Consider the following 288358-nt stretch of genomic DNA (forward strand, 5'->3'; position numbering starts at 1 on the left):
CTGCCCTTGAGGCCGGGCCTGCTCCTCCATCATCCTCCCAGGCTCTCAAGCGAAGCCCCCCGCCCTCCGCGCGGTAAGTCTCGTCTCCATCCTTGGCCTCCTGTCAGCCTCCTCCAGGCACTCTTGCGACGCAGGGTGAGATGTTTCATGTCTGGTTTCCCCCTAAACGGGAAGCCTGAATTGGTAATTTCGGGATCCTCAGAGCTTGATAACGTTCACCAGCAGAAGCCCCCGGAGGGAAGTGACCGAGAGAGGGGGCAGGGAGGTTGGGGAGGGGCCCAAGGGCTCCTGCGCCCCAGGGGGGCCGACCTTGACCTTTTTTCTTTGTGAGCCTTCACCTCTGTTCACCTGTTGTGCAAACAGGATGGCTTGGCATGGGAGGGACTTTTCAAAGCCAGACTCTGGAAACTGACCTGCAAGTGTAATTAAACTGGGTAACTGTTTCTCCGGCATCTGCTCCACGTGAGGTACTGTGGGTGCTGCAGCCCCCACCCTGCCCTCACACTCCCCGGTGGGGGCAGAAAACAAGCACCCCGCTGCCCATACTGAGCAGAGTGGCCCACGGTTTCACCAGAGTCTGAGACGCTGATGGGGAGTGGCTCCCCATGGGGAGTGGCCCCCAACAGGGTGGCCACATGGGTGGTGAAGGACAGGGAGGACCCCAAACAGGGGCATTCCGAGTCCAGGTGGAGAAAGGTCCCGCCAGCCCTCCTGGAGGGAAGGGGAAGTTGTCTACACCAGCTGTCTACACTGCCGTCCTAATCTGGGTAGGATAGTTTCCCCTGGCGCCGCCTACCCAGCACACATGGGGACTTCAGTCCACAGCGTGGATTCAGCCCTGCACCCCCAGCCCCTCTGTACCCACCTGAGGGTGAGTGGGGGCCAAGGACCCTGACGGGCGTTGGGGATAGTAGTTGAGGAAGTGGGTGTTGCCTTTGTGACTGCTGTCACCCGGCAGCTGGGCCCCAGGTCAAGGCAGCAGGGGAAACAGCATCCCTTCCAGAACGCGGCTTCCAGAGTGGGTTTTTGACAGTGGGCCCTTCCAACCCCTGCTTGCTCTGTAAGTGGCTGTGGTGGCTGCTGCTGTCCGCTGGGACAAGGACAGACTCCAGGGGGAGCGTGTGATCTCCACGCTAGAAGCGGGGACACCTGGCCTTTCTGGAGGTGGTCTGCCCTCACCCCCAGTGTTTCCCAGTCAGAGGACAGCTGCAGCTGCCGGGCCAAGTGAAATAAACTGGGCTGGGACCTTGACCTTGGCACTTGTGCGCTGTCACCTTGGGCAGACTGCTGACCCTCTGTCTTTCCCACGCCTCTGCAAAGTGAGATGAAGGATTTAGTGTGTCACTGGACTGTCTCCCGTATATGGGAGGCGACAGTATTACCGCTCTCGCAGTTTGGTGATGAAACATTACAGGGAGTGCCGCAGGCTGGGCAGGATTGAGTCTCCGTAAGCTGCGGATGACCCGGCCACTCCAGCAGAACCCTTATCCTCGAATCTGCTCAACCTCGGCCTGGGAGGCGGTGGCGAGGCTGAGAGCAAGGTCCATTCTCATCTGGGGTCCCTGTCACTGCCTCTCCCCACCAGACCGCTGTCTCCCCTGCACTCGTCCCCACCCTCTTCTCTCCCTACAATTCTGCTCACAGGGAGAATTTCAGGCCAGTGTCTGGAGAGATGGTTTTCTGATTCGTTGGTGACGTGGAACCCTCTGGAAGACATTCTTAAGCCTTTGCAGATTTCCTAAAGTCACAGCCCTGTGCGAAGTCCCCTGTTCCTTCTGGAAATTCACAGCTGGGAGCCAGGGCTTGGGAGTATCCGCTTTGCACTGGTGTGGTTCATGTGCCCGCTGTTCTGTTGTTTGGAGGTGGAAGCAGGAGGAGGCTGGGGGGAGGAGGTGTGGCGTGTGGGGACACAGTGGGGAGGAGTGAGGGGCTGGGGCCGGTGACAAGATAGAATTATGTTTGCAGCAGCACCGAGGCTCAGTTGAAATATTGACTCCTCTGGGGAGGTCGCAGCCCAGCCTTTGCGGTGCTTTCGGAGGGGCTATTTATACATTTTGGTTTCTGTTTCAAGGTTGCCTCCCTTACTGGTGACACTCTAGCTCTGCGAAGTAGTATTTAAAAAAGAAAGTAGTAATTACTAACTTCATACTCCGAACAAAAGCTTTCACATAAACATTCTACTCCCACTGCTCTGTGCGGAGAAGCTGCAGGCCTCTCCATCTCTAGCTAAAGCAGGCTTCTTGGAATAAATGAAATAAGGACTTCCACGCCCTTGAAGGCCATTGTATCTTGAGTTTTGGGGTTCGTATAGTGACTTTTCTCCTCATCCTTCACCCATAGCTGGGGAGAAGATGGAGATGGAAATGCTTGATTTTTTTTTCCTTTTCTTCTCTTTTTTGCTTTTTAGGGACACACCCGTGGCATATGGAGGTTTCCAGGCTCGGGGTTGAATCGGAGCTGTAGCCGCTGGCCTACACCACAGCCACAGCAAAGCCAGATCCGATCCACATCTGCAACCTACACCACAGCTCATGGCAACGCTGGATCCTTGACCTACTGATCGAGGCCAGGGATTGAACCTGCATCCTCATGGTTCCTAGTCGGATTCGTTAACCACTGAACCATGACGGGAACTCCCAGAAATGCTTGATCTTAAAGCAGCCTTTCCTTCTCACACTCCTGAACCTTCTGTCTTCTTCCCCATGCCTTGTTCAGCAATTTGCCAGAAACCTGGAGATTTAATATCAAATTCTCAGGACATGCCCAGTTGTTCTCTGACTGCAGCCGAATAAGAGACCCCAAGTGAGATCAGTGTAAGAACTGCCAAGCTGAGCCCCGATCAGCCCTCAGAACCACAGGAAATTGTGAAAGGCTGGTCATTTGAAGCCGCTAAGTTACGGGATAAGACTAATATTAAGGAAGTGAAAATATGCCTCTTTTAGGAAAGGGAAAAGATAATAGTTATCAAAATCTAAAAAGATATAAATAGCCTTTGAAGCAGAAATCCTACTCCTCTTATAGCCTAAAAAAAAAAAGTGTTCAGGAGTTCCCGTCGTGGCACAGTGGTTAACAAATCCGACTAAGAACCATGGGGTTGAAGGTTCGATCCCTGGCCTCACTCAGTGGGTTGAGGATCCGGCGTTGCTGTGAGCTGTGGTGTAGGTTGCAGACGTGGCTCGGATCCCGCGTTGCTGTGGCTCTGGCGTGGGCTGGCAGCCACAGCTCCGATTAGGCCCCTAGCCTGGGAACCTCCACATGCCGCGGGAGCGGCCCTAGAAAAGGCAAAAAGACAAAAAAAAAAAGAAAAAAAAGAAAAAGTGTTCAACAAGCAAAAAAACTGTGCCTGAAATGTGTTCATTGTAGCATTATTAAAAAACTTACAGGAGTTCCCTTCATGGCTTAGCAGTTAATGAATCCGACTAAGAACCATGAGGCTGCGGGTTCGATCCCTGGCCTCAGTCAGTGGGTTGAGGATCCGGTGTTGCCGTGAGCTGTGGCGTAGGTCACAGATGCAGCTTGGATCCCTCATTGCTGTGGCTGTGATGTAGGCCGGCAGCTGTAGCCCTGATTTGACCCCTAGCCCGGGAACCTCCTTATGCCGTGGGTGCGGGACTAAAAGGAAAAAAAAACAAAAAAAAAGAAAAAAAGCACCTTACAAATAATGTGATGCAGCAAAAATTAATGATAGGCTTACTACACTATGATACATCAACACCTGGCATAGTTAATTTGCTCTCTTAAATGATACAACAGAATCACTCTTGTGAAACTTGGGTGGGAACTGGTGCTAAACAAAAATACACACCTATTTGAAGTGTTTATTTCTACTTAAAGATACACAGTTACGTTTATTTGCTGAGGTCCTAGGGATTGTTTCCTTGGGGATTCTTTACTTTGTGAAGCATCAGTGTGGGGAGGGGGCTTTAGGTAACCATGCCTGGATGATTTTTTTTTTTCCTCCCAGTTTTCAGCACTTGTAAAGTGGTCATGCTTCAGTAGCCCCTAAGCAAACACTACTCCCCCCCACCCTTTTTTTTTTTGGCTTTTTAGGGCCACACCCGCAGCATATGGAAGTTCCCAGGCTAGGGGTCTATGCCATAGCCACAACAACCCAGGATCCGAGCTGCGTCTGTGACCTACACCACAGGTCACGGCAACGCCAGATCCTTAACCCACAGAGCGAGGCCAGGGATCGAACCTGCAACCTCATGGTTCCTAGTCGGATTCGTTTCCGCTGTGCAACGATGGGAACGCCTCCCCTTCCTGACATCTAATTCATCACAGGAATCCTGCATGGTCATGCACTGTATCTTTTTAAACTTTTTGGTAAAGGAGAGATATTAGGAGAGTCTAGATTGTCTTTGTGATAAAATAAGGGGAGTCATGATGAAATTGAGAATTTGACTTTGGAGGGTGTTTTTATGTTTCAAAATCAACATTTTTAATGTTTGGAGAAATCCCTACCTTTAAGCCCAATAATGAAAACAAAATTCATTCCACACTGGATTCATGGGCACCCCCATGTGCCAGAGGCTGTTCCAGAAGCTTACGCACAGCAGGGAGGGATGTCACGGGCCCTGCCCAGGCAGGTCAGGACTCGGCTCCCCACGCTGCCTGGTTTCCTGCGAGGACACTGCAGCTTGAAGGGGATGAGTAAGCGTCTCCGTGTGGGGCCAGCTGGGATCTGCCCTTTCACTGTGGTTCCTGACTTCACGAGTAAGGTCCGTCAGGGAAGCAACGAGGCGTTGGTTCCAAACGTCCAGCACTCTGGAAAAGGCAGACTCTGGAGGCAGGGGAAGGGGCAGGCTTGCCAGGGGCTGGGGGAGCGGGGAGGCCTGGAGAGAGCAGAGAGCAGGCGTGGCAGTGATGACAGTCGGGGGACACCAGGATGTGGCCCCACGTCACGGTGCACACGCCACACCCCCTGGGTGCCCGACACCAGTGCGCACCCTGATGGAACTCTGGGCTTTGGGTGGTGACGAGGCCTGTGTGGTTTCATTGGCGGCAACAAATGTTCCGATTCGGTGGGGGCGCTGACAGTGGGGGAGGCGCTGCCATGTGGGGACAGGGGAGTAGGGGGTCCTCTGTGCTTTCTGCTCCGTTTTGCTGTGAACCTACCGCTGCTTTAAAAAATAGTCTATTAAGGGAGTTTCCATTGTGGCTCAGTGGATTAAGAACCTGATTCGTATCCAAGAGGATGTGGCTTCCTGGCCTCGCTCAGTGGGTTAAGGATCTGGCATTGCCGTAAGCTGCAGTGTAGGTCGCAGATGTGGCTCGGGTCTGGTGTTGCTGTGGCTGTGGTGCAGGCTGGCAGCTGCAGCTCTGCTTTGACCCCTAGCCTGGGAACCTCCATATGCCGCAGTTATGACCGTAAAAAGAAAAAGAAAAAAAGTCTATTTAAAAAACAACAACAACAGTGTGGAGTTTGAGTAAAATTAATCAACTAATCAAGTTAATGATGATGGCTAAGAATCTTCTGTGCTTGCTATTGGGTTCATACATATATATTACATATGAAGTTCTCAATTCAAAATAGTTAATCAAGGAGTTCCTGCTGTGGTGCAGGGGGTTAAGGATCCAGCGTTGTCACTGCAGCGGCTCAGGTTGCTGCTGTGGTATGGGTTCAGTCCCTGGCCCAAGAACTTCTACATGCTTCGAGCATGCTCCCCCCACCACCAAAAAATAAAAGATCAACAAAAGAAGAAATGGTTCAGAAAAGCAGAGACAGTTGGGTTTAGGTGGCAGGCAACTCTATGAAATAACACAGATCTGGATTCAGTGAACTGCTCACTGCCACCAACATAGGGACAGAGAGGCAGACTGCTCATTTTTTAAACTCCAGGCAGACTTTTTAGATCTGGGCTTTTCTGCCCTTTCTTCCATCTCTGGAAACAGGGGAGCCTCCTGGGCTTGTTTGAAGGGTGGATGCAGGCCTGGGAGGAATTGCCAAGCCCTGGAAGCCTGCTGTTTATGAGGCAGAACATTGTCCCAGGAGAACAAGCCTTCTGTGTGTATTTAAAAATCAGTCTTTCCTGCTAATTACGTAACTGCCTCACAGCCAGGAGGCCAGCCCGGGGCCGCTCCCTGGGGAAGCATCCAGGGAGGTGCAACCACAGGATGCCCCACTGACCTTGACCTGGAAGGTAGGGAGCAGGGAGGAGGGAAAAGAGATGCCCCCAGATGACGTCTTCCTCCTGGATGGAGGCCCAAGATGCCTGGTGAAGCGAGAAGGAGTCAAAGGTCTCATCTGCCCACTGTGTGCTGGGTCCCGCCCACAGACAGCATCACCTGTCATTTTTATATTTAAATGACCAAAGCCCAAGTGCTATGGAGGGACCCGCCCAGGGGACTGCCTGGGGATGGTGGCCGCTGTCTTTTGCTTTCATCCCCATGGGTCAAGGACGGCAGACACGGGCAGACCCAGGACTGGCCCAGCTGACGTGCAGGCAGCTACCGCTGTGCCGCCAAGGCGCCAAGTACGCTTGTCTGTGCCACTAGCAGCCTGTGTACAAGAGGGTGTCCAGGAGTGTGTCAGAGCCTTTGCTGGACAAACACCAGCCAGACACTCCACAAAACAAAGACTGGTTCCCCTGATCATTTGTAGGTGGAGCTGTTTCTATTCGGGGGCATTAACGTGGTGGCATCGCTGCCCAGGCTCCTGATAAGCATCAATCTGGCTCTCCTGTCCCCTTTCTCACCCCCGCCCCCCGCCCATCTAATCTCAGCCTGGCAGCTAAGGACGCTCTCTTTTTATGTGCGTGGTAAAACGCACATAACGTCAGGTTTACCATTTTAACCACTTTAAGCGCACAGCTCCGTGGCATCAATGCACTCACATTGTCGTGTCAGCATCGCCAGCATCCATCCACACAACCCCTCTGTGGTTACAGTCCCAGCCACAGCAATCGGAGAAGAAAAAGAAATAAGAGGAATCCGTATTGGAAGGGAAGAGGTGACACTGTTACTATTTGCAGATGACATGATCCTGTGCTTAGCAAATCCTAAAGACACCCCCAGAAAACTACTAGAGCTCATCAATGACTTCGGGAAAGTGGTAGGATACAAAATTAATACACAGAAATATGTTGCATGTCGATACACGAATAATGAACTATCACAGAAATTAAGGAAACAACCTCATTTACCATCACATCAGAAAGAACATGAGTGACCTGCGCTCTAAAAACTGTATGGGGGGTGGGGGGGTGCATTGGGGATTTGGAGTGGAAGTGCTGTAAAATTTGGTTGTGATGACCATAGTACAATTATAAATGTAATAAAATTCACGGAGCAGCTGAAAAAAAACCTGTTAGACACTGATGAAAGAAATCAAGACTACACAAACAGATGGAAAGATTACCATGTTCCTGGATTGGAAGAATCAATACTGTCAAAATGACTTTACTGCTCAAGGCAGTCTACAGATTCAGTGCATCTCTATCAAAGTACTGATAGTATTTTTCACAGGACTAGAACAAGGAATTTTAAAATTTGTTATGGAAACACAAAAGATCCCAAATAGCCAAAACAATCTTTTTTTTTTTTAAGGCTGCACCCACGGCATATGGAGGTTCCCAGGCTAGGGGTCCAATTGGAGCGACAGCTGCCGGCCTACACCGTAGCCACAGGAATGTGGGATCTGAGCTGCGTCTGTGACCTACACCACAGCTCATGGCAACGCTAGATGCTTAACCCACTGAGTGATGCCAGGGATCGAACCTGTGTCCTCATGGATGCTAGTCAGATTCATTTCTGCTGAGCCACGATGGGAACTCCTAGCCAAAACAATCTTGAGAAAGAATTTTTCTGCTTCCCCAATTAAAAATCCTGTGCCCATTAAACACAAACTCACCATTATCCCCCTCCCCAGGCAACCACCAGTGTATGTTCTCTCTGAATTTACTGGTCAGTGTATCTCATACAAGTGGACTCATACACTGCTCTTCTTTTTGCGACTGGCTTATTTCACTCAAAGTGACACATGGTGTAGCATGTGTCCTCTAGTCTTCCCCTTTCAAGGCTGAAAAATATTCCATTGTTTGAAGAGACCAGATTTTGTGTATTGATTCATCCATGGGTGGACATTTGTGTTGTTGAGAATCTTACTTTGAAAAATACCAATCTGATTATATCCCTGCAAGTGGCTAAGCCCCAGCCTCCACCGGGGAGGCCGGGCTGTGCTCCCTGCAGGCTTGTCCTCCCCTCCTCTCGGGGCATCATCTCTGGGCGCCTGGTGGGCCCTGAGCCGGGGAAGCTGTCCCCACCCTTGACAGCCTGGGCCACTCACCCTGCAGGTCTCTGCTTGGAGGGCCCAGATCAGGAGGGCAGTTACCCTCGGGAGCAGCCCCATGCATCCCCGCCCCCGCCCCCCCACCGGGGCCGTGTACACCCGGCCTTGGACATCTGCTCCTGTGTGTGTGAGGCCTGTTTCTGCAGCTGGACATTGCTTCTGGAATGCTGACCGCTGCTATTAATAACAAATGTTAATGAAGGAGGGAGGGGGAGGGGAGGAGGGGAGGGTGGGAATGGAGGGAGAGAGGAAGGAGGGAGGGAGGGAGGAGTGCTAGAAGGAGCACAGGGTGGAAGTTTGGAGTTCACATCCCTCTGCTGACCCTGAGCGGGGCTCCCGCTTTCCTGGGTGTCAGCTTCCTCCTCTGTCTCAGGGCCTTTGCATCAACGCAGCCTGTTTGCTGGGAGAGTGAAGGGAGTGAAGCACCAGCTCAGTGCCAAGCACGCAGCAGGGGCTCTGCAGTGCCGCTGCCCTCCTTTTCTTTGACACAAGTCCAGCCTGGAGGGGCTGAGGGTCAGAACTCTCTAGCCCCTCTAGGTGCCCCAGTTGTCCTGCTCCACATACAGAGGGAAGAGGGGGAGGGTTCTGAGGCGCTGGGCACCTTGTGTGGTCCAGAGCCCTCTTTGCGACCCTGAACCCCCACCTCCTCCCCTGAGCAGCTCCTCTGTGGGGTCTTCTCAGCCATGATGCTGAGGTTAGTGGGAACAAGCCTGTGGGGCAGCAGCTGGAAGTCCTCCTGAGAATTCGCCAACTTGCCTATCGACCTCCTCCCGCTCTGCGGAAGGCCAGGTGATTGTGCAGAGTCACCAGTGGCTGCGGCACTGTGCTCAGCAGGGAGCCAGGCGCATGTGCACGCCCACCCCTCACAGAGCCTGTACCCTGGGGGAGAGCAAACCTCCTTACCAACACCCAGCCCTGCCGACTGCAGAAGGAGGATTGCGATTGCAAACCCGGTGTGGAGCTTGCAAGCCTGGGTCTTGGCCAGTGAGGGAGAACCCCTGAGCTTGTGTCCCTAGGTTGAGGCACTTCTTTCAGATCCTGGGCTGACAAAGGCAGCCTGGTTATGGGGGCATCTTCCTCCCCCCCCCCCGGGGGGCTTCCTCTTCAAGTATCAGCCGGTCAGGGTCAGGTTCCTTCTATGCAAATCGTTTTGAGTATTTATGCAGCTTTTCATTACCATAATCCCTTAGCCTCTCTCCTCGGAAACATTTTGCAGGCTGGGAAAGCTCAACAGGGATGGAGAATGCACCGCGTCTTTGTGAGGGAGGTAGGGTTTTGAGGCTGTTGCCACTGGCTGCTATCTATTCTTACCCACTATAGCCACATCCAGGAAGCTTTATTTTTTGGTAAAGGACAAAATAAAACCAAGATTAACTAGTCCTGGATGAAGAAGCCCAGAATCTCGAGGGCGTTCTGCATCCCACCTGCCGCGTGCTCCTTGAGATGCTCTGTGTCACCCTGGCAATGGGTGAGGTAAGGATGAATTGGACAGAAGATGTGCTCATTGCAAAAGACACTTAGCACCGAGCACCCGTCTCCTCCAGGCGGAGGGTTTATTCTGGGCTGGAGAGAGAGGGCTGGAGGGCAGGTTCCCACCACCACCTTCTTTTCTGGGAGAGCGTGTTTTGTTTCTCTGCCAGGTAAGGCAGCAGGGGGCAGGGGCTGCCCTCCTCTGCTGCTGCCCACTTCCCCTAAATGCCACATTTTCACAGTTTGTCACCTGATTTGTATGCACACACGGGCCACTCCTGGATCTTGTATGTGGTGCCCAGAGCCTGTCCCCAAAGCCGTGGGTTCTTTGTACCAGTGCGACCCCTGCTCTTGGTGGGCAGACGCAGGATACTCAATCAGCGGGTGTTAAATTGAATTAATTTCATGCTCTGGGTTGGGGGGTAGGGATTTTCTGATTTTGAAGAGCCTTTGTTTCTGACGTAACGAAAGCGATGGTTCAGAACCACAAGCCAGATATAACCTCAGCTATGAAAACACACAGAGAGCTTGTGCACACATGTATTGGGGGAAAAAAAAAAAGATTGCACCCTATCACCGTGACGTTAAAAGAGATTATATCTGGGAAGTTGGAATTTAGTTTCTTTTCTATATTTTTTCATAAAGTCTATGGGCTCCTATATTGCTTCTGGAGTCAGAAAAAAACTTTTTTTTAAATTTTACTTCTATAAAAGTACCCTTGGCTAATTCTTAAGTAATCGTCAGGCAATATTTTCAGAGGAATTAATGAACAGCTTAGATGAAGCCTGGGAGAAATAGCACATGAAGTCAATACCTGAGGTTGGGGTAGAGACAAGGTGACAGAGCAGAAGAGAGGGACATGGCCCTGCAGGACAATGTCACTGATGTCACAGCTTTCTCACTGTGTGTTGAGCTGAAGAAACCAGACACGAAAGTTTACACAGCCTAGGGAGTTTCTGTTGTGGCTCATCGGGTTAAGAACCCGACATAGTGTTGGTGAGGATGCAGGTTTGATCCCTGGTCCCGCTCAGTGGGTTAAGGATCCGGCGTTGCCGTGAGCTGTGGTGTAGGTTGAAGACATGGCTTGGATCTGGTGTTGGTGTGGCTGTGGTGTAGACTGGCAGCTGTAGCTCCGATTGGACCCCTAGCCTGGGAACCTCCATATGCCATGTGTGGCCCTAAAAAAACAAAGAAAAAAAAAAGTACATAGACTGTGGTTTAATTTATGTGAAACACGAAAACGAGCCACCATAAGCCATGGTCAGGAGAGTCACTGGGGAGAGTTTGTGTGGCTGCTTTACTCTTCTTCCCAGTGGTTTCCGGGGAGGGGCCGTGAACGCCAGGGAAGAGGTGCAAAGAACTTTCGAGATGCTGGAGGTGTTTTTACATCTCGATTGCGTGGCTCTGTGGGTTATAAGTATACATTTGTTACAACTGAACTGTATACTTTAAAAGTTAAAATTTTAAAGTGTGCATTTTATTTTGTGAATATGATACAGCATTTTTTTTTGGGGGGGGAATAGACACCTCTCTCAAAAAAGGAGAACAAAAAAACCCTAAACCCCACCTGCAGAGACACCCTGATTTGTAATTCACCTGAAAAGGGCATCTGTGAATTAGAGGAAAAGCAATGGCAATCATAAGAAGGAATAAAATTTGAATCCAGAGTAACCAAGACTTAAATATTAGGACTTTCATGAAGAGAGATAAGAAAGAAAAGAAGAAAAATAACCAGTGAAAATATATAATTAATTTCTTCTGAGTGGAGAGGAGGCCATTGAGTGCCAAGTAGGAATCAACCAAAACAAAACAAAACTAAACTAAATATAGTCTGATGAAATCTCTCAATTCCAAGGTCAAAGAGAAAAATTTATTAGAACCCCCCTCCCTCAAAAAAATTACCCTCAGAGAAAAGCGAATCAAAATTCTTACCTATAACATAAAGCACTAGCAGAGAGTGAAACAATATTCTCAGGGCCCTGAGAAAAAGAGCCGAGACTCAGAATCCACAGAGGAGTTCCCGTCATGGCTCAGTGGTTAAAGAACCCGACTAGCATCCATGAGGATGCAGATTCAATCCCTGGCCTCACTCAGTGGGTTAAGGATCCGGCGTTGCTGTGAGCTGTGGTGTAGGTTGAAGATGTGGCTTGGATCTGGCATAGCTGTGGCTGTGGTGTAGGCTGGCAGCTACAGCTTCAATTGCACCCCTAGCCTGGGAACCTCCATGTGCCCCTGGTGTGACCCTAAAAGGCAAAAAAAGACAAATATATAAATAAAATTGTGAAAAAAGAATTTTTTATTTATGAATAAAAATGGGAATGCATCTCATCCTTTTATTGGGGAAATTTCCTAGAAGTATTAGCAATGAAGTCACAAAGCAGGAACAGTTTTAAGGCTTTTGGAAAAAACTGACCAGTTGTCTTTCAGGAATGTACCACTGTGTGTTTCCATCAGCGTGGGCAATAACTACTTCATTGACTATTCACCAATATTGCATATTTTCATTTTTTAAAACAGCTATCTTGTGGAAAAGAAGGGCATTTGAGGATAGTATTTCTTTAATGATGAAGTCAACATTTTTTCCTAGATGTTTTTTTTTTTTTTTTCCGGCTACTATGAATCCATTTATTTAAAACTGTAAAGTGGCTACTTGGCTATTTGTGGTACTTCTGGAAATTGTTGTATTCTGTAAGTCCTTTACTTTTCTAACAGAACATTTTTCTTGTTGCTTTTTATGAGCTCTTTATATGTGAAAGATATTACCTCCCTATCCTAGTTGGTTCAAATAGTCTCTCAATTTTCCATTTCCTTTCTAACTGTGCTTTTTGACAGGCATTCACAACTTTTGTCTTAAAATTTTTCTTACTGTATGCTTAAATAATTTTTTTAATTTTCCAAAAATTAAAGTAAAATTTTTTTTGGCAAAAATAATTCATCTTAAATATCTTACTTTTTTTTTTTTTTTGTCCTCTTGCCTTTTCTTGAGCCGCTCCCCTGCAGCATATTGAGACCTGGGCTAGGGGTCTAATCAGAGCTACAGCTGCTGGCCTACACCACAGCCACAGCAACTCGGGATCCGAGCTGCATCTACAACCTACACCACAGCTCATGGCAACGCTGGATCCTTAACCTACTGAGCAGGGCCAGGGATCGAACCCACAACCTCTTGGTTCCTAGTCATATTCGTTAACCACTGCGCCAGGACGGGACCTCCTTAAATATCTTACTTTATACTTAAATTCTGCCCCAGTTTTATTGAGATGTTATCAATGTAAAAGACAGAGAAGTTTGAAGTGTACAGTGTGATAAATGGACTCATATTTATTGTGAAATGATTAGCACAAAAAGGTTAGTTAACACCTCCATCCCCTTACGCAATTACCGTGTGTGTGTGTGTGTGTGTGTGTGTGTGTGTGGTAATAACAGTTAAGATCTATTCTCTTAACTTTCATGTATATTGTTAAGTATAGCTGCCATTAAATAGTTCTTATCCATTTAGATATCATATATATATATATACTTCTCGTGTCTCTTTGTCTACATTTTACTCCATAGTTCATGTGAAATTTTAGTCTATATCACGAGGTGGGAATTTAACTTTCCCCTCCAAAATAAGCAATGACTTTTACAACACAAAACAGTCCTGAGCTCCAATCCTGGCCCGGGCTTGAATCACTCTGCGGCCGTAGGCGAGTTGCTTCCTCTCTCTGAACAGTGGTTTTCTCCTGCTGTAAAGTGGAGCTGGGAAACACCTACTGTGCGCAATTACACTGATGATGTGGTAGAGTCCTCACAAGTCGCCTGTTTTCAAGATCTGCTCAGAGAGTCTGAGATGTAACCTGCTTTCCAGCTGACGGTTTCACACAGGCTGGCAGGAAGCAGGAGACTCCTGCACCCGAAACACCCACTTCCTCGCCCGGGGTCCAGCAGAAGCATCACCCCGCGGCATCAGCTCCCATCCCCCAGGTCCAGGCAGGGAGAGGGCGGGGCCGGAGGGTGGCTGCCCTTCCTTCAGGGAGCATGCGTCCCTCTGCCTCTTTCAAGCCCGTTTGCTCTGTGAACATCCTTAAAATGATGGAACCAGGATAGTTTAGAGTCTCTCCTGCAAAACACGCAGAAAACGGAGAACTAGGAGTTCAGGTCGTGGCACAGCCGAAACGAATCTGACTAGCATCCATGAGGACCAAGGTTTGATCCCTGGCCTCTCTCAGTGGGTTAAGCAGTGGGTTAAGGATCCTGCATTGCTGTGGCTGTGGTGTAGGTCCCAGACATGGCCCAGATCCTGTGTTGCTGTGGCTGTGGTGTAGGACAGCAGCTGTAGCTCTGATTTGACCCCAGCCTGAGAACCTCCATATGCCAGGGGTGTGGCCGTAAAAAACAAAACAAAACAAAACAGCAGAGAGTTACCTTCTGAAACCTGCATATAGGAACTGCTCAATAAACAGCTATGCCTTTATTCTCTCTCAATAGCTAGACACTACTGTCCTTATTGTTGGGACTTGGGACTGTCTCTGGGCTTCCCGTTCGCGTTTATTTTTTTATCAGTACCACGCGAATGCAGCTGATCTTATATTCTATGAGAAAGGAACATGTCAGGGTTTATTTTATTTTATTTTATTTTTTTTTGGTCTTTTTGGCATTTCTTGGGCCGCTCCCGCGGCATATGGAGGTTCCCAGGCTAGGGGTCGAATTGGAGCTGTAGCCACCAGCCTACGCCAGAGCCACAGCAATGCAGGATCCGAGCCGTGTCTGCGACCTACACCACAGCTCACGGCAACGCTGGATCGTTAACCCACTGAGCAAGGGCAGGGACCGAACCCGCAACCTCATGGTTCCTAGTCGGATTCGTTAACCACTGCGCCACGACGGGAACTCCATGTCAGGTTTTAGTAATCGCTTCCATGTAAATGCTGAACAGGTGACTGATTTTACAGAGGTGGATATGGCAAAGTTGTTTTGGTCTTTGTTAGGTGCCAAACTGGTGACATGGAAAGCACCCCCCATTCCTTTTGGGCTCCACACATATGTTGGTGAGAGAAGAAAATTTTTTCTTTGACCTTCCTGCCTCCCTCTCAGAGGATGCCTTTGATTCTATTTAGAGCCGCTTGGATAATCCAGGACAGTCCCCCTCATCCCCAGATCTTCAGTTTTGTCTCATCCGCACACCCCTTTCACCCTGTTAGGTAAACTCTGCAGCTTCTGAGGATTAGGCTGTGGACGCCTTGGGGATCCGTTGCTCAGCTGACCCCACCCAGCATCTCCTCGAGGATCTGGCGAGAGTGGCCAGGGTCAATGTGCCAAGCAAGTAATTCACTTGCGAATGTCAGCCTCAGGATGTTATTTGTAAATCTGTAAAAGTCTGGAAGAGAAAAGTCACTTGAACACATCAACGGCTTTGATGTTTCTGGTTTTCTCTCCCGTCCTTGGCTAAAGGCTGATGTAATTTTATGTAAACGCGGTCATGGGATGTCTACAACTTACTTTTCTGCTTTTTTCACTTCTCTAAAGTCATCTTAACAGGAGCAGAGTCTATTTTTAAATTATTCTCTACTGTGTAAGGGGTAAGAGACTTCCTGAAAACACCAGGGGAACGCTGAGAGGGACAGGGTGCACGGCCTGCATCCGCGTACTCCTGGGCAGGTCCGAACCACACTCTCTCCCCGAAGTCTAGGGTAGGGCCTGGAGACCCAGTCCCCTGGTGCCTCACCCCCAGAACAGCTTGAGAGGGCTTTGATGGAAAGTTAGGCATCTGTCTGACCCTTGCTTCTCATTTGCAATCCCTTTGCTTTCTGCTGGATGCAGAGGACATGGAGGAGCTGTGTGGGTGGTGGCAAAGAGAAGGGAAAATCAGTGCATCGGAGGAGACGGGCGACGGATGCCAGCCCGCGTCCATTCTAAACTTCTTTCCGAACTCATCCCGGCCCAGCAGCTGAGCTATGAGAAGCCCGCAGCGTTGGCCAGACGCTCGGGCCTCTCTTAACACTGGAAGCATTTCTTCCTGGAGTAACAGCTGCATGTGCCTCCCGCAGAGAAGGACAAGACCACCAGCCATGAAAGCGGCCTGAAAGTTTATTCAATTCCTGCATCCGAGGGTTCTTCTGACTCTGCCATGTTCTCTTTGTAAACCCTATAAATGTCAGGGGGAAGCAAATTTTACCGTAATAGGAAAAAAAGGAAAAAACAAAAACACAACAACCCGCAGCCCAACCCCGGGGCCTGTGGTTTCAGTAATTAGCTCAATGCGCTAATGAGAGTCTTCAGGGAGAACAGCATTAATTAATGGGTGAATTTCACTTTAATAAATGTATAGGCAATTTTCTAAATGCAGATGGCAGAGTCCGCCCTGATGGGTCTGCCTAGAGCCACTCAATATGGTAAGTGTCGGAGGAAAGTGGTTAATTTGTAAAATGCTTCATGATCCTGATTAGAGGGGAAGCCGTGCTGATGTTTGCTTTCCAGTGAATTATTATTCATCCCTCCCAGGCTGAGAACCTGCGTCCCCCTCCCCGCCACCTCCACCGTGGCCTCAGGCTTTTCGTTGCTCCTATTGTCCTGAATGGGGGGGACACCACTCTCCCTGCTGGGGGCCTGGACTGGACCTCCCCTCTTGGTGGGCTTTCTCTCCCAGTTTCTAACCCCAAAGCCAGCCCTGGGGGAGGTTTATCTCCTGTCTCTGAAAACCATAAGTGGCCGGACCTTATGTGAGCTTTATCTCCTGTCTCTGAAAACCATAAGTGGTCCAGGTGAGATCAAGACAGTGCTTTAGGGAGTTCCCACTGTGGCTCAGCGATTAACGAACCTGACTAGGATCCATGAGGATTTGGGTTCGATCCCTGGCCTCAATCAGTTGGTTAAGGATCCAGTGTTGCCATGAGCTGTGCTGTATGTCGCATACATGGCTCGGATCCAGCATAGCTGTGGCTGTGCTGTAGGCCAATGGCTATAGCTCCGCTTCCACCTCTAGCCTGGGAACCTCCATATTCTGTGGGTGTGGCCCTAAAAAGCTAAAAAAAAAGACCCTGCTTTAGAAAAGCTGCCTTCCAGGACATGTGACACTCCAAGGCCACCCGTGCTTTAAGAAATCATTTGGTAGTAGTTGGTTACAGACATCTAAAAAGACCAGAAAGGACAGGGTGCTAGGAGCAGAAATGAATGCCTCTCTTCGCTCAGTCAGCCCTCGGGGTGGCTCTCCCTTCAGCTGCACTGTCAGGCAAACCTAGACTCCGAGGTGAAGCCGTGTGTCTGGGCCTCTGGGAGTGGCTCTCTCGTCGGCAGCTGGGGAGCACTTTCTTCACACCATCGGGAAGCCACAGCTACCAGAAGATCCAGCTGCTCTGGGTCTGAAAAACTATAATCAGTCGAAATTCATCACTACCATGACCTTGCCCGTAAAATCTCAGTTTAACACATGCTCCATTAGCAAGTCTCGACTGGAAAACCCAGGTGAAGGAAGTGCTTGCGACCCGGCGTTTTAGGAATCACGGTGGGAAGGTGCTGCTGTTGCTTAGGAAAGAGCACCTGTTTGCAGCTGGATCAAACTCCTGCTTCGCTGGGCGTTTCCCACACTCACGGGGGACCCTCGTGTGCCCTGCGAACCTGTGTGGATGTTCAGAAGATGGTTCGGAGGGGCTGCAGGAGCCTATGAATGACTCCCACCTGCCCATCTTTGTCTGGGACCCTCTGAAAGGGAGGGAAGGACCATGTTCCAGGGACACTGGTATGTACCTGAGGTGGGGATTCCCCCCCCCCAGCCTTCAGTGAGTAGTAAACCAAGGTAATCAGATGTTCTGTTCTGATAAATAGATTCTGAATCCAGAACAAAAATCCAGGATAATCAGAGGAGTTCCCCACATGGCACAGCAGTTAACGAACCCGACTAGCATCCCATCCCTGGCCTCGATCAGTGGGTTAAGGATGTGGTGTTGCTGTGAGCTGTGGTGCAGGTTGCAGATGTGGCTCGGATCCTGCATTGCTGTGGCTGTGGTGTAGGCTGGTGGCTGTAGTTCTGATTGGACCCCTGCCTGGGAACCTCCATATGTGGCAGGCACGGCCCTTAAAAAAAAAAAAAAAAATCCAGCAAAATTCAGGCGAATCTGTATGTTCCTAGAATTAAAGGATTTTTTTTTTTTTAAATGGGTGAATCCACAGCATGTGGAAGTTTCTGGGCCAGGGATTGAATCTGAACCACAGCTGTGACCCTACTGCTGCTGCAACGCCAGATCTTTAACCCATGCCACCTCATGGGATGGCGTGATCAACCCAGGCCACCTCAGAGACAACATTGGATCCTTAACCCCCATGCCACAGCAGGAACTCCTCAAAGGATTTTTTTTTTTAATGAATATTTGTTGTCAAAGAACCATGGATATATATTTTTTTCTTTTTTATGGCCGAACTCACGGCATATGTAAGTTTCTGGGCCAGGGATGGAACCTACGCCTACAAAGCGACCTGAGCTGCAGCAGTTGGATTCTTAACCCACTGAGCCACAGTGAGAACTCCCTCAAAAGATTTTTTTTTCCTTTAAGAACCGAAATGGAATTTGGGATTATCAAGTGTTCACAGCTCAGATGAGAAGAGGAGGCCAGGAGGGGTTGAGATCCCTGCTCCAGGCCAGCTGGACAGAGCAGGAGACCCAGACCCAGCTCCAGAGTCCAGGACCCCGGAGGGGGCAGAGGCTGTCCGCTTGCTTTTTTCTCATAGCCCCCAACACCCAGTGTCCTCTTCTGGGGCCCTGCCATACTGGCATCATTGCTGTACGGCCGGCTGGAGTCTAGCCTTGGGAGTTAATAAGCTGCTAAATTTAGGCAAGAGCAGTGGACTTAGCAAAGTGAAGAAAGCCGCATGACCGCGTCCGGGCAACTTGCGGCTTCAGCAGAAGCAGCGCGTGTCCGCTGCACCTGCTCTCCCAGCGCATGCGTCCTGGGAGGATAGGCGCGCCTCCTTCTATGTGTGAGCGGAGAAAAGACGTGCATGCCAGACTCCCTTCCCTGACACTGGTTATCGGGAGCTGAACACTTGAAAACCAGTGCTAAGAGCATTCTTGCTAAGAGAAGAGAGAATGTGTGAAGCGCCAGGAGCCCATCACCCCCGCTCACTCCCCCTGGACCCTCCACTTGGACTGGAACCGGGTGTCCGACCCACCCCCTTCTCTGCTATGAGACAGCCGGGACCAAAGCTGGGGCTGTGTCACGTGCTTGGCGGTCTGTTCTGAAAAGCTCCGGCCCACGTGAACATTGACCCATTGCCATCCTGCACGTGGGCCCCATTCTGCACCTGTTCAAATACCAAGCAGAAAGCGGGGACCCTGCATGTGGCTGTGCTCGAGTGCCCAGCTGGGGATCTTCATTGCTCTTAACGTAGATTCAACAGATCGGCACCCGACCACCTTCTTCCCACCAGGCGCTAGCGCTGGGGATAAGAGGGAGGGGAAAGCGGGTGCAGTTCCCGACCTCAGGAGCCTGCGGTCCAGTGGCAGGAAGCAAGCAAAACGGTAGTGGCCACAGTGATCAGGTTAGGTTACTACAGCCCCTTTGCCTTGTCTGGTCAGTACACCCAGCGCTTTGCTCCTGTGCCTCTTGGCTGCTGAAGGGACAGGTCAGTCTAGCTGGGGCCACGACCAGGAATCCAGCCACACAGAGAGATCAAGGGCAGCTTCCGGAGCCAGACAGACCAGGCTACTGTCTCTTTCCAGTCACCCACCAGCTGAATGACCTTGGGCAGGTCAACTGAGTGAGTATGAACATATTTGCTCCCAAAGGGTGATACCTGGGGGTGGGGTGGGGGCACCTGGCCCAGAGGCTGTTGGCTGCCAGGAGTTCTTGGCTGGAAATTCAAATGTGGAGGGAAGTTTGCTTTCTCTGATTAAGAGTGACATGGGGAGGAGTTCCCGTCGTGGCGCAGTGGTTAACGAACCCGACTAGGAACCATGAGGTTGCGGGTTCGTTCCCTGCCCCTGCTCAGTGGGTTAACAATCCGGCGTTGCCGTGAGCTGTGGTGTAGGTTGCAGACGTGGCTCGGATCCTGCGTTGCTGTGGCTCTGGTGTAGGCCGGTGGCTACAGCTCCAATTCGACCCCTAGCCTGGGAACCTCCATATGCCGTGGGAGTGGCCCAAGAAATAGCAAAAAGACAAAAAAAAAAAAAAAAAAGAGTGACATGGGAGGATTCCCATCGTAGCGCAGTGGTTAATGAATCCAACTGGGAACCATGAGGTTGCGGGTTCGATCCCTGGCCTTGCTCAGTGGGTTAAGGATCCAGCGTTGCCGTGAGCTGTGGTGTAGGTTGCAGACGCGGCTTGGATCCCACGTTGCTGTGGCTCTGGCGTAGGCCGGTAGCTGTAGCTCCAATTCGACCCCTAGCCTGGGAACCTCCATATGCCGCAGGAGTGGCTCTAGAAAAGGCAAAAAGACAAAAAAAAAAAAAGAGTGACATGGGATGTTTCCGTTGTGGCTCAGCGGTTGACAAGCCCAGCTAGTATCCGCACTAAGTGGGTTGAGGATCTGGCGTTGCTGCAACCTGTGGTGTAGGCTGTAGATACGGTTCATATGCCGCGTGGCTGTGGGTGTGGCCAGCAGCTGCAGCTCTGATTCGACCCCTAGCCTGGGAACCTCCATATGCCATGAGTGCCGCCCTAAAAACAAACAAACAAACAAAAAAGCAAAGCCTTGGATCTAGGCAGCAGAATGGAAGGCTGGTCTCCAGGCAGGAAGGGCAGGCAGGTCAATGGCTGCAGCAAACGGAGTGGTGGCCCCAGCCCCCCCCCCCACCAAGTTCTGTCCTGCATTTCATGAGTCAGAGAAAGGGGGAGAGCACAGGGCAACATGAGCAAGAGGCCTGTGTTGGCAGCTACCGTAATCGGAAAGCCTTCTTGACGTTTCGGTCTTGTTCACCTTTCAGCAGAACAACTGAACTGAAGTCACACTTACGCCTGTGTCTGAGCCTGGCCATTCAGGGGCAGACAGGACCGAATGTTTTTCTCCCTCTTAATTTCCACCGGAAGCACACGGAGTGAGGAGACCTGTCCTGGGAATGTCTGTAGGAGAGTTTAAGTTCATAGTTGAGGTTTTAAAACTGCAATTTGAGCCCATTAGAGCGAGATTGGGCTACTGACATGAACGGGAAAACAGTGCATTAGCCTATTTCCTTCCCGTAAAGACCTGTAAAAGCCAGTGTGATTTTTGCAGAATGAGGTTATTGCAGCCAATAATCGGCTTGGGCGGCACCAGAAGCCCTGAAATCAAGCAGATGGGGTCAAAGCAGGTCTGTGTGCCTGAGAGTGGGAGCTGGGATCGAGGCTCTGTGCCTCGTGGGGAATGTGAACTAGTTCATCTGAACATCAATAATCAATAACACAACACAATAATCAGACGGGGTCAGGATCAACCCCATTTTATGGATGCAGAAGCTGAGGCTTAGGCCACTGGGATTCTGCTACCTGGCACGGGGATTGGAGCAGCCTCCTTGCAAAGCAGGCGACCCAGGTTCCGCTCTCCCGCCTCTGTACACAGTGGCCAAGCGGTGGCTTTGCGCACCTTCCTGACTTGTGGGACCTCAGTTTGCTCATGTAAATAGCCCCGCCTCGCAGGGCAGCGGGAAGGTTAAAACAGAAAAGGCGCCAGCGTGCTCAGCCACACGCGCATTCCCAGAGGCCCCACCCAGAGAGAAAGTGATGGGAGGCCAGGACCCTCCAGGCTGCTCCACACACCTGCCTCCTCCTCCCAGCCCAGCGCGGGTGGCTCGAAGTCTCCTGTGTCACCTCCCAGCCCTGCATCTCCCCGCAGACATCACCGTCTGTGGGCGGACAATCCTCCAGCAGCAGCTTCCAGCCCATTTCCTGCCTTTGGATCACTGGGCTTGGTCATCTGAAAGCAGGCGTAAGAAGTGGCCCACCCTTTGAGGAAACTTTGAGAATAATTAATCTAATTATTTAGAGTGCTTTGAACTCTTGAGGGACAGGGTTTATCATGCTGATGATCACGATTGGGACAGCGGGTGTAATTAACTACGTACAGTTTGCCCAGGAATCATGTCTTTGAAAACCATTATTTATAATTTTACAAATTGGATGGCTCCCTCCTGGTCAGCAGCCAGCAGGAGACTTTTGAAGCCAGCGCGTGGCGGGGGCGGGGGGGGGGGGGGGGGGGGGGGCTGGTGTGTCTGAGTATCCGATGGGGATCGTGGACAACCCACCGCTTTGAGGATCCTTTGCCCCGTCAGTAAAACCACAGCAGCCCAGGCTTCAGAATCAAAGCAGGACCCGGTCTCCAAATTGTTCTTCTTAAGCTGCCAACACCAGGTGGCAACCACATCCACAGGAAACCCACTTCCCTCCTCCTTCCAGACCCATGGCCCGCCTGCATCTTACCTCTTCCCAAACCGCGGCCGGCAAGAAACCCATTTTGATAGTCTTTGAAAAAGCATTGGTTTCTTGAAGGCTGCCTCTGTTCTAAGTAAGAAGGAATTGAGACATGCTCTCTGCCTTTCACCTGGTCGGTTATGGTGGTGGCTGTGGAGGGGCATGTAAAGACAATTTGGGGTGGGGGTTTGGGGAGCGGGAAGGATGGGAGGGCACCTCTGGTGACCCTGGTGTGGATCTGAAGGGGATGCTGAGGCCGTCTTGCTTCGCTTTCAAGGTCTCAGAGGCCCCCTGCGACTGGAGTCCTGCCTTTTCTCAGAGGGGCCCGGATGTTGCAGTTCCTGATGCGGAAGACGTTTGCCAGTGACCGCGGCTGGAAGGTAGTGAGCTTCGGAAGGCTGAGGTTGCGCGTGTGGGGAGGGCGTCAGGACCAGGCACGCACGCGCACACGCATGCGCAGGCACCCCGGCTACCTGCGCAGGTGTGGAGCCCAAAAGCGGTCCCGCAAGAAGGATTCGGGCAAGGGAATCACGCGCGATTGGCTCTCGCCCGTGCCACGTGGACTCTACTTGCCAGCTGGCCGGTGGAGGAGTTCATCTCCAAGGTCCCTTCTGGCTGCTTCCCTGTTTCACGCGCCCTGGCAGGCAGCCCGTTCCGAGGCTGGCGCACTTCGCAGGTCTTGGGTAAGGCCGTTTCGGAGGGGCCGCTTCCTGCTGTGCCCACGGCTCCTCTTTCTTTGGGGGGCCTCTTTGCTGCCTCTTCTTAGTAGTTCTGTTGTTGCATGCACGCCTCACATGCTCTGAGTTCTTTGAAGATCGGGGGGTCTGTGCTCGTGCCTCCCGTATTAGAATCCACGGGCTTCCAGAACACCCCACCCTCGTCTCAGCTGGAAGGGGAGGAAGATTGGGGGTGGGGGGGGTGCCTGGCCAGTGGGCAGTGTCTGAGGTGTATCCACAGAGCAGTCTGCTCACAGACCCGCTGGCAGAAAGCGTCGTGGCCGTGGAACCCTGTCTGCCACCCCGATGGGCTGCTGGAACCTCCCGGTTTAGTAACTGAGAGTCCACACCACCTGGCCAGGCCTCTGCCTGCTGCGAAGCTTACAACGTGTCTCAAGCAATGAGGGCTCCAGCGAGGGTGCTTGTGGGATTACTTCTTCTTAAGGATCTCTCACTGCCATGGTCCCGGACCTTCTGTCCCCTGGATGTCTGACTTAGGGAAAGCTATAGACTGTCTCGGAATGGTTTGGTCTGAAAACGGTGACCCGGAAGCAATCCCTGACAGCTGTGTCAGGGAGATGGGCTTTCCGTGGTGTGGCTTTGGACAGCTCAGAACCTGCGGACCGAGGCGTGGAAGAAGAATTCCCAAGGTTCAGATGACAAGGCACCCTGAACCCTCTGGAGGGCCCTCCTCCCAGCCCCAGGATGCGGTGGCAGAAGCCTTCTTGGGCGGGCATCCTGGGAGGGCGGGGGTGCACCCCCGTGCTGTCCAGTTGGTGACGGTCCAGCTCCATCTCCAGCTCTCTGCAGAGCTTTTCACCTGTCTGCTTTATTGTCCCGTTTGGAGCGCCTTTAAAGGAAGACCATCCCTGCCAGCACGGTGCTCTCATTGTCGCCCCTGGTCTGTTTACGCCCAGCTCTCTTTAGGGAGGAAAAGGCTGGAAACTGCATCCTAATGGCCCAATTAGTCCTAATGCTGTGCCGTGTTGACTGTTTAGTCACCACCGTATTGTGTACAGAACTAATTGTGGTGAAAGCAAAGGAAACAAACAGGCTACTAGAAAATAATTACTTGGAGTGTTTCTCTTTAGTACCTGTGCAGCGGATTTCATTATCGACAACAGCCTCTAAGCTGCTCGAAATAGTGGTATTTGTCATTTTCATAGAAACTTGATAATGACATTAATTTATCTTAATGGCCTGTTCTATTGTTATAAATAGTAAAATTAGCTTAAATTGTCTTGCTTTTGCTGGTTTTGGATGGCCGCGGAGGGCCCCACAGCAGCCGACGAGTAGATAATTTGGTGTGCTTGACAGATTTCCAATAATTTGTCATGTGGAGCATGAGTAATGCTAGTACCATTAATGTTCATTTTCCTCTAAATTCATTACTGCCCTTTTCCCTTTTATCTTTTTTAATGTCTGGGCCATTTTTCTATATTTCAAGTGGAGCCACAGAGCCTATTCATATTCAGCCGGCTATTAACATTCTGCACATAGCGAACATCCCATAGAAAACAACTCTTTATGAAATGATGAGCCCGGTTGCTATTTGTGGCAGAAGAACAGGCAGAACGAGGGGCTTTACTGGTATCAGGGCCTGGGTGTAATTAAGTCAAATGTAATTTTAAAGAAATTTAAATGTTTTCATTTTATGGCAAAGGTAAAAGAGACTCAAGGGAGACTCTAAGAAGGTGTAAATGCATGAACCTCGCTTACTTTTCCCTTCCACCGTCCCTCGTGTTTCACCTTCTCCGGGGCGTTTTATCAAAGGTGAGTGGGCGGCATTTCCTACCAATTTGATGCCATTGAATCCCCAGGAAATGTGATGACCAACTTCATTTCTGTACGCAGACATGTTGACATAATCTCTGGAACAAAACATGGAGGCTGTTTATCATCAGAAAACTCCTAGGATGTAGCTTGTTCACTCTTAGTGCCAAATCTTTGTCCGTTTTCTGCCACTAACGGGGAAAGACCACAGAATCGGTTGCTTCTGTCCTTTCGGCGTCATTTTCTAAGGCCAGCTCCTCTCCTTTCATGTGATATGAAGGCTCTCAGATCGTAGCGTGATTAGAGCTTGTGATCATTTTAATAAGGTACATGTGATGGCTTACAAACATGGAAAAAAGTGTGCAATATTTGTCCTGGACAAGAGAAGGGCCATTGCCATCATTCCAGGTGGCTTTCTTTTTATAGCCTGGGCGGCATAGATGCTAAGTCCTGGCCCGAGTGGCACCATGAGCCATCCCCCTTGTACTGCCATTCTAGCTTGAAGCGCCTTTGTGGCCGCCATAGAAACATGAGTGTGTTTGGTGATGGATAGTCCTTTGTATTGTAAGCTACACCTTTTTAAAAAGGGGGCTCGACCAAAAAGAAGGGTCGACTTTCTTATGATGCTTCGTTCTCAGGATAAGGGAGCTTCTCCCCCCTGGATCCATACAAAACTCCCGGAGTTCCCATCGTGGCGCAGTGGTTAACGAATCCGACTAGGAACCATGAGGTTGTGGGTTCGGTCCCTGCCCTTGCTCAGTGGGTTAATGATCCGGCGTTGCCATGAGCTGTGGTGTAGGTTGCAGACGCGGCTTGGATCCTGTGTTGCTGTGGCTGTGGTGTAGGCCGGCGGCTGCAGCTCCGATGAGACCCCTAGCCTGGGAACCTCCATATGCCGTGGGAGCGGCCCAAAGAAGTAGCCAAAAAAAAAAAAAAAAACTCCCTCAGGGCTTGCCTGGGCTCCCTGGAGAGCCTAAGAAGAGGCACTGATACTTAAAATGAGCCCTTGGCCATGACTGTCAAACCCAAAGTCTCCCCCAAATGATGACTTTCCCACTGAAATAGCAAATCAGCATTTCAAGAATCTTTCCTCTCCATGAGCCGAAAGTATTTCTTTTCTCCTCAGATACACTCAGATTTTAAAAGCAGCCTGTTCAGTGAAGTCAGCGAGATGAACTCCTGAGCGCAGGTGCGCCTTGGGCTCTGCAAACCTCGGGGAGGGATAAAGGATGATGTACTAATAACGTGATGGATCCGAGGGGGCAATTCATAAAATATTTATCCTGAAGCAGCAAATGTGTCTGTCTGCTTTGTTCATTTGTAACATAATAGTTTAGGGGAATTAGGTACCAGCTAAATCCCTTAGTCAGTGTGGTTGGTTTCACCCAGAGTCCATTAGACTGGGTTATGTATCCGCTGAGGAAGACGCAGCCTGTCAGCGGCCCATAATGGATCATGAAAGATAAATGGAATTAGGCAATTGAATAATTAGCGTAGTGCCCACCAGAGCAGCTTTAAGTAAAGGGCGGCAGGGATTTCCATTAGAAACCTCCATTTCAGCGGTTAGAAATCCATCTGAGAAGATTTGGCTGCTGCTGAAGTTAGAGCCTGTTGTGGAACCAAGGGGAAGGAATCTCCCCAGGGGGTATCCTGGTGCCCCAAAGCCAGTGTTGGGTGATTCAGGAGTCATGATGCTGGGGGGACTTAAGCCCCATCTCCCCACCTAAGGAAGTCTCCCAAGCACCAGATTTGATGGAATTGAACGTCTCCCCTGGAGGGGCCTCAGGGTCTGATCTGCTCCTCTGTCCTCAGGCTTGGAGCACTAGGGACCTGCCTTAGAGAAAGGCTGTGCTGTGGATGGTGTGCCCTGGGCTTGTGCAGTAGACAACCTATACAGCCGTGCGCTGCCACCCTTCCAGGGCCACACCCCCACCATCTGGCACGTAGTCTGGCACAGGGAGGCTGCTCCCAAATATCTGATGACTGAACAACAGATTATTAGGACCCTTTACTGAATTCAGTGAGAAATAAGAGAAGACTCGTTGCAAGCAGAGGTGGCCCCTGGCTTGCCAGACACGATTAGATGCAGGGTGAGAGAGGAAGTCTTTGGACTATTTTAAAGAAACCCTGAATGCATTTCCTCACTCAGGATTCATTGAGTGACTGCTGTGTGCTGAGGCACAAAGAAGAAACACAATCTCCTGTCTTGAGGAGCTCTGTGTCCACAAACTGGAAGAGGGGCTGTCCCCAGCCCAGGGAGCCCATGCAGGACAGCCCGGAGGAGGCTAAGCACCTGTGGGTGCCCTGAAACCTGCACAGACATTCAAATGCCTTCTTAGCCCAGCAGCATCTAGCCCTCCTCTGAAAAATGACGGCCGGAAGGAACCACGTCTTTTGCTGAAGAGGTGACTGCCCTGAGACGGAAACGCAAGATCCCCAGGCCTGGCTTAGCCTCTCATTCGCTGGGGATCCTGGGCCAAGTCACTGACCGTCTTTAAGCCCAGTTTTCTCAGCGTTCATGGAGTTGACAGCAGCCAGCGCTCAGGGTCCCAGGATCTGATGCGGGAACCACGGGCCTGAGGGGAGCATGATCTCTGAGCAGACGCGCCCATCACCACCCACGCGGAAGCTCACTGGGAGGCCTTCTTCCTTCTTCAAACACACATGCGTCTTGTCATCGACCGACCACACGCATCTGGATTTGGTCTCGTTGCCCTGTTTTATACAGAGCGAGACTCTGGGAGGCTCGGGGACGTGCTCTCATCTCTTGGCTGGGAACTGATGACCGGAGCAGGACTCAGACTTGGGTCTGCCGGGCACAGAGGCCCTTGGGCCGAGGGGTTTGTTGGGCCTGCACAGAGGGGAGGTCCTGCACAAGAGGGGACATGCCAGCCACAGGCATGTGACAGTCTCCTCGTGCAAAGCCCTGCCCTGGTGAAGGGACAGGTGCTCCTGCGGAGAGGCCCCGGGGGGCGTTCTCAGGGTGTGTGCCAATCTCTCACACGGTTTTCATCCTGCAAAGCCCAAACCTGCCACCCTTCCACAGCAACTCCCCCCACCGCCCTGTGTCCCCCACAACCCCCCACCCCTTGCCCCCGTTCCCCTTTCTGCTTTGTGAACCTGAATCCTGCAGTATTTGTCTTTTGTCTTTTGTGACGGGCTTACTTCTCTGAGCGTAATGGCCTCAAGGTTCAGCCATGCTGCAGCCTGTGTCTAAATTTCCCTCCTGGTCAAGGCCCAGTGGTACCCCGTGGTGTGGACGCAGCACAGTTTGCTCATCTACTCGGCCATCAGTGGACACTCCAGTTGTTTCCACTTCTTTTTTTTTTTTTTTTTCTTTTTTGGCCACCCCACAGCAAATGGAGTTCCCTGGCCCAGTGTCAATGCCAGAGCCTTAACCCAGGGTGCCCGGCCGGGGATCAAACCTCTGTCCCAGCGCTCCCAGGATGCCGCTGATCCCGTTGTGCCACAGCAGGAACTCCACTTCCACTTCTGGATTATTGCGAGTAGTGCTGCTGTGAAGGCGGGTGTATAGATCTCTTCAAAACCCTGCTTTCAGTTTTGGGGGGCATATACCCGGAAGTGGAATTGCTATAATTCTGTTTTTTAATTTTTTGAGGAACCGTCCTCCAGTTTTTCACAGTGGCTGCAGCATTTTGCGTTCTCCCCCGCAGTGCACAGGGGTTCTCACTTCTCTGCATCCTCACCAACACTTGTTACTTTGTGGTCTTTTTGTTTGTTTGGTTGGTTGGGTTTATTTTGTCTTTTTAGGGCCGCACCCGGGAGGTGCCCAGGCTAGGGGTCCAATCGGAGCTACAGCTGCCAGCCTTCACCACAGCCACAGCAACATGGGATCCGAGCACGTCTGCGACCTACACCTCAGCTCATGGCAACGCCAGATCCTTAACCCACTGAGCGAGGCCAGGGATCGAACCTGCGTCCTCATGGATGCTAGTCGGGTTCATTAAGCGCCAAGCCATGACGGGAACTCCTCCTTTGGTTTTCGACAGTGGCCATCCTAATGGGGCGAGGCGGTAGATCACTGTGCTTCTACCCATCTTTTAAGACCTAGGTTCAACCTCCTCTCTCCTGCCAGAATGCCCCCAACTTCTTCAAACAAAGTGAGCATCCTGCCTGCTCGCCTGACCCCGGTCCCCAACTTTAACCTGTTTGGAGAGAGCCTGAATGTATTTGCTTGTCTGCATGCCCCTCGGATGTTGAGTTCCGAGGCGGTGGTCCCATCCCGTCAGCCAGGTGTCTTCTGCATCCACTGCGCAGTAGGTACTCTGGACGTGTTTGCTGAATGAAGCAAAAAATGTTGCCTCACTCGTATTCGGGGTAACGTCTGGTCGATGTACGGGGTTTGATTTTTTCATAGAGCTGCAACTTACCTAAAGTGCACTATTCTGAAGTGTGTGCCTCAGTTTACTTTTAAGCATGTTGGTACCTGTGTAACCACCTGTTCAGATCAAGACAGGACATTCCCAGTGCCCTTGAAATGTTCCCTTGGGCCCCTTAGCGGTCAAACGCCCCCTCCCCAAAGTAACTCCTGATTTTATTTTCTGACCCTTGATGGCTTTGCCTGTTCTTGAGCGTGTATACGTGGAACCCTGTGGTGCCTCCCTTTGATGCCTGACCTCTTAAATTGTCTGGCAGATCCGTCCTCGTTGCCGCGTGGGTCACCAACTTGTCCCTTTTTATTGCTGAAGAGTAGCAGTTTGTGTCAGTGACCATGGTTCATCTGGCCATTCTGTTGATGGACATTTGGGTTGTTTCCAGTTTTTTGTTTTGTTTTGCTGTGCTTTTCTAGGGCCGCACCTGTGGCATATGGAGGTTCCCAGGCTAGGGGTGGAATCTGAGCTACAGCTGCCCGCCTACACCACAGCTACAGCAACGCCAGATCCCAGCCACGTCTGTAACCTACACCACAGCTCATGGCAATGCTGGCTCCTTCCCCCATTGAGTGAGGCCAGGGATTGAACCCGCACCCTCATGGACTAGTTGGGTTCTTAACCTGCTGAGCCACAGCGGGAGCTCCCGGGTTGTTTCCAGTTTTTGGCTCTGGTGATGGAAGCTGTTCTAACCATTCTTGGCTGTAAAATAAAGATGCTGTAAGCACCTCACCTGTGTTGTGCGAGGGACGCTTTCTTTCTTATGTTCTCATTTCTCTTGTGTCTGTGGAACTGCTGGGCCCTCTTGTACGTGTACGCACAGCTTGAGCAGGGAGGGCCAAACAGTTCTTCAAAGTGCTTGAATGAATTTACACTCCCACCAAGCAATGTCCTTGAGGTCCTGCTGTTCCCCAGCCTCAGCTCCACTTGACAGTGTCCCTCTTTTGACAGCAGGTAATCTGGCGATTGAGCATAGCTTTTTCCTGATCTTGGCTCTCATTTCCGATTTTTCTTTGCACCAAAATTTTGTTTTTAATACTGACATTTTACATTTTATTTTTTATTTTTATTCTTATTTATTTATTTGTTGCTTTTCTAAGGCCGCCCCCACGGCATATGGAGGTTCCCAGGCTAGGGGTCCAATGGGAGCTGTAGCCACCAGCCTACCCCACAGCCACAGCAACGCCGAATCCTTAACCCACTGAGCGAGGCGAGGGATTGAACCTGCATCCTCATGGATGCTAGTCAGATCCATTTCCTCTGAGCCACGACGGGAACTCCTAACACTGATATTCTAAAAATTCATTCGTCACAGTTTCCTCTGACTAGTTAATGTCAGTGTGTCTGCCTCCTTCCACATTTGAGATAGGAATTTAATTTTTTTTTGGAACAGGGCTTGTGAAGCATCACTATTTAAGCAACTGGATTGAAACTCTGTCCTCACTGTAAGGTGACCAGAGCAGCAGCGTGGGGTCAAGAGGTCGGGCCTGGCCTGAGGTTGTGGGGGTGAATCCTGCCACTGCCACCAAGGCTGCTGGGTGGCTTTGGGCAAGTTCTTACACCCTCTTGGTGACTCAGTTCCTTCATCCATAAAATTGGAAAAGTATCGGAGCACATGCCTCTTGAAGTTGTGAATAGCGCTGAATAAGGTATTGCCCTTAGAATTTAACCCCATAGGCACTGAGTTGACGCCTATGAAATACTAGCCGTTATTGTTACTTGGTTGCTTCAATGACTTCTGTTCCCTTTGTTTTCTTCGTCCAGGCCGGTCCTAGTAACAGCTCTCAGGACGTGTAGGCATATTTCTAGAATCCATGCTTCTTTGCTGGTTATTTGTCTGTTCTTCAGCCACCGTCACAGAGTTCCATTGTCAGTCCATAACACAGGTGATAATTATCCGGGGAGTGAGTTCTCCTGATTCTGCCTTTATTCGCCTTCCCTGGTGCAGTGTTCTCGCCGGCTTGTTTTTCCCACTGGATTCTTAGTATACCTGCTGGGGAAATGTTCATTCGTTTTCGAACTCTGTGATTTTTAAATTGATTTCTTTTTACACACGTTTTGCGAGGCTGCTTTTCCTTGACAGTCGTTACAGCATATTGGCTATAGCCCCGTGTTGTGCATTTCCTCCTTGAGTCTATCTGACACCCAGTCGTTTGAACTCGATTTGTAATTAGCTGTAGGACTGTTGATCTTGACTGTGTCAGGTCTGAAACAGAACCCAACGACCCAACTTTTCAAAACTTCATAATTTCATAACTTTCTTTCAACAGACCCCGAAATCACCACGCCATGTTAATTTCCAAGCGTCTTCCGTACAGCTATTGTGAATGGGGTTGCCTCCTTCACCCGTTTCTGTTTGTCTCTTGTGCCCTAGAAAGTCAGTGATGGTGGTGGCCTTACGTCACAGCACGACACTCTTGGTTGATCGCTTCCAGTGTTTTCTTGTTTGGCGAGGGAGATGGCCGATTACAGGGGGCAGAACACGGGCTCTGTGGCAGACAAACCAGACAGTAAATATACCGCCCTTCCTGACGAGCGTGAGAGACTTGGGCAAATTGCTGCCTTCCCGATGACGGGGGTCTCCTTGCCAGAGAGGCCTGGGCCTGGGCCTCTGGGACTTCTTTCTTTTTCAAAAGTCACATAAGCTGCTAGGTATACACCCAAACGCGTTGAAAGCAGAGTCTCAAAAGGATAGTTATATGCTGACATTTAAAGGCAGCATTAGTCGTGGGGACCCAGAGGTGGAAGGGCTGAAGCACGGAGGACGGATAAACGAGACGTGGTCCCTCCACGCCATGGAATATTGATCAGCTTTACAAAGGAAGGGGATTCTGGGAGTTCCCGTCGTGGCTCAGTGGTAACAAACCTGACGAGCATCCATGAGGACACGGGTTCGGTCCCTGGTCTGGCTCAGTGGGTGAAAGGATCCAGTGTTGCTGTGAGCTGTGGTGTAGGTCACAGATGTGGCTGGGATCTGGCGTGGCTGTGGCTGTAGCTGTGGCTGTGGTGTAGGCCGGCAGCTGTAGCTCCGATTGGACTCCTAGCCTGGGAACTCCTATGTGCCACTGGTGCGGCCCTAAAAAGACAAAACAAACAAGCGAGCAAACAAAACAGGAAGGAAATTCTGACACATGAAAAAACATGGGTGAACCCTGAGGATATTATGCTCAGTGAATAAGCCAGTCACGAAAAATGAAAACTGTGTCATTCCACTTATCTGAGGTCCTAGAGTAGAGTCGGATTCAGAGAGACGGAAGTAGAGGGGTGGTGGCCAGGGGCTGGGGGAGGAGGCGTGGGCACGCGTGTTTAACGGGGAGAGAGTTTCACTTCTGCAAGGTGCAACAGCTCTGGAGGGGAGGGTGGTGATGGTTGCACAACAAGGTGAATGCACCTAAGGCCACTGACCTGTCACTTTAAAATGGTGAAGATGGGGGAGTTCCCGTCAAGGCTCAGTGGAAACGAATCTGACTCGTGTCCATGAGGACGCATGTTCGATCCCTGGCCTCGCTCAGGGGGTTAAGGATCTGGGTGTTGCTGTGGCTGTGATGTAGCCTGGCAGCTACAGCTCTGATTCAGCCCCCAGCCTGGGAACCTCCATTTCCCATGGGTATGGCCCTAAAAAAAGACCAAAAAATTAAAAAAAATAAAGATGGTGAGGATGGTAAATTTTGTTATATGTATTTTATTATTATGAAAAAAATAATTCTTTTTAAAAAAATCCACCGAGCTGGAGGTGGCGTTCTGGAAACACATCCTTTAGTGGCTGGGAGTTAATGCAATGAAACACATGCTATGCATCCAAAGAATGCAGGGCTCAAGTCCACTGACAAAGGTTTAATTGTACTCCTTTGATATCTCCTGATATGTAGTAAAAGGAATCATATTTGCTACTTTTTTTTTTTTAAAGCAACCCCAGTTTATTTTATTTTTTTCTTTTTATCGCCACACCAGCAGCATCTGGGAATTCCGGGGCTAAGGGTTGAATTGGAGCTGTCGCTTTGATCTATACCGCAGCCACGGCAACAGCAGATCTGAGCCACATCTGCAACCAATGCCAGATGCTTCACCCTCTGAGTGAGGCCAAGGATCAAACCCACATCCTCACAGATGATGCAACGGGAACTCCTCGCTCCTTTCTTCAGTTAGCAGGCTGGAAAGTCAGTACCTCCAGGACCACACTGGGCTGGGGAGGGGACACCAGGTGAGAGAGAGGCGGGCGAGAAGCTGCCAGTGCAGAATAATCATGTTTATAACACTAATTACGACACCATGAACAGGTAGCATCGAGTGAACCTTTGCACTAAACATTTTGAAATCATTTTATTGATTATTCATAACAACCCACGAAGTAAGAATTATTGCAATTTTCCTAGCAAGAAAACGGGTTAAGGCAGTCAGAGAGAACAAAGGGGCCTCGTATTTGCTGCTCCTGCAAACGCCTCTTTACCCTGCAGGAGACCTGGACTTGTTATTTCTGAGAGATTCTTCCAGTTTCCTCTGTTCAGTGTGACACATCCCTGGCTCGGGTCATGTGTCCTTTCCTGAAGCAGTCACTCAGGTCAGGGGAAGCAGAGAGATACGACTGGTCCAGCGAGAGATGGGGCCCTTCAAAACCCTTGTCTTGTTCCTAGTTGTTTTTTGTTTTTTGTTTTTTAGGGCTGCACCTGCAGCATATGGAGGTTCCCAGGCTAGGGGTCGAATCAGAGCTGCAGCTGCCAGCCTATGCCACAGCCACAGCAACGCTAAATCCAAGCCAAGTCTTGTGACCTACACCACAGCTCACAGCAACTCCGGATCCGTAACCCATTGAGCAAGGCCAGGGATCGAACCCGCATCCTCATGGATACTAGTTGGGCTTGTTAGTACCGAGCCCCAACAGGAACTCTCTGTTCCTGGCTTTAAGGGAGATGCATCTGCACTTCGGCAATGGCCACAAAAAGGAGACTTGCAGCCTGTTTAAAAAGACCAAAATAGAGAAATAATAAAGTTCACAGCTAGAAAATATCAATACTGTAAATGTACTATTATAAAGATGTCAGTTCTCTCTGAATGAGCTAAATGCAGTTCCAGTCAAAATCCCAGCAGTCTTGGGAGCTCCCTGGTGGCTCGGTGGGTTAAGGATCCGGTGTTGTCACTGCTGTGGCTCAAGTTCAAACCCTGGCCGGGGAACTTCCGCATTCCATGGTGAGGCCAGAAAAAAAAAATTCCATTGTTTTTCAAGGAACTTAGCAAACTGAATCTAAAATTTTATGTAGGAGTGAAGAACCAAGAATGGACAAAGAATTCCTGAAGAAGGAAAAAAAAAAAAAAAAAACAGAGGGACTTTCATAGCAAATAGAAGGTCTCACTGTGCAGCTGTTGCTATAGGGAAAAAAATGGAATCAGATTCCCGTCTGTGCCCAGGCACAAAGATCAACTCTAAGGAAGAAAGACTTAAACATTTGCGAGGCAAAACCTAAATAAAGGAGTGGATCAGAGTAACAGAAGCAAAACAGAAAAATCTCTTCAAAACCTTCCCCAATCTAGATGAAAAGATTGGCAAATGCAACTACACTCACATTAGGAAGTCCATTCATCAGGAGTTGTCAGTGTGACGCAGCGGAAACGAAGCCGACTAGGAACCACGAGGTTGCAGGTTCGAGCCCTGGTCTTACTCAGTGGGTTAAGGATCCAGCGTTGCCGTGAGCCTTGTGTAGGGTGGCAGCTGTAGCCTGGGAACCTCCATATGCCACTGGTGTGGCCCTAAAAAGACAGAAAAAGACAAGAAAAAAAAGAAAAGAAAAAGTGTATTCACAGCCTGGAAGTCAAGTTTTAGGAGATATGTAACCAATTAAGGACTCATTGTAAAGAACCACAAAAAATCCATATGAAAAAATTATACCACCCAACAATCAAGTCGGTAAGTCATGAGGAGATGTTTTTCAGAAGAGGAAAAATCAGCAGTAAATAAACTTAAGGCAAGATGACAATCCCAACATAATAAGCACACAATGACAGACAAATGAATGCTGTGATGCCATCCCATCTCAATCGCCCATCTTATAAACTTCGGGTAGGAGTGTAAAATGGTACAGCCACTCAGCAGACAACCCAGAGGCCCTGAGATCCCTCTTCTAAGAATGCACTCTTGGCTTTGCACTTGGACACCAGGAGGCAACTGGAAGGATGTCCACAGCAGCACTGCTCACAATAGACAAGAATTGGAGGCAACCAAAATACGTGTTGACAGGGCAGACAAGCAAATCACCCAGTATAATAGTATATAGCACTGAAAATGGACCACCGCCAGCCACATGTAAAAATAACTGCTGAATTAACCGCATTTGGGTCTGAAGCATTTTGAGCAGTTACAGAGGCAGAATGACAACTTGTACTTGGAGGGAAGAGGCGGAGGGCTTCCTGGAGGAGGTGGCATGGGCTATGAGGACCTGTCCATGATTCGTGTCAGCTCCCAGTTATGGTGCTTTGCCCGGATTGCACATTGTCCCCAGCAGGTGGGCTGTGTATCCTTGCAGTTGTAGCCATGGTGTTGGGGACTTGCACCTGGAAACGTCTCAAATCCAGCTGCTTAGATGTATGCTAAAGTTTTAAAATATTAGAGTGAGACAGGGGATTGAAAATTGATTACGATGCTTTTATAACATCAAAACAACAAACAGTTATTAAGGCCTAATGTACATGAATGAAAAGGCAGAGACCATAAATGTCCAATTTGATGCATTTTTACCGAGTGAATTCAGCCTGGAGCCACTCTCGGACCAGAAACAAAATATTAGGAGGGTCCCAGAAGCCCTGTCCCCTGTGTCCCCTCCCAGGGTCTACTCTTTAAAGTTTTGGAACATGTTCACCGTGAGATAAAGGGAGCGTGGCGCTTCCTGCACCAGGACCGCCTGTGTGTGTCTCTGGTCTAGGAGTTAGATGGACGTGCGTTTGCTCTGTCCCCGGGCCCCTGGTGGGCGAGGACTTCACCGTCACTGGCCCAGGCTCTGAGTTGTCGGCTAGGTGCTTGCTGGGCGCCGCGGTCTCAGAAACACAGAGGGCTCCTGAAAGCTGCCTGCAAGGCGAGCAGCTGGACCTGGCCGCCTTCTGCCTGTGGCTGCAAACTCTCGCCATTAGCATCAGCTCGAGCTTCAACTACAGCCCAGCAGGTGCCGGCTCCTGGGTCGGGGAACGTCTACACCCACACTCCCGGCTGCAGGGCCGCCCTGCGGTGACACGTGCCTTATGTGCAATATAGAGAACAAGCGCAGGGGACATCCACCTGTCCCCTTCTCTCTGGTCAAGGGGGGTGTTCACGTGCATGATCTCCTTTGTTTGTGACATTGTTTTCTTTGTGAGGTGGGACAGGCTGCCAGCCCCTCCCTGGAACAGAGGAAGACACTGGGAGGCAAGACGCTTTGCCCAGGGCCCAAGGCGGGTAGGAAGACCTGGAATTGGGTCAGGGTTCTCTGATTCCAACTCAGGTGTCTTTCTTTGTTCCCACTGAGCCAAAGGTGAAGGAAATCAGAATTCTCTTACGGCAGAGTTGGTGTCTGAACTCAAGCAGGCCCTGCCCTCCTTCGAGACACAGGAGACTCGCTGGGGTTGCTGTGCCTTTGAAAGGAAGCCCAAGGCTGCCTGGGTTCTAAAGCGCCAGGGACAATTTCCATCTCGGCACCTCTTTGACCTTGAGTGGACTCAAGTTCCTGGGCCACTTTGGCAGATGCCCTGAGCCTCCGTGTTGGGGGAAATGACAGGGGCTTCCTTTGGGGTAACTTGACTGTCCCCCAGCTGAGTTGGAGCCCCACAGAGACCTCAGGCTGTGGTGAGCTGAGCCGGGTCCTTCCAGCCCCCAGCAGCCAACTCTGCCATCTCCTCCCAACACGGCCTTCAGCACTGCTGTGTCGGCAGCTTGAAACTAGAGGTGGCGGGAGTGTTTACACCAGGAGAATTGGCAAGCGGTGCCCAACAGGGCCTCCCCTTCCTGCCCTGCACACTCCACAAATAGAAGGCAGTCCTCAGGGCAGATGTGAAATGCCTTTGGCCAGAGGGCCATTTGGTCCCTATCTAGACGGCACTGTGAAGCTATATGTATAGTATTTGGTGTGGAAATCTTTGAATCTGTTTCTGTTTTGTGAATAAGTTCTTTTGTATCATTTATAAAATTAGACTCCACATATTAGCAGTCTCATGTGATATTTGTCTTTGTCTGACTTACTTCATTTAGGATGATGATCTCGGGGTCCATGCATGATGCTGCCCATGGCGTTATTTCATTCTTTTTTACGGCTGAGTAGTATTCCGTCGTGTCTCTGTAACACGGTGTCTTTATCCATCCCTCGGTGGGTGGCCATTGAGGTTACTTCCATGTCTTGGCTCTTGTGAATAGCGCTGGACTTGATGTTTTTGAAACAAAACGTGGCAAGGAGGCTCTTCTGGGAGCTGTACTCATGCCAGAGGCTCAGAACAGGATAATTTGCAGGCTCTCTGTTCCACTGTGCTGTCACAGGCCACCAGCCACACGGGGCCTGAGGCGGGAGGCACTGACTGGTGACAGAGTCTGAGATCCTCGTGGGTCTCGTCAGTGTCATTTGCTGACCTTTCCCAGCAGGCCAAGCAGCTGGCCGTCTGCCTGTAGGAAATCCTGCTAGACCCTGGGCCACAGAGCTTTTCAGATCACGGACTGGGGCCTGGATTCTTCAGCAGGTAAGGAAAGAGGTGCAGGAAGCAGGGCTGTGAGGGGCCCTCTGTGATGCCAGATTCTCTTTCTCCAGCCCCACCTAGAGCCGGGTCTACCTGGGCTCTGCTCTGCTTCCCCCTGGGCAGCAGCCACATGGGGCCTGTGGCAGGGAAGGACAGGGGGCACCCGGTTAGGGGACAGTGATGCCAATGACAGGAGTGGCAGCCGCCCCTTTGGGAGCCCCTTCCAGCAACGTCCCAGCCTCGAGGAGCCAGGAACCAGGAAGGAGTCCTGTCCATCGAACAAAGGAGTAGGTGTGGTTCTGCATCTCACACACACCAACCACAGACTCAGAGTGTGTGTGTCTCTGTCTGTCTGTCTTTCTCTCTGTGTCATCTTAAATGGCATCTCCTTTCCCAGTTGCCTCACCTCCAAACTGGCTGTGTGGCCAGGTGCTCCGCTGCGAGGATGTCTGCACCCGCTGTGGTCCAGGACTCGGTGACCTGCATCTCCTGCTCCTCTCACATCCTCCGCCAGCCCTCCTGGGGGGCAGGTGACCTGGCACAAGGCCCCACCACGGTCAGCCAAGTTCAGCTAATTAAGGCAACTCAAGCCAAGAAAGCACAGAGTCCCTCCATCCCCGAGAAGGTGGGTACCATGAGGACAGTGGCATCCCCTGTGAACTAGAGCTCTGTCCTCGTCCCTGGAGCAGTCCCCAGTCACTGTGCTTTGAGCTGATTGTCAGAAGGGCCCCGAGCAGATAATCGGTCCTGTAACCTTTTCTCAGGCTCACCCTCCTCCTATAGAGAGGGGGCGGGGCCGGAGAAGCCTGTACCCTTGTTTTGCACAACTGCAAGCACTAGCTGTGTTCCGACACACTTTTCCTCCAGCTCCCCAGCGGAACCCTCCCAAACCGCAGCTGCTGGCCAAAGGAGCCTGGGGGACCTGATGGAGAGGCCCGCCCCCTACCAACTCCTCCTTGCTCCTGATGGCAGCAGGAATCTCAGAGCTGGAAGGGACCTCAGAGGCCACCTCCTGGAACTTCTCTCCCGAGACAAGGTCCCACCCCACCCCACGCCCCGATGGCCACCAGGTCTCTGCAGGAAAGGCCGAGGCCAAGCAGTGCCTCCAAGCCTGGCTGCACCCTGCAGTTCCCAGCGTGGTGCCTGCCCAACCTGCGGTAGAGATGCAGCCCCTGGGTCTTCTCTTCTTGCAAACTCACCAGCACAGCAGGGCTGTGCCCGGGGATCAGGCCAGACGTCTTGGTTTCTCAATCATTCTGCAGATGACAAGGCTTCCAGAGCTCCCTTCTGGACATAGTCCAGACTCCCACGTCCTCCTTCGGGGCGCCCGCGAGCACCGGCTTAGAACCGAGGTGGGTGGGGCTGTGCCCGCCGTCAAGCAGACGCTGGGCTCCACTGCGTTCGGATAATCGAGAGATGCGTGGGGTTGCATGCAGACTGAACTTGTGCCTGCTTAGAATTTCTGAGCCGTTAACCCCATCTTGTTATTTACGCAATGAATTATTTAAACCTAAAAGATACATGACTTTTAAAATCTCATACTGGAGTTCCCGTTGTGGCTCAGTGGCTAACGAACCCAGCTAGCATCCATGAGGTTGCGGGTTCGATCCCTGGCCTTGTTCAGTGGGTTAAGGATCCGGCGTTGCCATGAGCTGTGGTGTAGGTCGCCGCAGACGTGTCTCAGATCCCGCATTGCTGTGGCTGTGGTGTAGGCTGGAGGCCACAGCTCCGATTGTACCCCTAGCCTGGGAACCTCCATATGCCAGGAGTGCGGCCCTAAAAAGACCGAAAAAAAAAAAAAAGGCTCATCCTTTTGGTTTCAGCTTATGAAGGTCTTTTTGAATCCTGGTGTTTCACAACAGGAACCAACCTTTCAGTTCCCCCACCGGGCTTCCTGCTGTTTTGAGGTATAAAGGCACCCAGAATAGCCCCAAGGACAGGGCTCTGACCCCAGACCCCACCATCTCTGCTCAGTTGACCCTGGAGCATTGCAAGCTCTTTTGCGTCATTTGCATGTATCAGCTCTGAGTGTTGTAACATCTATTCCGTGTCTCAGAAATCTGTTTTTCAAAATCCCTTTCATTGTGGCGATTGCACTTGTAGTCCATTTGATGCGCAGTTCAGGCAGGCTGGGAGAGTTAGTCTTTTCTGGGGCCGTGTAATCAACATTATCTTAGTTTGAAGTGTACGATGGGATGATGCGACATTTGTTTGTTAGTTTGTTTTAGGGCTGCAAGCCCTGCATATGGAGGCTCCCGGGCTAGCGGTTGAATCAGATCTGTGGCCGCGCTGGCCTACACCGCAGCCACAGCAATGCCAGATCTGAGCCATATCTTCGACCGACACCACAGCTCATGGCAACACCGGATCCTTAACCCACTGAGTCAGGCCAGGGATCAGACCTTTGTACTCCTCATGGATCCTAGTAGATTCATTTTCACCGAGCCACAGCGGGAACTCCTCGATACTTTTATATGTTGTAAGGGATCACCAGAACAAGTCTAGTTAACATCTGTTCCCACGCATAGCAACATAATTTTTTTCTGGTGATGAGAAAAGAAATTTTTTTTTGACTTTTTTTTAGGGCCACACCCACAGCATATGGAGGTTCCCAGGCTAGGGGTCGAATTGTAGCTGTAGCCACTGGTCTACAGCAGAGCCACAGCAACACAGGATCCGAGCCGCATCTGCGACCTACACCACAGCTCACGGCAACGCTGAATCCTTAACCCACTGAGCAAGGCCAGGGATCGAACCTGCAACCTCATGGTTCCTAGTCGGATTCGTTAAGCCCTGTGCCACAACGGGAACTCCTGATGAGAACTTTTAAGATCTATTTCTCAGCAGCTTTCAAACAGGCAGTACAGCGTTATTGACTATAGCCGCCAGGCCGTACATTAAACCCCATGGCTTATTTATTTTATAACTGGAAGTTTATACTCTTGCACCCTCTTTACCCGTATCTCCCACCCCACCCCGGCCTCTGCAACAAGCCACCAGTCTGTTCTCTGCACCTATTAGCAAGGGTTCCTTCCCCTCTTCCTTCCTTCTCCCTTCCGCTCCCTCTCTCTTCCTCTGCCTTTTTCTTTCTTCTGATGCCACATACGAATGAGACGATGTGGGATCTGTCTTTCTCTGTCTGCCTTATTTCACTTAGCATAATGCCCTCACTGTCCATCCGTGTTGTCACACATGGCAAGATGTTCTTCCTTTTATGGCTGAATAATATCCCACTGCGCCTGCATGTGCCGCAATTTCTTCATCCATTCACCCCTTAGTGGACACATGGTTGGTTGCCCCAATTTGCATTCCCACCAACAGTTCACCTGGGCTCCCTTTTCTCCACATCTTCACCAACACTGATTACTTGTCTTTTTTTTTTTTTTTTTGGCTGCACCTGCAGCATGTGAAGTTCCCACGCCAGGGACTGAGCCCACCCACAGCAGTGACAATGCCAGATCCTTAACCCATGCACCACCAGGGAGCTCCTCTTAACCGTTTGATATTAGCCATACTGACAGGTGTGATCTGGATTTGCACTTTCTTGATGATTAGCGAGTTTGAGCCTCTTTTCATGTACCTGTTGGCCATCCGTGAGGGTTATTCTTACTAAAGCCTCTGCACTGTGCCGAATGCCCATAACCACCTCTCACTAATTTCTCCAGAATCTTCCACCGCATTCTAGGTGTACTGTTTCTGTGTCACTCACCCTCTTCCTAGCGTAATAAGGTTGAATGTGTGCAAAAAGACACAAGGAACGTGGCTCTCATGGCTAAGCTTCTTAGGAGGGGCGGGGGCAATTTTCTGAGCCTCTGTCTTAATACCACTTACATTCCTTTACTTTTTATCCTTCTTAGGTTTTTTTTTGACCACCAGCACCTGGTCTAACCTAATTTTAAAATTTCTCCCTTATGCCTCAACCTATAAAGATGAAATCCCGCTAAAGTGGGCATTTGAACTTGCTGGGAAGAAGTCCAAAGTGAATGTCCTGAACCAGGGTTCCTAAAGTCCCCTCCCGGCTGCGGGGGAGACGCAAAGGTTTGGAAACAGGGGTGGGAGGTGACAACTGATGGGGGAAGGGGTGATGACACCCCCATCATGAACCTGTAAGTGCCATTCCGGGGTCTCTAACGGGGAGGGTTCACCTGGCTGGTTGCTTGATTTAATTCTGCATCTGGGAGTTCCTGTTGTGGCTCAGTGGTTGACGAATCTGACTGGGAACCATGAGGTTGTGAGTTCAATCCCTGGCCTTGCTCAGTGGGTTGGGGATCTGGTGTTGCTGTGAGCTGTGGTGTAGGTCACAGACGTAGCTTGGATCCCATGTTGCTGTGGCTGTGGCATAGGCTGGCAGCTACAGCTCCGATTGGACCCCTAGCCTGGGAACCTCCATATGCCATGGGAACGGCCCTAGAAAAGGCAAAAAAAAAAAAAAAGAAAGAAAAAAAAAAGAGAATTCTGCATCTGTAAAACGGGAAGGGTGATGCTTGCAGGGTTGGCTTGGCTCAGGGTCAGCAGACTGAATTCCACTTTTCTCTCTGTCCCTTCCCGGCTCAGTGTCTGAAGTGAACGATCAACACCGTTGAATTTGAGTTTCTGTATTCTCCAACGAGGAGCCCTAAATCCCAGGGGCTGCCCGTGGTTTACCCAAGCTGTCTTCATCAGAGTAACACACGACTCATCTGTTAAACAGTTCAGTTTTTGTTTTGGAGAAACACCTCGCGCACAGAGGGCGTATGAGAAAGGTTTGCACTGTATGAATTATTTTCCCATTTGAAACCCAGAATCTTGCTCAAATGGCTTCCCAACCCACATTGTACTCAAGTATCCTGTTTGTTCCATTAACTATTCACAGAGTCAACTGGGGAGCCGCTGTTATTAATTTCAATGGAAAGCTAAAATGCAGTTCATTTTCTATAATTGCAGGCCCACGGTCTAAAGAGCCAGCAAAAGCTTTTAATCTGAGGCATTTTTAGAGGAGTATGATCAGAATTACATTGAACATCTTTTGAAGGTACATAATTATGAAAACCTCAATAACATAGACATTCAAAGAGCCCAAACCATAGATGCTAAACTCACATGCGGGGAACAAGGCAAATTGCCGTCTTCGTTCTGATGGAGAAACGACCACGGGGAAGGTGGGCAGTGTTTGCACACCTTGCTTTCCTAGTTTACTCCAGCAGTGTGAGCTCGTTATGCCGCACGGGAGGGGGACATGGGGAGTATGATCCCTTCGTTTCTGGAAGATGTGGGGGCCTCAGGGAGCTTGAACCTCGGGCTGCGGCCCCCTCGCACCCCTTTCGCGGAGCGGACTGCAGACCTGGGTGCTCGGGCGCGCGTGGGCGCTTCACGCAGCCACCAGGGGGCGCGAGAGCGTCTCTCCCGGAGCCGCCGGCCCGCCGCCCGCGGGGCAGGAGCCAGCGAGCCAGACCCTCTGTTCTCCTCCTGCGTGGAGACCGCTCCTGGGTCGCAGGCGTTTGGGCAGCGCTGTCATCACTGGTCCCTTCTCCCCTTCCCGCACAGAGGAAGGACAGTAAGAGGCCAAGGGAGCTCCCGCAGCAGCCACCCCCCCACCGCATGGAGGCCCGGGGGCGGGGTGGGGTGGGGGAGCCGAGAGCAGGACACACATCCGCTTTCATTCCGAACTGAAATTCGTTGCACAAACACACCCACCAGGTGAGCTGCCCAGCGGAGCAGGTGTGCCAGCCCGGACTCAGTCCCCACTCCCGGTCGGGGACGCACGTGCGGGGCGCGGAGGCCCGGGAATCCTCCGCTCCTTGCGTGATGGCGAAGCGTTGCTGAGCCTGAACTAGCTGTGGTCCACCGGCGGGGGAGGCAGAGGGACCAGCAGGGGCAAACCGGGGAGGGACAGAGACTCGTACCAGGCGGGCTGGTGGGGCGGGGGTAGGGAATCGGGCCCCACAAACAGACGGGAGCCAGAAGTGATGGGTCCCTTATAAACCTGTCAGGCTAAGAAAGCCGGACTTGATACTGTTTTATCTATCTCTCTATCATCTATCTATTTCTCATCTATCTACCTATCTATCTACCTATTTATTGTTTTTTAGTTGGATCCGGGACGTATGGAAGTTCCCTGGCCAGGGACTGAATCTGAGCCACAGATGCGGGGATGGATCCTTAACACATTGTACCAGCCTCCCCGTTGCTGCCGAGACAACATCGAATTCTTAACCCGCAGCAGGAACTCCCCAGTAGCAGGTTTAGAGCTGGGAGCCACCCCCCCTCTTTCCCCCCCCGCCCCACAGATGCTCAGTGGAAAGAATTTTTCTGGTCGAGATGCTATATTTCTGCAGTTCTCTGCATCTTGCACTGAATTTCAGTGTCAAGTTCTCAACTGGGCAGTGTCTGAATCCTGAAGTACGCTTCATGTCAGCAGCATGCATAGGAATTGAGAAGACTCCTTCAAGGAAGTTCTCCTGTTTAGAAATTAAACTGGAAAATTTTGAAAGCAAAGAGCTCACATACAGAGGATGGGCTGAAATCAGCTAGTTTTGACACGATAAGCCAAGAATGCCAATCTTTTTCAAAGTCACGGATAAGAGTAAATTAGAACATAGAATTAGCATAGTTTGCAAGCTTGGAACATTCCTACTTGGTAGAGCTTTAACTTCTGGCCTTTTGGGAGGTCTAGCAAGGTACAAGAATGTTTTAACTTTTCATCTGACTTGGCTCCTTCTGCTGTAAACATCCCACAGGGCAAACATCTTTTTTTCATTTTCATGTTTGTTGAATGACTGTTGACCGCCTGAAGCACTCCCCATGGGAAAGGCAGGTGTAAAAAGAGCTGGAAAGCAATTCTTTCTCCTGCTCTTAGGCTGCGCCATGCATTCAGGATGACATGCACTAAGGTGGCGTCTGTAGCTGGTGATGGGCCTGGTTTCTGGTGTGTGTTTTTCCACTTGCCAGCTTTATGCAAATAAATAAGCCACTTGGAGTTCCTACTGTGGCTCAGCGGAAACCAATCTGACTAGCATCCATGAGGACACATGCTTGATCCCTGGCCTTGCTCAGTGGGTTAAGGATCCCGCATTGCTGTGAGCTGCGGTGTAGGTCGCAGATGTGGCTCAGATCCCGCGTTACTGTGGCTGTGGTGTAGGCCAGCATCTACAGCTCAGATTCAACCCCTGGCCTGGAAATCTCCATAAGCTACAGGTTTGGCCCTAAAAAGACAAAAGACCAAAAAAAAAAAAATTAGTAAGCCATTCAACCTTAGTTTTCTTCATCTGTCAATGGGACTAATCTATACGAACAGACCTCCTAAAGTTTCTATGAGATTCAAATGGAAGTTTTGTAAGGAACGCAGAGAATATGAATGTAGAGCTGTTGAGTGTATGGAGTGTTTCGGGGCAGATGCCTGGGGTTGGACATTGGTCACTTGCACTTGATCATATGGGAAGGCAAACACTATTGAATCTGCCTAGAAATGAAGCCCGTTCAACAGGGAAGTGAAAAATAAACAATTCACCATCTTGTGTCGCTTCTTCAGATCCATCGCACCAATGTCAAGCCACTGGGGTCTGGCCAACCACAGCCTTTGTCTCACTTCTAAACTTTTCTGTTGGTTTGTTGTTACTGTGCTATTTCTTCTTTCTCTCTGTCTCTCTTTTTGTCTCTTTTAGGGCCACACCTGTGGCATATGGAAGTTCCCAGGCTAGGGGTGGAATTGGAGTTGGAGCTGCAGCTGCCGGCCTACCCCACAGCCACAGCAATTCGGGAATCACCTGCGACCTACACCACAGCTGTCGGTAACTCGGATCCCCAACCCAAGGCCAGGGATCGAACCCGCATCCTCACGGATGCTAGTCGGGTTCACTACTGCTGAGCCACGACTGGAACTCCCACTGTGCTGTTTCTATGGAAAATTTCAAACATCGCCTTGCTGCCTTCTCTTTCCTTGTTCCAATGTGTCCGTCTTTTTGCTGGAGGGTCTGAAAGCGGATCCCAGATCATGCTTTCATTCAAAAACACTCGCGCACCGGCCAAACTTCTGGCAAGAGCAGCCCGAGGCCTCCAGGGGCCTCCATCCACTCCCTCCGGGCCGGGGGTCTTCCCAGCTCGTCATCTCCAGACGGTGTCTCAACCTCATCCTTTGTAGCAGGGATTCCAGTACCAGAAACAGGGCCAGGGACCCTCCCCTTCTGAGGCTCTATGACTTGGGGTCAATGTGGTGGAAGACCTTAGCGCACGGTGTGGGGGCTTGGTTGACACAAGGACGTCATAGTCTATGGAACGACTTTTACGGTTGAGCGTGACACGTGGGTAATGGTAAGTTTAGGCCCTTTCACCTGTGCCCTGTCCTCCCCAACCAAGGGCGTTTGAACTGTTGCTTCCAATACCCTGGGTGTCCTCCACCTGGCACCGGCCTCAACCACGTCAGGGGCGTCTAGTTCCAGCTGAGCCTGTTAGGACTGGAGAGGCACCCCCTGCCCCTGGGCATGCACAAGTGACCCCAGGTGCCCACCTGACTGCAAAACTCCACCCGCCGCTCGTGGCCCTGCCCCCAGTTTTAAGCGCAGAGGCCTCGATGCGCCTGCGCACAACCTCATGCCTCCTGCCAATCACGGCTCCCCACGCCCCCCACGCCCAGGGCCGCCTCCGCTTTATTTCTTGGTCCGTAAAGACGCGGTGGGAAGAGTGGAGCCGATGTGACGCCTTCGCTGGGCTTCGCTGCTTTGTGGGTTAACCTCCTGGTTGCTGCAAACCGGACGTCCTCGCAATGTGGCTATTGCACGACAGGCCAAGGGACCAGGGTCGTTTGGTAACAAGGTGAGACAAGAACCCCTTTTCTTAAACACTTGCTGATGATGCGCAGGATAAGCTTTGCTGCTAGGAGCACCCGTCACTGCCCACAGGCTGGGGCGCCCAAAACAGGCGGCGAGGCCAGGCCCGGCCCGGGGAGGGCGGGACTCAGCAAAGCCGCCCCGGGAGAGGCTGTGGGGCAGGGGGGTGTAATTCCACGCATCCCCTGACTTCGACATTCTTGGTTGGGCTCTGAGTCCCCGCGGACAGAGGACTTTTTCATAGAAGAGAGTCCAAGAAAAGAAAAGCTTTAACACCTGCCTCCACTCTCAGCATCTCCACCTGGGATAACTTGTTGCGTCTCTTCCATCAGAGGCTAAGCAAGCGATCTTTCTAGACCTCTCTAGAGCTAGTGGCCAGTCTGCAGGCAATGCGAGGCGGGGTTGTTAGGATTCACTGGAAGCAGGTGAGAACTGATAAGGCTCCAGAACTAGCCCAACTTCAAAGCCTCAGCTGTAGGTGGGGGAGGATGGGGGGAGCGCTGTCTTCAGTGGGGGGCGGTGTGGCTCTCTCTTTGCCAAAATATTGGCGGGCTCTGTGCACAGATGCCAGATAGAAAGGAGGAGATGGAGCTGGAGGGAAGAGAAAAAGTAGCTTGAATTGCCAGGCAAAGAGGGGAGCAGAGCAGGCTAGGGCCTCCAGGATGGTGCACCCCTCAGGGGTAGTGAGGAGTCTTACAGTGTTCGGGGGGGCAGGGCTGGTCAGCTCACGGACACTCTCCTGATGGGTGCGTGGTGAGCTAAGTGGGAAGCAGCGTCCTCAGCCTTCTGGTTCCACCTGGTCTGGGGTCTTCCTGCTTGTGGGCCGCTCGCAGTTGGCTTCTTCCACCTGGTGGGGTTTCAGCACCTGCGGAACAGCTCCGAGGACACGGCTGGGAATATTCTCTCTAGTCTTTGAAGAACTGAAGGTCCTTGACTTTGTTGAATGGCTGATTTATTACTGTTTTCTTTTTACTCTGTTTTTTTTTTTCACTTCCCTAATTAAATTGGTTCTTTGACTAAAGTTTTTCTATGGATAAAAAGACAGTGGAGGACGTGAGTGGGGGTCCTGCTGGGCAGTGGGTGGGGGTGGCACATCCCTGAGAAGCGGGTCTACTCCTGAGCTGGCGAAGTTGCCGCGTCAGTCACTGAGCCCTTTACAGAGGGTGGGTGCTGGGCGTCTGCACATCTCTTCTAGAGAGCTTCCGCGTTGCCATAGAAACTAATTGGTAGCGTGTTAAATGGCACAGATTTACACTGTAAAATGACAAGAGAGCCTCCTAATAAGGACCCCGAGGAGTTGAAACCTTCCCTTCAGCAGGCAGCGTCTGAAGGGAAAAAGCTCACTTCCTGAATTCCCAACCGGTGACCAGGCAGCAGGTCACCAGGCCTGGGTGATCTGTGTGGCTTCATTTGTCACCAAGTGAGGACAAACGGAGGAGAATCTAGATTATGAAAGACAACGTAGGTGTTAGAAAACAGTGATCCAGAGCCTGTCTGTGTCTTGTGCCCACAGTAGGTGCTGGATAAATATTCTTGTCTAAATGACCATATGGGAAAGAAACAGGTCAATAGCTTGAATGTGCTTATTCGTGGCACCTTCAACAGTCCGTACTTGAGTGTGCAACTTAAACACCTCACCCTTTGGGGTTTTTGTTTTTTGTTTTTTGTCTTTTCTAGGGCTTCACCCATGGCATATGGAGGTCCTCAGGCTAGGGGTCTAATCGGAGCTGTAGCTGCCGGCCTACACCACAGCCACAGCAACTCGGGATCCGAGCTGCATCTGCGACCTACACCACAGCTCATGGCAACGCTGAATCCTTAACCCACTGAGCAAGGCCAGGGATCGAACCTGCAACCTCATCGTTCCTCGTTGGATTGGTTAACCACTGAGCCACTAGGGGAACTCCCCCGCCCCTTCATTTTTAATACCTTGCCTTAACCTGGCACTTGAAGAGTAGTTATCTTAACTTCACCTCTTAGCTTTACAGTCTGAGTTAAGGGGACTTTACTCTCTGGTACCATGAGAGGCATAATGAGCCAGCAATGGAGCCTTAGATTTGTTAACTTCAGATTTAATTGTCACCGTCCGCTTATCTGACTAAAGCTTCAGAATAGTCGAGAACTCCGAAAGCAACAGGCTGTTTTCGTACACATAAGAATGGAAATGGGGAAGTTGGAGGAATAGGATTTGCAGACCCCGCGGTCTTGTGGTGGGAGAAGTGCAAGAGCTGTGACGGAGCAGGGGCTGGGCTGTCTGAAACCCAGCTCCCGCGGCCCAGCGTCCTGGGAGGGTGGAAATCTGCTCAGCTGGTCCTGTGAGAACCCTGCTCTGGGTTTTAATACAGGCTGCGTGTGCTCGGACGAGTGACTGACTGATCTCTGCTGGGCTGCCTCGGCCCCAGGACATGAAAGGCTGCTTTAGCGGCTCTGAACAGCTCGGGAGCCACTTGTCAGCTCGAGGGTGATGGCACTGCTGCATCGCAGGCTTTTATGAAATCTCCCAGCATCTAGGCTACAGTCTCAGCTCCCAGGTTGTTTAGGTCAGTGTGGCTTTTAATCCCACTCTGGGGAGCTACCGTTGTGGCCCAGTGACAAGGAACCCGACTAGTATCCATGAGGACGTGGGTTCAATCCCTGGCCTTGCTCAGTGGGTGGGGGAATCCGGCACTGCTGTGAGCTGTGGTGTAGGTCACAGATTGAGGCTCGGATCTGGTGGTACTGTGGTTGTGGTTGTGGTGTAGGCCCGCAGCTGCAGCTCCAATTCGATTCCTAGCCTGGGAACCTCCATATGCCGCAGGTGCAGTCCTAAAACGAAAAAAAAAAAAAAAAATCCCACTCTGGCCTGTTTCCTACATGTAAAAAAATTGAAGTAGAGTTGATTTACAGTGTTGTGTTAATTTCTGCTGTACAGTAAAGTGATTCAGTTGTACACATATATACATTCTTTTAAAATACTCTTTTCTGGAGTTCCCGTTGTAGCTCAGTGGTTAACGAATCCGACGAGGAACCATGAGGTTGCCGGTTCGATCCCCGGCCTCGCTCAGTGGGTTAAGGATCCGGTGTTGCCATGAGCTGTGGTGTAGGTCGCAGATTCAGCTCAGATCCCACGTTGCTGTGGCTCTGGCGTAGGCTGGTGGCTACAGCTCCGATTAGACCCTTAGTCTGGGAACCTCCATATGCCTCAGGAGCGGCCCTAGAAAAGGCAAAAAAAAAGGCAAAAAAAAAAATACTCTTTTCCATTATGGTTTATCACAGCTATCGGATCTAGTTCCGTGCTGTACCGTAGGACTGCATTGTTGATCCATTCTGCATAGCACAGTGTGCACCTGCTAATGCCAAACGCCTAGTCCATTCCTCCCAACCCCGCTCCCCCTTGGCAACCACAGGTCTCTCCTCTATGTGTGTGAGTCCATTTCACTTTCATAGATAGGTTCATTTGTGTCATATTTTAGATTCCACGTTCTCTAGTTCTATTCATGTTGCTGCAAGTGGCATTATTTCATTCTTTTATGGGTGAGTAGTATTCCGTGGTATATATGTGCCGCCTCCCCTTAATCCATTCGTCTGTTGATGGACATTTAGGTTGTTTCTGTGTTTTGGCTATTGTCAACAGTGCTGTGATGAATACACGTATGCATGTATCTTTCCGAATGAGCATTTTGGCTGGATATATGCCCAGGAATGGGATTGCTGGACCATATGGCAACACAGTTTCAGCCTTTTGAGGCACCTCCGTGCTCTTCTGCATAGTGGCTGCACTAACTTAACCTTCCCTCCAACGCTGTCGGTGGGTTTCCTTTCCCCACTCTCTCCAGCATTTATTCGTGGACTTTTTAATGATGCTCATTCTGACTGGTGTGAGACGGTACCTCACTGTAGTTTTGATTTGCGTTTCTCTAATGTCGAGCATCTTTTTGTGTGCCCGTTGGCCATGTGTACGTCGTCTTTGGAGAAATGTCTCTTGAGGTCTTCTGCCCGTTTTTCAGTTGGGTTGTCTGCTTCTGTTATTGAATTGTTAGTGAATCTTGGCGATGAAGCCCTTGTCGGTCATAGCGTTTGCAGATACTTTCTTCCATAGGTTGTCTTTTCATTCAGTTGATGGTGTCCTTTGCTGTGCCAGAGCTTGTAAGTTTGATTAGGTCCCATGTGTTTGCTGAGCAAAAGCTGGTAAGTTTCTGCATATTGCCTGGGGAAACTGAATTAAGAAAATACTGGTAGGATGTCATGTCAGAATGTTTTGCCTGGGTTCCCTTCGAGGAGTGGTGTCATGTCTTTAAGTCCTTAAGCCATTGTGAGTTTTATTTTGGTACAGGGTGTGAGGATGTCTGCTAACTTCATTGATAGACGTGCAGCGGTCCAGCTTTCCCAGCACCGCTTGCTGAAGAGGCTCTCTTTTTCCCATATTTTCTTGCTTCCTCAAAGAGGAATCGTCTGTAGCTGAGCGGGTTTGTTTATTTCTGGGCCCTCTATTCTGCTGCATTGATCTATATGTCGGTTTTCATACAAATACCACGCTGTTTTGCTTACTGTGCATTGTCTGAAGTGGGTACTATTTTTCTGAAGTCTGCGTTCTGCTTTGTCCTTTCTCCTCCAGAGAGCTTTGGCGGCTCTGGGTCTTTTTTTATGAGTCCGTCTAAATTTTAGAATTATTCCAGTTCTGTGAAAAATGTCGTGGGTAATTTGATAGAGATTGTATTACATCTGTAGATCACTTTGGGTGGTATGGCCATTTTAACTATTAATTCTGCCAGTCCAAGACCATGGGTTCTCAGAGTTGCTGTCATGGCTCAGTGGGTTAAGAACCTGACTAGTTACATGTGGATGTGGGTTTGATCCCTGGCTTTGCTCAGTGCGTTAAGGATCCAGTGTTGCTGCGAGCTTCAGTGTAGGTCGCAGACATAGCTCAGATCTGGCGTTGCTGTGGCGCAGGCCCGCAGCTACAGCTCTGATTGGACTCTCTAGTCTGGGAATTAAGATGTGCGGTGGGTGTGGCCCTAAAAAAAGCATGGGTTCTCTTTATTTTTTATTCACCTTTGATTTCCTTTATTACTGTTTTAAGTTCTCAGTATGTAAGTCTTTTACTTCCTTGGTCAGGTTTATTTCTAAGTATTTTTTGGTGTAATTTTAAAAGGTACTTTTTTTTTTTTTTGGTCTTTTTGCCTTTTCTAGAGCCACTCCCATGGCATATGGAGGTTCCCAGGCTAGGGGTTGAATCAGAACTGTAGCCACTGGCCTACGCCAGAGCCACAGCAACACGGGATCCGAGCCGCGTCTGCAACCTACACCACAGCTCACGGCAACGCCGGATCGTTAACCCACTGAGCAAGGGCAGGGACCGAACCCGCAACCTCACGGTTCCTAGTCGGATTCATTAACCACTGAGCCACGATGGGAACTCCAGGACTGTTTTTTAAAACACTTTTTCTGGTACTTCATTGTTTGTGTCAAGAAATGCAACCAATTTCTGTATTAATTTTGTATCCTGCTCCCTTGTCAAATGTTTCAGTTCTAGTAGTTTTTGTGCGGGGTCTTTAGGGTTTTCTCTCTATAGAATATAATTTGCATATAATGACGATTTTACCTCTTCCTTTGCAATTTGGAAACTTTTTATGTCCTGTCTGATGGCTGTGGCTAGGATTTCCTATGTTGAGTAGAAATGGTGCGAGAGGGCATCCTTGTTCCAGATTTTAGTGGAAAGGCTTTTTGCCGTTGTGTGTTATACAGGCTGTGAGTTCCCGCTTATTTTTTGAAAGGTATCATTGACATAAAACACATTAGCTTCAGGTATAAACGATATTTGATATTTGCTATATGGTAAAATCACAATAAGCATCATCCCCTTACATAGTTACAGTTGTTTTTTTTTTTCGTGATGAAAACTTTAAAGATCTGCTCTCTCAGGAGTTCCCGTCGTGGCGCAGTGGTTAACGAATCCGACTAGGAACCATGAGGCTGCGGGTTCGGTCCCTGCCCTTGCTCAGTGGGTTAACGATCCAGCGTTGCCGTGAGCTGTGGTGTAGGTTGCAGACACGGCTCGGATCCCGCGTTGCTGTGGCTCTGGCGTAGGCCGGTGGCTACAGCTCCGATTGGACCCCTAGCCTGGGAACCTCCATGTGCCGCGGGAGCGGCCCAAGAAATAGCAACAATAACAGCAACAACAAAAAAGACAAAAAAAAAAAAAAGATCTGCTCTCTCAGCCCCTTGCACGCATGCCATGCAGCGCCCCCTGTGGTCACCACACTCCCGTGACTTGTTTTCTAACTAGAAGTTGGTACCTTTGGGTCCTCTTTGCTTCTTAGTCCGCCTCCCTGCCACCCCCGCCTCTGGCAAACCACCAGTCTGTTTCCTTTTAAGATTCCACATAGGAGAACCTTTGGTATTTGTCTCTCTGTCTTGTTGCGCTTAGCACAGTGCCCTGGAGGTCCATCCGTGCTGTGCCGTGTGGCAGGATTTCATTCTCATGTCTAAACAGTATCCCCATGTCTTTTTTACAAATGTTTATCAGAGCTTATGTGCAATATTGTGTCTAAACCATATTCCATTGATTTAAAATGTTTTAAAGTATAGTTGCTCTACACTATTGTGCCACCAACTGCTGTACAGCAAAATGATTGAGTCATACACATATATACGTTCTTTGTCCGTAGTATCTTCCATCATGTTCTGTCCCAGGAGATTGGACATAGTTCCCTGTGCTGTACCCTAGGACTTCATCGCGTATCCATTCTAAATGGAATAGTCTGCATTTAGTAACCCCACACTCCCCGTCTATCCCACTCCCTCCCCCCTCTGCCTTGGCGACCCCAGGTCTGTTTTGTAGACAGGTTCATTTGTGCCATATTTTAGATTCCACATGAAATACATTTGGTATGGTATTTGTCCTTCTCTCTGACTGACTTAGTACGAAAATCTCAGGTCACACCCATGTTGTTGCAGATGGCATTATTTCATTCTTTTTTATGGCTGAGCAGTATTCCGTCGCATGTATGTACCACATCTTCTCAAGCCTGTCATCTATCAGTGGACATGTAGGTCACTTCTGTCTTGGCTGTTGTGAATAGTGCTGCTGTGAACATAGGGGTGCATGTGTCTTTTTGGATTATAGCTTTGCCCAGTTATATGGCCAGGAGTGGGATTGCTAGATCATATGGTAGTTTTGTATTTAGTTTTCTGAGTACCTCCGTACTGTTTTCCATAGGGGTTGTGCCAGCTTACACTCCCACCAGCAGTGCAGGAGGGTTCCCTGTTCGCCGCACCCTCTCCAGCATTTGTTACGTGTAGACGCATTAATGGTGGCCGTTCTGACCGGTGTGAGGTGGTACCTCCTTGGAGTTTGGATTTGCGTGTCTCTAGTAATGAGCGATGCTGAACATCTTTTCATGTGCCTGCTGGCTGTTCATGTGTTGTCTTTAGAGAAGTGTCTATTTAGATCTTCTGCCCATTTATCAGTTGGGTTGTTTGGTTTCTTTCGTTGTTGGAGGAGTTGTGTATGTGTATATGTATATGTGTGTGTGTGTGTGTGTGTGTATATGTAAATCTTCTTTTTAGGGCTATGCCTGCAGTGTATTGAAGTTCCCAGGCAAGGGGTTGAATTGGAGCTGCAGCTGCTGACCTATGCCACAGCCACACAGGATCTGAGCTGCATCTGCAACCTAACGCCACAGTTCATGGCAACACCAGATCCTTAGCCACTGAGAGAGGCCAAGGATAGAACCCACATTCTCACAGATCCTAGTTGGGTTCTTAACCCACTGAGCCACAATGGGAACTCCCTGAGTTTTTTGCATATTTTGGAGATTAAGCATTGTTGTTTGCGTTTGTTTGTAACTATTTTCTCCCATTCTCTAGGTTCTTTTTTATGGTTTCCTTTGCTGTACAAAAGCTTGTAAGTTTGATTAGGTCTGTTTGTTTAATTTTATTTCTGTTGCCTTGGGAGACTGACCTAAGAAACCACTGGTACAATTTTATGTCAGAGAATGCTTTACTTTTGTTCTCCTCTAGGGTTTTTATGGTGTCGGGTCGTGTGTTTAAGTCTTTCGGCCCATTTTGAGTTTGTTTCTGTGCCTGGCGTGAGGGTGGGTTCCAGTGCCATTGGTTTACACGTGGCTGTCCAGTTTTCCCAGCACCACCTGCCTACGAGAGTGTCTTTTTCTCCTTGCATATTCTTGCCTGTGTGTCAAAGATGAATTGACTGTAAGTGTCTGGGTTTATTTCTGGGCTCTCTGTTCTGCTCCATTGATACAGATGCTCGGGTTTCTATCAGAACCCCACTGTCTTGACTACTGTCGGAAGTCTGGGAGACTTATGCCTCCCGCTTGGGTTTTTTTTCCTTTTTCTTCTGGATGGCTTTGGCAGTTCTGTGTCTTTGGTGGTTCCATGTACATTTTGAGATTATTCTAGCTCTGTGAAAAATGTCACGGATCACCTTGAATCTGTAGGCTGCCTTGGGTGGTGTGGCTGTTTCAACAACGTTAATTCTTCCAACCCAGGAACAGGGGGTATCTTTCCATTTCTTTGACTCCTGTTTCATTTCCTGGATGAATGTTTTCTAGTTCTCCTTGGCGTTTTTAGTAGCATGTTGCTTAGTTTGCATGTAGTCCATTTTTCTCGTTTCTTTTCCTGTGGTCGATGTCTAGTTTCATGCCATTGTGGTCAGAGAGGAAGCTGGAAATAATGTCTATACTCTGAAATGTCTTGAGGTTTTGAGCCCCAGGATGTGGTCAGTCTTAGAAAAATGTTTCATGGGCCCTGCAAAAGAATGTATATCCTGGCTTTTTGGATATAATGTCCTGAAAATATCAATTAGGTCTACTGTTCTCTTGTGTCATTTGGGATCTCTTGACTTGCTGATTTTTCTCTCTAGCGGATCTGTCCCTTTGTGGGAGTGGGGTGTTAGAGTCCTCCTCCTGTTCCTGTATTCCTACCAGTTTCTCCTTGTCTGTTAGTATTAGTTGTGTGTATTTGGGGGTTCCGATATTAGGGGCGAATTGATGAATGTAACGTCCTCTTCTTGAGATCTGGGTGGCTCTGTGGCTTCCGCAGCAGCCGAACCTTGGGAAGTGATGCTGTGCCCTCTCCAGGCCCAGTCTTAGCGCGGCTCCCACTTCCTTTATCTTGGAAGCCTGGGCTGCCGCGGAGAACGGCGGGCTGAGCTGAGGTCAAACCCTGGGTAACCCTTGGTTAAATCCATCTCACCTGTAACCTGCCCTCTCACCAAGGTCCCTTTAGTTGTTGCTTCAGAGGCCCCTCGTGTCCTTTAGGTAGCATGCAGCTTAAACAGTCTTTTTCTGGAAACTTGGGCTCAGCTGTGTCTAGTTGCAGCTGAGCCTGTTAAGACTGAAGAGGACCCCTGACCCTCCCCGGGGCATGCGCGAGAGAATCCCTGATGTCAAAATCCCCCCGGCAGCTCGTGGCCCTGCCCCCGGTTCTGAGCGCAGAGGCCTGCAGCCTAGTTTGGCGCGTCTTTCCCATCACTGCCTTCCACGCCCCCCCGCCCGGGCTGCCTCTGCTGCAGCCCTCATCCCATAAATACCCCGGCCCTCGGGCCCTCCGCCTGGGGAGCAGGTCGGAGGCTGGTTCTGGCTTGGCTGCCTTGTGGATAAGCCCTCTGTCTGCTGCACACCTGCGTCCCCAGGTCAGAACTCCCCGTTGTGTGGACCTGGGTGGTCGGTCACAAGGTGAGACCAGGTGGAGGGGCCCCCAGGGAGCCGATGAGACCTGGCGACGAGAGGGACCTGCCGGCGGTCCCCACGTTGAAGTCCTCCCCGGCGAGGCCCGGCGTCACCCAGCGGCCGGGGGTGTCCTTCCAACATCACTGATTTACGAGCAAAGAAAGGATAGTTCTTTTGCTTCTTTTTATTGTGGCCAAATATACATAAAATTTACTTTCTAAGGAATTTGAAGGGTGCAGTTGAGGCATGAAGGGCATTCAGCTTGTTGGGAACCTTCACCACCGTCCGTCCCTAGAAAATGTTCATCTTCCCAACCTCAAGCTCTGTACCCTGAGCATGGCTCCCTACACCCTTTCACCCAACCCTGACGACCACCCATCCATTTTTTTTTTTTTCCGAAAGATTTATTTAATATTTTTTTAATGACCACACCCCAGCCCTATGCAAGTTCCCAGGCCAGGGGTCAGATCAGAGCCACGGCCGTGGTGCTGGATCCTTAACCCACTGAGCGAGGCCGGGGATGGAACCTGCATCCTCCCAGAGACTTCAGGTCCTTAATCCCCTGAGCCACAAGGGGAACTCCTGTTTTATTTATTTTTAATTGTAGTATACTTGATTTACAGTATTAATTTCAGGTGACTCAGTGGTTTATTTATTTATTTATTTTTCTTTTTAAGGCCGCACCCACAGCATATGGAAGTTCCCAGGCTGGGGCCTGAATGGGAGCTGTGGCTGCCGGCCTACCCCACAGCCACAGCAGTGCGGGATCTGAGCCATGTCTGCGACCTACACCACAGCTCATGGCAATACCAGATCCTTAATCCACTGAGTGAGGCCAGGGATCGAACCTGAGTCCTCATGGATCCTAGTCGGGTTCATTACTGCTGAGCCACAATGGGAACTCCCATGATTCAGCTTTTACAGATTTGTACTTCATTAAATGTATTGCAAGATCATGGCTATATTTTCCCTGTAGTTACAACGTGTCATTGTTGCTTAACTATTTTATGCATAGCAGGCTTTTCCTTAGTCCCCTACCCCTAGCAGGCTCCTACTCCTTCTCTCTCCTTTTGGCAACCACTGGTTTGTTTTCTGTATCTGTGAGATGGTTTCTGTTTTGCTTTATACGTTCATTTGTATTGTTTTCTAGATTCCACATATTTTAATACATTACTTGTCTTTGTCTGACTTACTCCAGTAATGTCACAATCTCTAGGTGCATCTACATTGCTACAAATGATGTCATTTCTTTTTTATGGCTGAGTAATATTCCACTGTGTGTATGTTTACATATATACCCTCACATCTTCCTAATCCAGTTGCCTCTTGATGGGCATTTTTGTTTTTTTCTGAACCCTCACTATTATAACTAATGCTGCTATGAATATTGGGGTGCATTATCTTTTAGAATTGTTGTTTTCATTTTTTTCCAGATATATATCCAGGAGTGGAGTTCCTGGGTCATATAGTAGTTCTTTTTTTAGTTGTTGAGGAAACCTCCTGTTTTCCACACCAGCTGCACCCGTTTACATTCCCACCAGCAATGGACAAAGGGCACCCTTTTCTCCACATTCTCTCCGACACTGGTAATTGGTAGACATTTAGATGATGGCCATTCTAACAGGTGTGAGGTGTTATTTCATTGTGGTTTTAATTTGCATGTTTTGATGATTAAGGATGTCTAGCATCTTTATGTGCTTGTGGGCCATCTGTACATCTTCTCTGGAAAAATGTTCAGGTGTTCTGCTCATATTTTGATTGGTTTTTTGACGTTGAGTTGTACGAGCTGTGTATACGTGTTGGATATTAACCCCTTGTTGCTCATCTCATTTACAAATATTTCACCTCTTCTGTGGGGAGTCTTTCCATTTTGCTTATGGTCTACCTAACCCTGCAAAAGTTTTTTGTTTTTTGTTTTTTTTCCCCAGCAGATCAGAATTATTTATTTATTTATTTATTTTTCCCACTGTACAGCAAGGGGGTCAGGTTATCCTTACATGTATACATTACAATTACATTTTTTCCCCCAGCCTTTCTTCTGTTGCAACATGAGTATCTAGACAAAGTTCCCAATGCTATTCAGCAGGATCTCCTTGTAAATCTATTCTAAGTTGTGTCTGATAAGCCCAAACTCCCGATCCCTCCCTCTCCCTCCCCCTCCCATCAGGCAGCCACAAGTCTCTTCTCCAAGTCCATGATTTTCTTTTCTGAGGAGATGTTCATTTGTGCTGGATATTAGATTCCAGTTATAAGTGATAGCATATGGTATTTGTCTTTGTCTTTCTGGCTCATTTCACTCAGTATGAGGTTCTCTAGTTCCATCCATGTTGCTGCAAATGGCATTATGTCATTCTTTTTGATGGCTGAGTAGTATTCCATTGTGTCTATATACCACATCTTCTGAATCCAATCCTCTGTCGATGGACATTTGGGTTGTTTCCATGTCCTGGCTATTGTGAATAGTGCTGCAATGAACATGCGGTGCACGTGCCTCTTTTAAGTAGAGTTTTGTCCGGATAGATGCCCAAGAGTGGGATTGCGGGGTCATATGGAAGTTCTATGTATAGATTTCTAAGGTATCTCCAAACTGTTCTCCATAGTGGCTGTACCAGTTGACATTCCCACCAACAGTGCAGGAGGGTTCCCTTTTCTCCACACCCCCTCCAGCACTTGTTATTTGTGGACTTACTAATGATGGCCATTCTGACTGGTGTGAGGTGGTATCTCATGGTAGTTTTGATTTGCATTTCTCTTATAATCAGCCATGTTGAGCATTTTTTCATGTGTTTGCTGGCCATCTGTATATCTTCTTTGGAGAAATGTCTATTCAGGTCTTTTGCCCATTTTTCCATTGATTGACTGGCTTTTTTGCTGTTGGGTTGTATAAGTTGTTTATATATTCTAGAGATTAAGCCCTTGTTGGTTGCATCATTTGAAACTATTTTCTCCCATTCTGAAAGTTGTCTTTTTGTTTTCTTTTTGGTTTCCTTTGCTTTGCAAAAGCTTTTCAGTTTGATGAGGTCCCATGGGTTTATTTTTGCTCTAATTTCTATTGCTTTGGGAGACTGACCTGAGAAAATATTTATGATGTTGATGTCCGAGTGTTTTGCCTATGTTTTCTTCTAGGAGTTTGATGGTGTCCTGTCGTATATTTAAGTCTTTCAGCCATTTGGAGTTTATTTTTGTGCATGGTGTGAGGGTGTGTTCTAGTTTCACTGATTTGCATGCAGCTGTGCAGGTTTCCCAGCAATGCTTGCTGAATAGACTTTCTTTTTCCCATTTGATGTTCTTGCCTCCCTTGTCAAAGATTAATTGACCATAGGTGTCAGGGTGTATTTCCGGATTCTCTATTCTGTTCCATTGGTCGGTCTGTCTGTTTTGATACCAGTACCACACTGTTTTGATGACTGTGGCTTTGTAGTATTTCTTGAAGTCTGGGAGAGTCATGCCTCCTGCTTGGTTTTTGTTTCTCAGGATTGCTTTGGCGATTCTGGGTCTTTTGTGGTTCCATATAAATGTTTGGATTGTTTGTTCTAGTTCTGTGAAAAATGTCATGGGTAATGTGATAGGGATTGCATTGAATCTGTAGATTGCTTTGGGTAGTATGGCCATGTTTACAATATTGATTTTCCCAATCCAGGAGCATGGAATATCTTTCCATTTCTTTACATCTTCTTTGATTTCTTTGATTAAAGTTTTATAGTTCTCGGCATATAGGTCCTTTACCTCCTTGGTCAGGTGTATTCCGAGGTATTTGATTTTGTGAGGTGCAATTTTAAAAGGTATCGTATTTTTGTATTCCTTTTCTAATATTTCATTGCTGGTATACAGAAATGCAACTGACTTCTGAATGTTCATCTTATATCCTGCTACTTTGCTGAATTTATTAATCAGTTCAAGTAGTTTTGGGGTTGAGTCCTTAGGGTTTTCTATGTATAGCATCATGTCATCTGCATACAGTGACAGTTTGATCTCTTCTCTTCCTATATGGATGCCTTTTATTTCTTTTGTTTGTCTAATTGCTGTGGCTAGGACTTCCAAAACTATGTTGAAGAGCAGTGGTGAGAGTGGGCATCCCTGTCTTGTTCCAGATTGGAGTGAGAAGGCTTTCAGTTTTTCCCCATTGAGGATTATATTTGCTGTGGGTTTCTCATAAATGGCTTTGATTATGTTCAGGAATGTTCCCTCTATACCCACTTTGGCGAGGGTCTTGATCATGAATGGATGTTGGACTTTGTCAAATGCTTTTTCTGCGTCTATTGAGATGATCATACGATTTTTGACTTTTCTTTTGTTGATGTGGTGTATGATGCTGATTGATTTGCGTATGTTGAACCATCCTTGTGAACCTGGGATGAACCCAACCTGGTCATGGTGTATGATTTTTTTGGTATGTTGTTGGATTCGGTTGGCTAAGATTTTGTTGAGAATTTTTGCATCTATATTCATCCATGATATTGGGCGATAGTTTTCTTTTTTGGTGGTATCTCTGTCTGGTTTTGGAATGAGGGTGATGGTGGCATCATAGAATGTCTTTGGGAGTATTCCTTCTTCAACCTTTTGAAAGAGTTTAAGGAGGATGGGCACCAGTTCCTCTTTATATGTTTGATAGAATTCACCTGTGAAGCCATCTGGTCCTGGACTTTTATTTGTAAGGAGTGATTTTATGACCTCTTCAGTTTCATTTCTAGTGATCGGTCTGTTCAGTTGGTCTGTTTCTACTTGATTCAGTTTTGGCAGGCTGTAAGATTCTAGAAAATTGTCCATTTCTTCCAGATTGTCAAACTTGTTGCCGTATAGTTGTTCATAGTATTCTCTTATGTTTTTTTGTATTTCTGCTGTATCCGTTGTGATTTCTCCTTTTTCATTTATAATTTTGGTTATTTGGGTTCTTTCTCTCCTCTTTTTAGTGAGTCTGGCCAGGGGTTTGTCAATTTTGTTTACCTTTTCAAAGAACCAGCTCTTGGTTTTATTAATCTTCTCTATTGTTTTTTGAGTCTCTATTTTATTGATTTCTTCTTTGATCCTTATAATTTCCTTCCTTCTGCTGCCTTTATGTCTTTTTTGTTCTTCTTTTTCTAAGTCATTTAGGTGGAGGGTTAAGTTGTCCATTTGGGATCTTTCTTCTTTTTTGAGAAAGGCCTGTATTGCTATAAATTTCCCTCTGAGCACTGCTTCCGCAGCATCCCACAGATTTTGAGAGGTTGTGTCTTCATTATCATTTGTTTCAAGGTAGTTTTTGATTTCCTTCTTGATTTCCTCATTGACCCATTGGTTTTTTAGTAGCATGTTGTTTAGTCTCCATGCAGTAGTTTTTTTCTCTTTCCTTTTCCCATGGTTGATTTCTAATTTCATGGCATTGTGGTCAGAGAAGATACTTGAGATAATTTCTATGCTCCTAAATTTATTGAGGCTAGCTTTGTGTCCCAATATGTGGTCAATTCTTGAGAATGTTCCATGAGCATTTGAGAAGAATGTGTATTCTGCTTTTTTTGGATGTAGTGTCCTGAAGATATCAATGAAGTCTAACTTTTCTATTGTTTCCTTTAGGATCTCTGTTGCTTTATTGGTTTTCTGTCTGGAGGATCTGTCCATTGATGTGAGGGGGGTATTAAGGTCTCCTACTATGATTGTATTCTCATCAATATCTCCCTTTATGTCTGCTAATATTTGTTGTATGTATCTGGGTGCTTCTATATTTGGGGCATATATGTTGACGATAGTAACATCCTCTCCTTGGATGGATCCCTTAATCATTAAGTAGTGTCCTTCTTTGTCTTTCTTTATGTCTTTTGTTTTAAAGTCCATTTTGTCTGATATGAGTGTTGCGACTCCTGCTTTTCTGTCACATCTATTGGCGTGAAATATTTTTCCCCACCCTTTCACTTTCAATCTATATGTATCTTTTGTCCTAAGGTGAGTTTCTTGTAGGCAGCATATTGAAGGTTTTTGCCTTTTTATCCACTCAGCCACTCTGTGTCTTTTGATTGGGGCATTCAGTCCATTGACATTTAAGGTGATAATTGATAGATGATTATTTATTGCCATTTTGAACCTCGTGTTCCAGTAGATTCTATGGTTCTCCATTCTTTCTTTTTCTTTTTTTTTTTTGGTTGGTTGGTCTCCTGTTATTATCTGCTTGAGTGTATTTTTTTTTCATTTTTTGCAAATGCAATATTTGGTTTTGGCTTGTGGTTGCCCTGTTTTTTAAGTATGCTAACCCCTTCCCATAATTGTGTGTTTTAGCCTGATGGTCCTGTAAGTTCAAACACTTCATTACTGTATTAAAATTAAGAAGAGAAACATACAAACAAACAAAAAGGGTTATTTATTTCCTAACATCCCTTGCCCACATTTTATGGTTTTGATGACTCTTTTTTATTTTTTTTAATTTTATTTTGTTTGAAGCATGTCCATGATTAAATCTGTATGCTGGCTTATTTGAGTGACTGCTCTCTGATTGCGGTTTCCTCAGTCCTAGTTCTTCCTCTTCTTCCTCTTCTTTTTTTTTCTTTTCTTTTTTCTTCCCTTTCCTTCCTTTCTTTTTGGTTTAGAGAAGCCCTTTCAATATTTCCTTTAACCTGGGTTTTGTGTTGCAGTATTCTTTAAGTTTTTGTTTGTTGGAAAAAAATTTTATTTCCCCTTCTATTTTAAATGATATTCTTGCTGGATAGAGTATTCTAGGTTGCATATTTTTTCCTTTTAGCACTTTAAATATCTCTTGCCATTCCCTCCTGGCCTGTAGTGTTTCTGTAGAAAAATCAGCTGATATTCTTATGGGGGTTCCCTTGTAGGTAACATTCTGCTTTTCTCTTGCTGCCTTTAGGATCCTCTCTTTATCACTAATTTTTGCCATTTTTATCATGATGTGTCTTGCTGTGGGTCTATTTGGGTTCAGTTTGGGGCCCTCTGTGCTTCTTGTATCTTGAACCCAGCATCCTTTAGATTTGGGAAGTTTCCAGCGATAATTTCTTCAAATATATTTTCCATCCCCTTATCTTTTTCTACTCCTTCTGGAATTCCTATTATGCATAGATTGGCCCGCTTTATATTATCCCATAGGTCTCTTATATTGCTTTCCAGTTTTTTGATTCGGTTTTCTGTCTGTTGACCAGATTGAGTGATTTCCATTATTGTATCTTCCATATCACTGATTGGTTCTTCTGCATTATTCATTCTGGTTTTTACTGTCCTTAGTTCAGTTTGCATCTCTGCAAATGAATGTTCTAGTTTTTCTTGGCTCCTCCTTATATTTTCTAGTTCCTTTCTGAGGGTATCTGCATTACTGTTCACATCTTCTCTTAATTCCTTCAGTATTTTCACTATTTCTCTTTTGAACTCCAGGTCTGCCAGACTGCCGAGATCTGTTTCATTGTTGACTGTTTTAGGTGAGTTCTCCTGTTGGTTTGACTGGGGGTGGTTTCTCTGCTTCTTCATCTTGCTTGTTGTTTTCTTTCTCCTGAGGGAGTTGTACTCTCCGTTATCGGCCAGTGTTTGCCTTGTCACTGCCGTGGAATATTTCCTGAGGGCTAGCGTTGTTGGTCAATCTTTTTTGAGGCAGTGTGGCTTTTCTGGAGTGTTGATGGGGCTAACAGTGTTTCTTTGAAGCAAAGGAGGGCTTCCTGAGGGCAGACAGGACTGGGAGGTCCACACCACGATGGTAGCAGATTTCACTTGGTCATGCAGAGCTTGCTCTGGTGTTTTTAGGCTGTGGGGTTCTTGCAGGGGGTTGGTGGTGTTGGGCAGCTGTTCCTCAGGAGTGTAGCACCCCCTGGGGGCTGGAGCAGCTATCTGGGTCACTGAGAACCTAAGAGGCTCTTCCCTAGGGCAGCCCAACTCAGAAGGCTGGCCTGACAATGTAGGCAGATCTTTTCACAGTCTGGCCAAGCTTGTTGCAGCTTTTCTGGGCTGCAGGGGCTCTTCTAGGGGGCTGGTGGTGCTGAGCAGCTATTCCGCGGCAGTGGGGCACCCCCTAGGGGCTTGGGCGGGTAGCAGGGCCACTGGAAACCCTAGAGGCTCCTCCCCAGGGCAGCCCGACTCAGAAAGACCGTCTGAGATCTTTTCCCGGCTTGGCCAGGCTTGTTGCAGCTTTTCAGGGCTGTAGGGGGTCCTGCCTGGAGCTGGCAGTCCTATACAGCTGAACCACTAGGGCACCCCCTGGGGGCTTGGGCGGGTAGCAGGGCCGTTGGAAACCGAAGAGGCTCCTCCCCGGGGCAGCCCGACTCAGAAAGACCGTTCGGGAATTAGGCAGATCTATTCACTGCCTGGCTAGGCTTGTTCTAGCTTTTCTGGGCTGCAGGCCTTTTCTCGGGGGCTGGTGGTGTTTGGTGCTACTCTGCGGAAATGTAGCCCCTCCAAAGGGCAAGCAGGCCTGTGCAGGGACAGCTCCCTCGGTGGTAGGCTTCAGGCAATTGTTGAGGCCAGCCCTCCTGGACGGCAGGCAGCCCCAGGTTCGGCGAGAGCGCAGGGGGTGGTGGGGGTGGGGGGAGGGGATGCCCTGGGAAGCACAGCTTTCAGCTAGCTAGCGGGCCTGTAAGCTTGCTGTGGCGTGGGGGGGTATTCTATGGGGACCCACCCCTTCTTCTCTCCCCTCCCCAGCACGGGCGCAGACCAGGCTCTTCGCCCAGGTTCCCTCTGATGCGGCTTTCCACTTCCCCACCCCTAGAGTATTGCTCCCTTCCTCTGCGACAGCTTTGTTTTCTAGTCTCCCAGGCAGTCTCTGCCCCGTCAAATGGTTTCTAGACCTCCCAAGCCCCCCCAGCCCGGGGACTAACCTCTGGAGCCGAGGATTCAGTGCCCAGCCCCCACCCAGGTGTCTCAATTTTTGGTGACTGTGCCCGTAGTTCAGATGGTCCGTTCGGTTCTTGATCGGCTTTTCCGTACTCCAACTTCCTGCTCCACTCTTCTCTGCATCTGGAGATTCCTCCGGTTCGTTTGATCTTTCCCCCGAGTAGGTGACTTTCCAGGGTGCGGGATCCCTTTCTCCTCCGCAGTTCCCTTTCGGGAGCGCCCGTCCCGCGCGGATTCACCTTCTCTCACTCTCCTCTTCTCTCCCGTTCTGCCCCGTAATGTCACGAACTTCTTGCCGTTATTGGAGTTTAGGTTCCTCTCCCAGTGATTGGTTGCTGTTCTGTGCGAGTCATTTATTCCGTAGATGTGCTTTTTTTTGTTGTGTTTGTGGGAGAGGGCGAGCGTGGCCCCCCACTCCTCCGCCATCTTGTCCTCAGCCACAAAAGGTTTTAAGGATAATCAGGTCCTTTTTTTTTTTTTTTTTTTTTTTACTTATGTCTTGGGATAAACATCCACAAAGCATTGCCACAGTTATGTCAGAGAATGTTCTGCCTGTGTTCTCTTCTAGTTTTATGGTTTCAGGTCTTACATTTAGGTCTTGAATCCGTTTATTTTTGTATATGATACGAGGAAACGTTCTAACCGCATTGTCTCACAGGCAGCTGTCCAGATTTCCCAGCACTGCTGATTGAGGAGACTGTCTCTTCTGCACTGTATATTCTTGCCTCCTTTGTTGTAGATTAATTGACCACAAGTGTGTGGGTTTATTTCTGGGCTCTTTATGCTGTTCGATTGATCTGAGAGTCTGGTTTTGTGTCAGGAGCACACTGCTTTGATGACTGTGGCTTTGTAGTATTGTCTGGGGTCTGGGAGGGTGATGCCACCAGCTTTGTTCTTTTTTCCATCACTATAGATTGGCTTTGCCTGGTTTTAAACTTCCTATGAATGGAATCACACCATATGTTTCCTTTTGTGTCTGGTTCTTTCACTTGATATTATGACCAGTGTTGAATGAAGCCAGTTATTCCTTTTCACTGCTGTGTAGTACTCCACCCTAGGACAATACTGTAATCAGGTATCTACTCTACTGTTGATGGCTGCTTGGGTTATTTCCAGTTTGAGGCTGTTTAAAAATAATGCCATTAGGAACTTTTTTTTTTTTTTTCTTTTTTGGCCATGCCCATGGCATGTGGAAGTTCCTTGGCCAGGGATCAGACCTATGCCACAGCAGTGACAGTGCCAGGTCCTTAACCTGCTGAGCCACAGAGGAACTCTCAAGTTAGGAACTTTCTAAACACTTTTTTTTTGGTGAACATAGGCTCTCAGTTCTCTTGGGTATAACTCCAGGAGTAAAGATGCTATGTTATAAGATATATGTGTATAATTTGCCTTAGTAGAGAAGGCACATTCACAGCATAATTTTTGCCAGAATTTGTGTAAGGAATTGGTGAAACAGGGGTGTGAGACCCGAAAGTGAGGTGACATGGGAGAGACAGGCTCATCACCGAGGGGAAGCCGTTAGTGCCCCCGGGGCCAAAGCAAAGGGGAGACTTGGGAGTGACATCTAGAAGCTTGAAGGTGAAGCCCCGTTGTGTTCAGAGGTGGGGCTGGGGCTGGGACAGTGGACAGTACTGGCGTCCACAGCGGGGCTCCCAGCCTCTCAGGCTCCCTCTGGCGCCCCCTGTGGGCCGAGCCCAGCCTTGGCCTCACAGGGCTGGGGTGGAGGGGGCAGTAGCTGGCCTCTCTGAAGCTGAGACTCTGCCTTGTGGCTCGAGTGGGTCTGGAGACGGTCCCCTTCCTGATGTGTGGGTGGCGGGCATGACCACTCACTCACTGTAGCGTGTTCAAAGTCGGGGATGGAAGTGGAAGCAGCGGGTCCATCCCGTCCTCACGCAGAAATGAAAGTAAAGACCCGTCAGAGGTGCGTCCAGGGGCCTCGCTTGGGCTGCGGCCCGGGGGGCTTTGCGGTCCACTCCCTCCAGGGGCAGCTCGGACTCGAGGGGAGCCGAGAGTGGTCTTCCCGGCCCTGATGACTCGGGGGCCGCTGAGCTCGGGCCGCTTCGGCCGGGGCTCGGTCACCTCTAGCCCTGGGGCAGCTAGACCTGCCTGTCCCCCTGCCTCCAGGTGCTGTTGCTCCTGGGGCTGCTTTTCCAGGGGCTCGGCGTCTGTGCACGTGCCAGGGGCTTGGGGCTGGATTTTGAACCATCTTCAACCTCACCTGCTGCCTTCGGCGGGGCCCCTTCTGTGCCTGTGCCCCCGGGGTCCTTCGACGTCGGCTGCGGAGCCGGCGGCAGGAGGCCGGGACTCGGCAGTGCTGCCCTCTGCCCCGTCCCCGTGCTGCTGCCAGCCTCCTCACATCCGCTGTGCCCACCGCCCTGGCCCGCACCCCGTCGTCGGAGGGTGGAGACCGAGACCTCCTCACCCCGAGGGGCTCCTTCACTCTGAGCCCGGCCTGCATCGCAGGCACGGGGCGCGTACGTGCGGGGGGAGAAACAGTATTTGGGTGTAAAGTTTTCAAGTATTTCAAAAGGAATTTAATAGGACTCCTTAGGCCGAGGCAGTACCATTTATGTCTGTGTGTATATGTGCAAATGTATACATCTGTATTTATAAACTCATGTTTATAAACACCTATACATATATGTACTGTACATATGTACTATATTGTCTAATACAGTGAGGCGCTGTACCTTTAAGGCTTGTGTGTCTTGGAGTTCCCATCGTGGCTCAGTGGTTAGCAAATCCGACTAGGAACCATGAGGTTGTGGGTTCGATGCCTGGCCTTGCTCAGTGAGTTAAGGATTCAGCGTTGCCGTGAGCGGTGGTGTAGGTCCCAGTCGCGGCTCGGATCCTCTGTTGCTGTGGCTGTGGCGTAGACCAGCGGCTACAGCTCCAATTCGACCCCTAGCCTGGGAACCTCCATATGCCATGGCCCAAGAAATGGCAAAAAGACAAAACAAAAAACAAACCCAAAGAACAAAAACAGTGTTCAAATAAATAGCAGCTGACAATGCTTGAGACAGACTAGGAACTTTGGTCCTGTTCTATTTGCTTTATCTTGGACCCTTCTCATGGGGACCTCTGGGAGAAGGGTACGTGCTTTCTGTCCAGATCTGAGTGACAGGTTGATATGAAATATTTGGTCCAACAGAACTCAGTGAAGACGACAGAAGTTTGAAATTACCAGAGCCATCTTCAAACAGTTGCTCCTAGTACAAGCTGGAAGGCTAAGCTTGATCTGGAATGGCATTCTCTCAGCTTTCATTATGAATGAGTTTCATTTTTTAACCAGTACAGTATTTCTATATTAGATTTAGTTTTAAGAAGTTTCATATGTAATGAAAGCTGTGCTGGAATGAAAAAGCTCCTTGTCGCCTCTCTGAGACCAGCAGTCCTCCAGCAGTTATTTATTGAGATGTATCACAGCGTCATTCGAGGCAGTGGCTTGTCTTTCTCCTAATGTGGTTATATATAAAAAAATCCTGACACGTTGTGTTGGCGTCCACACCTGCCTCTGCGATGGTCAGAAAGTGAGTTGGCTGTGATGGACGCTGGGGACCACAGGCCCCCGTGGAGCGCCCTGCATGCCAGTGGCCTTGAGTGGAACAGAGGGGGCGGCCCGACTTGGGGGTCACGGGCAGGGGCTTGGCTCCCAAAGGGCGCGCGCGCACACACACACACCTCTCTACACGGGCCCGCTCCACGTGTTCCCGGGTCATTGGTCCCTCATGAGTTTAGCAGGGCGAGAGTCAGGCCCGGGCCTGATGGCCGCGTATCTCACAGCCGAGCCTCGTCCTCGCCTGCAAACGCACCTCCGAAGCCCGCATCTCAGCGCCCAGCGGCCCCCGCCCCCGCGTGTCCCGGGCTGTGGTGACCCGGCGGCCCTCCGCTCCGTCCTCCTTGGTCCCGCTGCTCCGCTTCGCCCCAGGCGCTGCGGTGCCCCGTCCATGCGGGCTGATCGCCCCGCCGGTGAGGGGCTCTCAGGGTGCAGGGTCCTTTCTCCCCCACAGCCCCTCTCAGGGGGGCTGGGCCTGTGGGGTTCCTCCTTTTCTTTCTTTCCCTCCCTTTGGCTCCACCCAGTTGTGTTGGCGGCGGGGCTTCTTGTCTGTTTTGGGGGGGGTCTCTGTCCCCTGCCGTGTTCGGCAGACGGCCTGTGCAAATCCTCCTCCGCCCCCGTGGGCGGCGGCGGCGGCGTTTCGTTTGTTTGCGGGCGAAGGTGAGCGCCACGCCCTGCCCTTCCGCCCTCCTGGTCGCCCGTGTCCTGTCGCTTATACCCATGGCTCGGGCCGGCTGGCCGTCCGTCTGTCCGTGCATCCATCGACAGACGTGTGGGTTGTTCCGGTACCTGGGCTGTGGTGGATGACGCTGCGACGATCGCGGCGGGCGAGCGCTTCTCCCCAGCGTTCTTGGTGGAGGGCTGCAGGAACAGCGACGGCCCGCTGTGCGGCCCTCAGTTCCTCGGTAGTTGCGAGTTCGGTCAATAAACCCTGGCTGCTGAAAACAATTGTAATGACCGATGGGAGGCGAGGAGGAACCGTGATGGACAAGGGAGGGCCGGGTGGAAGGGCCTCCTGCCGTGCTGGGGCGGGCTGGCAGGACGAGTACCCCACAGGGGAGAAGCCGGCCCCCCTGCGCCAGGTGGCCAAGGAGCATTGACGATCTGAGTCACGGGGACAGTGTGGGCCCTGGACTGGTGCACGCGCAGTGGCACACGGGCTCCTCTCTGCCAGACCCGGGATCCCAGTGTAGCCATCACACGCCAGAGGGGCGGCCTGCAGTGTCTCTGACCTGCTCCCTGCAACGCTGCCCAGACCCTCAGAAGGGCGGCCAGCCCCGGGGCCGAGCCAGCAGGGGGCCTGGATGGGGCCCTGGACCCGGGAAGCCCGGCAGGCCTGGACTGCCCGCTGCAGTCCCTCTGGGTTCCTCGGGAGGGCAGAGTCTGACGCCCAGGTCTCGGTTTAAAAACCGCTGGACACAGCGATCGCGGAACAGCTTCCTGACCAGTTTGCCCAGTGCTCGTCCCCGACCCTAGAAGTAGTTTCATAAGGTCTTTCAGAGAAGCCGGCATTTGCCCTGAGAGGCTGGAGGGGGTGTCAGTTGAGTGGGCTTGGCGCCAGACGGGGGCGGGGAGTGGGTGTGGGTCGTGTGCAGCCCTGCCCGCAGTGGCATGTCCTCTGCAGACGTGGAGGACCCGCTGGAGGCGTGAAGGCAGGGCGAGGACCTGCCGGGCGATGGTCAGGGCTGGCTGCACAGAGCTCCCTGGACGGAGTGAGGGTCTGGACTGACAGGCGGAGGCAGCAGCAGCTGCCTGGGAAGACACATTTCAGGTTTGGGGGACTGAGGCTTAGTGCCTTAAGGCCACGGGGTGCTGTCTGCAGGCCGTGGGAGCCGCAGAGCGGGGCCTCCTGGGAGCTCAGACCTGCACAGTGTCGATTCAAGACGCCAGGCAGGCGGCCGAGGCCGAGATAAATACCAATGCCAAGGCCTGCTGAGGTTTGCCCCCCGGAGGGCAAGTCTCTTCACTGGGGGGTGGAGGGGATGGGGCACCATTTGGGCTGTGCCCCCCAGTCACAGGACCACAGGACCATGCAAAGAAGGGACACGACCCGCGTGTGTGGAGGCAGGACCCAGGGCTGTGGGGCACTGGCTGGAGGCCAGGGACAACAGGGCTGTCGCCAACCTGATTGGGGTCGGACCAGAGGCCTTGTCTTGAGCTTAATTTTCTAGGACATTGGGAGAGGATTTTCAATTAAAAAAAAAAAAAAAGTCTTTTTTAATGCAGGGAGTAAGCGGAGCTCCAGAAACCAGTGTCAGGACTGCCTGGTACAAGCTGTGCAAGGAAGGGGTGAGGAGACCCGCGCCGCCGGCCAGGAGGAATTCACGGTGAGCCATGTGCGACCTCGAGCTTTCTAGTAGCCTCCTTGAAACGTGAAAGGAAGCTGGTGAGAAATGAATGAACGTCACTTTATATAACCCAACACCTGCAGGGTTTCAGCGTTTGGACACGTGGCACCAGTCGTGTTTCTGGCGCTCGGCGGCCACGGCCCCGAGGTCCCGCAGAGGCGGGCGGGCGCTCCGCGTCAGGAGGGCTCACGCGGGGTCTGCCCCCGGGAGGAGAACGAGAAGACGAGCTCATGATCCCCAGGCTTCAAGCGGGGATGCGGCAATGCTGACGTGATGCCTGAACAAATAAACAAGAAGGACCACACATGAGTCAGCATCTGCTGTGCAAGAAAAGAGCCGGGGTCTCACTCGGGGAAAGGATGATTTTATTGCCATCCTAAATGATTCGCACACCATTATTTAAACACAGCTGGAAAATCCTGAAGTGATTTAACCTGAAGGCACAGAACACATCAAAACATTGAACTATTTAAGCTCAAAATGAGAGAATTCAAATATTTTGACAGTAACAGCAAATTATGAACACGTTGCCATCACCAAGTATCATTCTGACCAAAAGCTATAGAGTCTTTTGTAATAAAACCCAATTAGCTTAACCTGATTTCAAGATTCCCATGATAAAAATAATATTGAAAAAGAGTTATCTTTCAAAACACTCATTACACTGCCAGGTTGGCTGTAAGCATTTTCCTTGTAACAAAGTGGCAGCCAGGATATTTGCTGATGGATGGCCACTCCCCAAGAATGTGCATTCTTATAAAATGTTTTAAAAAATAAGCAGAGTAGGTTACAAAATTCTACTTGGGGAGCTGGAAACAAACTCGTTCCATGTCAATTAGAACAACAAAGCACTGCAGTAACAAATTGCTTCCAAAGCCAATCATCGCGGAACAGTAATATACTGCACGGGGCATGCCACTGTATCTCGGGTAACTGTCGACCACGCAGTGCAGCTAAGAGGCTGAACAAGTCAGTAACAGTTATTATTGCCATTTCTTTAGTTAAGAGATACGTTGTTGTTGTTTTTTTTTTTAAAAATCATTAAAAAACTAACTGGAATAATCTGTGACACGTTACAGATGCAACTGCTAAGTTTTAAAATAAGGGGGTCATGCCTCCTCATCTACTCTAGTACCTTGAAATACATTCTCGGATCATCACCATCAAGAGGCCGCTTGTAAATGAGCTCAGACTCTGAACGAGGTCGCTAGAGGAAACGTTCCAGGTGTGCACAGGAGCAGGAAGGTCAAGACGCAGCTTTTACTCACTGCTGTACGAGTTCTTCCCACTGACAACCGCGATGAACCGAGGACAAATCAAACGGGCTGCTCGTTTTCAAAATCACCTCAAAAAAACCATGAGAGTCTAGTGGCCAAGGACTGATTGAATTTTTTTTTTTTTCCCCTCGCCAAATCTGGAATAGGTTTCAGGTGTTATATCTTTAAGACTTTCTCCTGAAATAACCAAGTTCACAAGTAAAGAAGTATTGGGGAAGAAAGCAGGGTTTCTAAAACATTCAAGAGGATAAGGTAAAAAAGGTCTACCTTCTGCTTTGCTGTGGTCTGGAGGAGTGTGTGTTTAACAGCAGTGTGGTCTAATATTTATCCTCTAACTGCTTAAATCACAAATACATTCCCAATCGAGTTTGCTGATATAAGTATAATACAAACTCTAGAAAATGATCTTTTTAGCAAAAACTGCTTTAAAATTTTCCTACGTAACAAAACATCCCTTTGGAAATGAACCTTTAATGCTTTTGGACTGTTCAAGTAAAGGCAGCTTTACCATCTCCAGCACTAACCTACAATTAGCTCCCCTGTTCCTTTGTCACTGGATAATATCATGTTTTAGTCTCTGCTATGCTAATAATGGTACAGTATTTAAAAAAAAATCTCTTTCGTGGTCTCAGACTTACGTCTTCATCTATGAGCACTGAGAGATTAAAGTAGAAATAAAATAAGCCAGAAAAATCACCTTATAAACGGGATGAAGTTTTGAAATGTTGGCACCGATGAAAACTGGGCAAGGCTTGTCCAAACGGAAAACGTGCTCCAGGGCAGCGCGCCCGCCGCCGTCTCGCTGAGGCTCGTCTTGGGCACGGGGAGCTCTATGACTCGGTTCCTGACACCAAAGAGCCACCCGCAGCCATGGCAGCCGGCGGGCTGGGTCCCAGCCCGGGCAGCCTTCACTCACTCTGACGGGGCACGTCCTCACAACGGAGTCTCACCTCTCCGAAAATGGGGTCTCACAAGATGAGGGGAAGACCGTTGCTGAGCAGGAAGAAACGGGGTGAACTGGAGGAACCCCCTTAAGGTGTAACAGGAGAGAAGCCTGGTGGTTTGGGCCCCGCGTGGACCTGCGGTGCCGGCAGTCCCCAGCCAACAGCAGCCCCCGGGTCTGCTTCCCGCAGCCTGGAAAAGGTCGCTGTCTGACTCAGAAGCAGCTTCCACACCTACACCAGGCTGCCAGGCCAGCAAATGACCGTCAGCGTGACTTTGTTCCTCTGTTCCTTCAGCATGGGCACCAGCGCCGAGTGGCTCATGCCCACCGTGGACAGGCCGTTCACGGCCACGATCATGTCTCCACACCTGCACAAGGACGGACAGAAACGGAGCCACTGTTTGCACGGCGGTGACATCGTCATCCTGCGATGTGTTTGGCGTGAAAACCAGTTTCACTTAAACACGAACTGTCCGATGCTTTGCTCTGAGGAACGCCTGGGGTGACGTCTAGGCCTGCACTGGCTGTCCCTTGGCCATCAGGGCACCCCTGCGCCAGCCTCTCCTGGAACGGGGGGGAGGTTTCTCGGGCAAGCAGGGTCATTTTCACATGGACTTAGGCAGCACACGGCTAAGAGAAGAAACGCTGCTGCCCTACAAGTCCCAGCTGACAGGCTGGGAGGGGCGGCTATCATTTGGACGGCTCTCGGCCGCAGCGCGTCCTTTCGAGGGCTCAGGTAGAGCCAGCGCGAGGCCCCGCCCCTGCTCTCAGCGGCTGGCGCTCCGCCCTGCGAGCCGATGATGAGTCCCCACACCTTTCGGTCCCCTGTGACTTTTGGCCTTTAGTGTGAATACAAATTAGGTTTTAATTTCCACATGACCCAGACTGGTTGAGTAACTTACCTAGTGAATGGTTAACTCATCACCTCTTCCCTCCGAAAATAACGACTTTTCCATCTCTGTCAGGTTAAGACTGAGCAGGAGCACATGAACTCTGACCCGCTGTCCCCAGCGCTGCTGAGCTGGCACTTTGCAAACATGTGTGCGGCATTCTGACCAGGATGTCAGCGTCCCCCCCCCCCCCCCTTTTTTTTTAAAGCATACGGAAGTTGCCAAGCCAGGGACTGACCCTGCGCCACAGCAGACAATGCCATATCCTTAACCCACTATGCCACAAGAGAACTCCAGAGTTCACTTTTTTAAAAAAAAATCTTTTTAGAGCAGCACCCGTGGCATATGGAGGTTCCCAGGCTAGGGGCTGATCGGAGCTACAGCTGCCGGCCTACACCACAGCCACAGCAACGCAGGATTCGAGTTGTGTCTGTGACCTACACCCCAGCTCACGGCACCGTCAGATCCTTAACCCACCGAGAGAGGCCAGGGATCAAACCTCTGTCCTCAAGGATACTAGTCACATTCGTGTCCGCTGAGCCCCACCAGGAACTCCTCCAGCATCCACTTTTTAAGATCTGTTTCTTTCATCCCGAACTAGGCACTAAGAACTTATAATCAACCATCTCTCTGTTTGTATAATCTCTCGACAGAACACCTCTGCCCACAGGGCCTGAGCTTTGAAAAAGAGGCCGCAAAGAGGCTGAAAGCACTTCTGCCCAGTGGTGAGAGCAGCAGGGGCTTAACGGCAAAGGCTCCGGGCCAGACAGTTCTGGGTTTAAACTGCTGCCAGCTACCCCCAGCTGTGTGGTTGCGGGCACGCTTCTTAACCCATCCAGCCCTCAGTTATCCTGCCTGGGAACAGGAGTAAGGGCAGCACTCACCTGGTGGGGTCGCTCAGAAGATTCGTAACCCACACCCAGCCTGGTACCCTGTGACCTATCACACCTCCACCACTGGACGTGAACGAAGAACTGACTGCTCACGCAGGGCACTGGGATGGCTGCCGAGTGTAACAAAGCCCCTCTCGCACGGCCTTGCACAGAGAGAATGCAGGGAGCCATCAGTGCCCAGGAGAAACAGGCCTCTCAGAGCAGGACTGGGCCCGAGTGCTCAGGTCACCGTGTCTCCCAACGGCTCAGGGTCAGTGCCCGTCACTAGATTCACCAACCAAAGCTGTGGGTGCCAAGGCGGCAGAGGCCATGCCTCCGGCTAGATCCGGCTGGCAAACCCTGCCTGTAAAGGGCCAGACGGTGAACAGACATCCCAGGCTCTGCAAATCGCCGGCTCTCTGTCACGGCCACTCGCGATCCGGCAATGAGAGGGCGCGTCCCAGTAAAACTATGTAAGAACAGACGACTGGCTGGATCCGGGGCTGACCCCGGTCTAGACTGTGTGTCCCTCACCGGAGACCCGAATTCCCATCATGGGATGTAACAAGACTCACTTTAATCTTCCATCATAATAGGCGGGAGTTCCCAAGACGATGGTTTTAATGAAGAAAGGCTGGTTGGTGTGGTTCTCTTCATAGCCACCAACAATACTGAAGCCCCAGCTTCCCAGGTAGCTTCTTCGTAAGACGACATCATGGCAGCTGTGCAGGGCACTGTCCACAAAGGCAGACACGGAGGGAAGTCAGTGTGCAGGCCCTTCGGGACCGCGGCCACCCCACTCCTGGGACCTGCTCTGTTACACAACATGCTCGGACTTGCAATCTAGTCTAGTTTCCTAGCTCAGTGACGAGCGCTTCAAAAAGGCTTCTGGGGTGGAGACGAGGCCCATGCATTGCCCTGGGGTTTTAGGACAGTGGAGGTTATTTTCATCATACTGAATCTTCTGTGGGAAACAAAGCAACGTGCAGGTAATAAGCAGTTTTCTGGGACACCTGGCACATGGCAGAGGCGAGCCTCCCTCCTCAGGGAGAGCAGCCAGGCTCCTCCTGAAGGCTGACCCCTCCGACGGCAGGTCTGCAGGAGGTGAACAGCAGCCACTGAAATCTATGTTTTTTCAGAGTTCCCATTGTGGCTCAGTGGGTTAAGAGCCAACTGATACCCATGAGGATGCAGGTTCTATCCCTGGCCTCGCTCAGTGGGTTAAGGATCCAGCATTACCTTGAGCTGTGGCGTAGGTCACAGATGCGCCTTGGATCTGGCGTTGCTGTGGTTGTGGTGTTGGCCGGTAGCTGTAGCTCCGATTCAACCGCTAGCCTGGGAACCTCCATATGCCAGGGTGAGGGCCTAAAAAGAAAAAAAAAAACAAAAAAAACCCAAAAAAACCCCCCTAAAACTGTTGATTTTTCAGTGGAGAAAAAAAACTTTTGGTGCATGGAATAAACATATGAGGCAGTTTAATCATCTTTGTCATTAAAAAAAAAGTCTCCACAAGGGCTCTGTAATTCTACTATAATTTTAAGCCTTATTAGGTTTTTTTTTTTAACCCCTCTTCCTTTTAACCAGACGACAAGTCAGCAAGTTAAATTAGCAAATGAAATCCAATAATACCCTTGCTTTTTGCTGTTCTTTATGGGAATGGACTTTATAAGCCATAAAGCACTCTACGAATGCTAAATACTACTATGAAGCTAGATGGCTCGGAAACTGGCACATCCTCATTGCTTATTTTAAAGAATCAGTCATTGTCATACCAGGTTGAAAGTCAAAATGTCTCATCCTAGTTCAGTTTCAGGATCCTTCTGTACGTCGAGAATCTAAACTGCGCCGGAAACCCATTGCGACAGTAACGCCATCCCCCCCACCTCAGTGCAAAACCACACAGCCACCCGCTGGAGTTCCAGATGTTTCTCGCCCAGACGCTGACCAACTAACTGCACAGTGTCCTAGCTGGCTGGTCGGTCATGAGCTGTGACCTCCTCACAAAGGTGGTTGGGAGCAGCTATTCTGGAACACCGTTGCTTTGGCCCGAAGGCTTACGTCCACTAAGAACGCAGCTTTACACGCTGCCTGGTTAGGATGGGCATTCAAAGGATTAAGAGAGGGCTTTGAGAAACTAGGACAGGGAGGGGCGCCACACCTTCACCTGGTTTTCCTGGTGAAACATACACGTGTCAGGTGAACGTCCGTCAAGGCCAGCTCCTCCCAGCCAGAGTGACCCCCCCACCCCCATGGCCGGCCCTCCTGAGCCTTCAGTAGGAATGAACAGGGCGGCTTTCCTCATTTTATAAACAGATGTCTTTTCAGCTTAGTTCTTAATTAAGTTTACCTTTTAAAATACAACCTAGGAAAAATTAACCTGATTTGATGTTGCTACTTTTATCTCACGACAGCCTCTCCCCTCGACGAGTGAGTGTGCTGTGCTCTGTGTGTGTGTGTGTGCTGATAGACTGTGACTGTCCCATAAGAGGAGGCAGGCTCTCGGTACCTGGGCAGCCCCAGCCACATGACCCACGACGGGGACCAGCTGGCATCGTACTCGTTCTCGCTGAAAGTGCTTGGCTGTTCGTCTGGGCCCTGGGCGGCCTCCTCCACAACCTGCACCTCCAGTGCCTTCAGGGCCACCGTGGGGGACGCGGTGCTGGCTTTCAGCATAGCGACGGCCTCGCTGTGACTTAAGTTGGTCAGATCGATGCCGTTGATGTTCAGCAAGATGTCACCTGTTCAGATGAAGAACAAGAAAGATGAGCTGTCAGGTGATCACTGCCCTGTAAACCCTGTGATCTGCAAACTAACCAACAAACATTCATTCCAGAGACTCAGCGGAGGTCAAAGACAATTTTCTTGATAATTTTTTTAATGCCAAGGAAGAATCCGGTTCGTGGACAATAATCCGATTCGAAATTTAAAATAATAATTGCTAGGAAAGGGTGTGGCTTGAGGCTCTCTGATTCAGTGGCGAGCCAATCATTTGCCCTGGTTTAGCTGAGCACAGGTCCTGGGCACCTTCTTTTCTCCTGCTGCCGTTCCTTACAATTAAAAGAAGGATTTGATCTTTGGCTCGTAGGAATGCATTTTTAATAGCGTCTACTTCACACAGTTTTATATCGAGACAGCCCTACACAAGTCCCCTCCCTGCAAGTGGACCATTCCGGGTCGAGAGAATCCCTGGGCCTACACACAGACACGGAACTCGTGACTGGAACATGTCTTGTTGAGGAAGAGAAATAGTGTTTGTTGCTTCGCCGAGTAATGTAAAACACAAGAGCAATGAGGATTATATAAAAGGTTAGGAAGGAATGGAGTAGTGTTTTTTTTTTTTTTTTTTTTTTTTTTTAGGGCCGCACTTGCAGCGTATGGAGGTACTTAACCCATTAGCCAGGCCAGGGATTGAATCTGCAACCTTGTGGTTACCAGTCAGGTTCTTTTCCACTGCGCCACAATGGGAACTCCAGGAACGGAGTAGTTTTATAAGATGCACAAACATTTTTTTTTTGTCTTTTGTCTTTTTTGTTGTTGTTGTTATTTCTTGGGCTGCTCCCGAGGCATATGGAGGTTCCCAGGCTAGGGGTTGAATCGGAGCTGTAGCCCCCGGCCTACGCCAGAGCCACAGCAACGCAGGATCTGAGCCGCGTCTGCAACCTACACCACAGCTCACGGCAACGCCAGATCGTTAACCCACTGAGCAAGGGCAGGGACCGAACCCGCAGCCTCATGGTTCCTAGTCGGATTCGTTAACCACTGCACCACGACGGGAACTCCGAGATGCACAAACATTTATACTAAGAAAGCCCACAGAAAATCCTCCTCTCCAATTCATCACTTTGCAGATGATTCAAGCAAAACGTTTTCATTATAGAAAACTTAGAAAACATAATAACGAGGAAATAAAATTACCTAAAATCCCACAAGAGGACAAATAACTTAAAAAGACTGCCTTGCTAAGATATAATTTGCATACCATTGAATGAAAGTAAATAATTTTATGGGTTTACAGTCAGAGTTGTACAACCATCACTCATCGTTTTCATAGCATTTTTAATCACCACTCCCAAACTGTGTACCCATTAGTAGTCCGTTCTCTTCCCTGAGCCCTAAGCAACTATGCATCTACGTTCTGTGTCTAGAGATGTGCCAATTCTGAATATTTACTAAAAATAAAATCATATGTGGTCTTTTGAAACTGGCTCCTTTCACTTAACATGCTCCCAGGGTTCATGCATATTGTGGAATGTGTCAACGCTTCATTCCTTTTTATGGCCAAATAATACTCTACCGCACAGACAAACCGCATCTGTTGATTCATTTACCAGTCAATGGCCATTTTTGCTCTTTGGCCATAATGAAAAAAATACTGCTATAAATCTTCACTACATCTTTTCATGTGAACGTGTTTTCAGTTCTCTAGGAATGGAATTGCTGGGTCATGTGGTAACTATGTTTAACTGTCTGAAGAGCTGCTCAACTGTTTTATAGAACAGTTGTACCGTTAAACATGCCTGCTGGCAATGTAGGAGGGTTTCCATTTCTCTACATCCTTGCCAGTGTTTGTTAATTGTCATTTTGATGACATTCACCCTAGTAGTGTGAAGTGATTTTGATTTCCCTAATAACTAATGGCACTGAGCATCTTTTCATGTCATCATCAGCCATTTGCGTATCTTCTTTTCAATTGGGTTATCTTTCATTATTGAGTTATAATAAGGTTTTTTCCTTTTTTTAAAAAAAGTCCTCTAGGAGTTCCCATTGTGGCTTAGTTCGTGGAGTTCCAGTCCAGGACTTAGACTTGACTTTTGTCTAAAAGTTTCCCATTGTGGCTCAGCTGTTAACGAACCCAACTAGTATCCATGAAGACGCAGGTTCAATCCCTGGCCTCGCTCAGTGGATTAAGGATCTGGTGTTGCCGTGAGCTGTGGTGTAAGTCACAGATGCAGCTTGGATCCAGCGTTGCTGTGGCTGTAGTGTAGGCCAGCGGCTGTAGCTCCAATTTGACCCCTATCCTGGGAACCTCCATATGCCACGGGTGTGGCCCTAAAAAGACGAAAAAATAAAAATAAATAAATGGGGAGTTCCCGTCGTGGCGCAGTGGTTAACGAATCCGACTAGGAACCACGAGGTTGCGGGTTCGGTCCCTGGCCTTGCTCAGTGGGTTAAGGATCCGGTGTTGCCGTGAGCTGTGGTGTAGGTCGCAGTCGCAGCTCGGATCCTGTGTTGCTGTGGCTCTGGTGTAGACCAGTGGCTACAGCTCTGATTTGACCCCTTAGCCTGGGAACCTCCATATGCCGTGGGAGCGGCCCTAAAAAAAAAAAAAAAAAAGGGCATAAATAAGTAAATAAATGAATGAATGAAAGTTTTAGTTCTTACGTTTAGGTTGTGGATCAGTTAATTTTTGTATATGGTGTGAGGTAGGGATCCAACTTCATTTTTGGGAAAATAGCTTTAAGACCCACTTTTCTGTATGAACAGACCAATGTACAGAGAAGGCAGTTTTTACCATTTCCACACCCACCTCTACTAATGAAACAGTACTGATGGGAATGTGGAACTGTGGACAAATTGACCCCTAAAATCACTGCCTTTTTAATTAAGTCTGTCTTTTGCCTTCTGCTCCACCGCCTCTGTGAGCCTCCTCCCACACAGACACTGTATTTTTTATTTACTTATTTTTTTGCTTTTTAGGGCTGCACCTGAGGCACATGGAGGTCTGCAAGCTAGGGGCTGAATTGGAGCCACAGCTGCCAGCCTACACCACAGCAAGGAGGGATCCGAGCCATGTCTGCTACCTACAGCACAGCTCACGGCAACGCCGGATCCTTAACCCCGAGGGAAGCTAGGGATCAAACTGCATCCTCATGAATTCTAGTAGGATTCGTTTCCCCTGCACCACCATGGAAACTCCCACAGACACTTTTAAAATAAGTAACGTGTATTTCACGGAGATGATCCCTCAGAGTGTCTGGTCTGCTGTAATGTGGGAAGCGTAAATCTCAGAGGGGCTTTCCTGTTAAAATAATCTAACTTATTAGATTGTTGTTATTATTTCTGTTAAAATAATCCAATAGTCTGAATAGCTGTTAGAAAATAACAACTATTCTCAAGCTTCAGCAATTTCCCTTTACATTAGGCATTTTTCTAACTTTATGCTTCTGTTATGTAAGGGACATCCTGAAGGACTGTTAAAAGCCATGTTTAATAGAAAACTTTGTAGATAGTCTTTGTTTTGAAAATGGGAGCTGAATTTGGGAGAAGACGTGGTGACTCTGGCCCAGATCCCAGCTTACCTCTCTTGATTCTGCCATCACGTGCAAGGCAGCCATGAGGTGGCACACTGGTCACAAAGATGGGCAGTTCCCCACTCTTACTTCCTCGGCCCCCCGCGACGGTCATGCCAAGGGACTCGTGTGGTTCCTTCTTTATAGTGATGTGTTTTTCTTGGCATGTAACACACTGGGAGAGGTCCTGCACACGAGAGAAAAAAGTTACTGGGTAATAAGTAATTGATATATGTTGAAGACAGCTGAAGTAATAAAAACTTTGGTAGCAAATATAAAGTCATTAAAAAAAAAAAAAATCACTGTAGGAGCTCCCGTCGTGGCGCAGTGGTTAACGAATCCGACTAGGAACCATGAGGTTGTGGGTTCCGTCCCTGCCCTTGCTCAGTGGGTTAAGGATCCGGCATTGCCGTGAGCTGTGGTGTGGGTTGCAGATTCGGCTTGGATCCCATGTTGCTGTGGCTGTGGCACAGGCTGGCAGCTCAGCTCCGATTAGACCCCTAGCCTGGGAACCTCCATATGCCACGGGAGCAGTCCAAGAAATGGCAAAAAGACAAAAAATAAACAAATAAATAAAAATCACTGTAGAAGTCAAAGCATCACACAGTTCTTCACGGGTTCATGAACCCTGTGGTCACAGGGGGAAACTCTGGCCTGTATTTTTATGTGACTAAATATGGAACCGAAAAACTCAGGACTGATGTGAGGAAGTCAGAGTGAAATAAGCACATCAGTTAAATACTTAGCTTGAGCTCCCAGATAGGATCACTTCTACAAAAGTAAATAATGCATTTGAATTTTAAGATTCTAAAGACAAGCCAATTAATTTTACCTGCATTTTTCTCCTGTATTCTTTGAAAGACGGGCCGACAGCAGTATAAATGTGTGGATTTTACTAAGTCAGAAAAAAGCTATGTACTTATCTTCTGATTCTTACAAGGATTATTAGAGCATTCAGTCATGACGCGGGTGCAAACCTACCTTCAAAATTTTTGTGAAACATTAAAGGGTATGAAATAACTGAATTCTTAAGTTAATAACAGAAATAAATCTCCAACAAACTCTGTTCTCAGGGAAAAGCTATTTTTACTGATACCTGTTACTGCTACTTACTACTGAGATGCTCCTGGAAATAAGAAAAGGTGACTCTAGAATATTGCTTTTCTTTGGAATTAGAATTCAACAAAATCAAGGTGTACATATGCAATGAGTGTTAAAAAAACTAACACTTACTGAAGGCTTCCTATGTGTGAAGCTAATGGCTATATGTGCATAATTTAATCTTCGCAGGGGTCCTGAAGGTGAGTACCATCCCGGGTCCCATCTTCTGGATGAGGAAACAGACTTGGGCACCGTACCCTGCCCCAAATGATGCAGCTGTGTAAGGTCCTGTGCAGGGATCTGAGCAGATGCATGTATACAACTATGCTTTGCATGGCTGCACGTACGATGCACCATGTACTGTTTATATGCACCCAGCCACACGGTTACTCTCCTGTTCAGTGCAGCAGTGGGAGCTAGTGCCTCAAAAGGTTTCCAACATGTATCAACCATAAGAAAATGTAGAAAATAATTAACATGAACAATATGGACAATGGAAATATATGAATTATATTTACAGAATTGTAACATTTCCTTGAGTGACATTATTTGAGAGGTGACGTGTTCGTGTCAGTCAGGCCCTAAAATTACAGGCCCATCTCCCTTCCTCTGGTCCTGGAATCCATGCCCTCTTAAAGTCTTATTAAGGAAACCACCTGCAATAACATCCTAGCATTCCTGGAAAATGTTAGGACCTAGCAGAAAACTTGGAAACGTCTTAAGGCAGTCTCCTCTTTAAAGGTATAATATCTATGTTAGGATCCTTCAACACTGGGCAGAACCCTCTTTATTAGGAAGACAACTCATGTAAACCCAATCTTGAGCATATCTTTTTAAGCAGGTTTGGCTTTCAGGTATTTAATCAATTAAAGGTGGTGGGTTTATTCCTCTAGTTGGCTCAGATGCATGCATTTTTTCCCTGAGGAACCAAACCAAACTTCAAAGATGATACTCTGTATACTTCAAGGAAGCTCCCAAACCATCAGAATGTTTAAGCAGTTACTCAGAGGCCCAGGAGCAGACTACATTTGTATACTTTAATTCTGAACAATGCTTATAATCGTAGGAATATATTTTCTGGGTGAATTTGTGTTTTCCCTAAGAGACCCTTATTCCTCTACATGATGATTTGAGATAACAAATGCAGTATGTTAGTAGCAAATAGCTAAATGAACACTTAAAAGTACGTTTTGCATGGCTGTTACAACTAGATTTGCAGAGTTCTTAGAATAAATTCAACATTACTATTTAAGACATTATCATATAAAATTAAAGAGAATAAGAATTAGCAGTAGAGTTGAGAAAAAATATGTGCCCCAAACAAGTAAATAAAATAAGCAGAGTTCTCTACGTGAATGTTAGAATAATGGAAGTAATTTTTAAAATTGTCTTAAAATTATAATAATGTCATAGACACCCGTATCTCACATTAGTGTAAAATTCAATGCCCAAAAAGATTCAAGAGTAAATCTTTGCCTTATATTACAATTCCTTAGGAACATACATATATATGCATATATAATCTGCAAAGCAAGGACAAGCTGTATGAAGCGATGATTCAAAACTCTAACTCCTTTTTCACAGTCATCATCATGAAGGCAAAAGTATGGGTTTCCTTCATACGTCTCAGTTTTGGTTCAGAAATGAGACCAAGTCTGTGGTTACAACTTCTTGGAAGCATCCACTAAATCGAAGACCAGTGACAAGTCTATACTTAAGCTCAGAAAACCAGATAAACCTGATGGGCCCAAATACTTGTGCCTTGAAGGGATGGTTTCTAAGGGACCTGTAACATTCCAAAGGTAAGTCTTCTCTCAAGCACTGTACTTACATTAACAAGTCATTTTAGCACAAAAAGACCCTCCTATGGTTTTAAGCAGACCAATAGAGACCGTTTTGTTTAGTAAAGCAATTTAATTTTTCCCCCCGAGGAGAGTAGCTTTGGCAGCTCAGAGTTAGCTGACGTTTTCAGAGTTGAGTAAATATCATCCCTTTAAACATCCTGGCCTACGCATCCTTCACAGCGGCCAAAATGTGGAAACAACCTAAGTGCCCATTAATGGATGACCGGATGAAGAAGTTGTGAGATCGACACTAGATATACATAGTGAAACCATAAAAAGATGAAATCTTGGCATTTGCAACGACATGGACAGATCTTGAGACTATGATGCTAAGTGAAATAAATCAGTCGGAGGAAGACAAATGCTGTATGATTTCACTCCTGTGCAGAATATGAAAAGCAAAATAAATGACAAACCAAACCAAATCCAAACAAACCTGTGAATCGGAGAACATACTAACGGTTACCAGCGGGGAAGGGGTGGGTGATGAGTGAGATGAATCATCACCTGTACGGGGTCACCTGTACGGGGTCACCTGTACGGGATCACCTGTACGGTGATGGGCGGAAAGGAGCTATCTTGTGGCGAGCATGGCACAGTGTTTACAGAAGTAGAAACATGATGCGGTACACAGGGAACATACTTTATAAACCAGTGTTACCTAATGAAAAATACATTAAATCCTGGCCTACCAAGAATCGAGTTCAAATGATGGGTCAAATGAAGTAAATGATATCAGGAATTAGGTACGAGCCTCTTTAAACTTCTGCAGCTTAGGTGAGACGGCACAGATAATTACCTAGGTGTATGTTACAAAAGCAGGGAAAAAGCCTAACATATGGGAATCGTAAAAGATTGTCTTCCTGTACTAGAACCTAAAAATGTATGCTACACGTGTAGTTACTGAAGCTTAGGATTTATGTTTAATATTCACATACCTAATTCCGACACAGGCAACTGCCCAGTTGTGAAGTACAGACTGTTATCACTGTCTTCATTATACTTTTTAATTACACAACCATCACATTTAAACGAGCAACCCAAGATAAACGCCACTTTCATGTAGAACTAGACAAACTGAAGGATTTTTCTGGACCATCGAACACTTCTCATCGGTCGGGTCGGCGTGTAGAGGGAGTGGCCTTCCCCAGGGAGAAGCTCTGCGGGCCGAGGAGCTGAGGCAATGCCCTCAGCTCTCCCAGGTGGCAAAGGACACAGTGCACTCACACCACAAATGCTAGGTTCAGCTCCTTCCGCAGCAGCAGCCCTGGTTAAAATCCCACCAGGGCAGATCAACTAAAAACCACAAACACAGGGCTTCTCACCTTGTGTGAGCCAGGTCTGCTGTAACACAGCGGCTGCGCGTGGTGCTGGCTGCTGCTCTGAGCTCCTGCTTCTCGGACCGAGTTTCCAGGCTGGGGTTTTCCTGGTCGAGCGATGGTTAAATTCACCCTCTCTCCACTGGCCTGGAGAAAATGGACAGGCGCGCCAGTCATTAACGATGCTTCTCATTTTACCAAGTCTCATCGGACCGGTATCTGGCCGGGGGTGACTGCAAGTGCCCGGTGGTAGGAGGAGGGGCGCTCTTTCAGGAGCTAATAATTCAAACTTGTGCAGCTGAAATGCGCCGGCACAGTCCTGGGACAGCCCTTCCCCAGCCACCTCCACAACAACCAAGGCACAGAGTCAAAGGTGCCCCATCATTTCCTGAAGAGAAACTGTTTTAATACTTCTCTGTCCCTTCAAGGTTGGCTGTGGCATTGGAGGGAGAGAGTGAAGGAAAGAGTGTAAGGTAAGAACTGATTCAAAACCTGATTAAAATGCATTGCCATTTTAAAAATAAATTCCATGGTGGCTGCTTTGGAAGTAATCTTCAGGGAAACCATGCACAGCTTTGTTTCTATTTGCTGTAAGTTTGAGTCAAAAATAGCACATCTGCTTACATAGTCCTGGGAAGAATAATTCCAGAGATCCTTCATAACAAGATTAGTAATATATAAATACAGTGTGTGTATTACTCACATACCTCCATTATGTTACAGTATCTTTGAGGTTTGTGACATTTTAAATTTAGAGGCCCATTATCTATATTTTAAACATAAATTCACATTATATATGTATATTTTTAAATTATTTTCTCTTTGCTTTTAAAGTACATGCCTGATTCAGCTGGTGTTGGCTCTTGGTCATGAGCACAATTCCCAAGTTCATTATTATTATTCCTGTGGGAGGTGATGACCACACAGGAACTGGGGGAGAAAGTGGGGACCCCCCATGATTAGAGTCAGCAATGTGAAGACATCACTGTTTTCAGTTTTTCCCCCCAGTTTTGAGATAAACTGACATACAGCACTTATTTTTAATTCTTAAACTGAAAATAAGTGATAATCCACTTTTCATGTTCCACTAAAAACATCTGCTTATTCAGGCATTGTATTCAGCTTCATTTCAGACAAGTTCCTCAAAATAACAGAAAGAAAAGCACCCAACATATGGCTAGATTCTCAAAGCACAGAGTCTGGATACTTGACCTAAGGGGTAAATATGAAAGTACAATGTTTAGAATCCTGATGTTTAAAATCCTGATACTTCACACACACACACACACACACACACACACACACACACACACACACACGAATTCCTGTCATGGCTCAGCAGTTAGCAAACCCAACTAATATCCATGAGGACTCAGGTTCGATCCCTGGTCTCACTCAGTGGGTTAAGGATCTGGTGTTGTCGTGAGCTGTGGTGTAGGCAGCAGACGAGGCTTGGATCTCAAGTTGCTGTGGCTGTAGTGTACGCTGGCAGCTATAGCTCTGACTGGACCCCTAGCCTGGGAACCTCCCTATGCCGCAGGTGCGGCCCTGAAAAGACAAAAAGACCAAAAAATGAAATAACTTAAAATCCTGACACTTCAGAGCATCAGACTGCACAGCGTGAAGTGGTGAGCAGCTCTGTGACTGTACTTCAATGTACAGAGTTATTTTCGTCGCTGCCCTCTGCCTCATGAGCACCAAGTATGCTCCTTAGTATTTCAGCTTTCCTGGAAAACCCATGCTTTTGCAAAGCTATTAACAGAAACAAATCTCTGATCTAGATTTTTTGAAAGACAAACTTCTGTGCCTGGGAGAAAAGTGGACATTTGGTAGGTAATTGGTGGACCAATGCTGGGTTTAGGCTGACCTTACATAGGACATAGGTGTAACACGCCAGGGTTTCAAACACTGCAAAAAAAGTTCTGTTAGAATCTAAATTTTAAAAATATGCAAGATGTTCAAATAATGATACCCTTAATTCATAAGCAAGTGGTACACTCTGTTGTTGGGGAGTATAAACTGGTGTGACCCAATCTTCCTGAAGCAAGTTTAACAAAAGGTCTTAAAATGAAAACACAACATGTCAGTAGGGGGGACGGAGTTACAGGCCAACACGCCTAACCAGCAGCTCATCAAGGTCACGACGTGGTCCTACACTTACTCGCGGGGCGGAAGTCCACATGCACTGCTGACATGAGCGCGTGTGCACATGCTGTGTAAATGTGTACCTGTCTGTGGGTGTATACACTCCAAAGTGTGTGCAATGCTGTTTCCCAGTGTTGGTAGCGTGGGATGTTTAGATTGAATGTGCTTTTAACTTCTGGGTTTTTTGTGTTTTTGGTATTTTATCTTCAGCATGCTCCTTTTTAGACACAGTACATGGTATTTTTATAATCCTCAAAACAAAATCTTTTTCAAAAAGAAACTTAAATGGGGCAACTTTGGTTTTCTATTGTTTGGGACAAAAATCAGCACAAAATGTAATCAGTTTTACTAATATGACTTCTCACTTCAGAAAGTCCACCAGACTCTTCCATTTCATTTAACAGGTCCCCAACTGGACTAGCTTTCTTCTGTTTTCCCATCTCCCTCCACCAACCCCCACCCTTACGAGATAAAACCTGTTTTCAGCCATGCAGCACCTCGGGTACAACTCCTGGTGCCCAGAATGCTGCCTCTGATTTGAGGGTTTTCCAAGGCATTCAATTTCTTTAAGCCTCAAGTCTGAAATGAGACCCATATCTGAGCCTTTTTCAAGGCAATATGGCTGCGTGCATGGCAAAGGGAGCAGGCTGCAGGGAGAGGTGGGTTCCCTTGGTTTTATGCTCATGGTTATTTGATTCTGTGTACAGATGCATTTTTAGTGACTCCTATCCTACCTGAATTCCTAATGTCCCGTTGTGGTAACTGACCCTTGGGTTGGCCTGGGGTGTGCACTGTGTTTACCTTAGCACGTCTGCTTCAGCTCCTGCAAGGCTGCGTGAGGCTCACATGAAATGTCATGGCATGTGCAGAAGCTGAAGCGCTTCTCTGGGTGGTTATTCATCTACCTGTTTCAGTGCTCTTATTGGAAACAGGTTTTTTTCTCTAATAATGACCACCCTTACTTCCAGAGATACTGTGAGGACAACGCTGTGTGTCTGAAATGCTCTGAATTCCTCTATCTCTATATATCTCTATATATCTTAAAGGCAGTACAGAGATGAGTTAGCTGAATAAAAAAGGATTTCTTCCTGTTACTTTGGGTCGTGATGTGGGGGGGGGAGTGAGTGAACAGACCAGGTGGGCTACCCCCTCGGTGGCCAAGCTCCTGGGAGTCTGGCCTTCTCACCTGTCACACGTGGCACCCGGTGGAGGGCGCGGGGCAGGGGTAGAAGGAGAGCAGGCGACCGCGGGGGCCCCAGCTCCGGACGCCAGGCGGTGTAGACAGCAGGAGTCAGGGCCGACAGAGCGGCACTGGGGGACCGACCGGGCCGGGGAGCAGCGACTAGCCCCGGGGCTCCCGCCCCACGGCCAGCGGGCACGGACGCGGGCGAGGCTCACCTGGATGACCTGGGCGGCCAGCTCGGGCGTGCCGTGCTTCAGGTCGTGCCCGTTGATGGCCAGCACGCGGTCGTTGCTGCTGAGCCTCCCGTCCTGCGCGGCCAGCCCCCCCTCCAGCAGGTCGAGGATGAAGACGCCCGGCTCGTCGGTCCTTCGCACGAGTTTGATGCCCAGCTGCTCGGCCGAGTCCCGCTTGTGCAGGACCACCTGGAAGACCTCCTCCCGCGCCGCGCCGCCCTCGGCGTGGCCGTGCGCGCGGCCGCCGAAGCGCCTCTCGCGGAGCACCGTGAGCTGCAGCGTGCTGCAGGGCTGCGACAGCACCGCGCGGGCGTAGTTGTGCGACACGCTGCTGATGTCGTGGTTGTTGACCTGGACAGAGGGCGGTGCGACCAAAGCGAGACAATCCGTTACCTTCCCAGTGGGTACGGGTGCTTACGTAACATTGACAAAGGAAAGGAACCCAGTGAAAATGATACTCAGTCCTTACCCACAAGAAAGAAAAGCACTCCAAAGGCATTTAAAAACCAGAGTTCCTGAAATTAACTGACAATGACTGGCATTAGGTAGAGAAGTTAAGATCATAGGCTTTAATGACAGTCTGGATTTAGGGTCCTTGGTTCTGCTCCATATAACTGGATAACCTCAGGCAAATTACAGGACCTGGTGTTTCCTCATCTGTAAATTACAGGACCTGCTGCTTCCTCATCCGTGAAATGTGTTTACTATCTACTTCCTAGGGCAGGACGAGCATCACCAGACACCATGAGACACGGCAGGTGCTAATGAAAGACGAGGTCGAGTGGAGCAGAAATTGAAGTTCTCGATGACAAACGTGCTTTCCCAAACAAAATGCACTTAAGCTAGAGAAAATAAACTGAGTTTCAAGGGTAGTGGCACATCCCAAGTGCACTTTAGACGAGTGACTTTAAAGAAACGCAGGTAATGATAATTTCACTCTAATTCTTTGGCATACGCGTGTAACATATATCTAATACCACAAGCATAATTTAATACAGAACACGCATTTATTAAACATTAGAAATAAGTATAGTGACTGATCCTTGAGCATGCACCATCACTAATACACCCAGCTTAAATTATTTACCTAGCTAGAGGAAGACCTGAGCACAACTCTATCACAATTAGACTTCCTTTCCATCTGACATGAACGTAAGGGGAAACCAAAGCTCTGACTGAATGTCCATCATGTGACAGGCTCTGGGTTTGGTGTGCGTGATCACTTAAAATCCTTAAATTTTTTCCACGTGAATCTACATGAAGCGAGGCCTCCCCCTTTCTCTTAATCTAGGGTTGACAGTTATGAACACTATTGAATTTTGTTGATGTTGGCCTGCTGACATCTTTAAAAATCCCATCATCAGGAGTTCCCGTTGTGGCGCAGTGGTTAACAAATCCGACTAGGAACCATGAGGTTGTGGGTTCAGTCCCTGCCCTTGCTCAGTGGGTTAACGATCCGGCGTTGCCGTGAGCTGTGGTGTAGGTTGCAGACACGGCTTGGATCCCACGTTGCTGTGGCTCTGGCGTAGGCCGGTGGCTACAGCTCCGATTCGACCCCTAGCCTGGGAACCTCCATATGCCGCGGGAGCGGCCCAAGAAATAGCAACAACAACAACAACAACAAAAAGACAAAAAAAAAATCCCATCATCAAATTCATAGGTGGCACACACAAACTTGCCTGCAACACTGATGAATTTGGTAGCTATCCAAGCCCTTGATTAAAATGCCAAGAAACAGAAGGTCAAGACCAGAATCAAGGCAGTTTCTAAAAATAACTAGCCTGACATGAATCCATTAATCAAAAATTATTTCTGGTGATTCAGCTAAAAATTCGTAGGCTCACATTCTTTCTTCTTATATTCAGATAAATCACAAACAGCTTTATGGAGTATCTGCTGAAACCAGGCCGTAGCCATGTGTGAGCTTGTGGCCTCATCTTATCCTTGTGAAGTAGGTGCGGGCTATCCCACAACTGGAGAAGATGCCGAAGTTCCTGGGCTAGGGATCAAACCCAAGCCACAGCAGTGACAATGCCAGATCCTTAACTGCCAGGGAACTGCTGGAAAAAGATCTTTCCTTCATGAATGTGTGGTTGCTGGTGAAATGTAGAGAAAGGAGAGAATGAGAAAACACTGTTTCTGGGTTTGTAAAAATAGCACCAGTACAGCCAACTCTACATGTGGCTAAATGTGTTTTATACCAAAGCAGTAAACACATGGTATGGCTGTAATTATTTTCCTTCAAAACCGAACAGGCCTCAGTCACTCATGATGAACCAAACTGGAAATATCCATGCTTAATCGCTATAAGTTATATGGGCGCTCCCGTCGCGGCTCAGCGGAAACAAATCTGACTAGTATCCGGGAGGACGTAGGGTCGATCCCTGGCCTCACTCAGTGGGTTAAGGATCCAGCACTGCTGTGCGCTGTGGTGTAGGTCACAGATGCGTCTTGGAGCTGGGGTTGCTGTGGCTGTGGTGTAGCCTGGCAGCTATAGCTCCAATTTGACTCCTAGCCTAGGAACCTCCATATGCTTCTGGTGTAGCCCTAAAAAGATAAAGAACAAAAAAGTTGTATTAATAGTGACATTGATATATTTATAACAGTAGTTTTTCTTCAAACTGCTCAAAAGGCAGCATCACAAAAGGCCCTGAAGGTGTATGGTTCTCCTCTTCAAAGAGGCTATTTAATAGAATAAGGTGTGTGTGTGTTTAATGTGGGAAAACCAGAGCCACGCCCTGTTACTGCATATAGTTTTGCTAAAATAAAAGCACAGGCTTGCTAGCTCTTTGATCTATAAATAAACCATCTTAAGGACTCTTAGGTATTTTCACACGGGCTCACTCGATTATTTATGTAGTTTGTACAGAGTTGGAGATAACCAGGTAGTAAAAAATTCCAAACAGTCTTCTTTCCCAGCATTTACTTTTGAATGGCCATAAATACCCCACATCTGGGTGAGGGCTGTGGCTTTGCTCATTGGCTCCAGCATACCAGTTGGAGGCCAAGCGTCAGTCAGGGCCCACAGGAGAGAGCCTTGTGAATTTGTTAATCGGGTTATGGGTTCATGCTTTTCTTATCAATGTGAATTATTAAACTGGACTTAAGATCACTACTAGGTAAACCATAAACAATGCGTGCCTTGGAATTTCTATAATATAAATTCATAGCTTTGAGTTAATTCCCAAAAAAACAGTCAATAATTTCAGGAAAATATAATTTTGAGTTGTAAGGATTCAGTTATGTTACTAAACAATTTTCTAAAATAGAAGATTAAAAATTTAGCCCACTGCTAGAGTTCCTGTTGTGGCGCAGTGGAAACAAATCTGACCAGTATCCATGAGGAGGCGGGTTCGATCCCTAGCCTCGCTCAGTGGGTTGGGGATCCGGCATTCCTGAGAGCTGTGGTGTAGGTCGCAGTCACAGCTTGGATCCTGTGTTGCTGTGGCTGTGGTGTAGGCTGGCAGCTGTAGCTCCGATTAGAACCCTGGCCTGGGAACCTACCTATGCATGGTAAAAAGGAAAAAAAAAAAAAAAAAAAAAGCCCGCTGCTGAAATATATTAGCAAGCAAGGCCTCAAAAGCTATTCCACCTCAACTGTATCAAAGAAATGCAAATAAAAGCAAAGCATTTGTTTTTAACTTAAAATTTAGAAAAGAATGAGAAATGCATAAAAATGTTAATACCTAATCCAGCACATCACTGGTAGCAAAAGACCAAAACACAACAATGAATGTACCACCGATTAGTGGAAAGGCTGGATGTGGCGGAAAGAAAGAACACTGGGTGAGCTGCAGAGCAGGCAGCCCGGCTCTCCTGGCCTGGAGCACCCAGGGAGGCCAGCAGCGTGAGACCAGGAGCCCGGAAGTCAGGGACATGGACAAGGTGTGCACAAGGTTTGGCCAGCTTGTGCAGCTGGGGCACTGATGTCATCAGATGGCAAGTACAGCCACTCGGTAAAGGACTAGCTTTTACTGGCCAACACAGTGAAGAGCTTGCTATGGTGGGATTAGGAAACTGACTTTATATAACGGGATTGGCTATGCCTCCTACTTCTTCCTACTATTGATTTAGCAAGAAATAAAACACCGCTAGAAAGTTCCGTCTGTGTCAGCCTTGCAAGGGGTCATGAAGGAAGGGTTTGAGGCCTGAGTGTTAAAGTGGGAGTAACACACCATGAGGGGCAGCATATGAGTGAGAGCGGAAAAGTTCCTATAGGTTCCAAGTTCTGTTTTAATGAAGGAGATGGTGGAGTTCCCTGGTGGCTCAGTGAGTTTAGGACCTTGTGGTGTCATTGCTGTGGTGAAGGTTCGATCCTTGGCCTGGTAACTTTTGCATCCCATGGGCATGGCCAAAAAAAAAGAGAGAGAGAAATGGCCATTTCTTTTTCTTTTTTGGTCACGCTGTGGCATATGGAGTTCCCTGGCCAGGGATCAAATCCAAGCTGGATCTGCGACCTGCGCCACAGCTACAGCAACACTGGAGCCTTAACCCACTGTGCTGGGCTGGGGATGGAACCCGCATCCTGGTTGCTGTCCACCCCGTTGTGCCACAGAAGAAACACCAAGATGGCTGTTTCTGTCAGGATGTTCTAACCAAATCCACGCTTCTGCTAATTCGGCAAGTATCTCCTGTGAGAAGTCCATATCACAGTTGGGACCGTCAGGGTGGCGGCAATCCCGACAGAGAGACAAGGACATTCAGATAGTTCACCACTGGCGTTCCGGTGGTGACTCAGTGGTTAATGAATCCAACTAGGAACCATGAGGTTGCAGGTTCAATCCCTGGCCTTGCTCAGTGGGTTAAGGATCTGGCATTGCTGTGGCTGTGGTGTAGGCTGGCAGCCATGGCTCCGATTAGACCCCTAGCCTGGGAACCTCCCTATACCTTGGATGCAGCTCCAGAAAATGACAAAAAGGCAAAAAACAAAACAAAAAACCCCCAAAAAACAGTTCACTGTGATTCTGTGCCAAGTGATGATGAGTAAAGCCCTGCATGAGGTCAGCTATTAAGGTAAGGACAGGTCAGGGTGGGCGAGAAGGGCTAGGCAGAGCCTTAAGGCTGAAGGTGGACCAACTAGCACAGGGACAGGCTGGAGTGCAGGTGGCAGCAAGATCGCTACGTCCAGCTCTTCTGGTGGAGAGGACGAGGTGGCGGGGGTGGCACGGGCAGGTGTGCCCTCAGCAACAGCACAGTGCCTACAACGTGGTGAGAGATGAACCAGCTGAGGTGACAGGCTGGGTGAGAGACCCTGGGGACCTGAAATCATCATCAGGCTGACATGCTGCTGCGGTCACACCTGCCCGAGGAAAGCAGAGTTGCGGAGGGGCTAGCCTGGCGGGGATCCTGCTGGATTTAGGAGCGGAGAGCTGGGTGGCAGGGGTGTCTGGTGAGGGGTTCTGCTGAATTAGAGACAGCAGCAAGGGCCTGGCGTAAAGAGGGAGCCGGGAATAGGGGTGTGTGTGTGTGTGTGTGTGTGTGTGTGTGTGTGTGTCTGTGTCTGTCTGTCTGTCTGTCTGTCTCAACAGGCCACGGGAAGGACCAAACGCTGAAATCAAAGAGGGAAGGGTTCTGAAGCCTGGGTTCCTAGAAGGTATTTTTTCTTGTTTGTGAATATTTCTCTCTTCTTCCGGAAGTATTTCTTTTTGGCTTCAACTATCACCTCCACTTACAAGATTCAAATAGCCAGGCCAGGATTCACAGAACTCCAGTCTTTAACGGAGACTTCTCCCCGCCCCGTCTCAACATGCCCCTTATAAAACATCGCTTCCTCGCAAGCTAGCTCTTCTTTAAGAAGAACTGCTATTTCTTCTTAAAGATGGTCTTTGGAAAGAGAAGGTGAGGGCTACTGAGGACAGTGGGCCGGGGGCCAGCAGGAGGCGGCGTCACTTCTGAATGAGCTTAAATTCCAGGGTATGAAGTAACCAGTGGCACACAGTCTGTCTTGTCTAGACGTTAGCAATCAGTGCAGTAGAGAAAGATAAACTGGACAGGGAAGGTGACGGATGGATGAGAAAACTGGACTTGGGATACCAGTATTTCCTCGTGGGTGGGTGGCCTTGAACTCGCCAGCCCTGGAGACCTGCTGGGAAGAGCCCACGTGCGATGGAACGTCAAGGTGGGGAGAAAAAAATACATACCACCTATAAGGGAAGTGGGAGAAGTTACAGATGAATCCTGATCTGTCGTGCATATAAAAAGAGTACAACGAACCTCAACCCAACTCAGGCTACACGAAGCATCGCAAGGCTACGTTTTAAACTCAGGAATAAGAGCGAGAGGGCAAGTTAACAGTGGTGAAATCGGTACCTGAAGAATCTGGTCCCCAGCCAGGAGTCTTCCGTCCCTGGCGATTACCCCATCCCGATAGACTTCCTGGATAACAATGTTAATCAGCGGCGTTTCGTTGCCGCCCACGATGCTAATTCCTAGCTGAATGTAGGGATTAGAGCGGTGAATCTCAATGGTGGTGATTTCGCCTTCTGGTAAACTGAGTGGCTGCTGTGCAGCTGCCGAGGTAAAGACAAGAGAGGAAAAAGACACGGAAAGAAAAACAACATTTTATATTTTGATTATTTTTGGGTAAACAAGTCATCACATGTATGTATATATATATATATATATATATATATATATATATATATATTTGTGTGTGTGTGTGTCTTTTCTAGGGCTGCACCCGTGGCGTATGGAGGTTCCCAGGCCAGGGGTCTAGTTGGCGCTGCAGCTGCCAGCCTACACCATAGCCACAGCAACGTGGGATCTGAGCCGCATCCGAGCCGCGTCTGTGGCCTACACCGCAGCTTATGGCAACACCAGATCCTTAACCCACTGAGTGAGGCCAGGGATCGAACCTGCAACCTCATGGTTCCTAGTCAGATTTGTTAACCACTGAGCCACGACGGGACCTCCAAGTCATCTTATATTGATAGATGATTTATAATTGTGCAATACTAGTGAATAAGAAAAAAGAGTGACAATAAATATCTATAGGTTAAGATTATCTACACATTTCTTCCCCCAAAGTAAATAACCACAAGTGGCTATGACATGTCAGACCATGGGGGACGACTCTGTGACCTGAGAAAGAAGTACAAAGGGATGCCACCTCGTCCTAACTGGTAAGAGAAGTTGTGGAGAGAACGGCACACTTGAAGGAGTGAATTGCCTGGGAGTTGAGTTATAAGCCGAAATTAATTCTTTAAAAGGGAAAAGAACAGTCCACATTGGGAGAGCAGCTGGGAGGGGAGGAAGGAGGTGCCCCCGGGAGGGCATGGGCCAAGGACGAGGCGGGGCACACGTACCGTCGGCCGCGGGGCTCTCCTCGAAAGCCGGGTTGTCCAGGCCTGGCTCCTCGGGCCAGGCCGGAAGGGGCGCGGGCGTCGGGGTCCGCTCCGCAGGTGCCAGGCCGGGCCCCGCACCGTCCACGTCGGGCGGTAGGGTCACTGGAAGCTCGGGGACGGCGGCTCCGCTCTCACTCTCGACCTCTGACTGCGCTTTACTGCGCTTCCTCCTCTCCAGGGCAGCTCTCCGGAGAGACGCTCCAGGGCATCTGCAACGAGAGCGTCAGGGCTGCCAGGGGACTGGGAAGGAAAAGCCTCAACAGTCTGGACCCAGGGGAACAGCCACACTGGCTTCTAGGCAAAAAGCCTGTAGGAAGCCACAAGCAGCACATGACCCTGGTCCTAATTTCCTCTCGAACTAAGTCCTTACTGCTCCACATTGCAAATTAATTAATTAATTAATTAATTAATTTTTGTCTTTTTGCCATTTCTTGGGCCGCTCCCACGGCATATGGAGGTTCCCAGGCTAGGGGTCTAATCAAAGCTGTAGCTGCCAGCCGACGCCACAGCCACAGCAACGCGGGATCCGAGCCACGTCTGCGACCTACACCACAGCTCACGGCAACACCGGATCCTTAACCCACTGAGCGAGGCCAGGGATCGAACCCACAACCTCATGGTTCCTAGTCGGATTCGCTAACCACTGAGCCACGACGGGAACTTCCACATCGCAAATTTAAAACAAGGTATCTGGAGTTCACGTTGTGGCACAGCGGAAATGAATCCGACTGAGAACCATGAGATTGTTGGTTCCATCCCCGGCCTTGCTCAGCGGGTTAAGGACCCGGCCTTGCCATGAGCTGTGGTTATAGGTCGCAGATGTGGCTTGGATCTGATGTTGCTGTGGCTGTGGTGTAGGCTGGCAGCCGTAGCTCCGATTAGACCTCTAGCCTGGGAACCTCCATGTGGCGCAGGTGCGGCCCTAAAAAAAAAAAAAATTAAAACAAGGTATCTGCACAAACAGTGGTTTGGTAGAGTATGTTAAAGAATGCTTCAATAAGAAATTGCATTCAGGGAGTTCCTGCTTTGGCTCAGTGGGTTAAGAACCCGACTAGTATCCATGAGGATGTGGGCTCAATCCCTGGCCTCTCAGTGGGTTCAGGATCTGGTGTTGCTGAGTGCTGCAGCCTACATTGCAGACGTGGCTCGGATCTGGCATTGCTGGGGCTGTGTTGTAGGCCGGCAGCTGCAGCTCCAATTCACCACCGAGCCTGGGAACTTCTGTATGCCACAGGTGCAGCCTTAAAAAAAAAAAAGAAAAAGAAATTATATTCAGGACTATGTCATTACCAGAAAGACAGACACCAGTAAAGCACAGCAGTACAGCTGTCTCCATACTGCAAGAACTCTCCTGAGGTCTGATCACACAATCCTTTCTACAGGTTAAAGCCTGGACCCAGGAGTGGGATTTAGCATCTTCCTCTGCAGGCGCTGTGCCTTAGCCCCCGAGAGCCCCCTGCCTCTCCACTCTTGCGGCCAACGCCACACATCTACCAGTCAGTGGCAGAAATACATGGAAGCTTTACCTTGTGCAGGAAGGCAGGGCGAAGGCTCAGGTAGCTTACTTTATGTCAGGCATGGAAAGAGATAAAACACCTCCTGGTTTGCAACATCAGAATTACAACAGTGGAATTACAGATAGGCCGTGGAACCTGAAGGGTCTAGTTCTAAGTACTTGGGAAACTTACATAAGCCCCAAGAAACAGGAACTGTTCACTTGCTTGTTTTTCACTCATTTAGGGCCAGACATGTGCTTGTGTCAACACTGAAACCAAGGCTTTAGACACAGACGTTAGAAGGGCTCTAAGATGCCAGCTCTTTTCCACCTGACGCCGTGAGGGACAGAGTGGTGGCAAGTGCCCAGGGTGAGGAGAGGGAGGCGCGGGGATCCAGGAGCGCAGCACACACCTGGGACCTGACCCCACGCGCTCTGCTGTGGGCTAAGAGGGGCCGCAGAGGATGGGCGGGGTGGGCAACAGCCCTGGGCCTAGGGTTGCGCTGCTTCACTCAGTGACAGTATTCTGAAAAATCTAAAGTTTCAATCAAAATGAAGTAAAGAATTAAATTCAGTTAGAAGGAAAAGCTATTCCTTAAAGTTAAGAGTGATAAAATTTCCTGCATGAACTAAAGGTCCTGGATTCCAGGTTCTTGAAAAGGCTCATTATGAAATTTCTTTATTCAACACTCTCTCCTGCCTTGGTTTCTCTTCACTTTGCTAAGGAGTAAAACTGATTTTCCTTTCCACATGCAGTGCAGTGCTCCAGGGAGTGTTCCTGCTAGAGCCTAGAAAATGTTTTTGAAAACTCTATCACTGAAAAATTTATTTTTGTCAGGTATATGAAATTTTTTTTTTCTTTATTTTTTAGGGCCAAGCCTGCGGCATATGAAGGTTCCCAGGCTAAGGGTCAAATTGGAGCTGTAGCTGCCGGCCTCCGCCACAGCCACAGCAACACGGGATGCTCAACCCACTGAGCAAGGCCAGGGATGGAACCCATATCCTCATGGATACTACGTCGGGTTCTTAAACCACTGCGCCTCAACGGGAACTCTGAAATTTTCAGAAAATATATTTTATTCAATTTAAAAATAGTTTTTCCAGGAAAAACACTGACACAAAAACAGAATCATAAAAAAACACTTATGAAAGAAAGTAGGTAATGACTTAATTCTCAAAATACATATCACACACAAATATCTATATGGGCAATAGCTAGTCTTTAATGGAAAAAAGGACTAGAAGCAGGAATTGAGGAAATATAAAAAATATGAACACTTGGGGATTAGCCTAGCTAACAACTGACAAACCTACAGCATAACCATAAGGGGTACCTTATAGTTATTAAACATGGAAAAACAAATTTAAAAAGCAAAACAAAGTGGTCAGAGAGGTGAAGAAACAGGTAGACTTAAGTTCCCAATGGGACAGCAAATTGCTAACAGGAATTAAAGATGCTACAAATGACATCATGTGAAAGTGTGGAAGAATGACCATACCCAGAATTAGAGGAAGGTTATGGGGAGAACCTTCGGGAGCGTCCACATTCAAACTCGATGGACCAGCTGAGCAGACTGAGACAGCAACTAGACCAGAATGTCAGAGAAGAAAAAGCGGCCCACCGCGCAAAAGCCATCAAGGGACGAAGACGATAAGGGCCGCAGCGCTGATCTGATTTGGAAACTAGAAGGTTAAGGCGACCTTAGAAAGAACTCTTGATGATGCAGGAAGAGCCCAGACTATAACACAGGCAGTTCTGTTATCAAAATGCATGCATTCTACAAAAACCCCGCACTGAAACTTGCAGAGCTTGAGGAAAAGAGGACTTTCAAACGTGGTGGCACAGTGGTTAACGAATCCGACTAGGAACCAGGAGGTTTCGGGTTTGACCCCGGCCTTGCTCAGTGGGTTAAGGATCCAGTGTTGCCCTGAGCTGTGGTGTAGGTCGCAGACGAGGCTCAGATTCCACGTTGCTGCGGCTGTGGTGTGGGCCCGCGGCTACAGCTTCGATTAGACCCCTAGCCTGGGAACCTCCAGATGCTGCGGGAGCATCCCTAGAAAAGGCAAAAAGACAAACAACAACAACAACAAAAAAACCCTGGTGGATCTGGGAATGGGGAATGGCTGCTAACAGGTAAAGAGCTTCTGTGTGGGTGTTGAAATGTGCCAGAAATTAGCCTGTGATAATGGCCACGCAGTTCTGTGAATATACTAAACACCAATGAATTGTATACTTAAAAAACAGGTGAAGTTTATGGCAGGTGAAATATATCTCAGTAAAATTTACTCTTTTTTTTTTTTTTAAAGACGATCAGGGAAGGAGTCAATCAGAGTAGGCGTGAACAAAGCAAAGCTCCTGACCACAGACGGCCCAGAGCAGCATCCTTCAAGTCTATAAACTTTTGGAACTGAGAGAGAAAGGAAGGAACCAGTACTTTTGGACTAATCTGTCCAGCCGCTGTGTAGATTTTTCTGTACAGTATCACAATGAATCCTCACAGCTGCTCTATCACCCCTATTTTACAAATGGGAAACTTGGACAACTAAGCCAACATCACACCGCTATTAAATTGGAGCCCAAATCCAAACAAACTCAGATCTGATTTGAAAGGTGCCTGCTCTGTACACTGTATCATACTAAATAAACTCACTCCTAGGGAGTTCTTTTTCTAGGCCTTCAGAAAACATCAACTGAATTTGTCCCACACACTTGTACTTAGAAACACAATCACAGGATGTTAGACAGAGAAAGGCCTTGGTGGTCATGAAAACACAAACAAAAGTCACAAACAATACCAAAAACCTATGCCTCTTTGAAAATGGAGCATATAGTAATCGTAACACAAACTGCAACTGGCACTGAGGATATGGCTGGGACCATTCAAACAGGTAACTCTGTGGAGCAGAAGGCGAGCACAGAGGCTATTACCCGTGATTAAAAACAGTAGCAAAGAAGAGCATCGATGCCGAATCAGAGCTCGGGGTAGGCACGTGGTGGAAGCGCAGCTCTGAGGCAGGGGCTGCCCTTAACAGGGGCACTGGAGGCGGTGTGACTGCCTCGGCGGAGGGCTGCACCTTCCTGGGGACGGTTCTCCGTGTGCAGGTGTGCTTTTTAGTTTGCTGAAGCCAAAAGCAGCCAGAGCCCAACTGAGGAACTTTTCCTTTGCTGCTGAAGGTTGTAATTTCACTCCACTATTCTGGCTCTCCTGATGCAGGAGAAGTTACCTGTGAACTCACGGGATTTAGGACACAGTGGCATCATTCTCTGACCTAACGGTAACTCACACGAGGAGACACACAGCGTAACAGGACACACTGTTATAGTATTAGCGGTGGCGGCGGCGGCGGCGGCAGTAACACTAGAGGTAGAGTGAGACGATGCGTGGTAAACGCCGGCGGCTCGCCAGGTACTTAACGACACTCAGAGGACGTGAGCCTCTTAGAACCAAGAAAAATGGTAAGAACAGTTACGGATTATAACATGCAAAATGCAGTTAAGGTGCTATCAGTGAAAATGCCGGATTAAGGGGATCTGAAAAGGCTCTCTCCTCCGTAAAGTAATGCAAACACGGACAAAAATGATCAGAACCAACTCTTTCTGAGCCCTGGAAATTAGGCATAGCTCTTAGCAATCTGGAGTACACGTATTCAAGAAAAGTGGCTGAATCTCAGCAAGAACGGTGAGCTCTGGAGCATCTGAACTTGCCCTACTCCCACCCCCACCTCTGCAGGAGCCTGGAAAAGCAACGGCCTCCACTCACAGCGGACACGGGAGTCTGGAGGCCACTGGAGGAGCTGATGGAAGCGCCTTCAAAGCCCCGTCTGTGGAGAATTGTCAGCAAGTGACCTGTTGGTTCCCTGGAAGACCTCATGCACAAGGCCGTCTTTATCTGACCTGTCTTGGGGCTCACCCAGTACAAACAGTCTCTTCACTGAAGGCATTTCCTGGGGGGCTGGGGGGGAAGAGCTATTGTCTAAGATTGTGGCTGCCTGAGGTAGACAGACAAAAGGCTAATCAAAAAGTTTAAAAGGAAAAGCAGGGTTATGAAGTGTCCATCCGAGTTGCTATGTCCAGGGCTATACACACGCACGCACAGAAGAGAACTGAGAAGGCCCTCAGCTCTCACTTCTGGCCAGCACCAACCTGGGTGAAAGCAGCAAATAAAGGCCAAGAAGGGAGTTCTCGCCACGGTGCCAGATTAACAAGCCAAGTGCAGCGGCTCGGGTCGTTGCGGAGGTGTGGGTTCCATCCTTGGCCTGGCGCAGTAGGTTAAAGGATCCAGCACTCCTGCAGCTGCAGTAGACTGCAGCCATGGCTCAGATTCAATCCCTGGCCCAGAACTTCCATATACCATGGGTGGAACCCTAAAATTGAAAAAAAAAAAAAGAAAAAAAAGGGCTAGCGAGGAACTGTCAGCTGTCTGGGTGCAGGAGGGGTGCCCCGCCATGCACACTGAGCTCCTCGGGAAGAGTGGAAGAGTTACAGGCATTTAAGGAATTCTCTGTCCGATCCTTAGCTGATTAGAAACATCACTGAACAAGCAAACAATAACAACAAACAGCAATAACAAATCCTGAAGAGAAAAATTTCCAGAGTTGCTGCATTATATTACTTAAAATGTCCAGTGTCCAATACAAAATTGAAAGACACACAAAGATATAAGTAAGTATGGCCCATACATGGGGGGAAAAAAGCCGTTAACAGAAGCTGTTCCTGAGGAAACCGAGACATGGGCCTTAGCAGAGAGTGACTTAAACCAGGTCTTCAGAGAACAGAGGGAACCATGGCTAAATAGCTAAAGGAAAAGGTGAGAATGGTCTTTTTCACCAAATGAAAGTATCAGTAAAGATATATGTCATATTAAAGAACCAAAAACACATTCCGGATTTAAAAAGTAGAATAAATGAAATGAAGAATTCACTAACAGAATTCATAGGAGATTTGAGCACGTGAAAGAATCAGTGACCTTGAAGACAGGTCAATTGAGATTATCCAATCGGAGGAACAGAAAGAAACATGGAAAAAAAAAAACAAAACAAAGGGAGAGGCATTCCCGTTATGGCTCAGCAGTTAACCAATCTGACTAGCATCCATAGGGATGCAGGTTTGATCTCTGGCCTCGCTCAGTGGGTTAAGGATCCGGCGTTGTCGTAAGCTGTGGTATAGGTCAAAGACGTGGCTTGGATCCTGTGTTGCTGTGGCTGTGGTGGAAGCCGACAGCTGTAGCTCTGATTCGACCCTTAGCCTAGGAACCTCCATGTGCCATAGGTGCGGCCCTATAAAAGCAAAAAAACAAAAACAAAAAAACCCCTCATCAATTCTGGTCTGAACAAACAGAATCCAACTATATGCTGCCTATAAGAGATACATTTCAAAGACACAAATGGGTTAAAATTAAAAGGAAAGGAAAAAAGATATACCATACAAACATCAACCTAAAGAGAGGTGAGTAGGTAAACTAATTTTAGACAAAATAGACTTTAATAAGAAAATTGTTTCTAGTGACAAAACATTCTACATTAAGGAAAAGGTTTGAGCTATCATAAAGCTGTAACAATTATAAACACAACTAACAGCAGACCTTCAAAGAACATGAAGCCAAAAATGACAGGATTAAAAGGAGAAAAAAAAAGTATAGTCTACAATATCCCACTTTCAGCAATGGCTACACGGAGTTCCTGCTGTGCAATGGAATCTGCGATGTCTCTGGCGCACTGGGATGCAGGTCTCATCTCTGGCCTGACCCAGCGGGTTAAGGATCTGGTGTTGCTGGAGCTGCAGCACAGGTCACAACCCTGGCTCGGATTTGATCCCTGGCCCTGGAACTTCCATATGCTGCAAGATGGCAAGAGGGGGACAAAAAAAATAGACCAACTAGACCTAAGGACAAGAGAAGAGACTTTAACGATACTGTAAATCAACTTGACCCAAAAGCAATCTATAGAACACACCACCTGTCAACAGCAGGACACACATTCTTAAGCACACGCGGAGCATTCCCCAGGATGGTCAGGGTACGACGAGGCCGTGTAAAAAGCCTCAATAAAATTTAAAGTATTAAATCATACACATGTTCTGTAATGACAATTAATTCAAAATGGATCAAACCCCCAAACATCAGAACTAAAACAATAAAAGTCTTAGAAGAAAACACGGGGTAAAACTTCACGACCTTGGATCAGGCAATGGTTTTTAGCCATGACACCAAAAGCACAAGAAAAAACAAACTGGACTTCATCAACACTCAACTTGTGCGTCCTTCGAAGGACACAGGAAAATGAAAAGACAAGTGACAGAACAGAGAGAATATGTGCAAATCCTCTATTTGATAAGGGCCAGAGTAGCTGGAGACTGCTTACAATTCCTCGTGAAATGGCTGAATGACGGTAAGCATCTGTCCATGTGCTCATGGGCCTTCAATATCTTCTTTGGAGAAATATCTTTCCGAATCCTTGGATCATTTAAAATCAGATTACTTGACCTTTCTTCTGAGTTGTAAGAATTCTTTACATATATAGTCTGGATACTAGACTCTTACCAGATACATAATGTACAAATATATATCTACTTTTTACTTTATGTAGGTTAAAAAAAAAAAAATCCTGCTGAAAATGGGCCAAACACAAACTTCTCTCCAAGCTAAAATGGGACTTTAAAAAAGGAAGCTTGCCTCAGCCTACCCTGACTCTTAAAGGCTTCAAAACCATTTGATGAACTAGAAAAGCTCTCAGCATAAAAAAACAAAAACAAAAACAAACTTCCTCAGAGTTTTTTAGAATACAGTTAAACTCAAGTTTTAAGAGGAAAAGAAAAAATGATTCTAAACCTTGCTATAAACTAGGGCACAAATGCTCAATTTAACAACAACAACAACAACAAAAAATCATTTACAATTACCATAAGCTTTAAATGTTAAACTGCTGAGGAGGAGGCCGGGAGGAGGGGAGAAGGGATGCTGCCGGGCAGCATCTCAGACTAATGACTACAGTGTGTATGCGTCATGCAGTATGTACAATATTTCCTATGGGCTTTAGCTCTCCTTTCAAAGATGGGCACTTTCCCACATCTTTTAAAATTCTTCATTGTTTTTCTAACATATCATCAGTTATAACTGGTGATTTTATTTAAAAACACACTCATCTTTCATAAATGTTTTACTTTTAGCCACAGGGGAAATTATCATCTGTTCTCAAACTGAAGCAGATTTCTTAAGAGCAGAATTTTGTTCAAACAGGGAAGGTCGTTTTAAACTCAGCATTACCAGAATGAACCAACGTTTCCTAATGCCATATTTCCATTACTAATTAAAATCGTCACAATCCTGTGTCTCATGACATCACTCTTACTGCAGGTCTGTGTTGGTTTTAAACCTGGCTACAGGAGTTCCCATCATGGCTCAGTGGTTAACGAATCTGACTAGGAACCAGGAGGATGGGGGTTCGATCCCTGGCTTTGCTCAGTGGGTTAAGGATCCGGTGTTGCCGTGAGCTGTGGTGTAGGTCAGCAGCTGTAGCTCTGATTGGACCCCTAGCCTGGGAACCTCCATATGCAGGGGGTGCGGCCCTAAAAAAAAGACAAAAAATTAAAAAAAAAAACAAAACATGGCTGCAAAGTTGGTGGCCTCCCCTAAGGAGGTGAAGTTCATGTCCCCTGAAACCTGGCAGTCTTGTGACTACAGCCTAAGGGCTGCTAACAACTTCATGGCCGGATCATACAAGGTCATGCAGCTTCTGCCTCACTTATTGGAACTCACGTGAGACCTTTCAATACCCTGAGGCCACCCTGCTGGAGATGCCACCTCTAGGCTCTCCAGTGGCCAAGTCCCAGCTGAATCCATGCCTCTGGTGGCTCCGAGGTGCCAGACATACATGGCTGAAGCTGCGGTCTTGGAGGTAAACCCTCCAGTTCCAGCTGCTGCCGTCCCCGCCTTTCCGTTCTTCCCAGCTGTGGCCCAGACCGGCCAGAACAGCGTCAAGTCACCCCTAATGTGCCCTGTCTGAACCCCAAACGCACAGAAGCCACGAGCTGAGTCACGTGCTCTCTGCCTGACGTCACTGTATTTAGGGTGGTTAGTTTCTCAGCAGTAGATAACCAGAACAAAGATGAACAATTTAACTGAATAGTGTCAACTTTCTAATTTTTTTTTTAATCTTTATTTTTTTGTCTTTTTAGGGCCACACTCATGGCATACGGAAGTTCCCAGGCTAGAGGCTGAATTGGATCTATAGCTGCCGGCCTACACCACAGCCACAGCAACTGGGGATCCAAGCTGAGTCTGCGACCTTCACCACAGCCACAGCAATGCCAGATCCCTAACCCGCTGAGCAAGGCCAGGGATCAAACCCGCAACCTCATGGATACTAGTTGGGTTTGTTAATCACTGAGCCACAACAGGAACTCCTCAACTTTCTAATTTTTATAATCAATAGTCACCCTTAGCTATTTATACAAAGCACGTCACCTACCTTTTCAAACTGTTCACCTTTTTCAATGTATCTTTCACAACAAAGGCTTATAACACTTTGGAAATGATTAAGTGAGTAGCTCAAATATTCATAAGCACATTTAGAAAATGGAACTTTCAACTGGACATAACTGCTTAGCTTTTATCAACCTATAAATGGAGAGTTTGCAATGCTCAAGTTTTTACATCATCAACATAAACAGCTTGACAGAAAATACCAATGATACTTCAACTATGTATTAAATTCTTGTATGCATTTTAGTTAATAATCCTAAAATAATAGTGTACTTTTAACCTCACTGCTATCAGAGTGATTAACTGAATTGAGATGGTTCAGTTCCTCTAACATCCCCAAATGGATGTTCATAAGAGAGTCACATAAAAAAACTTATCTCCTGAAAAGGGTAGTTCTACTGCAAGAAATAAGAAAAGCCTAAAATATTCCTCAACCTCAGCCATAACTGGGCCTGACCCAGGCAGTATGGTGTCAACTTCCAGAAGTCTCTCCTACCATGTTCAGAGTCTATGCCTCCTGATGACCAGAGATCCACAAAAACCTACATGCATTTTCAAATCTGTGTATCTATCCCACTCTTTTCTCTTAGCTCTTATTTGCAGACAATGCAGCTCATACTGAAGTAATTTCTCTATAAACCTTCATGTTTCTGACATCTCATCCTTTCTCATACATCTACATTATTTCTAACGAGCACACTCTTTTGGGAACGGAATCAACGTGTACATTCAGGTGTATTTCCAACTCTCACTACCACGTGCTGGCTAAGGTCTGTTAGGATGGGAAATCCTAATACTGACTTTAAGTCTCACCATACCATTACCTGTCTCTAAATCTGTGTGACTCGGTTTTCTGATTTTAACCTGTGTTGATGAGATTAGATTCAAAGCTGTGATTTCATCTGTGAGGATTATGACAGGCTGTTCTATACCAGACTCACACTATTATTTCTTAATCCAATAGATGGTATACGATGCAGTTTTTCACGGCAGTCAAGATTACTGCAGATTTATACTGGTGTAACTTTGACATTTAGAAGTCAAAACATTTATTTTGGTCATTTTATGTGATTCTACTTAAGACAAAAGAGATGTGTTTTGGCCCTTCCTAAGGGTTTAAATAATTTTAAAGATCAAATTTTTTATCAAAGTCAAATTATAAAACTCACCAATCAGCTAAATTACTTAACCTTTTAAAAAGCTTTTGGTAGAACAAAAATCCCCACTAAATGGTACAGAGTCTCCACCCCCTGGTACTTGTTCAGTCTAGTTTCTGAACACAGAGTTTTACAAGACCTTAAGCAAATAAAATCATGAAAACACGCAGACCTCACTTTATTGTACTTCATTTTATTGTGCTTCACTGCCTTTTTTTTTTTTTCTTTTACAAATTGAAGGTTTGTGGCAACTCTGTGTGTTGTCAGCATTTCTTAGCAATGAGGTCTTTTTTAATCAAGGGATGTACATTTTAAACATAATGCTATTGCACCCTGACCAGACTACAGTACAGTGTAAACCTAACTTTTTTTTTTTGGCCTTTTAGGGCCGGACCCGAAGCATATGGAGGTTTCCAGGCTAGGGGTCCAATCGGAGCTACAGCTGCCGACAGACACCACAGCCACAGCCACGTGGGATCCGAGCCACGTCTGCGACCTCCACTACAGCTCACGGCAACGCCAGATTCTTAACCCGCTGAGCGAGGCCAGGGGCCGAACCCGTGTCCTCATGGATGCTAGTCAGGTTTGCTACCTGCTGAGCCACAAGAGGAACTCCGAACATAACTTTTATATGCACTGGGAAGTTAAAAAATTTGTGTGCCTCTCTGGATTACATATTTGACACTCACTTGATTTCGATGGTCTGGAGGAGGCGAACCCACGACATCTGTGAGGGGCGCCTCAATGCAGGGCCATGTTCCAACGAGATTATCATTTTTAACAGCCACACAACATCTGGACCACTGACGTACGCCTGCATTTTCAAACCTTCCCCTGCTGGTCAGGACTTAGATTGACTCGGGTTTGCGGAACTCGGTGCAGCGTAGCAGTGACTCCTTTGGGGCGACTTCCTCAGGACAGCAAAGTGTATCGAAGGATACTGACCTTGACAGTTTTTGAAACAAACTGCCGAACTGCCTTGCCCCAAAGAGTCTATCACTATATCCTGCTCTCCATGTGACTACAACAACTTATGATACCAGCAAAAATAGGAACAGGTATAAAATGGTACTTCCTGTCTTAAGAGTATGCGATAAGTAATGACGATAAAAACGGTTTCCTACAGCTTATTTATTGTACGTCCTGAATTCCATGTTGTCTCTTTACTTACTGATATCTTGCTATTTTTTATCTCATTTTTATTCACTTGAGCTACCTTTTTATGACCCAGAGTTACTTCTCTTTCTTTCTCTCTTGTTTGCTTACCTGTTTTTGAGATGTGCCTCCAGGTCACAGCGCTGCATTACATCTTGGCACACTGAAGAAAATGGACATAAAACCAATAATTTGTCCAGGAGTTTATGAACTAGAATGCTAGACTTCTTACACAACTTAAAGTGAAGTCTCTTCCGGTCCAATGGACAGAAATCCTTCTCCTGCAGGAAGTTCCGGAGGCACTTGCAGCAGAACGTGTGTCCACAGGGGGTATCCAGCGGCTGCAGCAGAGGCTGCAGGCAAATGTGGCACACCAGGTCATCGTCCACTTCGTCCTGGTAATTGTACAAGTGGTTTTCTCTCGTCCAGTGCTGCTGGCCACACTCAAAACACAGGGGATTGAAGGAGGAGGAGGAGGAGGAGTTCGGGTCCACAGACACCATCTCATCACTCGTCGTTCCCATCTGGAATCGGCTGAGGCAGCCTCTGTGTCTTCATGCGTTACACGTCCACTAAGGGTGGGCTTTCCTTGAAAAGACAGTGACGTGTTAGACTAAAACCAAGGCCTGTTTTTCTAGACAAAACAAAACAACCAGAAAGGTAACATCAATCAAGATAGGCTAAAAGAATTAGCATAATATGACGAGTTAACTTTTTTTTTTTTGTCTTTTTAGGGCCTCACCCATGGCATACGGAGGTTGAATCAGAGCTGTAGCCACCGGTCTATGCCACAGCCACAGCCATGCCAGATCCGAGCTGCAACTGTGACCTACACCACAGCTCATGGCCACGCCGGATCCTTAACCCACTCAGCAAGGCCAGGGATCAAACCTGCTTCCTCTTGGATAATAGATTTGTTATCGCTGAGCCATGATGGGAACTCCAGTGAACTTCTTTTTTTAGTAAAAAAAAATTAAAATTTAGATCAGGAAATAAATTTATCACAAAAGCATAAAAGTGAAATTAGCTAATTGGCTTGCTGGCTAAGAAGAATGACTCGTGTTGCCAAATTCTTGTTGAAAAAAGAACTCAGGGTTAAGAGCAAAGATGTATATTAATAGGAGGTGTGACATAAGACATAATTTTGTCCTACTGGCTGAAATCCCTGCGAGGTCACTGCTCAATGGCAGTTTTAATACCAGTTAATCACCTCGTGTGCTAATAATGCACTTTGAGGTGTAGCATGTCATACATTCGCATTTGCTGTCGCAGGCATGGTTCCCTGCTTCTGACTGATTTTATGCATTTACAGTGCTACCCCAAAGGCTGTGGCTTTGAAATGTCATCCCAAGGATAATTCAGTGTCTATTAAAAAATGACCTGTGCTCTACACTGTTTGAGGGAAAAATGGATTTCAAAATACATATGTATGATTTGAATATTCTCTCTACACATAATGCAGATTGTAGCAAGACTGACCTGCAGAGCATATATAAATAATATCTCTGCAAATTCCACAACTTCAATACTATTTTATGCCATTATGAGAAAAAAAAACTACTATAATTCAGCCACACAGATAAGCATGTTATAAATGCCAGCCCCACCTCATATTATTCCACACTCCCACACCCTCATTAGTTCTTGCTTACTCAGAGCAGCAGTGTGTGTGTGCGTGTGCGTGTGCATGCAAAGTGCCGTCTCCTCTGGGACAGCAGTCTGCTCAGGTGAGTACAGAACTAGCAAGGGATGCTCCCCTCTTGTAAGGGCCTCAATACCTCCTGCTGCTCTAAGGGGTTAAAAAAGCACCTCCAAGGGCAGCAGCTACGTTCACCGGGAGTATTTAGTCTCCGCTACATGCCAGACAGAGAACAAGGAGACGAGAGAGGGAGGGAGAGGACAGTTCAGAAGGCCCATTATGCAAAGTCAAGGAGGCACGTTCTCTAAGCACCTATGCACAGGGTGCCTGTGAGTGCAGAGACAGCAGAGCAGAACGGGCATCTAACTCAGTGTGGCTTTGTGGCCAGACATGCTTCCAAAAGAGGGGGGTGGGATGGGGGTACTGTGCTGGAGCAGGAAGCCCTGGGCAGAGAGGAAAACGGACAAGAGCAGTGCGGCCAAGTCAGAGGGCCTGAGTGTGCCTGGCACATCTGGGACTGTGAGCGGGGGGACCACCTGAGGCAAGGAAGTGAGCTCAGCACGGGGATCCTGAAGCCTGGTGTCCAGCGAGATGGCAAGAACAGACCCCGTATTCACGCTACTAGCATTTGTTTCCGAGATAAAATTCCCTTCGCATCACACATGTGTGTTTGCAGTTTTATTTACCTAGAATGTTTATCAGAAGAAAACATTACCATTTTAACAGATTTAACAAGAACTTCCATGAATTATGTGCCATGAATTATGTGGGGGAGGGACAAAATTCAGATGGGATGGCTGACTTCAGATGAAATGGTTTTAAAAACAACATAAGGAGTTCCTGTCGTGGCGCAGTGAAAACGAATCCGACTAGGAACCATGAGGTTGTGGGTTCGATCCCTGGCCTTGCTCATGGGTTGAGGATCCCGAGTTGCCATAAGCTGTAGTATAGGTCACAGACATGGCTCGGATCTGGTGTTGCTGTGGCTGTGGGGTAGGCCGGCAGCTGCAGCTCTGACTGGACCCCTAGCCTGGGAACCTCCATATGCCACAGGTGCAACCCTAAAAAGACAAAAAATAAAAAAATAAAAACAAGCTAATAAAACAGTAATAGCAGCCTGTCACCTAAATGATCAGCCCACTGCTAAAAGGGCAAACACTTGTATTTTCTAGCCCATGGGGCTTACTCTTCGCTCTCTGAGCATCCTAACTTTTAAAACAGCCGTCCAAGGTATATGAGGTTTTGGAGGAAACATCATTTATCTTAGGCCAAGACTGCTTGGACCTATTTTAGTACAGAACATCCCCAAGCTCTCGTTTCCTATTCAACTGGCAAGAAAATTCACACAGCCTTGCTCTTCTTTGTGATTAGTATTTATTCTATTCTTTTCCCTCAAGAAAATATACTGCAACTCTGGCCTCCCACATAATAACTAAGGAAGCACTTCTCTTAGGGCAGTTATATTTTTGCTCTTTTCTAAATCTCAAAATATCCTTAGGCTGATTATTTTCATTTTATCACAGAATCTTCTCATGAGGAAAAATAACAAGTTCCCATTTAAGGTGCCAAAGAACAACTGCATTATCAACAGCCCCGAAATGCCTCTGTGTCACCCTAACACAGACATGAGATGAGGATTTACCACGGGACATCACCAACACGTGCACACAAACACGGATTAAAGAGGTTCAAGACCGTACAGCCTGCGTGGTTAGAGCACACACCCCGGGGCCATCTGTGAGGTTCAAATCCGCCTTCAGTCACTCCCCAGCCCTGTGACCTTACTGCACTCCTCCGCGGCCGGCTTCCTTACCGTACATAAAATAGGGGTGGCGACAGTGCCTATCTCGAAGGGGTGACGTAAAGAATAATGGGGACGTAATAGGTGCTGTGTCAATGTTAGCTCTTATTACTGTTCCTAGAGATTAAGAAGAAACGTAGAGATCGATTTTATGATTTGACCAAAGCCACGCAACTTATAATTACTCAGTAACAGAGGCGGACGATAAATCCAGCTCTTTCTTGTTTCAAAACAACCCAATGGTAAATTAAATAATTATAGGAAAGAGGAAGGGTGTTTCATTAAAGCCTCGGTGTACGAGTTTTACAAGGTCAAAGGCAGCTGGAGCCTGGTTTTCCACTCCCCGGTCCCCGCCCTCCTCCCCCAGCCCAGGCAGGTGACTTTGTGGGCACCTTGTGCGCGGGTGCACTGTCACAGCTCGCAGGGCTGCCCACACTGCTGTCCGCCCCTCGAGTGTGAGCTCCTTATGGGCTGCGCCTCCCCCAGGGGAGAGGCTTGGTCAATGCTGAATGACCGACTGGGTGACAGGAAGCTCGCTCACTCCTGCTAAGTCAGGTGGCCAGAAATATAGGTATGTATACAGGAGCAAAGGCCCTGGTTTAATTTCGATCTGATATTCTGTTAGTATAATTTGAAGTACTAAAATACAAGTTCAATGAAGAGTAGTCTTAAATATTTTCCAAAACATGAAGAATGTATATCTCTACACACTACAAGATCTGTGTAGCTAAGAACAGTAAACAGATGGGTGCTATTAAACTGGGCTGTTACAGCCCATTGCAACTAACATCCTGAAAGACAGCCGGTGCAGTGGAGAGGGAGTTACAAGACTCTGCTTACCACCTACCTCCGGGTGTGGTTAACATGCTTGCCCTTCCCGGTTTACAAGACAAGAACATCCTGATACATCATCAAGACTCTCAGAAGGAGCTATGCTTTTTCACAGTTAATTTGCACACTCCCAAACCATGTTATTCAGATCCTTTCTCATAATGGTACTTTTGATTCAGGCTGAACAGTCCTCCCTGGCACCAGCCCAGGAGATCCAGCCCAGGAGAAAAGGTGACGAGCTAAGGATTTGCACCCAAGTATGCTTAGAGGGGCAAGAGCTCTGTTCCTCTGACACGCCCTGTGCGTCCTGGCAAAACCCTGTTCCCGGCCGCCCCAAGTCTTGGCTCCACCTCCAGCTCCTCTGTCAGATGCCCTCAGCTTCCTTTCAGCTCTTGGGACCCCATCCTTTTAGGGACCACCAGGCCCTTTCCTTCTCTGTCCCTGCTGCTTTTTTTCACATACCGTCATCTCAGCAATCACTGCATCTGCAGGCTAGCTGCTCTGTCTTCTCATTCTTCCAGGGTAGAGACAGTATCTTCTTTATCTCTCGTATTCCCAGGTCTTGGCACACATGACGCAATAAAAAAAATTTGTCCTCAGGCTCATACTGGAGCCTGAAATGTATCAAGAGGCCTGAGATGTATTATGCAACTATGTAAATATATGAGAAAACCTGCACATTTATTTGTGGCACTGCGAAGCAATCAACATACTGGACCTTGCCTTGTGATGATAAACTATAATAAGACATTACTTCCTTAACCTTCAAAAATCTCAGAAAAAAGTTTCTTTCTTTTTTCGCTTGACGTTATCAACACAAGAAAATTGTCTTATTGTATATACTACATATCAGCTTTCACAGCTGTCTTTGTGTAAAGTGGTGATTGTCAAATTTTTATATCTAAGGATCCCCTTATCCACCCTGGACACGTCTGGCTCTTTTCTAAAAACACTGACGTGCAACTGCTACACCGTACAATGCAGTGACTGCACTCCTGGGCATTCATCCCAAGGAAATAAAAAATGTATGTTCACACAAAAACCAGTCGGCTTGATTCGTCATGGCCCCAGAGCAGAAACAACCCAGATGTCCTTGGACGGGTGAATGGTCGCACGAACCATGGTACGTTCACACCACACAACACGGCTCGAGAGGATGAACCACGGACGCACACTCAGAGAATGATGCTGAGTGGAAAAGCCCACCCTAAAAGGCCGCACACCTGATCATTCCATGCATCTAACATTCTTGAAATAACGAAACGAAGTAAATTAATTAAAGTGTTTCAGTACTCACTTGAGGATAAAACATAAGCCCATTACATGTTAACATCTTTAGGAAAAGCAACTTCAGACTAAGTAGTGAGAGAGGCCCTCCCGTCTCAAGTCCGTTGCTCCTTTCCCTGTGTTGCGAGATCACACGTCGTTTCCTCTGGAAACTCTACCCGGGGAGAGCGAGAGTGGAAAAGGTCTTGGGGTCACTGGGAAAGCAGCTTTGACCTTGTGGACCCAAAGGAAGGGAACAGGGGTCCTGAGTCACCTGGACAGCGGGGCAGAGCCCTGGGGGGTTCGGCCGCCTCTTTCACAGGTGAAGTACCAGTCGGTGCCCGACGCCACTGCTGAACAAGCGCACACGCAGAGCTGGGCCCGGGCTGGAGGAGCCCGTCTGTCCCGGACCGAAGCTCTCGCCACGGAAGAAGCATTTCTGGATAGTCGGCTGTATAGAAATATGTAGCATATTAGGAGAGACTCTTAGATAAATTCTATTCCTCAATCAATCAAAACTTATTTCCCAGTGCCTGCCACGAGGGAAACAATCAAATATCGGCGTCCAGCAATGCCATCCTTGTCACTCTCCCACTGTCTGCACAGGTATAATTCAGCACACCAAGCTGCCCGTCTCCCATCCCTTTTTATCAAGTAGAACTGTTTGAAAAACCATTTAAAAATTCTTAGATGTTACCTGTAGACAGATGTACCCTATTTAATAATCGAGAAAACTAGTAAGCTAAGCAAAAACGCCGGAAGCAATGAAACTTCGGCTCTGAGCGCTAAGCCAGCTGAGTAACTAGGTCACCACACAATTCACTTTCACTCACCACACAGTTGGCCAGTGTCTAAGAGGGTTGCTATTACCTAGACAGTCGAGTGTCTAGGCTACCTGTCTACACACAGAGCTTTGCTAAATAGTAACTGACTGCGCGTGTGCGCACACACACGCACATGCAGCTTAAATTTAGCTCTGAATTGCTCACCATCTTGCATCTCTTTACACACAATAAAACACTTATTGATATGTCATATTTACCTTTTAGTTCTGACATCTGTTATTGTTTTTTAACAACTTCCTATATATTTGATCAAAATGGGGGTTACACTGTGGCTGGTAGAGAATTTATAAATTTCAAATGTCCTTCTACCTTTAGTTCTTCTCATTCTGAACCATGAATCTATGACGAAACGTTTTTAAATACAAAAAACCAAACTGGATTAACCTGCTCAATTCCTGCAGGCTCTGAGAGTTAGAGTTATGCCTCTGAAATCATACTAAACTATATTACCTTAGAGTAATTTAAAACCAGAATTGATATAAAATTGTTTCAAAAAGGCGATACACCATATGGAGTGCGAAACATTTCTATACAGTTAGACACCCAGACATACCCCTGCCAATGAGAAAAGGCCTCAGTGGGAAGAACTTTCTTCCAGGAAGAACGCACTCCCACAGCCCGTGACCTCTTCTCAGCAATGTTCCGCACCAGCTGGCTGAGATGACACAAGTTCTAACTTCTTAAAGAATGTCACGAATTTCTAAGCCGCACAGCAGAAACACTGTGGGCTGGGTTGTGACGGGAGGTGCAGTTTTCACTGGTTTAGTTTTATTGAGTGTGATGTTTACCTGCTGGATATAATTTGCTTACTGCTTTGTATGACATTCAAAGGCGCGGGTTCTGCTGTTAATAAATTAAATAATCTGTTTTCTTCTAAAGAAGGAAACTTTTCCAACATTTAACTTCCTGCACAGTAAATGTAGAAAACAGTTGTCTTCAAGTGATGGGTAAGTTCTTATTTTCAAGGCCTTTTCAATCTCTAATTTCTATAACTGAGGATCAAAGTTTTCTACTAACGTCCAACTGCCCAAGAAGCAAGAGGGCGACAAAAGGAGCTCAAAGTTTGGCTCTGGTGCTCCTGCACAAGCAATGAGTCACCACAAAGCAGCCCAGCAACTCCAAGTTTATAAATCTCAGCTTCCTCATGTGCAGAACAGAAACTGTATCTTGCTGATGGCTCAGAACACGATGAAGCTACACGATATACGTTACACTGCCAAAAAACCCTCCTAAAACCACAAAGCGTCCTAACACAAACTTAGGACTGGATTGATGACCATAGAGGACACTGCAGATACAGACCGGCAGCTGGACTTCGGGCTGACCCGAGCTCCTTCCCTCCACTGGACGGGTCACCAAGTCCGCATCTCGTTCTCGGCTCTGAGACCAGCACTCGGTCACCTCTCTAGGCTTCCATTCTACCTAGGGACCAGTGGACCAAAGCAGACACGCTCTACGTTACTTACAGATCCCCAATTCCAGGATTCTAGAATTGTGCTCTGAGCACATATCCCACCTCCACCCCCCACTACGAAACAAACATTTTTCTTTCTTTTCTTTTTCTTTTTTTTTTTTGTCTTTTTGCCTTTTCTGGGGCCGCTCCCTCAGCATATGGAGATTCCCAGGCTAGGGGTCTCATCGGAGCTGCAGCTGCCGGCCTACGCCAGAACCACAGCAATGCCAGATCTGAGCTGTGTCTGTGACCTACACCACAGCTCACGGCAACGCCAGATCCTTAACCCACTGAGTGAGGCCAGGGATGGAACTCGCACCCTCATGGTTCCTAGTCGGATTCATTTCCGCTGAGCCATGACAGGAACTCCACATTTTTCTTTACTATTATTCAGCACTGTGTTTACTATAAAAATGATCTAAACCCCAAGCTTCTCAGGAGGGGTTTTTGTGTGTGTTTGTTTGATCTCCACAGTATTGGATACTCCAAGTATTCCAACCTAGAAATTTCTACTTTTGCAGACAAGGGTACATGCAAGAGAGGGCTTGCTAGGGGTCGAATTGGATCTGCAGCTGCTGGCCTACACCACAGCCACAGCCACGCTGGATCTGAACCACATCTGCAGCCTACACCACAGCTCTCAGCAACACCGGATCCTTAACCCACTGAGTGGGGCCAGGGCTTGAACCCGCATCCTCATGGATCCTAGCCTGGTTCGTTAAGCACTGAGCCACAAAGGGAACTCCAAACAGATGATTTTATTTTATTTTTTTTGTCTTTTTTTGTTGTTGTTGTTGTTATTGTTGTTGTTGTTGCTATTTCTTGGGCCGCTCCCGCGGCATATGGAGGTTCCCAGACTAGGGGTTAAATCGGAGCTGTAGCCACTGGCCTACGCCAGAGCCACAGCAACGCGGGATCCGAGCCGCGTCTGCAACCTACACCACAGCTCACGGCAACGCCGGATCGTTAACCCACTGAGCAAGGGCAGGGGCCGAACCCGCAACCTCCTGGTTCCTAGTCGGATTCGTTAACCACTGCACCACGACGGGAACTCCTTTTTTTAAATTTTATTTATTTATTTTTTGTCTTTTTTGTTGTTGTTATTGTTGTTGTTGTTGCCAAACAGATGATTTTAGATGGCAGATTTTGCTCAAGTCAATCTTATCTTTTTCCATTTAAAAAAGTATCTAAAGCTACAGAAAAGAACCAACTTTTCATTGTCATTTCCCTCAATAACTGCAAAGACATCAGCAGGACACTGCTCCTCTGTGATCAGACTCACATAACAACATAAATGAAGTGGAACTAAACCTCGGTCAGGGTAGGTTTTATGGGGGGCGGTATTACTCATAATTAAGATTCCCAGACTTCATCATCTTAACTATGGGCGAGATATAAGAAATTCAATTGCTGCAACTTTCCAAGCTTATCAGGAACATTGATAGCTAAAAGAATAAATATTATTTAAAATGATCCTTGGACGTTTCCATTGTGGCTCAGTAAGACTGAGCCTGACTAGTATCCATGAGGATGCGGGTTCGATCCCTGGCCTCACTCAGTGGGTTAAGGATCCCATGTGGCCATGAGCTGTGGTGTAGGTTGCAGACATGGCATGGATCCCGTGTTGCTGTGGCTGTAGTGTAGACTGGCAGCTGTAGCTCCAATTCAACCCCTAACCTGGGAACTTCGATATGCAGCAGATGCAGCCCTAAAAAGCAAAAAAAAAAGCTCAGTTCGTTCCAGTCATAACTTAATACATATAAAAATGATTAGATCAGCAATGACTTTGGACCAGACTCAAAGGACCATCACTGAGTGGCCAGCGCTTGTGCCTTCTCAAGACCAGCCTAAGAGGCAACAGTGTCAGGGACAGGGACCAAAGCCTTGCGAGCCTTGGTATTTATCTAGACTGATTCTCGTGTGCTGCCAGAGGTCCTTCTAATTTATTAAAGTGAGTTATTTCAGTTATATACAGTTCTAATACTGAGAAAAAATTACAAAGAAAATCCTCATATATTGTAACTCATTACCCAGATTTAGAAACATCGCAGATGAGACAACCCTTCAAAATATAACTGCCTAATGTTACACGACTGTAAATAAGATGTTTGTACTATAAAGCCAGAAATATAAAGGGGTTGTACTATGTTAAATTATTAGGATGATCAACAATGCACCCAAATAAATTAGTTTCCCATGTTTCAGGAACGGAATCAAACAAAATCCCAGGTTTCACACGTTATGTAGGTACTACTTGCCTTTTGGCATCTCCACTAAGGAACTGTACAAACGAAATACATTCAAGAGCAAACGAATTACTTCTCTCGCTAACCTTCAAACCTGACCTCCTTTTCAATCTCCTATCCTCCTCCCTTTCCAGCCATCTGTCTGTCCATCCAGGAGTTACTGAGAATCTCCTACATGCCAGGCACGGTTCTAGGGCTAGGAGTTCAGCCCTGAACAAAACCAAACACCCTGCCCTTGTGAAGCTTACATCCTGGGTGGGGGTGAAGGAGAAGACAGATGGGACGCCCCCAAAAATCAATAAAATACTGGGAAAAGGATGGCTTTTTAAATAGGGGATGAAGGAGTTCCCGTCGTGGCGCAGTGGTTAATGAATCCGACTAGGAACCATGAGGTTGCGGGTTCGGTCCCTGCCCTTGCTCAGTGGGTTAACGATCCGGCGTTACCATGAGCTGTGGTGTAGGTTGCAGACACGGCTCGGATCCCGCGTTGCTGTGGCTCTGGCGTAGGCTCGTGGCTACAGCTCTGATTCAACCCCTAGCCTGGGAACCTCCATATGCCGCGGGAGCGGCCTAAGAAATAGCAACAACAACAACAAAAAGACAAAAAATAATAAATAAATAAATAAATAAATAGGGGATGAAGGGAAACGTCACTATGAAGGTGGCACTTGAGTTAAAACCAAAAGGAAGTAACTAGAAAGCCCCGCACGTATTCGATGGAAAGGTTTGTTATAGATAAAATAAAATAGTAAGTACAGAGGCCCCGAGGCGACGGTGCACCTGGTGTGTTCAATGAAGAGGACGGAGGCCCGTGTGGATGAAGCGAACAAAGCAGAGAGAGGAACCAGGGCGGCGTGGTAGCAGGGGCTCGCTGACCCTCACAGGGCTGCAGCTTTCCTCTGGGTAAGGATCTTAACGGGGTGGCTCTGGCTGCTCTGTGGAGAATAATCTCAAGGCGCCAAAGGCAGGAGCAGCCAGGAGCCTAATGGAATATTCCGAGCAAGAGATGACGGCGGACTGAACCCGGGCGGTCACAGCTGGGACAGTGAGAAGTGACTCGATCCTGGATATACTTTGAAGGCGGACTGATGTGATTCGCTGAGGAATAAGATGTGTGCCGTGCTGCTGTGGCGGGGAGAAGTCAAAGATGACTCCGAGGTTTTCGGTCTGAACTGGAAAGACGGAATTCACATATCTGAGATGTGAAAGTCTGAGAGAGGAGGTTTAACGGGGCCCCATCCTGACACGTTATGCTTGAAATGCCTACTAGACCCCCAGGGGCAGACACACAGCGGGCAGCTGGGTACACAACTCTACTGCAAGGGAGAGGGCTGGGCTCATGACACGGATTTGGGAAGCGCTGGTGTCCAGAGGGTATAGAGCCATTCGACTGGGAAAGATCGCCCAAGATCTCACCACGACTGGCCCGGGGGGGCATTAACAAGATGCCGGGGTCTGGGAGATCCGGGGCCCACACTGAGCACGAGCCCCGGCGGGGAGGGAGAGACGGGGAGTGTGGTGTGGAGAAACCAAAGGCGGCAAGGATTTCAGAGGAGGGGTGATGAGCTGTGTCAGCCCCGGCAGGCAAGTAAAATTGAGATGAGGACTGAGAATTAGGCCCTGGATTTAGCAACCCAGCATGGCCGGTGACCTTGATACAGAGTTGGGGTGGAATGGTGAGAGCAGAACTTCCCGGAAGGAGTTCCAGAGAGAGCTGGCAGAGAGAGAGGAGTTAGAGCACCGACGATGCTTTTGAGAAATTACCCTATGCAAAGGGGGCATCTGGGATCCTGAGGCACTGACACTATTAGAGGTGGGCCCCCAGCCCCCTCAACACCGAAGCAAAAAGGTGCAAGTTTATTATCTGCGCCTACATACAGAACCCTTAACTCCTTTCTTCTTGGTCAGACCTCTCCCTGTGTAAAGGCTGACTGCTCCCGTTGCGGCTCGGTTCCTTGGGCAACCTCTGTCATTTATCTCATCTTGCTTCAACTTCTCTCATTTCCTCCCCCGCAAAAAAAAAGTTCCCGTTTCAACAACTTTAAAAGATGCAAACAAAATATTCTTCCCCAACTATTACCCCTTTCTCCTCCTTTTCTTCCTCTCCTTATCTCTGAAATACATCAGGCTCGCCGAGACTCTGATTCCTGACCCAAAGGACTTCTACCTCCATCAGCCACTGAGACGGGTTCCACCGGTCACTGTCATCGTGACTGGCTGCCCAATCGAACAGTCACGTCTCAGTTCCAAATTCTACCTGACCTCTGCCATGTCACTGATTTCCTCCCCCTGAAACTCTCTGCTCCCCTGCCTTAACTAGAGCATCTGTTCTGGTTCTCAGGCTACTCACCACCCATGTGTGATAGCTGTTCAATCTTCTCCTTTAGGCAAACTCTTAAAATATTTACATTGTTGGGCCAAGTGAAAAGAAGGCTTCTGACTCACTTCATTAAACTGCCCTCCAAACTGTGAACAAAATTTTTAAATTTTATTTATTTATTTTTTGTCTTGTTAGGGCCGCATCTGCGGCATATAGAAGTTCCCAGGCTAGAGGTCCAAGCAGAGCTATAGCTCCTGGCCTATGCCACAGCCATACCACCACCTAATCTGAGTGTGTTTGCAACCTACATCGCAGCCCACGGCAACACCAGATCCCTAACCCACTAAGGGAGGCCAGGGATCGAACCCACATCCTCATGGATGCTAGTCAGGTTTGTTACAGCTGAGCCCAGATGGGAATTCCCTAATTTGCATTCTTTTTGATTCCAGCTAAATTAAATTTACGGTGATTATCCTTGTGTCTCTTGGAAGTGCCTCTATATCCCTGGCCTCGTTTTTTCCCCTCTAGAATAGTAATTCTTTTCTTAATTGATATGAACTTTAACATAACGGCCCTTTATCACATTATTAAAATGACTCTTCCCAAGCCTCCTGTCTGCCTTTGAGTTGTCTGCTGGTATGAAGAAGCCGTCCAGTGCTCGCTTCGGCAGCATGTACACTAAGATTGGAACGATACAGAGAAGATTAGCACGGCCCCTGCGCAAGGATGACACGCAAATTCGTTGAGCGTTCCATATTTTAAACTATTGCTCTTGGAATGGATTTACAATGAGATCCTGCTGTGTAGCACTGAGAACTATGTCTAGATACTTACATTGCAACACAACACTGGGAGGAAAAGTATGTATACATGTATGTGTAACTGGGTCCCCATGCTGTACAGCGGAAACAATAAAGAAAGAAAGAAGCTGTCCATTTTCACGTAACTGAATACAACCATTTTCCCCTTAAAAATTCTTCCATTACTCTTATCCCCTCCTCCACAACAAGAGCAGACAAGGACGAGCCTCTTTGGTCTTCCTTTGCATAGCTAAAAAAGATTCCAGTCTATTCTGACTGGTATGCCCTAGGACAATGGACCTTTCTCTCCCACAGTTCAGTACCTGTCCTTGTTCCAGAGCATCTAACTCACACTCCTGCTCAAAAGCCAGGTCACGCTTCCCTCTCAACCATCCTCCTACTGCACTGCTAGGGGCCCATCTACCCAGAGCCAGAGGAGCCCGCGTCTCTCACCCCCGCCTCCTTGCCCACACCCGTCTGGAGGGAGATTGGTTCCACCTCTAGACAGTGCGAGCGCGGCCGCCTCTTGCCTCCGCTACGCTCAGTTCCCTACTGCACCTGCTCCTTGAGCCGCCCCTCGCAAGTCCTCCAGGCTTCCTCCTCCTCCATCCTTCCCACCTGCATCCCAGCACCAGCGGCTCTCTGCTGGCTGCTGAACACTCTCTGTACCCCAACGGCTTCCAAAAAATGAAAGCCAAGGTCTCCACCAGGCACCAAGGCCTTTCCATCTGGCTCCTTTCGTTTCATTTCCTGACACACTTCCACACAGGCCACGCTTGGGCTAAACCAAACCACTTACACCCTCGGACCTCAGTTCTTCTCTCTGCCTGAATGTCCCTTCCTTCCTCGCTGGGCTGCGAACTCCCGGCCCTTTCGAGGGCAGCTCACGCGAACCCCGGCCACGAAGCTCCTCCTGATCCGCGAGAACATAGGCCCCGTCCCGCCCCTGGCAGCACTGTGTCACTATTCCCGTCGCCCTGCGCCTCACTGCCGTGGGGGCCAGGGACTTGTTGGCATGGGTCTTCCCTATGGACTCAGTGTCCCTTTCAGACGAGAATCGGGCAGGCGTCACTCGGCCCTGGAACCCAGGACGCGGCTCGTCTCAAGAATCAAAGCGGGGATGAGTGAGCACATCTCCTCCGCCTTCAGCTGCCTCACCAAATCCTGACGCTCTGGAATTCTTAGCCCCCCTGCCTCTGTTCCAATTCCCGTTCCTGTTCCTTCCTGTCACCGCCTGCCTGTCCTTTCACCTCGCCGCCGTCACAGAAGGTGAGCTCCTAAGAACGCTGATCCTATCACTTCCCTCCAGAAAAAAATCCGGTTCCAGGAGAGAGACGGGCCCGGTAACAGGACCTGTGTGTCTGTCGTCCGCACCCCTGAACTCCCACACCCGGGGCTGCAGTCAGACGCTGCTGCTCGGAGCCATTCCCCGCCACCTGCTCCTCCCTGGATGTCGCCCGATGGTGACCTTGTCTCTCTGCCTGCGGAGCCCCTTCCCCCTCATTCCCTCCTGCCCACGCTCCACTCCTCACACTCTTCCCACCGATTTCTCCAGGCCTCCTCGGTGTCGCAGACTTCCTTAGCTTCTTAAACAGAAAATTCTAGAACACATTTTGATTTAATGATTCATTATCATAAATATTCATGAGCCTTCCACAAAAGCATTTCAAATGAGTCAACTTTTTAGTTTTTAGTTTTCTGCCACCTCTCTTAATGTTTCTCACCTGTTATTTCTCTCTCTCTCTCACACACACACACACACACACACACACACACACACACACACACACCCCAACATACTCGTCACTTGTTGCTGCTAATCTGCTCTAGGCTGGACATTCACACACAAACTTATTAGGAAGCATGTGTTAAAAAAGGAGCCACAGGTGAGGTTTGGAAAAGGAACACAGTGCATGGCTTTGGGGCTGCAAACTGGACACAAATATCCACAGTGCTCGACTGTCTTTTCCAGGTAGTATTTCATGATTCTGGGTGGCTTTCTAAAGAATGGACTTTAAATGAGAGTAGGTGACAGAGTACGAAGTGCCATGACTGGCCAGGGGCCCTGGCTGGTCTCATGAGTGACACAGCACAGCTAAGTCACGTAGCTGCATTCTAGCTTTGCCGGTTTAAAAACTCAGGTGAATTTGTCCACTCAAGAATGGTCAGGAGTTCCCGTCATGGCGCAGTGGTTAACGAATCCGACTAGGAACCATGAGGTTGCGGGTTCGGTCCCTGCCCTTCCCGCTCAGTGGGTTAACGATCTGGCGTTGCCGTGAGCTGTGGTGTAGGTTGCAGACACAGCTCAGATCTGGCATTGCTGTGGTTCTGGCGTAGGCCGGTGGCTACAGCTCCGATTCAACCCCTAGCCTGGGAACCTCCATATGCCGCAGGAGTGGCCCAAAGAAATAGCAAAAAGACAAAAAAAAAAAAAAGAATGGTCAGTTCCAGGGAGTTCCCTTTGTGGCTTAGCAGTTAACAAACCCAATTAGAATCCATGAGGATGCAGGTTCAATCCCTGCTCCCACTCCCTGGCCTCCCTCAGTGGGTTAAGGATCTGATGTGGCCATGAGCTGTGGTGTAGGTTGCAGACGCGGCCCGGTTGTGGTGTAGGCCTGCAGCTACAGCTCTGACTTGACCCCTAGCCTGGGAACATCCATATGCCACAGGTGCAGCCCCAAAAAGCAAAAAAAAAAAAAGGTCAGTTCCAGTGAAATAAATCACTCTATCCAAATGAACAAGTAGGTCATTCATTGACCAAAATGGCAAACATTTATTGTGAGAAAGGTAAAAGCCAAACAGATGAGATAAAAGAAAGCATATTCTCACTTGCTGGTGAACCCTCTCCCCAAGACTCTGTCTATATCCCTCTGGTGGTCCAGGCTACTGGAGAGTCACCTTTCATCGCTTCAGCTTATTTTCATTAGCATTTTACCCTTGACAAATTCATAGGTTAGTTTTGTCTGTAAATTTTACATATGACATTTACCATTTTGATTCAACACGGGGAGAGAAATTATGGGAAGATGAAACTACCTTCAAATCACACTGCAGAAAAGTTTCTTCTGGAAATTCTTCCTGTAGAACATCTATTTTTAAATACGGGTCCAGATTCTTACTAGGTTTCTAAGACTGACAGTTCTTGAACTTGTCCTAACTCCAGGGTTTCATTGTTCTGATAGGGGCCTCTAGCCACAGATAAATTATTATAAGAAGCTTCTGAGAAGTGGTAAAAATTACCATTAGATGGAAATCACCCAATCAGATCTGCAGACAGAAAACCAAATCAAAAAACAGGAAAGCAATATAAGAGACCTATGGGATAATATAAAGCGGACCAATCTACGCATAATAGGAATTCCAGAAGGAGTAGAAAAAGATAAGGGAATGGAAAATATATTTGAAGAAATTATCGCTGGAAACTTCCCAAATCTAAAGGATACTGGGTTCAAGATACAGGAAGCACAGAGGGCCCCAAACAAATTGAACCCAAATAGACCCACACCAAGACACATCATGATAAAAATGGCAAAAGTTAGTGATAAAGAGAGGATCCTAAAGGCAGCAAGAGAAAAGCAGAATGTTACCTACAAGGGAACCCCCATAAGATTATCAGCTGATTTTTCTACAGAAACACTACAGGCCAGGAGGGAATGGCAAGAGATATTTAAAGTGCTAAAAGGAAAAAATATGCAACCTAGAATACTCTATCCAGCAAGAATATCATTTAAAATAGAAGGGGAAATAAAATTTTTTTCCAACAAACAAAAACTAAAAGAATACAGCAACACAAAACCCAGGTTAAAAGAAATACTGAAAGGGCTTCTATAAACCAAGAAGAAAGGAAGGAAAGGGAAGAAAAAAGAAAAGAAAAAAAAAAAGAAGAGGAAGAACTAGGACTGAGGAAACCGCAATCAGAGAGCAGTCACTCAAATAAGCCAGCATACAGATTTAATCATGAACATGCTTCAAACAAAATAAAATTAAAAAGGAAAAATAAAAAAGAGTCATCAAAACCATAAAATGTGGGCAAGGGATGTTAGGAAATAAATAACCCTTTTTGTTTGTATGTTTCTCTTCTTAATTTTAATACAGCAATGAAGTGTTTGAACTTACAGGACCATCAGGCTAAAACACACAATTATAGGAAGGGGTTAGCATACTTAAAAAACAGGGCAACCACAAGCCAAAACCAAATATTGCATTTGCAAAAAAAGAAAAAACAAAAACAAAAAACACTCAAGCAGATAATAACAGGAGACCAACCAACCAAAAAAAAAAAAAAAACAAAGGAAGAATGGAGAACCATAGAATCAACTGGAACACGAGATTCAAAATGGCAATAAATAATCATCTATCAATTATCACCTTAAATGTCAATGGACTGAATGCCCCAATCAAAAGACACAGAGTGGCTGAGTGGATAAAAAGGCAAAAACCTTCAATATGCTGCCTACAAGAAACTCACCTTAGGACAAAAGATACATATAGATTGAAAGCGAAAGGGTGGGGAAAAATATTTCACGCCAATAGACGTGACAGAAAAGCAGGAGTCGCAACACTCATATCAGACAAAATGGACTTTAAAACAAAAGACATAAAGAAAGACAAAGAAGGACACTACTTAATGATTAAGGGATCCATCCAAGGAGAGGATGTTACTATCGTCAACATATATGCCCCAAATATAGAAGCACCCAGATACATACAACAAATATTAGCAGACATAAAGGGAGATATTGATGAGAATACAATCATAGTAGGAGACCTTAATACCCCCCTCACATCAATGGACAGATCCTCCAGACAGAAAACCAATAAAGCAACAGAGATCCTAAAGGAAACAATAGAAAAGTTAGACTTCATTGATATCTTCAGGACACTACATCCAAAAAAAGCAGAATACACATTCTTCTCAAATGCTCATGGAACATTCTCAAGAATTGACCACATATTGGGACACAAAGCTAGCCTCAATAAATTTAGGAGCATAGAAATTATCTCAAGTATCTTCTCTGACCACAATGCCATGAAATTAGAAATCAACCATGGGAAAAGGAAAGAGAAAAAAACTACTGCATGGAGACTAAACAACATGCTACTAAAAAACCAATGGGTCAATGAGGAAATCAAGAAGGAAATCAAAAACTACCTTGAAACAAATGATAATGAAGACACAACCTCTCAAAATCTGTGGGATGCTGCGGAAGCAGTGCTCAGAGGGAAATTTATAGCAATACAGGCCTTTCTCAAAAAAGAAGAAAGATCCCAAATGGACAACTTAACCCTCCACCTAAATGACTTAGAAAAAGAAGAACAAAAAAGACATAAAGGCAGCAGAAGGAAGGAAATTATAAGGATCAAAGAAGAAATCAATAAAATAGAGACTCAAAAAACAACAGAGAAAATTAATAAAACCAAGAGCTGGTTCTTTGAAAAGGTAAACAAAATTGACAAACCCCTGGCCAGACTCACTAAAAAGAGGAGAGAAAGAACCCAAATAACCAAAATTATAAATGAAAAAGGAGAAATCACAACGGATACAGCAGAAATACAAAAAACCATAAGAGAATACTATGAACAACTATACGGCAACAAGTTTGACAATCTGGAAGAAATGGACAATTTTCTAGAATCTTACAGCCTGCCAAAACTGAATCAAGTAGAAACAGACCAACTGAACAGACCGATCACTAGAAATGAAACTGAAGAGGTCATAAAATCACTCCCTACAAATAAAAGTCCAGGACCAGATGGCTTCACAGGTGAATTCTATCAAACATATAAAGAGGATCTGGTGCCCATCCTCCTTAAACTCTTTCAAAGGTTGAAGAAGGAATACTCCCAAAGACATTCTATGATGCCACCATCACCCTCATTCCAAAACCAGACAGAGATACCACCAAAAAAGAAAACTATCGCCCAATATCATGGATGAATATAGATGCAAAAATTCTCAACAAAATCTTAGCCAACCGAATCCAACAACATACCAAAAAAATCATACACCATGACCAGGTTGGGTTCATCCCAGGTTCACAAGGATGGTTCAACATACGCAAATCAATCAGCATCATACACCACATCAACAAAAGAAAAGTCAAAAATCGTATGATCATCTCAATAGACGCAGAAAAAGCATTTGACAAAGTCCAACATCCATTCATGATCAAGACCCTCGCCAAAGTGGGTATAGAGGGAACATTCCTGAACATAATCAAAGCCACTTATGAGAAACCCACAGCAAATATAATACTCAATGGGGAAAAACTGAAAGCCTTCTCACTCCAATCTGGAACAAGACAGGGATGCCCACTCTCACCACTGCTCTTCAACATAGTTTTGGAAGTCCTAGCCACAGCAATTAGACAAACAAAAGAAATAAAAGGCATCCATATAGGAAGAGAAGAGATCAAACTGTCACGGTATGCAGATGACATGATGCTATACATAGAAAACCCTAAGGACTCAACCCCAAAACTACTTGAACTGATTAATAAATTCAGCAAAGTAGCAGGATATAAGATGAACATTCAGAAGTCAGTTGCATTTCTGTATACCAGCAATGAAATATTAGAAAAGGAATACAAAAATACGATACCTTTTAAAATTGCACCTCACAAAATCAAATACCTCGGAATACACCTGACCAAGGAGGTAAAGGACCTATATGCCGAGAACTATAAAACTTTAATCAAAGAAATTAAAGAAGATGTAAAGAAATGGAAAGATATTCCATGCTCCTGGATTAGAAAAATCAATATTGTAAAAATGGCCACACTACCCAAAGCAATCTACAGATTCAATGCAATCCCTATCACATTACCCATCACATTTTTCACAGAACTAGAACAAACAATCCAAACATTTATATGGAACAACAAAAGACCCAGAATCGCCAAAGCAATCCTGAGAAACAAAAACCAAGCAGACTTCAAGAAATACTACAAAGCCACAGTCATCAAAACAGTGTGGTACTGGTATCAAAACAGACAGACAGACCAATGGAACAGAATAGAGAATCCGGAAATACACCCTGACACCTATGGTCAATTCATCTTTGACAAGGGAGGCAAGGACATCAAATGGGAAGAAGAAAGTCTATTCAGCAAGCATTGCTGGGAAACCTGGACAGCTGCATGCAAAGCAATGAAACTAGAACACACCCTCACACCATGCACAAAAATAAACTCAAAATGGCTGAAAGACTTAAATATACGACAGGACACCATCAAACTCCTAGAAGAAAACATAGGCAAAACACTCTCTGACATCAACATCATGAAGATTTTCTCAGGTCAGTCTCCCAAAGCAATAGAAATTAGAGCAAAAATAAACCCATGGGACCTCATCAAACTGAAAAGCTTTTGCACAGCAAAGGAAACCCAAAAGAAAACAAAAAGACAACTTTCAGAATGGGAGAAAACAGTTTCAAATGATGCAACCGACAAGGGCTTAATCTCTAGAATATATAAACAACTTATACAACCCAACAGCAAAAAAGCCAGTCAATCAATGGAAAAATGGGCAAAAGACCTGAATAGACATTTCTCCAAAGAAGATATACAGATGGCCAACAAACACATGAAAAAAATGCTCAACATGGCTGATTATAAGAGAAATGCAAATCAAAACTACCATGAGATACCACCTCACACCAGTCAGAATGGCCATCATTAGTAAGTCCACAAATAACAAGTGCTGGAGGGGGTGTGGAGAAAAGGGAACCCTCCTGCACTGCTGGTGGGAATGTCAACTGGTACAGCCACTGTGGAGAACAGTTTGGAGATACCTTAGAAATCTATACATAGAACTTCCATATGACCCCGCAATCCCACTCTTGGGCATCTATCCGGACAAAACTCTACTTAAAAGAGACACATGCACCCGCATGTTCATTGCAGCACTGTTCACAATAGCCAGGACATGGAAACAACCCAAATGTCCATTGACAGATGATTGGATTCAGAAGGTGTGGTATTATACACAATGGAATACTACTCAGCCATCAAAAAGAATGACATAATGCCATTTGCAGCAACATGGATGGAACTAGAGAACCTCATACTGAGTGAAATGAGCCAGAAAGACAAAGACAAATACCATATGATATCACTTATAACTGGAATCTAATATCCAGCACAAATGAACATCTCCTCAGAAAAGAAAATCATGGACTTGGAGAAGAGACTTGTGGCTGCCTGATGGGAGGGGGAGGGAGTGGGAGGGATTGGGAGCTTGGGTTTATCAGACACAACTTAGAATAGATTTACAAGGAGATCCTGCTGAATAGCATTGGCAACTTTGTCTAGATACTCATGTTGCAACAGAACAAAGGGTGGGGGAAAAATGTAATTGTAATGTATACATGTAAGGATAATTTGATTCCCTTGCTGTACAGTGGGAAAATAAAAAAATAAATAAATAAAATAAATAAAACTTGTATTTCCCCACAAAAAATAAAAATAAAAGAATCTGTTACACCATTCCATACCAAAAAATAAAAAAAATAGTTACCATTAGATATTTCAGGGGTTTTATCATTGGAATTAAGAGACATTTAAACAAGGACAATGTAAGAAACAAGAGATTTCAAAATTTTTAACTGTTCCTATATCCCAGCCCTAAGTAAAACATAAATGGTGACAGTCTTGTTGAAAGAACACTTCTTAAAGTTTAGTGTAAAATTTTAGCTTATGAAAAACAAAACTACCATGTTCCCTGAGTCTTTACTTAAGAAATATAAAAAATTTTCAGGAGTTCCCGTCGTGGTGCAGTGGTTAACGAATCCGACTAGGAACCATGAGGTTGTGGGTTCGGTCCCTGCCCTTGCTCAGTGGGTTAAGGATCCGGCGTTGCCGTGAGCTGTGGTGTAGGTTGCAGACGCGGCTCGGATCCCGCGTTGCTGTGGCTCTGGCGTAGGCCAGTGGCTACAGCTCCGATTGGACCCCTAGCCTGGGAACCTCCATATGCCGCGGGAGCGGCCCAAGAAATAGCAACAACAACAACAACAACAACAACAACAACAAAAGACAAAAAAAAAAAGATATATAAAAAAATTTCAATTATACTTTCCTCAAAAAAAATCAAACAATGGATTCACATAAACAATGATTTTATATTATCAACCATCTCATATTCACAGCATTTCTTGTTATTAAGGAGGCCTGTTGTGGATGTTTGTATGGTTAGATAGACGTGGGGCAGTGAAGTGTACAGTACAGAAAATATCATTTCATCATATAACACTTGCAGTTAGGCTTAGTGCAATTACTTTAAGGATACGTATACTATTTTTAAGTAGATGAAGTGCTATTAACTACTCAAATGTAAACAGAAAATATTAGCTGTAGTGTGTTTAATCATTGAAAAGGGCAGTAGATGAGTCAGTCTTTTATGTAATTCATAAAAGCCTCACACTACGAACATCAACTTTCAACGTTAAAGGAGAAAAGAAAAAGATATAAAAATGCTATTACTGAGTATATTAACTTCTGATAGAAAAGGAGTTAATGTAGTGAATTACCAATTTTTTTAGAACATTTTCCCTCAAACACTGCCATCTAACTATTATCTGCCCAGGCAACTGCCCCTTACTGGGTAGTAGGGTAGGAAAGAAATACTTTTTTTTTTTTTGTCTTTTTTAGGGCCACACCCACAGCATACGTAAGTTCCCAGGCTAGGGGTCTAATTAGAGCTGCAGCCGCAGGCCACGCCACAGCTCCGATTTGACCCCTAGCCTGGGAACCTCCATATGCCTCAGGTATGACCCTAAAAAGACAAAAACAAAACAAAACAAAGCAAAACAAAAATTTACTCAACTATTGTAAAGCCATATGCTATACCACTCACATCAGTTAATTATAAATCACTGGCTAACTGGTCAAATAAAAAACTCTGTTAGACCTTAGTGTAGTCTTTCTATAATTTAAAACTTAGTATCTAGAACACGACCTGCAGTGCTGACCGGGGATGGGCATCACAGGTGACTTCTTACGTTCACCTATCCACATTCTCAAAGTTTTCTAAAATGGCCATGTATAACGTTTCTAGTAAACATCAAACTCATTTGCTTCTTCAAGAAGCAATGTATATACTCTTCAAATTTTTTTTGGCCATGCCTGTGGCATGTGGACGTTCCCAAGCCAGGGATCAAACCTGAGCCACAGCAGCAACCTAGGCCGGGGCAGTGACAATACCAGATCCTGAACCACCTGCACCACACGACAACCCCGTATACTCTTCTCATTAATAAAATAACACGTGAAACCGATGAATGAAAAAGAAAGAAAAACAGAGCACCTACACGGGCACATGTAGACAGGTGTCCCCAGCTTTTTAGCAAGTTTGCAGGCTCGCCATTTCCATTGGGGGAGCACGAAATGGCTGGAGTACAAAGAGCTTCTTGATCCTTGGGTGTGCTTATTTCCTTCATATGCCAAACAGGCAGTGTCTTTAAACTTTCGCAAAGATTTCACATAGTCATAGATTTCAGTAACATGTCACATGAGGTGTCAAAAAGGGACTGTTTAGACCATGAAGATTCTAGAGGGAAGGAATCGAAGGAAAGGGCCATTTCCTATTCCAGGAGCTCCCTCTCTCCATAAGTGGTCTGTCCAGGAGTTCCACGCTCAGAGAGCACCACCCCCATGCAGCCGGGCTCATGACCAGAACCTACCCTTCCATGTCTGCCCAGGATAAATAACTGTGCCCAGAACTAGGCCAAGCATCCAACATGAATGCAAAAAGAGTTCATGCCATGTAGCTAATCTTTTCACATAAAGGGACCCTCCAGGTCTGTGGAATTCTCTCTGTGAAGAAGTCCCTAAGACCTAAGGTCCTATTTTGACCCTCTCCATGCCAATGAAGAGCCTAATACAAGAGAACATCTTTAATCAGCTCAAAATGGTTAAGCCCAGTTATCCTATAGCCCTCTGGTCTTACACTCCAAACACTACTGTTTCAGCCTCTTTACATCTCAAGTATAACTGCAGCCACCTACTGCTACTATTTCTGGACCATTTTGGTCCAGCCAGCACTATCCCAACCTGCTCATCACCAGGGGTCCTGTGACCCACAGTCAATCTGCACTGTCACCATTATTCCCACATTTCAAATAATGCTGCCTAATTACTTCTATTAAAAATATAAATTATATATATATATGTTTATATAACTACCGACGAGAGCTTCCATTAAGCATGAGCGAACCAGTTTTTCAAACATAGGGGTGTTAAAATGGTGTGGCTGCCTATTTTAGTCCAAGTTAAGTATTTCTACCCAGAATCTACAAAGAAACAAGAAGGAAATTTCTGACTATGAGACATATACTAGCCTTTTCAAAATACTATCTCAGGATAAGCAATGAGGTCCTGCTGTATAGCACGGGGGGCTATCTCCAATTACTTGTGACAGAACATGATGAAAGGTGATATGAGAAAAAGAGCGTATATATACGGATGACCGGGTCACTTTGCTATACAGCCCAAACTGGCAGAACAATGTACATCAACTGTAATTAAGAATTTTTTAAAAAATAAATAAATCAAAATATTATCTCAGGATATCGCTTCTGAATGGATCTAGCATCTTACGGTCATTGATATTATACTGTAGTCAATTAAACTGTATCCAACAAATATTTACTGAGTGCCCACTATGTGTCAGGCTGGCAACAAAACTGAGTACCTGCCTGCAGTTCTATGAACTTGAACAAATTTCATTTCCAGTTTCAACATACTGTGTATGTTTCACAAGAGTTTTCAAGAGAACTAACTGAATTGATCAAAATAATAAAAGAGGGAGTTCCCGTCGTGGCGCAGTGGTTAATGAATCTGACTAGGAACCACGAGGTTGCGGGTTCGATCCCTGCCTTTGCTCAGTGGGTTAACGATCTGGCGTTGCCGTGAGCTGTGGTGTAGGTTGCAGACGCGGCTCGGATCCGGAGTTGCTGTGGCTCTGGCGTAGGCCGGTGGCTACAGCTGTGATTGGACCCCTAGCCTGGGAACCTCCACATGCCGCGGGAGCGGCCCAGGAAATGGCAAAAAGACAAAACAAAAACAAAAACAAAAGAAAACTTCAGTTTTACTTATGGCTCTTGGCCAATGAATGTTTTCAATGGACATTCTCTTCATTTTAATTCACTTAATTGGAGTATGGGAAGCAAATGTTCAAGTTAAGATGCCTATAAAAAGAAAACTTTTGGCTTAGAGAATAATCTTAAAGCAAAGGTCAAAATTATCCATTATGTAAAGATAAATATTTTCAACTATTATTTATACACTTATATTTATTTATAAATTGTGAGGATGACTTTTAATCCACGAGAGCACTGAAGTTCTAGTACCCAGTTGACACATTTCATTAGTTATCATTACGAACTTCCTATTTTTAACAAAGCTAAGTCAACTTTATTTCCAAAAACAAAATCTAATGGAAAAGATGGTGAAAAGGAAGGGACCCTCTAAAGGTACATTGAACGTACATGCAGGGCCAGACCGAGATCAATTCTGGCTGGGAAATTTTTGTCTTAATCATTTCTCTCCTGACTATGTCCTTTCCTGTCTCCATTTCAGTATTGCCTTTTCCACCCCTACCTATCTCTTTTTCAAATAAAATCTCTTTAAGGAAAAAAATATCAATCACGTGATGGGTTATACGATTTAAAAAATTAGTATACTACCTTGTTCTAAGGATGTCCCTATGTAACAGAAGACAAAGTGAAACACTAAGGAATGGATTTTTTTTTTTTTTTTTTCTTTTTAGAGCTGCACCTGTGGCATATGGACGTTCCCAGGCTAGGGGCCAAATCAGAGCTGCTGGCCTATACCACAGCCACAGCCATGCAGGATCCAAGCTGCCATCTGCGACCTACACCACAGCTCACGGCAACGCCAGATCCTCTACTAAAGGAATGGATCTTTAATGAAAATATTGCCAAAGAAACACATTTGAATGGAGCTGACTTAACAGGGAAACTTCCCAACAAACTCCTAGTATAACATACAGATAGATCTCGCCTTGTAAAGTTTCACCTGCCTGCACCAATGCGGTTCCCTGAAGGTACCTTCCTCTCCTAAACAGGCATTTTCCCCTCAAAAACAATCAGGTTTCTGTCAGCCTTTCTGTTTCTTCCATTCTCAGTCATAAAATTCTATCTCATTCGATTACTGCCAGAGAGAACGACCTCTAAGGCCTGAGGATGGGAAATTGCCCTGTCCTTTCATTTATGGGCGGCCAACCCCCCAACACCGTGTCTTCCTCACACCACGATACAGCGAGGCACCGGGCAGGTTGCTCGCTCGAGGAGACAGACCTTACACATGCTGCTGTCACGCACACGGACAGACACCGTTCCACCGAAGAGTGGCGGGGTTAGCAGGACTGGAGGACGGAGCGTTATACAAGCACAAGGAACACAAAGGAGTTTCTTTTTGTTTTCTTTTTGCCATGCCCATGGCATGTGGAAATTCCGGAGGAACACGTGCCACAGCGGTGACCCAAGCCACTGCTGTGACAATGCTGGATCCTGAACCCACTGTACCACCAGGGAACTCGGAAAGGAATTTCTAGTGTGATAACTTGGCAATGTTTCTTAGAGAAGCGCCCTGGCCACAGACAACTAGGGGTCTCACTGGAAGTCCTGCGGGCCAAGGGACAAGAACTTCAGAGAGAGCGTGTTCTGGGGAGAGCTGGAGCGCCCGCGTGGGTGCACGGGTGAGGGGCAGGCGACACCCAGCTGGACGGATGCTGAGCCCCTGGACAGGCCTGCGAGTCACGCCTGGCATAGGCAGGGGCCGCAGCTGCCGTGAGGGAGGCCAAACGGGTCGCCTGAAGAGGACGGAGAACCTGAGCCAAGGTGACGTCCAGAGCAGCCGGAGGAGCGGGGATGTGAGCAGCAGTCTAGGCGGCAGGCTTTTTCAAACCCGGAGGGTGAAGAAGGGGTGAGCCCGACAGAAGCTGCGCAGACCCAGCCCCGAGAAGGAACTGAAAGCCGGCCTTTCTCGGGGCCCCATGCCAACATGCTAACCTTCCTGGTAACTCAGGGTTAGTTCCTCCGTCATCCGTGTAAGAATTCCCTGCTACGTCCCCCGATTTACTAGCCCGGTTAATATTCCGCTCTGCGAATCATGCTCTGTGCAGAAAGAAAATGCCTTCAAGATTTACCAAAAAACATCCCTCCTCAGGAGGAGCTGCAGCTGGAGCCCACCCTTCTGCTCCGGACAGCTCGGGTGCTGGGCTCCGCTGTCCAGGCAGTGTCTCCCACCCAAACACCCCTGGAAGCCCAGCACTGGGCTGGGGCTGGGGGGGGGCGGGCTGGTTTAGAGGAAGGGGTCTCGCCCACGCCTAAAACCCAACGTCAAGACAACCACCCTGTCGGCACCTGTGGACCCACAGCCCCGCCTGCCTGAAATATCAAGGCCCAAGAACCTGAAGGAAAACAGTGGCGTCAGAAAGAGATGGGGGGGCGGGGCAGCTCAACGAGAACAAGCGAGAGGAACCAGCACTTGTGATGGGACAGACTATTAGCATTTTTGGTGTTAGACAGAATGGGAGAGGACTGATGTCATAAAGAGCAAATGTTCTAAATTAAATGAGGGCGCTTTTGACGTCTGAAAGGCAGGGGTTTCAGGAGATCATTATAACAGCAGGTATTTATTGAGTGCTGACTATGGATCAGGCATGGGACAACTCAATGGGGAATTCAGAGGTTTCATCCTCATGAGAATCCTGGGTCTCATCTCATCATCATCCTCACCTCCATTTTTCAGATGAGGAAACCGAAAATAAGAAACATCAAGTAAGGAGCCCAAGGTCTCAAAGCTAGGAACTGATGGGGCCATGATTCAAATCAGGCGTCCGGACTGCAGAGCTGTAATTCTGTACTTCAGTACAAAAAGTAAACACGCAGAGGTTCCACAGCCAGAACAGGCTCACGTCCGCATTCCGGTGTCTACACAAACATACACACATACGCACACATCTCTACATATGGGTGTATGTGTTTGTGTGTGTGTTCATATAAACGAAGGGGTGACAGACGTATAGGGAAATAGTTTATCTCCTGTTGTTGGCATCAGGAGGGCTAGTTTCCAGAAGAAAACACGTACTGGTATTTAAGGGCCAAAATGCTAGAAGGGACCTTGTTTCTTAATCTCACAGGAATTTCTCAAAACTTCATATTTTCATTTTAATTTTTACTGTGATAAAACGAAGACCTCAAAATTGACATTCCTTTTTATGTTTGCAAAATGCAAATAACTTTGTGCTTCTGCATTCAGATAGGAATTAATTTGAGGAGTTCCTGCCGTGGCTCAGTGGTTAACAAACCCAACTAGCATCCGTGAGGACTCAGGTTCGAGCCCTGGCCTCACTCAGTAGGTTAAGGATCCAGCGTTGCCGTGAGCTGTGGTCTAGGTCGCAGACATGGCTCAGATCTCTGAGTGGCTGTGGCTTTGGCATAGGCAGGCAGCTGCAGCTCTGACTGGACCTCTAGCCTGGAAACCTCTATATGCTGCGGGTGCAGCCCTTAAAAAAAAAAAAAATTACTTTGAATAAATGTAGAACCATGTAACACTGCAATTTTTGAGCTGTCCATCAATCTCTCTAAAACCTTCTTGGAAAACATTCACTTATATTTGCCATGGGACACAAAATTTTACAAAGCTCTGAATGCAACTTGCACGTGTAAAGGGTAGATAATCGATCCTCTGCATAGGCAGATCTGGATGGAAAACAACCAATGTCAGATGGAGAATATCTAGGAAAAATAATTCCAGAAAGTTCTAAAAAGCAAAACTGAATTTGCTACAAGGCGGTGACTATTTACATGGCATCTACATTGTATCAGGTATTGTAAGTGATCTAGAGATGACAAAGTATACGGGAAGACCTGGGTGGGTTATCCGCAAACACTATGCCATTTCATTTGTTTGTTTGATTTGGCTGTGCCCGTGGCATGCAGAAGATCCCAGGCCAGGGATCAAACCTGCATCACAGCAGTAGCCTGAGCCAATGCAATGACAATGCTCGATCCTTAACCCACTGCGCCACCAGGGAAGTCCCACCCTATGCTCTTTTGCATCAGGGACTTGAACATTGCCAGATTTTCATATGCTTGGGGATCCTGGAATCAATCCTGGGCAGAGGCGAGAAGGTACTGTAGAGAAGTTCTCACCAGGTTTAAAGAGTTCTTCCTAAGCCTTCGAGGTGCAGAAGGAGACTTTGTGTTCTTCACTGGCATCCAAGGCCAGCTACTGAGACCTTGTCTACTAATGTCTCAAGACGGTCTCACCTGTTTTTCTCTTGCCAGAGGCTCTGGGTTACAACTGCCTCTATTCCTACTAACAGTCAGTGCAACCTGAATTTAAAACTCCTATTAAGAGACGTTCGCCTACATGACAGTCAATATAATTATGTTCTAACAATGTAAAGGTCAATTAGTTATGCTTATTTACAAAGCGTTCCTTAGCAAGGAAAATAAATAAGGGACGGATAATACAAATGAAAATAAACAACAGTATTTAGTGGAAACAGAACAGCCCTCGTGCTTTAGCAACTCTTTTGTTCTCCAGCTAACTATTTGAACAGAAAGGAAAAACTTCAAAGGACTATCAGGGAAAAAAGTAAATATTTAACAATTTCCCATCCACTTAAAATTTTACACTTTGGATTTCAAGCTTGAGAAACATAGATCTAAATATTTAAATTTCTGGGTCTTGGTTAATAATGGCAGCAAACATCACCCGGCAACTCGTACAGCAACCCAGATAATCTTTTGGTTGCCGTTTCCATGGTAGTGGATTTTAAAGGAAGAACACCTAACAGTAAAACATAATGTATTTAAGAAGAAAACAACAAAAAAACCCCTTCATCTTGTTGACCCCTTTCAGTTTACTAAACATGGCACGTAACAGGTACATAAGCACCAGAAAATTCACAATTCACTCACTCCACAAATACTTGTCAATCATAAGCTGCATGCCAGGCACCAGGCCCTCACAGAGCTTGTCTAGTACAAAGGCACTAAAACAGCCAGTGACACAATTATATACAAACCAAGAAGAGTACATAGTACTTTATTAAGAAAGCACAACAAGGGGGCTGAAAGTAAGCTTCCCTGAGAACAGCTGTTTTAGCTGAGACTTGAGGTCAAGGAAGCGGAACGCAAGCTCCTCACTGGGCTTGAGGGCAAGCTGGGGAGTCTGCAGGGTGAGATTAATTCACAAAGTGCCACGGACAATGCTAAGAATCTGGGTCTTTACAGACAAAACGAAGCAACTGAAGGGTTTTAGGAAGGAGCATGACAAGATGAGATGTGGCTTTCAAAAACTTACTCTGGCTATATTGAATTAAGAATGAAAGAGAAGTTTGAAAGAAGGGGGGAGTCCAGTTAAAAAGGCAGGAGAGTCACAGGGAAGAAAAAGGTAAGTGGAGCCAGGACAGTGGCAGCGTGGAGGGAGGGACTCGACAGACTGAGAAGGTTAGATGAATGAACCGGAGACTCTGATGGCCGCATATCCCCCGGGCTTTTTTTTTTTTTTTTTTTCTATTTTAGGGCTGCACTCACGGCACATGGAGATTCCCAGGCTAGGGGCTGAACAGGAGCTGCAGGTGCTGGCCTACACCACAGCCACAGCCACGCCAGATCCGAGCCTCGTTATTGACCCACACCACAGCTCACGGCAATCGTTAGCCGGATCCTTAACCCACTGAGCAAGGCCAGGGATTGAACCCGTGTCCCCATGGATACTAGTTGGGTTCATTAACTGCTGAGCCACGAAGGGAACTCCTCTCCCAGGCTTTTAAAACAGAGAGCTGGCAGTGCCATTCCCTAGGGTTTGGTGGGGAGGGATGAGGAGTCTGCATTTGGACGTACTGAATGTGATGTGTCCGGAAGAGACGTCTGTGCAAAGAGGGGCGATCGCCTGCTGATGAGAGGGCAAGTCTGCCCAGGGATCCGTGCCTGGGAGCTCTTAGTCTCAGGAGGCCCTGAGACTATGAGAAGTCGGTACGAGGTCACCTAGGGAGAGAATCCAGTGAGAGAAGAGGGCCAAGGACCAGGAAACACCAGTACTTACTGAATCCACATTCTGACTTGCACTTTGTAACAGACACTCAATGTGGTCTGTTAAACAGAGCTCCAGAGCAGCACAGAACAGAATTGATCTTGATCTTATTCAACCGACCAGTCTAAACATTTTGCTAAAGAAACAGGATCGGAATGATTATCAGGCAGATAAGGACCAAAGAGATTCCTACGTTACACTCACAAGATTGAGACAATAAAGAGGAGTCATCTAAGAAAACTGTCTGGGGGGAGGTGTCTTCCTTCAGTTTGATAAAACAAAATATAAACCTGGTTGTTTGCTTTTGTTTCAAATCAAACACAAGCTCATTTCCACCAAAACGTAGCCCTCTAGCGAACGGGACCATGAGCACGCGCATGGAGGCCCTGAGCCAGAGGTACCTCATGGCCCACACCGACTCTATTATACAGTCCTATCAGTTTTATTCTGCATAATTTTGTTCCCCAACTTAACTCTCCCAAGTTTTATTTCTTACTGAAGTCCTTACTCATTTCACTTCTCCAATCCACAGGTTTTAAAATGCCATGCCCGGTTTTGACTCAAGACCTCTGCGAATATTCCATCTGCCTGGAATTCTCTTTTCCACTATCTGCTCTTAAATAACTCTTTCTCATCTTTCAAAATGTTATTTCTTAAACACACACATATGCAAAAATGCTTTTTAGAAAATGTGATTTCTTAAAAAGAGTTCCATGTGACTAGGATAGGTCCCCCTGATATATGGTCTTATAATACCGTTTCCCTCTCAGCAGTTATCACAACAATTTATTTGCATGACTATTTATTCATTTGCTTGACTGACTGACTACCTACCTATCTACCTTTTTAGGGCCAAACCCACAGCATATGGAGGTTCCCAGGCTAGGGGTCTAATCGGAGCGCTGCCGGCCTGCACCACAGCCACAGCAACGCCAGATCCTTAACCCACTGAGTGAGGCCAGAGATGGAACCTGCATCCTCATGGATACTAGTCGGGTTCTTAAGCCACTGTGCCACAATGGGAACTCCTGCAGGACTATTTAATATCTGTCTTCCCCACTAGATTGGAAACTGAGTCCTGGGCCTATGTTCTGCTCAGCATTACAGCCTGAGCATCAGGCGCAGTGGACAGCACCTGGGGAGTGATCGATAATATTTTCAAATGAAACATGAGTTTTAAACCACTGCTACCCGGCATTTATAAAGGATTTATAAAGGAGAGAAAAAATTTAGGCTTGGTCCCTGACTCCAGGTCTAGAGCTCGCATGCCCTGTGTCACACCAGCTGTCTCTCTAGGTTGAGGCAGGTGCTTGGTTTGCAAAGAGAAACAAAGGGGATGAGGGTCTAGATCAGCACCGACCAATGGAAATAGAACGTGCAGCAGGTATAATTTGAAATCTCTAGAGAGTTCTCGTTGTGGCTCAGCAGGTTACAAACTCAACTAGTATCCATGAGGATGAGGGTTCAATTCCTGGCCTCGCTCAGTGGGTTAAGGACCTGGCACTGCCACCAGCTGCAGCGTAGGTCGCAGATGAGGCTCAGGATCTGGCACTGCCATGGCTGTGGCCAGCAGCTGCAGCTCTGATTTGACCCCTAGCCTGGGAACTTCCATATCCTCTGGGTGCAGCCCTAAAGGGACAAAATTAAATAAAATTTCTAGAAACCACAGCAAGAAGAAAAAAAAAAAACAGTGATATTAATTTTAGTAGTATATTTTTATTTAATCCAGTATAACCACAATTTTATCACTATAATTAATAATTTTAAAATTAATTATCTCATGATCTTTTTCAATACTAATTATCTTAGTCTTTTCCAATACCAAGCGTTTGAAATCCAGTGTGCATTGCATATTTACGACAGTTGGGACTAGCAACACTTCAAATGCTCAAAACCCCGTAAAGCTAGTGGTCACTATACTGGGCAACTCCGATACAAGCATCTATATCTATATAAGAATGAAAAGCGTATCTAGAGGACTAAGAGTCTTCCCTCAAAGAACTTACAACCTAAGGAGCAGATAACCGCTACACAAGCCAAGTCTGTATGACATAGGAAGCCTCACTATAGAATCACCCAATAGGCAAAGACGCCTTTACACAAGGGCATACACATGGGGCGATGCATACTGGGTGAGCATCTGTGCGTAGGATGTTTCAAGCTCTAGCAGAGTGACAGCCAGAGTTGTCACTCAAATGGTAGTAATGGCAGTGATTCAGATTCACGTTTCCTCCTATTTACCCGTCACAACCTAAAGGAAGGCAATAATACACAGGAAAACATTAAAGACTTGTAGGCTGATGCTCTTAAATTACTGAAAATAATTTACTTTTATTGCCCTCCATATCTAACATCGTATTCTAATTGAATTTAAGGGCAAAGATTTTCCTCCTCTCCTTTTTAGAAAAAAATTGATGCATTCAACATTTCTCAAAATGAAAGTTATTCTAAGAGTGCCCACTACAAATATTAATACTATAAGGTACAATCTGTAGAACTGATGAACCCTGTAAAACACACTGAGATATTTCCAATTAGCAAGCAGATCTGTTAAACAAGTAACTTTTCATTCGGTATTTTTACTGTAATATTTGCTACTATCCAAGCTTTTCAGGAAAATTTCGAACGTACCAAGCAGCCATTCTTCCAGGTGTAGAACCTCAGCTACACCAAAGAAGTCTGGAAAATGACTAGAGTTTGCCATGACCAGTATCCCTTTAAAAAGGAATAAACAACAGGTCATGATTTCAGTTTTTAAAAAAGTTCAGATGATCTTTTTTTCTATAATCATATCCAGCAGAGAAAACCCCTGTATGGTAATGTTTACATGTTCTTCAAGAGAATCACTTTTTTTAAAAAAAGGTAATATAATTCAGATGAGACCAGGAGACAAATTAAAAAGACAACTAAGTTAAATTTCAAAAAGATGAGCAACTTAACACAAATTTGGAGCTAACTTAAATCAGAGTACAAACAGTGTTATGTTTAAAAATATCTAGGAGTTCCCATCGTGGTGCAGCGGAAGTGAATCCGACTAGGAACCCTGAGGTTGCTGTGACTCTGGTGTAGGCCGTGGGCTACAGCTTTGATTGTACCCCTAACCTGGGAACTTCCATATGCTGCGGGTGTGGCCCTAAAAAGACAGACAAAAAGACAAAAAAAAACCAAAAACAACCCCCAAAAAACCAACCAAACCTATCTGTACAGATACACAGTGGAGTGTATATGCACAAAACATGCCTAGAGGGATATACAAAAACCCCCTAACAGCAGTCAACTCTGCAGCGGAGCTGGCTGGCTGGATAGAGGAGTGTGATAAGACTTGTCTTTCATTAAGATATCCATTGGTGCAGGCTGACTTCTATGTGTACTGGTGTATATCAGTGCAGGAGCCGGAGGAGGTAGAAATTCTAGCAGCCATACTCGGTTCTTACATTCATGAAACTTAAAAGCTAAGCAAACAAACAAGATGCACACATTGAACATAAAAACAATTTAAATACAGAATTTAAAAAAAATTTAAAGGTAAAAGACATCATAAAATTTTTAAAAATAGCAAAAACTTTTAAAAATCAAGCAATATCAAGGAGTTGATATAATCTCTTCTTCCCAAAATTCAGAAGAAATGAAATATAAAGAAACTAAAAATTTTATAGCAATTAAAAAAAATAAAAAATAAAGACCATTTTATGGAGCACTGAAAATTAGGTAGTATGCCCAAGACAATGTTTTTTCTTCACTGCTTCATCTGTTTCAAAAATAAGTAAAATACAAGCCTAAATATTAAGTATCATATTTATCTATAAAGTTACTTCAGACCATAAAAAAGGGAGAAATGCAGTTACTGCCACATACTAAGAATTTTTTCAGGACACATAACATAGCTTATACCTATTCTACTCCAAAATCCAGGGTTGTAACACATTTCTAAGAATCAATTTAACATATAGCTGTAATGACACCAGCCAATACAGACAATTTATGTGTGTTTTCCGGTTTTTACTTGCACCACTGCTGCTTGGGGAAACCTGCTATTGCATTCTTTGTTTCTAAAAACGCACTACAACGTCAACTGATGAGTCACGGGTCACACTCCAAATTCCCATGTACCAAAGAAAACAGGGCACAAATGTCTTAAACATCAATTGTAAGGAGAGTCTAGACATCTGAGTTACAAATCAAAATTCTTTATGTGGTGACATAGATGATAGTTTTTTGCAGACACGTGAGAAACTTTAAAATAAAACTGCAAGAACTGATAAAATCATTTCCCCTTGTTTCCTCTCCTAATAACTTGTAGGGCTTTGTTTTTCTTAATTCGGATCATAAGAATAGTAAAGCACTGTTGATACTGACAGGTACAAACTCAAACCCTCAGCTTCATGAAAAGCCACAGTACCTGAGAAATGACTGCCTGGATGCCTTGCTTCCTACTTTTGCTATTGGGTCACTTCACCGAGGGAGCAATCTCAGGAAAGGATACCAAAGAGCAAGGGACAGAGACGACACTGTTTGTGTCTTTTGGGAGTCCTAGCCAAGGTGTTCCCAGTGAAGCAAGCAAGTCAATAGCTGAAACAGCTGAAGCTGAGGACCGGCTGTGGATGTCAGTGGCCGAGATCGGACCACCTCGTCTCGTTTTCTTCCTAGCATTCGTCTCATCCTTCCCATTGGCTGCTTACCCGTTTGTGGTCTATCTCGCCTCTGTAAGAACAGGCGACCCACTTGCCTTGTTCACTTAGGCTCACCACCTCTGGCCCGTAAGAGGCATTCGAAAGATAGCCGGTGGGGAGAAAAGACACATAATCGTCGCTTAGCTGTCTTACGTGCACAATCACAAAAACACTGAAATCTATTTTCTCTTGAGACTATTCTTTACCTATAATTTATAATAATTATTATTAACTTTTGCCTTGCCAAAAAAACTCTCTATGCTTACCGTTTAAATTCCTTGTTTGCATCAAAACAGTCATCATAATGAAACTGTAATCAGACATCTCAATTTCTAATTTTTTCAATTTTCTACCATCAAATAGAAAGATAGTCTTTAGGATAGAGATATTACTATTTTTAAATTGAAATAGAAAAACTAAGAAAATTAAGGTTTATCTTCCAGATAGATCTTTCCATAAATCCTAGCAAACTTTAAGAGCAACTTCTTTGTTTTTTTTTTTTTTAATTAACAGAGCAATTCTGTTTTCAAAAGGTTCAAGTAACCAAAAGAATAATTCTTTATGGGCACACAAAGAATGCTGTATTATGAACAAACATCTTAAGAACTCCTTAATGGTCTCCTCTGCTTTCCTCCAAGACCAAATTTGATTTACTGCCTGCGAAACCAAACCATAAATAAAGAAAATTAAGTCACACTGTCATAGTTTGAACAACTAAAATCATACTGAGCAACTTTATAACATGTAAACCTTTTACAAGAAAAAAGTTAAGATACATTACTGAAAGCTGACTTTGATGTTTAAAAGTACTGAGATTTTATCATCCTTCTGTATCCTACAAAATGGAGTCATTAAAAAATTTTTTTTAGTTCTTTGCGTAAATAGCTACCATACCATTAAAAAATCCAGACTCACAGAATAAATCCTAAAAGCTTTCTTAATGTTTCCATGGACCTTCAAAGGCAGACATATTCAAATACGCTCACAAATATATTCCATACACCTGGAAAAAGAACAGGTCAGAGACGCAGAAAAATTTTATCTATTTTTAACAAACTCTGAAATGAGTCTATTGAAGTACCAATTAATGTATTTCATATGTAATGAAAGCATAAAGCCTAAAATTAGAGAAATTAATGAGGTCAATAAATATTTCATATGAGATCTAATTGCTACGGATACTTCTGAAATCTTACTAAACAGCCCCGAGAGAATGGTCTTAAAAGGCGGACTCAGCAACTAGGGAGCACACAGTCTATATTCAGCAGGAGAGGCTGCGGATGCAATCGCACGCTGTCCGATACCTGGCTTCTTCCCAACCATCACATTTTTTAGTTTCGGCTACCGACTCTTTCCCACAGGTGTCTCACAACTACAGAAAATGAAAAGGACAGAGAAATTCTCACTAGAATATGCTCAGGTTGACCCTTGAATAAATAATGTGGGGGTTGGGGTGCCAATGGCCCCCTGCCACCTCCACAGTTGAAAATCCCTTAACAACTTTGCAGTGAGCCCTCAGTATCTGTGGGCCCCTAACTGCAGGTTGGGTGGTACTGGAGCACTATGTATTGGGGGGGGAAAAACCCAACACCCACATATAAGTGGGCCCACACAGTTCAAGGGTCACCTGTGTTAAGCACCATTTGAGACGTGTGTCCCAGCCTCGACAGTGCCATTCGTCCCCGGCAGTTTAAAGCTATTTCATTCCTTCTTTCCTTCTTATCTACGTAAAGTCTGAGGAATATGTTCAAAGTATTTTGTTTGGACTCTTGTCTTACATGATATCCAAAACTTGACTCAAATGAATTTAAGAAACTATAAAATTGGAGTTCCCGTCGTGGTGCAGTGGTTAACGAATCCGACTAGGAACCATGAGGTTGTGGGTTCGGTCCCTGCCCTTGCTCAGTGGGTTAACGATCCGGCGTTGCCGTGAGCTGTGGTGTAGGTTGCAGACGCGGCTCGGATCCCGCGTTGCTGTGGCTCTGGCGTAGGCCGGTGGCTACAGCTCCGATTCGACCCCTGGCCTGGGAACCTCCATATGCCGCGGGAGGGGCCCAAGAAATAGCAACAACAACAACAACAACAACAACAACAACAAAGACAAAAGACAAAAAAAAAAAAAAGAAACTATAAAACTCCTAGAACAAGATATAAGAAGAAAAGCTTCATGACATTGGATTTGGCAGAGAGTTCTTGAGTAAGACACCAAAAAGCACAGCCGACAAAAATAGACAAATGGGGATTACACCAAATTTTAAAAATTCTGTACATCAAAGGACACAATCAATGAAGTGCAAAGGCCACCTAAGGAATGGCAGAAAACATGTGCAAATAACGTAGCTGAAAAAGGGTTAATATTCAGAATATATAACGAATGCCTACAAATCAACATCAAGAATCAAATAACCCAGTTAAAAAGTTGGGCCAGAGACTTAAAAAGACACACACTTCCTCGAAGATGATATTCGAGGGGTCAAAAAGCCACAATGAGAAGATGTTCAACATCACTAATCATCAGAGAAGCGGAATCCAAACGCCAAGGGGGTATAAACAGTGGATACCTGTTAAGACGGCTATTATCTCAAAGAAAGCAGAGTAACAAGGATGCTGAGGAGGTGGAGAAACTGGAACCCTTGAGCACCGCCGATTAGATTAGATTACAAAATGGTGCAGCATCCACGGCAAACAATGCAGGGGCTTTCTAAAGATATTAAAAGCAGAACTCCCACATGATCCAGCAATCCCACTTCTGGGATGGAAAAAAATCGGGATTCAAAAGAATTGAGAGCAGGGTCTCAAAGAGATATCTGCACCGCCCACCTTCAAGCCAGATGAGTGATCAACAAAATGTGGCACATACACCCAGTGCAGCATCATTCCACCTTTAAAAGGAAGGAAATCCTGTCACATGCCACAGCATGGAGGAATCCTGAGGTCATTATATCATACTAAGTAAAATAAGCCTGTCAGAAAAAGACAAATTCCACATGGTTCTAATGACATGAGGTACATAAAGTAACCAAATTCAAAGAAACAAAAAACAGAATGATGGTTACCAGTCAAATATCTTATTAATAATTTTTTGTCTTTTTAGGGTAGCACCCGTGGCATATAGAGGTTCCCAGGCTAGGGGTCGAATAAGAAATCTAGCTGCTGGCCTATACCACAGCCACAGCAACGTGGGATCTGAGCTGCATCTGCGACCTACATACACTGCAGCTCACAGCAATGCCAGATCCTTAACCCACAGGGCAAGGGCAGGGATCGAACTGAGGTCCTCGTGGATAGTAGTCAATTTGTTACCACTGAGCCACAACTTTCCCATCATCAAATATTTTGTGCTGATTACATGTTAATACATTTTGAATATATTGCTTTAAATAAAATATTAACTTTTTAAGATATTTCGTTATGCTTTGAGAATACTAACTAGAGGGCTGTGGGGTCAATGGAGTTTTGTTGTACAAAGTTTGGACTGGAGCATCTTTGCCGGCTGGTGTGAAAAAGCCAGCAGGGACGGTGATGAATCGCGGAGGGAGTTAACTGTGAAGCTCTCCCAACAGAGACTGAAGGACGGGGTCAGGGGCACATGTGGAGACGTGAGCCTTTAGCAGACCTGAGACCTACACAGATGAGCTGGGGAGGGGACGGACACAAGTCTGCGGAGTCAAACCAGAGCCTCGTGAACGGACCGGACGATCTGCGGACTGGAGAAGCGGGGGTTGGAGGACAAAGGCTTTTCGAATGACGAAGGTCTAGACTAATGGGTAAGTGATGAACAAGAAGCTCCCTGTCTGCCTCCAGCCTCATCTCGCTCCACTCTCTCCAGCGCTCTCCCACCCACCTCTTCCCTCCCCGCCAGGCCCTCTGCCCACCGCGTCCTCTGAGGACGATTTATCTGCGCAACACCCACCCAGCCAGAGACCTGGGCAAAGACAACTTTCTCCGGGTGAACACCCAGCTCCCCACAGACGAGGTCAGTTGGCCTCGTGACATCCCCAGACGACACCCTCTGCCACCGCTACTCAACAGAAATCGCATATGGACCACACAGGCCATTTTAAATCTTCTGATACCATGTTTAAAAAAAAAGAAAGTGAGTGAACTACTTTTAATATTTTATTTAACCCAATGAATTCAAGATATCATCATTTCAACATGCAATGAACATCAAAAAATTACTGAGCTCTTTTGCCCTTTTTTGGGGACACCAAGTTTTTGAAGTCTGGTGTGTATGTGACAGAACACATCTCCTTTCAGACCAGCCACATCCCAATGTCCATGCGTGCAGGTGACCGCGGCGCTGGACAGCAGAGGCCCTGCCGCTTCTTTGGCGCTCTGACCATGCTTCCTAACTATGATGAGTGCTACTGCGTGGAGCCCGCCTCTCTCCTCTAATGCAAGCTCCAGGAGAACACCCCTGCCCTGGGGATTGTCAGCTCCGGGTCGGAGCCCTCAGCAGGAGCCAAGTACACAGAGCTGACTGGGGGAGCCGGGGAGGGGCTGCTTGAGAGGCGAGTCCCTGCACGGAGGGCCAGGCCTTGTAACGGGGCTGCCAAAGCAAGCTGCCAAAGCAACTCGGGGGAGCAGCAGGGTTAACGCAATGGGAACAGGCTGAGGATCGTTACCTGGCAGGCAGAGACCAAAAGCAAGTTCAAAAGAAGCCCTTGGCGGTGAAAGCACATCCCAGGTGCTTAAAGAGAGATTCTGAACTGGACAGGGACGACTCAAGGCCTACAGGGAATGGGAGGTGGGGTGAATAAGCCCTGGTCGACTGTCCCCGCCCGGGGAAGGGCATCAGAATGGAAGGGGGGTGTGGGGGGCAGAAAGCAGGCTGGGAGGCTGTAGTCCGAGAAGAGGATGTATAAACTTAAGATCTCCAATGTGGAAAGCGGGGGGATGTCAAAATACAGTGGAAGTGAAGGTCATGGAGGCGAGGAGCCAGGGGACCAGAAGTCAGGGGTATGCGTCACCCTGCTTCGAATGACTAGCTCTAGGAAGAATGTCTCTCCAGACTGCAACACCTACCAGGGCAGAGACAATCCCCGCACAGCCCAGGGGCGATCGCGTCGTGCGTGCTTAGGTGCCTTTGAGAGGCACAGTCCAGATGTTAAAATCACGGGGAAGAAAAGTGACAGTAGTCACAATCAAACAACGAAATAAGATACAAGTGAAGGACGCTCATTTATTTAGTCAATAGTTATGTAACTCAACAGAACAGGATTAAAAATTCCGATAAAGGATTAATTTTCAAGACTTACAGCCAAAATCCCAATTTTGGGGGGGGTGGGTGGGGAAAGGGTTTTTTTTTTGCCTTTTAGGGCCACACTTGTGGCATAGGGAAGTTCCTAGGCCAGGGGTCAAATCGGAGCTGTTGCCTCTGGCCTACACTACAGCCACTGCAACACCAGATCCGAGCCACATCTGCAACCTGCACCATAGCTCGCGGCAACAGCGGATCCTTAACCCACTGAGCGAGGCCAAGGATAGAACCCATGTCCTCACGGTTAACAGTCAGATTTGTTTCTGCTGTACCACAAGGCGAACTCCAGACTTCCTTTACTTTTATCTCGAAAGCAAAGTAATAACCAACAGAGCCTTTGGCAGCTTTATTAAAGGCAGCTACATCTTGTTTTACTTAAAATACAAGTGCTTTCAACTTGGTTATGAACGTTTTTTAAAAGGGCCCCTATTATATACTTCAGGGCAATCTATTACCTCAAAGAACTCTAAAATTACTTTTAATAAAAAAATTAAAACCTCCTTTGTTTTATATAAAAGTGGCATGTCTTTTAAGTGAGCACATTATAGTTCACACTATACTCATACATGTAAATAAGAACATATTTACTACAGCATACTTGATATAACTAAACTTTTACTTGCCTGTTGCCTATTTTCTGCACTTGTTTCTATTCTCATTTCTCCTTTCCAGGCCAATTTTGAGGAAGAAAATTTCCCCCCACATAATTTCTCCAAGGAAGGATCCCGATTATTAGAAGTAATAGCTTTTATTATTATTTTTTTAATGGCCACAACCACAGCATATTAAAAGGTCCTGGGTCAGGTACTGAACCCAAGCCAAGGCTGTGACCTATGCTACAGCTGTGGCAATGACGGATCCTTTAACCCACTGCACTGGGCAGGGATCCGACCCCCACCTTCACAGTGACCCGAGTCGCTGCAGTTGGATTCTTAACCCACTGCGCCACAGCGGCAACTCCAAAAGTAATAGTCTTAAATCTCAAGGCTGAAAAGATAAAGTTGTAAACTACGCTTAATCCTCTCTGCCCACAACACTTCTGCTCCTCTTCTCAGCTCTTCTCATCTGCTCTGGAGTTTTGCTAATGAGAGGACAAATTCATGACACAACTGTCCTCAGTTTAACTCTCAACAAACCGATATCCCTACCTAAGTCTGTTCCTCTGCTACACCCCACAACTATCCCAGTAAAATGGGGGAAAGGAGTTCTCTTGTGGCCCGACGGGTTAAGGATCCGGTCTTGTCACTGCAGTGGCTCAGGTTGCTGCTGGGGCGCAGGTTTGGGAACTTCCGCATGCCCCAGGTGCAGCCCCCCCACCCCCAGAAAAAAATGGGGGAAAGGAGGGAATCATGCAAATAATTATAGCAGCTGGCATTAAAACAACTGACTCATAATAGCCATAAACTCTGTTAGAGTGCCGGTATTTTCCTATAAGTACATGAAGTACTTCAAGCGTCTTTGCTGGCTCAAATCCCTCTTTTGTTTTCTCTCTGATCAATGATTGTTCCAAAGATTTAAGTAAATCTATGGGCCAAGACAGAGCAAAGCCAATGGATTCAATTCATTTATTCATGAATACATTAATATTTATAATTCTAAGTACTTGGAGACTCCTTGGGTGAGCAAAATAGGATCCGTGCTCTTATAAAGCACACATTCTGAAGGACAGAGCCTATAATACCTGCCTCTTTACACCACCTAGATGCATTTATCATCCTAATGTCTATCATGAATGTTTGCTTCTTAAAAATTCCTCTTGGGAATCCCCACTGTGCCACAGTGGGTTAAGAATCCAACTGCAGCAGCTCAGGTCGTGGTGTAGGCAGGGGTTCAATCGCCAATCCTGCACAGTGGGTTAAAGGATCCAGCATTGCCCCAACTGTAGTGCAGGTCACAGGTGCAGTTCTGATTCAATCCCTGGCCTGGGAACTTCCATAAGCCGTGGATGTGGCCATTAAAAAAAAAAAAAAAATTTCTTCTTGACAACGTCTCAGTTAATACGCAAAAGAGCCATTTCTTCTAATTCCAACCAACCAAAAACTATATAACCACAGATTTCTCTACTGTTTCTCACTTTTCTAAGGAAAAGAGACATATGACAGGAAAGCTAAAGGGGATTTACTTTGAAAATCTCCAGGCCCCTTAACAGGGTCATTTTAGACCTGGCTAAGTCTTCTACACGTGTAATTTTACATGCAAGATATACAATGATTTTATATATATATATACATATATATATACATATATATAATTATATATAATCTTATATGTATAATCTTTATATACACATTTTTAGAACTAACATTACTTCCTAAGTAAACCTATGAAATGAGACCTTTGCCTCTTGCAGAGACCTTGTCGTATTCTGATATAGGGACGTGGGTCTGGAGTGAACTTTAGCCCCATAAACAGGGGAAAGTTAAATGTCTCTGCATAATAAAATCAAAAAGGCGCTTGGATTTGGTGGGGAGGGCAGGGGGCCATCAGAGAGGAGTGAAAGAGGAGGGGAGGACACAGCCTCCAGATTATCTGAGTTTGGAGTTCCCATGTGACAGAAGCCAAAATGCATCTTAAGGCTAGAGAAGCCTAAGATGCCACATCTACACTCCTGGCACTACCACAAGGTAAACCTCTCCTCCGTCCCCCTTTCTCCGAAGCTTCCATAAAGCTGCCCATACCCGCAAAGGCTCTAAGTGGACTTTTTAAAATTTTTTCGTCTCCATTCTTTCCTAGCTCCTGCCAGACACACTATCCAACAGCTGCATCACAGGCTTCTCGACCATTCACGAGCACCTCCATGGGATCGTCCAAAACCGTCTTCCCTTCCCCACTCCCACCAAAAATGGTTTTTAAATGTTCTTTCTCATATCTCCTAACATTCCACTAGCTCACTGATGTCCTTACCGCTACAGGAACAACTAATATTTACTGAGCACTGGCAGTGTGCTAGGGCCTCTGCCAAGGGCATTACACGCGTAACTGCTTTTGACCCTCAAACCCTACTAGGCAGGGACTTCATTTCCTAAATGTTAGGAAACCAAAGTTTAGTTAGGATAGCAATTCTAAGGGTAAGAGATGGAATTCAACCCCTGTTCTGACTCCACAGCCAGCTTAACCAGGACACTCCAATGCCCCCAAGTCAAAAACCTAGGAATCACCCTCTCACTAATCACATCTTAGTCACTTAGTGCAACCAATTACACCTCCTAAATGATACATCATCTCTATGGCCACCGCCTTGACACGGAATAACAACGAGGTCTACCAAGGCCTTCCTATGCGCCAAGCGCCATCTAACACACGTCTTCAACTTTTACCCCCCAAACCCTACGAAATGAGGAACCTAAGGAAGAAAGAAGTTACATAATGAGTGACAGAGCCAGATGCAAACACAAACACTGTGGGTTACCTACATTATAATAGCTCCTACTCTGTCTCCCCACCTCCCATCTGGACCCCCAACCATCCTTCAGACTGCCGAAGAGATCCTTCTGGAAAGCAAATGTTACCATGACATCCTCCTGCTTAAAATTAGCAGCTCTGTATCAACTGACTGGATAAAATCCAAATTTCTTAATTTGGCATACAAAATCCTTCATATTTCTGTTCAAACCAGTTCAATAAATATTTGAGTGCCTACCCTAGGCAGGATAAAGCCCTAAAGCGCTCTGAAATGAACCATACACAAGCATCTGACCTAAGCCCTAACCCCAGACACCACATCCTTCAAGCCAGAGTAACCACACGCAGCTCTCACACCGTGACGCCCTACAGGCTAGTCCTCTTGCCTAGAATGCGCCTCGAAAAATCACACACCTCGAAGAGTAAGTGCTGTGTGAGGCCTTTCCTGACAAACTCGAGGCAGAAACGCTCCCTCTTTTAAGTTCCCACAGCACGAGCTCCAGTTGCTTTCAGGCAGCTGGTAGAATGAAGGTATATGGATCAGCATCCACACAAGACTAGGAGCCACTTCAGGGCAGGAGCTGAGCCCTGCCATCAATACCTGGCACGCAGAAGGCACTCTATCAGCTGCTGAATGAATAATGAAAAATTGATAACCTGATGCGAAAAGGAGAGCAACAAGATGCAGAACTGGGAACGTGAACACACACGTGGGCCAAATTAAAAGTAATGTCATTCTACTTTGCTCCCGATTTGGCCTACATTTTGCCCCAGGGGAAAACTCACCAGTAGGACTTGGACAAGCTAAAAAAAGGCAACACTTTCTGTTGTTCATGGCTCAAGAAAGCTCTGACAGGCCAAAAAGGATACTAGATCAAAGCCCATTTTCTACAGGGGTGTAGCGATGGGAATCCAATCTGTCCAAGTACATAAAATTGATCTGCTGAGATCGACTTCATCAGTACTGCGTCACAGGTCAAGCAAGAAGGAAAAAAAAAAAAATCAAAATCTGTCCTGGGACGAAGGCCAATTTACAAGTAAGTACCACTGCTGCGAGAATGTGAGATTCTTAAAGTGAAGAGAGTTCCAGTAAACTCACAACTGTTTCCTCCTCCCGAAGCTTCACGGCTCTTCACTCAACTTCGTTTCTGCGATTTCAAAAGAAGCGTCTACACAGCTAAGCCCCTGCGTGAGTGTCCTGGAGCTCCTGGCAGATAGAGCCGTCCTGATTCATAGCCTTAAATGCACACAGACACATCAGGAGAAACAGTACATCTGAGTCCAAAGCCCTCCGTCTGAAACACGGCATGAAGCTCTGAAAAGCGAGGGATGTCTTTCCTGAACGGAGCTGTGTGTTCAACTGCTTCCAAATCGAGAACCCTATTTTGAAAGATGCCAAGTTTCTCCCCCGCCCTCTCCACCCTAAAGGGAGAGGTGACAATTCACAGGCAACAGGCGGGACGGAGCGGACGACCTCTCCCCGCTCCCGTCCAGGGGAACCAGACCGGCGTTGGGCAGCTAGGGGCACTCTCGCCCACGACAACGTACACACAGGGAACAAAAAACTCCTCCCCTCCTCTCTCCCCCCTAAAACCGGAGCACACCGCGCCAAGATCCGCAACACAGCGGCCGGAACAGCCAAATGGTCACGGCAGGGGGCTGCCCGCCTCCCGCGGCGCCTGCCCGGCGGCGCCTGCCCGGCAGCCCGGCGCCCTCCTCCCCGGACCTGCGCGGCCGGCCCCACACCGGGTCCGCGTCCTCGCAGCCCGGCCGGGCGCGGAGAGCCGGGAGGACGCTGCGGCGCCGCTCCGGCCGCCTCGCCGCCCCACACCCCTCGCCGCCCGCACCTGAGGCGCGGCCGGACCCGGCGAGCGGGCGCGGAGCGAGGCGGGCAGGGCAAAGTTACTCACTGGGGACGCGCGGCTTCCCGGCGCTTCCGGCTCCCCGCGCCGCAGCCCAGCGCCGGCTCCGCTCTCCGCGGCCCGCTGAGGGAGCGCGCGGCCGGCCGGCCTCCGCTCCGCCGGGAATCGCCGCCGCCGCTGCGGATTTCCTGGCAAGAAGCAAACTCCAGCCAAGACTTCACTTCTCAACCGCCCCTGCTGCCTTCCCCCGGGCGAACGCCAGGGCCGAGCCGCGCAGCCCGACACGCGCCGGGGCCAATCGGCGGCAGCACAGGGCGGGAGAGGGGCGGGCCAGAGGGCGGCTCCGCCTATCCGAGAGCTCGGGGGGCGGCCCGGGCCGGGGCTGACACTCCGGGTTAGAGTGAGCCCGCTCCGCCCCTCGCCGCCCGCCCTCCCCCACTCCTCGGCTGTCCCTGCCGCTCGCCTGATTGCCCAGCAGAAGACGCGCTCGGGAAGTGCCTCAGCGCTCACCGCCGAACGCTGCGAGGAGAGGGGAACAGCTGGGGGAGGCGGCGAACATCTAGGGGGATCGGAGGGTGGGGTAAGGAGAACAGGTGGCGCAGGAAAGCAGAGCCGTAGGCGTGTTGGGCTAGATGACAGCGGGGGTCGAGGGGTAGGGACCGGGGCTGGCCGGGGTGAGGAGGCGAGGGGAGCAGGAGAGCGTGGAAGGCAGAAGGATTATTAGCGAACGGGAACACTAGGGGGGCGGAGAGCGGAGAGGTACGAAGGGAGGAGGAGGGCGGAGAGCTAGTCGGATGGTGAAAGGGGGCGGGGGCACCTGGGAACAAAGGTGAGAGGGAGGTTCCGCAGGTGAGGAGGTTTATGAGGCCAAAAGGGTAAAGGGGAAAAGGACGTCCAAAACGAGGCAGGGCGTACTCCAGGGAGATCCTAAGAGAGAAAGGATTGGGGGAGTGGGGATCGGGTGGAGATGGTTTCCTTCCAAACTCTCGCTCCTCCCCCCTCCAAAATAGAAAATGCGTGTCCTTTGACCCAGTTGAGGGGTGCAGCTGCAAGATTCCGGATGAGACAAATACAGTCTTAAACCCACCCTCTTCAGTTGTGAAATTCATCAAAGTGTGCTGATTAACTATAATTTAAGTATGTCGTCCCATGAAAGTCCCTTGGGGGGGCAGGGGACCCGCCTGGGATTAACTGTGTCCCCCACAGGTCTAGCAGCAAGTCAGAAGGAGGCCTGATCCTCGCTCTAAGAAGGGGAGCTTGGGGGCCACAGGTAAGGCCCCGCCCCCTTCGCCTGCACCTGGAGGAAGGTACGGGGGGCTGAGCTCCGGCGCCCACCGGCCGGTGCCGGCCTTGGGGCGGGGCGGCAGCCGGACCCCACCCATCTCCCCGCTAGCTCTCCTGGGAGGACTTCCTCTGGGAGCGCAGGTGAGCGGCTCAGGCCTCGCCACGCCCTCCTCGTGCCGGGGGCGGGGCCCGGGCGGAGCCTCCACGCCCCGCCCAGTGGCCGGGCCCTGCCGCGCCGCTGCGGCTCCTCCCCCCTCCTTCCGTCCGCGCTCCTTCCGTCGGTCCTTCCTTCCTTTCTTCCTGCTGCGCCCGCACGCTTCGCGGTATGGGGCAGAGCCTTCGGCGGGCCAGCACCACCTGAGGATCCCGGAAGCCGCCCCCGCGATGGAAGAGGACCAGGAGCTGGAGAGGTAACGGCCGAGGAGTGGGGGCAGGAGAGGCGGGCCGCGCCCTGCCCTGGGAGCCGGCGGCCGGCCGGGGCCTCAGCCTCCGCGGCCCGGCCTAGCAGCGAGGGCCTGGCTGGGAGGACAGGCGAGGAGGAGGGAGCAGTGGGCGCCAGGGTGGGGAGAGGGAGGAGGGGGCGGGAGACCTGGATTGTTTGAATGGAGACGCTCAATGCTGTAGATATCGAGGAAGGAAGACAAGTTGTGAGACCAGAGTTAACTGCCCACCCCCCCCCCCCGTTGGAAAAGCAAGAGGAAACAGCTAACGTTCCGAGCCACGCACCGTCCCCTGTTACCGGAGCGATGGGATTGGTGTGTTGGTCGGGCCCAAGTCCCTCCTCCGTGTAGAGCGCTCTTTAAGCTACTCTGCGCTGAGTGCTTTTTCTCCCTCCTGCTTGATGACTCTTCTCAGACTTTCCTTTCTAGTTTCCTTACCTCCTGCACGTTGAGGAGCTTTAGTTTCTATTTTTATAGTCGCGTTTTCCCACGCCTTTCAACTCCCCTTCCATCCTCTGGCAGGGCCCACTCTTTTCTAATAATAGCCCTTTCTTGTGACTCTACCAAATAAGATTTAGCAAGCTTTTTTAATGACACTCCCCTCGTGGCCATGTGGAGGGCCAAATGGCGTAGGGAGAAATTGGAGGCGATAAATTAAATATTTATTGGTAGAATATGTGGAGGCAGGAAAATAAAAGGTTCATGCTAACAGTTCTCTGTAACTGGAGTGCATTGGAGAAATAGCGTGTTACCATTGTGATACCGTAGATGAAAAAAGCTAGATACGAAAGCATATTCAGTATGATCTCATTTTTACAAAAAATGTGTGTAGAAAAATATCTGGATTGAAGACCCCAATGGCTGAAGGCGAGAGGAAGACAGCCCTGGAAATGGTCCAGGCAGCTGGGACAGATAGACACTGTGTGACATTTGTTTTGCACGAGGAGGACCATACCCTAGGAAATTCTCTTCGTTACATGATCATGAAGAACCCGGAAGTGGAGTTTTGCGGTTACACCACAACCCATCCTTCAGAGAGCAAAATTAATTTGCGCATACAGACTCGAGGTGCCCTTCCAGCTGTTGAGCCCTTTCAGAGAGGCCTGACTGAGCTCATGAATGTCTGCCAGCACGTGCTTGACAAGTTTGAGGCCAGCATAAAGGCATATAAGGATCATAAAGCCGGCAGAAAGGAATCCACCTTCTAGTCCCTTATGCCCTGTCCAGGGAGGACTGACCTCTAGGAGACCGTATTGGTGCTGTGACAAAGCCCAGAAGTAAAAGTTTGCGATGACAACCTGGTCTGTCCTGCAGAAGAGCCTGCCTCTAGCTCTTAACCATTTCAGCTGTTGGAGTCCCTGCAAGAACCCTCTGTATCCTTCTAATAAATTCCCTCTTTCATTCAAACCGATTCGAGTGGTTTCCTTTCCTTTGTCCTCGAGGTTGACTATTTTAGGGTTGGTGTTTTCTTTTCCTAATTGAACCAACACTGAAAGTGAGGAAACCATGAGAAAATCAGGGGCCTAGACGAGGACTTGGATCCAGGGAATTAAAAGGAATGTGCATGCGCAGCTGAGATCCGGGGAGCGAGAGCCGCAGCAGAGCCTAACGCCAGAGACACTGTGGATGGTTTAGAAAAGGAAGCTGGCAGTGAAGGAAGACTTGGCCTCTTCCTCGATGTTGTTTAGAAATTCATGAGATAATCGCGTCCTTCGCTGCGACCGGTAGATGGGGCGAGGGTGGGGAAAAATTTGAAAGAACTGTGAGAATTCTGGTTTCACGGGAGGACCTTCGGTGGCATCAGGTGCCATCTCTGTGGCAGCATTTCTAGGATAGATGCTGCTTACTGCTTTAATTTCAGGACACTACTGTATTAGAGAAGGAGAAAACTGGGGTGACCAGGTAGTATTTTCAGCCCTTAGGTTGGTACCTCCGTCTAGCTGAGGCTTACATCAGTGAGGCAGTATTTGAGAGGAAGCAAACACAGAGAGGAGGAAGATTCCAAGAGAGGAAAAGGGTTTTTTGGAAAACCTAAAATACTAGCGAGGCACCTGCAGAACTGCCCTGTTTACCTCCTGAACCTTGTGTCTCCACCTGCCCTCCCCACCTTGACTCTTAATTCACCCTAAGTATCTGTCAGCCTTTGAACCTGCGTACTCCACTCCCCAGTACCCTGAGAGGGGGCCTACCTTAACTCTGGACATCAGAGAGGCCCTTCCATCAGAGAGATTACAGGAAAGAAGGCGCTGGCTCTGCAAAAAAGGAAAGGTCTTCTAGGGAAGAGCATGTGCAAAGGTCCTGGAGCAGAGCACTAGCAGTTCGAGGAATTAATGGTATTGCAAGATTTTCCTATTTGTAGCATGGCAGGCAAGGAGGAGAAAGGCCTGCAGTAGCCTCGGAGGGAAGGTCTTTGGGGTGGTAAGTAGTTTGGGGTGGGAGGTCTTGTGAGTACTGGTGCCAGTGTGGTGGAGTGGATTTGTAGAGGGGTCAGGAGAGAAGCAGAAAAACCAAGAGTTGAAGTGGCGCGGAAAGGGCCCTAAGCTACTGTCTGAGGGGCAGACTGGTACTGGATGGCAGACCTCAGGAACTGGATGTAGAAGGTGAGGAGAGATGACTCCTACATTGTTTGGAGCCAAATTACTGAAACGGAAAGCTTCGAGGGGGAAACTGGTTGGGAGGTGGAGAAGGTGCCTGGAATCAAAAGTTCATTTGGAATGAGGTAGTAGAAGAAAAATTTCTGCTGTCGTGGCTCAGCAGAAACGAATTTGACTGGTATCCATGGGGATGCGGGTTCGATCCCTGGCCTCGCTCAGTGGGTTAAAGATCTGGGGTCGCTGTGAACTGTGGTGTAGGTCGCAGACACGGCTCGGATCCCTCATTGCTGTGGCTGTGGTGTAGGCCGGCAGCTGTAGCTCTGATTGGACTCCTAGCCTGGGAACCTCCATGTGCCGCAGGTGCGTCCCTAAAATAGTAAAAACGAAAAGAAAAAAAAAAGAAAAGAAACTGGAGGCCCTTGGAGGCTAAAAGTACGTGGGAGCAGGGATGGGTGGGGAAAGAGCCCAATCATGGGCAAGGCTGGGGAGCATTCTAAGGTAATGGGAAGAGGCTCCGGAAAGCCAGTGTCCGTGTAAGGGGACCTACAGGGCCGAGTGGGAGATGACTGTAAACGCGTGGGCGCCTTCCACAGTCCCGCCCGTGAGGCGTCCCATGGAGACGGCCAACAGCATTAGTGAAATGACGTGTAACACCTAAGAACTACGGCCTGTGAGGAGGTGAAAGCCGAGTTTCATCAGCGGACAGAGGGGTATGGCGTGGTGACGCTGGACTGAAGTAATGGACACAGTGCCCCCCCCACCCCGGGACCACCCGCCACATCTCATGGCTTCACTGCTCCCAAAGCAGTGATTGTCACCACGTGGCATGTGGCCTTGAATCTGCCTACGGTAGCCGTAAACTCCCATTCATGCAGAAGCCCTTCCCAAGGTGAGCTAAAGGAAAACACAGGCCAGGCCAGGCCAGATCACCAAGAGTCACACGGACGTGGGCGGGATCTTGGCAAAAAGTCTAGGAACCCGCGGGAAGGCAGAATTAGTCTGTGAAAAAGTGAGGGAGCTCGCTGTGCATCATATTTATATAAACCGAGAGAACTTGATCCGTTTATCTGATTTGGCCTCTAACAGGGTTTCACTCTAACGAAAATAATATTAATGGTTCCAGCTCAGAAACTGTTCAGCTGTAAAGGACTGTGCCTTTTAAAGAGCCAATTATTAAGTAAAATGATTACGTACCAAAGGCTTTTAATATGTAATAATTTGAGTACTTGCCTACCATTTCCATTTTCAAAGCACTTTACAAACTAATTATTTATAAATTGCATACAGCCGTAACATCTAAGCGATCTAATTAGTCGTTACAATGCATAGATGCTCACAAAAATCTCTGGTCAAGATGAAAGGTGTCTACCTAGAAGGTTGGTCCAACACTATCGTTCTGACCCAAAGAGTGCATGGCATTTCCAGAAATGTGAACACATACCAGGTTCTAGGCACCGCCCCCGCTTCCCCGACCTTCTTTTGGTTTCCCTCAAACATGTTATTCAGAGGGAGACAGACGAGATACTAGACAAAAGGCATTTTTTGGTTGGCGTAATTGAGTCAGAGGCCATTTTTGTACGACCCTTCACACTGGGCGTCTGGCACATTTGCCCAGATCCACCAGTCTGCTCTCAAGTATTTTTGTGCTCACATTCTTAGTGTTGGTTTTTCTTTTGCCATTTGAAAATTTATAAACCACAGTTACTGTATGGTGCGTTGTTTTTTTTTTTAATAATGAAATTCCTTCCAAACCTAGATTACTGAGTCTCTAGATAGCAAATGTGTACCTTGTAGTGGTACAGTCCTGAGCTCTGTGTAGACGAGTAGATAAGAAATGTGTAGATGAGGAATGTGAGCCTGTCCTGAAAGCCGTCTGATTTGGAGCCGGCAGACCACAGCTGAGCGCACGAGGAGGTAGCAGGTTGCTTCTAGGACCCAGTGCCCTAACGTGCCGAGTAGGGTGTTACCTACCAAACCCAGCATGGAATTGGTGAGGGATGCTCTCGAAGCAAAGATTGTTTTCATGGGCACCCACTCTGCCAGCTGCTGTCCTGGGTGCTGGACAAAGCAAACCAAAGGAGCCGTCTGCCGTCCCATAACTCATGGAGCACTGAAGTAGGCAAACTTGGAAAAGAAATAGAATGTTCCAGGATGAACGGGTTTCCTCTTTCCCGGTGTAAAGAAGCCATTAAAGATTCTCGAGCTAGGGGATGCCATAAAGGTTTGGTTTTCTCATCCCCTGCCTGTGCAGGATGAGGGAGGGAAGGAAATATCGGAAGACAGCAGCGGGTTAGGGGGCATGGGACAGTCCAGGTGCATTGTAAGGAGGGCACAGCTGGGGGCATGGGGGTTAACAGATGGATACCAAAAAGCTGCTGGAAGAGAATTAAAGTGACGTGGGGACAGTGTCTATAGGGGTGCAGGTGAGAGAGGCTGAGCGTGACCCCACATCCACGTCTTTCACCCCTTTGTTTTCCTACCCCTCCTTCAGGACCAAAACCAGCACGGCAGGATTCACCATCTGCCCACCCTGTCCTTGCCCATGGGGGCCCACCTGGCCTCCTTCCCTAACCCTGTCACAAGACTTCCTCAACAGGGATGTGACTCCAGGGCTGTGGATGGAGGTGGGGAGGGGAGCGCGGGCGGGCCGCGAGCAGAACCCCGGGGCGTGCTAGGTGCAGCCACGTTCAGGTGCCGGCGGGACAGCAGGGAACAAACTGCCCCGCATGCAGTATATTTTCCAAGGGCAGAATAGAAAGTACACGAGCATAAATACATAATGTAATTAAGGGATGATGTGACCAGGAATCACGGGGTTTGAGAAGGTGCTGGGAGTGTGAGCAGCGAGGTGACCTGTGAGCAGAAGGGAGAGAGACCAAGGAAAAATGAGAATATGCTCAGAATTTTCCAGAAGGTGACCTTGGATTATGCAGCACCAAAAAAGCAAAATTATGACTTTTTAAAAGAATAAGCTGTAAGCTTTGTGAGTGTAAATTTCTTATGAGTGCCTAAATTTCTATCACTTGTCTTTAATCTGTGTATGTATTTACTGACTTATGTAGTAAAGAATTTTGAGTTGTAGGATATTGGAGGGTTGGGGACTGGCTACTAGATGGATGCACATGAGGACAGTGGCTCTTCATTGTGTTTTTGGCATTTTTGAGAGACGCGTGTCTTTCTCAGAAGCAGAAGTGGAGGCGCCTGCGCCCCTGCACGTGTTCGCAGGCTAAGGCACTGCGAGGCCGGACAGTGTGGGGCTGCACTGCTGGAATCACACTGCCTGCGTCTGGGTCTTGGCGCGGGACTTTCTAGCTATGCGACCTTGGACAAGCTGTGTGACCTCTTTGTGCCTGAGTTTCTTCATCTGTAAGATTTGGGGTAACGGTAACACTTAGCATAGAGGAGTGTTATAACTATGAATTTAGGTGATAGAGTCAAACGCCTGAGGATAGCATCGGGCCCATCCAGCACGCTCTCAGTCAGAGTTAGCTTTTTTTTTTTTTTTTTTTGGTCTTTTTAGGACTGTGCCCGTGGCACATGGAGGTTCTCAGGATAGGGGTCGAATCGGAGCTATAGCCACCGGCCTACACCACAGCTCGTGGCAACGCCAGATCCTTAACCCATGGAGCGAGGCCAGGGTCGAACCTGCAAGCTCATGGTTCCTAGTCAGATTCGTTTCCGCTGCGCCACGACGGGAACTCCCAGAGTTAGTTATTGATGCTGTTATTATAACATCATTCACTGTGCCAAGCACACTGTTTCATTCATATTTCTTCTAGGTGAAAATTTGAAAACAAAAACCTTAGTGCTGTCTGTTATTTTTGTGTGTCCTCTGGCCCAAGGCCACACCAGAGTATAAAAATTTGGATGCCGTCAAAGGTTATCAGTCTGCTAAAGCCATTGCTCTTAAAAAAGAGAGTTTAAAAGAGCATTCCTGATCACTGGATGTGATAAAAATCGAAGATAAACAGCTTGTGTTTGTCTTCTTTCGGCAAGGAAATGAAGATTCCGGTGGAACATTCATAATCTTCCTCAAGCTTTAAGACAGGTTAAGCAGAAGAGAAAGCAACTTCTGTAGCAGACGGATGCCTGGTTGGTGCCAGTATCTGAGTGCTGAGTGCACGTCAGGGCTCAAGCTCCATCCGCTAAGCATACCATTGCATGAAATAGAATATATTGGTATTTTGCTTACTGGCTCTCAGTAAATGCCATGTTCGTTACACAAGGCTCCTAATAAATGTCGCAAAGAAAAGCCCCCTGTGTGCTTTTCTGAGTGCACCCTGCAGACTGGGGCCAGACCTCAGAGCAACCACAGCCGGCGCCTGGACCACCTCTGTCCAAAGGCGGCCTCGAGGAAGTCACGCTGCCCGGGCATCCCGTCGGGCGGGGCTGGGCCACTGGCTCAACGACTGTTGGGGGTTTGGAGGGGGTTTTCCAGGTGAAAGGGTTGAAAGAGGCTTTCGTGGGGCGTCTTTGAAGACAGCGCCGCGCAGAGGTGATGAGAGAGGCCTCTGAAGGCAGAGGGCCTGGTGTGGACCTCGGCTTTATTGCTCCCCGACGGGCAGACGGGAGAGCCGCGTAGCCTCTCTGCGCCTCACTGTCTTTATCCGTAAAACCGGCTGATCCAGTACCTACTTGGTCTGGTTACTGTGAGGAATAAATGCAGACTGAGGTCCCATTGTGGTTCAGAGGGTTAAGAGCCCAACCAGTATCCATCAGAATGTGGGTTTGACCCCTGGCCTTGTTCAGTGGGTTAAGTAAACAGCTGTAGCTATGGTGTAGGCTGGCGGCTGCGAATAGACCCCTAGCCTGGGAACTTCCATATACCACAGGTGTGGCCATAAAAGGACAAAAAAGACAAAAAAAAAAAAAAAACCCAAAAAGACCAACAGATGCAGTAAAGCACTAGCACAGTTCCCCGTGCAGTGAAGCACTCAGACGTCTGTGCCCTCTTCCCGCTGCCACGCTGGCTGCTGTTTCAGGCAGGCCGAGGGGCTGGAGCACGGCCTTCTAGTACTGGGTCTCGGGGACGAGTATCCCAGGAAGTCCTGCCCGTCTCTTCTTTCCACGTCCCCAGCTGGGACCATCTGCCACGCTGGCCTTCCCGCTTCCAGACCCTCCCAGCCTGCTCCTGTTTCAGTCCTGGCATTTCCTCTGCACGCCCCCAACCCTCTTCCCCGGATCTTCCCACGGCTCCCTCTTCCCAGGCATTTACGCAGACCACCCTTGGCCATGCGTTGCTTCCCCGTGGCTGCGTAACAAACTGTCCTAAAACTGAGCCGCTGAAAGCGAACATCTCTCAGCTTCTGTGGGTCAGGAACCTAGTTGGAGCTTAGCTGGAGGAATCTGGCTCCGGACCTCTCAAGGCTGCAAGCAAGCTGGCATCTGGGCTGCAGCTGTCTCAAGGCCTGAACCCGGGTGACTTGCCTCCAGGCTCGCCCACTTGGGACAGCCGGGTGCCAGGGCATCTGGCGACCCCTGGAGCAAGCCGTCTGGAGAGGAGGAGGAGGCAAGCCAGAAGCCGAGGTCTCTGTTTCTGCCCTAACCTCAGCAGCCACGTCCCCTCTCTTTCGCCCTGTTGAGTCAGTCCAGCCTACACTGAGGGCAGGGGTTATACACGGGCGGGAACCAGAAGTGAGGATCCTTAGGACCTGACCAGCCGAACCACCTGCTCCAAAGTAACGTGCGCCGCTGCAGACAGACTCGGCTTCCTGCCCCGACCTGGCTTCATTCTGCCACAGTACTCCCTGGTAACCGACCTTATAGTGTGTATGTATCTGTTCGTCTGACTCCAGTTGAATGGAGGCTTCCTGAGGGCAAAAGCTTTGTCCTTGTCTGCCAGTGTGTCCCCAGCACTCACACCCTCGCCAGGCACGCAGCAAGCTTTCATTAGTACCTAGTGAATGACTGCACGACTGAAGGTCGGTGCCTGGCTGCCACGGCCGGCATGAAGACGGGCAGGGGCACTGCGATTGTCTTGTACACTCATCAGCTGACACTTGCAGACTCAGCCACCACAGTAAACAGCTTAAAGAAGAAAAAGAATTCTTTTTTTTAAGGTTTTTTTGGGGGCGGGGGGGTGGACACGCCTGATTCCCTGGCCAGGGATCGAACCCACACCTCAGCAGCAACCCAAGGCTCTGCAGTGACAACACCGGATCCTTAACCCTCTGCCCCACAAGAGAAGTCCAAGAAAGAGAATTCCTGCGCGAAGCAAGGGAGCAGGCCCTCCTGGGTCTCCAGTGGGAGGGTGAGCTGAGACTGAGAACCTCAGGAAAGGCGCTTACAACTGACGGTCGGTCTCCTGTCTGTCTCCTCTGGGGCCAAAGGATGCACATCCCAGACCACCTCGTCCCGCGCGGCTCTGGTGTCGTTTCTCCTCCTGGTCTGAAGTGCACGGTGGCACGTCTCCCGCTTAAGGTGGCTCAGAGGCCACTTTGATTTTGCAGTAACAACTGTATGGAAGGGCGACGTGGACCGTCCTTGGGATCTTGTCCCCACGGGATTCTAAAAGTTGAGGAATTCCGGGGACTCTGAGGTGGAATTCCAAGGATCTGATTGCGAGTCCTGCGGCTTTGTCGGTGCCGAATACAACAGCCATTTCCCGGCCCGCTGTCTGATAAATCTATGCCATTTATTACAAGTAATACGACAGCCATTTCCCGGCCCGCTGTCTATCTGATAAATCTATGCCATTTATTACAAGTAACACTGCTTTGGAAAAATACAGAATGTACGCATTTTTTTCCAGCAGGTTTTGTGTTTGTGTTGGTAGTGTTTTGTTTTTGTTTTTATTATTATTTTTTTTTTTTGCCACAACGTGCAATGGCTTGCTGTGGGATCTCTCAGTTCCCAGACTGAACCCAGGCCACAGCCGTGAAAGCACCAAATCCTAACCCTAGACCACCAGGCAGCTCCCACAGCAGGTATTTTTAAAGACCTGCCGTGGCCCAGGAACTAGGGAGGAAAGATGAATCGCGCTAGGTTCCTGCCTTCCCAGAGTTTGCAACCCAGTTGGACCAAAGAGCTGTGTTTTATTGAACGAGAGGAAAGGTGTCATTTCTTCTAACTCTTTCACCCTGTTCAAAACCATAGCCCCTCCCCCTGCAGTATTTTTTAAATGTAGCGCTTGCTGCCTTATAATATATTGCATTTACCTGTTGATTGCATTTATTCTGTTGTCTCTTTCTCCCGCCCCCAACCATGAGGGCAGAGATTTTTGTCTGTGTCATCACTGACGTATCTGTAGCCCCTGGAGCTGAGCCTGACCCATAGTAAATGTTCAAAAAGTATTTATCATATGAATGAATAGAAGACAGAGACTCTGAACTTTTTGTTTTTGTTTTTGTTTTTGCTTTTTAGGGCTGCACCTGTGGCATATGGAAGCTCTCAGGCTAGGGGTCAAATGGGAGCTGCAGCTGCCAGCCTACCCCCACCGCCAGAGCAACACCACATCCGAGCTGCCTCTGCAACCTACCCCATAGCTCATGGCAACACCAGATCCTTAACCCACTGAGCAAGGCCAGGAATCAAACCCACGCCTGTGGATACTAATCAGGTTTGTAAACGGGAACTCCCTGTGCTTTTTTACTGAGTAGCCTAAGCACTGAACTGGAATTTGTAAGCTTGGGAGCGGAAAACCGCAAGTTTGTCGTTGTGTGTCTTCAGCTGCATAACCTGTCACGTGGAGATGATGACATGCTGGGGCCGTCGGGAAGGACTCCGTTGGGCAAAGGCGGTCGTGACCAGAGCAGGCAGAGAGTCCCAAAGGGGCATCGTGCACAGTAGGGACCAGGCGCATCTCACAGATGCACAGACCAGGTGGCAGGCTGGTCCAGAGAGGCGGCCTGAACAAAGACATTTGGGTGCGTTGTTTGTACACACCTGAGAAGGCCGAACTTTGGGTCTGGAACACCAGAAATGGTTCCGCTGAGTGCCTCTCACACTAGTGAGCGCAGACCCCCAAGGCAGCCACTGTGGGTTTTGTGGGCACCTGCTCTACTCTGCACACCTACTGCCTGGTTTCAGGATTGGGGAGGTCACTGATTAATGATATTTCACAAAATAAAATCTAACAGTCAACTGGCGTAGAGTTGCATAGGTTGTATGTTGCCATTGAAAATGAACTTTGTTTTGGTGGGAAACTGTGAGAAATCCCAGTCTCTATATGGCTTCCGATGTGTGTTTTCAGTACCACCAAGCAATTAATTCCCTTCCGACACTGTCTGCCTGGAGGTGGTGTCGGATCTCACTCAACCCCACAAGACTGTGCGCCTGCCACCCCCACTTCCGATGCCAGCGGCAAATCCAGGTTATTACCTGTGCTTCTGACCTACTGGCTGTAAACTGCACGTTCTCACGACCCGCTCCCTGGGCTCAGTTAAGTTGTGAGAGCGGCTCACAGGATTCAGAGAAACATTTAGTTGTATTCATCAGTTTTTTATAAAGGGTGCAGATGAACAGCCAGGTGAAGAGGTGCCGGGGGGCAAAGTATGTGGGGGGGAGGTGGGAAGTTCCCAGGCCCTTCCTGGGCACACCCCCCCCCCCCCCCCCCGCCACGCCCGAGTCTCCATGTGCGTGCCAGTCTGGAAGAGCTCCGAACCCCATCCCCGGGTTTTTGTGGAGCCTTGATGACACAGACGCAATTGAGTACCTCATTGGCCCGCAGTGGCCAGTCCCCAGCTCCCTCCTCCCCAGAGGTCTGGGCGTAGGACTGAGAGTTCCAGCTCCAGTCACTTGGGCAACCAGCCCCCATCCGTGGGTTAGCTCGGGCTTTCCCAAAAGTCACCTCAGCAGCGTCACAAAAAGACACCGTCGTAGGGCTCCTGAGTTAGGACATTCCTGGGGTTTTAGGCACCGTCAGGAATGACAGGAAAACCGAAGCACTCTTCACTGTAAGTCACCATAGCATAAGGCCAAAACGGAGAATTAAATGAGGCAGTCTGTAATTTGACATCTGTCATGCCATTTTTATCGCATTAGCTGAACCATAAGGTGAACGGATGCCTCTGCTTTTCCCTCAGATCCTCATGAGCGTTTGGTCCCCAGCTCTTCGTTTCGCACCACCACATACCCGCTCAGTGATACGGGGTCTCAGGATAAGTTTTAATTGGGACGCAGGTTTCAAGTCAAGGATCACATATCACGGAGAGTCCTCCTCTAAGTTTATTTCAGATCCTGGCTTGCTTGCTTACTCTAGTCTGCATACTTCAGCATACTACCTTCAACATACTTCCTGGTGCTTGGGATACTTAACAGGGTTTTTATTCAAAACTGATCAATATAAAATCGGGGTAGAAGTGTCAGTTCTCATCTCATTCCTTGAAGATGAAGAACAAAGAATATAATCCTGTTCAGTGTCTGTCGGAGCACGAGTTGGATTTTTGTCTCCATCAGCTTTGTCATCCAAGCCTTCAGGACTTGGTTCTACCATTGTTTTTCTGTGTTAGGGGTTTGTCTGTTTATTTTTCTATATGACAAACATTGTACTTTGTCCTTAAGTGGGTGGGAAAAATTGGGGATTCTAGGGCCTTAGGACTAGAAACTGTTCACATGAAAAGATGCTCAACATCACTGATCATCAAGGAAGTGCAAATTAAAACTATAAAGAGTTATCGCCTCACACCTGTCAGAATGGCTGTTATCAAAAAGACAACACGATGTGGAAAAAAGGGAATGCTTTTATGCCCTGTGGGTAAGAATGTACATTGGTGCAGCCGCTGTGGAAAACAATATGAAGATTCCTCAAAAAATTAAAAATAGAACTGCCATCAGTCTAGCAATTTAACGCCTGGGTATTTATCCGGAGAAAACAAAAGCACTAATTTGAAAAGATATATGCACCCCTGTGTTCGGTGCAACATTATTTACAAGAGCCAAGATACAGAAGCAACCTAAGTGCCCATCAATAGATGAATGGATAAAGAAGATGTGTGTGTATATATATACAATGGAATAGTACTCAGCCATAAAAAAGAATGAGATAATGCCATTTGCAGCAACATGGATGGACCCAGAAGGTAATATGCTAAGTGAAATAAGTCAGAGAAAGACAAATACTGCATGACATCACTTATATGGAATCTAAAAAACAAAACAAATGGACAAACATAACAGAAACAGAGTCATAGATACAGAGAAAAAACAGGTAGTTGCCACAGGGGAGGGAGCTGTGGAAGGGAGAGAAATAGGCGAGGGAAATTAAGAGGTACAACCTTTCAGTTACAAAATAAATGAGTCAGGTACGAAATGTACAGTGTGGGGAATATAGTCAATAATTAAGCAATTTTGTGTGTTGACAGATGACAGCTAGACTTAGCATGGTGATGGTTTTGAAATGCTTGAAAGTATCGAATCACTGTGTTACCCCCAGAGCTGACCCAGTGTTGTAGGTCACTTATACTTTAAAAACAACCCAACAAACATAGAAAGAGTGTTGCGGTGTGTGGCTTCCAGAGACAGGTGGTGAGGGAGGAACTGGAGGAAGGCAGTCCAGGGGCACACTTGCGGCTGGAAGAGAGAGGAGCACGGGGCCAACTGCACAGCGTGCGAAACGTAACCCACACTGCGCTGCGTCCCACAGTCGCCAGTGGCCTCAGTCCTGAGTTCGCCTCACAGGTAAACAAAAAAAAAGTCTATTTTTTAAATAGTGTCTCTCTGTGAGCTGATAGATGTTCCCTGAATGTGGTATCGTTTCCTGAGGTCTCTGAGTCAAATCAGGAGGCTGTGTACCTTAAACGTACACAGTGCCATAGGTCAATTACATCTCAATAAAACGGGAAGGGAAAAAGAAAAAAGAAACTCTCCTGCTAAAAATGTCGGGCTTTGGAAGGCTCCGCCTGCAGGTGTGTCCCTGCCCGCTGCCCAGACTTGCTGCGAGCTAGCCAGCGGGCCCCTTTCCCGTCTCGTGTTCTAATGGGCTGGTTCCCCTCTGAGAGCCATGTGCTTCCCAACGAGCCAGGACTTGAAGCATCCAAGCAGGCTTATTTCTAGCCAGAAGCAGACAGCTCCGCAGACACGTCAGCGTGACTGTCAAGCAAGACCAGCCAGGTGGAAAAACCAGTTTAAGTCTCCTTCAAGGCAGGTGATATTTTCCCCATTTATAGAAAAAGAAACTGAGGCCTGGCGACGTAGCCGACCTCAGGCTGAACGGCTGGGAAGTGGCTATGACCCAGGCCAGCCTGACCCCTGAGGCTCAGCCTTCGATGACTGGGGTTGCCTGTGTCACCCCCACCGGTTCCTGTGAAGACCGCAAGGCTTTGCTCCGAGTGAGCAACAAAACTCTTGACCAGTAATCCTTGCTTATTTCTAAGTTCAAGCTGCAATGTGTCGGAAATGGGGCTGTTTTCCATACATTTTGACCATGAAAAGAATCCCTGAGTTAAAGACTCTCTGTTTTAGAACCCACATGTGAGTTTACTAATATTTGGTTCATGAGAATACCGTTTTCCATATTATTAAACTTCACGGGCATCATCTTTAAATATATTAACTTTTTTTTTTTTAATCTTTTTAGGGCCGCACCCATGGCATATGGGGGTTCCCAGGCTAGGGGTCGAATCGGAGCTGCAGCTGCCAGCCTCCACCACAGCCACAGCCACAGCCACATCAGATCCGAGCTGTGTCTGCGACCCACACCATGGCTCACGGCAACGCCGGACCCTTAACCCACTGAGCGAGGCCAGGGATTGAACCTGCATCCTCATAGATACTAGTCAGATTCATTTCCACTGAGCCATGACGGGAACTCCTCCCAAATACACAGACTTTGAGGTTTTCATCTGTGTTGTGCCAAAGCAGCACTTGGTCATCTTCCCAACCTCGAGAAGAACCTCATGGATGTTATAAACTAAGGGTGTGTGTGAGCTGAGAGGACTCGGGATGTGAAGGCAGCAGTGTCCAGGTTACAATCAGGTGACCCTGGGCAAGGCGGCCCCTCTCAGCCTTGGCAGCTAACAAATAATAAGGGGCAGTGACTTAGAAGGTGCCACTGCGAGTCAGTGCGATGGTACGTTACGCTGTGAGTATGCCACAGTCTTTTCCTGTTTTAGTTAATAACGCAGCAGTCGATGCTAGATACCCATGAAGATTTCTTCGTCATGCTTGACATCTGTGTCGCAGTTACGGAGTAACGATATACACAACTGTTGGCAGCCCATACTAACTCTGCAAGCGTAGGAGGGATACCTTCATTTTATAGATGCTGTCACCAAGACAGAAAAATCACGGAGTCCGCAAGCGACAGGACGGGGCTCATCCGCACTGTACTGTGGCCGCTTCCTCATTGTTTTAAGGTGACTTGAACCTTGATTCAGACCTAGAAACTGGGAGATGTTTAGTCCCTCCTCTCCGAGCATCAGGAGATGGGTAGTGAATGCGTAAAGACAGAACAAGTGCCGAAGTAACTGTACTCAGTCTGGATTTCTCAGGTGAGGGACTCTGCTCTCAAGCTCGACCTTGTGATACCTGTGCAGAGCGTATCCCTGTACCTGTGCCAAAAGCCAAAGAACCAGGAGCACGGGCTTTCTTGGTGTACACATGAGATAGGAGCCTTTCACGTAACTTATTCCTGATCAAGTACTTCCTAGGTCATGGCAGCACGAGGGAGGCCCGCTCGGACGGGTCTCTGCCCATCGCCCTCTGAGCCCCTTAAAATCTCACTCTGTGTCATCAAAGGACATGGTGAGCTCTGTCAGGCAGGCTGATTATTCTGGTATCGGTACATGGTACACAGGAAATTTCCTCTGACCTAACCATAGGAAGGTAGAATTTCCTTTTATATTATTTGCAGCCGTAAATAACCCCTCAGATTTTCATCAAAACAGTTACACAGTAGATGAAAATGAACATTCTGAAGGCTTTTCTTTACAGAATATAAATGAAAGAAGGAAATATTGCCATTAAAAACTGTTTTGTTTTGCCACATTCAGGTACAGAAGTGACCCATTTTCCCTCCCCCAAAACGTCAGTGCAAAGACAGCCCTTTTCAGACCTCATCTTTTTCAGCACCTGTGAGCTTGGGCACAGCCCCTTTTCCAGCGGGGAAACCTACCCAGAGAAGGAGCTTAACTTGCCCAGAGCGCCTGGGTGGCTGGTGGCGCTGGCTCTGGCTCTGGCTCTGGCTCTACCACACTGTTCTCCGCCGTGACACACAGTTTCCATGTGAACAGCTTTTGATCTAGCCTGCTTTGAAGTTAATAATTTAGCTACTTTTATATAGGTTTTCATTTTGTATGATTAAGCAATCACAGCAAATTACTTAAAGAAACATTTTCCAAACTGAGCGAGTTCCAGTTAACACTACACCTAAATGCTGCCAAGACCCAGTTTCCTGTAAACCATCGCCGGATGGGTTCCTCTTGTGTGTTTCCTAACACGGTTGTAGATACAATGTAGTGGGGGGGTCTTTACAGTGCTGTACCCTAAGGGTAGTGACCTTGGGCTAAAGTATCATAACTGTGTTCCGCCCCCTCCTTATCGCTCCCGTCAGTGACTGAAACCTGCCATCCCAGTTCTGGGGGAAGGAAGAAATGTGATTGTGAATTAAATCCCCCCCCCCCAAAAAAAAGAGTCAGGTAGCTCTTCAGTTTTGGGCAGGTTGTTAACCTCTCTAAACCTTAATCTCCTGGGCTTTATGTAATCAAGTTAAACGAGATGACCTCTAGCAGTCAGGAAACCTCCCTTGTATTTTAGTCACACAGCATTTTAGTTCATGGGTTTTCACCTGAACATCTGCATTCATTCTGGTTTCTTTCCTTGCCTATTCTAGTAAAAAGAGCCTGGTAAATACTTGGATTCGAGGCCTCTCTGGGAACACTGAGTGTGTAGAATTAATACAGACATTCAGTTTATGGCCCGATTTCTAGCAAGCAAATGCTAAGGAAGGTTGTGAACGTGGGCATTTGATGTTTCAGATGGGCTGTGAAAGCTTGGTCCTGATCATTTGCATTGAGAACACAGTGTCCCTTTCTGTAAGCAGCTATGACACCTTGGGAGCTTGGCCAAAAGATGCTGGTGGTCTAATCAGCATGATCTATCTCCGAATTTCCCCTGCTGCCTCGGTTGGGTACCTCTTCCATTTTTAACACGGTTCTGGACTTTCCATTAACGTTGTTCTACAACTGAGCGAGTTCCAGTTGACACTACGCCTAAGTGCCGCCAAGACCCAGTTAAACTGCAACTGCTGTTCCCTCCCGAAGGAGGGATGGTATTTCAGCAGTAAAGTTGGTTCTAACACGTGCAGCTACTTAAAGCACAGCAGCAGTGCAGGGACAGGAGAAGGCTAGTCAAGTGTTTTACTATTTTGTAAAACCTGTAATGAAACATTCGCCCCAGAACACGCTCTCACATCTCCCTTCTTGGCTACACCTACGTAATTTAAAGGTCTGAAGAATAAAATTCTTGATTCTCTTGCAGCTGGTTTCTGACGCCAGTCACCAGCTATATCATTCTCCATGGAATCGTTCTTTTGGCAGTTAAGGTGCTGTTTGCAGGGTATGAGATATACTTAAAGGTGGCTTAATCACTAGAGGAATCTTCCATGCCCTGGGCTTTTCTCCCATAGCAGTTCGTCCCCATGTGCTGGTTCCTACCTTTTGGTTGCCTCTGCAGCCTTTCTAGTGGTCCTGTGCTGGTGAATATTCAGCATCTCTAAGACCGTGTCTGCATTGCAGCAGAGGCTGCGACTTCTGCCAGCAATGAGGGAAGCACCTCTGGGGTCTTTACGAGTGAAGGTAACACCTTACTCGCACAGTTGCGCAGTTTCGGCTGACTTGTTGGGTGAGCCGTCTAAGCTCAGTAATAGTTTGAACTTTTATAAACATTTTCCTGAAAGAGACACTTACCCCAAGTTAAGTCTCTTTGTGTCTTAACTGCTCAGTTCCACTAACTACTACATTATAGAGACGGAGGGTTTTTTCCCCCAAAGCACATGTATGTATGTTAACTAAGATTTTTAAAAAACTGTAAAATGGGATTGAAAAATTGCCTTGTCCTACTTAAATTCATCGTTATGTACGTTATCCCCTGACAGGCAGCTTGAAACTTGACACCAAAGGGTTTACAAAGAATCAAGACTTCACTGGTTGGTTTCAATAAATTATTTTGTAGATTCTTGCACTTCATTACCGAGGTAGAAAATGCTGTGTGTATATGCACTTTTTGCTCCCTCAGAAACTCTCCTTGCCGGTTTTACAGGAGCCACCACCATCTCTCTCAGAGCCCTCCTGGATATCTAGACAGTGACAGACAGCACGCTGCTGGCGCTTGAGACGAGCCTGGGGCGGGAGGCGCATGTGGTGGGCGGGGGCGGCGGGGGTGCACAGGGCTCTGGAGTGGGCTGCACCCTCTATTTTGCCATCTCTTGCCTTGAACGGAGAGGCCCCCAGGCAACTGTTGAACCTGTGCTGGTGGCCAGAGAATGCAGGCTTTCTCTTCCTCCCACTTAACTGTACACTGCTGGGTTTCTAAGCAATGGAAGCATCCATGTTTTCTTCCTGGGTTAAAAACTGCTTAATTCAGTTAAAGTGAAAACACTTTTGAAAGAGCACAGATTGATCAGAAAACCCCGCTCCTTCTGGAACTTTTTCTTCATTTTCCCCAGCCACCCCCGCTCTCAGCAGGAAGCATGGTTTATGGTCATTTGATGCACCAGACGCTGAGATCTGCAAGGGCTGGACGCTTGTCTTCCAGCAGACCCTGCAGCCCTGGCGCAACTGAAGGAAACAGCCTCAGCAGCCTGACCAGGCTTTCTGCTGAATCGGCCGTTCTCAGGGCTCACATCCGCGAACTCTGAAGCACTGTTTAGGAGAGTCTGCAGAGAACCACCGATCCCTGGTATGACGCAAAGCTCCTTTAGGATTAAGAGAGTGATGCACAGACCATGCTTTGGGTGAGGTGGTGGTTCTGGTATGTGGTATGTTTATCCAAGGACAGTGTGCCAGATGTCAAGCCACATTAAAGAAAGCTGCGGAGGCAAACCCTAGAGCCTTTATGTTGTAATATTTTCTTCTGTACAATTGTGATTTTTTTTTTTTTTTGCATTTTGAATAGCTACTTGATGAGAGTTTGAATTGTTCTTTATATTTCTGCTTTTTTAGCCTTCTGCTGCATTTTTCTTCGGTGTGATTTTTCTATCACTCAGCTGCCATATTGGCTTCCCTTTGCTCTGATACCAGCTCCCTTCCACGCTCATCTTTCTAGATGTTAAACCCTTTTATCTTTGTAGTTTTCTTATCAATTTTATACTTCAAAGCATCTGTTCTCTTAAAGAGATAACAAAGTGCTTTCCTTAAGAGACCTCAATAACAATTTTCTCCTTATATTCTTTGTCTGTGTTTCTTTCTCCCACCTAATCTTTTAGTAGGGTATCTACACACTTTTAAACCGAATTGACCTATGAAACAGATATGCCGATCCTGGTATGGCGTAATTCGTGGGCTTTTCTATTTAGAGTTCACTATTTTCTAAGTTAATTCTCTGCATTCCCCACCCTATCTCCACAAAGTTTTTAACTCTGACTTGCTGTTCTTCATAAATCATACACAAATTAACCATGGCACATTTAATTAGGTCTTACAGTACCAAGTGAGATCGGATCACTGCATTTTATGTGTGGCTCCTTAATCAGGATTGAAGAATAAATATTTGTAAAAACACTACCTTGAAAATGAGGTTATTTCATGATGAGGCCATTCCTAAGGTGAGGTCTGTGAACTGAGAAATACGGTTTCCGTCCAAGAACTAAACTCTTAGGCGTCAGCCCCCGTGCAGCAGATGCCTTGGGCACCTGTGATGGGGAGCCGTGGACCCCTGAGAATGTGCGTGTCTAGGTGCAGGGCTGGGCGCAGTGCCCCACTGCGGCAGTGCCTGTCATAAGTACAAAGCAGTAGGTACACGGTGCTGCCTCCCCTCCCCTGGCCTGCCTCTCTCGGGGCTGAGCTACCCGTGGGCTGGGCTCGTGCCTTCTCTACGGCTGTAGTGTCAGGGACAGTTAAGAGGCAGCTGCCTGGCTTCAGATCCCAGCCCCAGTTTCTCCGATTTTTCTTATTCTCTCATCTCTTCATCATTGAAAGAGTAGTTACCCAGAGGAGTTGTGAGGTCCAAGTGTAAGAGCCGTGGTACACAGACACAGTTGCCATTATTACTTTTCATCCTATACCCAGCAGTGCAGATGAAATGATTAGAGCCACATTCAAAGGAGAATGTCCTGGAGTTCCCGTCGTGGCGCAGTGGTTAACAAATCCGACTAGGAACCATGAGGTTGTGGGTTTGATCCCTGGCCTCGCTCAGTGGGTTAAGGATCCAGCGTTGCCGTGAGCTGTGGTGTAGGTTGCAGACTCAGCTCGGATCCTGTGTTGCTGTGGCTCTGGCGTAGGCCGGTGGCTATAGCATCAATTCCACCTCTAGCCTGGGAACCTCCATATGCCACGGCAGTGGCCCAAGAAATGGCAAAAAGACAAGAAAAAAAAAAAAAAAAGGGAGAATGTCCTTGAACTAGGGCAGCCCCATGAATCACACTGATCCCCGCATCAGTGCAATTCCTACCCTAGGAAACATCCTCTTCGTGTTCTGACCCGTGTCCATGAATGAAAGATGAAACTGGAGTCCGTGGTGACCAGGGAGCAGGGGGTGCCCTGGTGATTTCAGAGCAGATAGTACTTTAGAGTCCGGAAAGGGTTTGACCAGCGCCAGTGTTCAGAGGAGAAAATGTGGCGCATGAACTGTCACAGCCCTCCTAGCAGCATGAATGCGATACGTTTTGCCATAAGAAAACACTGCCTCTCATTTGCTTGCTTGTCTGAGGATTTCAGTTCAATGTTCTGTCTGGACTTGGCACCGTGGGAGGAATGGCCGTGCGATGATAATGTTGACTCATGTTACCCATACATTTGTACATGCGGAGGTCTTAGAGAACATACAAGAAGTTTGATTCATTAATCAATTCATAGGGAAAGTTTAAAACATTCAAAGTTTAGGTTTTCAATTTTTTTTTGCTTTTTAAGAGCCACACCTGTGGCATGTGGAGGTTCCCAGGCTAAGAGCTGAATGGGAGCTACAGCTGCCGGCCTACACCACAGCCTCAGCAACGTGGGATCCCAGCCGCACCTGCGACCTACAGCGAAGCTCACGGCAAAGAGGCCAGGGATTGGGCCTGCATCCTCATGGCTACTAGGTGGGTTCGTTACTGCTGAGCCACAACAGGAACTCCTGAATATGTTTTATTTAATGGTTTTCTTAACTTATTTCATAACTTCTAAATATTCAGAAATATGGCACACGGGCCTTTATTTGCCCCCTGGTGGGCCTGGTCTACCAAGGAGACAGATTCTGAAAGAGAAACTTCGCAACTAAGGTTGTCAGATCACAGCTGTCATTGCCCAAATGACGTCAGTGTCCTAACAGCATCCCATTGGTTAGAATTTCAACATGTAGGTTTGGGGGGATACAAACATTGAGTCCGTAACACTCTCCTTCACCATTTCTCAAGAAAGTTTGTGTGAATGATGTCTCTTCTTGAGTCATTACTTGATATTTACCTTCTCTGGTACTTTTTTAAAATCCCATTTTCTTATGTTCATTATTTCATTTCTGGGGTTTCATTTTAGTTGCCTTAAATATCATGCTGCCCCTTCTCTGTACATTTATGTGAGTAAAAAGAAAGAACAGACCCAGTTAACTCAAAACTAATTTGTTTGACTTTGGATTTTAAGACGATTTTGCACCAGATTTGCATTCCCCCTCGGGTTTTATTTAAGCGGCTAGTATGATCAGTTGACATTCCTTAAGCGTGTACCAGCTGGCTAATGGAACGAACAGGCAGGCCCGAGGAAGCTGCAGCAGGATGGAAGACTGTCTGTGGATGATACACACACATGGTTCGCTGGAAACTGATTGCCGTTTGTTCCTGTGCCCAGAAAGCTGTCTGCCTAATGACTTGGCTTCCTTGGACTTCTTCTTTGCACCGAACTGTATATTCTAATAGAATGAACTTGTACAAAGAAACCGTTAAGATGTTAAAAGGCTCAAAGTGCAAAAATTATGGCACCTAAATGTGTGTCTGGATAATTTTCTCATTGTTCACGTCGTCTTTGTACTTAATTCTAACATATTCTCCTACCGCTTGCTTTGCCTATTTTTTTTTTACTTTTAATTTATTTTTATTTTTCTTACAAACTTAAAAATATATGGCTTTTTTAATTTTTTCTTTTCCTATATTTTAATTGCACTTTACACTTCTGTTTCACGATCTCATTAAAAACGACCTTGTTTCATGATGCTGGGGTCTCAGAGTCCTTGACAGTTGAAGTATCTGCCTCTGTGTTGCTGTGCCATAGAAACTGGCTTGGTTATTTCCTTACCCAAGGATTCACGAGCACAAGTTCCAGGGAAAACAGTAGAGGCGCCAGAGGTGAGGAAAACTACCCGACTTGCTATTTTCTTCCCTTCGATTTTGAAGGTGATGTTGTGATTTCGTTGTCAGAACCCATGGTTGCTGGAAGCGCGGTTTTCCTATCCAGGAGTAAAGCCCCACAGAAGGAGCTCGTGCAGAGCTTGGGCTGGGAGGCAGTCTGTCTGCCCTCTTAGGACAGACAGAGCGGCCCCCCGACCCATCTGCCTCCCCAGCCCTCTGTGAGTGAGCCAGGAAGCAGGGGCAGTTCTGCCAGGCCTTCCCCCTCCCCTTCGCCGCAGCCCCCAGACCCACTGGCTTTATTTGCTGCCTCTTCATGACGAGGAGGAAACAGCTTCTCGGGGACTTGGAGCGCAGATGTTTGTGCAGGAGATGGGAAGTGTAACAGGAAGGGGGAAGGCACGTAGCTTTACACGCGGGTCCTTTTGTCTCGTTTTTGTCCTGCTTCCTGCTCTCTGATCGTAAGCCGAGTACCATGTCCCCAGCACAGTCGTGATAACTCTGTTGGCGTGTTCCGATAGGACAGCACTTTGTAAACCCTGAAGCTGGTACCAACAGGAGCTGCGCAAACGATACGCCCCCGCCCTGGGTGGGCTCGGCGGCCGGCCCCGCCCGTCTGCGCCCCGCCTCTTCGCTCTTTGGTCCCCCGAGACTGGTTCCCCCCGGCCCTCTCTGTCATACTCATATCATCTTTTCTCTTTGTGGTGGTTGTAAATCAGAAGGCATCCTTGATCCTGGCAGGAAAAGTTAAGGACAGCAGTGGGGAGAGTTTCAAGAGAAATGACGGCTGCATTCGAGTCGGACTTCATCCTCTTCCCTCGACGGTGCCTCGCACAGGCCTTCAGCCTCGCAGCAGGGGTCTTGACCCAGTACTGCTTCCCCGATGGAGTCTTTCAACTGTACTAGGACACAGACTGGCTTTTGCAGGCATGTCCAGAAAGCTAGGCAAGGGTTTGAACAGTTTTTATGGGGAAACACATTCTCGTTTATTTGTAACGGATACATAAGCAAGTTTTTTCCCCTGACGACTTTTAACTGTTTCTGTTGTCAGGAGAGAGGACATGTGGGTGGACCCAGGGCTGACTGATTTCCTGTCCCCCCCCCCCCCCCAAAACTCCCATTCACTCTAGTGGAAAGGTGGGGTCATACTTGGAAAATTTTTATTTTATTTTATTTTTTTGCTTACATCTATAAGGGTGAACAAGACTTCTGTTTGGGAGCAGATAGGCTCAGTTTTCCCTGAAATACTGTATGAGGCAAAGCCCTGAGATCACATCACTAGGCTGTGTTACTATTTCAAAGAGATGGAAGAAGGCTACGTGGGGATCACGTGCACCAGGAGGCTGGGCTGTGAGGCCCGGCCTGACTGCGTCCAGTGGTAGGAAATGGGCAAACTGGCCAGGGTTTCCTTTGTTTTACCTGCAGCATATGGAAGCTCAAGGCTCGGCGTGGAGTCACAGGCCTAAGCCACAGCCGCGCCTGATCCAAGCCGCGTCTGTCACCTACATCCCAACTTGTGGCAACACTGGATCCTTAACCCACAGAGTGAGGGCAGGGATCAAACCCACAACCTCATGGACACTATGTCAGTTTCTTAACCCGCTGAGTCACAGTGGGAACTCCAGGGTTTTGGTTTCTCATCCGCCTGTCAGTGGGCCCTCCCAGGGTGGATCGGAAAGTATCCATCTGCTGAGTGAGCTGAAATGACATTTCTTAAAGCTCTCATTATTAATAGTTGATTTTTAAATGTATATGTTTGGAGTTCCCATTGTGGTGCAGTAGGGCTAAGGATCCAGCAGTGCTGCAGTTGTAGTACAGGTTGCAGCTGTGGCTTGGTTTGGTCTCTGGCCTGGCAACTTCCATATGTTGCAGGTGTAATGGGGAAAAAAATGTGTAAGTTATAGAAAAAGAGCCAGACGTATCTATTGAGGACGAAGAGGGTGGTGAAACAGTTTGAAGGAATACTGTTAGAAATGTAAATACTAGGAGAAACAGATAAAAAGGAGGTGAGATTGGGTTTTTTGGTGGGTAGGGAAGGATGATGCAGAAGACTGCTGTAGTTCACTCTTAAGTCTTTAAATCGTCTTTTTCTCTTTAAGCTATGTGCCTGTTGATAGAATGAGTCAATATAAAATAAAACATTCTTAGAAGCTAACAGAATGGTAAGGACTGTGGGAATAGTACCGAGAGTAGTAGTATAATAGTGTGGTTAAGTGTTTGATTATAGAATCAATATATAATTATCCAGTTTCAAACTTTGGATTCGCTTCCCAGTTGTGTTTGAGTTATATTTGTCTTCCGCATCATTCCTCTCTTTCCCTGAACTTCGTTGTGGGCGTAGCAGAGGTGACATTAAAGGCAAGGATGACCGCCTTCCTAGCTTACTACCCCCAGCACCTGGCACAGCATCTTGTACACAGTGAAGTCTTGGAGTTTGGGTGATAAATGTATTTACTGTTCTTTTTTAAAAATCTCTTTCTAAAAATTACACAAATAATATAGATTTATTCTAGAAAAAATAGAATATGCAGAGAAGCAAACATAAAAATTTTTCATGACCCCAAAACTCATCTTGCCATTTTGATAACATCCCTCCAAGTGTTTCCCTGTGCCATATACACATGAAAATAAATTTGAAATAAAATTCTCCTGTACACACTCTTTTGTACCCAGATTCATATACATAGTAAGCTGTGAATGCCTTTCTGTGTCATTTTTAATGACTGCCTGATCGCCCACCATGTGGATATGTCAGGATGCGTTTCACCGATCGGGTTTTAGTAAACATTTAAGTTTTCCATTGCTTTTCTTCAGTTGTTAACAAGGGTGGACTGAGTAGCCTTATACATATAGGTTTAGGTACTTCTTTTAGGTCAAGGCACAGGTTTTACTTCTGAGGTTCTGTGTCACGTTGCGAACTGTCCTCCAGAAACGTCACCGCAGTGTCAGTCCTTGTTGGCCAGTGTCCCTTCCTCTACCCTCGTCAGCTGATCAGCAGACATAAATTTTTCTTAGTGTAACAGTGCATTTGAACATTTTAACATGGACCTCATTTGCCTTCAATTTTCAGTGCTTTTCTTCTTTATAGAAAAGGTTTTTTTAATTTTTATGTGTTCAAAACTATCAACCACTTAAAAACACTTTTTAAGTTTCTCTCCCAATTTTGAAATTTTATGCTTCAAAAAGCTCTTCCTTTCCCAGGGTCACATATGTGGAATAAATTGATCTTCAGAATTTAGTGCGGTGACTCTCAGACTTTTTCCTTTTCCCACCAGGAAAGCAATAGAAGAACTACTTAAAGAGGCAAAACGTGGAAAGACGAGGGCAGAAACAATGGGACCTATGGGTTGGTAAGTCCTAGAGTCATCTTCCTTAAAACTTAAAGATGCATATATTAAAGAGAACACTTGTCGTGGTGTCTTCACGCCTTTGGTCCACAAGTCCCCAGAGATACAGGCATGACTACCTCCAAAGCCCCCCCGGGTGAGAGTGATATTACAGCAGTGGTCACGGTTTAAGAATTTTTTAATTATAGTCCTTAGGAAGTTAAAATTTATTTCTAAAAATTCTAAGTGCTTTGATTTTGTGACAGTTCAGCTGCGTAGAACGCAAGTTCACCTTTGCAGTTTTTACACAAAATAGAGCTTGCTAAAACCTAATACAAATAAAGGAAGAATTTAACCTTAAGAATCCAGTCCACTCATCTAAGCATGACTTTAGCAATAGCATTTGCATCCAATAAATATGCTAATTTAGATCTTTTAACTACAACTTAAAATTCACTATGGGCCGTTAAAAAGTGTAAAGTGTAAAAATGGGACAGAAGTAGAATCTATGTGTGTCTGGATGTCACTCTTAGAAGCACGCATAGGATTTACATCAAATATAAAACAAGATTAAGTCAGAGCTAAAGAAATTGAGGGAAAAGGCAATTCCTAAAAATCAAGCAAAATAAAGTAAATGGACTTCAATAAGCCATTTAGTGGATGGCTTAGCCACAGATGGAGAACAATTTCAGGTGATCTGAAATTTGACTCTTATTTCCAAAAGACCAAAAAGAACTAGAAAGAAATCCTAACTTGATTTCAGTCGTCACACTGTTAACAAAGCTGATACTGTTCTTCTGAAAACATTATGTGGTAGGTAGGCTAAAGCAAGTAAGTAACTGTTTATTTGCTATAGACACCCACGTTTTCAATATGAAAGATACAAATATAAAATCAAAGATATAAAAATCTGTAATCCTAAATTTTAATTGGAAATAGAATGAAATTGTGCTAGATTTTCTAAAAGAGGGAGATGGTTTTCTAGCTCTGTTCACAGAAAAGTCCTAGAATCAGTGACCATCCACCCAGTAGCATGAGCTCTTTAAGCACCATTGTGAGACATAAATACCCTGCCTCAGAGAAAGAAGTGACTGCAGAGCCTGGAGTCAGCCAAACCGCAAGCTAGATGTCGCGGTCTCCACCACTGCCCTCACTTCTTGCAAGTTCAGGGAGTTCCCACAACTACCCTCAGCTTCAGAACCTCACTAGAAGAATGCATACAATTCACAGAAAGTTATTTTACTTATGGTGTGAAGTATAATTATTACAGGGGAAGGATGCAGATTAAAATCAGCCAAAACATAATAAGTGCACCGGGCATGGCCTGGGAAGGATCCAGACACAAAGTAGCCATGGTCCACTCCCCATGGCGGGACACTCTAAGCTCCCAGCATCAACACAGGACAGTGCACGTGCCACACTGCCAACCAGGGACGCTCAGCCGAGCCTCCGCGTTCAAAGTTTTTAGTGGAGTTCCACTGCTTAGGCATGGCTGGTTGATCCGCTGCTTACATGGTTGATCTCAGTCTGCGGGTTGACCAACACAACATGCCAGACCCCATCCTAGATACATCCTGGTTTCTCTCTGGCACGGCCAGCCCTCCCTCTAGGACCATCAGGGGTGGCTAGCCCCACCCTGAGCAAAGATGGGTGTGTCTATCAGAGTGTTTGTACCAGGTGTGAGTTAACTCCCAGAAGTGAGATCACCTCCCAGAAGTCCGAGCTCTCTGTGGGAAGGCCAAACTGTTTACTGCACAGTCAGGGAACATATTAGAGGAGCCACAGTAGGAGTTCCCTTATGGCACAGCAGGTTAAGGATCTGGCATTGTCACCGCAGTGGCCCAGATTCGATCCCTGGCTGGGAACTTGCATATGACACAGGCATGGCAAAAAAAAAAAAAAAAAAAAAAGGAGACAGAATACCTTAGAGCAGAAAGTAAAAGAAACTGGCAAAGGCTACTGTAGTGACATCCCAAAGACTCGGGGGCCAACCTGAAAGGCCTCCTACCAGTCAAAGATGGGACAATTTAGACATCAAAAAGAACAAAGCTATAATGACTGTGATCCCTACAATGTGATGAAATCCACAAGGCCACTTCTCCAAAGACCACATACAAAGGGCCAAAGGCACATGGAGAGGCGCTCATCATCGCTGATTTCTAGGGGAATGCAGATGGTCACACCTGTCAGGTGGTCTCATCAGAAAGTCTACAAATAATAAATGCTGGAAAGTACGGAGAAAAGGGAACCCTCTTACACTGTTGGTGGGAATGTAAATTGCTGCGGCCACTATGGAAAACAGTATGGAGTGTCCTCAAAAAACTAAACATAGAGGCGCCATATGATTTAGCAGTCCTACTCCTGGACATACACCCGAACAAAACTATAATTCGGAAAGATACATCCACCCACTATGTTCACAGAAGCATGGCTATTCACAGTAGCCAAGACATGGAAGCAGCCTAAATGTCCATCAACAGGTGAATGGATAAAGAAGATGTGTGAGTTCCCATTGTGGCTCAGTGGGTTAAGAACCCGACTAGCATCCATGAGGACTCAGGTTCGATCCCTGGCCTTGCTCAGTGGGTTAAGGATCTGGTGTGCTGTGGCTGTGGTGTAGGCCAACGGCGGCACCTCCAATTTGACCCCTAGACTGGGAATTTCCATATGCTGCAGGTGTAGCCCTAGAAAGCAAAAAATAAAAATAAATAAGTGTGTAGGCACATATGTACAATGGAATATTACTCAAGTCATAAAAAAGAATGAAATAATGCCATTTACAGCAACATGGATGGATTGAGATTACCATAATACACCAAAGTAAGTCAGAAAGAGAATGACAAATACCACATGATATCACTTATATGTGGACTATAAAATATGACACAAATGAACATATCTACCAAACAGACTCAAAGACGTAAAGAATAGACTTCTGGTTGCCAAGGGGAAGGGGGAGGAGAGAGGGGGAAGGATCGAGCGTTAGCAGATGCAAACTAGTATGTACAGGATGAGTAAAACAAGGTCCTACTGTTTAGCACAGGGAACTATATTCAATATCCTGTAGTAAACCATATGGAAAAGAATATGTATACATGTATATGCACACACACAAATATATATACACACACACGTATGTGTTTGTGTGTGTGTTTCCAGGAGAAATGAACACAACACTGTAAATCAACTATATTTCAATACAAATTTTTTTAAATCCATAAGGTCCTAACAATAGTCACATCGAGAAACTTAGTTGTCACTTTTGGATCATGCTAAGGGACCAAATCATTATTTATAACTGGTAAATACTGAGGAAGAATCAAGCATTTATCCTGTTCCTTGTACAAATTATACTTCAAAGTTACAAAATAATTGATGAAAGAAAACATCCTTATAGGATTGCAACTGTTAGGACTATGGAATAAGATTATCATTACTTGAATTCTTAACAACCCAACTGTAAGACAAGCAATCTAATTTAAAATGGACAAAAGATTTGAATTAACACTTCACCAAAAATGATACCAAATTGGCCAATAAGCATATGAAAAGATGCTCGAATCATTAGTTATCAGGAAAATGGAAATTAAAACCACAGTTAGTTATTCACTACACATGCACTAGACTGGCTGAAATAAAAAAGTCACAGCACCCAATAAAGAGAAGGATTTGCAGCAGCTAGAATGCTCACACATTGTTGGTGAAAAACGCAACATCACACAGCCACTTTGAAAAACAATTGGCAGTTTCTTATAAATATCCACTCACCATACAGAATTCCTCTAACCACCTAGCAGAGAGTCAACCACACAAACACCTGTAATGTTCCTAGCAGCTGCATTCATGATAGCTCAAAACTGGAAACAACCAAAATGCCCACAAGCTGATGACTGGAGACAGTTGTGGTTAAATCCATCTATTCCCTCCTAATCAGGAACAAAAAGGGGCAGAACTGCTGATAGACACTGCATGGAGCAATCTCAGAAGCATTACGCCCAGACCGAAAACATTACACCGTGTAAGATTCCGTTTATATGACATTCTAGGAAAGCCAGAACCACAGGGACAGAAAACTCATCCCTGGTGGCCAGGGGGTGGGGGTAGAGGGCCTGCGGGTACCACAGAGCTTTTCTGGGTGATGAGCATGTTCTCTCTTGACTGCTGTGCTAATTGCGTGACTACACAATTTGCCAGAACTCATGACACTATCTGCCTAAAAGGATGAATGTTATCCTGTATGCACCATACCTTGGTAAAACTGATTTAAAAATGAAAAGCTCCTTCTTCTGCAGTCCCTAATGACAGGACTGGATCTAGGCAAAGACCATCAATGGCTGCTACACCTGTCAGGTGAAAAGCAGATGGAGACCTTCCTGGGTGAGTGGGCAGGCTGACAAGAGCTGAACTCATGGGTCAGTCTTTATTGTATCACAGAAAGATGAGATAGGAACAGCACACTACCCCTTACGACACAAGTTCTTGCTAAGAACTTGAACCCAAATCTGATCATCTCTAGTGAGCACTACTGGTTTGTAGCAAACAGAGGTCAGAGGAACATACTAAATGACACTCTAGGGATAAAATCGCAAAAATCCAAAAAGTAGGAGATTGTATAGGACAAACAACCCTGTTTAACAAATGAAATGCAAAGAGAAGAGGAGGAGGACTCTCTTACGAATTCATAGATTTGAGACACATTTAAGGGTACACCTTGTTGGATCCTTATCCAAACTAACTGAAACCAGGGTGACGATATGAAGGAAGTCATTGTGATGTTTTTAGGTCTGCTAACAGTATGGCTGTTTATTTTTTTTAAAGCTGTTATCTTCTTGAAATGCATTCTGATGTATTTATGGATACAGTGATATAGTAAAATGAAATGATCCATTGTGATCTGGGTCTGTATGTAACTCAGGTAATCATTCTAGATTCAATAAAATATCAACCTCCTAGGAGGAGGATTATAAAAACTGGATGATTATATGTTTGGAAACACTCAGCATGGCTCCTGGCATGGAGCAGTCAGTTAGTAAATGTTAGTTAAATCTGCTCTTAGCTTCTTTGTTTGTTTGGGTTTTTTGGTGCCATGTAAAGTGCCATTTAACTGGTCTGAACTAAAATACATGTTCCAAATGTAGCAGGTTCAATGGCATGAATATCAGTTTCAGTACCAATTTCAGACAAAGAATATTCATCGAATGGTCATTTCCTACCATTTCTATGAATTTTTCCTAAAATACAGTTTTCATGTATAAACTTAAATGCCCTATTTTAAAATATCCCACAAAATTTTTGGATGTGACATTGCTATTTTTGAATTGCAGTTACAGATTTCAGTTGTCAATGACAGAATTATGATTTAACTCCTTAAAAATTATAAAATTGTATTTAAATGAATGAGTACATCTTTTTTTTTTTCCTAGTTGGAAGTAAGGAGGAACAGATTTTTTTTCCCATATTAAAAAATTTTTATTGGAGTTGATTTACAAGTTGTGATAATTTCTGCTATACAACAAAGTGATTCAGTTACACATATACACACATCCATTCTTTTTTAGATTCTTTTCCCATATAGATTATCACAGAATATTGATTGTGTAGAGTTCCCTGTGCTGACAGCAGGTCCCCACTGGCCAGGCATTCAATATACAGTGTACATGTGCCAAGCTCAAATCCCCAGTCCACCCCTTCCCCCACCCCACCTGTCTCCTTTGGTAACCATAAGTTTGTTTAAAGTCTGTGAGTCTGTTCTGCAATAAATTCATTTCTGTCTTTTCTTTAGATTCCACATATAAATGATATCATGTGATGTTTGTTTTTCACTGCCTAACTTCACTTAGTATCTCCAGGTCCCATCCATGTTGCTGCAAATGGCATTATTTTATTCCTTTTTATGGCTGAATAATATTCCATTGTGGGTGTGCTTGTGTACCACACCTTCTTTATACAGCATTTATATGGGTCTTGTTTTTGTATCCATTCAGCCAGTCTATGTCTTTTGGTTGGAGCATTTAGTCCATTTACATTTAAGGTGATTATTGATATGTATGTTCTTTTTTTTTTTTGTCTTTTGTCTTTTGTTGTTGTTGTTGTTGTTGCTATTTCTTGGGCCGCTCCCGCGGCATATGGAGGTTCCCAGGCTAGGGGTCGAATCAGAGCTGCAGCCCCCGGCCTACTCCAGAGCCACAGCAACGCGGGATCCGAGTCGCATCTGCGACCTACACCACAGCTCAGGGCAAAGCCGGATCGTTAACCCACTGAGCAAGGGCAGGGACCGAACCCGCAACCTCATGGTTTCTAGTCGGATTCGTTAACCACTGCGCCACGACGGGAACTCCTGATATGTATGTTCTTATTGCCTTTTGTTAATTGTTTTGGATTTGTTTTTGTCGATTTTCCCTGGCCCTTTATCTCTTGGCCTTTTTTCTTCCCTTTTGTTCTCTTGTAGTTTGATGACTATCTTTAGTGTTGTGTTTGACTTGCATCTACTGCAGATTTTTGGTTTGTGGTAACCTTGAGGTTTTGATATAGGAGTCTATATATACACACAAGATTGCTTTAAGTTGCTGGTCTCTTAATTGCAAATGCATTTCCAGGATCCTGCATTTGTACTGTCCTCTTTTCACAACTGCTGGTGGCATATTTGTGTGGATGATTTCCTACCTTTACTAATGTTTGCCTTTACTGGTGAGCCTCCTCATTTGTAATTTTCTTCTTTCCAGTTGTGGCCTTTTCTTTCTGCCTAGAGAAGTTCATTTAATATTTGTTGTAAAGCTGGTTTGGTGGCACTGAATTCTTTTAGCCTTTGCTTGTCTGTAAAGGTTCTGACTTCTCCTTCAAATCTGAAAGAAAGCCTTGCTAGGTAGAGTAATCTTGGCTGCATGTTTTTTTCTGTCATCACTTTAAGTATATCATGCCACTCCCTTCTGGCCTGCAGAGTTTCTGCTGAAAAATCAGCTGATAACCTTATCGGGGTTCCCTTGTATGTTATTTGTTGCTTCTCCCTAACTACTTTCAATATTTGCTCTTTGACTTTAATGTTGGACAGTTTGATTAATATGTGTCTTGGTGTGTTTCTCCTTGAGTTTATTCTATATGGTATTCGTTGTGCTTCCTGGATTTGAGTGAGTGATTCCTTTCCCATGTTAGGGTCGTTTTCAGCTATTATTTCTTCAAAAAATTTCTCTGGCCCTTTATCTCTCACTTCTCCTTCTTGCACCCCTATAATGCGAATGTTGGAGCATTTAAAGTTGTCCCAGAGTTCTTTTAGATTGTCCTCAATTCTTTTCATTCTTTTTTCTTTATTCTGTTCCACATCAGTGATTTCCACCAGTCTGTCTTCCACCTCACTTTTTTGTTCTTCTGCCTCCCGTATTGTGCTATTGTTTTCTTCTAGTGAATTTTTTATTTCAGTTATTGTGTTGATCATCTCTGCTTGTTGAATCTTTAAATCTTCTATTCCTTTCTTAAACGTTTCTTCTAATTCATTGATCTTTGCCTCTATTTTTTTCCCGAAATCTTGGATCATCCTTACTAGAATTACTCTAAAGTATTTTTCAGACAGGTATCCTATCACCACTTCGTTTAGCTGTTCTTCTGGGGTTTTGTCGTGTTCCTTCATCTGACTCATGTTTCTCTGACTTTTTATTTTGTAGAACTTTTTGTGTGGTCTCCTTTCAGCAGGTTAGAGGGTTGTAGCCTCTCCTTCTTCTGGTGTCTGCCTCTTTGTAGGTGAAGGTGATTGATACAGGGGCTTCCTGATGGCAGGGACTGGTGCCTTCCCACTGGTAGGTGGAGCTGATTCTTATCCCTCTGGTGGGTGGGGCTTTGTCTCTGGGTGTGATTGGGGGCAGCCTCTTTGCTGATATGTGGAGCTGTGTTCCCACCCTGTTTGTTGTCTGGCCTGGGGCTTCTCAGCCCTGATGGGTGTGGCCAAATTCTTCCAAAATGGCAGCCTCAGGGGAGCTCACACTGATAATTATGCTGCAAACGGCAAATTTCATTCTTTTTATGCCTGCGTAATATTCCACTACATATTTATGCCACAGTAATCCTTTATCCATTCATGCATTAATGGACACCTAAGTTGTTTCCATATCTTGGTTGCTGTAAATAATACTGCAGTGAACATGTGGGTGCCTGTATCTTTTCTTTTTTTTCTTTTTCTTTTTTTTTATTTTCCCACTGTACAGCAAGGGGGTCAGGTTATCCTTACATGTATACATTACAATTACATTTTTCCCCCACCTTTTGTTCTGTTGCAACATGAGTATCTAGACAAAGTTCTCAATGCTATTCAGCAGGATCTCCTTGTAAATCTATTCTGAGTTGTGTCTGATAAGCCCAAGCTCCCGATCCCTCCCACTCCCTCCCCCTCCCATCAGGCAGCCACAAGTCTCTTCTCCAAGTCCATGATTTTCTTTTCTGAGGAGATGTTCATTTGTGCTGGATATTAGATTCCAGTTATAAGTGATATCATATGGTATTCATCTTTGTCTTTCTGGCTCATTTCACTCAGTATGAGATTCTCTAGCTCCATCCATGTTGCTGCAAATGGCATGATGTCATTCTTTTTGATGGCTGAGTAGTATTCCATTGTGTATATATACCACATCTTCCGAATCCAATCATCTGTCGATGGACATTTGGGTTGTTTCCATGTCTTGGCTATTGTGAATAGTGCTGCAATGAACATGCGGGTGCGTGTGTCTCTTATAAGTAGAGTTTTGTCCGGATAGATGCCCAAGAGTGGGATTGCGGGGTCATATGGAAGTTCTATGTATAGATTTCTAAGGTATCTCCAAACTGTTCTCCATAGTGGCTGTACCAGTTTACATTCCCACCAACAGTGCAGGAGGGTTCCCTTTTCTCCACAGCCCTCCAGCACTTGCTATTTGTGGATTTATTAATGATGGCCATTCTGACTGGTGTGAGGTGGTATCTCATGGTAGTTTTGATTTGCATTTCTCTTATAATCAGCGATGTTGAGCATTTTTTCATGTGTTTGTTGGCCATCTGTCTATCTTCTTTGGAAAACAGTCTATTCAGGTCTTTTGTATCTTTTCAAGTTAATGTTTTCCTTCTCTTCAGATAAATACTCAGGAGTGGAAGAGCTGAATCATATGGTAGTTCTGTTTTTAAATTTTCTGAGGAAACTCCAAGCTGTCTTCGCTATGGAAAAGCAATGGCTGTACTAATTTACATTCCTATCAACAGTGCACATTTTCTTCACATTCCTCACCAATACTTACTTCTTAAACTGCTCTTATCTTCCTTTCAGCCCTCCTCTGCCCTTGGAGAAATAAGGTGCCTCTACTAATGTGAATTAGACTAGTACAAATGTTGGTAGGGGCAGGCTGCTTTGGTGTAAGGTAGGACCTTGATTGGCTGACAGCAGTCATTGGTCCAATCTAATACCTTATGTGAAAAACTCAGCTGAAGTTAAATCATAAATTCAGATGACTTGACAAGTAGGTAAGTCCAGGTTCCTGCTGTGTGAGGAGTGGTCAAGGAGGTCACTTGCTTCTAGGCTGATCCGGCAGAAGTCATTTATCCTGACAACCACAGTGCCACTTACTGGTTTGGTCGAACTTGCTGGGGGTGAAAGAACTAGTCTGTCAACATCAGCACTGCTTCCCCGGGAGGAGCTGCCATATGCACAGGCGAGCTGGAGCTTGGAGGATACTGACCTACTCTCTGGGTATCCTATCAGTTACACTGGCTCCCTACAGGTATACTGAGGACCCAGGTTCCTTCCAGTTTTCCAAACTTCCAAACCATAGGGTATGATCTTTCCTACATTTTAGTCAGCAAAAGAAGAAGAGGAAACACCTCCCAGAAGTTGTGTGCACCACTTCCGGTCAGAATTTCATCTCATGTCCACACCCAGTTACCAGGCCAGGCACTCCTCAGTCTTTTTTTCCCAGACAGTCGCCTGCCGGATAAAATCTGAAGGTCTCTTGCTTGTTATAGAAGAAAGAAAGAATGGATATTGGGGGACAACTAGCAGCCATGTCCCATGACAGGAAGAGAAGCATGTTGAAAGGGACCAAAAAAATGGCAATGTTAGAGACTCTGGATTCATAAAAGATAGATCCTATGAGAAGAGGATGTGAAGCTTATGCTTTCCTATTCGTCTACAAGGCAAGAATTCCTGGTGACATTTTTTTCAATTGTCTTGTAACAGTGGTTCTCAAACTTTTTGGTCTTGGGATCCTTTACACTCTTGAAAATGTATGGAGTACCCCGCAGAGCTTTTTACATGATTGTATCAATTGACATTTACTGTATTATTTTACATGAGTTATATCCATTGACATTTACTGTGTTATAAATTAAAACTGAGCAATTTTAGAGAATTTATTTTTATTTTATTTTTATTTTTATTTTTTGGTCTTTTTGCCTTTTCTAGGGCTGCTCCTGCAACACATGGAGGGTCCCAGGCTAGGGGTTGAATCGGAGCGGTAGCCGCCGGCCTATACCAGAGCCACAGCAATGCAGGATCCAAGCCGCATCTGCAACCTACACCACAGCTCACGACAATGCCGGATCCTTAACCCACTGAGCAAGGCCAGGGATCAAACCCGCAACCTCATGGTTCCTAGTCAGATTCACTAACCACTGAGCCACAACGGAAACGCCTAGAGAATTTATTTTTAAAATAACAATAAACATGTTACATTGTTAATATAGTTTTAATAAAAATAGCTGTATTTTCTATTTAGATATATTTGACAGTGGCACTAATATTTTTGCAAACCTCTTTAATGTCTGGCTTATCAAAGACACCTAGATTTTTATATCTGTCTCTGCAGTCCATCTGTGGTAATATGCTATTTTGGTTGAAGTGTATGAAGAGATTCTGACCTCACACAGATATATATTTGGAAAGGAAGAAATATTTCAATAGCCTTTTCAGAGAATTGTGGTATTCTTTCATCCTGCATCACAACTTTGCAAGTAACCTCAACAAGTGGTAGTTTCTTAATATTCTTTTTAATAGTGTAGACTTTTCATATGCTGTTAGAACAATTTCTTGGTCTACCTTGCACCCTGACCGGCCCTTCTCCTCATGCATGATTTTGTGACATCATCAGCTGGTCATGTGGAAAATCCTGGTTCACTGGGTTATGAAATTCCTCCAAACACTGACATATTTCGTTATATAACATTTTAAAAACACATTCGTTAATATCACCACTCATCTCATCAGAAAAGTCATTCAAGTGATGGAAGTATGTTGAGTTTGCAGTTTTCCAAAAGCCTTCGTTTCCTTTTGTTTGCAAACTCCAGTTTCATGGCAGCCTTGATGAGTACTGGGAATTGTTCTCCTCGCATCTGAACAGGCAGCTAGTTCACCTCGCGGGGAGGGCTCTGAGCGGAGGTCTGGCCCAAGGAAAGCCCAGACTTGCCTGCCCCGGTGCTGGGACAAGGAATGTCTCAGCCATCGCGGCCCTCCTGGCAGAACATCCGGTTTGACATCTGTTTAAATAAGTGCGTGTGCACCCACCTGTGTGTGTGAGTAAAAAACCCAGTGGTTCCCAAACTTAGGTGCACATCTGAAGTCACCTGAGGAGCTTCCACAAATACTCACACCTGTCTCCCACCAACCAAGATCATTCGTTTGGGGTGTGGCCTGAGCTTTGGAGTTTTAAAAAAAAGATACCCAGGTGCTTCTGAAGTGCACACAAATGTGAAAAACACGGTACTAACCCCACTTATTAAATAAAAAGCCTGACACCGACCTGCTCCGCAGAATTCGGAGCAGTCCCACCCCCTCCCAGGAGCAGAGAGGTGGCCAGGTGGGCAGCCACAGGAGTCCCAAGAAAGTGGGCAGAAACCTAAAAGGAGCAGACAGCGGGTCACCTATTAGCGAAGGTCGGCTTTTCCAAGCAGCTAGAAGATCTTTGCATTTGCTCTAACATTTAAAACAGCACCAGAGTGCCTGACGTTATGCTTTCCTTTGGATATTCCCTGAGAGAGACAGGAGGTGAGGGAGTTGGGCAGCTGCAGCAGAGACCGCTGAACTCAAGAAATGCAGGCGGGATGCCAGTTCTCTACGACAAAGAAAGAGGCCGTTTGGTGCTGTGTACTTCCTTGGATTTATGTCAGCAAAAGAATCTCCGAGAAGCCGTAACTGACAGAGCCTCAGAGGAGCTGACGTCACGGCCCACATGAGCTCCTTCTAGGCAGCATAAAGGGGTTTGTAAGCGCAGATTTCAGAAACGTGCTCAGCTTCACTGTCTACAGGGCAGTTTTGATCCTGGCCACACGCGCCGCAGCCCGATGTCATGCTCTCCTCGAGTGCCTGTGACTTCGGCCTCATACTTGGAAAGGCTCCTATTTCGGTACAGAAAGTCCCCGAGGGAGTCTGACAGAAAGTGATGCTTCGGTTCTCTTCACCCAGCTCTAAGGGGGTGATGTCTGGGCTCTGATGTCTGGCTGGGGGTCCGTCTGGTGGGTAAGGCGGGCCACCCACCTTTTCTGCCACCTGAGTGGCATCAGCCTCCCATGACCCAGAAGCAGATCATCCCCCAGGCTTCGCCCAGGCACGTGGGGTTTTTATTCATTTGAACACTCACTCCGGGCCCGGAGGGGTGTGGCGAGGCCAGACACAGGCAGCAGTGAAGACGACTCAGCCTCCTGGCCTCAGAGTTGTTTGGGCGCTGGCGCCTGACAGGTGGGCCGGTGAGCGCCAGGTGGCGTGCGGGACCAGCGGCAGTGGGGAGGCCCGGCAGGATTTCAGGGCACAGAGGTCCACGGCCTTTGCTTTCCAGAGAGAGACTGAGGGGCCCAAGAGGTTTCCCGAGACCCCAGCTGGGTCCCTGCTGACCGCCCCAGACTCTTCTTGTCTCAGCTCAAGGCTCTGCTGCCTCTCAAGGGTGACCTGTCAGCAGACACACGCCCTGCTGCCCGCCTCTGCCTCCCATGCGCACCCCCTTCCTGGCCAGTTGTGAAAGTGGATCAGGGGGCCCTGAACGAGCTGTCCCTGGTCACAGCATTGAGGATGACCCGTGCTGCTACGGGGGCAGGAGGCAAAGGGTGGTGCCCAGCCATCCACTCCTGGCACCGCTACTCACACCACCGCTCTGACCCTCGCCCTGACCCTCGCCTCGTCACCCCTTCTGTCCCTCTTGGCAGCTTCTCCTAAACAGCATACACACACACAGATAGTCTGGTGTCTATTTTTGCCACAGGACCTGGCACAATGCCTTATACATGAAAGATTCTTATTTTTAAAAATTATTACAGCCTTTTATATACATACATGGCAACGATTTTTCATTACTTCCAGGAGTAGTGTTGGCGACGGAGTGTACTGAAAACCTACCTTGGGCCTTGGGAGTATCGTATGCAGAGTAATTAAGGATTAAGAGTGTAGTAATGGGGATTATAATGTGATGAAAGAACTCCTCAGGTGGCCTCATGCTGAGGCATTTGACTGCCAAATTATAAACCATAGCAGCGTGTGTGGTGATGGTGCATTAAACAAGATGCGTTGTCATCAACTATGGTATCAAGACTGAATTTTTTTCTTGCTTTTTAGGGCTGCTCCCATGGCAAATGCAGGTTCCCAGGCTAGGGGTTGAATCGGAACTACAGCTGCCGGCCTACCACAGTACAGCAACAGATCTGAGCCACGTCTGCAACCTACACCATAGCTCACGGCAACGCCAGATCCTTAACCCACTGAGCAAGGCCAGGGATCAAACCCGCAACCTCATGGTTCCTAGTTGGATTCGTTTCTGCTGCACCACTTGAAACTTTTAGAAACCAAAGTGGCAGGTCTAAATCTGTAGAATGTTAGATATTACTACTTCTGTCCTTCAGCAGCAGAGAGACGCAAGTATTAAAATCAGGGGAAAAAAAAATACTACCTTTGTCATCCCCTCCTGTTCTCTAGGTTTGGTGGGTCCATGTTTTTCAGAGGTTGAGGGCGCTAACTGTGGGGAGCAAGTGCCTTATTTTTGCAAACTGCATCACACCACGTTCCTACTCAGGAAAAAGGGAATGCAAGCTGAAAAGCTTACAGTCCCGGCCTCGATCCATCCATTGTAGCCGCTCCTGTGGCAGGCAGGACCCTTCATCTCAGCTTCTGTGCTGACGGCGCTGCAAGTAGGGGAAACGGCTTCACTTTCAGGCTTCACATGGACAGAGCGCCGGTCCTGAGTCTGACAGCCCTGCCAGGGTACTTTGCAAAGCATTTTAACCAGTCTCATTCTGTTTAGAGTTTTGTGTCCATTTCTGTTGTTAGCACCTTAATAAAGCAGGCTCTTCCCAGCGAGTACAAGTTTCTACATTCGAAAGGAAAAGCTAGCTGGCTGGGGAAGGACGTCAACATTGTGTGGGTCAGAGCTCCACACAGGAAGAGGCTGTGTGGCCCGCGGCCTCCTGTGTCCCCACGCCACGAACCTGGGCCCAGCCAGTGACAGCCGGTGCAGCCACACCCAGCAACCTGGCCTGTGTCCCCGTTGGGGTGGGGTGGGGCTTTTAACTCCATCCAAAAAAGGTTTTAGGACGGTGGAGGATCTGATGCCAGCTTATCATGCCACCTCAAATACGTGGGGCATGGCTCTAAAGGAGGGCTGAGAAACAGCAAGACGGAGCGCCGTGTCGGGAAGGCCATGGAGGAAAGGAGGTCAGCTCACAGACACGAGCGAGGGGACAGTCTCCAGGGGGGAAGGGACCTCCGAGACCCCCTGCTCGCTCGAGCCTCCAGTGTCCTACCTGAGAACCACCTGTACACAGTTCACAGGCCATTGGGAAATGCAGACGATACGCTCAGAGGGATACCCAGCAGCCCACTGACCATGTTACCAATGGAGATGGCCTGGAAGGTGAAATGTGCTCACATACAAGCTTAGCCATTTTTATGAACATTTCTGTAAAACATCTTATTAGGGTTTTTTGGTATGGCTCAGGGTGGTCTTTTTTTTTTAAGTCTTTTTTTTTTTTTTTTTTTCATTGAAAAACATCAGATAGTCCGTTCTTGATTAACTTATCATCCTAGGTGGCTTGAGACTTAGTAGTCTTGCATTTCCATCATGGACAAATCCCTGATAGATTGACTTGAGGGCTGCATATATTCTTTTTCATCATGAGAGAGCTAATAATACAGATTCCCAAGCCCTTGAGTTAAAGCCCTCGGATCCGGGGACGTTTCTAGTTAACTATCTCCACGCTTTAGAAGGGCACTCCAGCACAGACGGCGCACACAACCAACGCCTGCCATGGTGCTGGTGGAACGTGTTCCCGTTTCATCAGCAAGGCACAGGAATGCCTGCCCGACGCGGGCCTCAGACTAGACACGGTGCCCAGCCTCAGGTTAGACAGGTCGGGTGTGACTGCCTCATGAGTTGAGGGTGTCAAACAAAGAACTTGGTTTTCAGAGATTTTTTAATTTGAGAACATGCGTATGAAATCATAGGTCGGTAGGTACCGCTCACCGGAGATTGACTACGTGCCAGGCACTGTGTGAGGCGCTCCAGACACCATCTCCTTAAATCCTCGCAACAGGGAGGCGCTCTGTTACTTCCATTTACAAAGAGAAAACTGATGTAACTTTCCCTTGGCCCCAAGCTAATTCGGCTGTGGGAGTAGGACACGTTTTACTGAGGCTAAAGGGCTACGCTTTACCAGGTGCTTGTCAGGCATCGGGCATTGTCCTGAGCGCATGCTCTCACCCTCTGAGCTGCATCCAAGCCTCCAAAACCGTCTCCATTATTATCCACTATTAAAAGACGAGAGGCAACGGAAGATGATTTACCAGGCCCAGGGCTCGGTCTGGTGGATCGCATGACTCCAGAGCACGTGGATAAACTGTGTTGCACGGGGTTTGCAGCAATCCACTGGCTGGCGGTGAGTTGATGGCCACATTATAGGCCTGAGCCGGCCCTGCCAGTGAGCTCCTCAGCCTCACGCTCCGTCTCTTAACTCCCGTGTGTGGAGCCATTTACTACATATGCCCCTTCAGTCGCCCGCAACTGCCCCCCCATCTCACTGCCCTCCCCCATTCATTAATGCGTGTGGGCGGGCACTTTTCTTCATCTCTAAGATGCGTCCTGCACCAACATGCTTGGAAAGAGTCGCTTTCATACCCCACTCCAAGAAAACCGAGTTCTCGCCAAGCCATCCTCCACGTTTCACCTTGAATAGAGCCCCAGGCACAGCCAGCATTAAAAGTTGCACCTCTGATGTTTTGGTTTTTTTCCTCCAAACACTGGCATCTCTGATGTTAAAGAGATGTCAAAGCCAGTTTTCTTGTGGACTTTCTTCTAGAAAACCATCTCATTCTAGAATAGCTCTTTTGGAGCTCCCATCGTGGCTCAGTGGAAACAAATCTGACTAGAGGGAAAGGACGTGGGGTGTGGTGGATGCAGCCCGACGTCAGGTGGTGGCGGCCCTGGGGGTTTGGTTTGCTTTCCTTTTCCGGCTGGAGTTTAAAACCGCAGTGAATGAGATGAGGAGCAAAGAAGAAAGGCAACAGCAAAGAGAAAACGCTTCTGCAAGGACAGGACACACACTGTTGGGCTCCCTGCAGCCCCCAGGGCTTTGCTTGTCTTCCAGGAAAGTACACTGGCTTGATGCTGGAGATGGGGGAGTTCCCATCATGGCTCAGCGGAAATGAATCTCACGAGCATCCATGAGGATGCAGGTTTGATCCCTGGCCTTGCTCAGCGGGTTAAGGATCTGGCGTTGCTGTGGCTGTGCTGTAGGCCAGCAGCTACAGCTCCGACTAGACCCCTAGCCTGGGAACCTCCATATGCCACAGGTGTGGCCCTAAAAAGACCAAAAAAAAAAAAAAAAAAAGAATAGCTCTTTTGGTGCCCATGTTGAATCGATGGGTTACACATGCAGCAGGAAGCCAGGACACCTCCTCTGACACACGGCCCCCTCTCAGCACGAAGCCTGCAGTTTTCCAGCTGAAGACGACCTCACTCCATCTCAGGCGCACACGTGGTATTAAAGACGGTCTCACGTGGAAGGTGGTGAAACACGTCCAATTCACCAGGAGTTTCCAAAGGTTTTGTTTTAAGATCCTGGGTTATTGCGCCGCCTGGCAATAATCCCCTTCCTTACTCATTTATTCCAGAGAGGAGCTGAGCAGTTTTTCCAGCCCTGATGAGCCACTGCACTAAAAACGGTTCTTCTGGAGCCGGCTGGCTTTCCCCGGCTGGCCCGCCATGCCCAGGAGAGATGGTGGTCCCGCAGGAAGCCTGAGCCAGAGCTGGCAGAGAGGGGCACTCGGCTTTTCCTGCTCTTTTGTTCCACAATGAAGGGCAGTCTCCTCTCGCAGGCTACTGAGGTTGTGTTTGCTGTAACACACCAGTGCGTCCTGCTCTCTTGATTTTTTGCTAAGTTTGCAATGCAGTGGCTCAAGGGTCGTCACCCCATCGCTGCCTGAATTCAGTGATAACCTAACCTGGTCACCGAGGGAAAAGGCTGGCCTCCTAACTGAACAGAGGGTCCTAGGGCTGTACCTCTGCAGGGTACACCTGGCTATGCCTCGGCATATGCCTGGCCATGCCTGAGGCAGCATCAAGCCATTGTACTTTTCTGGAAGACAAGTGAAGCCCTGGGGACTGCAGGGAGCCCAACAGTGTGTGTCCCGTCCTTGCAGGAGCATTTTCTCCGCTCTTTTGCTGTTGCCTTTCTTCTTTGCTCCTCACCTCATTCATTGTGGCTTTTAAACTCCAGCCGGAAAAGGAAAGCAAACCAAACCCCCAGGGCCGCCACCACCTGACGTCGGGTCGAAGCCCTCCGCGCCCCACGCCTGCCACACCCGATACCTGCTGGGTGTGAGACAGCTTATTTGCAGCAGGAGACATTTTCTTGTCTTTCTCCTCCTCCTTTTCCTTCCAGATTCAGTGCCGTTCTGGTTGCCTGAGGGGGCCTGACCTCGGAACACGGGGCACTAGGCTGGTGAGCAGTTTGGTCTCTCCCCCACGAGGGCAGGCCAGAAAGTCACTGCAGTGTGTGTCTGTGTTATGTGGGATTCACCTTGAATCGCAGTTTGATACAGGCACGGAGATCACGGACGCCTACCTTCACTTTTGTTCAACAGCAGCCACCCTGAGTAACACCATCTGCGGGATCAGCATCCTCCTAAAATAGCCCTGCGTACAGGCAGATGGCTCAAGGCCAAGAGAAATATTCAGGTTTTATTTGTCTGGGGTTGTCTTTCCTAAAATGAAAGATTTACTACACCTGAAAAATCAAACACCCTGAGTGTGCAAGCAGAGCAAAGCATGTAAATTATGCTGTGCCTGGTTGCACCCTTCCTTCCGGGTGAACTTGAATCATGACACCACTGAAACAGATGCAGCACAGAACCTCCCTCGGGGTGGACGTGGGAAAAGGCTCGCTGGCAACGCAGACTCAACACAAGGTCTCAGAGCAGAAAGTGTGAGCCTTTCAGAGGGTGAAAGGAGGTTACTGCAGCCTCATGGAGTCTTTAGACAGCTTCTGTTTCTACAGTAGCTCGTTTCCTCCGGGAGGGACTTATTTTTGCTCTTTGATATTTAAAAACAAGCCACCACAAAATTTAACTCGAAATGCGGATGACAGTCAAATCAGGGACTTGGGGTGTAAGGAGATACTATTAAACGACTCAGGCAGTTGGCGCTGTGGTCAGTACCTGTACACACCCTCTGGCAGGGATGGGGCTCGTCTCCACTGAAGTCTTGGGAGAAGGGCCCGCGGGTCTCCGAGGCGCTCCTTGCCCTGTACTCGGAGTTTACACTAGGTGGCATGCAAGGGAAGCTCACAAGTCGGGAAACTTGCTTCTGTGGAAGCCGCTTTCTTTGCTGATCCGTGGGCTCAGCTCTGGAGTCGGTGTTTGATGTGTGCCTGTCCTGTTTCCCCCCAGGATGAAGTGTCCTCTTGCTGGTACCAATAAGAGATTTCTCATTAACACAATTAAGAACACTCTGCCGTCCCACAAGGAGCAAGACCACGAACCCAAAGAGGCCAGTGCGGAGCCTGCGAAAAGCCAGAGCCAGAAGGAGGAAGGCCGGCAGAAGCACAGACCGCATCCGTACAAGCCGGGCTGCCGGGCAGGAGGCGCTGCCCGCCGCTCCCCGGGGAAGCGGGGCCAGGAGAAGCCGCAGCCGCGCTCCCACACGCGGTGAGGCGGGGCGAGGGCTCGGGCGTCCCCGCCCCCGGCCCGGGGTGCAGAGACCCCGGCGAGGACCTGCCCGCGGCCGCGCGGCCGCCCACGCGGGACGTCCCGGCTGCAGCAGCGCGTCGCCGAGGCTCGTGCTCTGCAGGTGCCCCGGCGGCGAGTTCAGGTTGCCTCGGCGGCGGGGCAATAGCCCTGGGTATTGTTTCCATTCTACTTTGGGAGCTGGCTTCAAAATAAAGCTAGAACTTAAACGTTTTCAGAGATTGTTAAAACTAGTTCCACTTTTCTGTTTGTTTGGGGTTTTTTTGGGGGGGTTGTTTGTTTGTTTGGATGTGCTGCAACTTGTGGTCATTTCTCAATGTTTCTCAAAAAATAAAGAGTTGTAAAATCTATACTATCCAGGGCGACAAATTTAAGTGTTAGGAATCTGGCCAATAATCACATTTATGAAAAGCCGTAGCCCTCGGTGGGCTAGAAATCTATCAAGACACCCTGACAAGCCTGTACTGCTGTCCTGTAAGTGAACAGTGTAGGAAAACCTCAAAATTCCTGTGAATTGAGTGCTCCCTCTCAATAACCAGCTCTTAAAAATCAGCTCTGCTGTTCCTCTGTGCATCCTCAAACTCATTCCTGAGAGAGAACAATTTTTCTATATTTAAGTTGGGGGGGGGGATAATGTACATTTTAAGTGGTGCTTTAAAAAGAACCTTCCAAAGTTAAAATGCACATTATTCTCCTGCTACGTCTTATTTAGCTAAAGACCTATCATACCATCCTTAGTATAGTTTCAGAAATCTGAATTTTAAATAAAAGTGTTTATGACGCCTTTTCTGTTTGTCAATATCAGTGTGACTGAACAATTACAGTCCTTTCAGACCTATATTCTGCCTATATTCTGCCTTTCACACTCCAGAAAGTATCTCTCCAAGCACCCTTCGCCCATCCACAAAAGGAAGAAGCAGCTAGGAGGAATCTGTCCGTAACCACCCCGCCCCCATCTTCCAAAGCATCTGATCTGCCTGGCAGCCCCTGTCCCACATGCTAGAAAGGAGCACATGGAGAGCAAAGTGAGCTTTGGGGACTTGATAGCAAAGCCGGAAGGAAGGCGTTCTGCTCCCCACCCCCACCCCGCCACCAGGCTGCCACACCTGCTGGGTGTCTGCTCTGAGCCCGAAGCTCAGGGGTCCAAACGCAGAGCTTCCCTGCTCTCTGCACCCCCTCTCTGCTTACAACTCCTCCAGATGGAGTAAGAACATCCTTTCCTTTCAATCATTTGGTTCATAGGAGTTTGTCCAAATCTAGTGTTTGTTTTAAATTTGAAATGCTTTGTATTCAGGTGTCTATTAGGAAAAGCACAGAGGCATGGTTTTTAAAAATTCTTGTGATAAAGTGAGATACAGTTGAATCACCTGTCTCTGCTCTGTAGTTAGAGCAAACTGGCTAGTTCATTCTTGAAAAGGGGGTGCCTCTCACGAGCACGTCCTTCCGCTCAGAAGGAAGCGGTTTAGCTTAATCACCTTTCTCGGTCACGTTACAGGACGAGCGTTCCACACAACCATTTCCCTCAAAACCACTGCCCCGGGGAGTTCCTGTGGTGGCTCAGGGGGTTACCAACCGGACTAATCTCTATGAGGATCCAGGGTGGATCCCTGGCCTCGCTCAGTGGGTTAAGGATCTGCTTTGCCACAAGCTGCAGTGTAGGTCTCAGATATGGCTCGGATCTGGTGGGGCTGTGGCTGTGGTGTAGGCTGGCAGCTCCAATTTGACCCTTAGCCTGGGAATGTCCACGGGCCACAGGGGTGGCCCTGAAAAAAAAAAAAAAAGAAAAAGAAAAAAAAGACAAGCCCCCCCAAAACAGAAAAGGCACTGTCCTACTTCTGAAATTCCTATTAGAACCTTTAAAACTCTCATCAGAAGCAGTGATGGTTTCCTGTATATAAATGTCAAGAGCAAATTCTCCCTCCGTATCTGTATGTCTACAGTGGGTGTAGGGCGGGCTGGCCCTGAGACGCACCCCGGCTTCCGCCCCCTTCTGCGGGTAGCTTGCAGGCACCTGGCTGTTACCGTTACTACCCACTCTCCAGGGACAGAGCCCAGGGGTCCCACAGCCCTGGAGGGAAGGTGGAAGGGCTGACCCCCACCCCCCGCCCCTCCTCACTGCGGGGCCTCAGCGGGGACCCTCCCTGCACTGCATCCTCCTCAGCTGCACACCAAGATGCTGAACCAGGTTCAAACAGGTTCCGCCTTAACCTTAGGAGCTACAGTTCATGTTTCCATGTGGAAACGGAAATGCAGCTGAGCAGAATTCACCTTCTGTTTCACCTCGTCTCTAAAAAAAGTAAATGCGAAGCCAGGGTCTCTGCCGTGTCCTGTCACCTGCTCGTGGTCAGTCTTTCGGAACAGCCCAGACACGAAGGGCGGGCGAGGGAGCCAGGGTGGGTAGTTTTACCTAAAGTAGGCTGCCTACTCTCCTCAGGCCTGAGCCTGGACGGTGGCCGTGGAGTTTTTCATTTCTCTCTGATTTTGGGGGGCAGAGGTGGATAGATCTGTCTCAGATCTACAAGGTGGAACTTATTCTTTCAGTGATGACTGATGTGACTTCGCATGGCCCTTGTACGTTTGTATTATTACATAACATCCGTCACTCCTGGAAGTCATGCCACTGTCTTCAGATCACAAAGAGTATCTGGTAGGGAATCAGTGCTTATTTAATAGACTTTACCTGAGATGAATTTTTAAGTTTTTTATTTTATTTTTTTCTATTTTATGGCTGCATGTGTGGCATATGGAAGTTCCTGGGCCAGGGGCAGCACTGGAGCTACAGCTGCCAGCCTACGCCACAGCTACAGCCACGCTGGATCTTTAACCCACTGAGTGAGGCCAAGGATCAAACCCTCACCTGTTCTCATGGACACTATGTTGGGTTCTTAACCCGCTGAGCCACTACGGGAACCCTGCCGGAGGTGAATTTCTGATCAAGTAAAGCCTCGCCACTTTCCTAAGGAGTATTAAACCCCTGAGTATTCTCGCCACCAGGTGTTGCAGGCTACACTGGAACCCGGGTGGACAGTGTCACCAACGGGCACATGTTCTCAGGCCCCTTTCCCCCAGCTTTCGGACATGTAACACTGGGTACGTTTCAGGTCTGCAATATGATTTGGCAAAAGTATATACTGTTCAGTGATTACCACAATAAGGTTAGTTAACACACTCATGACCTCATGGTTACCATTTTATGCATGTGTGGTCAGAAGTTCAAGATAGGCCTTTAAAAACCCTGTGTCGGAGTTCCCGTCGTGGCGCAGTGGTTAACGAATCCGACTAGGAACCATGAGGTTGCAGGTTCGGCCCCTGCCCTTGCTCAGTGGGTTAACGATCCGGCATTGCCATGAGCTGTGGTGTAGGTTGCAGACGCGGCTTGGATCCCGCGTTGCTGTGGCTCTGGCGTAGGCCGGTGGCTACAGCTCCAATTCGACCCCTGGCCTGGGAACCTCCATATGCCGCGGGAGCGGCCCAAAGAAATAGCAAAAAAACAAAACAAAACAAAACAAAAAAACCCCTGTGTCCACACAGTTATCTTACAGCCCTAAGACGACGGTGCCACCACTCCCATTTCACACATCTGGAAACTGAGGCGAGGGTAAAAGTTGGCCCAGTCACCGAAGTAGCAGAAACCCTATCTGAAGCCAGGACCTATATTTTTCCTCTGCCTTCTGCTGCACAACTTGATCCAAAGCCAGCTCCCCCAAAACACAGGACTGGGATGGGTCATGTCTGTGTATCCCAAGGATTCCCAATTTAAGAGCCTAAAGAACCTCTATAACCAGTGCACTTCACTGGCTACAATTTACTCCCAGGGACCGGAAGCCACGCCCAGAGAACCTCTGTCCTGGGGCAGTGTTTTCCCCTGGGCCAGTACAGACAGCCATCTAAACCCAAGAGGAATGCCCTCACCCTTGTGTGGCTAAGTGGTTAAGCGGCAGCCCGTGGAACAGACCAATACGAGAAATGACACTCTCCATGGAAAGACATATTCTAGGGAACTCGCAGGGCGCCTCTTCTGTTCTCCACCTGCAGGAACAGCAAGCCTGAGGAGTGAGGAAGTCTTTGAGTCGAGGCCTCTTTGGTGCTGGAATCAGCATCCTAGGCCCCAGGGAAAGCACACTGCCGCTGCCTCTGCCGCCTTGGCAAGACCAGTCTGCAGATCACAGATGGCACCCCGCCCTAGAGCTCTGCTGACTCTAAGTAATGAGCGGCAGAGTGTGCCAAACGGAAACTCTTGTTCTCAGTTTGGAAAAGACAGCCAAGACGCAGGCACTCAGACACAGGGACACATTTTAAAAAGCAAATTAATTAATTAAGCTACATGAAACTGGCATGACAACACAGTCAACAAAATCCAGAGAAATGTTATAAATAAATCGTTTTGATTTGGGTTGCCATGCTATTAATCTCAGTGGAAGGCCCTGGGCATGATGAAAAGGCCAGCGACAGACACAGATGCAGGAGCGGTATTAATAGCTGATTACGTGAGCAATTTTCCCCGTCTATATAGCCCTGTAATTTTTGCTGTAGCTTCATACAACTTCTAAAAATTTCCTAAGTGGGACATAAAGTCCAGATGGAACATATTTTATAAAATACCAGAGAGAGAGATTTCTCCACCAGGCGAATGGAGAGCCTGCCCTCAGCAGTGGCCCCCTGTCTCTCCTACATTGTTTTTTCTCACTGCATTCATCAGGCGCAATCCTCCCAAAATGAACTAGAATACACGGTCCCGTTACGCATCTCTATGCACTCCAAGTTACAGCTCCGTCAGTCTGACAGGTGATCTTTCAGAGTTCAGTGTCGGTCTACAAAGGAAAAAGTGCGAACCTGGCTTCTGATCCTCCCTCTCTCCTACTCGAAGAAGAAACCATTCGCTTGCTGACTCACTCAGGAAACACTGAGAGACGCAAGCACGTACAACAGACACATGCTGGGCCCAGAGCTCGGCAATTTAACTCCTGTCCTCAAAATCCGCTAGGGGAGGCTCCTGTCTTCCAAATCCAAAGCTACAGAGCATCTGTGCAGCACCAGAGCTGCAAGAAGATTTGCGGCCTGCCTGCAGGTATTCCCATCGTCCACAAGAAAAGCAGCTCGTGGTTCTTCACCAGCACAAACCAGTGCTCTCACTTTGAGTTTTTAAAAGTTTTTCATTTTGATGAGTCCTAAAAATACGTGCACATCTGATGAATCTTACAAATCGCGTCCGTGTGCCAGATCCTTAACCCACAGCATTATTTACAATCATCAAGACATGGAAGCAACCTAAGTGACCACCAGCAGACGAATGGATAAAGAAGATGTGATATATACGTAATGAAATAGTATTTGGCCACAAAAAAGAATGAAATGCTGCCGTTTTCAGCACCTGGATGGACCTAGAGATTATGATAATAAGATAAAGGCAAATATCATATGATATCCCTTACATGCGGAATCTAAAAAATGATTCCAATGAACTTCTTTACACAACAGAAACAGACTCACCGATATGGAAAACGAACTCAAGGTTACTAAAGGGGAAAAGGAGGGGAGGAGTCCGAGATTAACATACTAAAACTACCATATATAAAGTAGATAACCAACAAGGATCCACGGTATAGCACAGGCAACTGTACTCACTGTCTTGTAATAACCTATAGTGGGAAAGAACTGGGAAAAAAATATATATGTATGCCTGAATCACTCTGCCGTACACCTGATGCTAACGCAACATTGTCAATCAACCCTACTTCAATAAAAACCTTTTGAAGAATTAAAAACAAAAAGTAGAAACCAATCAGCAAGTGGGTAAAATGTCTCAATAGTTCCAAGAATCTTTAAAACGTTCTCTTGGGTTAATGAAAAAGCCCCTCTGCTTCTAAGAGTTTCACAATTAGGTTTGGTGTTCAGTTTAGTATAAATCCATGCTTAGATATTTGATAAAACTACCTCTTCTCAATTACTTGACTTTTTGTTCATGTCCTTGTTTTAGGATTCTGCTTTAGAACTATACGAACAAACTTTAGCGATAATATCAATGTAAAAAGGTAAATAGGCGTTCCCGTCGTGGTACAGCAGAAACGAATCCAACTAGGAACCATGAGGTTGCAGGTTCGATCCCTGGCCTCTCTCAGTGGGTTAAGGATCTGGCATTGCCATGAGCTGTGGTGTAGGTCGCAGACGTGGCTCGGATTCCAAGTTGCTGTGGCTGTGGTGTAGGCCAGTGGCTATAGCTCCGATTCGACCCCTAGCCTGGGAACCTCCATATGCCATGGGTGCAGCCCTGAAAAGACAAAAGACAAGAAAAAAAAGTAAATAAATCACAAACTTCTTTCTTACCTGTCAGTTATGTTCAATTTCCCATGTTCCCTTGCAGTCCTGTCCACTCGTAACGAAGTCGGGATGGTCGCTCGCAGGATGCCGTTGCTGGCTCTGAATTAGTGACCAATAAATTATTCTTCCTCCCCTAAAGCCAGAACATGAGAGGAGGGTGTGAAAACTCTAAAAATGTAAATTAACTGATTTCACTCGCAAAAACGTGTGCTTCCTTATTCCTAAATCTCAGCTCTGCAGGTCTGATTTAATACCCACTGGAGAGAGTCCTATACTTGGGGTCCTGATAGTGGTTCCACTGAGTTGAAGTTAAGACTACCCAGCGGCAACTTCAGATGCCCCCTCTCAGATCCCACTGCTGAACTGGGGACTTGACCATGAAGATTAAAACTGGCACTGTATCTTGGAAACTGGAGGAAGCTTAAGAGGAATCCTGGTCCGCCTCCATGAGTGTTTAAGCTCAGGGGTCAAGACCAGTGAAGCTTATTAATGCTTCACTTGGTCACAGCCACACAGGCCTAGTCTGGAGTCCGGACGATGGCTTCACATGAGCAAGAGCAAGGAACACACTTTGATTGCCTCGGCCTGCTGAGCACAAGCAGGATTCTGCTTCCATTGCCACGCTCAGCCGGGAGTCCTGTTGCAGGTGCCATCACCTAGGATTCCAAGCAGTAGCCCTACCGAGAACTCAGACAGCTCACGGGTGAAGGTTGATGCTACCGCACCAGACAAAGAGCCCCGACCAGCCAAGGGCCTGGCTAAAGGCCACCGGGCCACGGAGTGAGCAGTCGAAGACAGAAATAAGAAATCCCAGCTCTACCATGACGACCACTTGAAGAAATAAAGATGACATCTTTTGATGATTTAAATGAGTTCTCCATTTCTTTCTTCTTCCTTGCCCTTAGGATTGTACACATAATGTCTTGGTGGCAGTGTGATGTTTCCGCTGGTGCACAGAAGTGAGTGAACACGAAGACAGAGCTAGAAGCAGAGTGAAGTCAGGTGGAGACCCTCTGGAGTCCAGACATCACTTCCAGAAGCGGTGTTTACCTGCGATGCTCGTGTTCCTCTTGGTGAAGGGAGTGGATGGATGTGTGTGTGTGACAGTAGCACTGGGCTCGACTGGGGTATTTTGGGACTGTGCATGTACCACGGAGGTAGTCTGAAATGACTTTCTCTCCCCAATACTTCTTTCTCTCCACTTTGTGAAAGATTCTGTTGCAGCCACTGGAGTGGTCACATGAACCAGGCTGTGCCAAACAGACTCCTTCGACTTTGAAGCCAAAAAATATTCATCCGAGCAGGGGACCTGACCAAAGAAAGTGCAGATTAAGCTCATCGAGTCTGAGCAAAACCTACAGAGTCTGGGATCTGAACCTACAGAGAGAAGGCCCTTGGAACTGGAGTAACTGGATGGTCCCTGGGTTTCTGCTTCTAAACTCCCAGGGAACTCTCATTCTGCCCTTTCCAACGCTTGTGAAGGTTGTGAACCTGTTTGCCAGTTTCCTTCCAATAAATTCCCTTTGTGCTTTAATTCATTATGTAGGTTTCTATTGCTTGCAACAAAAGAAACTTACTTAATACAACTATGCAGATATTAAAAGAAAAGAAAAGAAAAAGAAGCTCCTAAATAAAGTGAAAAGAGCAACATACAGAGTGGAGTATATAGTATGTTATAGTTTGTGTAAGAAAATGGAACATCCCTGCACAGGCATAGACTATCTTTGGATGTGGCCATGCTCAAGAAACTGTAAGCAGAGTGGAGGGAATGGGGTGGAAGGAAGGCCTTTTTTTTTTTTTTTAAACTATACCTTCCTGAAATTCAAACCATGTACACTGTTTTGACACTTATTTTATTTTTTTTGTCTTTTGTCTTTTTAGGGCTGCACCAGTGGCATGTGGAGGTTCCCAGGCTAGGGGTCTAATCGGAGCTACAGCCGCCAGCCTACGCCAGAGCCACAGCAATGCCAGATCTGAGCCGCATCTACAACCTACACCACAGCTCACGGCAACGCCGGATCATTAACCCACGGAGCGAGGCCAGGGATCGAACTGCAACCTCATGGTTCCTAGTCAGAGCCACAATGGGAACTCCTGAAAATTATTTTAAATAAAAGACTTAAGTAGGTATATGTACTATTATGAAAATGATAAAATGCTATCACTTTATCAAGCAAGCTGCAGCACTTTAAGCAAAATATCCCATTTGTGTGTGGCTCTGAAGAGAAAAAAAGAGTGTTTGTGTCTGTGTGTTTGTGTGTGTGGGTACGAGCATACATGCATATGTGTGTGGGAGGGTGTGGGACAGTTTATGTACTGAGAAAACCATCTGGAACAATACCTACCAAACTGACAGCGTAAACACCATATTCAATGGAGGAAAATGGAAAGCGTTTCCTCCAAGATTAGGAACAAGAGAAGGATGGCCACCATCGCCACTCTTTCTCAACAGAAGACCAGAAGTCCTAGCTAGAGCAATTAAACAAGACAAAGAAATAAAACACAGCCAAAGCAGAAAGGGAGAAGTAAAACTGTTACTATTTGCAGATGATATGATTCTGTATACAGAAAAATCCCAAAGACGCAAACCAAAAACTGTTGGAACGAATAAAAATCTTTGGGTAAGCTGCAGGATACAAAATCAACACACGGAAATTAGTTGCATTTCTATACACTCAGAATGAAACATCTGGAAAAGAAATAAAGGAAACTATCCCACTCAGAAGAGCATCAAAAAAAATGAAATACTTAAGAATAAATCTAATCAAGGAAGTGTAAGATCTGTACAATAAAAATATAAGACTTTGGTGAATGAAACTGAAGAAAACACAAACAAAAGGAAAGACATCCTCTGCTTATGGACTGGAAGAACTGATATTGTTAAAAGGTCCATACTAACCATAGCCATCTATAGAGTCAATGCAATCCCATCAATACCAATGAATTCTTTACAGAAATAGAAAAAACAACCCTAAAATTTGTATGGAACCACAAAAAACCCTGACTAGCCAAAGCAGTCCTAAAGGAAAATAAAGCTGGAAGTATTACACTTCTTGATTTCAAATTATACTATAGAGTTTAAAACAGTATGGTAGTGGTGCAAAAACAGACATATAGACCAATGCAATAGAGAGCCCAGAACAGAACCCTGCTCATGCGGCCAACTAATATTTGACAAGGGAGCCAAGAGCTTTCAATGGAGAAAAGATAGTCTCTTAAAGGAACAGTGTTAGAGAAACTGGATAAATGTATGCAGAGCAGTGAACTGGACCCCTATCTTATACCACTCATGAAAATTAACTTCAACTGGATTAAAGACCAGAAGACATAAGACCCAATATTATAAAACTCCTAGAAGAAAATATAGGAGGGAAGAAACTCAACATTGGTGTTAGCAATTTATATATATATATATATATATATATATATATATATGACATCAAAAGCACAAACAACAAAAGCAAAAATGAACAAGGACTACATCAAACTTAAAAGTTTTGCACAGCAAAAGAAACAATTAACAAAATAAAAAGGCAGCCTACAGAATGGGAGACAATTTTTGCAAACCATGTATCAGATATGGGGTTAACATCCAAAATATAAAATCTCATACAATTCAAAATTAAAACAAAACAGTCCAACTGAAAACAAATGAGCAGAAGAACTAAATAGATATTCTTCCAAAGAAAAGTCGTCCAGATAACAACAGGTACATGAAAAGATGCTCAGCCTCACTAAGCATCAGGGAGCTGTAAATCTAAATCACAATGAACTATTACCTCACACCTGTGAGAATGGCTATCATCAAGAAGATGAGAGACAACAGATGCTGGTTCCCAAGCCATTTAACTGCACTTTAGAACAAAATTCAAGAATGGCAAAACTCACAATGTCTGGTACCCAATCAAAAATTAGCACACATGTGGGAGTTCCCATCGTGGCTCAGTGGTTAACGAATCTGACTAGGAACCATGAGGTTGCAGATTCGATCCCTGGCCTCACTCAGTGGGTTAAGGATCCAGCATTGCTGTGAGCTGTGTTGTAGGTTGCAGATGCAGCTTGGATCCTGTGTGGCTGGTGGCTACAGCTCTGATTCGACCCCTAGCCTGGGAACCTCCATGTGCCATGGGAGCTGCCCAAGAAATGGCAAAAAGACAAAAACAAAAACAAACAAACAAACAAACAAACAAACAAGAATCTGACTAGGAAACATGAGGTTACAGGTTCGATCCCTGGCCTCACTCAGTGGGTTAAGGATCTGGTGTTGCCATGAGCTGTGTGGTGCAGGTCACAGATGAGACTCAGACCTGGCACTGCTGTGGCTCTGGTGTAGGCCGGCAGCAACAGCTCTGATTAGACCCATAGCCTGAGAACTTCCATATGCCGCGGGTGCGGCCCTAAAAAGACACAAAAAGATGAGCAGACCTGCAAAGAAAAAGAAAAAAACAAGCCATCATGAGCAGAAAAATGAATCAATAGAAAATGATTTGGAGATTCTATCAGAGATTACAGACTAAAGACAACAAATATTATTTCATATGTTCATGAAGTTGCGAAAAGCTTGAACATGTTAAATAGAGACATAAAAGGTATTTTTTAAAAGACCCAAATCAAATACAGATGAACTATAATGTTTGATGTGAAAAATATACTGGGTGAGATTAATGGCAGACTAGACAGTATAAAAGAAAATATAAATGAACTTTAAGACATAGCAGTAGAAACTATTCAAAATGAATAGAAAAATGACTGAAAAAAGAAACAGAGCATCATTGAGATCTGGAACAAATTCAAGTGACCAATACACTTGCAACTGGAATTCTCAAAGATGATGATGGATAGATAAAAATATTTGAAGAAATGACTGCAAATTTTTCAGTTATAATGGAAAGTATAAATGCATGGACACAAGAAACTCGATGAGTTCCAAGCATGAAAGAAAGAAAGAAAGAAAGAAAGAAAGAAAGAAAGAAAGAAAGAAAGAAAGAGAGAAAAGAAAGAAAAGAAAAACAAAAACCACACCACAGCATCTCAAAACCAAACTGCTTTAGGAGTTGCTGCTGTGGTGCAGTGTGTTAAGGATCCAGCATTGTCTCTGCGGTGGCACAGGTTCGATCCCTGGCCCAGGGCAGTGGGTTAAAGGGATCTGGTGTTGACGCAGCTGTAGTGTAGATCACAGCTGCAGCCTGGATTCAATGTTTTGGGTATGGCCATTAAAAAAAAAAAATCAAATGGCTTTAAATTATTATGATGAAGAAACTATATTAAAAGCAGTCAAAGAAGAGAGACAGTACATTCAGAGAAACAAAGATTCAAATCAGATCTCAAAAATAGAAGCTACAAAACAGTGAAAACATATCTATAACCCAGAGAGAAGAAAACAATCACTGACCTAGAATTTTTTACCCAGTTAAAATATCTTTCAAAAATGAAAGATACTCGCCCACACCCTCATCCTCACTGTCAGGGAATCAACGGCCATGCCCTTCCTAGCACAGTGGGTCTTATGGCCATGGGGTCAGAGTCCCCTGCTCCAGCTCTCACCACCTGGAATCCCTTGTGAGCACATGTGACAAAAAAGAAATGGATAGGGTCAAGATGAGGCAAGGTTGGGGACTTTTTAAATATTTTTTTTATTACAAAAGTTGCATGCTTTTCAATTTTTAGCAGAAGATACAAAAAAAAATGTACAAATTACACTCCACTCCTTACCCTTGCTTAATGGTGACAGCCTGAATGTTCTCTCACATAAGATCAAGGATGTCCACTTTTCACTACTTCTATTCAACAGTATCCTGGAGGGTCTAGCCAAGTGCAATAACTCAAGAAAAAGAAATAAAGGGCATTTGGATGAAAATGGAAGAATTATAACTTTCTTGATTTGCAGCTGACACACTTTTATGTGGAAAATCCTCTATTATCTGTAAATAGCTAGCAGAACTGTTAAGAAAGTTTAGCAAGGAGGTAGGATTTGAGTATACAAATGTTAATTGTATTCCTAATATTAACACCAAACAATCAGGACCTGTACGCTGAAAACTGCAAAACACGTCTGAAAAAACTGAACATCTAAGTAAGTGGAGAAATACATCATGTTCACAAATTGGAAAGTTCAATATTTTTAAGATAATATTCTCCCAAACTAGTGATGAAATAAAAATTCATATTCTAAGACAAGTCAAGGAAAATTTAAACATACCCAAAAAATGTTTTTCTTCTTTTTAGGGCCACAACCTAAATATGGAGGTTCCCAGGCTAGGGGTCAGGTCAGAGCTGTAGCTGCTGCACTAGGCCACAGTCACAGCAACACCAGATCCACGAGCCATGTCTGTGACCTACACCACACCTCACAGCAATGCCAGATCCTTAACCCACTGAGCGAGGCCAGGGATGGAACCCGCATCTTCACAAATACCAGTCAGGTTTGTTTCCACTAAGCCACGATGGGAACTCCAACATACAAATTTTTTCTGTCCTTTGGCCTCTTCTCTCCCCTCTACTGTGCATTACGTATCTGCCTTGATCGAACCTCCCCATTGGCAGAAATACTTGCTCAACCATAAAGAGCAACATTCTCCTAGGTTTAAGGCAAGTCCTTAAAAGGTAACAACACTCCTTGATCTTGTAAGGGGTCACTATAACTCACCACTTTATACTTACAGATCCAGATTATGCAAACTATCTTTTGTCACTGACTGTACACCCTTCTGTCTTAATTTATAAACCTTATATAAATTCCTTGACCTCTGATGGGTGGAACAGATCTCTGAGCTTTCTCAGAGGCTGTTTCTAAGTTATAACTCTCAATTTGACTTAAATAAGATATTCCATTTCTTTCTTAGATAAACTGATTAATTTTTCTTAATCATATGGAAGTGGCATATGGAAGTTCCCAGGCCAGGGGTCGAATCGGAGCTACAGTTGCCAGCCTACGCCACAGCCACAGCCACACGGGATGCAAGCTGTGTCTGCAACCTACACCACAGCTCACAACAATGCTGGATCCCCAACCCACTGAGTGAGGCCAGGGATAGAACCCACAACCTCATGGATCCTAGTCAGATTTGTTAACTGCTGAGCCACAAAGGCAACGCCCTAATTTTTCCGTAATAGGCATATAAATTCAACACAGTCCCAATATAACAAGTTCCTTCTAAAATAGAAAGGTTCCTTCTAGCATGGAGAAGTTCACGGCGCTCTCAAAAATAGCACAAGTTGTGGTGGAAGATAATTGAGAGGATACTGGTAGATTTGCTGAAGTTACAAGCTAAATTGAAGACTGCTAGTTTGCAAGGAAAGAACTGGGGAAAAAATAGCTGGGAGTAGCTCTACTAGGGTAAGAACAAACATCAAATATTGACCTCAGGAACTACTACCTCCTTGGAAGAAGCTAGGACTTGACTGATTTAGCCTCTGGAATGGTTGATGCCCCAGGGCATTGTTGAAAACAATAGAGCAATTATCCCACAATTTGTGGAGTTTAACAGCTGGGTGTGATGGGGAAAGAGAGAGCTAAAAAGAGCTCCGCCAAGGGTGGCCATGGGCACACCCAAGGCTCCACACCCTTGGTTGAAAAGCAACATCAGAGTCTTGATGCTGTGTGTGTTTACTAACATAAAATAATTATCACTATATAGATTTCACTAACATAACAACTGGTCGCTAAACAAGTAATCAAACAAATGGAGAGGAGGGGGAACCAGAATCCAGAATTGCTATTAGAAATTAACTAAAATGTCCAATTTCCAACAAAAAAAATGTATGACACATACAAAGAAATAGGAAAATACAGCTCATACTTTGGAGGGAAAAAAAATAGGCAGTAGGAACTGCTTGTGAGCATGACCAGATGTTGGATTTAACAGATGGAGACTTCAAAGTAGTTGTAAATATGTTCAAACTAGTGGAAAGCATAATTTACAAGATAAAGGAAGGTGTGCTGACAATGTTACATCAAATAGTATCAAGAAAGAGATACAAATTATTTTAAAAGAACCAAACAGAAATTCTAGTGTTGAAACATAATAATTGAAAAATTAACTTGAGGGGGTCAACCTCTTGCATAAAAAAGAATTAACAAAGTTGAAGATTAGATTGATTAGATTGATAGAGATTATACCATCCAAAGAACAAAGAGAAAAACAAAAAACCAGAGCAAAGAACAAAGAGAAAAACAAAAAACCGGAAATAAAGAGAGGTTCAGGAAATGGGGGATAATACCATTAAGCAAACCAACATAGATGTAACAGAAGTACCAGAAGAGAAGAGAAAGAAAAAATATTTAAAGAAATAATGGCTGAGAACATCATTCCTCATTTACTGAAAAACACTAACCCACACCTTCAGGAGCTCAACAAATTCCACAGGGATCCACAAACAGACTTGTCACAGTCGAAAAACGAAAAACGGAAAGCCAAATTCAAGGAGAAAATCCTGAAAGTGGCAAGAGAAAAATGATTGGCCACTTGTAAGAAATCCAATAAAAGGGAGTGCCCATTTTGGCACAGCAGAATGAGTCTGACTAGTATCCATGAGGATGAAGGTTCAATTCCTGGTCACGCTCAGTGGGTTAAAGGATCTATCGTTGCTGTGGGCTGTCGTCTAGGTCCCAGATACAGCTAGGATCCTGGAGTTGCTGTGGTGTAGGCTGATAGCTCTAGCTCCAATCTGACCCCCAGCCTCGGAACTTCCACATGCAATGGGTGCAGCCCTAAAGAGCCAAAAAAGAAAAAAAGAAAAAAGAAATCTGATAAAAACAGCAGTTTATTTCTCATCAGAAACTGGGGGCCAGAAATCAGTAGATAACATATTCAAGGTGAAAAGGAAAAAAACAAAACAAAACCAAAAAACTTGTCAATCGAGAACCTGATATCCAGCAAAGCTATCTTTAAAAAATGAAAACAAAATAAAGACATTTCCAGGTAAATAAAAATTGAGAGAATCTCTTCCTTAGTTCACAGACCAGTTTTGGGTTCTCTGGGGTTTTGTTTGTTTTTGGCCACAGCTGTGGCAAGCCAAAGTTCCCAAGCCAGGGATCAAACCTGCACTACAGCAGTGACCCAAGCCACTGCAGCGACAACACCAGATCTTTAACCTGCTGTGCCACCAGGGAACTCTGAGAGGTATTTTTTTCTAGCACATACACCTTACAAGAAATACTAAATGGAAGCTCCCTGGTAGCCTGGCACTTGAGGATGTGGCATTGTCACTGCGGTGGGTGGGTTCAATCTCTGACCTGAGAACTTCTGCATGCCATGGGCACAGCCAAATAAATAAACTATTTTTTAAAAATACTAAAGGAATTTTTTCAGCCTGAAAGCAGTGACCTCATATAGTAATTTTAATTCACATGAAAAAAGACAAGAGCACTAGTAAAGGCAATTATGTAATTATAAAATACCTTAAAAATACATTTTTGTTCACCTTTCTCCTTTTAAACTATCTGAAAGGCAACTGTATAAAACAATATGTACATAATGTATTGTTGGTCTTATATAGAAATGTAATAATTTTGCCAATAACAATGTAGAGGTAGAGTTCCTGCTGTAGCTCAGTGGAAATGAATACGACTAATATTCACGAGGATGCGGGCTCAATCCTTGGCCTCGCTCAGTGGGTCAGCAATCTGGTGTTGCTGTGAGCTGTGGTGTAGGTCACAGACGCAGCTAAGATCCTGCATTGCTATGTCTGTGGTGTAGGCAGGCAGCTGTGGCTCTGATTAGACCCCTAGCCTGGGAACCTCCATATGCAGCAGGAAGCGGCCCTAGAAAAAGGCAAAAAAAAAAAAAAGAAAAGAAAGAAAAGAAAAGGACTCCAGATAGTAGCTTGAATTCATAAGAATGAATTGAGATTCTGAAATGATAAATAGGAAGGTTAATTAAGAAAAGATATAAATATAGGCTTTCTCATCGTAGCCCAGTGGTTAATGAATCCAACTAGGAACCATGAGGTTTCGGGTTCGATCCCTGGCCTCGCTCAGTGGGTTAAGGATCCAGTGTTGCCATGAGCTGTGGTGTGGGTCGCAGACTCGGCTCGGATCTGGCATTGCTGTGGCTCTGGCATAGGCCGGCGGCTACAGCTCTGATTTGACCCCTAGCCTGGGAACATCCATATGCCGTGAGAGTGGCTCAAGAAAAGGCAAAAAGACCAAAAAAAAGATATAAATATAAGTTTTCTTCTCCCTTTCTTCTCTCGGCTTCTTTAAGAGTCACAAATTATATAAAATAATAATTTTATATTATTATAATCAGATCTGCAACTCTGATTCAACCCCTGGCCTGGGAACTTCCATATGCTGTAGGTGCAGCCATAAAAAAGAAAAAAAGAAAGAAGAAAAATTATACAAACATGATTGTCACATTGATAGAGGTAGTATTATTTATAGCAATAATACTACAAAAAGGGGGAAAGAGATACTAGCTATATAGGAGTAACACTGCCATGTCTCACTGGGTTTAGGTTCGTAAAAACCTAAAGTTGATTCTGATGAGATGTCTAGGGTAAGCTCTAAAGCAATCACAAAGGAAATAACTCAAAATATTTATTGAGGGACTTCCCGTCGTGGCTCGGTGGTTAACAAATCCGACTAGGAACCATGGGGTTGCAGGTTAGATCCCTGGCCTTGCTCAGTGGGTTAAGGATCCAGCGTTGCCATGAGCCGTGGTGTAGGTTGCAGATGTGACTTGGATCCCGCATGGCTATGGTTGTGGCGTAGGCCAGCGGCTACAGCTCCAATTAGACCCCTAGCCTGGAAACCTCCACATGCTGCGGGTGTGGCCCTAGAAAAGGCAAAAAGACAAAAAAAAAAAAGTATTGAACAAGATCACTAAAGAAATTAAAAAGCAAATCAGTGGAGAAAGGGTAGTCTTTTCAGCAAAGAGATCTGATCTGAAACAACTGGATGTTAATATGCAAAAAAGCCTAAAACTGAAAATAATAAAAAATAAAGTATTAGCGAGGGTGTGGCATAACTCCAGCTCTCAAACACTGATCACGGGATGTAGAATTATACAGCCACTCTGTAAAACAGTCTGACAGGTTCTTAAAAAGTTAGGCACACACTTGTATGATTCAACCAGTCCACTCTTGGGTACTTCGCCCGAGAGAAATGAAATCATAGGTCCATACAAAGACTTAGTCATGTCCCCAGTAATAGTAATAGTCAAAAATTGGAAACAACAATCAAATTATGATAGCTCTATACTGTGTACTACTACTTAGCTGGAAAAGTAATTCTTTTTTGGCCTGCACCCAAGGTATGCAGAACTTCCCAGGCCAGGGATCAAATCTGTGCCTTGGCAGTGACCTGAGCCCCAGCGGTGACAATGCCAGCTCCTCAACCTTTTGAGCCACCAGGGTACTCCAAAAATAATTCATTCTTGATTCATGCAATAATAGGAGGCACATGGATGAATGTGAATAAATCTCAGAGTAGTTCAGCTGAGTCAAAGAAGCCAGACCCAAACAGAGAACACATGGTTCTTGCTTCCACGTATAGAAAATTCTAGAAAATGAAAACTTTTCTATAGAGACAAAGCAGATCAGTGGCTTCTTGAGGCGGGGGAGGGGGGATGAAAGGAAGGACAGGCGTTCATGCTCGCAGCGAATGAGCAAAGGCTGGGGGAGAGACGCTTCGGGATCTTGACTGCAGTGACGGCTCGTGGGGAGATTCATAGGTCAAAGCTCACAACGTTTTATACTTTAAACGGAAGAAGTTTGTTGTGTCAATTACACCTCAATATAGCTGGTAAAACACGTTATGGGGGAAAAAAGCCTCAAGTCAGTGAGCTTCTAATGTTTTCTGCATGTACGTTTTTCTAATGAACAGAAGTCATATTTAAGAAAAATTCTTGGGAGTTCCTGCTGTGGCTCAGCGGGTTAAGGATCCAGCATTGCCAACAGGCCACAGCCAAAGTCACAGATGCGGCTCAGATCCGGTGTTGTGGCTGTGGTGTAGGCCGGCTCCAATTTGATCCCTGGCCTGGGAACTCCCATATGCCACAAGTGCAGCTGTATAAAGAAAAATCTTGGCATCCCAATGCTCAGGACTCCCAGAAAATTTGCAGAAGTAATAATCCAGTCTCACTCTCTGAGACTCATTTTCGCCTAGGTCCTTGAAGCCTGAGCCATAAGGGAGTTAAATGCAGACTGACAGGAAAAGATCACCTCTGCATCTTTCAAGCCTTTGGGGATCGCATTCATCTCTGAGCTTCCCCTCAGGGATTCAGTACCGCTTTCCGATTGTTGTTGGAAGGGAAGGACAACGCTAGGTTCTTCCACTGGTTGTTCCTACCATCATAACTCTGTCTTTTATGGCCGCACCTGCAGTATATGCAAGTCCCCAGGCTAGGGGGTCAAATCGGAGCCGCAGCTCCCGACCTACACCACAGCCCCAGCAAGGCAGGATCCGAGCCACATCTTCATCTACACCTCAGCTGGCGGCAACCCTGGATCCTTAACCCGCTGGGGGAGGCCAGGGATAGAACCCATATCCTTACGGACACTGTGTCAGGTTCTTCACCCACTGAGCGCCAACAGGAACTCTCTACCATAAGAACTCGTAATACCAAGGGTCAGAGAGCCAATGTGGGACTTCTATCAGCTGTCAGGTATATCTATTCTAAGTATTCAATCAGGAACAGGATAAATAATAAGACAGGTTTATGGATCCACCAGACCAGCTGGGAGAAGGACTCAGCCTAATTCCACCTATCACTTCACCCCCATAAACCTCCTTTCTGACTGGTGGCCTACAGTGGAGTTCTAGGTCCCAAGGAATTTGCCTACAAAGTTCAGAATTCCTGGAAAGTCTGGATATTTCCCTTTTGCTGGTGCAGTTATTCTAACAAACGGCTCAGGTCCTTTGGAGAGAATGTTACGAGGAAGAGGACACATTCCTTCAAGGGTGTCTGGCCTCTGTTGGTTTTGGGGGGTCACGTTTACTGAAGAATAATTTACAAACAATAAAATTCACTTCTCAGAGTGTAAAGTTCAATAAACTTTGACAAATGCTTATAATTACACAACTAGCAAGGGTTTTAATGTCGGTTGACAAACAGCCCAAAAGGCAGAGCAAAGCTCCAAAAACTAACATGACAATTTTGTCCTACTAGGTATGAGGACTTTGAGGGTTCGGCTTTAGAAGTGAATACTGTGCAGATACAGGTGGACTCCTGGAACAGAAGAGAGGCCAGATGCAGACTTAAGCCTTTAGGTCTGCTTTATGTATGCCAGGGACGGCGGGCACGAGAAACCAAAGAGGAAAGATGAACTATTCAATTAGCAAAAGACCATATTTAAGAAAAACTCCGTGGGGCATAACGCAGAGATATTTTCCAAGCCATCTTCTATATCCCAATAAAAATACAAATTAAAAAAGCAAAAACAAACAAAAAAAGAAAAAATCTGGCATCCCAACCCTCAGGACCCCTAGAGAATTGGCAGAAGTGGCAACCTCCTGATTTTTTTTTTTTTTTCCCATTTCTAGGGCCGCTCCCGCGGCATGTGGAGGTTCCCAGGCTAGGGGTCTAATCGGAGCTCTAGCTGCCAGCCTACGCCAGAGCCACAGCAATGCAGGATCCGAGCCACATCTGCAAACCACACCACAGCTCATGGCAACGCTGAATCCTTAACCCACTGAGCAAGGCCAGGGATCGAACCCGCAACCTCATGGTTCCTAGTCGGATTCGTTAACCACTGAGCTACGACGGGAACTCCAACCCCCTGATTTTTTTTTAAAAGGCAGATCCCTATCCTTTGAAAGGCAAATGCCCATCAACCTCCAATTATTACGACACTCAACCTCCAATTATTAGGACACCTGGTTATCTATATGGGAAAATAATGGATCCCTCTATCTCCTATGATATACACTATATACCATACTAATCTATAGACCAGATGGACTACAAGTTTAAATGGAAAAGGCAACCTTTTACAACCTTTAGAAGAAAATGTAATCTACACATAGAGAAATATTTCTACTTTTTAAAAATAAAGGACCAAACTGAGTATTTGAATTCATCATAATTTTAAACCACATAACAAAAGAAACCACAAACCAAGTTAAAACAGTTAAAAGACAAACCACTGGGTCTGCTTCTGGGGAGATGGAGAAGCAACTGGGTTTTTCTCTATTCCTCTCACTAAATATAAGTAGAAACTCTGGACAGCATATATAAAATAAGCATAACAAGTCTCCGAAAGGTGAAGCAGGCAGACCGGCTAAGGACTTTGGAACTCCACCGTAATGAGCTCCTGGGTATGCCTTTTGCCTCATGTATCCCGAACTTGGAGCTGAAGAAGCCAGTTATAACGAAACACCAACAGTGCTGACTCAAAAAACTACCCCCAGTGAGACCTTGCTGGACAGCACAGGGAACTCCATCTAGTCACTGGTGATGGAACATGATGGCGGATAATGTGAGACAAAGAATGTCTGTGTGTATGGCTGGGTCACTTTGCTGTACAGCAAAAATTGACAGAACACTGTAAATCCACCATAATTAAAAAAATGAAAAACAAAAAAAAGCTCCACCCCAACCCACAAAAGCCTACTCTCCAGCCAGAAGACAAGGAAAACGGCAGCCCAAGAAGACAGAAGCTGTCTGTCTTAAGACATAAACTGTTCCATTGCTTCAAACGCTACAGAGAACTAGGAGGGTACCCTCTCCCAGGCCAGCAGAGGCTGAGTAGAGACCCTCCACACCAGCCCCGGCCCCAGAACCCAGTCCAGCAACTACAGGAAGCAGGGCTAACTCCCGGCCCAGGTCCGACAACCCGCCAGCTAAAGGTCTCCCTCTGAGGCAGGTCCCAGGGGAGGAGGGCTCACCCAGCATACGTCCCATTTACCACTTATGACCTGGGAAAGTAGGGGGTTGGGGGGAGACCCTGAGGGGCGCCTGGATCGAATTAGGGGATTGACTGGGGAGGATCCCAACCTGGGCTGACACAGGGCCGCCTCTGTGTACTCCTGAGCGGGAAGAAAAGGCTGAGGTCTTTTCAAAAGCCCAAGAGGAAGCAGACAGAATAGAAACAAGGCAGGTCAGGCCACTTGCAGACAGGAATTAAGGAGTCCCAGGGAACAAACCCACCTGGGACCACAGGGACGATGCAGAGGGGGTGACAGAGGCTGACCCTTTATGAAAATGTGGCCCTCATGGGAATCCAGGCAGCAAGAAACAACTGGAACAAGATAAAGTCGACCAGGAGCCAAGGGGACCCCTCAGCACTCCTAGGCCGCCTCAGGGAATGCCTCAGTCTACACACCAACCCCGGGGTCACTGGAAGGGTCCGCGATCCTGAAGTCCTGACTCATTTCCCAAAGTGCCCCGGATATTAGGTGTAGACGCCAGAAACCGCAACTAGAACCAGATACCCCAGCCTGCTCGAGGCTGCCTGCTGGGTGTTTAACAATGAGACAGAGGAAGAAGCCAGGGGAAAGGCCCCGAGGCAAGCCATCCTGCTGGATGTGGCCCTTCAGGGTCAGCCGGTCAGCACAGGACTCTGGACTGACCGCCCACGGAGACTCTCAGCGCCAGTGAGTGACCCCAGCCCCCACCGAGGGAGAGCAGGACACTAGGGCCCAATCAGTGCGTCACATGGGAACAAGAGGGACCCTGGAAAAGAAAATGTTCTCGCCACCCACAGAGGGGGACAGAAATGGCAGATCCCGGCCACCAGCCTCCAAGGCAGATGGTCCACACAGATGAAGGGTGGGGCCAGGAGGCTCCTGAGCTGGCCTCCAGCTGACCCCCAAGCAACCCTGGCTGACACTGGACTTGGGGGGAAAGCCTGGTGAATTCCTAGAAAACACCGGTACCACTTATTCAGTTCTGAACACCCGATCGGGCAAAGTCAGTCACAAGAGCCGTAAAATTCCGGGGGGGTCGGGGAAGGCCCGTGAGTGGGCGTCCACAGAGCCATCAGAAGGCTGAGTGGGCCAAGCGACGCTCACCAGCCCCTCCTATTCGACCCTGAAGGTCCTAGACTCCCGTTAGGAAGACCTAACGTGAGTTGGGAAGATTTACATGAACTGGGGTGACTACCCGCCTAATGGAAGACAAACTGGAGACCGGTGTCCCCGGAGACCAAGGGCACAGGTGACAACGCTAATAGCTGAGGCCAAACCTCCCCGGAGTAAATCCCGAGCTCTGGGCCCTGGGACGGCTGGGAAGAGCTGCAGGAGCCGCTCCTGTGATCTTCCATCTAAATCCCAGACATACATGGCCCAGTAGAAAACAGTACCCCTCGGTCAGGAGGCCTTGTTGGGCCCTGTCCCTGTGGTTCAGGGCCTAGCGGACCGGGGCCTTTCCAGACCAGCCAATCAGCCTGTGACACCCCCCCTCTCCCCGTGAGGAAACCCAGTGGGGAATGTCGAACGGTACAGGACCTCAGGGCAGTGATGAAGCCGCTGAGGATACACGTCCAGTGGGCCCGCATCCCTGCGCCCTGCTGGCCACTCCACCGTCCACCAGGACCCCATATTCTGCATTAGATTAAAAGATGTCTTCTGCACTCCATTAACTCCAGAGTCACAAGAAATTTTTGCTTTTGAGTGGCAGGACCCAAACACACAACAGAAACAATAACACTTCTGGACAGTCCTGCCCCAAGCGTTCAAAATTTCCCCACCATCTTTGGGGAGACTCAGTGAATGGCCTAAAAGATCTGCATCTGGAGGAGGGACCCCTTCCAGGAGGCAGACGACATTCTGATGGCAGCCCTACCACGGAGGCCTCTGAGAAAATACTGGAACCAGCCTGAGCCACCTAGCCGCTAACGGGTATAAAGCGTCCAAGAGAAAGGCTCAAAGGTCACAACCTCGGGTGACCTACCCAGGCTTCCTTCTCCCAGAAGGTCGGAGAAGCCCAGGCCAGGAAAAGGAAGAAGCATTTGCAGCCTCACCCCATCTAAAACCAGAAGCAGCTCAGGGTTTCCCGCAGGTGGCTGGGTTTTGCTGCGTCTGGATCCTTAACCAGAGTCTGATAGCTGGGCCTCTGCATGAAAAGCTGAAAGGAAAGGTGATCCTGTTGAATGGAATCTAGAATGCGAAGGGGACCTTCAAGAATAAAAAGCAGACGCTGTTGCTTTTTAGCAAAAAGAGATCTGGGAGGCCACGAGGGACTCCTTAATAAACATGGGCAATGCTTTCCCAGGCGGCAGCCTGTAAGCCATTAGAGAGGCTCGTCAGAGAACTCGTGACGGGAGAGAAGCCCTACCTGATCAGCCGAGGTGGAGGTAACTCGTGGCATGAAAAGCATAATTGGTTGGATGAACCGTGCCCCAAGTGCACAGTGAACAACCCCAACACCTGAACCCCCACCCCCACCCCAGAGGCCCCCAGACAAGGCCCATTCAGACCAGAGGGACACATCCTGGAGAAGACTGGCCAACTGATTTCACCATCATGCAGAGGCAAGCTGGCAATGTCAGGGGCTGGCCTTTCTGGGTGCATGGAAGCAGTCCGTGCTAAGACTGAGACAGCAGCTAAAGTAGCCAAGGCTTTACTAAAACAGATAAAACCTCCAGGTTTGGGCTCCCAAGAGCCCTGCAAAGTGATAATGGCCCAGCATATGTGTCTCCAAGGAGGAGGGAGATAACAAGTGCCCTAGGCATAAAACGGACCTTGCCCTCAGCCCAGACACCCAATCGTCAGGGAAAGCAGAGAGATCCAATGGGCCGTGAAACTCCCTTAGCCAAGTTACGCCTGGAAACTCCCATGGCTCCGCAGGCACTGAGCCCCCAGTGATAAGTTCAAGTTAGGCACACCTGAACTCCATGCCCCAAGCTGCAGAGAAGGGACACCTGGGTCCCCTTGAAATGGAATAACTCAAGTCTGCCCTCCAGGTGAGAAGCCATGAAAGCTCTCACCAGGTGTGGCAGGCACCTCCATCCCCCCCTCCCCACCTGACCCTCCACCCCTTCCAGCCAGGAGCCTCCATGTATCCCAAACCTGGAAAACCAACAGCCGCAAGACCACCTAGGTGGAACAGACCCCACTCCCTGACCCTAAACTCCTGCTGCCCTGAAGTTGCAGGAGCCACTCCCTGGGGACAATGAATTCAAATGAAGAGGCCCTGAACCCCAACCTCCTCAAAGACGACCTGGGGCAATGGCCCCTTGACCACTGGTGGGAATAGCTCTCTGACCTGGAGCTTCTCCTCCAAAATACAACCAAAGGGCAACCAGGGACCCTCAGGCCGGGTGTTTTAGGGAAACGTGACCGTGAGCAGAACTCTCTGGCCGATATCTGGGCAGCGGATCCTCAATTGCCCGGGGTCCTGGGTTTCCAAGGGGTTAGACAAACAGAGCGGAGCTTGGGGGCCTCACACACACCTAAGGCGGGGGTGGGGGGCGGGGGGGGCGGTGTGCAGCTCGGCTCCTCCACCAGCCTCACCTCGAGGCCCGCAACCCAGCAGGAGGCAGTCACAGAGGCTGACATGCCCTCAGGGTCCCTCAAGAATGAGCAGCGGGACAAAGGCAGCGGAGAGACGGGAAATAAAAGTAGAATCTGAGAAATAAAGTCCAACCTGTTTGCGTCTTGTCCTCTGTGCGGAGTCTAGTCTCACTGGCTCGCCGGCACCCAAGGCAGAGCTCACGCACCCGGTCCTTCAGACCGCGGTCCAGGAGCCGAAAAGCCCCACCCACCGTGCAGAAGCCCTGCCCACACGCTCCTCCCCCGAGGGCGGCGGGCCGTGTGCAGAGAGGCTGCACCTGGCTCTGGATCCGCATGAGCAGCTCCTGTGCGCCTGCGCTGAGTGCGTGAGCACCCCGCCCCCTCCCCACTGAGAGATCCCTATAAACCAGCCCCACCCAGCCAGTAAGCTAGAGCGTCCCTAACCAGCCTCTCCTTAGAGAATAACGCCTTTCTTGGCTGCTGAACTGAATGGGACCACATGCTATTGGCTCCAGGCAGAAGGGCCTTTGTTGGGCTCCTTTGAGGGTGGTAACACTTGGACTTCTGTTCCCACCGGGCAGCAGTGAGGAAGCACCTTCTTTCCACTGCTGGGATGGTATGAGATGAAGCCAGATAATACATGAGATGCAAATAATACTCGTAATAAAATACTACAAATGTCCAGGTTGCAATAATAAATTGCTCATCCCACCAAGAACCAGGAAGATCTTAAACCAAATAAGAAAGACAATCGATAGATGCCAACATCAAATAACATAGGTATTAGAATTATCTTATGAAGATTCAAAGCAGCCACATAAGAAAGCCAGGCAATTACAAGCACTCTTGAAGTTGAAACTGAGCAGGGCCCAGTGGGGCTCCTGGGCACAAGCCTTTCTGTGTTCCCCATTTCTTGCTTTTAGGGAGGACTTTTTCAGTGAAAAGGACAGCACACATTCTTTATTTTATCACATATGCTTTTTTATTTTCTGTAAATGAATAACACCTTAAGTAAATCATCATTTCCATAATTGTCTCTTTTCAAGGATTTCCTGTTTTATTTTCATTGTAATGATCTTAGAACTTTCAATATAAAGATTTATATTTTTCCTTGAATAATGATGTATAAGTTTCCTTGGGAATAAGTAGGTACAAGCTGGAGTTAGCATCATGGCACAGCGGAAACGAATCCGACTAGGAAACATGAGGTTGCGGGTTTGATTCCAGGCTTCACTCAGTGGGTTGGTGATCTGGTGTTGCCGTGGGCTGTGGTGTAGGTTGCACATGTGGCTAGGATCCTGTGTTGCTGTGGCTGTGGTGTAGGATGGCAGCTGTAGCTCCGATTCGACCGGTAGCCTGGAAACCTCCATATGCCCTGGTGTGGCCCTAAAAAACAAAACAAACAAAACAATATAAGCACCATTCTCAGGCTAAACTTGTACGTATCTACATAAGACTAAGTTTGCCAACTTACAATTTTATTGCAAACTTGTCTAAAAATGCAAGTATTCAAACTATTGATTTTTTTTGCTTACAATATTAATTAGTTTGTATTTTCCACCTGAAAACACAGAAAATCAGGAGGAAGGATTTTAGTGGCCATGTGGTCCTTTTTTGTCTTGAATTTTATTTTTCCGTTTCTCTTATGGCTTATGACAGGATATTGAATGTATTTCCCTGTGTTATACAGTAGAACCACCCTGTAGATGACAGTTTGCATCTGCTAACCCCAAACCCCCAATCCGTCCTTCCTCTCAACCCCTCCTCCTTGGCAACCACAAGTCTGATCTATACATCCGTGAATCTGTGCAGATCAACTGAGCTAAGCTGGAGCTGAGTTTCCAAGGGTCCCCTTCCAGGACAGTTCAGGGGCAGGGTGGTTGCTGGGGAAGCCTGGGTGTGACTTGAAAGGGAAAACCGAAGCCTCGCCCTCCAAGCGCAAGATACGGGCAGGGTACAGGGCGGCTGCAGCACCTGCCCGTGGTTGCAGATGGGCAGCGTCCTCCTGGGGCAGGGCGGTGGCTGCGTCCACGGCTCCCTGGCTCCTCTAACGTCCTGGCCAGGCCCGGGGCAGCTCCTAAGGAGCCAGCAACGTCTTCTGCAGGTCGCCGGCCATCCAGGGGAGGGTCAGACACGGGTTCCAGGCTGTCTTGGTGGGATCTGGTGGTTCTTGCAGGTCTGGCTTGTCTTGCCCTGTCCTGTTGCAGTTCAAGGCTTTTTCCTGAATGTTGTTTGCTGACCTACAGCGAGGAGAGATGCCCTAGACAACGGGTTAGACAACGGACACAAGCTTCCTGTGGACACTTCACCAGCTCTCACAAGCGGAAAAAGTCCGATGTGGACAAAAGTCCTTTATTCCACATCTCTTGTCATGGCTCTGCTTCCCCTGCTGCACCCTGAGCAATACAGCTGGGCTGCTGCAATGACCCTGTCTGACTGAAAGGGGGAAAGATCCTTTTCATGACTTTGGAAAAGAAAAATCCAAGAGATTCGCTTATTTTAAAAATTTACAGGAAGTCCTTATTGTTGCTCAGCGGTAACAAACTAGTATCCCCAAGGACGTGAGTTCGATCCCTGGCCTCGCTCAGTGGCTTAAAGATCTGGCATCACCATGACCTGCTGTGTAGATTTCAGACCCAGCTCAGATCCAGCATTGCTGTGGCCGTGGTGTAAGCCAGCAGCTACAGCTCTGATTTAACCCCTAGCCTGGGAACTTCCATTTGCAGCGGGTGTGGCCCTAAAAAAAAAAAAAAAAGAAAGAAAAAAAAAGACAAAAGAAATTTTTGCGGAGCTCTCCGCAAAGAAGTAGATGTTCCTTATCTTTGAGATTTTCTCCCACAGAGTAACTCTTGAGGACTTCGAACTGCAATCTAAGACATTATTTCTCGATAAACATAGCTACTCCATTTCCTTTAAATACTTTGCAAAAAATTCTAGACTTTTAAGAAAATAAGTCAACCCACCAAGTATACCATTCACTGCAAATTATTTTTCTTTAGCTAAATCCTCCCCCACCCCCACCCCCCGGTCCTTACAAAGCCACTTGAGAAATCCCATTTGACAAGGGATATTATTACAGTTTGTAATGCCCAATATCAGGGCAAGACTTTTTTTTTTGGCTCTTTTGTAAAGCCAATTTGAGTTATTTACAATGAACTTAAAAACCATGAACTTTAATGAAAAAGCTTGACAGGTTTGATGTATGATAGACTCAAGTTTCAAAAAAAAAAAACCCAGGAAAAAAAAAATGTTTTTTTGTCTTTCTGGCCATGGCATAAAAACATGGGTCCAGCCAGCCATTCGGAGCCGCTTCTCAGAGAGCAGTGAAATAGAGTTGCTTATAAAAATTTCTACAGAAAACTCGTTCACAAAAGGGATGTAAATGTTTTTGCATCAATGGAATAATGTAGCAGGAGGGGGCTGCGTTCCTCCCAACAAACAGAATCGGGTTTTGTGTGTTTGTCTGCGAGTGGTACTTGGTGGAGTCTGTCCCCGGAGCTGCTCCTAATTATTTTCCAGGAGAACCATAAAGTGGATAAGGTGCAGGGCAGCCCGCAGAAGAGTCTAGATTCTGGGGTTGATGGCCTGAAAGAGAGGGTGTTTCCCACACACTCTTCCAGGCTTTCCCTGGCATTGCCCCCCCTCCCCGCCCCGTTTTGTTCAAGTCTTCGCAGTTGTTGTAAGCAGTTGCTCCAACGTAATCTTCAGCCAGTGTTTACTTTGACCGCAGCCGGTTGATGGGGAAGGAGCTCCTTTTTCAAAGGAAATCCCTCCAGTTTTCCTGTGCCTAAAGGCCAGAGAGAATAATTGTCGTGGCACCCGGCCCCGTGTGTTTAGAGCTTTGAAATGATCACAAAATTACTTTTCCCCTTTCATTTATTTTCCTCTTAAATCCTGTTTTACAGTAATCATTCAAATGACTTCACTACATGGTCAGCCAAATAATGGCTTTTGGAGGCTGGCTGTTTTAAAGACTGAGGGACTAAATAGCCACTTCTCAGTACAAACCTTTTAAAAAGTGTTTGTTTAAGGAACAAGAAAGGTCTAGAATATGAATGAAAACGTGTCAAAAATACAATCGCACTTTCTCTAAAACCCTTTTAGGCCAGAAAAATGTAGATTTCACTCCTTCTTTGTAACTTTCTTGAAGATTATAAATGTCCCTTTGCATGAAATGAGAAACGAACAGGGCAAGATAGAAAGAGAAACATCTTTTAAAAGTATTTGTTTTAAGGACAGACTGCTTAATTTTAAATCATTAGTATAAAAATAAGAAAATAAAAGGGCTTACTGATTAATGTTAAATCGTTAAAGACTTACTGATTAATATGAAGTCGTTGACCTTACAACATAAATACCAAATCAGTTACTTAGCTGGGAGAGAGTCTGCACCCTGCCTTCTCTCCCTTTCTTTGACTCTATTAACTTCATTCTTTGGGATGGTGTCATTCTTTCTTTGGCTGAGTTTAACATGCAAAGTACAGAAAGAATAAAACCTGGCTTATGCTAAATTGGGTTTGACTCTTCCTTTAGTTTGCTAATTCCTGTTTAATAATCCCTCCCTCCTTCAATATTATTCAACCATTAAAAAAAAAAAAAAAGGATGAAGAGCTCCCACTGTGGCTCAGTGGTTAACGAACCCAACTAGTAATCATGAGGACGTGGGTTCGATCCCTGGCCTCACACCGTGGGTTAAGGATCCAGCGTTGCCGTGAGCTGTGGTGTAGGTCGCAGAGGTGGCTCAGATCTGGCCTTGGTGTGGCTGTGGTGTAGACCGGAGGCTATAGCTCTGATTAGACCCCTGGCCTGGGAACCTCCATATGCTGAGGGCACAGCCCTAAAAAACAAACAAACAAAAGCAGACAAAAAAAAGAAACTGTGAAAAATAACCTTTGCACTTTTGCAGCAACACGGATGGACCTCAAGATGATCATACTAAGTGAAGTAAGTCAGAGAAAGACAAATAGCACTTCCCTTACATGTGGTGTCTCATAAAGATGATGCCGAAGAACCCATTCATAAAACAGAAACGAACACACAGAACTGAAGACCCGTCTCGGTTACCGCAGGTGACATGGTCGTGGGGAGCGAGGAAGTGGGAGGGCGGACTAAGACATTCACTCTCCCGTGTGGAACAGAGGAGTAACGAGAACCTGCTGGAGAGCACAGGAAAATCTACTCAATGGTTCGTAATAACCTATGTGGGAAAAAAGAATGGAGATATTTATAAGTATGATTGACTCACTTGGCTGTACACCTGAAATTAATACAACCTTCTAAGTTAACTATTTTCCAAGAAAATTAAATTAAAAAAATAATCCCTCCCTCCTCAAACAATGACAAAAATATCAAACAACAATTGGGATGCTGGGTGAGAAGGCACTTCCTGGGGGGCCTGGAAGGAAATGGACTCAGGCAGCCCTTTCTTGGCACCTAAGGCACATGGAGGTCCCCAGGCGAGGGGTCGAATCAGAGCTGTAACCGCCAACCTACACCACAGCCACAGCCATGCCAGATCTGAGCTGCATCTGCGACCTACACCACAGCTTGCGGCAACACTGGATCCTTAACCCACTGAGCAAGGCCGGGGATCAAACCCACAACCTCATGGTCCCTGGTCAGATTCATTTTTGCTGAGCCATGACAGGGAGTCCTCAGGCAGCCCTTTAATTACTGAATTGACTCACAAGTGTGATGGTGTCCCAGAGGCGGGTGGAGCTGCATGTACTCATCTACTTTCAGGAGGAATTTAAATAATGGATGAACTTTGTCATTTAAAAATTGCATTAAAGTTTGGTGGGGGGGGGGCGATACTGCTTGGTTTGGAAAACGGCCAGATGCAGGAAGAATATGCTAGAATCAGAAAATCACCATCTGGCCGTAACTGTTTTAGGTCAGAATCATCAATGGCTACTCAAATTCACACACAAAAGCAACGTGAGATAAAAGATGGTCGCATGGTTTCAACATATCCCCCCCCTCACCCGCCCAGTGCCTATTAATTACAAAGGGGAATGAGTCAATTCCAGTGGAGAAGGCTGGCCTCACTGAAATCAGCTCTCTTGCCTCTTTCCTGCTTGCCCATTTCTGTTCCCCTCTATCCCTGAAAGAACCTAATTGACCTGTGGATTCTTTGCCTAGATAAAAAGAAGAAAGAATGAAGAATTAGGTAGTTAAAGAACACCTAGCTCTCAACCCCCAATTCCCCCCACCCCCCGTCATCAATCTTGTGGGCAGATCACACAGGCAAGACAACATCTGAGGAGAGAATCAGCCAGGCTGCAAGCAGTGAAGGTGAAGAAGGACCAGAACCCAACCTCCTGCCTGGAAGATTCACTAAGGTTCCTCCCCCTCCCCTTCCCTGTAACAGTGGTCATGGTTGGGAGTTCCCATCATGGCTCAGTGGCTAACCAACTCGACCAGCATCCACGAGGACTAGGGTTCAATCCCCGGCCTGGCTCAGTGGGTTACGGATCCGGCATTGCCGTGCGCTGTGGTGTAGGTCCCAGACACAGCTCAGATCTGGTGTTGCTGTGGCTGTGGTGTAGGCTGGTGGCTACAGCTCTGCTTCGACCCCTAGTCTGGGAACCTCCATGTGCTGAGAGTACGGCCCTAAAAAGACACACGATAAAAAAATTAATAATAAATACAAATTGTCCTGGTTGGAGTTCCCACTGTGGTACAGTGGGGTAAGGATCTGACATTGCCAGCTGTGGTGTAGGTCACAGCTATGGCTAGGATTCAGGCCCCAGCCCAGGAACTTCCATGCGCTGAGGGTACAACCGAAAAAGAAAAACAAGACAAAACAAAACACTGTCATGGCTGAGCAGCATTTCTGGAGTTGGTCTTGGGACGTGAGTCTGCCTTCTCTCCAGATTACCAGGCTTTCTGATTAAAGCACCTTTCTTTCTGTTGACACTCGCCTCTTTTTTTTTTTTTTATTACTCAATGAATTTATTACATGTATAGTTGGGATCCTCGCCTCTTGATTATCGGCTTTCGAGTGGTGAGCAGCTGAACCTGAGTTTGGTGACATCACCACCAGAACCGAAGGTCAGGGTAAACATGACCCATCAGGGAACAAAGCAACACGTGCCTCCAAGCAGACACCTGGGTCTGATCATGGAGAAACACAAAAACGTCTGAACTGGGGAGCGCTCTACAGAAGCGTTGGCCTGCACGCTTCAAAAGTGTCACAGAAGACAAAGATCGGCTGCTTTCTGATTAGAGATGACGAAACAGATGTGACAACTAAATGCAAGTCGCTGCGGAAATTGTCATCTGCATGCTACAGAGGGAAACAAAGCTGGAGACTTTCAGAGACCCGCCTACACAATCAGTGTATGACGTGACCCGGTCTGTGGCATTCAAACAGAGGGCTACAGATCCAGAAGGGCAGAACAAAAATGGCTTTTGCAGGAGGCAATTTTGTGTAGTGAACACCTATGGATTTTCTAGAACAAAAGTCATGGACCGCTGAGTCCTGTTTTGTCTGCAATACACAGGCTAAGCAGGGGTGTAGAAAGAAAAGACGCTCACGGGGGGGGGGACATCAGAGGTGGTTCCCCTTCACCCCCCCCCCCCGCCCCCGCCCCAGCCCATGGATGCTCTGCCATGTACCTTGCTAATTCCGATTTTTTGGTAAGACAATTGATATACAAAATGTTTTATGGCACTAAAAACATGAGGTTTGCGTAAACTGTTTTTCATTTTCAGATAACCCCAAGACTTTTTTTTTTTTTTTCTTTCAGGGCCGCACCTGCAGCATATGGAAGTTCCCAGGGTAGGGGTAGAATCGGAGCTGTAGCCACTGGCCTACTCCAGAGCCACAGCCACGCCAGATCTGAGCTGCATCTGTGACCTACACCACAGCTCATGGCAATGTGAGATCCTTAACCCACTGAGCGAGGCCAGGGATCGAACCCACATCCTCAAGGACGCTAGTGAGGTTCATTACAGCTGAGCCATAATTGTAATGAATGCTCCCCCACCACTTGACGTTTTGAATAGCACAAAACAATTGATATTTCTTCAAACAATTATTATGAGTTTTCTAAAATGTCTGTACTTTGAAAACAGTTTCCTACCCCTTATAAAATATATTACATATCACATCTTATAGAAGATTACTTTAAAAAAATCTTCCTGCTATTTTGGAGGGAAGATATCTAAATCCCAGCCAGACGGTTGACATGCAGCAGGGTCCCAAACATACCAGGTCAAACTATTTTCTCTGTATTACCACCCTCCCACAGGGCCAGTGTGCTAATGCAGAAAAAGTCTGTGCTTTGGAGCTGGACAGACCTAGCTCTGAATTCCAGCTTTAGTGCTTCCTATGAGAAGCTGGACAAATGAGCTTTCTGAATCAGTTTGCTAATCTGGAAAATGACGATAATAATGCTTACTTCTCAGAGTTATCGTGAGGATTAAATAATGCAGATAAAGGGTCTGGCAGAGAGTGTGACACAAAGTACAAAGGCAGAATTAGTTCCTTCCCTCTTTCCTCTTATAATCCATGACTGGGACAATTTACATATCAAATTAGCATGCGATAACCTTCACCTTGGCTGTTGAGTTCATGAATGATTACTACATCATGAAAACCGGATGAATTAATTTTTGTATCGCCACAGATAAGGAGGTTCCCCGGCCAAGCATTGAAACGGAGCCACAGCTGTAACCTACACTGCAGCTACAGCAACACTGGATCCTTTAAAGCCACTGTCTCGAGCTGGGGAGTGAACCCACACCTCCACAGTGACCCAAGCTGCTGCAGTCAGATTCTTAGCCCCCTGTACCACGGTGGGAACTCCTAAAACCTGATTAATTAAAACAAGTCATGCATGAATAATGAAAATTATTATTATTATTTTTTTTGGTCTTTTTGTCTTTTTAGGGCGGCACCTGCAGCATATGGCTAGGGGTCTAATCGGAGCTGTAGCTGCCAGCCCACAGCACAGCTACAGCAAAGCCAGATCCCAGAGGCATCTGCCACCTACACCACAGCTCATGGCCACGCTGGATCCTTAACCCACTGAGCAAGGCCAGGGATCGAACCTGCCACCTCATGGTTCCTACTCAGATTTGTTTCCGCTGTGCCATGACGGGAACTCCGAAAATTATCTTGAACTGTGGATTATAATTAGCCCAATTCTGTGTACCTGACGCCCAATATAAAATTACACATGAATATGTGTTCAATCAGTTTTCCTTTATCCTGAAATTTTAGCATCTACATTAAAAACAAAAAATGTTTTTGCAAGGTTGCAAGGTCAGAAATCACAGTTCTGGAAGTAAACTGCTAACATGGACCAAATACACACAAAACCTTACAAGAAGTGAATAAGTACATGAAAAGTCATTAGTCTGGTGTAAAAACGGAATTTTATCTGTATGTCTAATGCACAGCCATGAATTCAGTAAATGAATAGGATGGGATTTATACTCAGTCACTCACTCCACAAATACTTATTCACTGTCCACCATCTGATGTCACCTGCTCTCCAGAGGATAAAGAACAGACCGCTGATTTGGGCAAGTTGGAGGTCATGGGTAACCTTGACCCAGCAGATCAGTAGAAGGGTGAAGCCGAAAGCCTGACTGCAGTAGAGTTGGGTTTTTTTGAGGGGGGGGCTGCACCCTCAGCATATGAAAGTTCCCAGGCTAGGGGTCGAATTGGAGCTGCAGTTGCCAGTCTACGCTGCAGCTCATAGCAACATCAGATCCTTCACCCACTGAGCGAGGCCAGGGATTGAACCTGCATCCATCCTCACAGGGACTAGTCGGGTTGGTTTCCACTGAGTCACAACAGGAACTCCTTTTGTGTGTGTGTGTGCCTTTTTTAGGGCCACACCCGCGGCATATGGAGGTTCCCAGGCCAGGGGTCTAATCAGAGCTATAGCCTCCGGTCTACACCACAGCCACACCAAGGCCAGATCTGAGCCACCTCTGCGACCTACACCACAGCTCACAGCAACGCCAGATCCTCAACCCACCGAGCGAGGCCAGGGATCGAACCTGCAACCTCATGATTCCTAGTCAGATTCGTTCACCGCTGAGCCACGACGGGAACTCCGTCACAATGGGAACTCCTGATTGGAGTCATTTAACGAGAAAATGGGAGGGAAAGAAGCGAGGAAGCGGGTGTGGGAAATTTGAGAACTGCTTTGCAGGAGAACCAAAATGTTGGGTTTGAGTTGGAAAAAAGCATGGAGTCAAGTAATTCTTTTTAAGGTGGAAGATATCACAGCATCTTTATAGGCTAACGGGAATATGGCCCAGTGGAGAAAGAGGAATTGATACTGCAAGAGAGCAAGAGGGAAGTTTAAGAGCCAACACCCCAAAGAGCAGGAGTGGCATTCTGTGCCAGTGGCGGCGTTGCCTTTAGGGGACGAGGAAAGGCAGCTGTGAGGGTCTGCTGAAGACTTGGGCAAGGGAAGAGGAGCTCTTTTTTTATCTGCTTCTTTTTTTTTTGGTCTTTTTGCCTCTTCTAGGGCCGCTCCCGCGGCATGTGGAGGTTCCCAGGCTAGGGGTCGAATCGGAGCTGTAGCCACCGGCCTACGCCAGAGCCACAGAAACTCGGGATCCAAGCCGAGTCTGCGACCCACACCACAGCTCACGGCAATGCCGGATCCTTAACCCACTGAGCAAGGCCAGGGATCGAACCTGCAACCTCATGGTTCCTAGTCAGATTCGTTAACCACTGCACCACGACAGGAACTCCTGCTTCTATTTTTCAATGACGTAATGGAAACACGGAGAGAGCTCAGTGCCTGGGTTGGTGTGTGTGTGGGATCGGAGGTCTGAGACAAGAGGGGAGGCTGCATGGACCAACCCCGTGGGAGAGAAGAAATCAATCTGATGGAGACATGGAGTGAGACGACGGCCTGGCGCCACGCGTGGTCATGAATTTAAAGTGACTCCTGTCCCCAGGGGTGTGCTGTTTCGAAGATTCATCCAGCTGCTCAGGTGCCCATCCAGAAAAGGCAGAAAGGTGGGGCTCCCCAGAGGTGGCTTTTTTCCTCCCAATAATGCAGGCAATTATAATGGAGGAGAAGCCAAGAGTCTACACCACAGACCTAGCCCTGGAGGAGGACACGCGGGGTGACCGACAGGGAAGAGCTGAAGTCGTAAGGTCCTCCTGGGGGTGAAAATGTAGGCACGGGAGTGTTAGAGTCAATGCCAGCTGGAGGGGGAGGGGGTGCATGTGGGAAACGTGCCTTGGCAGGTGGTGCAGGTCTTGGTGAGGACGAGGGGAGAGCAGGGCAGAGAAGACGCCAGGGAGCTGGGAGGTTGCCCTGTTGACCAGGGCATTAACTTGGGTTTTGATGCCAGAGCAGCTTCTAAAGAGAAAAACAGTGTTCTAAGGGCCGGAGTCCGCAGCAAAGATGGGGAAGGACCCAGAGATTGTGACTGGGGACGAAGGCTGACGTCATGCAAGTCCAAGGAGCGGGGAGGCTGGAAGGAAGGTGAGGAAAAGGTGAGGAAGGGTCAGAGAGAAGCAGAGACCGTCCAGAAGGAACAGAGCGGAAGCAGTGTCCCTGGGAGGAAGCAAGGTTTCTGGCCCAGCAAGAAGGCGCCGTAACAGGTTATGAATCAAATTACTGTGAGATGGTTGAGCTTTTAAAAAACGGAGGCGTCTCCTTGTGGCTCGGTGGGTTAAAGATCCAGCATCGTCACTGCTGTGGTTCAGGTTATAGCTGTGGCGCAGGTTCGATGCCTGGCCCGGGAACTTCTGTGTGCTGTGGGTATGGGTTTTATGGGGGGAGGGGAATTGCAAGAGAGTACCTATATGTAACAGCGTGGAAAATACCAGAGCATTTCTGATAAACCCTAGCTATTGTTCCATAGGGTCTTAAAAATTTGTGGATGTGAGTGCACATGGCGTGTGACTGTGGGTTTGGGTGTGTTGTATGTACTAGGCACAGACCTAAAATGCATTCCTTACTGTAGCCTGGAGGAAAAAAGTTTGAAAGCCCCCAGATCAGGGGACTGTGGAACCCTATGAGGGGGTTCCCGTCGTGGTGCAGCGGAAACAAATCCGACTAGAAACCACAAGGTTGCGGGTTTGATCCTTGGCCTCACTCAGTGGGTTAGGGATCCGGTGTTGCTGTGAGCTGTGGTGTGGTCACAGACACGGCTCGGATCCCACGTTGCTGTGGCTCTGGTGTAGGCTGGCAGCTACAGCTCCGATGAGACCCCCAGCCTGGGAACCTCCATGTGCCGCAGGAGTGGCCCTAGAAAAGGCAAAAAGACAAAAAAATAAAATAAAATAAATAAGAAAGAGAACGTCAAATCTGAAAGTAATACAACCTGGGGCCTTGGTGATACAGAAGCCTCGAGAAGGCCTCAGCTTGATTCCTTGTGATTAACTACAGAGATACCCAGGAACAGCAGCAGCACAGATGCACTAATTCATTGGAAGAGATTGCTTTTAAACGCTGGTGCTAAGTTCTCGTGGACTAGCTGGGTACTTTAGTTCTACTAGTCAGAACTTGCTATAAGGCGGCCATGACCATGAATCCAATCTCCATAAATAGAAGATTTTTCCAAAAAATGATACAACGGCAGACTTGGTCTGAAGGTCTTCTTTGAGCCACAGTCAGGCCCTGGTCACAAAGAGGAGCAACAGGACTCGCAGATGGTCCGGGGCATATCCACCCCCTCTTATGAGTTTTTTAAATCATGGCATCACCTTCCGATAAGTAAGGCAGAACGTGATGGCATTTCCCTCTCTCTCTTAAGCAGGGGTGAGGCTTAAGGGTTTCCTATAGGAAATACTGCTGGAGACTGAAAGTCTGATGCTAAGACTGGCTTCTGCCAGCGCCACTGGAACCCGGTCTCTCTGTAAATGACAGCGCGAGGCTCCATGCGTTTGTATGTGTCGGGCGTTCTCACACATCACTTCCTGCGGGGCCCTTCCTACCTTTCTTGGGAAGAAAAGGACAACAAATCCTATGGTTCTCCATTGACTTTCACAGGGCTTTTCCCTTTATGAAGGTGGAAGAGGAAAATGCATTTCTCTTCCCCCCCCCCCCAAGTTTGGGGAGGACAGATTAAAATCTCCAGGTGGCAAGGTTAAGAAGTCACTTTTCCATGGCAGGAAAATAGGGAAGCTGGGACGTGCATGCTTCCTGCTTTGGGATTACTGTTTTGGTCCCTTTAATTCTATCTCCTTTCGGCTACGATATGAGATTTATGTGAAAGATCCCTCTGGGTTTTGATGGCCTGGGTCCAGGACACAGAACAAACTTCAGCAGCATGTTTCCGATGGACAGTCGCACCCGTAGAGGTTGGGTCTTTGCAGAGGCCTCTGTACAGATGCAGACAGAAGCAGACGGCTCCCATCTATGGTCATGCTTTGCTGTAGTATCCAAAAGCAAAACTATTCCAAGGGAGAACATTCAATAGTGAGGATTTAAAAAGACCTCCAGAGGCGCTCCCGTTGTGGCTCAGTGCCAATGAATGCAGCTAGTATCCATGAGAACGTGGGTTCGATCCCTGGCCTCGCTCAGTGGGTTAAGGATCCAGTGTTGCCATGAGCTGTGGTGTAGGTCGCAGACGTGGCTTGGATCCTGCGTTGCTGTGGCTGTGGCCTAGACCGGCGGCTGCAGCTCCAATTCGACCCCTAGTCGGGGAACCTCCATATGCTGCAGGTGCAGCCCTAAAAAGACGAAAATACATAAATAAAAAGGCCTCCAGAGCCAGGATGGCTACCAAGTGGGAATGCAATGATGCTGCATCCAAGCCGGCCAGGGACCAGGAAAGACAGCTGGACATATGCTGATTCCGTCCCATTTTAGCCACTTTCTTCGTTTGCGCCTCATTAGTACAAACTTCCCCCGAAGGAGCTAAGGTTCGCTAAGGCTTTTCATTCGCAGGGGAGGCAGCGTGAAGCGACAAACTGGGGGAGGCTGGCCTAGCTGTGAATTGTTCCAACTATATCTCTGCTCAATGTGTCCAGTACATTCTTGAGGCAGGTGCTCGAATTCACAGGCTCTTTAGAGAGAATTTAGCAGCCCCAGGAATATACTGGTTCAGAAGAAGAAAGGAGGGGCTGGGGGGCGGGGGCTGGGGGGACACAGAGCATCAGCTGCTTAGAGGAGGAAGAACGCTAATCGCAGCAACTTCTCTGCCGGGGAGAGGTGCAGCTGTCCCCCCAGTAAAAGGTAAATGAGCCTCAGACTAAAGTGGATTTTGCAGGAGAACTGCGTTGTCTGATAAATAGGGGAGCTTGAACCCCAGCACCATCCCGCTACTCCGCGGCAATGCCCCATTTGGGCGCTGACTGGGTGGTCTTAAGCCCACTGCCAGCCTGGCTACACCGGCCACACCAGTCAAGGCCCTGCAGCTGAGACCCTGGCTGACCTGCCTCAGGAGGCTTTTTCAAACTCCGATTCACTCATTTGTGTGGGATGTTTTTTTTGCTACTTTATTTATAGGATTACATAAACGAGCCATTAAAAATGTAAATCTTCAGAACAGTGGAATAATACAGATTTAAACAATACGCTCGGGGCGGTACAGTACAGAAGCCGCCCTGCACCCCCGCTATTGCCCCATCGTGACTATGGCAACGATAGGGGGTGAAGGGAGGGACAGAGCAGAGGGAAATAAAACACCCCGCATTGTGGCTGTCCTGGGCACCACCGAAAGATTAGGGTTTTTTTCTTTTTTTTTTTAAAGGGGTATTGGAACAATGATGAAGATGTGCCATTATGACCAACAAAGGGCGGGACACCCCTCACACAGCGGCGCCAGGACAATCAGGCACACCACAGACTCGAGGAGTTGATCCCACCTCGTGGGCAAAGCATTTAACCCTTTTGTGGCTTTGTGCAGAAGCAGAGGACAAGAAAGGAAAGGGGGGATGCTGGGCGGATCACTCCCATTTCCTGATCGAGTTGCGATAGTTCGAGATCAATTTCTTTTTATTTGCCTGCTGTTCCTACACGGGAATTCTCTGGGACCCTCCCATCTGCGGGGTGCTGCCAGCACCCACGATTTCCTCTTTCTGCAGCAGGCAGGGCACCACTGCAGGGCAGCAGGGGCCCCGTGGGGTGGCCTGGTGACCCGGGGTCCCACAAGCTGCACCCTGAGGCCCCTCTGCAAACCACTGCCCACTGCAGAGTCCCCCACCCTGGCCTCGGCCATGACCATCCGCAGGGCTGACACCTAAAGGGCGCCATGGTGAGTGGGACAGGGGTACCCGACAGAGCAGGGGTCCCAGGAAGAACAGACGTGGCTGCAAGCCCAGGTGAGACTGCCCCATGCTTGGTGCCCAGGCAGCCCTGTCAGCAGGTGGAGGCTTTGAGCCTGGAGCTCTGTTCTAGCGCAGGACGCAGAGATTACACAAGCAGTGACCCTAGGCTAGGGGTTGAATTGGAGCAGCAGCTGCAGGCCTACGCCACAGCCACAGCAACATGGCATCTGAGCTACATCTGCGACCTACACCACAGCTCATGGCAACACCACCAGATCCTTAACCCACTGAACGAGGCCAGGGATGGAATCCACATCTTCATGGATGCTAGTTGGGTTTGTTACCACTGACCCACGACGGGAACTCCTGAAACTTTTTCTTATTAAATGTATCGTGGCAGACTGGGAGTCTTTCAAGGGCAGAGGCTATGATTTTTTTAATAACAAGTTAACTTTTGTTTGGTTTGGCCACACAAGTTCCTGAGCTGGGGATTGCTTCCACCACAGCAGTGACAATGCCGGATCCTTAATCCACTGACCCACCAGGGAACTCTGAATAATTTTTTTTTGTCTTTTGTCTTTTTGTCTTTTTTGTTGTTGTTGTTGTTGTTGCTATTTCTTGGGCCGCTCCCGCGGCATATGGAGGTTCCCAGGCCAGGGGTTGAATCGGAGCTGTAGCCACCGGCCTACGCCAGAGCCACAGCAATGCAGGATCCGAGCCGCGTCTGCAACCTACACCACAGCTCACGGCAACGCCGGATCGTTAACCCACTGAGCAAGGGCAGGGACCGAACCCGCAACCTCATGGTTCCTAGTCAGATTCGTTAACCACTGCGCCACGATGGGAACTCCTGAATAATTTTTTATTCTACTACAAAAGAAACTTGTTATATAGTAAGAATGTTGCATTAAGCTTTGCTGCATCAACTAAATAAGTGATTTACTTACTCAGAAACTTGGGGGGAAAACTAAAGAATACTCCAACTATCCTGAAGTCTGTATTTCCTTATTCAATCAGCCCTCCACGCTTTTGAACAGTTGGTTTCATCTATTTAGAATGCTCTTCTCTGGTGACTGTTGTACAACTATAAATGTCATAAAATTCATTGAGTAATTAAAAAAAGAAAAAACAACTAAAAAAACTAAAGTAAAACATTGAGGTGTTCCCATCATGGCGCAGTGGAAACGAATCTGACTACGAACCACGAGGTTGCGGGTTTGATCCCTGGCCTCGCTCAGTGGGTTAAGGATCTGGCGTTGCTGTGGCTGTGGCATAGACTGGCACCTGTAGCTCCGATTGGACCCCTAGCCTGGGAACTTCCATTTGCCGTGGGTGTGGCCCTAAAAAAAAAAATAGAATATTTTCTCTGTCATCCCTGCCCTCTCTTCCTCCTCAATCCAAATTCCAATCGGCTCTTTTCATCTTTTGGCCTCAGTGCCCAGCCCTGTGCTCCGTGTAGTACATCCAGTTTCTGCATAAATGAATGAGCGACCACAGAAATATCTATGAGGGCATGTGTACACAGTTAAAAGGTCACTTAGGAATCCCAGTGGTTCTTAAGTAAAGAAGTTATTGGAGAGGTTTTTTCGTTTTTAGGGCCGCACCCAAGACATATGGAAGTTCCCATCCTAGGGATTGAATTGGAGCCGCAGCTGCTGGCCTACACCACAGCCACAGCCACGCCAGATCTAAGCCATGTCTGCGACCTACACCACAGCTCACGGCAATGCCAGATCCGTAACCCACTGAGCAAGGCCAGGGATCGAATCTGCATCCTCATGGATACTAGTTAGGTTTCTAACGCACGGAGCCACAATGGGAACTCCCTGGAGAGTTTATTTTTTACAAGTGTTTCCCTTCCTATTTTGGTTTCAAGTGAATTTTAAATAAATGAATGGAGAAAATGACCAGGATAATAAAAGTAATCACCACATTATGTGCTTATATATTCCAAACTCATCTCTTAAGCACTTTACATAGAGAATATTTTCCACACCAGTCTTTTTTTTTTTTTTTTTTTAGGGCCACACCTGCAACATGTGGAGGTTTCCCAGGCTAAGGGTCGAATTGGAGCTGCAGCAGCTGGCCTATGCCACCGCCACAGCAATGCAGGATCCAAGCCATATCTGAGACCTACACTGCAGCTTGTGGCAACGCCAGATCCTTAACCCACTGAGCAAGGCCAGGGATAGAACCCACAACCTCATGGATGCTAGTCAGATTTCTTAACTGCTGAGCCACGATGGGAACTCCTCTACACCAGTCTTTATGTTTGACTGGATATATTGTATATATATCCACACACCCATCTTCTGATGAGAGGAATCTTGATTATTTATATTATTGCTTAAATATATTAACACACTTAGTCAATTTTTTTTTTTTGTCTTTTTCTAGGGCCCCACCGGCGGCATACGGAGATTCCCAGGCTAGGGGTCTGATCGGAGCTGTAGCCACTGGCCTACACCACAGCCACAGCAACTTGGGATCCAAGCCACATCTGTCACCTACACCACAGCTCAAAGCAATGCCAGATCCCCAACCCACTGAGCAAGGCCAGGGATCGAACCCGCAACCTCATGGTTCCTAGTTGGATTCGTTCACCGCTGAGCCACGACGGGAACTCCCCAATTTCTAACAAAAATTGAAATCATCATGTGAATTTAAGGAAAGATATTTTCCTTAAATTCCTCAATTTATAGCTTGTACTGATGTGATTTTTATATGCAATAGATCCTGTCAAAAGAGCTAGGAAACAAATGCTGTAGGTCTCAAAGAAAGTTGGTTTCCATTAAAGTTGTTGCTATGAAAGCTGCTTTTTGATCTTATTATATATAAATCAGGGCTAGGGAAGAAGACAGGATAACTTGTCCAAACCGGGTGACTAGATGTAAACTTTTTCATTTTCTAAATATATTTCCATGATGAGAGAAACGAAAACTTCCTAATTATGAAAATCATCCTTGCAGGTTCTTCCTATTGTCAGGTTGAGGAGTATTGTTAAGTGACGTGGAATTCATAGGGTTGGATTTTTACTGTGAGATGAATGGTTTACAGATTGAGAATTAGGCTCAAATAGGTTGATTTCTTTTCTTTCCTTTTTTTTTTTTTGGTCTTTTGTCTTTTTAGGACTGCACCTGTGGCATATGGAGATTCCCAGGCTAGGGGTCAAATCAGAGCTGTAGCTGCTGGCCTACACCATAGCCACAGCAATGCCAGATCTGAGCCACATCTTCGACCTACACCACAGCTCATGGCAACACCACCAGATCCTTAACCCGCTGAGTGAGGCCAGGGATTGAACCCGCAATCTCAAGGTTCCTAGTTGGATTCGTTTCTGCTGTGCCACAACGGGAACTCCTCAAATAGGTTGATTTCTTATTGCTTCTCCAGTTCTCAAGTTGGGAGAGAAGGCTTTCAGTGACATGATATAAAAAATGGTGTCTTCTACAGACAACGGCCTAATCTCCAAATACAAACAACTCATGCAACTCGGCAACAACAAAAAAACAACCCAATTGAAAAATGGGCAGAAGACCTAAATAGACATCTCTCCAAAGAAGACATACGGATGGCCAACAGGCATATGAAAAAATGCTCAGTATCACCAATTATTAGAGAAATGCAAATCAAAACTACAATGAGGTGCCACTTCATACCAGTCAGAATGGCCATCACTATCAAGTCAACAAATAACAAATGCTGGAGAGGGTGTGAAGAGAAAGTTACCCTCTTCCACTGTTGGTGGGAGTGTAAATCGGTACAACCACTATAGAAAACAGCATGGAGGTACCTCAGAAAACTAAGTATAGAGCTACTATGTGATCCAGCAATCCCACTCCTGGGCAGATATCCAGACAAAACTTTCATTGAAAAAGACACATGCACCCCTATCTCCATAAAGCACTATTCACAGTAGCCAAGAGAGGGAAACAACTTAAACGTTCATCTACAGATGAATGGATTCAGATGTGGTACATACATACCATGGAATATTACTCAGCTATAAAAAAGACAAACATGCCATTTGCAGCAACATGGATGGAACTAGAGACTCTCATACTAAGTGAAGTAATTCAGAAAGAGAAAGACAAATACTATATGATATCACTTATTTGTGGAATCTAAAACATGGAACAGATGATCCCATCTAAAACAAAAACAAAAACAGATTGTGGCCAAGGAGAGCAGACTTGGGGTTACCAAGGGGGAAAGGGAAGGGAATGGGATGGATGGGCATTTGGGGGGCGGGGGTTGGATGCAAACTGTTATAGTTGGAATGGATGGGCAATGGGACTCTACTGTACAGCACAGGGAAATGGGTCACTTTGCTGTACAACAGAACTTGATGAAACATTGTAAACCAACTACTACTTTAATAATAAATTTTTAAAAAGTGGTGTCTTCTGCCAGAGTTGGGTTAATCTGATGAAGGTGATGATGGTGGTGACGATGGTGATGGTGATGGTGGTGATGATAGTGATGATGGTGGTGGTGGTGATGATGATGGTGGTGGTGATGGGGATAATGGGGATGATGATGGTGGTGATGATGGTGATGGTGATGGTGGTGATGGTGATGATGGTGGTGGTGGTGATGATGATGGTGGTGGTGATGGGGATAATGGGGATGATGATGGTGGTGATGATGGTGGTGATGGTTGTGGTATGATGGTGATTGTGGTGATGGGGATAATGGGGATGATGATGGTGGTGATGATGGTGATGGTGATGGTGGTGATGGTGATGATGGTGATGGTGATGGGGATAATGGGGATGATGATGGTGGTGGTGATGGTGGTGGTGGGGATGATGGTGGTGGGATGATGGTGATGGTGGTGATGGGGATAATGGGGATGATGATGGTGGTGATGGTGGTGGTGATGGTGGTGGTGGTGATGGTGGTATGATGGTGATTGTGGTGATGGGGATAATGGGGATGATGATGATGGTGGTGGGATGATGGTGATGGTGGTGATGGGGATAATGGGGATGATGATGGTGGTGATGGTGGTGGTGATGGTGGTGGTGGTGGTGGTGGTATGATGGTGATTGTGGTGATGGGGATAATGGGGATGATGATGATGGTGGTGGGATGATGGTGATGGTGGTGATGGGGATAATGGGGATGATGATGGTGGTGATGATGGTGGTGGTGGGGATGATGGTGGTGGGATGATGGTGATGGTGGTGATGGGGATAATGGGGATGATGATGGTGGTGATGATGGTGGTGGTGGGGATGATGGTGGTGGGATGATGGTGATGGTGGTGATGGGGATAATGGGGATGATGATGGTGGTGGTGATGGTGGTGGTGGGGATGATGGTGGTGGGATGATGGGGATAATGGGGATGATGATGGTGGTGATGGTGATGATGATGGTGGTGGGATGATGGTGATAATGATGACGGGGATAATGGGGATGATGATGGTGATGCTGGTGATGGTAGTGATGATAGTGATGGTGGTGATGGTGATGGTGATGGTAGTGATGATGGTGGTAGTGGTGGTGATGGTGATGGTGGTGATGGTGATGGTGGGATGATGGTGATAATGATGATGGGGATAATGGGGATGATGATGGTGATGTTGGTGATGGTGATGGTGGTGATGGTGATGGTGGTGATGGTGATGGTGGGATGATGGTGATAATGATGATGGGGATAATGGGGATGATGATGGTGATGTTGGTGATGGTGATGGTGGTGATGGTGATGGTGGTGATGGTGATGGTGGGATGATGGTGATAATGATGATGGGGATAATGGGGATGATGATGGTGATGTTGGTGATGGTGATGTTGGTGATGGTGATGGTGGTGATGGTGATGGTGGGATGATGGTGATAATGATGATGGGGATAATGGGGATGATGATGGTGATGTTGGTGATGGTGATGGTGGTGATGGTGGTGATGGTGGTGATGGTGATGGTGGGATGATGGTGATAATGATGATGGGGATAATGGGGATGATGATGGTGATGTTGGTGATGGTGATGTTGGTGATGATGATGGTGGTGATGGTGATGGTGGGATGATGGTGATAATGATGATGGGGATAATGGGGATGATGATGGTGATGTTGATGATGGTGGTGATGATGGTGATGGTGGTGATGGTGGTGATGGTGATGGTGGTGATGATGGGGATAATGGGGATGATGATGGTGATGTTGATGATGGTGGTGATGATGGTGATGGTGGTGATGGGGATAATGGGGATGATGATGGTGGTTACGATGGTGGTGATGGTGGTGGTGGGATGATGGTGGTAGTGGTGGTGGTGGTGATGGTGGTGATGGTGGTGATGGTGGTGGTGGGATGATGGTGATAATGATGATGGGGATAATGGGGATGATAATGATGATGGGGATGATGGTGATGTTGGTGATGGTGATGGTGGTGATGGTGGTAGTGGTGGTGAAGAAGAAGAAGAAAAAGAAGGGGGCAGAGATGGAGGACTAGCATAAGAGCTGCCAATACAGCTGTGGTACACATATCCCCATTACGCTGCATTTATTGGTTAGCCTGGTGATAACATTGATTATTTTTCTTTTCTTTTTTTCTATTTTTTGGTTTTTAGGCCCACACCTGGGGCATCTGGAAGTTCCCAGGCGAGGGGTCGAATTGGAGCTGAAGCTGCCAGCCTACGCCACAGCCACGCTAATGCAGGATCGGAGCCGCATCTGTGACATACGCCGAGGCTTGCCGCAATGCCAGATCCTTAACCCACTGAGCAAGGGCCAGGGATTGAACCCGCACCCTCCCAGAGACAACATCCAGTCCTTTACCCACTAAATCACAGTGGGAATTCCTGGTTATTTTTCCTAATACAAGCCATACTGTGAAACTCCGGAATATTCTGAAAGAATTCCCATTTGGTCTTTTGTGCCAACTCAGGAATATTCACCTGGGTGATGCCCTGTAGTTTTGTCCATTTTTCTGGGCCCTAAGCACTTGGCAGGCAAAACAAGAATTTGGAGGGGTAGATTTTTAATGACTTTGGCAGGGTGGTTCTGCCCAGGATCTCTCAGGATCTCTCTGCCCCGTTGCCACTGAGCAACCTGGATTGATGTTTTTAGTTGTTTACCCCAAAATGCATACACAAAACCTAGCGAACACATTGTCTCTCCTTTCTTTATCATTTGCTATTTTGAGGCGATCAACATCTTAAAAGTTACCATCAATTCATCTTCTATATTTTGCCTCCTTAAAGGAAAAAAAAAAAACAAAAAACAATCCAAACCAAAGCCCACTAACTAGTTTAAAAGAGATGACACGAACAAAGCAGGCTTTTTCCTCCCCAGGAACTGTGTACATAATTACTTGAGTCACGTTGAATTTCACCCATATGCTGGGGAAGGAAAAAAAAAAAAAAAAACCCCACAGCAAAAATAACTACTGTGAATTCAAACTGCAAGTGAATGGAACCCGCCTCATTCATAAATGTCATATGAAGCTTTGGTTAAAAAGGCAAGTCTGTCATTCCAGGGACAGCAGCTGTTGTTATGTTGAACAAAATGGATACAAATGGGTATTATTTTAAAGTGAAATGTTTAATTTCAGGCCTAACAAGCGCCCTGTCCTCTGTGCAGCCCCTGTGTCACGCGAGCCGTGATCTCCGGTAGAGGGCTTGATTGTACAGGAAATGAAGCTCGCAGGCTGCGGCCGACCAGACCAGCAGACGCACTGGCAATGTTTGAGTTACTATGGCAATGGCAAAATGGGAAGGCCTTTTCTTCTCTTTCCCATCTCTGCATGCAGCCGCAGCCTGCTTCTGAATAGGCCACATCTGCAAAAAGTTTTAACACGGTACTCAGATAAAGAAAGGCTCCCAAAAATGAGCACTGACCCGTCTCAAAAAATGTTGCAAATTTTACACACAAGAATTGGGGAGCCGGGCCACTCTGCTCAGGTTATGTCATCATGCAAACACAAAGGGATAAAAGCGTGTGAAGGCTTTGGCTGTCAGATACTGAGAGGAGGGAACAGCAGAAGTAAATGACAGCTTAAATGCAGATGTAAGGAGAAAAGTCAAAGATGGGTGACAGAAAGTTACTGGTCAATGAATGAGGGAGAAATTTCAAACACAAAAAAACAGACAAAAGGGTAAAAATACAATAAAATCTATCTATAGAGATTTACTGAGAAAACCCCCCAAAGCATATTTAGCAAATCTTAGCACTATGAAACCCTGTGAAACCAACACATGGCCCTTCAGACGGGGTCTTTGTAGGCTTTGGGCGTCCCACCACTGTTTCCACGCAACCTACGGCAGGCGAGGGTGTTTTCAGACAATGGCAGAGCCCTGGGGAACTGATGGGCGAGATGCAGCTTGGGGAGAAAAATGCATGTTTGCTGATAAAAACTATATAAAGACAGGTATGGAGGATCCTTGGAGAACACGCCTTGCTGGGAACGCAGGGACCTGCTCAGGCTAATTCCTGCGTTAAGTTTTAAGTTGAAAAGACGCGCCCCCTCCCCCGCCCCCGCCCACCTTCACTTCACTCTACACTGTAAAATGTGACACTTTGTCAGATTTTACCGGCCCCCTCATCATCTCTCCCGAGTTTCAAGGTGACGGGCCGTTTTCTGGAATGGTGCTTCCTGCCCGTGCCCTTGGCCCAAGGGCACCATCTTTAGGCTTCAGACCGGAATGGCTCCTGATCCCGCAGTTGACTCCCCAACCCCATTCTGTGAGCCACTGGGTCTGAGAGGTTGCCACCCCTCTGGAAAAATCCAAGTGTCAAGAAGAAGCAAAGATGCTGGAACGGACCGCCTCTTCTTTTAGCTCAAGACCTATTGTTCAGGGAGGGAAACAGGTGGAAGAGACTGGGGCTAGAAGGCGCCATGTGCAAGAGGGGAAACTCGGAGGGAAGAATACATTTAAACAGCATGAACTCGCCACAAAAAGTCCACAGGCCTGAAAGGCGTCCGGAGTCCAGTAAAACTGACACAACATCGCCCATTCATTGACTCTTGTTCTTTGGGGGGAGTTTGCGTATGAAGAGAAAGAGAGAGTGGCAGACAATAGGGCTCCCTTATCAAAGTTCATTCAGGCAGCTATTTCAAATACTTTTAACTGCTTGTCAATAGGTCTTGCGAGTCTCTGAGATTCTAAATGTTCTGTCACATTTGTGTACTAACCACTTAAAGTTCTGCTAAAGCTTTGTGACCTGGTCTGCCTCCCCTTTATGTGGGTCAAAATGCACGGCGAAGCCATTGTGTTAAACGGCCTTCATTAAATTCATTGATTTGACCTGTATTTCAAAGACCAAAAGTCAAATGGAACGGGGGAAGTTAAAGTTCCCATGCAAAATCTTCTCCTGGGCACTCCGTGGCTTCCCTGAACTCCCTGGTGTTGGAGGCAGAGACGTTTTAGGGCTGTTTGAAGTCTGGCATGCAGCTAGACCAGCTTTGGGGAGAAAAGGTGGGGTTTGTTTTTCACTTTTTGCAAGGGGGAAACAAACGCTAAGGTTGAAGGAAGCTGTTATCTTGAACTTGATTTTCTTCCCAAAGAGAGAGGTGGGGTTTTTTTTGGCTTTTTTGTTTGTTTGTTTAATGCCTTTTAAGGGCTGCACCCATGGGATATGGAAGTTCCCAGGCTAGGGGTCGAATCCGAGCTACAGCTGCCATGCTACATCACAGCCACAGCAACACAGGATTCGAGCCGCTTCTGAGCGGCGTGCCAGCCTACACCACAGCTCATGGCAATGCCAGATCCTTAACCTGCTGAGCAAGACCAGGGATGGAACCTGCAACGTCATGGTTCCTAGTTGGATGGTTTTGGCCACTTTATATGTCAGTCTGCTCTGCACTGGCCTATCTGCTCCTGTTCAGAGCTTTCTGAGCGCCAAGTGTCATGCTTTTACTCAATAGGCACTTTGGGGCTTAAAATTTGGGCATTTTGAGGCATGTCGGCAATTTCAAAGCCCTATCTTTTTCTGGTGAGTGTTTTTCGTGCAAAAATGGCCACAAATAGTGCTCATTTAAAGTGAGGGGTGGGTGGAGGAGTTCCTGTGGTGGCTCAGCCATTAGCGAACCCAACTAGCATCCATGAGGATGTGGGTTCGATCCCTGGCCTCACTCGGTGGGTTAAGGATCTGTGCGGCTATAACTCCGACTGGACCCCTAGTGTGGGAACTTCCATATGCCGCAGGTGTGGCCCTAAAAAGACAAAAAGACCCCCAATAAACAAATAAATAAGTAAATAAAGTGGGGGTGGAGCTTAGGCAGGGGTGGGAGACAAGGAAAGAAGAGGAATTTTCAATGAAAACCCAGAGAAGTGCCCTTTAGCTGCAAGTTCGCCTTCGCCCGCTGTTTCTTCCCCCTCCCATCTTTAGCCCCCATCACTCTCCTGTTCTTTCCACTTAAAGAGCAGAAGGACCAGCCATCCATTTCTTTGTGGAAAGATGACACGAATCAAACTGCTGGTACCACTTACTACATTAGCTGGAGACGTTTTTTTCCAGCTAATTCTATCAACACAATTGGGCCAGGACAGAAAATTCCAGACACACCAGCGAGATGTGGATGAGAGGTCTGAAGCTCGAGGAAATCAAGTGCCTGAGAAAAGCAGAGCAGAGTGAATGCTGAGGCCCCAAGTCAAACCAACAAGGCGGCAAGAAGCCCAGTGAGCGAACGTATACACTTGAAATCACCAAACTTCCGGGACTGAGTTATTGAAAGTCGTGGAGAAATATCTTTGTGCTTAAAAAGGTCATTGCTAATTGTTGCTGGGTGCGATGGCAGTATAACAATGCAGCATCATTGCTGAAGGAAGTATTCTTTTTTTTTTTTTGGCTGCGCCCACAGCACACGAAGTTCCTGGGCCAGGGATCAAACCTAAACCACAGCAGGAAAATGCCTTAACCTGGTGAGCCACCAGGAACTCCTGAAAGAGACATTCTTTTTTTTTTTTTCTTTTGAGGGCTGCACCTGCAGCGTATTGAGGTTCCCGGGCTAGGGGTCGAATCAGAGCTACAGCTGCCAGCCCACACCACAGCCACAGCAACACCAGATCCAAGCTGCATCTGTGACCTACACCACAGCTCATGGCAATGCTGGATCCTTAATCACTAAGCCGGGCAAGGGATCAAACCCGCATCCTCAGAGAGACAACATCAGGTCCTTAACCTGCTGAGCCACAATGGGAACTCCTGAAGCAGGTATTCTTTTTAAAAAAATTATTTTATTTTTTTGGAAGTGATTTTTTTATCACATTTATAGTTGTACAACAATCATCACAACCGAATTTTATAGCATTTCCATCCCAAACCCTCAGTGTATACCCCACCCCCAAAACTGTCTCATTTGGAAACCATAAGATTTTCAAAGTCTGTGAGTCAGCATCTGTTCTGCAAAGAAGTTCCCTGTGTCCTTTTTTTAGATTCCACATGGCAGTGAAAGCATTTGATGTGGGTGTCTCATTGTCTGACTGACTTCACTCAGCATGATAATTTCTACGTCCGTCCATGTTGCTACAAATGCTGTTATTTCATTCCTTTTGATGGCTTAGTGATATTCCATGGTGTATATGTACCGCATCTTCTGGATCCACTCCTCTGTCGATGGACATTTAGGTTGTTTCCATGTCTTGGCTATTGCAAATAGTGCTGCAGTGAACACTGGAGTACCTGTGTCTCTGCAAGTCGTGGTTTTCTCTGGATAGAAGCCCAGGAGTGGGACTGCTGGATCCAATGGTAGTTCTATGTTTAGTTTTCTGAGGAATTGCCATACTGTTTCCCACAGTGGTTGCACCAATTTACATTCCCACCAACAGCGTAATAGGGTTCCCTTTTCTCCACACCCTCTCCAGCACTTACTGTTTGTAGACTCTTTGAGGACGGCCATTCTGGCTGGTGTAAGGTGGTACCTCGTCATGGTTTTGATTTGCGTTTCTCTAAGAATGAGTGCGGCTGCACATCTTTTCATGTGTTTCTCGGCCATCTGTATGTCTTCTTTGGAGTATTGTCTGTTTAGATCTTCTGCCCATGTTTTGATGGGGTTGTTTGTGTTTTGGGGATTGAGTTGTAGGAGGTGTTTATAAATTTTGGAGATGAATCCCTTGTCAGTTGTGAAGCAGGTATTCTTATCCTCACTCGATAAAGGGGAAAACTGAGACTCAAAGGCCAGGAACCTTTCCAAGGTCACACAGCAAAGAGTGGAACAGAAGCCAGGTCTGTGTGATCACAAAGCCCATGCTTAGGGAGATGCTATAAAAATCTTCCAAACAGCAGTTCCTACGAAGCTGTGAGTTTGGCTGAGAGGCGTGAAAGAATATATTAAATTAAGTATTGGGACGCTCCGATAGGGGTTAATATGGTCAGATGAGGCTATCTTGAAAGTAGAATACAAATACAATTCTTCGGACAGGGGTAAACAGAAGCCAGGAGGCAGACCAAGGAAGTGAAGTGTCCGCTCTTCTTGCCCCCACAGAAGTCACATCCACACCCACGTACTGATCCCCCGAGTATGTCCCCTAAGACTGGGACCAGGGTGGTGAGATGAGTCCCAAGGGGCGGGACGGTGGCCACCACCCCATCCCCCTACTCAGTCTATGTCACTCTGCTTACCTGAGGACTGTGGCATCTTCACCTCCTCTTAGGACAAAATATGTATCGATATTTAACATTTCTGGAAAGTTACCACCTTTCTTTATATTTTTCCCATAGATCCTATTTTTTCCCTCCAACAGAGGGTGGAGTTCAATATCCACCCTGGAGTTCCCACTGGGGCGCAGTGCGTTAAGGACCCGATGTTGTCTCTGTGAGGACTCGGGTTCAATCCCTGGGCCTCGCTCAGGGGGTTGGGGATCCGGCATAGCCGCAAACTGCACGTAGGCCGGCAGCTGCAGCTCTCATTTGACCCCTGGCCTCGGAACTTCCATGTGCTGCAGGGGTGGCCCTAAAAAAAAAGAAAAAATCCATCTTTTGGCGATGAGGAACTTGAGCTTAGAGATCTTTGAGTCTTAGTTTATTGCCCTCCATGGTGGGCATGTGACCTTGAGTTTTAAAAAATTAAGAAAGAAAAAAAAAAAAAAAAGCAAGCCGTTTCTTCTCTTCCTGCAGCGGAACCAAAAGACAGAGGGAATCTTTGGATTTGCGGCCACTGTTTTTGTTCATTATTAATTTAAGGAACCCAGGACCAGGGTCATCTTCTCAGTCCCAGAGAGGAGAGGCCACCGCCCTGGGGCCCCAAAGCAAGACCATCCCAGGGGCCCCGGAGGACAGAGCATGGAGCCAAAGGGGGCCTTCTTGGGTGTTACAGGAAGCCAATAGAATTTGCTCTGCTTGGTTCTGGACGTACTTGGGACCCATGACACTTTCTTCCTTCTGATTTCCCCATTGCGGAATAGCAATGGCCATCCTAGGCCTGTCCCACTGTTGGTTTTGGGTTTTTTTTTTTTTTTTTTTTGCTTTTTAGGGCTGCAGCTGAGGCATATGGAGGTTTCCAGGCTAGGGGTCCAATCTGAGCTACAGCTGCCAGCCTAGAGCCGCATCTGCGACCTACACCACAGCTCACGGCCACGCTTAACCCACTGAGCGAGGCCAGGGATCGAACCCTCAGCCTCCTGGTTCCTAGTTGGACTCGTTGCCTCTGTGCCACGACAGGGATTCCCCACTGTTGCATTTTGGAAGCACATAACTTACTGTCTGGTTCACAGGCTCACAGCTAGAGAGAAATGTTACCTCAGGGTGAATTATTTTTTGAATCTCACTCATACCTGATTTAGAGGGTCTGTAGGTGAGACTTTGGATACAGAGTTGATGCCGGAATGGGTTGATTTGGGGCAGTTGGGGTGAGATGAATGCATTTGCATGCAAGGAGGACATACACTTGGGGACCACAAGGCAGAGAGTTATAGGCTCAGTTGTGTTCCCCCCAATTCATACTGTTGAAGCCTTAACCTCCACTATCTCAGAATGTACCTCTCTTTTGGATATATGGGGGTTTTTTTAAAAGATAATTTACTTAAAATGAGCTCCCTCGGATGAACGCTAAGCCAACCATACGGGTGTCCTTATACGGTGGGGAAATTTGGCCACAGACACGCAGAGAGAGACCATGTGACGACACCGGGAGAAGATGACCACCCACGAGTCAAGGAGGGGGTCTCGGAAAGCAGCAGCCCTGCCACACCTCAGCCCTGGACTCCCAGCCCCCAGATCCGTGCACTAATACATTTCTGCTGTTTAACAGCCCCCCCCCCCCATTCCAGGGGACTTTGCTGTGGCAGCCTTAGCAAACAAAGACACTCTGCATCCGATGCTGCAGGCCACCATTCATTCTTGTTTTTGCTATTTCTATCATTTTTGACTCGTATTCACGACATCGAAACGCTAAGAATTTTCTACAGAATGCGTTCATGTTCTATAACAAAGAATGTGGCCTTCTCCCTGGTCCCTGAGAGAGGAGCTCTAAATCCTTGGAATTTCCTCAGTGATGGGAGAGCCTTTGCTACTCCTGGCAGGCCCTTCAACCACCCCCGAGTTTATGCTAATGAGGTGACTCAGGACAGGGACAGGTGATGCCGGAAAGATGCATCATTGGACCAGAGGGCTGGGACTTTGAGCCATGTGACCTCCTGGGAGGGGAGGAGTGCTGGAGATTGAACTCGGTCGTGTGCCGTGATTCAATCAGTCGTGCCCGCATAGTGAGAGCCTGATGAGAACTGGGACCCTGTAAAGTCTCTAGACTCTCAGGCTTGGGCGCATTTCCTGGTTGCTAAAAGCATCCATGTGCCAGGAGGGTGAGGAACCCTGATGCCAGAGGGAGAGGGCATGGAAGCTCTAAGACCTCCCTGATGTCTCTTCCTTTGATGGGTCCCGATCTGCATCCTTTAAAAGAAAACTGCAGTCATAAGCATAAGCACAGTACCTTTCTGAGCTTTTTGAGTGGTCCTAGTGAATTATCAAACCTGCGGGGGTCATGGGAACCCCCTCAGAAGGGTGGCTGGCCGGGGCCCCCCAAACTGGCAGCTAGAATGGGAAGTGAGGATGGTTTTGCGGGTGACTATGCCCTTAGGTTGAGTCTGTACCAACTGGGTGGTTAGTGTCAGAATCACATTTGCCATATTGCCGTGTATAAGGCTGGATACGCCAACCAGTACTTATGGAGTTCATTTTCTTGAAATATCATTCACTTATTTTACTCTGATCGTAAAGTTACACATATCTTTTGCAGAAAATATTTTAATATGGGAAATATTGCCCAGAAAATACAATTTAGCCATAATCCCTTAAGAATGAGAGAACCACTGCTAAACTTCACTCTATTTGAACTGTGTCATCTATCTACCTGCCAAACAAAACCGGAATCATTCCACAGTTTAGATTTGTTAACTGTGATTTTCACTTACCATGATTTAACATTATCATGTTTTCCCACATTGTTAAAAATTCATCAGACTTTTTTTTTTTTTTTGGTCTTTTTAGGGCCGCCCCTGCGGCATATGCAGGTTCCCAGGCTAGGGGTCAAAGCAGAGCTACAGCTGCCGGGCTACACCACAGCCTCAGCAATGCCAGATCCAAGCCTCATCTGTGACCTACACCACAGCTCATGGCAAAGCCGGATCCCCAACCGGCTGAGCGAGGCCAGGGATTGAACCCTCATCCTCATGGATACTAGTCGGATTATTTCTACTGTGCTGCAATGGGAACTCTGGGAATTTTTAAAAATTAAATTAAAAGCAATTAAATATACAAGATAGTGTCAAGTTATGACAGGCATATGAAAAAAGATAAAGCAGGGAGCTCTGGGTTAATGCAATGGATTAAACACATGCATCCAATTTAACCCTCTGGAAACACCACCGAAACCACATAAAGTGAGTGATTTTTTTTTCTTTTTCTTTCTTTTTTTTTTTTTTTGAGACATAACCCCGTGAAGTCCAAGAGAACAAGAGACAAACCAAAGTGAAATTTAGAAGTCATAAATTGTAGAGACAGATAGTGCTCAGTATTGGAAAACTAAGCAAAGCCAACCCCCACATCCACTCCGTTTGTATCACAGCATCTAGAGGCTCCAGGTATTTCTGGAACTGGGGATGAAGGAGAAAGACTGAAATGGAGAGGACAGGTGAAACCATGTGAGAAGTAGTTCTAGTTCCAGACCCCACCCACGTGGCATCTGGGCCCCCTGGCAAAAGAGAATTCAGGAGGATGCTTGTTATGTGAAGAGTAACTCTGGACACAGAACGATGCTAAGAGGCAGATCAGGTAACCTTGTGCTGAACGCACCCCAGATGCTAACGTTTCAGCTTCCCCTCCCCCTCACTCCCCTCCCCCTAACCAGCGACATTCTCCCGGCCAGCTCCCAGAACAGGAGGGCCCAACTCTTTTTTTTTTTTTTTTGCGGCATATGGAGGTTCCCAGGCTAGGGGTCGAATTGGAGCTGCAGCTGCTGGCCTACACCACAGCCACAGCAACACGGGATCCGAGCCGCGTCTGCGACCTACACCACAGCTCGCAGCAATGCCGGATCCTTAACCCACTGAGCAAGGCCAGGGATCAAACCCGCAACCTTATGGTTCCTAGTCGGATTCCTTAACCACTGAGCCACAATGGGAACTCCAAGGAAGGCCCAACTCTTACCCTCTAGACTGGAGATCTCCCAGCCCAACCATGAAAGAGAAAGATACTGACATCGGAGGCTCCTCCACAACAGACCCTCCAAGATCCCCATGGAGTGAAACTTCAGGTCATCGAGTCCACTCACAATCAGAGCCGCCAAAGAGCTTTACCGACTCAACTCTAAATCACTACCAGAGGTCAAGGGCAAACACACATCCGACAACCGCCCCAAGTGGGAAAGTCATTTGGAATAAAACGGACACCAAGAAGAGGGAAATTCTACACACTTATCTGAGGATAACACAGGAACCCAGGCGGACAAATCCCTTGCCCTCACGAGTGTAAAGGCTGCCGAAATAACCCAGGAGGGACCTGTTGGCAGGTTGCGGGGAGGGGGCCGAGGCAGGGAATGGCGAGAGGAGGTCGGATTCTGCTGCAGTCTTGGGGTGGGACTAATAGGATGTGCTGATAAGTCAGGGGCACAATATGAAAGAGGGGAGTTCAGGGTGGGTTACGGATGATGCCGAGGGAAGAAATGATGAAGACGAACAGTTCGGGTCTTCCAGAATTTGACATGCTTGTGACACCTTCCGGCAGAAGTGCCATCAGGCAGATGGAAGTAGGAGTCCGGAGGATGAGGGAGACGTCCAGGCTAAAGGTGCAAACTGGGGGAGTTCCCGTCGTGGCTCGGTGGTGAACGAATCCGACTAGGAACCATGAGGTTGCAGGTTGGATCCCCGGCCTCGCTCAGTGGGTTGGGGATCTGGTGTTGCTGTGAGCTGTGGTGTAGGTCGCAGACGCGGCTTGGATCCCACGTTGCTGTGGCTCTGGCGTAGGCTTGGCTTAGCTACAGCTCTGATTGGACCCCTAGCCTGGGAACCTCCATACGCCACAGGAGCAGGCCAAGAAATGGCAAAAAAAAAAAAAAAAGACGCAAACTGGGGAGTCTCCATTCCTCCTTCTCTGCCTTTCCATGCCCCACGCTCCGGATCAGCTGACACCACCCTTTCCATCAGACGGAGGACTTCTGCCTCGAGCTGCCCTTGTGAGATGGAGACCAGCGTGAACCCAGAGGCAGGAAATACATGCAGTTCCTGGTCCACGCGACAGCCCTGCCAGGTGTCCCGCAGAAGGACGTGGGCTCCTGTCAACTCCCGGGGAAGCTGACACCACTCTTTCCTTCTTGGGGCCTCCGCAGAACACGCACCCCTCCACCGCCCTTTCCTTACAAAACGAATTCTGTGCATGCTACTCAGATTTTCAAAAGGAAACCAATATACAAGGGGAGGGGGATACACACACAGCCTTCAAACAGCAGAAAAGCAAGGGGATGGTTAACTTAAAAGTACGGATGCGTCTCGGAAGGAGAGAGAAGCAGGCACCTGGGCAAGAGCCCGAGGTCCTGGCAACTCTGTTCCTTAATGGGGGTGAAGGGCACATGGGTGCTTACTTGACAGTGTGGTTTTCATGGTCATACACCTGTACTCACTCCCGTGTGTGTGCTGTATTTCTCCATAAAAACACATAGAGAGAGGAGTTCCCGTCGTGGCTCAGTGGTTAACGAATCTGACCAGGAACCATGAGGTTGCAGGTTGGATCCCTGGCCTTGCTCAGTGGGTTAAGGATCCAGTGTTGCCGTGAGCTGTGGTGTAGGTCGCAGTAGCAGCTCGGATCCCACATTGCTGTGGCTCTGGCATAGGTCGATGGCTACAGCTCCGATTGGACCCCTAGCCTGGGAACCTCCATATGCCACAGGTGCGGCCCTAGAAATGGCAAAAAGACAAAACAAAACAAAACAAAACAAAACACTTAGAGAAATGAAGTAAGGTTAGGGGCCTGAAGAGTGATGGAGACGGGGCTGTTTGAGATAAGGTGGTCAGGGGAGGCTTCTCGGAGGAAGTGACAACTAAGCAGAGAGTGGAATGAAATGAAGGCTCAAGCAAGGCAAAGGAAGTTGGGTAGGCGTAGGATCAGGCAGAGAAGAGCAACCCCAAACATCCTGAGAGGGGGATGAGCTTGGTATTTTCAGGGAACAGCAAAAAGGCCAGGGAGGGAGGCAGGGACAGGAGGTCAGAGAGAAGACCGGAGCCAGGGGCAAAGTATGTTAACTGTTCGCATCAGAAACACTTTTAGGAGTGACATTATGCCCAGTGGATGGAAGGCCACTGGGAGGTTGTGAGCAGAAATCAGCACAACAGTGAAAATCAACTCTATGCTAAAAAACCCCCCGAAACCCAAAAAACCAATGGAAGACAGGGAGCACTTCAGAGAAGCTACTGCAATCATCCCAGCACACACGAGGCGACTCCAGATGTTTGGCTGTCATGAAAATAACTCATCTTTCCAAGTTCCAAGTGAGGTAACCCTAAAATGTGTCATATATAATAAACTCTACTGATAGTCTAGCCCAGATTCATTTTCCCCTTTACCTAAGAGAGGTCTACTTTTATTCAACAAATTTCCTCTTCCCTACAGGATTAAGTGGAAGAAAATCCCACCCTCAGCTACAGAGTAGACCCTGCCTAGTCTGAGCAAACCAGTGGGTGGGGTCCCAGACTATCCTTTCAGGTATAGTTCTGGCCAACAGAAGACAGGGGAATGTCAGCCAGGGCTTCTAGAAAAAGTTTTCCAACTCTTAGAAAAAGTGTGCCTTCCTTTTTTCATCTAGGGCATGACAACATCCAGAAAATGGGGGCTCCAACCTCTTTCTGGGCCTTCAGCCTCAAGCATGGAGAGGGAGGCAGAGCCAGGAGAACCGGAGGAGCAGCCCCGTGAGGGCCTGATGTGCCCTGCCAGGGGCTGCTCCTCTGTGGGACTCCTCTGCATTGAACAAAGTCCTTCGTGCTGAGCCCGCTGGGAACAGGTTTTCTGTTATTTGTAGCCAGAGGTGCCCTAACCCATAGAGCCACCTCTTTCTGGAGGCTCAACAGCGCCTATGAGCTGGTCCTCAACCCTGAACCTCAAAGTTTTCTCCTGGGAGACTCCAGGGGCGATTTACAGGTGCTTGGGGACATGGGGAAACTTTTTTCCTTTTCCATCTTTTTTTTGGGGGGGGGGGTCTGTTTACTCCCTAGTTCCTTGAGGGAGAGTCTTCAGAGGACCACTGCTGCTGGTGTCCCCTGTGATGGCAACGCGTCTTGATGCTCTCGATGAATCCACTGCCAGAGGGGGCAACAGTCCCCTCCAGCCTTCAGTGAGCGACACCAGGGCCACGCATGCCGTGAAGAAAAGACCACAGCTTCCTCCATCGTCCTTGTCATCAGCCTCTGCCCCAGACACCTATGCAGCCAAATTTCCAAGAGTTACTACCCCTCCCACCACATCGACTTGTGCAAAGTGTACGCGGGGGGTAGGTTCAAGGGTCAAGACACCAGGCTCACCTAGTCATTCAGCCAAATGCCAGACTCTGAACCCCAGCTTCGGATTCTTTGGAATGACCTTCTACATAAGCTCGAATTTTGCCTGCCTCTCTGAGGACCTTTTTCTCTGAAGACAGAATCCTAGAAACTGGAGTGATAACGCTTTGCTTGATAAATACAGACGCATTTTGAAACATTTTCCAGGATTTAAATGGACACATCTCTCCATCTTGTTTCAGTCTGGATTCTCTGAGAAGCAGCTACCAAGACAGGATTAAATGTGCGAGAATATTGTTTTTGTTTGTTTGTTTTTGTCTTTTTGCCATTTTCTTGGGCCACTCCCGCGGCATATGGTGGTTCCCAGGCTAGAGGTCGAATCGGAGCTGTAGCCACCAGCCTACGCCACAGCCACAGCAACATGGGATCCGAGCCGCATCTTTGACCTACACCACAGCTCACAGCAACGCCAGATCCTTAACCCACTGCGCAAGGCCAGGGATTGAACCCGCAACCTCATGGTTCCTAGTCAGATTCCTTAACCATTGAGCCATGACGGGAACTCCAAATGTGCAAGAATATTGTTAAGGGAAGTGAGAGAAACTAGGGAGTTGGCCGAGGAAGCCTGGGAGGGCTGTCAGCTGATTGGGGTCTGACCCTGAGGGAAGGGGAGAAGGAGGATAAGGAGGGTGGAATGGAAGCATCTAGGCTGCTCTGGAGTCTAAGGAAGGCTTGAAAAATCTCTCGAGAATCCTCCAGTCACAGTCAGCTGTCCCTCTTAGAAAAAACACAGGGCTCTATTTCGTGGCCTTGGATTCGGTGATGGATTCTTAGATGTGACACAAGGCTCAGGCAACAAAGGAAAAAATAGATAAATTGGACTTCATCAAACTTAAAAACGCTTATGCCTCAAACGACATCATCAAGAAAGTCAAAAGACATTCTTTAGGGAATTCCCATCGTGACTCAGCGGTAACGAACCCAACTAGTATCCATGAGGATACGGGTTTGATCGCTGGTCTCACGCAGTGGGTTAAGGATCCCGAGTTGCTGTGGCTGTGGCTGTGGCATACACCCACTGCTGCAGCTTCGATGCGACCCATAGCCTGGGAACTTTAGCATGCCGCAGGTGCAGCCTCAAAAAGAAAAAAAAAAAAAAAAGACAATCTTTATAATGGGAGAAAATATTTACAAGTTATATACTTACCTGATAAGGGACTTTTATCCAAAATATGTAAAGAACTCTTACAACTCAACAACAAAAAGACAAATAAATTAGGGACAAAGGATTAAAATTAAACTATGGGCAAAGGATTTGAATTGACATTTCTCCAAAAGAGATACACGAGTGGCCAAAAAGCACATGAGAAGGTGTTCAACATTGTTGGTCATCAGGGAAATGCAAAGACAAACCACAGTGGGGACCACGTCACACCTGCCCGGACGGCGGCCATTTTTTTAAAAGAGGAAGGGAAGTGTTGACAAGGAGGTAACACTTACACATCGCTGGTGAGCATGTAAAATGGTTCTGCTGCTATGGCAAACAATGGTTTCTTAAAACGTCAAATATATAACTACCACACGAGCCAGCAAGTTTATTCCTAGGTAGGTGCCCCAAGAGTTGAAAACAGGTACTCAGGCAAGTACAAGAACACACGTTTCACAGCAGTGCTACTCACAACAGCCAAAAGGGATTCAACAGTCCAAACGCCCGTCACAGATAATGAATGAACAAATTCGTGTGTGTGTGTGTGCGCGCGCGTGCGCGCACGCAACAGATTGTGATTCAGCCATAAAAAAGCACGGACACCTGCTACAACCCCTGGGAACCCTGGAAGCATAATGCCAAGTGAAAGAAGCCAGTCACAAAAGGTCACATGTTGTATATTTTCATTTATGTGAAATGGCCAGAATATATAAATATATATATATACAAATAATTATGTTATATACATACACATATATGTTATATACACATGTTATATACATATGTTATATACATATAATGTATGTTATATACATATGATATATATGTTACATATACAACAAAAGGTCGCATGTATATTTTCATTTATATGTTATATATATACATACATATATGTTATATACATATATGTGTGTTATATAACATATATATGCGTAATATATATACAAAAAAAGGGCACATGTTGTATATTTTCATTTATATGAAATGGCCAGAATATATATAAAATTTGTATATTTATATATTTATTATGATAATATATTGTATGTATTCGTATATTTTGTATATATTTATATGTTATTATATATAAATAAATTTATGTTTTTTGTTAAAATTATATATATTATATATTAATATATATATTTATATAAATGGCCAGAATCTATAGAGAAAGAAAGCAAATTGGGCATTTCTAGGGACTGAGGAGGGGAGAGAAGGTATGGAGAGTAAGCGCTTAATGGGTGTAGATCTATCTGGATTTTTTTCCTCAAAATACGATACCTGGAGAAGCGTAAGGTCAGAGAGGCTTGATGATGATGCCACAGACAAATCCTACATCCCACTCGGGTGCAGAAAAGTGTGTCTGTCCTGTGAGACAGGACGTACCGTAGCCATCAGCTTCTGCTTCAAACGTGCCTCTGCTTCTCAGGCACCGAGCATCCTGTAGACACAGGCCACGAGGCTCAGGCAGTGGAGGGCCCTAGAATGAAGCCCTGGAAGGGTGGAGTGGGCGGGATTTGCTTCTCACTCTGTCGCCGTCACTGTCCTGTATGCTCCGTGAGGTACTGCCTCTTCTTGGGGACTCAGGTGGCCCCGGCGGACTGAGCTGAACCATTGGTCAGGCTCCCTTGTCAAGAGCATGTGCACCTGAGCCCCCACTCCCGCCACCAGCCATCCCTCAAGGGACAGGCACCGGTCCCCAAACTCGCTGGGCTGCAGCCGCAGCTGCCCCGCGGGTCTAGAATGCTGGGTTACTTGTGGGGCACCTGTCCCCAAGAGGCTGTGAAGAGAAATTTGGGTCGTTTCCTGTTTTACCTCTTCACCACTGACGTCCAGTGGAGGGCAATTCCTGAAACCAATGCCAATAACCATCTAAAGGGAAACCGGGGAGATCCCATCACAGCACAGCGGAAATGAATCTGACTAGCATCCATGAGGACGCAGGTTCGATTCCCGGCCTCCTTCCGTGGGTTAAGGATCTGGTGTTGCCGTGAGCTGTGGTGTAGGTCACATCTGTGGCTCAGATCTGGTCGAAGACACGGCTGTGGCTGTGACCTAGGCTGGTGGCTACAGCTCCGATTCGACCTCTAGCCTGGGAACTTCCACATGCCGTGGGTGTGGCCCTAAAAAGAGAAGTAGATTAACAAAGAGAAGCTGGTTCCCAGGTCTCCGGGGGCTGCCTGACCGCCTCTCTGACCCACTCTTCAGGAGTGAGAAAGTAAGGAGTGACAAGGAGCAACCCCATTTTCTTTCTTTCTTTCTTTTTTAAGGGCGGCACCTGTGGCCCATGGAAGTTCCCAGGCTAGGGGTGGAATCGGAGCTGCAGCAATGCGGGATCCCAGCCACACCTGCAACTTACACCACAGCTCACAGCAATACTGATCCTTGATCCATGGACTGAGCCCAGGGATCGAACCCGCATCCTCATGCATGCTAGTCAGATTCTGAACCGCTGAGCTACCATGAGACCTCGGAACATTTATTTTCAAATAGGTATAACACTCCGCGTTTGCTAAGTAAGGGGTGATTTACAAACAGTAGCTCATTAACTCTGGCAGCCACTGTGACCCCACCCTCCCCTAGAGGACGAAGCCAGTGTTCACCCCAACTGAGCCACTCAAGAGCCCTGCCCTTCCGTGTGGAACTAGAATCAGGACACGCAGGATTCCCCAGGTGCCACTCGGAGGCCACGTGTTCCACTGTGCCCACCAATACGACAGAGGAAGCCCGCGCGCAGAGAGCAAGGGAAGGCGGAAAGACCCAGAAGAGCGGGGTGAGTGGCGGAGAGAGGCCTCAAGTTCAAGATCCGGCTCCCAGCACGTTCCCAAAACCAGGCTGCGCCCTTGTCTCTGGAACCCCCGACTCGGTCCTGGATCTTCACAAAGAATTCTCACGTTTGGCCTAAGACACTTGAAGTTGGTTTACATTTGAATGACAACAGGATACTACTGTTTGTTACTGAGCCGGTGCACAGACTGTCTTTTTTTGTTTGTTTGCTCCCTAGCCTGACGTTCCCAGGCTAGGGGTCCAATCGGAGCTGTAGCCGCCGGCCTACGCCAGAGCCACTGCAACGTGGGATCCGAGCCACATCTCACGGCAACACCAGATCCTTAACCCACTGAGAGAGGCCAGGAATCAAACCTGCCACCTCATGGTTCCTAGTCGGATTCGTTAACCACTGAGCCACAACAGGAACTCTGAAGGAGGCTCTGTACTTTAACACTCTGAGTCCACAGATATTTCTGCAGAGTTCTGCTCTTCCATGGTCTCCAACGTTTATCCAACCAACATTTATTGGAAGTCTGCTGCATTGCAGGTATCAGTTGACACTAAGATAAGATGGGAAGGGCACCAATTATTATTATTATTATTATTATTTGGCCACACCCACGGCATGCAGAAGTTCCTCGACCGGGGATCTAACCCACACCACAGCAGTGACAACGCCAGATCCTTTAACTGCTAGGCCACTAGAGAACTCCTACACTAATTGTTTTTATATCAGCCCATTTTTCATTGACCCCCAAGGTCTTTCTTCTTAAAGACCGAAAGAGCATGTCCGTTTCACAGCAATAGGAGTTGATCTTGATGTGGCCCTCCCTGCTTATGCTCCTGGCCCCATGCTGGCCCTTTCTGTGCCTCTCGTCAGGTGCACAAGTGGCGCCCCAGGGGGAGGGTACTCTAACTGCCTCTGTCTTACCTCCAAGGACACGGAGGTGTAGCGTGGAAGGCTAACTCACCCGAGGACACAGAGCTAGTGGATACAGACAGCCCAACCCCACGGCCCGTGCTCCCAAATCCTATGCAATCCATTATCCAGGGGTCGCGACGCGGTCTAAGGGTCCCCTGGTGGAGACGGAGAAGGAGCCCTCCACTGCAAAAGACTAGGTGGAGAGGAACCCAGCCTCCTGCGCCGGTCCCAACCTTCCGGCTTCAGGCAAATACCCCCGGAAATGCCCCGTGGCCACCTCTGCGGCCACCTGTCTGGGCTCCCTTTGGAGAAGACGGACTGCATGGGAATCCATCACGGGCTGACGGTGGCGCCGGCCGGGGCCTCTGGGGCTTCTGCTTATCTCCATCAACTTCATCTGGGGCTCAGGCTTTTCCTAATTAAGAGAGGTTCCCACCAGCCACAGCAGAAATCCTCACCACCTCTTTCATTATCTCAGCTTTTCTTCCCCTTAATCACTATTGAGCTCCTGGCTGATTAAATTAGTTTGTCGAGGTCCTTTCTGAAATCTTGGGGAAATTATCTAAAAATCATGAAATCAATTCCCTTACGCTGTTTTAATCTTTTATGCGCTGCCCTCAAAGCAGGAACGGGCAGACAAGAGCAGGCCCTCGGCGGAGTGTGCAGCGCTACACTGCCTGCCAGCCTTCTAGGGCCTTTGTGGACCATCTGGGTCAATTTCCTTCCAAGTAAATGAAATGCAAATAAAAATTCCAGCAGTTTTTCAGCTGCCGGCTGCCCAGCTGATTAGCATGACAGAGGCTGGGAGATGAGGCCTGACCCGGTGCACTTCCCCCTCAGCTCATTAAGTTGTAACTCCACCGCGGCTGCATTCATGGTGTTTATTGACGCTGAAAGGCGTCTTTATCCAAAACTAGCTAAATTCACATTCAGAGTTTTTACTGGGAAGCCTTGCCTGCTCCAGCATCCACATGAAAGTGAACCTATTGTGGCTGGTCCATGTGTCCTGCTGCTTCTGAAACAATCTGGAGGTTTCCCCCCAAAAGGTTTATTTCACAAGTTTCTGTCCTTCCATCTTCCTCCCCCGGCCTCCAAATGCGCAGGGGTGCCCCGTGCAGGAAGAGGTAGGGGGAGCGTGGGAGGAATCCTCAAGTCAGCTTCTGGGATGCTGGAGAGGGCGGGTCGGGGAGAAGGCAGTCGGGCTGGCGGTTCCCACATCTGTAGGTACAGCGGCGGCGGTTCAGAGGTTTCTTATGGGACTCAGTTCCCACCGCATCTCCTCTCCGATCCCCCTTCTTCACATGGCATCTGAAGGGCAGCGTTCCCCTAGCCTTACCCACCTGCCAAAACATCAAGACAGCAGCCTAGGCATTCCCTCTGTGGCTCAGCGGTTAACAAACCCGACTAGCATCCATGAGGATGCGGGTTCGATCCCAGGCCTTGCTCAGTGGGTTAAGGATCCGGCGTTGCCATGAGCTGTGGTGTAGATTGCAGACCCAGCTTGGATCCCGCGTTGCTGTGGCTGTGGTGTAGGCTGGCGGCTACAGCTCTGAGTAGACCCCTAGCCTGGGAACCTCCATATGCCTCGGGTGCAGCTCTAAAATAGTGGTGTGTGGGGGGAGACAGCAGCCTAGATTGTCCCCTGGGGGTTTGGGGGACAGTGTCTCCCTGTTTTCTGGCTGGACATTTGCATGCCAGGAACATTTTGCTTTGCTTGGGGTCCAGGCTGGGAGGCCCCAGGACGCTGAGACCCTCCCGCGGTTTCAAGAGAAAGAATTCCTCCAGAGCATAGGCTTTTGAGGAGAGAGGAGGTGAAATTCAAGACAGGGAGGCAGTTATTATTATTTGCAATTCTCTGGTTGCCTCCCCTCCCACACACCCCCAGAAAAAATTGTGGTCAACACCGAGCGTGTCTTTCTGACACTGTTGGGATTGTAGCTGGGAGAGAGCTTTGAAATCAAGTTGAAGGAATAATCTGGGCGATGAGTGACGTTTTGATGTGGGAGTAAAGCCTGAGGATTCTGATGGGCAGAGACTCCTATGGGTGCATGGGGGGGGGGTGCCCTGCTGGAGACCAGCCACCCAGAAGACTTTCTTTAATCAAGCACAATGACAAACAGGGACACAAGGTTGGTCCTGTTGCAATGCTTTCTGAGTCTCGATCTTTGGCCTCCCAGGATCTGTGCTAACTGTTATATTTAACAGTTTTTGTTAAAATCTTTTCCTGTACTGTTTTCTTGTAGGGTTGATTTAGTAACTCAGCAGGTTGGTGCCTCAATGCAAATATCTGGCTTCCTCTTCTCCAGGCCAACAGGTCGGGGTGGGTGGAGCCAGGGCTGGAAGGGGTGACTGCCCTGGGGACCTCGGGCAAGGCAGTCAGATGTGCTCAGCTGGCTTGGCTACAGGTGTCTGGCCAATCCCACGAGGGCTGCAACCATGCAGGGGCAAAGGAGAGGGCCAGTGAGTGGTGCAGGCAGGAGACAGGGCCAGCCGGGGCACGGCCACCTTACCACCTCTGGGCTGCAATGCAGGAGAGTCAGGTGTGCCAGTGGAGAGGTGCCCGGAAGGGGAGGGCAGGGATTATGAGGGGGCAGTAACCCAAGTGAGCCTGCCAATCTGGCCAATGGAGTGGATGCTGCCTTCCAGGAACTAACAAAAGCCAGCCAAGGTGCTTTTTTTGGGGGGAGGGGGCTTTTTAGGGCCGCACCAGCGTCATATGGAGGTTCCCAGGGTAGGGGTCGAATCAGCGTTGCCACTGCTGGCCTATACCACAGCCACAGCGACGAGGAATCTAAGTCACGTCTGCCACCTACACCACAGTTCACGGCATCCCAGGATCCCTAAGCCACTGGGTGAGGCCAGGGATTGAGCCCGCGTCCTCAGGAATGCTAGTTGGGTTCGTTACCGCTGAGGGGACGGGAACGCCGTCGAGGTTCTGGCTGATGCTGCGTCACCCACTTCGTGCCTCATGCTGAGCCTGCATGCAGGTCACAGATCAGAGAACTGAGGCCACTGCGCCACGGGCGGCCACTCAGGGGCTCGCTGTCCCAGAGCTGTGCGCGGAAGCGGCCCGCAGGGACCCCGAGTCCACATTGTGCCCAGGGTCCTTCCCGCCCTCCACACCCCCTACGCCACACGCTGCCCGTGTCCTTCCGGTTCAAATGTGGGGCAATGACGTCTCGCAAAGAAACGAAACCGAGGCCACCGTGGCTGCCCCGGCAGAAAGACGAAGGTACAGCCGCCAGGAGAAGGGACAAGAAGAAGGACTGCTGTACCCCACGTGGCACTATACTTCATATCCTGCCACAGGCCATAACGGAAAAGAATATAAAAAAAGAATGCGTGTATAACTGACTCACTTTGCTGTGCAGCAGAAATTAACACAACATTGTCAATCAACAATCCTTTTAGGAGTTCCCGCTGTGGCGCAGTGGCTTAAGAGTCTGACTGCAGCAGCTCGGGTCACTTCGGAGGCTCTAGTTCGATCCCCAGCCCGTTACCGTGGCTTAAGGGATCCAGCATTGCCACAGCTGTGGCTCAGATTCAGTCCCTGGCCCAGGAACTTCCCATATGTTGTGTGTGCAGCCATAAAAAGCAACGATAATAATTTTTTAAAATTCCAATCAAATACATTTTTAAAAGAGAATAAAGGCCCTCAATGCCTTTCTCACATCCACTGAGTACTGCTGCACCCCCGCTGGGGATGTGGGGCCTGGGCCGAGGCCTCAGTCAGTTGGCTTTGGCTTTTTCGATCTTCCCTGCAAGCCAGGCTCCAGCAGGGCCCCCAGCGGGCCGGGCCACGGCTCTGCGACTCCCTGCCCCCCACCCTCTGTCACCTGACCACCCCTCACCATCCCGCCTGTGGGCGAGGGCATGACCACCGTGTGTCACACGAGAACTCTAATGCGACAGGGCTCCGGCGCTGGATCCGTGAGAGCTGTCACCTATCGCGTCCTGGAAAGGGAGAATCAACTTCGCCCCAGTTGGCATCATACGCAATAACACAGTATCCAAGATAAGGCTTTCAGTTCATCCCACATGGATAACAGAGCAGTAATAGTGAGAGGCCGACTACACGCCAGGCGCTGTATTAAATACTTTATAACCGTCTCGAGTGTTAAAGGAGGGGAGGCTATCGTGCTGGATCCAGCACCAACTGGGCCATGGTCGACCCTGCTCTTCAAAGGGCAGGGTTGAATCAACTGCATCAACCAGGAGCTTGTTAGAGAAGTGGAATCTTTATTTTTTTAGGGCCACACCCGCAGCATATGGAGCTTCCCAGGCTTGGGGTCCAATCGGAGCTGTAGCCGCCAGCTTATGCCACAGCCACAGCCACACCAGATCCGAGCCTCATCTGTGACCTACACCACAGCTCATGGCAACGCCGGATCCTTAACCCACTGAGCAAGGCCAGGGACCGAACCCACAACCTCATGGTTCCTAGTCGGATTCGTTAACCACTGCGCCACGACGGGAACTCCTAAACCTACATTCTAACAAGATTTTCAGGCGATTCATATGCACTTAAAATATGAGAAGCACTGACACAGGATTCTTTTTTAATCTGGGATAAAGGAAAGAGTATGTTGGGTTTTGTTTTTTTTTCTCCCCCTCAGGGTTTTTAACTCAAATGAGGCTCTGCATTATATGTATATAACTTCTGAGCATAGTTGGAGCTCCCTGAATTTATGTTTTCCTTATACCTGGTAAGCGGATTTTTGAGACTCCTTGTAAAGTGTATTATCCCTCTCAAGCTTCGATGAGCACAAAGCTTTTCTCCAACAACAGCCAAGCAAGGATAGGACGCGAGTAACTCTGAACACCCTCAGAGCTGCGCTGTGTGATTCATCTCAAGTCATCTCCACAGCAAAATCCAGGGAGCTAAGTCTTTTTGTTGCTGTTTCTCTATTACACGTTTTTTAAAAACCAACACTGACAGAAACTAGACTCAGAGGCACTCACTGGTTACAGCAGAGCTGGGATTCACACCCAGGTCGCCCCAATGTCAGTGCCCACACCTTTCCACTCTGTGGCCAAGCACAGCAAAGTCAACTTAAAAAGGGTCCAAATCCTGTATATTATGAGGCTTTTATCTGGGAAGAAAATGTTTTAAAGCCAAATAAAAACGTTGCAAGCACAATTCTTGCTCTATATCTAAAGAGCAAGAAAAGAGGTCTTGTTTCCTTTTTACTTATAATCCTATTTGGGTCACTGCGAAAGGGACTGAGACCTGAAGGAAATAATTCGATGAGATCTTTTTTTAAAAAAAACACACTCAAAAAAGAGACGCTAGGAGTTCCCATCATGGAGCAGGGGTTAACGAATCCGACTAGGAACCATGAGGTTGCGGGTTTGATCCCTGACCTTGCTCAGTGAGTTGGGCACCCAGCGTTGCTGTGAGCTGTGGTGCAGGCTGCAGATGTGGTTCGGATCCAGAGTTGCTGTGGCTCTGCCGTAGGCCAGTGGCTACAGCTCTGATTAGACCCCTACCCTAGGAACCTCCATATGCTGCAGGAGCAGCCCTAGAAAAGGCAAAAAGATGAAAAAAAAAAAAAGGAGACACTGTATATTTGTGTCTCTACTTAATTTGCTAGCCATCCTGGGACATGGCAGCAGAAATCTGGTATAAGAGCAGTGACAAAGAGAAGATGCTAGCACATGTATATACAAGGTAGGGAAGCCTCTGGACACTTCACGTCCATCACCAGGAGCAGGCACTGCTGTATCAGCAGCCCTAGTCATTGCTCTTAGGAGCTCGTGGCCAAACAATCAAGAGAGAGAAAACCTTTCATCACACAGCTTTGCTCTTTTCTTTTTTCTTTTAGGATCCCACCCATGGCATATGGAGGTTCCCAGGCTAGGGGTCTAATCAGAGCTGTAGCCACAGCCACAGCAACACAGGATCCTAGCCACGTCTGCAACCTACACCACAGCTCATGGCAACGTCGGATCCTTAACCCACTGAGGGGGCCAGGGATGGAACCTATGTCCTCATGGATACTAGTTGGAGTCATTTCTGCTGAGCCACAACAGGAATTCCTGCTCTCTCAAACTCAACACTGGCTGGGTCAGTGACTCCGCATGCCCTTGTAAAGAGAGGGTAAGTACTTCTGGAGATTTGGGGAAAGAGAATGATTTCGGCTAGAATTACTAATTCTGCAGGGAGTTTCTCACATTCTCACTTTGCCAGGCCCGTGTAAGGATGCCCTTGAAAGCTGGATAGCAGAATCGTGGAAGGATTTCTTTTTTGCATCAAAATAAATAACCATCCAAAATGAACACACTGTACTGAAATAACTAAATCTCAAAGACATTTTCCTTTAGGAGAATTAGCAGGAAAGTATAAATATGGCCTGCAGGTCCAGGTAAAAGTCTACCAAGCAATTAGGAAGTACACTATTTTTCAAACCAGCTACTAAAATATAATTCGATGGGCTAGATGAGAAAAAGGGTGGTCCCTGACATTTGACCAGGTGAAAAAAATCTTCAGAGCCATGGTTAACGTGGACATGGCATTCAAGGGGAAGATGATTTATTCTTTCATAAAATATTTAAAGACTTTGACTTGACTATTTTAAGTTCCAGGTTAGAAATTTTCCCATCTCTTTCCATATTCCTTTCTCACTATGCCAGCTTCCCTCCCAAGGGCCCAGTGCTGCCTGGTGCTTCCAGGTCACTGGAGGGTCCCCAGTCCAGAACACCTCCACTCTTCCTTCCACGAAGCACCTCAGGGTCCAAAATATACTCTCCCTCTTTCTCCTTCCACCCCCTCCGAACTCCTGCTCAGCAGCAATGCAAAGTTAAGGGTTGGAGAAAAATTCGGCTCCCTCAACTAATTCAACACTAAGCTGTGAAGGATTGATAGCTGCATACACGGCCCTCAGCTATTTCCATTTTAAAGGATCTTAGGCATCCTACTGCAGCTCTAGTTGCGTGTATTTCAAGGTAGGGCAGCAGAGTTATTGTTGCCTTTGCTTTTTAGGGCCGCACCCTAGGCATGTGGAGGTTCCCAAGCTAGGGGTCTAATCGGAGCTACAGCTGCCAGCCTACACCACAGCTCACAGCAATGCCAGATCCTTAACCCACTGAGTGAGGCCAGGGATCGAACCCCCAACCTCATGGTTCCTAGTCGGATTCGTTTGCACTGAGCCACGACAGGAACTCCCTATTGTTATTTTTAAACCACATAAGCAAAGTGGAACTTGTCATATAAAGGTTAGACCTTCTCATCCCTTATAGTCTCTTCATTGGTTTAGTGAGAACCCTCGGAATTGCATTGTTATTTTCACGGTCACATACAGAATGTTCTCCTGGGCCCCCCTGTGGGCAAAGCAACTTGATGAAATAAACAAGTTCTCTGCACTTGATCCCTACAAATCTAGGCCTAGACTAAAGGGGGTGTGTGTCCGTCAAGCCGCTCCATCCTCGAGGGACCAGACAGAGAGGGGCCCAGGTAGCCAGCTGGGCTGCACACAGGTCACGTCTTCGGTGGCCTTTAGCAAGATGAAGACAGAGACAAACTCAGGCTTATGGGACAGTCCTGCACGGCTCCCTGCCCCCCGCCTTCCCGTAAATTCTGCTGTAGCTCCTTGAGCCTCTGAACTGAGGATTTGGTTCCACTTCTGGAATCCTGGGCCCTGGGTAGAGGGGCTAAAAGGAATCCCACATGGGTCACACTCGGAAGACCTTCACTCCTTTGGAGTTTTTCATCACTGCTGTCCTTCCATTGAGCATCCCTAACCGACAAGCACTGGGCAAAGTATTCCACCTCCCCTCAAACCTACGGAGCAAAGAGCATGTCCCCCACTTTACATATGATGGAAGTGAGACTCAGCAGTTAAGCAACTTACCCAAAGGACTGAAGCTAAGAGAGGACAGAGCTATGATTCAAATCTACATTTAACTCCCATCCCAACTCTTCCCTGCTACATTATAGTCCACGCCGCCAAAGGAATATCATGATCTTAGAGTCACTTTGGGAGCTGGACCTGTTCCTCTAGGGCTCCCAGTACCTTCAGGCTCATAACAATGTTTTAATGACTCTTTTTTTTTTTTTTGGCTGCACAAACAGCAGGCGGAAGTTCCTGAGGCCAGGGATCAAACCCACAGCATGGCAGTGACAAGTCTGGATCCTTAACCCACTGAGCCACCAGGGAACTCCAGACAATGTTTTAATTTTTTTGTTTGTTTGTTTATTTTGTCTTTTTAGGGCTGTACCCACAGCACATGGAGGTTCCCAGGCTGGGGGTTGAATTGGAGCTGTAGCCGCTGGCCTACACCATAGCTACAGCAATGCCAGATACAATCTGCAGCTGCAACATGTACCACAGCTCACGGCAATGCGAGATCCTTAACCCACTGAGCGAGTCTAGGGATCGAACCTGCATCCTCACGGATGCTAGTTAGAATCACTTCCACTGAGCCACGAAGGGAACTCCCTAATTATTTTTTAAATCAAATGAAAAATTTAACTTTTAGGTTGAAAAAATGTTTCATTAAATATTTTATTGAATATATTAATAAATTAATTGTGTTATTATAATCATATATTATTGCATTTATATTATATTATGTTACATTAATGAATTATGTTATTATAATTAATGAATTAATTATATTATTAAATATATTAAGAGATATATAATTAAATATATTTAGATATTCACCTTTATACCAACAGTCATAAAATACCACTTTCTTTTTAGGGCCACACCTGCGGTATACGGAAGTTCCCAGGACAGGGGTTGAAGCAGAGCTGCAGCTGTCAGCCTACGCCACAGCCACAGCAACACCAGATCCTTAGCCCACTGAGCAAGGCCAGGGATCAAACCCGTGTCCTCAAGGAGACTTCATCGGGTCCTTAACCCACTGAGCCACAATGGGAACTCTGACATTTTTCTTTATGGGGGAAGAGGCCAAGAGGGCAGTTGTACCTGGAGCCTGTGAGCATCACAATGCAGCCCAGCTCAGATCTGGTCTCCCCAGCAGTTTCTGCTGCTCTGCCACCTGCATCACTGTCAGCTCTAGGAACAGCCTCAGAAGAGGGGTGGTATTGTTACCTTGGTGTCAGAGGGGAACAAATGAGCAGAGAGGCTAAGTAATTCTCTCAGAATCCGGATGTCAGGGGAAGCAGCCTGACCCGACGTGGCTGATCCCTGGAGCAAGCATTTCTCTCTTTTTCTTTTTTGGTCTTTTTAGGGCGGCATCCGCAGCATATGGAGGTTCCGAGGCTAAGGGTCTAATCGGAGCTGTAGCCACAGGCCTACACCAGAGCCATAGCAACGCCAGATCCAAGCCACGTCCGCGACCTATACCACAGCTCATGGCAATGCGAGATCCTTAACCCACTGAGCGAGGCCAGGGATCGAACACCCAACCTCATGGTTCCTAGTCAGATTTGTTTCCACTGCGCCATGACGGGAACTGCTGGAGCACGTGTCTCAATGGGAGTGGGCTGGTCTGCACCTCACACCTCGGGGCTGGAGGTCTGAAGAAGACCGCACCCCACCCTGCAAACCAATCATCACCCAGTTCTGAGATCCCAGACCAGTGGCCTCACCGCAGGTGCCACCAGTTCCCAGGTGGTGAGACAAGGTGAATGGTCTTTGCCAGCAGACCTGATCCCACAGCTGCTGCTGAAGATGCTGGCCCAGGTGAGGACAGCGATCCAAGCCAGGGTCTCATCGGCTTGTCCCTGGGAACCCGACCAGAGAGGGGCCCCCACCTCTGAGATGATCAAAGAGATTCACAGGCTGGGCTTTCTTCCGGGACTAATTCCTTTGCAGGCGCCAGCAGCCTACCAGTTCTTTGAGAACGCTGCGCCAACGAGAAGGGCATTACATGCGAACAATAAACCCTGGCCTGGAAAAAGCCAACTGGAGGGAGTTCCCATCGTGGCTCAGCGGAAACGACTGACTGGTATCCATGAGGATGCAGGTTTGATCCCTGGCCTTGCTCAGAGCATTAAGGATCCAGAGTTGCTGTGGCTGTGGTGTAGGCCGGCAGCTGCAGCTCTGATTGGACCCCTAGCCTGGGAACCTCCGTATGGCTCAGGCGCGGCCCTAAAAAGCAAAAAAAGGAAAAGAAAAAAGAAAAAGCCAACTTGAGTGCCAAATACCGTATTCCTTTTTCTTTCCTTTTCTTTAAACTAAAGACTACTACTCAAAGGTAAAACGGCAGTGTTCAGTGTTGCCTGAGAAGAGATGCTTAGCTATAGTGTGGTCATTGCTGGTTCATGAATTTAACACATAAAACATTTATCCAAGCACATCCCGCTTTACAGGAGACTTGCTTAGATGCCCTCAGTGCTGTAGGGCAGGATTTTGCAAACTGAGACTTGTGCTTGGGAGTTTGGGGTTCGTAGATGCAAACTAGTCTGTTTAGGGTGGAGAAGCCAGGACGTACTACTGTACAGCACAGGGAACTATGTCCCGTCTCCTGGAAGAGACTTTGCTGGAAGCTAAGACAAGGACTGTACGTATATGTAGGACTGGATCGCTTTGCTGTACAGCAGAAGTAGGCACAACACTGTAAACCAACTGTACTTTCATTTTTAAAAAAATCGCTAATTTTTTAAAAAAAGATTTTGCAAACTGAGTAATATGTTAAAGCTACCCATGGGTTGGCTTCTTATCAGAATTCTGAGAGGATTCCTTTTACTAGTTCAGGACATTCTGAAGCGTGCCCAACCGTGCTTATATCTCTATATCTAATAAACGTGAATTTTAATATATCAAGTTTCTCTGAATACAACACAAGTTATTTGAGTTTCTTGAGGTCAGTCCTGGACTCTAACCCATAACAGTCATATAAAGTATTAAAGTGGTGTTCATGGAAATTAAAAAAAAATAAAGACTGTCTCTGGAATAGAAACCTAAAGCTTTGAGGGGAAGGTACTAGAACTGTAAGGAAAAAAATCTGAGGCTGGCATCCTCTACTTGGGAAGGAAAACAATTTTCTGGAATGTTCCCTGGAAGGTATGTTGCTTGTAAGTTGTTTTTTTCATGTGTAGCATAAATCTAGCCCCTGGATCCATCCTCTCTATTTTTTTTCCTTTTTTCTTTTTCTTTCTTTCTTTCTTTTTTTTTTTTTTCCAGGGCTGCACTTGCAGCATATGGAAATATCCAGGCTATGGCTTGAAATGGAGTTGCAGCTGCCGCTGGCTTATGCCACAGCCACGGCAACACTAGATCCTTGACCCACTGAGCAAGGGCAGGGATCAAACCCATGTTCTCATGGATACTAGTCTGATTGGTTACCACTGAGCCACAATGGGAACTCCCATCCTCTCTATTTTTGAAATAACATCATATTTCTGCAGGCTTTTTTGGGCCACACCCATGGCATGCAGAAGTTCCCAGGTCAGGGATCACACCTGAGCCAGAGCAGTAACAACAACAGATCCTTCACCTGCTGCGCCATCAGGGAACTCTCTTTGCAGGCTTTGAGAGCAGCCTGTGCTATGGTTATATAAACACTGTCACATGAAGAATATGATCCCCCATCAGACCGCCTGACTTCATTGATACATTGGACAAATTGTCATTCTGTAACCAGACAGACAGGTCCCTACCCTTCTGGAAATTACACTCTAGATGAAGACAGGATGAATAGAACCAGGCTGTTTGTTAAGACAATGCCTCATGTAAACGACAGCAACATCTTCTCAGATCCACCTCTTAGAGCATAGACAATAAAAACAAAAACAAACAAATGGGACCTAACGAAACTACAAAGTTTCTGCACAGCAGAGGAAACCCTAAGCAACAAGAAAAGACAACCCACAGAATGAGAGAAAATCTCTGCAAGTGAATCAGTTGACAAGGGATTAATCTCCAAAATTTACAAACAACTTCTGCAGCTCCATACCAAAAAAAAACAAACAACCCCATCAAAACATGGGCGGAAGATCTAAACAGACAATTCTCCAAAGAAGACATACAGATGGCCGAGAAACACATGAAAAGATGTGCAGCCTCACTCATTCTTAGAGAAACGCAAATCAAAACCACGACGAGGTACCACCTTACACCAGCCAGAATGGCCGTCCTCAAAGAGTCTACAAACAGTAAGTGCTGGAGAGGGTGTGGAGAAAAGGGAACCCTATTACGCTGTTGGTGGGAATGTAAATTGGTGCAACCACTGTGGAAAGCAGTATGGCGATTCCTCAGAAAACTAAACATAGAACTACCATTTGATCCAGCAGTCCCACTCCTGGGCTTCTATCCAGAGAAAACCACGACTCACAAAGACACATGTACTCCAGTGTTCACTGCAGCACTATTTGCAATAGCCAAGGCATGGAAACAACCTAAATGTCCATCGACAGAGGAGTGGATCCAGAAGATGTGGTACATATACACCACGGAATATGACTTAGCCATTAAAAGAAACGAAATACTGGCATTTGTAGCAACATGGATGGACCTAGAAATTATCATGCTAAGTGAAGTCAGTCATACAATGAGACACCCACATCAAATGCTTTCACTGACATGTGGAATCTGAAAAAAGGACAGACTGAACTTCTTTGCAGAACAGATGCTGACTCACAGACATTGAAAAACTTATGGTCTCCGGAGGAGACAGTTTGCAGGGAGGGGGGATGTGCTTGGGCTGTGGGACGGAAATCCTGTGAAATCAGATGGTGATGATCATTATACAACTACAGATGTGATAAACTCATTTGAGTAATTTAATTAATTAATTAATTAAAAAAGACAATGCCTCATGTGCCCCATTCAGTGGGGCTTTGGTAGTCATTAGCTAGAGAGTGATATAAAAATATAAGAGTTACTGCTGTGGCACGGCATAAGGATCTAGTATTGTCTCTGCGGTGGCACAGGTTTGATCCCCGGTCCAGAGCACTGGATTAGGGATCTGGCTGGCGTAGGTCACAGCTAAGGCTCTGATTCAATCCCTGGCCTTGGAACTTCCGTATGCCACGGGGTGTGGCCAAAAAAGCAAAAGAAAAATCCATTCTTACTAGCTCTGGGCTGGTGAGAAGGACAGACATACAGCCCTGTCTCTCTGGAGACAGACAGATTCTGTTCTCTACTTCGTAATAGTTGCTTCCTGCCACATAGTACGAGTTGTATTATCAATAACTCTTTGAAGCTGCTATCATCTGCATTTTATGTAAAACTAAATCAAGATTTGATGATGATTTGTGACAAAAATCACACAGCTAGTAAATTGTGAAGCCAAGATTCAAATTCAGGAATGACTGACCTTTAGGCTTCATTTTCTTTAAATCATTTTTTCCATCTTGTCTCCCTCCTCCCCATTTCTTCTTCCTTGACTGTAACAATTTTCGATCTTTTAGCTGGTTTATTTTATATTTGTATCTATATCTTTAAATAACATGTTCATATGGCTACTTCTTAATTTTTTTTTTTCAGTTTTAGACATTGCCAAGGGACATCCTGCTTGGGAATATAAAACTTTAGCCATCTTTCCTCCTATCCTCTCAATGTAGTGTTTTTAAACACTTTGCCTACGAAATTCAGTGTTTACACAGCTATGACAAGGCACAAAAGCCGAGTGAGAAGTTTGGCAAAACCTCTTTACAAAAACTAATGACAAACCTGGGCAAGACAGTGAAAAACAAACATTTTCGGATGCTGGAAAGCAATCAAAAGCACATAAAACTTGGGAAATATGTACTCAGACTTTACTGGACTTTGGGAAAGAACGTTGGGACTCTTTGGCTTTTTAGCCTGGGGTGGATCCCACCTGCCACCTGCTTGTCCTCTCTCACCTCCAGCCCCAGTCTGGTAGTTCTACCGGAGCAGCACGGGCCAGGAAAACCAGCAGCTTCACCAGCAAAGTGTGCTGACCTGATTAGGAGTAGAATGCAGAAATATGCATGCCCCGGGCATCGTCAGAAATGGTGGCAATCCCGGTGCCAAACAAATGGGAAAGGCCAACGTCATAGAGGACCTGAGGTTGGGGCAAATAACATACGGTCAGACAAGCCAGAAATGTAACAGAAAGCTCCATGGAAGACGGAAGACAGCCATAATGGCCTCAATAATCTCGCCCATGTCCCTGGAACTCTAGAAAGCTGCGAGCATTTGCAAGGCTGTGTACATGAACAGGGGTGACCGGAGAGGGTCCTAGCTATCATATACCCCAAGCCGAAAACCATTACTTGCACGCACACAGAGGAGACACACGGGACCAAATGAAAAGCAAAACCCAAGGAAGACTTGTAAACGACCTGCATTTTGAGTGTGTTCCCCAACCCCCACAGAGATCTATCAGCAAAAGATGGACTTCTTATTCCTTAAGGTATGCGAGCACAACTTCTGATCAATCATTGGTGGACCACTAAGCTACACTGACAGAGAGATGACCCTTAGGAAGCCAGGGTCAAAAACAAAAACAATAATTTAAGTAAAATTGACAAAAGACATCAGCAAATGCTCACAGCGAAGGAAACAGACTCTTTGAAAGTAGGCAAGTCACTAAGCAAACGAACAAAAAAACAAAAAACCCAGCAACAGCAACAACCAACAAAAGGGGTAGAATTTGAATCTAGAGTTGCTGTACTATATCATCCGAAATACCTTGTTTTCAACCAGAAATTACAAGATATGCAAATAAACAGGGAAGTGAAATACTAGGGAGGTGGTGAGTATTCAATGGAAATTGTCTCTGAGGAGTATCAGAAGTTAAACTTCACAAATATCTCTAGTTATTATAAATATCGTCAAACAACTAAGGAAAATCATGTTCAAAGATGTAAAGGAAAACATGGTGACAATGGCTCATCAAAGCAAGAATACCAATATAGAGCCAGAAGAAGGAAGGAAGGAGGAAGGGAGGGAGGGAGGGAGGGAAGACTGAAATAACTAAAATAGACTGAAATAACTAAATAACTGAAATAACTAAAACTAGAAAAGCCCTACAGAAAATTTGAGATGGCAAATGAAGAAATCAGTGAACTTAAAGGTAAATGAAATTAGCCAACATTGTAAACCAACTACACTTCAATAAAACTTTTTAAGTGAAAAAAATAAACATATTTCATTGGGGACAAAAAATATAAATTGTCCAATCTGAAAAACAGAAAGAATAAAGAAAAGTGAACTGAGCTTCAGAGACCGATGGAACATTAGTAAGCATAGCATTTGCATAGAATTCAAGGAGAGAAAAGAGAGAAAGGGGCAAAAAAATGTTTTTGAAGAATCGATGGCTAAAAACTTCCTAAATTTGATGAAAAATATTAATCTACCTAATCAAGAAATTTAACAAACATTATTAGGACATGGAAACCACTCCGAGCTAAGCCATGTAGTAAACTATAACTACCTTTCCTTTCTGCATGACTTTTAGTTGTCCTGGTGTTAGTAGTTTTCTTTTTTCATTTAAGCAAACCCTTATTTCTACTGAGTATAATTTTCTTTCTGCTTGAAGGAGTTCTTTTTAAATTCCTGTAATATGGCCTACTGGTAATGAAGTCTGTCAGCTTTTGTATCTCTGAAAAAAAGGATTTATTTATCCTTTTTTTTTTTGAAAGATATGTTCACTGTGTATAGAATTATAGATTAAAAGATTTTCTTCAATATTTTAAATATGTTGCTCCACCATTCTTTCATTTGCACTATTTTCTTTCTTTCTTTCTTTTCCTTCCTTCCTTCCATCCATCCTTCCTTTCTCGCTTTCTTGCTTTCTTTCCTTTCTCTCTTTCTATTTTTGGTCTTTTAGGGCTGCACCAGCGGCATATGGAGGGTCCCAGGCTAGGGGTCTAATCGGAGTTATAGCCACCAGCCTACACCACAGCCACACCAATGCCAGATCCAAGCCGCATCTGCGACCTACACCACAGTTCACGGCAACACCAGATCCTTAACCCACTGAGAGAGACCAGGGATCGAACCCACACCCTCATGGTTCCTAGTTGGATTTGTTTCTGCTGTGCCACGACGGGAACTCCCATTTGCACTATTTTCTGTGAGAAAATCTTTGTCATCTTTATTTCGTCTGTATGCAGTATGACATCTTCCTCTGGTTACTTTTAAGATTTTCTCTTTATCACTGTTTTTGGGCAACTTTATTATGTGGTGTAGTTTGTTTCTTGTGCTTGAGTTTCATAAGTTTTATGGATGCGGGTTTATTATAGTCTACAAATTTAGGTAACTTTAGCCACCATTTCTTCAAATATTTCTTCTGCACCCTCCTTAAGGAACTTCAGTTACGCATATATCAGGCCACTTACGGTTGTCCTTCAACTCATTGTGCTCTGGTCATTTTTTTTTCAAGTTTGTCTTTTTCTCTGTTTTCTTTTGTATATTTCTCTCTCTCCCTCTCTCTCTCTTTTCCTTTTTGTCTTCTCAGAGCTGCATCCGCAGCACATGGAAGCTCCCAGGCTAGGGGTCGAATTGGAGCTGTAGTTGTCAGCCTCCACCACAGCCATAAGCACTTGCTGCCTCTGTGAGGGAGCAAATGCAGGTGCAGGGAGCTGCAGGGCTGCGAGAGATAAAGATGGCAAGGGTGTGGACCTTCCTGCAGACCCTCGTGCCCATGCAAAGGTGGGTGGGAACAAGGGAGCTGCCCCTGGGTGGGTGTGGGTCCCTGACCAGGAGACTTCAGACAAGTCACCAAAGCTGAAGGCTGCCTCTTGGTTGTCTAGACTACAGCTTTATACTGAGGCCACACGGCCAGGGACAGGATGATGCCCTCTTTCCTGTGGCTATGTGTCCAGGTTCAGGTGAACCACCTGCCCTGAGCTCTTCAGCCCTACAAGTGACAATGTTAATAGCATTCATCATTGTTGAACATTCATCATACTTTTTTTTTTTTTTTTGCGTTTTAGGGCTGTACCCATGGCGTATGGAAGTTCCCAGCCCAGGGGTCAACTTGGAGCTGGAGCTGATGGCCTACACCACAGCCACAGCAACACCAGATCTTTAGGCCACTGAGCGAGGCCAGGGATCAAACTCATATCCTCATGGATCCTAGGTGGGTTCATTATCGTGCTGAGCCACAGCAGCAACTCCTATCGTACATTTACTAGTAAACATTTATCGTGCATTTACTAATGACTCATTGCCTAAGAATCTTACAAGCATCACCTCGCTTTATCAGTCAACCGATATGGGTGAGCGTCTGCTCGTGCCAGACACTGGCCTTGAATCCTCATGACAAACCCAGGAGGTAGAAGTGACTCTTCCCGTTTGCAGATGAGGAGGCTTAGAGGTTGACTGATTCGCACCTTGTCCCACAGCCAGCAGGTGGCAGAGCCTGGACGCAAACAATGTCTGTCTATTAAACTGGTGCTAGTAACCATTTACCCTCTCAAGGAATCTCTGACTTGGAGCTGAGGAAAAAAGGGACCCGTAGTTTTTCATGGACGGGGGAACAGGCTCCATAGGGCTGTCCCCAAAGCAGGCTGCGAGGGGCTGAGCCCAGGCAGGAAAAGACTGCAAACTGGTCCTGACCTCTCTTTGACCTGGCCGATATCTTTCCAGAAAACATCAGAGTCTTTCTATTTGACCCAAAAGCTGAGCATTGGTTCTCCGCACCTTGGCTGACGTCACTCACTCTCCAAACTTTTCCTGCGGTCCTGGTGCCTCCCGGATGAGGGTGCCAGCTCTCACTCAACCACACGCCAGGTCCACCTCTCCCAGTCGTGAGCCAACCCAAACCAGTCCCCACCAGCACACAGCATCTACGGCACCTGGCAGTGGCTCTGCTACTCCCTCTGTAACCCGGAGCCTCGGGAACCAAGAGGAGGAACCCAGGCCCTTTTGTCTGCACCAGTCCTCTCTCCCCGCCTGCCTCGGGGTGATCCGTCTTTAGGACAGAGCTTCTGCCCTGCTTTCCTGATGGATTCAAGTGGCTCTGCTGGTCCTGGAGGCCTGATCCATCTTTCTGCCTAACGCCCTCCTAGGTTACATTAGCTCCGGTCTGGGGCTACGTCTGTGCCCCAGATCTCCAGGTGGGGATCTTGTTTCCCCTCTAATGGACCTCCTGGAATCATCACACCCCACCCGCTCAGCCTCCTTTCCACCCCCCTCTCCTTTCAAAGCGTCTGGAGATAAGAAACGAGACCACCCTGTCGCGGGAAAGTGCACCCTCAACACAGGGAGGAGACAAGCAGACACTCAGGGGACCCAGCCCCCGGGAGCATCCTCTGACCTGACGGGAGGTGAACCTTGGCTAGAAAAGAAAACGCCAATGAAAAGTTGGGTGGGTCTACCATGGACGACCAGGAAAAGGAAAATCCCAAACCAGTGTTGGCAGTGCCCATCCCATCGCTGGTTGGGAGCAGGGCAGTGAGACCAAGAACTTGGTCCTGCCTTGTCCCCACGAAGACTTATCTTCTCGAGAAAGGAGCGTATCCATCCTATTACTGAACTCAGCAACTCCCTCTGCTCCAACTCCAAGCTCACCACGTCGCCTCCTGAATTAATGTGATAAATCTGACTTTCGGCAGAGCTCATCTAATATGAAACCACGTGCTGATCTGGTCAGCTGGAGCCCTCGGTTTTCCCTGTCGGTTAGTCAGCAGGTATCCTGCCTTTGCGCATCGGCCTGTTGTGAACTTTGGTGAGATGAGTCAGAAATTCCACCTTTTTTTTTTTTTTCTTTTTTCTTTTTCAGCCGACTCCGTGGCATATGGAAGTTCCCGGACCAGGGATCGAATCTGAGCCGGAGCTGCGACCTATGCCACAGCTGCAGCAACGCCGGATCCTTAACCCACTGCACCTGGCCAGGGATCCAAATGGCACCTCCACAGAGACGAGCGGGACCATTAACCTACTGCGCCACAACGGGAACGTCAGAAATCCCACGTTCCCTAAACTCCCAAGGAAAAGAAAAGTTCCGTTCCTGGAAGGCAGAGAACCAGCCCCTGGGCACCAGAAGGCTCCCCAAGGGTGACGACCGCCTAGACGGAGCCGGTCAGCCTTTCCGTCTTGATCTTAGGTCATTTCCACTCACCAGCCTGGAGCCCTTAGGGGACCACGGGCAGCTGGGTCCAGTCCGGGTCCTCCAGACTCCTTGGCCACACTGATTTGGATTTGCCTGGATGTCTCTGGGTCAAGGCTAATGCAGGGGCCATCAGCCGGGGCCAGATGCGTCAGCCGGGGCCAGATGTGGCACTCCGGGCACAGGTGCATCTATGAGGAGCCCTCTGCAGGCGAGGACATGACCCTCTCAAAGCGACCACAGGCTTCCTCATCAGGGTCCTGCAGTGCCTGCTGGACAGTCCCTCGTGGAACGGGTCATGATACCGGTACCACACGTTGGTCCCGAGATTCTGTTCACGGAGACGTTTCACATCTTTTCACTCAAGTCTTGCATCTTCCATGGGTGGAAAAGCAGGTATTTTAGATATTTGAAACCTCACTTTGCAGTTGAGAACTTGGGCTCAGAGGAAGGCCAATGACTTACTCAAGGTCACACAGTTCACATGTGCTGGAACCTGCCTCTGCCCCAGACCCAGGACTGCAAACCCCAGGCTCCTTCTTGCGAAAGGCTGCTGCCCACACCAGACGTACTCATGGCAGTGCCCAGGACCAGCAGGTCTGCCCCTCAGAACAGACTGCAGGTACAGGTGCCCAGACTTACAGGGAAGATGGGGAACCAGGACGGCAGGTGGGGCTGGAGGCGCAGGTTCCCACACCACCGCGCGCATCACTTATTCACCCTTTAACGGCCACGCAGGGCCCCGGGCTAGAAGCTGAGGCCACAGAGAAATGGTCAAGACACCATCTGCAAGCACCTGGAGCCTGGTAAGGAAAGCAGGAAGCCCCGCAGGGAATGGTGGAGGCCCAAGAATGATGCAGAGTGATTGCAGGAGAGCTGAGGTGTGAGCCATGAGATGAGGCTCTGGAGGATGCTGGGGGGAGGCATCTGGGGCCGAGGGGGAGCGTGAGCGAGGACCCAGAGCAGAAACAGCCTGGACCCTGGGGAGGCGGGGGAGTTCTGCAGGACTGCAGTACTGGGGTGAGGCCGGGGGGAAAGTTGAGGTCAGAGAGATAAACTCAGTTTAGGTCAGCCTTGCCCAATCAAAACACAACCTGAGGAGTTCCCGACGTGGCACAGTGGAAATGAATCCGACTAGGAACCATGAGGTTGCAGGTTCGACCCCTGGCCTCGCTCAGTGGGTGCAGGATCTGGCATTGCCATGAGCTGTAGTATAGGTCACAGATGCGGCTCGGATCCTGCGTTACTGTGGGTGTGGTGTAGGCTGGCAGCTGTAGCTCCGATTCAACCCCTAGCCTGGGAGCCTCCATATGCCGAGGGTGTGTCCCCTCCCCTGCAAAAAACAAAAACAAAAACAAAAACCCCAGAACTTGGACCTGTATGTAATTTTGAATTTAGAGTAGCCATACTTCAAAAGTAAAGAGAAACTGGTGAAATTAATGTTAAAAACACACTTCTCGAGTACTCAGTATTTCAACATGTAAAAAATTCCAACATTTCAACATGTAAAATGTTCCTAGTGAGAGAGTTTATGTTATGCATCTAAGTCTTCAAAAGCTGGTGGGTGTTGTGCAATCACCATGCCTTGGAAGGGGCTCCACGGTGACACGGGGCTGGTGGCTCATCTACGCTAAGGGCCTCTCTGGGGAGTAGGAGACAGGATGGTATCCTGAGAGCAAAGAGGGGGTCATGGAAGGGTTTCAAGGGAGGGACTGGCACGGTCAGTTTTGTGTTCTAGAAAGATCTCCGACTCGAGTGGGAAGAGAAACTCATTGGGGCAGAACTGCATTCTGGGCAGAAAGAAATGCCCGAAAACAGATGTGAGCGTGTGAGAGAGAGAGAGAGAGAGAGAGAGAGAGAGAGAGAGAGAGAGAGAGGGAGAGGAGTAGACGCTCAGCTCTCTCAGGAAACGCACTTCACTGCAGGGTTAGAAGCCCGAGTTTCCCATGAGAAATGTGGATGGTTAACCACGTGGTGTGTTTTTGGTTTGGGGTGTAACCCATGCTCCAGGGTTTTCCCGAACTCCAGTCCAGGCAGAGCCCTCTCAGGTCCCAGCGTTTTCACACCAATCTTACTCTTCTGGAGAAGAAGAGGAATCCCAATCCTGGTTGGCAAGACTGGAGCCCCACCAGCTCCGGGCCACTGGCTTCAAGGCCAGCCTGGGGCACAGAAGGGCTTGGCCCTGCCACCCTGGACCTATAGGGCAGCCGACAGAGGGGTCAGGGGCTCAGCGCCTGCGGCTGCTGGTGAGGGGCTGGGGGTGAGGCCGTGTGGGCAGGTGGGGAGCTGGCGGTGCACCACCCCTTCCCCTGGAGCAGAGGGAAGATCCCAGAACCTCAGGACAGGTAGAGCTATTTTCCCGGCCACGGCTCCGGGGCGCTGGACACCGTCTCGGAGCCTTGCTTCCCCTTTGTCCAAAGCAGAAATCCCAGCTGGGCTGATGGGGCCGTTTGAGGGAGCACATGGGCCAAAGCAGGACAGCAGCCTGGAACAGAGCCCTGCCAGGGGCCAGAACTCGAGGGCCTCCCACACCTCGGGACTGTCTGGGTCTCATTCTGTCACAGGCTCCCACCCCGCGGCCACCGGGTGCTGCGGTGACTCTCAGTCGCCCCGAGAGTCCCTCTAGGGCTGCAGAGCTCCTGAGACAATCCCTCCAGGCTGCTGGGTCCCGCAAGGACACCCAGGGGGTTGTCGCTGTCTTGTCCCGGCCAGGAGGAAGGGTGCCGGGGGGTGGGGGGTTTAGAAGCAGGTGGAGAGGCTGCAGGTCCGAGGGAGGGAGAAAAGACCGGAAGCAGCAAACCCGGCGGGCCCGTCACGTGTGTCTTTCTGGGCGTTGGCGTGTCAAGGAGGATGGGAAGCCGCTGGGCTGTGCGCGTGGCCTCTTCCTTTGTTCTCCTCTTGGGTTGGGTGGAATCAGTGATCATCACTGCGCTTGTCGGAAGCATTGTTCCAGTCAGGTCTTGGGGCCACACGGGTGCCCCAGGCACTCAAGAGAAATGAGAGCCCAAGGCGGCCCTTCCTGAATACGAAATTTCATCCGAAGGAAGTCTTCTTTTTTTTCTTTTTGTCTTTTTAGGGCCGCACCCGCGGCATATGGAGGTTCCCAGGCTAGGCGTCTAATCAGAGCTGCAGCCGGCGGCCTACACCACAGACCACAGCTCACCGCAGGGCCGGATCCTTAACCCCCTAAGCGAGGCCAGGGATCCAACCCGCAACCTCATGGCTCCAAATCGGATTCCTTTCCCCTGCGCCTAGACAGGAACTCCCATCCGAGGGAAGTCTTGGAGATGATGTGTTTGGAGGAGCGCCCGAGCGCTGGGCTGGGCTGCACCCTTGCCGCGTCCTCCGAGGGCGCGCATGCCCGGGGGTGCGCACGCGCCTGCGCTCTGGCCCCTAAGCATCCCTCAGGCCAAGCCTGGGTCTCTA

The 288358-nt window shown here is 47.3% G+C and overlaps 2 protein-coding genes, 1 long non-coding RNA gene and 1 other non-coding gene across 7 annotated transcripts; 3 read left to right on the plus strand and 1 right to left on the minus strand.

The window, feature by feature from the left end:
- Positions 1 to 67954: 67954 nt before the first annotated feature.
- On the minus strand, positions 67955 to 155297 carry LNX2 (ligand of numb-protein X 2). 4 transcript variants are annotated; one of them, XR_007131509.1, is made up of 11 exons: positions 155086 to 155297; positions 108683 to 109159; positions 96246 to 96493; positions 95251 to 95450; positions 88924 to 89292; positions 85387 to 85527; positions 81126 to 81303; positions 77333 to 77564; positions 75402 to 75560; positions 72819 to 73432; positions 67955 to 71121 (listed from the first exon to the last, which is right to left on the minus strand). XR_007131509.1 is itself a non-coding variant. In XM_047756411.1 (10 exons), the coding sequence occupies exons 2-10, from the start codon at positions 109093 to 109095 to the stop codon at positions 73297 to 73299; spliced, it is 2076 nt and encodes a 691-aa protein (XP_047612367.1). In that variant the 5' UTR covers positions 109096 to 109159; positions 155086 to 155297; the 3' UTR covers positions 71189 to 73296. The 4 variants fall into 4 exon arrangements, 2 of the variants coding, with proteins under 2 accessions (XP_047612367.1, XP_047612368.1); XR_007131508.1 differs by having other exon boundaries at positions 71980 to 73432; XM_047756411.1 differs by lacking the exon at positions 67955 to 71121 and having other exon boundaries at positions 71189 to 73432.
- LOC125113672 (U6 spliceosomal RNA) lies at positions 121627 to 121733 on the plus strand. The gene has a single exon (XR_007131538.1). It is a non-coding gene; the product is annotated as a U6 spliceosomal RNA (small nuclear RNA).
- Positions 155298 to 156567: 1270 nt separating the features above from the next.
- On the plus strand, positions 156568 to 201604 carry POLR1D (RNA polymerase I and III subunit D). The gene is made up of 3 exons (XM_047756413.1): positions 156568 to 156731; positions 182039 to 182113; positions 200958 to 201604. The coding sequence occupies exons 1-3, from the start codon at positions 156706 to 156708 to the stop codon at positions 201217 to 201219; spliced, it is 363 nt and encodes a 120-aa protein (XP_047612369.1). The 5' UTR covers positions 156568 to 156705; the 3' UTR covers positions 201220 to 201604.
- Positions 166883 to 167437, plus strand: LOC125113598 (uncharacterized). Its single transcript, XR_007131510.1, has 2 exons — positions 166883 to 166913; positions 167024 to 167437. It is a non-coding gene; the product is annotated as an uncharacterized LOC125113598 (long non-coding RNA).
- Positions 201605 to 288358: the final 86754 nt, after the last annotated feature.

This window comes from Phacochoerus africanus, chromosome 13 (genome assembly GCF_016906955.1).
Source record: "Phacochoerus africanus isolate WHEZ1 chromosome 13, ROS_Pafr_v1, whole genome shotgun sequence".
In the NCBI taxonomy this organism is placed as follows: Eukaryota; Metazoa; Chordata; class Mammalia; order Artiodactyla; family Suidae; genus Phacochoerus; species Phacochoerus africanus.

Excerpts from the sequence above, each read along its gene's own strand:
- LNX2 (XM_047756411.1), bottom strand. The coding sequence starts at position 109,095 with ATGGGAACGACGAGTGATGAGATGGTGTCTGTGGACCCGAACTCCTCC. Across the intron at positions 95,451-96,245 it reads GGAGAGCCCCGCGGCCGACG|CTGCACAGCAGCCACTCAGT; the intron begins GTACGTGTGCCC and ends TTACCTCGGCAG. Across the intron at positions 85,528-88,923 it reads TGGCCGCCCAGGTCATCCAG|GCCAGTGGAGAGAGGGTGAA; the intron begins GTGAGCCTCGCC and ends CATTTTCTCCAG.
- POLR1D (XM_047756413.1), top strand. The coding sequence starts at position 156,706 with ATGGAAGAGGACCAGGAGCTGGAGAG. Across the intron at positions 156,732-182,038 it reads GAGGACCAGGAGCTGGAGAG|GAAAGCAATAGAAGAACTAC; the intron begins GTAACGGCCGAG and ends TTTTCCCACCAG. Across the intron at positions 182,114-200,957 it reads ACAATGGGACCTATGGGTTG|GATGAAGTGTCCTCTTGCTG; the intron begins GTAAGTCCTAGA and ends GTTTCCCCCCAG.